This window comes from Anastrepha ludens, chromosome 4 (assembly GCF_028408465.1).
Source record: "Anastrepha ludens isolate Willacy chromosome 4, idAnaLude1.1, whole genome shotgun sequence".
Lineage (NCBI taxonomy): Eukaryota > Metazoa > Arthropoda > Insecta > Diptera > Tephritidae > Anastrepha > Anastrepha ludens.
In genome coordinates this window covers 9,354,081-9,642,438 of record NC_071500.1, presented here as the reverse complement: position 1 = coordinate 9,642,438, position 288,358 = coordinate 9,354,081, and the positions used below count along the sequence as shown (strand labels likewise).

The following is a 288,358-nucleotide window of genomic DNA, read 5'->3' as shown; positions in this document are numbered from 1 at the left end:
CACTTTGATGTTTTAACAGCCGAAAGTAAGTAAGACAAAAATCGAGGACGGCTCTGATGGCTATACCGAAAATAGAGTTCCGGAAATGTTTCAAAAGCTGAATCAAACGCTGGGATAAGTGCATTGCCGGTGATGGGGAGTACTTCGAGGGCAGTACTTTGAAGCTCCAGCTGATTCCCTTTTCTTTTTCATCTATGCGGCGTGCACTGGCATTCCTTGACTGGATTTTCATACGGGTCGTTGCGGGTAACTTTACTGAAAAGCCGGGGAAGTTTTAGATTTATCTAGTAATGAACTTCACTTTAAATAAAGTTTTTTATGCGATTTTCAAAAAATTGACGATTTACACATTTTTTTTATAATCGCTTCAAAAGGGTGTTGTTTGATATGGTACGCCTGTATAAATCGCCAATTCGTTGTGTTTGTTGTAGAAGTTCATTGAGCCCTACCAGTGCGGTGTAGTCACCGATCTTTACCGTCTACGTTTCGATACGTTAGGTTCAGAGGGAGAGACATGTGAATAGGTGGTTAGTATCGCGCGGGGTACCTTCACATGCCGGATATATATTGAGAATGTCGGTTTCGATTCTGGATAGATACGAGTTTAACCTGCTACAGTATCCAGAACGTAAGTAATTGGACCAAAGTTACGCGGATCGCACGAGGCAGCTGAAGTTCTTTCTCTACAATGGGTGGTGGTTGGACTCCAATAATGGCAATCGGTCAGGTGGGGAGTTTAGGAAGGTGGTTAGAGACTCCCGAAGAATATCGTTTAATGCCTGTCTGTCTGTGTACTGTTCAATCCAGTAGATGCAGTCGTGTTTGGTCCTGGATCTGGTCGGTGTAGTCGGAGAGATGCCTCCTCACTCGCCTGGCTGGTGGCTCTGTTCTAGCAAGTGTTCGCAGACATTTTGCTGTGCTTTTTACAATTCTTTCGCTTAAGTGTTTCTAAGCGCACAACGATACAATGCAGTCATTAAGAGTTAGTCCCAACATTTTATTTTCCTCAGATTACCTAAGATTTGCTTTGAACTATTTCGCATTCCTGTTAGTTTTGTTCATCTATATATAAATAAATTGTTTTTCGTCGGGTCAGACTAGCAAGTATAGCACTCAGACAACAATAAGCCCATTGTCTGCACTTGGATTCCCTTTTTAATTTTCTTTAAATCTACCCCCCCTTAACACATCAGTGCCAAAGAGCTCAAGCCTGCTTCGAGCGAGGGCCGGGCAGACACTCAGAAAGTGGCCCGTCTTCTTATCATCCTCTCCACATGAGGGGCAGAGTGCACTGTCTGATATGTCCACCTTTTTTATATGCTTCGCCCATAGAAAGTGGTCCGTCATCAGTCCGACCAGCTGCTTACAGTCCCTTCTGCTCAAGGCCAGGAGGATCTGCGACAGTCGGTCGGGCATGACAGATAACATCAGTTTTGTCCATCTGCAGCCTCTCGCAGCCTGCCTAGCTCGTTTGTGGGTTCAAGTAAACCGTTTACGAACCATGCCTTTGATGGCTGCAGAAGGTAGTGCAGAACTGGGTCCGGGCCAAAGAAGTTGGCCTCAGAGCCCATCCTAGCTAAAGAGTTAGAGATCTCGTTATCCGCGATACCCACGTGCCCCGGGACCCATGTTAGCATCAGGACATTACATCTACCGTTCAACCTTCTATCTAAATAATTGGAATTAAACTGTATTCGATTTATTCGCCTCCATTCCATGAATCTGTTAGAAAGACTCAACGTTTTCTATGGCATGAATACATCACTTCGTATATTCCCTAAAAATCCCGAACGCCTAAAAAGGCTACAAATATGACACAAGATATCATCCTCTAGTGTTTTTGGCATCTGCTTAGCCTCTGCTGGGTTGACGTGTGATAGTGACAGTTGGAGAGAATGCCAGAATGGTACCGTTGTGTAGATCTGATAGTTAGAGCTAACAATTATAGTCCGAAACGAAGAGCGCGCCTTAACTTCTTATCAGTACATCAATAAATACTCTGCTCCATGTGGATTTAAATGCAAATGCCATTTTAATTTGATTTCAAATACTAGATATTATTACTTCCGTTATATATAATCACTAACAACAACAACTACAAACAGCCGACGTGCCTGTCATTCATTAGCCAAGCTAGTAAATTATTGCATGCCCACATATTTTTCTCATAAAATCATAGAAACAGACTACAATCAACTCAAGCTGGCACTTGAGAGTAAGCAGAAATAGCTAACGAGAAATGCAACTGACAACAAAGTGTCACGGGATAAGTCACACACTGACGGCAACGGGGACGAGCATGTAGTAGAGTCACTGAGGCGGGGAAAGCAACTGCAGATGTAGAATATAGTAAACGTGTCGCTCTGGAATGGTTTCAGGTTTTTGGAAGCCTTATTAATGTCAAGTTCATTGGCATGATCTATCATCAACGCTACCAATCCATGCCTTTTGTGTTTTTTTTCCTTTTTTCTTTCGCTTGACTGCACTCTTTGCGCCATTGATGATGATTTTTTGTATGCGTTACGTTGATGTTGTTGCAAGCACTAAAGCAATGTGCATATCCATGCTTGTTGCAACCAGTTTCTTTGAGGGGCTGCTAGAGTCATAGTTACAAACACCAGAAAAAAATGATATAGTATGCAATATACACACATACATGCATAGGTTCTGTGCGTGTGTACGCATCTATCTGCAACAGCTATGCCCAAAGTCAATGCATGCCATTTTTGCGAATTTCTTGGCTACGCGTAAAAGCTTATACTTCGCTGTTTCCCGTTGCGAAAGCAATTTTACACATTTTATGCTGAGAGCATTGATTCATCTACTTATACTCGTATATCTATTTCACTTTCGTAGGCATCCACATTTCAAGGCAAATAAAAAAAGCTACAAGGGTGGTTCTTATTTGACGATTCTGGAAAAATCGAGTCAGTATTGAATCCTTTTTTTACCAGAGGCCGAGAATGATTCCTAGGTTATAAAAGTACAGGATTTCTATCTTTATGGTTAAGAAAGTCGCCTTCGCCGGGTTCTTCTGATTCTAGATACTTGTATGCACCTTGGCACACATTGCCATGGGTGAGAGAATGGAAGCAGGTACATTCATGCAGAAGGTGGTGTGACCAATATCAGATCGTTAACTGACTCTCAACGAATTTTAAGGAATTAGCTGATTGGCTGATATAACTGGGCTCATGATAGCGGTTTGTTTACGAAAAAACTCCGATTGTTGTTTCGTTTTCGTCTGAACAACGACTGATTGGACGAGTGTGTGAATGCGTGTGAAATGAGCGGTCCGAATTCTGTTGCCGAGTATCCTGTGATGTGGCGGCTTAAGTGTACTTCTTCAGTTTCAATTTCCACCATAGCTGAAGGCATGACAACATGGGAAACTATCATTCTTGTCTATTACTGCCATTTACTGCCAGATTGTCTTAGTAAAAAAAAACCAAAATGCTGAAAAAATGTCTTCAAAGTTTTCAATTCACTACGCCCTCCTAAGTGAAAGTATAGTCATTGAAAAATACTTAAGAACTCTAAGAACTCTAACTGGAATGTTTCACAATCTTTTGCACAAAATATTTTCAATCTGTACGAGTCTCTTTTTCTAAGATAAACCTAATTTTTTTTTTTTACTTAATGTACAAAAATTAATACAATGGGAAATTTCATCGAGAAAAATACTAAAGATCGCAATAAAATAATAGTTAAATCACACAAAAAAACAAAAAAAAACCAGACGAAAGGGAAAAGTATACCCTAATATTTTGTTGAAAATCCGTTTTGCTTTATCACTGCTGCACAGCGCCTTTGCATTAGCATTATAAAACCTTTAAAACGTTCAGCAGAAATGGATTTCCTGCCTTTACTTTTTCACATAACTCATCCAAATTTGTGTTATTCTGCGTACCGAGTGCATTATTTACGTCGTTCCAAAGATGTTAGGTTGGATTTAAGTTCGCACAGTGACCAAATATTGTCTTCGAAAAACTTTTTTGCCACACGTGAAATGTGCTTCGGATCATTGTTTTGTAAAAATTTCCAAATCATCGTTAGGTTCTCTTCCGCAAAAGATAGCATTACATGTTGACCACTTGACCACATCCATATTACTTTCAATACGATGATTTAGGTCGACACCGTTTCACGAAAAGCAGCCTCACGCCATTATTGAGCTCCCCCGAGCTTTATGATTGATGAGACAAAAAAAAAAAAATTCATTTCTGTTACCGTAACTTTCTTCCAATTTGCGCGGCTCCTTTTGAGGATTTTTGTTATTATAACCTTCACACATAACTTCTGCTTTTTTATTCGAGCAACGCATGATAATATCATACCTCAGGTATAAAAGATTAAGAAGACCGACCTTTTCGCTTACCTTTGAAGTTCCATCCACCTGGCCTTCACAAAAACGAGAAATTTAGGCTGCAGCTGCCTGCGTTTTATACCTGATATACAACTATTTCGGGATATAGAGGACTTATACCCAAAAAATTGTCGTCGGGTAGCCGGGTGGCAGAGTATGTAGATTTTTTTGGGTGGCAATACAAGGGTTAAAGGAGAACCGTGAAATGTGAGTTATCATGGCGCTACCTAATAGAAGTCTATTTGCCCCCATCTTCACGGGCTTATTGCACCACTCTCGTATATAGAGTATGCAATTTGTGTTGTTTATGGCAGGATTCCCATTCCCCGGCTTAAAAAAATCGATTTTCTTTTTTTACCGATTCTTGTTTATTATACTTTAAAAGAACTCTGTGCAAAATTTCATGACGAAATTCGTTAAATTGACGAAGTTATGCGTGATCAATGAATTCGGCGCGCTCCATAATACAGAGAAAGCGGTTTGCCAGGCAGAGCCTTAATGCAACGAAAGAAGCTCGAATTTTAAGTCGGGGTCAGCAAATGGTACAAAATCAATTTTTTGAAGAGGAAGAGGGAGTACTATATGGTCCTGGAATAGCTGATTAACACGAAAATGGTGTGAGTCTTAAATATATACCTTTTTTTACATAAATATTTGAATGCGTTTTTCTCAAAACAGCATTTTTCTATACGGCCGCCATGATATCTCGAGAACTATTCAGTCGATTGCTGTCAAATTTGACACGAATCTCGAAATAATATCTGTCTCTATCATAAACTACGGGAAATAAGATACATGCATGACTTTATAATTAAAAATCCGAGGAAAAAGTGTGCGGAAAAAACAAATTTTGTTGTATTACAATAATTTTCGAAAAAATTTTTTTTCAATAGCTCATACTGAAACTATATTCATAAGGAGTAAAATGCCATGTGAATTTTTCCTTTCAGACAAACTGGAGCTGAGTTATCGTGGCGGCCAGCGACCAGGAATTTTCATAGAAATTTCACCTCGAGCGTTGTCAAAGCCACAATTTTTCAGAAAATCGACCAAAAATTGAAGTTGATTTTATATAATGCATAATAAATATGGCTATAAATTTTCCAAAAGATTCAACTGATAGTTTTCCCAATAAAAATTCGTAAAAAAATCGTATTTTTTGGCGTATGAAATGGGAATCCCCCCTTATGCGTGTTCGCAAGAATGTTGAAAATGTTAGTGCAAAAATTGTCTGCAGGCGTTAAGATGATGACGCTGTGTGACGATTATGTTAACTACAGCGCTTGCAGCGTTCTCATGGCAGCAGACACATGCAAACATGAACAAATAAATATCAGTATTTGAATTTTTTTTTGTTTTGCATGCAAAATGGCAACAATTTGACAAAAAGCTTGTATTGCCAACAGCAAATAGCTGCGTCCAAAAATAGTTAGATAGAAGATGTAAATATTCATTTCGTTTTGCAGACCTTCCCCTCTTTTCGCATAGCTAATTTTTCAATTTCAATGCCTCCCAAGTTCAAAATATAATATGAATTACCGAAGCTATTCACAGTCATCATAGCAGCACAGCAGCCAAAAGATGCAGGACCCCTTCAGACTATTCATCAGTCGTCACTACATCAAATAGCGCACCCATTTCGGTCGGTGTGCATTTTTTTTCTGGTTTTGTGAGCCAACTAATTCATGATCTCTTGAGCCATAAGTAGCACTGCTTATAAGCGTGAACGCCAGGCGAAACGTGCATTACCTGCAGCTAGTCGTGCCTACGTTTTTCACCCTTCTACTGCAGTAAGACTTACGCACCTTCCTCTCTATTCTGCCTCTTCTCTTCACTGTACAGGCTGAGCTAACCAAAGTATCCTATTGACTAAGTAGTAGCTTTGGAGTGTTCATCTTCTTTATGTGTGAATGCAATTGCATTGCATTAGGCTTAAGTGTTCAAAAAAGAAAAAGCATACATATGTATGTATGTATGTGTGTATAAGTGCTTGTGTACTTACTGAAGGTGTTCGCCGGCGACTCCTGCAAAAGGTGTTTGCCATTCAAGTTGCTCGCGTTTTGTAAACAAATAAAAAAATATGTCTTAATGTGTGCATTTATGTTTATCATTGAAATTTGTTTTTTTGTTTTGTTTTTGTTTTGAATCATTTTCTTAATGAAGATGCTTCGTACGCGCAAACGATAGTAGAAAATTCATTTGATTAAGGTAGTTTTTTAGTTTGTAGACAAGCTTTTCTTCTTATACAAATTGACGCAGTATTCGTTTTTTACCACCATTAAAGCCACAAAAAGGTGCTTGAACTCTGAGATATGTCGAACCTGCACATGCAAGCAAGCTACCCATGCAACCAAAAGTTTTCAGCGCTGCGCAAAGCTCATTTCAATACGGAAATATTATTTAGGTATATTAAACAAATTTATTAAGGGGGGTAGTCTAGTGTTGTACAAAGGAAACAAAAACATTTTTATTATCCATTTTTGTAATTCGTTTATTGATTATTTATTATTGCATTAAAAACTTTAGCGGCCGAATGGGTTGGTGCGTGACTACCATTCGGAATGCACAGAGAGAATGTAGGTTCGAATCTCGGCGAAACATCAAAATTAAGAAAAACATTTTTCTCGGCAGGCAATGGCAAACCTCCGAGTGTATTTCTGCCATGAAAAAGCTCCTCATAAAAACCATCTGCCGTTCGGAGTCGGCTTGAAACTGTAGGTCCCTCCATTTGTGGAACAACACCAAGACGTACACCACAAATAGGAGGAGGAGCTCGGCCAAACACCCAAAAAGGGTGTACGCGCCAATTATATATATATATATATATATATATATTAAAAACTAGCCCAAAAAAAAAAAAATTAAAATTGACAAAATTATGTGCAGTCAAAGCAGGGGTCCAAAAAAACAAAGAGGGTGTCCTGGAGTGTATGATTACGACCCTTCTGCTCATCTGAAAAATAAAAACCAAGCGGATTCTTAATTATTAAAAATGCAGCTAAACGAATGAGCCTTGGACAGGTTAAAAAAAAAAATTCATAACGCTGCAACAAAAATTACGTTAAATAGACTATAGGCAGTTATACTAAGATCAAAGATTGTTCAGGAATACCTCTCATCTCTAAATGATATTAGCACCGTCTTTAAGGGCAGTCTTATATGGGCTCCGGCACATAGAGATATTGAAGGATATTGCCGATGAGCTAGGCAGAAAGGGTACTAATCTTCCACTGTTTGAAAACAGAGGCAATATTGGAATTCCTATGGCAACTTGCAAATTAACCATACAAAATAATATTCTCCAGAAGGCCAGAAGGTCATGGAGAGCAGAAAATACGTGTGTTACAACCAGACTAATTTGGCGCAAATAAATATGGAAAGGTCAGGAGAATCGCTCAGCCTCTCAAGAGAGAACACTTCGAAGGTCGTGTCTTGTGTCACGGGTCATTGGCTGTTAGGTAGGCACTCTCTAGGCTAGGAGTATTTTCTACTGAAAATTCTGCAAAAGTTTGAGAGGTGAGAAAGAAGAAGAACAGTAGAACAATTCCTTTGTAATTGTCCAGCTTTAGCTAGGAGTATCGAAAGGTTGTTAAGAAAACACTCGTTTGAGTCTCTTACAGAACTATCCGGTGTTTGCGTAAAACCTATCCTACGCTTCATAAGAAAGCCCAATTGGCTCCATGAAAACTAACAGTCAGATTCCCGTGTTGCACAACGGTACCACAGTGGACCCACTGGTCTAAGTGAGTTTGACCACTCTAAGCCGGCTGCCACAAAAACCTAACCTAACCTAGAACTTTGTAATATAAAAGCAGGACAAATTTTCGTCAAAATTTGAAACTTTTTAGTGAGAATTAAAAAAAGAAAATTTTTGGCATGCCATTTTATAATCCCTCAAATATGAGTACAAGGTGACTCAAAATTAATTACCTTATCGGGAGATTTATAATTGTTGCAAATGACGCCGTACGTCAGCAGTGACAGTGTGCGTATTTTCTGCCAATGTTGTGTCTACCAGTGTTCATAATAATCGGCATCCCTATGTGCTCTACAGTTCTACATAATATTTTTTATTTATATAAAATTAGCTTACAACATAAATCTTATAAGCTATTTTAAGTTAGGGGCTATAGCAGCGAGGCCTTAAGCTCGATAATTTTATATACATATGCATACTTCCATTCTTAAACATCGTTTTGTTGACCTGGATATCAGGTCATGAAGGTTATGACGACAACGAACAGGCAGACTGCCTTGCGAAGTTCGGCGCTAGTCGAAATTTCAACTGCGATAGCCTTTCGTGGGCAAATAGGGAGCTCACACGCCACTGGATGGAGGGTGCAGGACAGAAGCAGGCTGAAAAATCACAACCAGCGATTGTACGCGAGCTCGAGCACCTTAAAGTAAATAAAGTTTTTGTTTATCGCACCTTTACTCGTTACAATGATATTGGTAGCATCCCGAAACGTCATGGAGGTGGTCATCAAAAGACTGCCACGTCACGTGAGATGGTTCAAAAAGTGAAGAGCCGATTTGAGCGAAATCCCCGACGAACTGCCAATCAAATGGCGAAAGAATTGAAAATATCTGACCGTAGCATCCGCCGCATACTGATAAATGATCTCAAAGTCAAGCCTTTCAAGATCCAAAAGGGGCATGATCTCACATTAAAGTAAACTCCCAAAACGATAGGGTTTATTTGACCGACCGTTCGTACGAGAATTTGAGTCATCGATTGGTCACCAAGAGGCAGCATCCGTCACAGGTAATGGTTTGGGCTGCTGTAACCACAGAGGGGTGCTCTTCAATCGATTTCATCGAGCCTGGCGTCAAGGTAAATGCGAAATATTATCGGGAAAGTATTCTGAAGGTTGCTTTGAAAATGTGGGCAGGCAAAAATTTCGGTGGCAGATCATGGACGGTTCAACTGGACTCAGCATCGTCTCACAAAGCTCGAGTGAACCAACGTTCCGAACTTCATAACGCCCACACAATGGTTCTCAAATTCACCAGACGCGAATCCAATGGATTATTTTCTTTTGACCATTATGAGAGCAAGGTCCGAACTAAAAGGCTCACCAGTCTCGAGGCGCTGAAAAAAGCCATTGGTCGCGAGTGGGCCAAAATGCCTGCAAGTCACATTCGGGCGGCTTGCGATTCGTTTCTGGACCGTTTCAAGGCCATAGTCAAGGCGAAAGGTGGTCAGCAAAATATCGAGCAAAAGTAAATTGATTCTTAATTTTGTATTATTTTTACACATTTTTTACTTTGAATTGAATAAAAGTAATATAATTTTCCAAACTAAATGTATGGCCTTTTTACTTGGTTACACTTCGAGTGCCGGAACCTGTAGTCTTCGTTATAATTTCAGGCAAATTAGAATCAGTAGAAATAAGCTTTTGTTGTTTCAGCGAACTGCATGTGAAACTCCAGGGCGTATTCTCTGCGAATGTGAAGCTCTCACAAGACGAAAACTCACGCACTTCGGTAGTCTGACGCTCTAGATCCATTGCTGATATGGAGCAAAAAGCCTGAAGAAGTGTTTGCGATCAAGCACAATAGACCGCATCTGAGCTTGCAGTGCATTTTGGCCCAAAAACAATAGTAATGATCGATGCATGAAGTAATAGCTTAGCTCACTTAAACACACCCATTTTTGGTGGCAAACTAATAGAGTGACAAATGCAAATACAAAAAACTGCTAGTGGTATTAAATTATAAAACCTTCCTACATTTATTTTCGTTTTCGAAAATGTTGCTTACGCATAAGGAATTGTTTTTGTAAGTATTACACATACACACAGAGTTAATTATTCGCATCGAAGAGGCCAACTTTGTTCTTTAATTGTCTCTGCGTGCTGTTCATCTATTTCAAACGTGTTTTCTTCTTATCTTACGTCTTTATTAGCTTGTCAACAGAGGTTTTTAATTTTTTTATAGTTTTATTTTTATTTGTGTTTTTTTGAATTTGTATTTCTTTTTTATTTGTTTCTTTATTTTTTTATTGTATTTTATGAATCATATTGCGTGGTCTAGTTTTTATGCCGACTATCGTGCGATTTTGTGCGGTGTGAATGTTTACGATGACGTATGAGAGTATATTTCATGCATACATATAGTATTCTCCATTTTTATATATTTTAATACTTTTTTTATAGTTACCATAACTATTTTAAATTCTCTGTTCTTTGTGCTCTAATGTCTTTGTTATCGACTATCTGCCTAATAGAACGAAATCTTTAGCATTACCGCTTTGCTGTTGCATACGACTGGTATACTGCATTAGGGCCTTAAACAGCACAAATATTCTCAGCCACATTTCCATTTCCGCATTTTTTTTTTAACTTTATTTGGGAACGTTGTATCTTCCAACCGCTTTCATCACACATCATAGAGCAGCCAGAGAACCTTTGTTCAAGCTTATGCAGAATATTAAAAAAAAGAGGAAGGCGGTGTGCGCCGGCGCATTGTCGTGATGAAGGGTCCAATTGTTGATGAGGTCGGGCCGAAACCGGGCTTGAACGATTTGTGTCACTGTTTTACCTGGGCACTGGACAGAGATTGGTCCCCGTAAGCCTCCTTGAGTAGCCCAATGTTTTCGGTACTCGTTTTGTTTAGCTTTACGCAAAATTTGAGCGAGTAACGTTGCTCCAACGATCGCTGCATATTCGTCACATCCTAACACACTTTTAAAACAGCTTTCACGCGCGGAGCGATGTTGACTGCACCGCTGTCGTCGGCGAACTGGGACCGGTTTCTAGTGGAAGGGGAAGCTCCAACGATAATTTTCCCCCACCAGCCGATTCGGTTGATCGCTTGGCAGACGCTCCGCGCGGGAAGGCTCATTACTTTTCAGTCAAACCCTGTATACAGCCACAATAATTCTTTGTTGCCCTAGCGTTTACACTCTTTGCTGGGGATTTGCCTGAATTGCTCCACACATATGTTGTATGCGTCGTCTTGATGTCTTTCCTTACACGGAGGGATCTTCAGTTTTATGCCGCCCTCGAAGTTGGCAGATGGTCTTTTATGAAGAGCTTTTTCAAGGCAGAAATACACTCGGAGGTTTGCCATTGCCTGTCGAGTGGCGGCCGATGTTTAAAAAAAAAATTTCTATCATTTTGATGATTCATGGCCGATGTTTTCAGCCCGGCCACCCACGAATAGTCGTTATCTTCCAACCCATTCGGCTGCAGCGGCCATGTTGCCTTAATATCGTACATTTACGCAAATAAATATCGTTTTTTTTTTAACAATAAAAATTCAATTAAAATTATTTTTCGGAGTACTGTTATTAGTTAACAAATATGCATGAACTATTATTTATATACACAAGTGCTTACAATAATAGCGACATATTGCAAAGTTTTGACTATTTATTTAATGAATTTTATTTTATTTATTTATTTTTTATGAAAATTTCCTACAAAATCTTAAAAATTCAAAAAATTTTCATAGAAATGGCAAGCTTCTTTTGTAAGTATTGTTTTAGAACAATTTCGAGTGTGAAGTTTTAAAATCCATTGCATTTTGGTATAACAAAGTGCAAGTTTGAAGTGGCTCAAAAGTCGTGCTGATTTTTGCGAATTTTAGTTTTACTGACGGTTTTGTGCTTTTTTCCATAAATAAAAAACATTTGTTCATTCTTCGTATGTAAGAAAATGCATGACCCCGTCAACAAAAAAAAAATTAAATAAAAAACATATAAATAAAGAATGGAAACGAAAAATATTCGTCGGGCTAAAATCATGATAACCATAAAATGTGTAGGTAGGTAGGTAGATTAGATGGCAAAAGTACCCCAGATACACTCCAAGTAGCACTTACGTGCCGTTTGGATACCAGAATGTGGACCTCTACCTTTGAAAAAATTTTAGGGAAGAGAAAATCGTCTACTGCCATCCAGTGCTATTGATATAGTGGAGGAGAGAAAATGGATCTAAGCTGGAGAATTTCTTAAAGTCATCCCCAAAGAGCACGTTAAGAAATATCATTCCAGATTCCATCTTGGATCCGTCAGTGAAAACAAACGTACCTATATCGGTGCCGACTCTCCCTTCTCTCCAATCTTGCCTGCTCGGAAAGATAGCCCTAGCGCAACCCTCAAAACCCAGTTTGCGGAGAGCAGAGAAGGAATGTGTACTATCAAAACAATTTTTATTTTATTTTCTTCTTTATTAAGCTCATATCACTTTTCTTTGTTACGCACAAAATGTCGCAATTTAAATTTGACTTCTCTCATTAGGCGATGGACAGCAGTTTTTGTTATGCTAGCTGCAGCTCTCTGTCAACTCATTTTAAACTGCTGAGAGAGTCTAAGAATGAGTCTTAATTTCCTTCTTCGCTTTCAGCAATGTTCTTTCAACAATTGCTCAATATTTTTCAATGGGTCCGCAATTGTGCACAGTTTGGTGGGTTGTGGTCATTTCGAACAATATTTACCTCGTGATTTTCCTATCAGCTAATGGCACGATGTTTAAAAGGGCCAGCACAAAATTGAGTCTTTATGTTGTTTTACGAATGGCAGCAAACGTTTTTTGAAAACACTCCGGCATATTAATTTCTTGGTTTTTAGAACGTTTTTCTTTTCGTGCCGCACAGGCGTACCATCTGGCTTGCCAAACCAAATATTTTCTAGAGAACTTGCCCAACATTTTTAGCTTAAAGACACCTGGGACTCCTCCTCTCTTCGTTGCAGTATAAAACTCAGCGCCCTGAATCTGCTTACAGTCTGCTTGGATGTACGATTATAACCACACAGCGATATTTATGGATGGCTTGACTATAATTTTTACGTACTTGCTTTAGCACTTTTATTTTGTTTTTCATTTCAATTTTTTTATATGGATCGTAAACCTTCACTATTGCGCACTTTTCGGACGTAACCTTTCGATATATGGAGTTGTTCTGCAGCATCTCGAAGAGAAAGGCATGGTTTTTTTCGAAATAATAACACCTTTTCTTTTCTTTTAGACTGCGACACAAATCCCTTTTTGCTTCCACTTCCAGGCCTTCGTTCCACCGACGTCCATTCTTTAGTCAAAACTTTGCAAGACGTAGCGCTGCTATTATTGTGAACAAAGGCGTATATTCGCTTGTTTCCAATTATATCACCGAACTTTGGCTTATGTAGTTTAACCATTTTCGCATATATCTGTGTGAAGTCTTCTGGGTTCGTTCACTTCATTAATTCTAGGTACTCACACTCGTTTTTATAGCCATACATATTTGCATATAGATGTATGTATGTATATGTGTTAGGGTGCCCCTTAAATTTCAAGTTCAATATTTTTTACGCATATCTTCTTAAAAGTTTTATTACGAAACTTATATTGTCTAAAAAGGAATATTAGCTTTATTTACGAGGTGAAGTCCAAAATAAACCAGACAGAGCTAAAATAGAAACGACAGAAGCTTTGTTCTGATAACTTTTAGTTTATTTATTCTGGCCTCGATACACTTTTTTGCGCGATCTAAACGCTTTTCGCAAGAGTGTTTCAGGTCATTGACTGGAATGTCCTTCAGGATGTCGGTAAAAGCCATTCGGATGGCATCTACGGACGCAAAATGTTTTTCTTTCATGGCCAAATGGAGTTTACCGAATAGGTGGAAGCCACAGGGAGCCTTATCAGGCAAATACGGTGAGTGATTGATGGTTAAAATGCGATTTCTAGTCAAATAATCAGTCACAAGGGTGGATCGATGAGATGGTGCATTATCATGCAATAAGCGCCAGCTTCTTCCTTCGCTGTATTCAGGGCGAATTCGACGAATGCGATGCAAAAACGCTTCAAAACGGCAAAATGCGTCAAAATTGCTCCGTTGCTCGTTGGCACGAGCTCGTTGTGAAAAATTTCCTTGTAATTATAAAAACAAATGTGCATCGACTTGATTTTTGACTTCCTCAAACGCGATTTTTTGGGTGATGGCTCGTCTGGAGCCTTCCATTCGGTACTTTGACGCTTAGTTTCAGGTATCTGTTGGAAACACCACGTTTCTCCGCCAGTTACAATGTTGTAAAGAAAGTTCTCGTCTTTTCTTGCCTCTTTAATGAGGTCTTTGGAATGTTGAATTCTGAGCAATTTTTGGTCCTCAGTTAACTTTTGCGGAATGAAACGTGCACAGACCTTTCGTTAACCCGAATGATCAGTTAAAATGCCATAATTCGCTGTTTTGGAGATATTCAACTCCATGTCCATGAATTTCAACGATGATTTCAGAGAACAATTTTAAAATTAATCTTGATAATATGTTTGATATTGCACATGACGATGATTTTGAAAGAGTGAAAATAGAGGAAGATAAATTATTTTTAATGAAAAAGAAAAAGAGGAAGAAGAGGAGTTGACGACTGAAAGAAGAGGATTGTAAGACAAAGAGAATAACTGGCTGTTGCATCTACTTGCACCTCTTAGAAAGTGCAGAAGATTCAGCCTAAGAGCAGATATTGAATTCTGAACTCAGCTTGCCGGACGTTCCTGCCATGAACAAAGCTCAAAAAAACTTAAAAAAAATCTCTTAACACCTAACCTAGTTGCAACTTGAGATCGAGGCCAGTTAAGCATTAAAGACTCCGTTTACATTGTTAATGCGGTGATAGAAGCGCTTGACCTGAGTAGCGATGCTTTCCCTATTAACAAATCCTCGATTCAGCGAATTCGTACTGAAACTAGAAAATCAAGGGCAAAGGCAATACAATCTGACTTCCAAAGCAATATACCCGAATTAGTCATGGTCTATTGGGATGGGAAACTATTGCCCGGGTTGGATGTGCGAAGTTCAAATGGAAAACGCTTGCCAGTTATTGCTTCGTTTGACGATAGAGAACAGCTTCTTGCAGTGCCAAAACTAGAAGTTCTTCTGGAAAACATTAAGCTAATGTCGACTCAACAGCTATCTTTGACTGGGACCTTTTCGATAAAGTACAAAATAATGTCAATGGAGCTTGTGCTGTTTTGGAGCTAACTTTATGAAAAGAATTGCTGCTTTTCACCTGTCGTCATCATGCCTGAATTAGTCCTAAAAGCTGATTTTGAAATCAAGATTAAGCAAATTACAAGTAGTTCTGATATTCCGTTGTTCAAAAAGTTCAGGGAAAATTGGAAAAAACCGATGCTAGAACGAACCATCTCTTAATTTCATAAAAGAACGTGTCGCCGAGACAGACATTCAAGCTTTGTTAATATTTTATAAGGCAGATTTATGCAAAGGTTTTGGGAGAGATGACTACCGTGAATTGGTCGAACTGTGCATAATATTTTTGGGAGGAGACACAGAGGAAAAATCAAAACTAAGGCCCACCGGAGCTATGCATGAGGAACGCTGGATGGCGAGAGCAATCTATTCTTAAAAAATGTGTTTACTGCAGTCCCAATGCAGAATTATTGCGAGGACAAAAACAGTTCTTGCTGCGCTGCCACAAACATACAAAATTATATCCGGACTGTAAAAAATCTACTCTAAAAAAAGTTACCCTGTTACTGTTTGTTCTTCATTAAATATTGTATTAATGTTCATCTCATTTCATTTTTACTTTTATTCACTTAATTTCTTTCATTTATAATGATTTTAAAGCAGACCGAAATATCAGAATAAATCACGATTTCTACCAAACTTTGAAGCTGAGCCGGCACTGGTTACAATTATGCTAGAAAGATGCAATTCTATATTTGAGCATATTATAGCTTTTGTAAAAAATGTAGAGGGTCTGCATTTCGAACTTAGAAAAAATTTTTTTTTTTTTGCCATATAAGGGACACCCTCATGTATGTAAGTATGCATGTATTTTTATGTTCTCACGTCTATACTTCAATCTCTTCTTTCACCGCTTTCGTAACAGTTGTTGTTTGCTGTTGTTAGTTCTAACGAATTTGCCGAAGCCAATTTTTGCGTCTTTGACTTTTCTTCGGTGATCATAAATTCTATAATAAATTTATTAGCATATTTTGATTAAAGAAACCATAATATTCACAAACAGTTAAAGAAGAATGAGCTAATTTCAGCCAAGCTGTGGGTGTCTGAATAAGTTACTTTAGCTTGAAGAGCTTTATACAAAACTAGTTTTACCGATAGCATGAAATGAATATTGGCTAATCTTAAGAAATCTTAACCTTTCAATGCCTAATTTTCGTATTTAAAAATAAAACACTTGATAAAAAATATATGAATTCTCTTATTATTATAATATTTAAGGGCTAGTAACTGCAATTAAGGCTTTAGGAAACTTGTAATGCACTCGAAATTAGTCGTGAATGGCCTGACTGACTTCTCTCGCGAACGCGTCCAAAAGAGGAATTTTACTATGAAAATTATATGGCCACGATGTAAGAATAGAGGGGGGACAGTGAAGGAAACTGCATGGCTGATGAGTGGTCTTCTGTTTTTGGATAAATAGGCCTTTAGTCGGCTTAACAAGAACTGAACGAGAACGCTGACCATGGTACCCTTCTGGTCAGAGATGTTCGAGCGAGCTTCTAAAGCTAACAAAGCCGTAACTCTCGATAATGGTGTGAGTCTTAGCCTAGCTGAATACTATGCGATGGGTATCAATTGTGTACTCTTCAACTGCCCTTCAGACACCGGTTTCTTGGTCACGCGTCTAAGTGACTTCGCCGCCATTTCTGGGACAACCATCAAATTTAGACAAGCAACACTTTTCTAAAGAAACTTAACAATTTTTTTATTCGGAACGCATTTGATTTCATGAAGTTCTGAAAATATGTGTGCGCATATTTTGGGGGATGGATTTGTTTTTGGTCTAGGCCTCGAGACAAAGAGAATCTTTCTGTCACAAGAGCTGCTAAGCTCGCAGCTGAGTTATTCAATAAACTCTGAATTTGGTCAAGTTATAGTATCTACATATATTGGCCCCATAACATAATCAGGATATGCATCTATAGACCTCCTTAAAAGGTGTCTCCTCCTTGACTCGGTAAAACGCCAATCAACTGCTTCTTTGAAGGGGAAGTATTCAGGTAGCTTTAATTGACGGTTCGAAACAACCTTTAGTAAGTTCTCTTGACCTTGATTTCATATCTTAGAATCCAGTCAATAATCATTTAAGAGTATGAGGGTAATGAGAATACGTTCGGCGCCAACGCAGCTACTTTTCAAACCTTTGTCGCTGTGTTGAAGTTCCGTGGCCGTTGTACTTACATCCCGTAAAATATTTAACCCTCCGTTGGACACCTTTTTTAAAAACTTCGTTGATCACCAGTTTGAGTCTTTTTTCTTTCTGTTCGAGAATCCTTTCTAAAAGGTTATATGCATAAATCGATAGAAAATAAAGCTTTAAGAAGCTACCTGGAAGCTCAAGTTGTTAGATCTAACAGGAATATTTTAAATTCACGCCCAAAGTCGAAAAAGTCTGGCCAGATCCGGGTGTCCAACAGAAGGTTAAGAGAACATTAAGAATATATATATTCCAAAATGTCTTGCAGATACCAAATGGGTCAGCTTGTTGTACACTCTCCAGCTGCCACACAAATTTAGCCTTCTTCGAACAACTCCACTACACGAGCGGGGGTCCAAGTGTTAGAAATTAAGACACCATTTTTAAAATTTTTTTTTATTTTTATTTTTCAACATTGTCCCCTTTTAAAAATATACTCTTCTCCCCACGTTACCGCCATTTTCTAACCGCTCCAAAAAATAGGATTTGTCGAACTCTCCAAAATACGCCTCTGTCTCGGCGATGACTTTCGCGTTTGAACAAAATTTTTTTTTTCGCGAGCCATTTCTTGATGTTAGGGCACAAAAAAAAAGTCGCAGAGAGCTAAATCGGGTGAATGCGGGGGGTGCGGCAGTAATTCATGACGCAATTTATGCAGTTTGGCGGCGACAACTCCGGATTAAAATGCTGGTGCGTTATAGTGGTCAAACAGCACCTTCTTTTTCGCCAAATGCGGCCTATCTCCTTCAATTTTTTGTGAAAGCGGTCCAATAACTCACTGTAGTATTCTTCAGTGATCGTTCTTTCTTTTTCTAAAAAATCCATAAAGATGACGCCGTTCGCGTCCCAAAGAATCGTCGCCATGACATTTCCAGTCGATGGGACTGTCTTCCTCTTCTTTGGAGCAGATTCACTGGGAGAAATCCATCGTTTTGATTCTCGCTTAGTTTCTGTTGTGTAATGATGAATCCAGGTTTCATCAATGGTGACAACTCGACGCAATCATTCTTTCGGATCTCGCTTAAATTGCTCCAAACACTGCTTCGAAGGACTTTTTGAATGATTTCCTCGGTAACCACATCTGCCGGGCGTCCTGATCGCTCCTCATCAAAAAAGGATGCACGTTTACGTTTACATTCATTGAACCAATCTGTGATCTAACTGTGGTCATACCTGCAGATAGCGAGGCATCCTCATAGACAGCATCCAACTTTGCTTTTATCTCCGCGCATTTTTCCCATGCAAAAACAAAAAGCGAAATACTGAACGATTTTGCTCTTTTTCCATCTTTGCGAAAATCTCGAAACACGTCTTACTCGAATAGCTGCCAATTCCAAACTAACCTATCAATCAGTCTGAAATTTTTTTTGCCGTTGCACGATGCATTATCAGCCTCATAAAATCTGTAATCTATAAATTACGAGTAGCTCTATTTTTTGGTAGTGGCCTCTAAAAAATAGAAGCAATTTTATCATTTATTAATACTAAGTAGCCACCCCGTAGCCTGTCAGCATCACGCGCCCAAGGATAGATACGTTAAGAGGGGAGCCTGCTTTAGAGGCTTCAAAAAATCGATTTTTTGTTTTTTGTATAAATGTCTTCCCAAACTATCCAAGAATGTATCCTCAAAATTTCAGGAGCAAATTCAAAATATTTTCGGAGTTACAGAAGAAATTGTGAGCGAGCGTCGAGCAGGTATACGAGCGGCCGTATCGCTCGAAGTTCGATTTCTCGGCTTTTTATTTTTACGGTTTTTCCTAATTGGCGGGAAAGATAGGGAAAAAGTTAAACGTTCTATCGAAACGAGATAACATTGACTGTATTCGGAATTAAATTTTCTTGAACCTTAGTTGAACCTAAAAAACCTTAAGAAAGTTATGATTAACCCACTTTTTAAACAATCTAAAATGAATTTGTTTTTCCAAAAAAATAAATTTTTTTTTTAATTAGCGAAAAATTGTTGAATTTCTCACTTTTTGTTTAATTTTCTTGATTTAACTAGAAGTTATACTATACTAAAATAATTTTTTTTTTTTTTTTGGCTTTTCATGAAAATTGCGACCTGCATCGTTCCCGCCGCACGACACATGCACACTCGAAGCGCCTCGGCAAAATGCTTGTACTAGGCTTAATATGACATATATTTTAATAAAAAAATTTGAGAAGGCTGTTGAAATATATAACAAGAAAACCTGAAAGTTTCGTTTCAATCGGATATTTCTTTCCTTTCCCAAAAAAATCGTCGAAAAAATCGATGTTTTTAAGCCTCTAAAGCAGGCTCCCCCCTTAAAGTGCCTCACACATAAGGCAAATTCCATCTGCCAGACATTCTGCACCTTCGTCATAACAGTAGCATTTTTCTTTTTTTTCCATTAATTTAACTTTACTTTCAATAAATCTGCCAATAACTTTCGCATCAGCGTGATGTAGCTCAATTTCATTTCGTTCACGCCTATTAGGTGCGTAATTTAATATTTCACATTGTTTGAACATCAACAAAAAAGGTTGAATAATAGATAAACAAACAATAAAACTCAACCAACTTGAACCTTTATGCAGTTTAACAGCCGAATGAAAGCGACGAGCGCCTCTTTCATTTATCACTCAATTTTATGCAAAGCCGTAAATTGATGAGTACCAGACTAATTAAAATAATAATGAAAGGTGGGAATAAACAGACTTAGAAAAAAAAACCGAGCTCACTCAAGTCTAACCGAGCTAAACGGCATCAAAGTCCGGCACGCTGCCTAAGTGAAGCAAAGCGCCGTTTGACTTGGTCAAGCCAACCAACCAACCAACCAAGCGAGCGAGCGAGTAAATCATAAACGAAGAATGACTAAGTAAACAAACAAACTTGCAATAGTTTACAAAACATAGATAAGTTTGCGGACTTTCGGGCCGGAGGGTGCGCGTCGCATGGGCACACATGCATGAGAAAGCATATATGGTATGTTCGTGCATATGTATGTATGTGTGTTAGTGGGGTGCTCATGGTGGTAGCATTATGTGTTTACTGTAACACTTAATGTGCTCATAGATTATTATTACATTACAATAACTTAATTGCCAGTTAACTTTTGCCGCTTTGTTGGACGCCAACTCACACACAATACACACTCGTACTTATTTATATGTAGAATAAAGAGGTACACTGTGGTAAATATGTGTGTGACTCCTGCTGCAGTGCTTACTCCGTAAGTGGTCTCAAATCGGTGCAAAACGGATGCAGCGTGAAATGATTAATATTTAAAGCAAAGCTTGATTTTTTCAGTCTAATGTTAGATGAATTGTTATTAAAAAAAAAATATAGTTCCGTGAAAAAAATGTAACTTGGTGAAAAAGCTAGATTTTTAAGAACTTTTTTGAGTGACAGGAGAAAGTGTTTTTTTACGGTCTGTATTTCAACTAGCAACAGAATCATGTGAAACAAGAAAATGAATATACCTTTGAAGGGAAATGTTTCTCGAGGCATCATCATCAGCATCATGAACTCCCAGAGTTCCAGTGTGAAACATAGTTTACTGTGAAGGTCTCCTTGGGAGTTTTTTCCGATTTACCAACTCAAAACTTGGGAGTTTTTTCCGATTTACCAACTCACTCGACATTTTCATTTTTATATGGAAGAAAACACCCCGCGCCGTCACCAAAAGAAATTGTCAACAATTAATGCAATGTTTAAACTACTTGCAACTTACATTTCATTATACGAAAATTCAGCTATAAAATTGCATATGCGAAATTTTTCAAAAATTCTGAAATTTTGATGAATTTGGTTGAATTTTTTTTGTGATTCCCAAAATGTTTAAAACTTGGATTTACGAGGTGTGCTCAAAAAGTATCGCGAATTTTGAATTTTCGCAGGTTACGTATATTCGAATTTCGATTTTTTTGTGGCGATATGTTGGTACTCATGTCTCTCACTAATGCCGACGCGTTCGGCCATTTTGAATGTTCAGTTAATTGTTGACTGCTTTGCATGCACGTGTTTCGGCTCGTCTTCGATTTTTACCTATTCAAAAAGATGCATCAAAGAACCACCTGTAACAAATTTTGTGTGAAAAAAGAAATTAAGTGCGCGGATGCATTCCGAATGTTGACTGTGTCATACGGAGAAGCTACTTTGGATCAAAGCAACGTTTATCGGTGGTACAAAATGTTCTCAAAAGGCCGAGAAGATGTGAACGACGAAAAGCGTGCCGGACGCCCGAGCACTTCAACAACACTTCAAACGAAAAAATTTATGAAGTGAAGAAAATGGTGTTGGCCAATCGTCGGATCACCGTTAGAGAAGTTGCTGAGGGCCTGGACCAAGGTGGATTTAATAAGGTGGCAGCATTCACCCAGCTGAATTTTTCGCCGTAGGTATGGCTTACGTCAAAATGATATGCTTTGTTTGTATGTATTGATATGTTTAATAGGTCTATGAATAAGTTCGTGCGGTTTTTTTCGAAATTTGAAACTTTATTGACGTAAAATGGTTACAAATTTAATATTCAAAATATTGTCCATCGCTTACTACTACTTTTTCCCATCTTTCTGGCAATTCACGGATTCCCTTTGTGAAAAATTCGGTCGGTTTTGCCGCAATCCACGAATCGATCCATTTTTTGACTTCATCGTAATTACGGAAGTGCTGGTCAGCCAGGCCATGTTGCATCGATCGGAAGAGATAGTAATCGGATGGCGCAAGGTCTGGACTATACGGCGGGTGGGGTAGGACATCCCATTTGAGCGTTTCTAAGTATGTTTTGACCACTTGTGCAACATGTGGCCGAGCATTGTCATGTTGCAAAATAACTTTGTCGTGTCTATCGGCGTATTGCGGCCGTTTTTCTCGCAGTGCTCGGCTCAAACGCATCAATTGTCGTCGGTAGACATCCCCCGTAATCGTTTCATTCGGTTTCAGTAGCTCATAATACACAACACCCAGCTGGTCCCACCAGATACACAGCATAACCTTCAGGCCATGAATATTCTGCGCCGACGTCGATGTTGAAGCATGGCCAGGGTATCCATACGTTGCCCGACGTTTTGGATTGTCGTAATGGACCCACTTTTCATCGCCAGTCACAATTCGATGCAAAAAACCCTTTCTTTTGTGCCGTTGAAGCAGTTGTTCGCATGCCATAAAACGGCGTTCAACGTCTCTTGGCTTCAATTCATACGGCACCCAATGGCCTACCTTTCGGATCATTCCCATGGCTTTTAAACGTTTGGAAATGGTTGATTGATCAACTCCCAAAGTTTTTGCAACCTCTTCTTGCGTTTGAGCCGGATCTTGATCGAGCAATTCCTCCAATTCGGTATCCATGAACTTTGGCGGCGCACCCTCGCGTTCTTCGTCTTCCAAGCCAAAATCACCACTTTTAAAGCGTGCAAACCACTTCTGGCACGTTCGCTCAGATAGAGCATGCTCACCATAAACTTCCACCAAGATACGATGACTTTCGGCTGCTTTTTTCTTCATATTAAAATAATGAAGAAGAATTCCCCGCAAAAACACATTATTTGGCACGAAATTCGACATTTTCAAGTGTGGTAAAAATATTGTTGTTTACGCTTCAAATAAAAAACTTATACTGACGTTTGTGCCTTACGACAGTAGCTCTCCAATGAATGTTTGGAAATGTGGATCGATGGAATAATAATCAAGTTACGCCATCTGTTGTAAAACCGCACGAACTTATAAATAGACCTATTACATTCGTATGTTTACATTTGCTTGCTGATTTTGACATGATGCTTGCACCAAACGCAACAACAAATACATGTAGGGTTTTACTTATATGTGTTTGCTGTCACCTGTAATAAATTCGCCTTGGCCTGGACATATCGATTGGTTCACGCCATTCGATTTGTTTTCAATGATTTGGGCATGAGACGGGTCGCCGCAAAATTCGTAGTCAATTTCGACCAAAAGCAGCATCGCATGAACATTGCTAATGATGCTAATGAGATGTTGGACTCTGTTCGTGACGACCCAAATTTGCTCCAGAGGGTTGTTGTTGTTTTAACAGCATAGTTAGCCCTGTCAGTGTGGGTATATCATCTGTCGTCTTCGTCTAGCTCATCTAGGGGTAGGCCCAGGAAACATGCTGTTTCGACGGGTTGGGTCCAGAGGGAGAGGGGGGTTAGATGAGTCTGATTAAGGGGGCATGTGAAGAGGTGGTTAGTGTCGTGCGGGGTACCTTCACATGCCGGACATGTGTTTGGTATGTCGGGGTCAATTCTGGATAAGTAGGAGTTTAACCTGCTACAATATCCAGAACGTAATTGTGCCAATGTTACACGAGTCTCACGGGGAAGCTGGAGCTCTTCATCTGCAATGGGTGGTGGTTGGACTCCGATTACGGCATTCACGGGACGGGAGTTCATGAAGGTGGTAACGGACTCCCGGTGAATGTCGTTTATTGACTGTCTGAATACTGTCCGGTCCAGTAGGTCTCGGTCAGTTTTGTCCTGGAGTTCGTCAGCGTAGTCGAGGAGGTGTCTCCTGACGTGCCTGGGAGGCGGCTCAGGCTCAAGCAGGTGTCTGCAGGGGTGAAACCTGCGGTAACACCCCAGCAGGAACTGCTTGCTGAGCAGTTTGTTGTGCTCCGCGACTGGGAGCATTTGTGCCTCGTTGTGCAGGTGTTGTATGGGTGACATCAGGAGGCACCCGGTCGCTGTCCGAATGGCGGTATTCTGACATGTCTGAAGCTTTATCCACTGCGAATCACTAGTGCCAGGCGACCAGACAGGCGCAGCATAGTTTAGAACCGGCCGGCCAATTGCCTTAAATGTCGAAAGCAACAGTTCTTTGTCCTTGCCCCAAGTGCTGCCGGCCAGCGATTTGAGGACCTTGTTGCGATTTTGGACTTTAGTGGCAATTGCGGTTGTGTGCGCAGAGAAGGAGAGCAAGCTGTCAAAGGTTACACCCAAAATTTTGGGGTTATTCACAGTCGGAATTGGTGTGTCGTCGACTTTTACCTTAAGGGACAGCTTGACCTCCTTTGTCCAGGTGGTGAAAAGGGTCGCCGTGGACTTAGTGGGGGAGAGTTGGAGATTCCTCGCAGTGAAAAAGCGAGAAAGGTCGGTGAGGTAGTTGTTCACTTTGGAACACAGGCCATCGATGTCATTGCCCGACGCCATTATCGTGCAGTCGTCAGCGTATGAGATCAGGGAAACTCCCGCTGGTGGTTGGGGGAGCTTCGAGATGTAGAAGTTAAAAAGCAAGGGTGAAAGGACACCACCCTGCGGTACGCCTTGCTTAATCTTCCTCTGCTTTGACATTTGATCTCGAAAAATCACTGACGAGTGCCGACCGCTCAGGTAGTTCGCGGACCACCTCTTCAGCCCTGGCGGGAGTGTCGACTGATAAATATCATCTAGTAGCGTGGAATGGCTGACTGTATCGAAAGCCTTCTTTAGGTCCAACGCTACTAGGACAGTCCTCTCGCAGGGGCGGTTTTGGTTAAGCCCGCGATTTATCTGGGCGTTTATGGCGGTGAGTGCCGTGGTGGTGCTGTGCACTCGTCGGAATCCGTGCTGATGTGGGGCTGGGGCCAGGTGGGTCGTGAAGAGTGGGAGTAGGAGGGCTTCAAGTGTCTTCACTACTGGGGAAAGGAGAGTTATCGGCCGATAAGACTCCCCTTGGTTGGCGGGTTTCCCAGGTTTCAATAGTGGGACCACTCTCCCTGCTTTCCACTTGTCAGGGATGATGAGAGTGGCCAGAGACAAATTGAAGACCCTTGTGAGGTATCCTACTCCCAAGGGTCCCAGATGCTTCAGCATCAGCGCGTTAAGTCCGTCAGGGCCAATGGCTTTCGAAGATTTCGACTTGTTGATGGCCCCCTGAACCTCATCACCGGAGAAAGTAAGTGGCGCACTGTCGTTCGTCAGTTTGTGCAGCCTTCTGGTAACACGACGTTTGGTTCTGTCGCCCGGAGGATGCAGTGTAAACAGCCGGCTAAAATAGCTCGCGCATCTCTTCGGGTCCGACGAAGTACAACCGTTGAAGGTGATAGCCACCTTGTCGTTGTGTTTCGTCGGGTTCGACAAGGACCTAACGGTGGACCAGAGCTTACTCACTCCGGAGGTGAGGTTACAAGTCTTCAGGTGCTCAACCCATTTAGTCCGCTTATGTTGATTTACCAGTTGCCGGATCTCCAAATTGAGATCCCTTATGCGGGGATCCCCGGGATCGGCCTGGCGTAGGTGGTCACGCTCGTTTGCTAAACTGGCTGCTTCTGCTGGGAAGTGGGGACGGATGTCCTTATAACATCCAGCTGGGATGAAGCGAGCCGCAGCAGGTGTGAGCACCTTGCGGAATGCGCGTTCGCCGACGCGCACATCAGTGGGGATGGGAAGAGCGGCGAAGGTGTCCTCGGTGAATTCCGTGAAGCCGGCCCAATTAGCTTTTATAAAGTTAAAATAGGACCGGTGATTCGCGGAAACGAAATCGGCAGGTCTCTCGATCGAGACGATAATGGGCAAGTGGTCTGATGCAAGCGATAGCATAGGTCGCCACGTTATGCTATTTATCAGACCCGCGCTAGCTATTGTTAGGTCAGGCGAGCTGCTACAATTGCCCACTACCCTGGTGGGGGCGTCGTCGTTCACTGTGCTGAATGTCGAGTCGTCTATCTGCTCTGCCAATTGCTGTCCCCTACGATCATTTGGCAGGCTTGAATGCCAAAGATCGTGATGCGCATTGAAGTCACCTACAACCAATCGGTTTTCACCTCTGATGAGCGCACCTATATCAGGGTGATATCCTGCCGGGCAGCAGGTGACAGGGGGTATGTATATATTAAAAATTTCGAGCTCGGAATCGCCTGACCGGACAGCTATGCCTTGACATTCTAAGGTGCTGTCCCTGGGGTCGATTCCTTCATCGATAAGACGATACTGCACAGTGTGGTGGACTATAAACGCTAGGCCACCACCGTTGTCTCGCTCGCGATCGTGTCTGTGCACGTTATAGCCATCCCTGGTGATCAGAGATGACCTAGCGTGCAACTTTGTTTCTTGGACCGCAGCTATCTTGATACTGTGCCGGTTCATAAAGTCGACTATCTCGTCGACCTTACTCGTAAGTCCGTTGCAGTTAAACTGGAGAAGCTTGAAGCTTCTCGGTGAGGTCAGTGTAATCCGGGGGGTGAGGGACGCGTGGGGTTGTCTACGTTGGACCTGCTGTGCAATCCACTGTGGTTGTTGCGGCCTGATGGTGGTGGGCGGCCGCTCCTCCGGGGGAGGTAGTGGGTGCAGAGCTCTGCAGCAGGGGGCAACGTAGGCAGTTGTCCACTCACGGGTGGTGCGCAGGCCGGAACATCTCCGAAAATGGCACCAGCCATTGCAGGAATTGCACTGGACTGATACCAGGTTCCGAGGTATTACGGTCTGACACACGGAACAGACTGTACGGGGGACCAGGAGCTGCTGGTTTGTCCCCGCACTGGGGTTGGAGCAGGAAGGGATAGGAGGGGTTAAAGGGGAGTTGTGTTGCTCCGATAGGCTCCTCACCGTGGAGGTGTGGGTTGTGGTGGCGGTTGGTAGTGCCGGCCTATCAGGGGGTGTAGTAGCCGTGGAGGCATCAGACGCCTGTTGGCGAGAGCAACACGTGGCCACATACCGTGTGGACCACTCCCTGTGCGACTTAAGGCCTGAGCAGGTCTTAAGGTGGCTCCACCCGTTGCACTTATTGCACCTAACCGAGGTGGAGTTCGGGTGGAGCCGTTGATGGCAGACGCAGCAGTAGAATACCTCTGGCCCAGGGTTGGATTCGACACCAGCCCTGAGGAGAAGTATTTGGAGCAGGTTAGCTGCGGGAGTTTGCTCCTGTGACGTAAGGGGTGGGGTGATATACGATACACTAGACAGGGCTAGTGTACTGGGGCGGCAGCCCTTGGTCGGGAATAAAAACCCGAGTCATTCCGGTAACGTAGAACCGGCTGCCATGGGAATGTTGCTCCAGAGGGTCATAACTGGTGACGAATCGTGGAAATCAAAGCTCAGTCATCTCAATGGAAGCTGCCGCACGAATCAAGCCAGAAAAAAGCGCGTCAAATTCGGTCGAATGTAAAAGTTTTGCTTACCGTTTTCTTCGATTGCAGGGGCGTTGTGCATCATGAGTTCTTGCCACAGGATAAAACGCTCGATAAGGAATATTACCCGCAAGTTATACGCAATTTGCGCGAAGTAATTCGCCAGAAACGCCCGGATTTGTGAAAGAATAAAAATTGACTCTAGCATCACAATAGCGCCCCTGCTCACACATCGTTGCTTGTGCGTGACTTTTTGGTCAAAAACAACACACTAATGATGCCACAGTCACCGTATTCCCCAGATCTGACCCCGTGTGACTTTTTTTTTGTTCCCGACACTGAAGAGGCTCATGAAAGGACGACGCTACGCTACAATTGACGAGATAAAGACAGCATCGAAGGAGGAGCTGAACAAGAAAAAAAAAATTATTTTTTGAAGTGCTTCGAAGATTGGAAAAAACGTTGGCCCAAGTGCATAATATCTCATGGGGATTCCTTTGAAGGGGACAAAATAGATATTAATGAATAAATAAATAATTGTTGAAAAAAACATCAACTTCGCAATACTTTTTGAATACACCTCGTATATGGTATGGTGTGTATAGGAGAATGAATTCTATTTTCACTAAAAGAATTATTAAAATCAAATGGAAAATAAATAAATTATCAAAACTGGTTAATAATTCCCTGTGCTACGCGAATAGCTATTTAACGCAGTTCAAGGGGGGTAGGTGAGATGGGAGAGCAACACGGGTACACTACAAGTAGCACTGGAGTACCGTTTTGACACCAATTTCAAAAAAAAAAAAAAAACATCTACAGCTATTTATTTCTGTTGATGTGGGGAGAAGAGAAACGGGATATAGCCTGGAAAATTGCTTCAGGCTGTTCCCGAAAGGCACACTAAGAGTTCCTAGGAGCCAGACCCGGACAGGAATTTAAATTGAAGAGGATTTTAAATTGAAATAAAAAAATGAAAATTTAAATGGATTTGGCGATCTTTTTTATTTTTTGTGTAGAACCATTTATGGCATTTATTTGTTAAAGATAATCTCTTTCAAATGTTGGCCGCTACTACGCCGCAAATCGGCCATCCGTAAACATCAATTTTGAATGACTCGCGACTCGCTGGAGGACTTCGGTCGGTATCTCGTGAATAACTTTAGTAATGCTGGCATCCAATGCCTCATGCGAAATTTATTTATCCACAAAGCATTTAGACTTTACATACCCCCACAAATAAAATTGCAAAAGTGTGATATCTCACGATCTTGGTGGTGAATCCACTGGTTCGAGGCGAGAGATAAATTGCTCACCGGCTCACTGACTGTGAGGCAAGTAGCGCCGTCCGCTGTCTTGTTGAAGGCAAATGTATGTAGTGTAGAGTAATGTAGATCACGGGCTTCAATTTCTGACATCAAAAAGTCGTTTATCATGGCGCAATAGCATACGCCATTCGCCATTCACTGTTAACTTGAAATTTAGATGCCGGAGCGAGCCTTTAATATATTTCCCTTGATGGGCTCCACATCCGCAAGATTTTCTCAATAATTAAATGCGACTTTCTATTTTCCTGCTGGGTAATTGTTGGCGTCATTATGGCAATAAAGGCAAACAGTCTGATCGAGCGAACGCACATTAATAAGCGAAATAATCAAGTTAGGAAATTTAGCGTGTAAACGTTGCATTTATTCGAGCATTAAATTGCAAACAGCCGTTTTTCAATAGCCTAACACCGGCTAACCAGATCTACATGCCTAAGTCATTGAGACGTTTGTTCATTTGTTCTATTGTTTCACTTTTTTTCAGGGTGTTTTTTCTATGAATTTATCTTAATTGCACACCGCAAGGCGATTCTTATTTTACATACTCATACATACATAAATAGCAAACGTTCAAGCCATGTGCGATTCAGTGGAATTTAAATAAATTTTCTTTTAAAATCTGAAAATACTACTATACTTGGAGGTGTAATTGTTGGGCGTTCAGATCGTATTAGATTTACAAGCTTAATCACAAATACTGAAGTGGAGCGGCTGACTGACTGACGCTGCATGTAAACTGAAATAAAAATTCGTTTGCGTCACTTTCGGACGTGATAAAAATGCTGTAAGATGGCAGGTGGCGCTTAGTGCAATTCAAAAGCCAAACTGATGTGGTAAACTCGTGGATGTTTTTTGCCCCGGAAGATTTACCCCTTAGTCAAAGTGTAAGATGATTTAATTTTTACTGTTATTTTTTAATTTTTAAAATAAAAAAATGTTATATTAAATGAAAAGAAAGATTTGAAGGCCATAAATCAAGACGTATAGATTGCATCTGGTCTTACTATAATATAAGGCGACATAAAGGTGACTTTAAGCCCCTGCCTCATTTGAAATGGTGTTACTTGGGTGTTTCTTTGAAAGCGTGTAAAACGTAAACAAAAAAAGATTTTTTATTTTTGTTTTCTGTATTTTATTTTTAGAAAAAATTGGTAAATTTGTTAAATTAAATTTTAAAAATTGTTAATGTTTTTTTTTTTGCCATACGAGGTTCGTTCGTGAAAAAAAGGTGTCGGCCTTCGAAAAATGGTCTTCCAAAAAAAGGTATGTCGCTGGCGACACGCATTCCGGGACTCACAGCTATCTGAAATTAAAAGGATCTTGTTTAATATGAATGTCATTATCGTGTGAACTACGATCTTAAAAAAAAAATTGATAAAATGGTAGACGTTCAAAGATGAAAAACAGTTTTCACCCTTTTTTACTTTAAAGGTCCGAAAAAATATTAAAATTTGTTTTCCGAATAATCGTAATTCACACGATAACGGCAAGAATCCTGCTTCATTTAAATTTTATTTCATCAATTTTTTATTTTTTATCAATGAATCAAAAAATGAAATACTGAAAAAAAATAAAAAAAAAATGTCGTTTCCGTTTTAGACGATTTTAAAGAAACACCATTTCAAATGAGTCGAGGACCCTAATTTCTATTTTATTTTTTTTGTACTTTTTTTTTTGTAATTTTTTGTTTTATTTTTGTAGTTTTTTTTTTTTAATTTTTTTAAATTGTTTTTTGTTTTGATTTTTTTTTAAATTATGTTTTTAATATTTTTTTTACTATGTTTCTTAGTTATTATTGTTTTAATGCTTAATTTTTTTGTGTGTTTTTTTTTTGTTTGTTTTGTTTTTGTGTTTGGTTTTTTGCTTTTGTTAGTTTTTTAGTTTTGTTTATTTAATTTAATTTAATAGTTTTATTAGTTTTTATAAATAAATAAATAATTGCGCGTTCTTAGTTGTTTGGCCGAGCTCCTCTACCTATTGGTTATGTGCGTCTTTATGTTGTTACACAAATGGAGGGACCTACAGTGTCAAGCCGATTCCGAATGGCCAATGGTTGTTTGCTATTAGAATAAACTTTTTCATTTTGGTGTTTCATGGACGGATACTCGAACCTACGCACTACCGAATGGTAGTCACGCACCAACCCAACTCGGCTACGGCGGTTGCCAATGAATAGTATAAAAATAATATTTTACCTTTGTGTAAGAATTTATTTATTCTAATTTCTTATATATCTTTTTGAATTTCTATTTAATTTTTTTTAATTCTTTTAAATTAAAAAAAAATCTATTTTCTATTTTTAAATATTAGTACCAAGTACCTCCTGTCTTCAAACAAACAGTCGGCGCACTCGCGTATCGGCACTGTAGACAGTTATAATTTCGAGGTTGTAAAAGACTTCGTTTATTTAGGAACCAGCATTAACACCGATAACAATGTCAGCCTTGAAATCCAACGTAGAATCTCTCTTGCCAACAAGTGCTACTTTGGACTAAGTAGGCAACTGAGCAGTAAAGTCCTCTCTCGACGAACAAAACTAACACTCTACAAGACTCTCATCATGCCCGTCCTAACGTATGGCGCAGAAGCTTGGACGATGACAACATCCGATGAAGCGACGCTTGGAGTGTTCGAGAGAAAGATTCTGCGTAAGATTTTTGGACCTTTGCACGTTGGCAACGGCGAATATCGCAGGCGATGGAACGATGAGCTGTATGAGCTTTACGGCGACATAGACATAGCGCAGCGAATAAAGATCCAGCGGCTTCGTTGGCTGGGTCATGTCGTCCGAATGGATACAAACTCTCCGGCTTTGAAAGTATTCGATGCGGTACCAGCTGGTGGTAGCAGAGGAAGAGGGCGGCCTCCTCTGCGTTGGAAAGATCAGGTGGAGAAGGACTTGGCTTCACTTGGTGTGTCCAACTGGCGCCGGTTAGCACGAGAAAGAAACGACTGGCGCGCTTTGTTAAGCTCGGCCAAAATCGCGTAAGCGGTTATCGCACCAATTAAGAAGAAGAAGAAGAAATATTAAAAAGAATTTTTAAATTTTTTATTTTAAATATATCCTTTTTTGTGGACTGCAGTAATTTTGTAATCTCAAGATCTCTGAACTCTATCAAATATTTCGCAAAAAAAAAAAATCGAATGGCTACTATAAAATTAAATTAATATAAAATGGCTAGTTTTTATTTTCTAAATAAAAGTTGAATCTTTTAATTTAAGTTGTATTTATTTACAAACACTTATGAATGTGCGTATTTGCGTGCCAAAATAGCATTTGTTGGCAGACTTTACACAGACACGCTCATTTTCGTGAGTATCTATTGTAAGTATGTGCATACATACTTACAAATGTGTAATCAATAACAGCAACGAGACATATTGCAAAGTTTTGCTTAATTGATTTATTTATTTAATTAATTTTATTTCGGGTTTTTATATATTTTTAAACATTTTTTATTAATTTCTAAACATTTTCTTTTCAATTTCTTAAATATATATGTTTTTTAAATTTTTTTAATTACTAATTTTTTTTTTTAATTTTTTTAATTACTAATTTTTTTTTTAATTTTTCCTTTTTTTAATATTTTATTTATTTTTTTTAGTTTTTTAAATAATTTCTTTTCAATTTCTTGAATATATATATTTTTTTAATTTTTAATTAAATTTTTTGTTTTAATTTCTAATTTCTAATTTTTTTTAAATTAATTTTTTCTTGTATATCAAATTTTTTTTAATATTTTATTTTGTTTTTTAATTTTTTTTATTCAGAAAAATTGTATATAACTAAAAGTTTCAGTCTTCTCAAAAACCCAATAAATTTTCATCAAAAGTTGAAACTTTTTTTGATATTAAAATTTTTTATTTTTTTTAATTTTTAATAATTTAAAATTTTTTTTTTTTTTTTAATTTTTAATAATTTAAAATTTTTTTTAAATTTTTTTATTTGTTTTGCTTTTTTTAATTTTTTAATTTTTTTTTTTATTTATGTTTTTTTTTAATTTTTAGTTTTCTTTATTCAAAAAAATTTGTTTTTTTTTTATTTTAATTTTTTATATTTTATTTAGTTTTTAATGTTTTTTTTTTCTTTTTTATCAAAAAAAAAATTGTTTTTTATAAATATTTATTCTTTCATATCTAAAATTACCGCTTATACTACCACATAAACCATTTAACTTAAAATTTCAGTGTTTTCAAAAACCCAACAAATTTTCATAAAATTTTTTAACTTTTTGACTAGTTTTGTGTTTTAGAACAACTTTAAGTGCGCAGATTTACAGCCTTTTGAATCTTGGTATAAAAGCTTAACACAAACGCTCCGGCTCTGAAAGCATTTCATGCGATATCAGTTGGTCGTAGCAGAGAAAGAAGAAGCCCCGGCCTCCTTTGCGTTTTTTTTTTTTTGTGTGGGTGAGATAGGGCATTTTTACCTTTGCACTTACAGCGACCGTCGTCTACTGCGTCATATGATAATCCCTCCTCCTTTTCTGGGGACCAGCTCTATTCACCCACGTCTGGGTTCACCATGCTTGTAGCCAGCTTCATGCTATAGGCTCGTCTTTTTATGTCTCTGTCCGTGAAGCTTTGCTTTGTTGTACTGCGTTGTGGTCTATCTGTTTTAAACGTAATACGCCTTCAACGTATCTTTTAACCGCACTCCAGTGATCCTCCCATTCAAGCATCTTGCCTATCACATTGGTCGGCGCGATCTCGCGAATCTGCTCCCTCAGAGCATCACTTTCCGCAAGCCATCTGTTGCAATCAAAGAACATGTGTTCAGCGTTCAGTCGATAAAAAACGTCTGATGCGATTTGTTAAACTCGGTTAAAATCGCTTATGCGATTATCGGCCCTATCAAGAAGCAGAAGAATTTAGTTTCTATTGAAATATAAATAAAAATTGTATTTTCATGTGTAATTTAAAAAAATGTATATTCTCCTGGTTTTAATGGAATTTAACGGCACTGCCATTTTCGTGCGCACAATCGTATACCCATTTGTGTTTGTGTAATTATTAACTTATTAACATTAATTAATTGCTGCTTTAATTATAAATTTGCGCCGTTTATATTTTTATGCATTGCATGCCGCCACTCGCTCACACGTCTTTGCCATTTCAGTGGCTTGTCTGCCATTAATTAATGCCATTTGTTGCTTTTATTATTTAACTCATTGCTGCTGTTTCTATAATCGCTTAAATCGAGCGTAAATGTAGGTTAAGATTAACAGTTAACACCTCGCTACATGCCGCACATATTTGTTAGAAAAACACACAACTACAAATACATATAAGAGGTAGAAAGGCTGGTATTAGTAATAAAAAATAAATAAATAATACAAAATAAATTCAACGCAAGAGCTTCGCTAGAGAATTTTAAATAGAATTTGTAGTGTTATTGATTGTAAGAAAATAATTTAGTCGATAATTAATTTATTTAATAAGTATGAAAAAATAGATTTAACATTATTTTTTTGTATTTTACTTCATTCCACATGACATGTCACGCACGACTCTAATCAAGATGAGTAGAGTGGAGTGGAGTTCTATAGGGGGCACAGATAAATGGACGATTTAAACCTTAGAGCAGAATATTTAATATTCGTTAAGAGGGACAGATCGATGCTATCTGGCTGTAGCGATCACATTACTTTTGCGACGTCTGCAAAGTATGTTATTATTCAGTCAATAAAATCAAATAACCATGACATCAAATACGATTGACCCGCACATGCGAGCGACAAAGCTTTATTACGAACAAATTAATATTTATCTCTCTTGGTGGAAGTGGCCTCACTTGACCACCAAGATCATGCGATTAGACCCCACTGGACATTTTCTTTTGGTGGTTTTTTTGACGTCGCAAATCTGTTCCAATGTCCTCAAAGCCAATATAACTCAACGTTTTTCCAAAATTCAGCTGGATTTATGATGCAAAGTTATTGAAGATTACACCTCTAACATCCGTGTCATCGTGCATAGCGATGCCATATTCCCTACGCACTGGATTTACATGAACTTTATGTTAGGTTAGGTAGTGCTGGCTGATCTGTAAAAAGATCTCACTTAAACCGCTAAGGTCCATAGTGTGATCTGTGCAATCTATTTGGAGTCGAATTTTTATTTTATGTAATTCCTTAAATGGCTTTAACCGTTTCGGGACGGGAACTTTTGTGACGTACAATCTCAAAGAAAAGTGTTTATTTCGTCTCCTATGGCTATTTTAAGAAAAGTAATTTGATAATATATTTTTAGCGCATCCCTAAAAGGAGATATTGTCCTGGGATAAAAACATCCCAAATCCATCTGTATTCAAAAATATTAATAAAAAAGGTGATATTGTCCTGGGATAAAAACATCCCAAATCCATCTGTATTCAAAAATATTAATAAAAATTGTAGACTTAAATTCACTCGATTTCATTTTATTTTGTCCTTTTATATATTCAATTTTATCTTATAAGACATTATATTTATATCTGATGGCAAGGAGTAAAACAGTTTTTACAAAATGCCAAGTTGCAAGCAATGCAAATCTGATTCGTACGGCTCTCTTTGCCCAATTTACGCATCGTTGTCTCTTGTTCGTTCTTTGTGGCAAATGATCTCGCAGATTTTGTTTAATTTTTTTCTTCATTGCGGAGACCGGTCCTGTTCGAACTTTGCGCTGAATTTTCGCATTCTTTTTCCCTTCGTCGATGAGGCATTCGGATAGCTCTACCAAGAATCCCAAGAACGGTTCTCTTTTCGGACGTGGATGGTTTGTTTCCGCCTGGATAATCCCAGCATTTACGGCGCATGTCATCATAAGTCGAAAGAAAACTTTTCGCCACCATTTAGCAGACTTTCGGTCTAGTTCATACAGGGTAACCATTTTGTCGGCCAAATCTACGCCACCCATAATGTTTCGGTATGTTTTCACTAAATCTGGACAAGTCACATCAACTCTGGTGCCATCTTTTTGTTTTCTTTGAACGGTGCCCACTGTAGCCTCATGGCAATTGCTTAGAAGCATTACATGCTTAGTATCTTGCCAAACCACTTGAAAACATATTCTCCTCTGTTTAGTTTTTCAGTAACTTTAGGTAAATTTTTTCTGTTAGATATACAGGTACCTAAAGCTGGAAAAGGAATATTATTTATCAATTTTGTTGACGTGAAAAAACGGTCAAAACACAATGTAGTGCCAGGATATCTGATGGTCGATGCCAATTTCATAATAACGCGTTCGCCTAATGTGGATGATGTATGCGAATCGTCTTCTTTTCCGGAATATATATTAAAATCGTAAGTATAGCCAGTCATACTGTCGCATCTCATCCATAATTTTATTCCTCTCTTCACTGGCTTCAATGGCATATACTGCTTCAAGGTAGAGCGACCAAAAATTTGGTCATAGACTCAATGCTTTGGAATGGAGAGTCGGATCTACATTTTTGAAAGGCGCTTTTGAGGCAATTGACCAAATCATCAATGAAATATGTTTTAGGTTTTGGATCAGGCTGGTATGATAACGAGGAAAAATATAGTTTGGACATAACGTGTAAGAACCGATCTCTGGACATGGCTTTTTTTATGTATGGATTCCCCAATGAGTAGAAGAGTATAATGAATGATTTGGGACTGCTTTGAACCAAATCGCTTCCATATTGTGACAGATACGATTTTTTTAATTTCTTCGGGATAAAAACTTCCCCATCGTCCCGAAACGGTGTGAATTTTGCCTTTTCCAAACTGGATAAAGAAGCGAAGCGAATAGGTCTGTTGGTGAACGAGGACAAAACGAAGTGCATCCTATCATCGAGGTTGTAAGAGACTTCGTTTATTTAAAAACCAGCTTTAACTCCGATAACAATGTCCAACGTAGAATCTCTCTTCGATCAACAAGTGCTACTTTGGATTAAGTAGGCAAAGGAGTAGCAAAGTCCTCTCTCGACGAACAAAACTAATACTCTACAAGGCTCTCATCATCTCAGTGCTATCGTATGGCGCAGAAGCTTGGACGAAGATAAAAACCGATGAAGCGACGCTTGGAGTGTTTGAGAGAAAGATTCTGCGGAAAATTTTTGGATCTTTACAAGTAGGCGACGGCGAATATCGCAAACGATGGAACGATGAGCTGTATGAGCTTTACGACGCATAGACATAGCTCAGCGAATAAAGATCCAGCGGCTTCGTTGGGGGGGTCATATCGCCCGAATGAATACAAACACTCTGACTCTGGTATTCGATGCCGTGCCAGCTGGTGTTAGCAGAGGAAGAGGAAGTTCTCCTCTACATTGGAAAGATTAACTTCACTTGGTGATACCAACTAGCGCCGGTTAGCACGAGAAAGAAACGACTGGCGCGCTTTGTTAAACTCGACCATAATCGCGTAAGCGGTTATCGCGCTAATCAAGATGAAGATTTCTTAATGCACGTCTTGGCGTGTTTTAACAAGGATGAGAAAAATCTGTTGATCCTAGCCACATTTTTCGAATCCTACAAAGAGGAGGCCAGTGGCAAAGTAGGTGTTCCAACGTACCAATGTATCCCTAGCATTCGCTTAGTTGCATCTGTTACACACATCGCTCTGGACTAATTCCATTTTGGCTGCATGATGTTTCACCCAGTGCCTCGTCAGTACTCCAATCAATATTTTGCAGTCTTTTCAAGACAATGATAAAATGAAGTTTGCTGTTTTGGTATTTCAAGTCCTTAGCATAATTTTGGCAGTTTTATGCAGGTTAAGTGTTCCCATACCGTTTGCGTTTCCAAAGCTAGTTCCTCATATAGTTCCCAGAAAGGATAGTTATGGGTATATTTCAGACGTGCTCAATCTCAGCAAGCAAATACCTGCCTTAGCGAGCTCATCGGTGCTCTCATTTCCTGCTATTCCTTTGAGCCATCAGTATTTAGAAATAAACAAAAAGAATTTCCTTAAAACCTCACACAGGGCTTGTTTCATTCCATTCCGTCCTTCTTGGGGAAACTTTATAGATGGCAAAGCTTAGCAATACAGGTAACTAAAGCTGCAAACGATAATAAAAATGATTGGTAATCAATGTTCCACTTTGTGCTTTGTTGGTCGAGCTATTAACCTGGCACATGCCACTTGCCTGCGCCGGCAGCCGATTTTGTGCGCATCCGGTCCGCGTGGTCTTTTGAGCTGATGGTTAATGGCCAGGTTCATAGTCATTACATGACAAGGCCATTGTGCATTTGCCAATAAACATATATTTGCCCCATTGAGTTCTAGAAATACTTACCCTACAGGGAAAAGTTAAACTGTCTATAGTATGGCAAGATTCTAGCTCAGGTACTGACATTTAATACAAGAAATCAGACTAGTTCTCGTTACCGACTAGAATAATATCAGTAGGAAAATGAAGAAGTAATTATTTAATTATATATGACTTATTCCATGCCCCTCAATTACAAAGCAAAGCGAGGGTCAAATAGGCACAGTAAAATAATAATGAAAATGGTTTACCTAATTGTTTCTGAAAATATTCTCTTTGGAAGTCTATAGACTTCATTACAGTCGCTTGAAACAATTCTCAAAGAACTTTTGTCACTCCGGAGTGAATACCGAGAAAACGAGCTGTTTAAAAGCTTCAAAAACTGCGTCAGACAATCTCGAACATTTGGCACAAAAAGAAATCATTAGGTGCCAAATCAGGGCTGTAAGGGGGATGACCCATTAATTCGATTTTTCAAAAACTTTTGTCTGAGTCGATACGTGAGCGTTTGCATGGTCTTGGTGAAGGATGATGCGTCTAGTGGGACAGTTGCAACATGACTAGATTTTCCGTAAACCAAGACGACCATTTACTTTGAGATGCTTTTATCGCGAATAAGTTTTGCTGGATTAAGTTCGTTTGACGCTTCCAAGACGGAATCGATAGTCGGAGCAGGGGTTTTCTCTAAATCAGTCAATTTATTTATGTCCTTCAAGCTGCCGAAGACTGCTAGTGTTTTTCAAGCAGAAGTCTTTGCGAACCTGCAGGTATGCAAAATGCTTAGGGAACGCGGGAGCGAGGGAGATATTAACATTTTCTCCAAGGCTCTGACGACGGCATGGTGCAGAACGAAACTAGTGAACTCCTGTAAGGAGGAGGTCAAATCTGTTGCGTGTGCAGGTAACATTTCTCTAATCTGGGTTTCAGGGCATAGAAACATAGAGGGAAATGATTTTGCTGATGAGCTTGCCAGGAAAGGGACTAAATTGGCTTCAGAGACCTCCTACCCGGTCATCGGCATCCCCCTGACAGTTGTGAAAGTGGAACTGCATAAATTATTTCTGAGGAAAGCGCAGAAAGGATGGAGCTCCATTTCTTCATGCACTATTTCAAAAACCCTTTGGCCCAATACGATATACGAAGGACTCAGAAAGTCCTTTGGCCTCTTCGCCGTACAATTTCCAAACTCGTAGCTATGTTTACCGGTCACTGGACGATCGGCACACACGCGGAAAAGCTAGGGGTACCATTTAACCCCCATTGCAGCAGCTGTGAGGACTTTTCAGCGAAGGAGACTGTAGAGCATTTTCTCTGTAAAAGTCCGGGTTTAATATCTAGACGACTAAGGTCTCTGCGCGCTCCTTTCTTCGAAAGCCTGGGGTAGTGCGCCAACCTAAATCCAATCAATCTCCTCCATTACATCAACCGCTCTGGCTGGCTGTAGATATCTGCCTGTTGGAGGTCCCATAATGGTCTCAAAATGGGGCTTTAGTGCTACTTGAGGAGTGCCAGACCGGCACTTCAACCATTTCACCTACCAACCTAAGTTCGTTTTTATGGATCCAAGACTTGTCACCTGCTAAAATGTCATAGACGTGATTGGAACCAACTCGGCTGAATTTATTCCACATTTCTTTACACCAACACCGACACGTGTTTTTGTTTGAGCAATTGTCAAGCTAGGCGGTATCCAACGAGAACAAATCTTGACGACCACCCGTTCATGCAATATTAAATGAATGCTGTCTGGTCCCACTAATTCCCAAGGATGCCTCTACCTAGCGATATGTTACATGACGCTCTTGCCTTATCAACTGACGCCTAGCATCGATTGTTTTTGGCACAACAACCCTCTTTGGACGGCATTCACGAAATTCATCCGGCAAGTATCGACGGCCTCGTTCGAACCAGCGTTTCACAGTGGCTAAGTGTGGTGCTTGAGTGCCAAAAGTTGAAGTGAGTTGATCAGCGCGCTCTTGTTTCGATAATCCTCGTCGAAAATGGTAATAAATTATTGCCTAAATTTTTATGAACCAATTCCATTGGGAGAGATGAATTTTTTGCGACTGACTGAAAAAAGGACAGACAAAATTCGTAAGTGGCTAAAAAATTCCAAACCTTTCGATAAAAATATCGAATTGCAGTTTGTCTCGAGCTGCGTAGTGCTGCAAAGACGCAAAATATAAAAGGCAACTCTCGAAACATGGAAAAATATCGAACACGAACTGATTGAGCGAAGTGAACTGACAGTATTCTAGATCACAGCTAGTATTTTTTCCTGCAGGGTGCACTCACATACGTTAGTACACTCATACAGTCACAAGTATAATATATTATTAAGCTTTTGTCTTTCAATGAATTTGCTGTTTAATGTCCTCGTCTTCAACTCACTGGCCGTTGCTTCGCTACGCCCGATTTATTGTTATGGCATCTAAAATCGCATTGTGATTAGTTTTGTATGCCATTGGTGAGCGTTTATGCTGGTTATTGAACAGTTCTTTAGTGGGCTAGTGCATACAAAAGAGTTTTGCGTTGTCCGATATGTCACAACAGGATTTTCTAATTAAAGTTCAATCAAAGACAGTTGTTTAGCTCAGTATAAAGAATTTTGTTAATGACTCAAGGTAGATCAATAATTTCAAGAGTTGACCGTGTTAGCTCAAACTTCCTACTGAAATTAATTATTTTGTTTTGTTTGTTTGTTACAAATATAGGAACAATCTGTAAGTGTTTATGTGAGCCTGTAACCTGATTTGGAAAATCATTTGTGATGCTATGAAATCAGTTATGGGAGGTGCCTGTGGGATAATTTTGTGGGCGTTGTTTTTGGCTATCAGATTTGATATCAATTCAAAATGTGTAAAGAATGCAAGGGTTCGCTCAGCAGTGGAGGGCAATGAAAGAGCGGATGTGTGTGCAACGAAAGACTCTGAGCTTGGTCCTCAGAGAGTAGTAGAAGACATAAACATTCCTCTAAACAATGGGCTTAGTGTCTTGTCTTAGACAAGCAACCTGGCTATCCTAAGTTAAGGCCCTCGCCTCAATTGAAATGGTGTTTCTTTAAACGCGTGTAAAACGGAAACGAAAGAAGGTGTTTTATTTTTGTTTTCAATATTTTTTTTTATCCGTTTTTAAAAATTAAAAAAATTTTTTTTTTGGTCATGCGAAGTACGTTCAAACAGCGGTCCGCTTTCAAAAAATGGTCTTCCCATGGACAATGGACACAGATATAGCCGGTTCTACTGAACCGATTTTGATGAAATAAAACTTAAATGACGAAGAATTGATGAGTGCGAATTACTATATTTTTTTTCGGACCTTTGGGGGCGTCCATAAATTACGTGAGATGTTTTAGGGGGGGAGGGGGTCGAGTCAAATCTCATCTAATCTTACGTTGGAGAGAGGGGGGGTCTCGGCAAATATCACGCAATTTTTTTTCTGATTGAAACAAAAAAATTGTACATGCTTAAGATTTAATCTCAAGCGTAATCGTAGTATGATTAAGATCATTCACTAATTCGTTCGAAAGAAAATAATTTCATTCATACTTCGACGTTATACATTACTACTGTCAAACCACCATATTTGTTTCATACCAAATAGCTCAATTTAATCTGAATTTGCGGTACAGTGTAGCCCGTCGGTTGTTTTCGCGCCACTATGAGCCGAACGCCCTATCACTCAGGTTGACGTTTGACAATTCCGGACTTTAAAGAACATGACGGAAAATCATTTGCTCCATTTCTAATACGCGTACCGATTCAACCGCTGAATGCCTTCATCAGCACGCCTATTGATCTCTATTGCCCAAGTATACGTGATGATTTAGAGAAAATATGCTGCAGTACATGCGGTATTTACTTCGCATCTATCACAAGAGCTGCAGAGCACAGGAGAGCAGCTCACATTGCACCAGCTAAGCAAGCGCGTATGTTCCGCAAAGTGCGACCCTCACGGATTGTCACAAGACGAGCTAATGAGTTACTGTGCGCAAGCGTCAACGGCTTAGAGTGGCTAGATTAGAACGAAGTTGAAGGAGCACATGATTTTACTGAAAATCATATGGACATGTTGGTCACAATAGTCTCTCTTGAAACCGCGCATGATTCTCCATGAACTGAATTAGAGTAGATATTCTTTTTTTAATCGCAGTAGTTACGATTTAAGTCTTCTATTCTTAACTTATAACTCTCAGCAATATTGATTACTAGTCTTAACTAGTCGTAAATAAAAGCACGAAGCAAATTTTTTTTCTTTTTACAATAACAATCCAACGCGTTTACATAAGAAACCCACATTTTGAAAAATCTCAAGTGAGATTGGGGGATGGGGGAGGGGGTTGAATAAAATCTCACGACATCTCACCAGGGGGGTGAGGGAGGGTCAGAAAATTGAAAAAAACACCTCACGTAATTTATGGACGCCCCCTTTAAAGTCAAGACAAAAGGGTCAAAAAACTGTTTTTCATCTTTGAATGAATCCGTGTCATACCTTTTTTGGGAAGACCAGTTTTTGAAGGCTGACAACGATTTGTTCGAACCCCATATGGCCAAATAAATATTTTGGTTTTTGGACAATGGATCAGGAAATAAAATACTGAAAACAAAAATAAAAAAAATTGTTTTTCGTTTCCTTTTTACACGCTTTTAAAGAGACACCCAAATGAGAAGGGGGCCTTAATTCGTGGAGCATCCATCGTTCCATAACCATTAATTTTTTAATTTTAATTTTTATACAGAGCTGCATTTAATAAAACATGGCCGCCTGATAACTTATTTTTTCTATCTACCAAATAATGTTTTGTAAATAGGCAGGGGAAGCTATTTTTCGACCGCCTTTCGAAATTTATTTTAATCCGTCACATATCGACGTCCATTACTTACATATGTACATACAATACATACATACAGTCGTATAATTGTGGTGTGGATTGTGTGCGTGAATGTCTTCTCAGCAGTAGTTGCTTATCTAATTCATTTATTCTCAGCGTTGTTGGGCGCTTATTTAATTTGCAATTGCATTGCATGTGCAACAAATCTCAGAAACAACAGCAGCCAATGCATTTCATACAAACGATGATGTTCACACTGGTCGCACTTGTTGCTATGAAATCAGACGCGCATTTACATTACAGTTCTTCTCGCATTACATACTCGCATGTGTGTGTGCATATGTACATATATGTTTGTGTGTAATTTATTTGCATTTGTAAAACAATAGATCTGTGTACGTATTTACTTATGTGTGCAAGAATTTCATCTTGCCAATTACATGCGTGCAACGTCGCTGCAACTACTCACAATACTGCCGGTCCAGCTACTATTGTGCAATAAAATTCTGCACACAAACAAAATTAAAATGAAACGAATCTCATTATTTGTTATGGGTGCATACATATAAACAATGTGTATGTATGTATGTTTGAGTATATGAATGAGATTTTTTTCGCATCTCGGTTTTTTTCGCACATTTTTTCATTTTCTTCAAGGCTATGTTGCTGGTCTGATTGTCATCTCGTACATACACACATACATACGTATGTAAGTAAGTAAGACCAATTTGTTCTTAGCAAATAAAGGGTGGTTAAGTTTCAAGGGGCGGTGTTGATTTAGAATAAAATACAATTTTTTTAAGAAACTATTGTCATTTCTCTTTATTATAATAATAATATGGGTATGGCTTAATTACGTATGTAACAAAATATCGGCCAAATCGCCGCCGCAGCCTCGGCGGCACACCTCCATCCGATGGGCCAACTTTCGATGACGCTGAGGCATAATTCTAAGAGGTTCTATGCCGTTAATGTGCCGAATTATCTCATCCTTTAGCTCTTGAATTGTTGCTGGCTTATCGACGTACACCTTCTCTTTTAAATAACTCCAAAGAAAGAAGTCCAACGGTGTCAAATCACATGATCTTGGCGGCTAATTGACATCGCTGCGACGTGAGATTATTCGGCCATCAAATTTTTCGCGCAAAAGAGCCATTGTCTCGTTAGCTGTGTGACAAGTGGCACCGTCCTGTTGAAACCACAAATCGTCCACATCCATATCTTCCAATTCGGCCTATAAAAAGCTCGTTATCATCTCACGATAGCGAACACTATTCACAGTAACTGCCTGACCGGCCTCATTTTGGAAGAAATTCGGCCCAATGATGCCGGCAGTCCATAAACCGCACCAAACAGTCTTTCTTTGTGGGTGCATTGGTTTTTCGGCAATCACTCTTGGATTATCATTCGTCTAAATGCGGCAATTCTGCTTATTGACGAATCCACTGAGGTGAAAATGTGTCTCGTCACTGAAGATGATTTTCTTCCCGAAGTGCGCGATATGCATTTTGATTTGAACGCCCGTTTTCATAATAAGCCTGAATAACTTTAACGCGTTGCTCGATTGTGTATCTTTCAATGGTTCAAATTGAGTTCGTCTGAAATTGAAAAATGTCAAATGAAGTGCAGAAAAAAACTTGACGTTTAGGTGTGGTTTACATTCAACATCGGCCCTTGAAATTTAACCTCCCTTTATAATATGAAAAGTATATTCGACTTTGTTTCGGCGACTAAATTATTCTACTGGCAAATTCTGAACAAAGAGTCCGTGGAAACGTAGCCCTGAAATGGGCGCCCTCGCGCAAGGCGAATCTATTAAAGGAGGTATCGGTAAATCAGCTGACTTGTTTTTTTTTGTTCTTTCGCCGAGTCCCTGTAGCGGTCAGCATAGAAAGAAACACGCCGAATGCATTCTTTGTTTTCTACTTTGGCAAAACTTTGCCGCGACAATCAAACGTACCAAACAGTGTTGTTGGTCTAGTGCCACCACCTTTAATGAATGCGCCTTGGCTTTCGAGCATCCCAATATATAAACTTAGTTAATCCCAAATCATGTTTTTCTTATTTTGATAAATCTTTTTTGGAAACATATCTTTTTATCTGGTGTTTGGCTACGAGAAGTAGATTTTTGGTACTTATTTTGCTCAAAACCCTCTGCTAGAGGGAAGGGTCGGAAATAAAATTTTTCATGCTCATTTTTTTGCGCTAGTTTTTTGGGTTTAAGGGTTTGCACTTTCAAAAATTTTTTTTTTTTGTCTTATCTTATTGTTTATTATTTCAAGAATATATCCCCAAAATTTTAAACCGATCTAAGCAAAACTTTTGGAGTTATTGTCCAATTAGTCTCGTGTCTTAGCTCTGACAGGTGCGAATCTTCGGGAAGGCAGCGCGGCTGACAAGTAGGTATATAGTTTATTCGTTTCTCAAAACTACTTTTTAAAAGTCGGTGATCACTGCCATTTAAAAACTACTTGACCGATTCATTCCAAACTTGGCACACATTTTCTTCATATAAAATGCCTCCCCCCAACGTTTAGTTAAAATTTTTTTTTTCTTCCCCCCTTCATGGGGGTTTCCCGCCCACAAAATGGCGGAAATTTTCGTTGAAAATAGAAGTTTTCACTTTAGACCGCCGCCAAAAATTTTTAAACGAAGAAAAAAATAAGCGGACAACGTTGGGGGGAAGACTTAATGATACTTTGATTAAATTTGAATTGATTTTGGTTTCAGATAATATCCGACCGAGATACAGTGATCACTGCAAAATGTTTTTTTTCTTCAAGACGTTCCCGGACATGGTCTGTCACCAGCTTATTTTTAAGTATTTCCGCATGAAAAAATTACAGAATATAGTTAAAAGTATGCTTAACAATGTACAAAAGGTTTAAATAAATTTGCTTAATCCATATTTAAGGAAAAAATTCCCACAAATAGTGTTTTTTTTTTCGCTGAAACCCTTACCCTTACCCCCTTAACAAATGACACTTTTATAATGTTGCTTCCCCCTACCAGTTAAATATTATTTCATAGTGAAAATTTGGAATAAAAAAATCGCTCGAGTTTCGCCTGTGTTTGCTTTTTTCATAAAATTTTATTAATATTTAATTGGGGAATAAGTTCGTAGCGTTTTTACCGAATACTTATTTAAACATCCATGCCCTCCCAGTCTCACCAAACACATACAGCCATGGACAGGTAAATAGCACAAATGGGAACCTTAAGGGGTTATACGCAGTTATGAAGCAAATAAAAGACGGGTTGTCAAGGATTTATCTTGAAGAAACTTCAGAATATTTTAATTTGAAAATTTTTGGCGGTTATAAAAGCATCCTTCAAGAACGTAACGTAAAATTTTTTATTTATGAAAATGTTGATTATAGAGCGCGCTGCAGACGATTTCTGGAACCTCCTTTAAAAAAAGACGATTTACGGTGTACATCGTAACTCAGGATTGGATTATCTGAAATCAAAAAACCAAACAAATTTTGTTAATATATTAGATTATCTAGTAATTAATCGTTCGGCTAATCAAAATAGTGAATTTTCACAAAATGGCAGCTTTTAAAAGAAATGATTTCGATTTTTACGTTAAAATTTGGCCGTAAATTGATTATAAAATGGAAAATAAGTATCAGATTTACAAAAGGAACGATTAATTACTAGAAAATGTATCTTTAAAGATTGAGTTAAAACGGTTGACCGATCAAACAAGCCGTTTTCGAGATATCGTGTACACCGACTTGAAAAATGCCGTTTTGAAAAAAATACGTTTAAAGTTTCAATACCTACCTTAAAACGTGCCGAGGCATCTCTACATATTTAGGTATAACTCCGAAAGTATTGCTTAGATCTACTTCAAATTTCGTGCGTATACTTTTGAATATATGTACATTACAAAAATGCAATAAAAAAAATCGATTTTTTTGAAAGTCATAACTGCGTATAACCCCTTAAAACATGCCGTACCGTGTGTAAAAAATGCGCTTAATTTTCTCTTCTTCTCCTGCAGTCTTGGTAAAATTTTGGTAATTTAATTTTATGCTCGCGCAATTCACCTATCGAACAAAAGCAAGGTGTAACTGCTTCCCTCCCATGTTTGCATACTAATGATAAAAATTGTATTTCCTGTGTTTTTTGCTTTGATTAATTTGAATTTCAATTTGAAATTTTCGCTCGCATACACCAGCTTTTGTGACTGTGAGCACCTAACGAACTTTCTCTGTTTACCAATTCGTGCAACATTGCGCTTAACCATCAAGTTTTTGCTTGTTCGTTTACATTTCGTTACATTAACATAAAAACGTCCCACACTCGATGTTTGCTCAAATGATGTTTTAGTTCAGATTTTGTTGGATCTCTTAGGTATTTTGTCAAGCCTCGTTTACATGCATACGAAGTTTGTAGAACAGCTTCTATTAGTGTGGATCGCACGACTGAGTTACGGTTGCGTTCACCGCTTCATGCTGCTGACTAAGTTCTTCAGGTAGCAAGGCCGGCTGTATCAGCAGGTGTGGCAAAGTCGCCTAAATCGTAGCCCCCCGAAAGTAGAACAGCTAAGAGAGGATGCTGAGATTATTGCACCTCTTCTTCCATACAGCTGACGCAGAAAGGACTCGCAGTAATGCTGAGATTCACAGCATGCATACCTCGCGGATAGTGTCCGGTTGGCACTCCCACCCACCACGGTTGGACATTTTGCCCTACCACTAGTATTTTAGGTAAGGTTTCTTCTTCTTCTTGAGCGTAGTTCCTGGATCTTTATTCGCTGCGCTATGTCTATGTCGACGTAACGCTCATACAGCTCATCGTTCCATCGCCTGCGATACTCGCCGTTGCCAACGTGCAAAGAACCAACAATCTTGCGCAGAATCTTTCTCTCAAACACTCCAAGCGTCGCTTCATCGGATGTTGTCATCGTCCACGGTTCTGCGCCCTACGTTAAGGCGGGCATGATGAGAGCCTTGTAAAGTGTTAGTTTTGTTCGCCGAGAGAGAACTTTACTACTCATTTGCTTACTCTTACTTGTTGGCAAGAGAGATTCTACGTTGAATTTCCAGGCTGACATCAAATAAGGGTTTCATTATCACCAAATCTCGTTACAGATCTCCGGTATTGATCAGCCTTTTATAAGAGAATTTGCATGCGATCAAAAGTAAGACGTGAAACTTTATAAATACACCGGAAAGAAAGTCTTATTTTTCCCCACTCCTCTAATGTATTTAGTATTAAATTAGAGGGTATACTTTTCCCTTTCGTCTATTCTTTTTTATGATTTAACTATTTTTTTCCAAGGATTTTCGAATCGTATAAATTTTTGTATATGAAGTAAAAAATGTATGTTTTTCTTAGATAAAAAAATTGATGAAATTTGAAAACATTTTAAATATTGGGTAGTCGAAAGAGTCTTTTCGTATTTTGCCAATAGATGTCGTTGGAGTCATCTATCTCCAGTGCTACCAATCACATTGTGTCACATCATACAGAGAACGTTAAATATAGAGAATTCTCAATGACTGAAAAGGCAGCACTTTTCAGGGGTACTCGTTTTGCGCGCGAGGTACACCACAGCCACATTTTTCACCAAAGTTAACAGAAATATGCTCAACTGCTGAAATTTAACAGCCTTTGAGAATTAAGAGCATTTTGTTTTTGGAAACTTTCCCTTTTGTACCAAAGTTAGGTTACAGGTGCTTTTTGTCTCTTTATTTGCATGAAAATTCATTTTTGAATTTGAATTGATTTTGCGTAATATTTATTTGGTAAGAGGAACTTAAAGATACATATACCAATAATATAATTCGACAGGATTTCATTACAATATCAATATATTCGTTCAGCTCAATAAAATAAATATCTGCATATGAAAAATCGTTCCTATGGACGTGCAAAAGCAAACACACATATATAGTACATAAATACATGCATACAAACTGCCATAGACATACTTGTATATGAGGCTGCGAGCACTTGCGACAGAAAAAATATTTCGATTTGCTATTGCTGTCGAGAATTTAGAACACATATTTACATACATATATTGATGCATACATATGTACGGAGCCGCGGCCACTCGACTTGACAAAAATTGAAGATTTACCAAATATTGGCAAATAATTCAACGCGAAATATTACAATATTGACTATTTTCGAATTGGCGAGAAAATTGGCATATGGGCATAAGAGCATATGAGCTCGAACTTAGTGTTATAGAATATTTTGGATTTTTCAGCGTCGTTGCGACTAAAAAAATCTGACCGCTGCGACTGCGCCTATGAATGTATTTTGTTCTTGCAGTCGCTCGGCTTATAATTTTAGCTTTGGAAACATACGCGTGCAGAGGCATAAAGCCAGTGCTTTGTGTGTGCTGTTGTATGTACATACTTATGTAGGGGAGGGGGCCCAGTTGTGACGCAGCTAAATATTTTTGACATGCGGTATGAAAATGACAGTTTGAGCCCTGCCAATCATGTTCGTTTCACGTTCAGCAGTTTTTGTGCAGACACCAACGTTAGTAGTCGCATTGTGTATACACGCACCAAACATCGTGTTGAAAATCGTGCGAAAAAGTTATTTTGATTTTTTTCAAAGTACCAAAATTTTGTGAAATTAACAGTGAAAAGGCGAGTGTAATGCATCAAAATATTGTATTTGCCGTATATTTTGTGATTCTATATGGATTTATGTGATTATGTGGTGTCTATAAAAAACTTGCTTGTCATACACAAAATAGCATCGAGACCCGGTTGTGACTCAGCGGGTGGCCCAGTTATGACGCACCTTTTTTTTGCACTACGATCATATAGAACTGCCGAATTCCTACATTTTTGTTGTTGTTTAAAAAAAACCAACTGCCAACTCGATCAATTGCAACGTATGCAAGCGTCCAGTTCATTTGAAGTGCGCCAACATGCAGGCAAGTTATTTCACTTGCAAACACTGTGAAAGTGACGTGGACGACGACTAGGAATATTTAGATGACGATGATGAATAAAAATCGTTGTCATTTATGGCCATTGAAGGACATTTTCTTTTGTATTTTTCATTATTTTTGCCATTGAAAGCCTTCAAAATAAATAAATCATTAAATCACAACAATTGGTGTGACATTCCTTTCATATTTTCTCATTTCCAGTAAATTTCTTGAGGTGCGTCACAACTGGGCCACTTTTTTTTTGTCCTAAAAAAAGTTATCCTGAAAAAATTTGTTCCAAAATTTTTTGAGTAACTCAAATAAACATACTTTCTTTGGAGAAAAGTTGCGTTTGGTTAATAGTTAAATGTTAAACTTCTTCATTTTTCAATTTGCGGAACTGAGGAAAAAATTTTAATTTTTTTCAAAACCCGCGTCACAACTAGGCCCCCTCCCCTATGTATATACTAATAAGCATAGTTTTGCTGGGAGTCGAGAATGTATGTATATGTATGTACGGACATACATACAATAGGGCATCAATATGCCAATACGTGAGGTAGGTCATGGTTGCTTCAGTACATTGAACTTTTGCTTAATTGTTTCTTACATGTGTATGTATACACGTACATACATATGTTTGTAGTAAGAAACAGTTTAAACAGATTTTGTTACTAATCCAAATATACATACTTACGGTAACATACGAATATGCTTTTTTATTCTATAAAATATGTAAATATGGAGGATATCTTGGGTTTGTTAAAATTATTCTTTTATTTATTTTGAATATCAAAACTTGTATACAAACCATGCTTGTATACCTCCTGCAATAGGATGTGGATGAAAAATTACAGAACAGAAATAAAAACGTAATGCCTCAAATGCCTTGCAAAATGCTGTCGGTCAATTTTATTTCAAACAAATGTATAACAATGCCCATTTTCTTTTTGTCCAAAATTAACAAATATATATGTATTTGCAAATACATACGTTTCTTTGAAGTTTTCTTTTATTTATTTTAAATTTCAAAGTTTTATGCTATCTATAAAATGCATACATATATTATTCCATGTAATAAATCTAAATTGAAAAAAATTTCGTTTGCAAAGGAACAAATGAATGCATATTCAAATGTAAATATGATAAGACGATGCGTCGTGAGATAGGTCAAGGTTCCTGCAAGTGCGTATGCACATACATATATACATACAGTGGTGGTCACGATTTTAGCACACTATACACAACCTTGACACTGTCCCACTTTCCTCTTTGCTTTTCGACAATTCACTACGAATATTTTTCTCTGGGTGTTGTTTACAATTAAAATAACAAGAACCGTTATAATCCGTAGCATTTGTTTTGCAATTTTTTTCTTAAAATTCAGTTGAGTGCAAGAGCTGCTTGTTTGAGCTGGACACGAAGTTAGCACATATCAATAAATAATTCCTCCCACTAAATTTTTTCTAAGTATTTGAACTTTATGGTAAGTTTTTATATTTTAGCTATTATGTTGATTGTAATTAATGTGAAAAAAAATATGTTAGACATGGCGAAAGGTTCTTGGTGCTCCGGAGCGCAGCGGGAAGTAATTCAGCGTATGAATTCTTCTGGAAGCTCTGTGTCTGAGATATCCCGACTTCTAAGGTGTTCACGCAAAATGATTTATAATGCTCTTGCTCATATTAAGCGCCATAAGACATTTAAGAAGGTAAAACAACGCCCACGACGCCGAAAGACAACAGCTAGGGAGTATTTACTAATATGCGAACAGACCCTTTTAAGAGTTCTAATGCCATAAAATCGCAACTTTTATCGGAATATGGAATAAATGTTTCTTCCAAAACCATTAGAAGGCGTTTAAATGAAAACGGGTTGCGTGGGTGCACAGCTCAACACAAACCTTTGGTGTCAAAAAAAATTTCGAGGCCAGGCTGAACTTTGCAAGGGAGCATATCCATAAACCAATAAATTTCTGGAAAAATATTTTATGGAGCGATGAATCGAAGTTCTGTCGTGTCGGATCTGACGGGAAACAATATGTTTGGAGATCCTCGTTACACATTAAAAACGGTGAAGCATGGTGGTGGAAGCCTCATGGTTTGGGCATCATTTTCCTGGCGAGGTGTTGGACCCATACACAAAATAGATTCGCGTAAGGATCAATATGTTTACAAAAACATACTAACTGATGTCATGATTCCTTATGCGGAGGAAAATATGCCCTTAATATGGCGTTTCATGCATGACAATGATCCTAAGCACACTTCACGATTGGTGAAGAGTTGCTTGGAGGATCACAAAATTAGTGTTTTGAAGTGGCCAGCTCAATCACCGGATCTCAATCCGATTGAGAATTTATGGAATGATGTCGAGAAGCATATTCGAGCCGTGAAACCGAGGAATTTGAACGATTTGTGGTCGGAGATTAAGACTGCTTGGTATGGAATACCCCAGACGAGATGTGCTGCCCTAGGGGAAGTCTACCACGCCGATGCGATGCTGTTCTCAAGAGTGGTGGATATCCAACTAAATATTAAGTTTTTCTTTCACTAATGTGTTGTTCTTTGAAAATAAATGAGAAATATCCATATGTGTGCTAAATTCGTGTCCTCCATTATTATAGGGTGCTTGTATTTAAACCAGTTTTAATAAGTAAGGAGAAAAAAAACAAGGTTCTGATTATAAGGCCTCTCTTTCTCCTTTCTACAAAGACCCGCCAGGGATAAATATTGCCGCTAGATTATTTGAATATAAGCAATAAACGCAAAATGAATGTTACTGCATTATAGTGTGCTAAAATCGTGACCACCACTGTACATATGTAACACTATAAGAATTGAAGATACAATTGAACTTTTGCACAAACATATGTATGCATATGTATGTATATATTGATATACATATATTTACATACATATGTCAAAATACCAAAGCACTTGTATGCTCTATGAATTAATTTCGACTCAAAAAATTAGTAAAAATTTTCATCAAATTTGTATAGTTTTCAATTTACTAAAATGCACATACCAAGATGTGAGAAGTCGTTTTATAATGCATTTTTTTAAATTAAATCAAAATATTAAAGTTACTTTGATTTGAAATGTTGGCGCATATAATAAATATTCAAATTATTCATCAATAATCATTTAGTTGAATAAATTCTCATTCATCAAGGGAACATATGTAGAAAAGCACAAGCAAATTCTTTGCAAAATGCCCTCGGCTATTCATCAATTTGATTTTCCATAGAAGCAAAAGCAGAGAACGTTATGATATACAGAGAACGTTTTCTGTGTGCAGAGCCAATATAGGAAGAGAGAATTCACTGCAATCAGCTCTGTTAAAAGTTTTACCATACTCCGGCCGCGGTTAGACTTCATTTTTGACAATTCACACCATTCGTAGCTCGTGAGAATTCTCTATATTTAACGTTCTCTGCATCATATGGTGTTAGAAAGGTGACATTTTAAGCGTAATTTAACCAAAAAAAAATTAAACTCGGAGAAGTAGAAAAAAAGTTATAGCTGTTCAAAAATGAGTGAAAATAATGAAGAAATTCGCTATATTTTGAAATTTTTGTATAAAAAGGGAAAAATGCCACGCAAGCCACCAATGAAATTTGTGAAGTTTACGGAGACGGTGCTGTATCAGTTCGTGTAGCACAACAATGGTTCGCTCGCTTCCAATCTGAAAATTTCGATGTGAAAGATGCACCTCGCTCCGGTCGACCTATCGTTGAAAAGGTCGATGAAATTATGGAAAAGATTGACCAGGACCGTCACATAAGCTGCCATGACATCGCCAAGGCACTAAACATTTATCATCAAACGGTTTTGCACCATTTACAAAAAGGCTGGTTACAAAAAGAAGCTCGATGTTTGGGTACCACATGAATTGTCTGTGAAAAATTTAATGGACCGAATTAACATCTGCGATTCTTTGCTGAAACGAAATGAAATCGAACCATTTCTGAAGCGAATGGTAACAGGAAACGAAAAGTGGATCAAATACGACAATAATGTGCGAAAAAGATCATGGTGCAAGGGTGGTGAAGCTCAACAAATGGTCGCAAAGCCAGGATTGACGCCTCGAAAGGTTATGCTGTGTGTTTGGTGGGATTGGAAAGGAATCATCCTCTATGAGCTGCTCCAGCCTGCTCGAACGATTGATTCTACACTTTACTCTCAATAACTGATGAGATTGAAGCAAGCAGACTACCATTTGTTTCGGTCAATGCAGAACTCCCTTAAGGGGTTATACGCAGTTATGAAGTAAATAAAAGACGGGTTGTCAAGGATTTATCCTGAAGAAACTTCAGAATATTTTAATTTGAAAATTTTTGGCGGTTATAAAAGCATCCTTCAAGAACGTAACAAAATTTTTTATTTATGAAAATGTTGATTATAGAGCGCGCTGCAGGCGATTTCTGGAACCTCCTTTAAAAAAAGACGATTTACGGTGTACATCGTAACTCAGGATTGGATTATCTGAAATCAAAAAACCAAACAAATTTTGTTAATATATTAGATTATCTAGTAATTAATCGTTCGGGTAATCAAAATAGTGAATTTTCACAAAATGGCAGCTTTTAAAAGAAATGATTTCGATTTTTACGTTAAAATTTGGCCGTAAATTGATTATAAAATGGAAAATAAGTATCAGATTTACAAAAGGAACGATTAATTACTAGAAACTGTATCTTTAAAGATTGAGTTAAAACGGTTGATTTTTTTGAAAGTCATAACTGCGTATAACCCCTTAATAGAGTAAAGTTGGCTTCAAGAGAAGCCTGTGAAAATTACTTGTCGCAGTTTTTCGCAGAGAAACCACAAAAGTTTTACACTGATGGAATAATGTCTCTAGAAGAAAAATGGCAAAAGGTGGTCGACCAAAATGGTACATATTTGGTTTAATAAAGTTCATTATAAATATAAAACAAAATGATTAGAAATACGAAAAGACTTTTTCGACTACCAATAGTAAAAACATGTAAATGATTTGATTGAAAAAAGTATCAAATTGAGAGTACTGGGTATCATTTCTAAGTATTTTGTAATGGCTGTATATAAGCAACTATCCGTAGGGTTTGATGACACATCAAAAACAAAGCAGAAACTATAGCCACGTGTTGAACATCATCCTATATATTATTTACATACTTACGAGTACATTTGAAAAAAAATTTATTTTTGTTAGCCACATGAATTTCTAACCTTTTGTTTTGTTGTCTCTATCATTGCAGCAACCAGTATTTTTCAAATTAAACGAACCTAAACGATACCAACGATTGAAAACCACATTTTTTCTATTTGCATTCAATTGTTGTTTGTGGCAAATTCACAAAGGTGTAAAAATCAGCCGCCGCCACCGTTGCCATCGCCGATTTATTCATACGCGAGTCGGCAGACCGAACAACACAAACTCTTTGTTGGGAAGCCAGTTATTGAATGACGTTGGTGTTGTTTGTTGCTGATTGAGCGCACAGCTGCAGTTGGACGGTAAAGCAAAAGAAGTGCTAAACAAGCAGCTAAACTTCAGCAGCGGATAGCGAAAACAAAAATGCAACAAATTAAGTTGCAACAACACGAGTGGCCCGAACAGCAACATCAACAGCAGCAACAAAGACAATACAATTGCCAACAACAGCGACAACAAATAACAAATAGTTACCAACAACAAAAACAACAAGAAGAACTACAGCAGCAGCGCAAGCAACAAGTCAAATACAAAGAGCAAAAATTCATTCCAGCCGCATAGCTGTGGCCTTCAATGAAGGGGGAAAAACGAAAAAACAAGAATTCAAATGAATACAATAACAATAAAAAGACACGAATAAATAAAGACGTACACATATTCATGTAATATTTATACTCATACATATAGCGCATATAAGACAACAACAACTACAGCAAAACAAATACGACTAACCAATTAACGGAGCAATTGTTGATGAACAAAATTCAATTCTCCTACCTGACTGCCCGCCTGCCTGCCTGCCTATCGGCAATCGACTAACCAAAAGATATTAACACTTCTCCACTGTCATCGTCACAACACCCAGAAGCAGAAGGAGGAGAAAGAGGAGGAAAAAGGCGAAATACAACAGTATTTGTGCAACTGCAAACTTTTATTTTAAGGTGAGTCCTCAATGGCCGTCGTTCGATATAATAGCATAAACATAAAGGTATACACACATATATGTACAGAAGTCCATGCAAATAGTTGCATTTAGTGGAGGACTGGGAATTTTCGATTGTTCATCGTCTGTCACGTAAGGGTAATAAAAAATTTAGTGTTTCCGTTACATATCTCTCCATCCTGCTGCATTAACATCTTCCCCACAACTCTTCTCCTGCAGTTCAATAGCTGCTGGCGCCATTGATTGCCAGCAATGAATGTTGCGTGAAGCCAGCTAGACTCTTCATTCCGAATCAGATTAATGTTGTTGTAACATTTGATGATGCAGTTGTGTTAATGACAATCAATCAGTTGTTTTGTTTTTTGTCCATTTTCCTCGGATTGGCCAACGTATCATTTACAATATTTATGCATACATGCATACCATCCGTATTCACTCACCATAGCACGTAGGGGAAGTGCGATGGTGCGATGGTAATAATAGCGCATTCCACACTGCAAATAAAAGTCCATTCAATCAACATATCACATTTTGTCGTTGTCGATTTCTGCAAATCATTTGTGGGACTTTCATTAACGAGTGGGATTTATGTGTGTTGCATGTGGCAATAGTTTTGTATTTTTTTGTTTTTAGAAATGCAGTGCAAAAAATGGTGAGAGTTTGGCGAAAGTGAATGTGGCATTTCGAATTTTCGAAGCTTTTAGAGTGGAAAGAAAGAAAATTACCGATAAAATTGAAGACAACGCTATAGTGTAGGCGCTATTTCAGTGTGTGTGTGTATCGGTGTGTGTGGTGGAGTCATTTAATAATACTAGAAATTGCATAGACGGAAGTGAGTTATTTGCTAGCATTTTTGCACGGTAGCTGGGAAGGCTATGAAAAAATTTAAATATGCAGCCAATATTTACTGCTGAAATATGAACATTTTTTCTGTTACTTTTTCGGCCACACTCTTCGTATATGCAATAAACAGCAGCTGTTTTCGATTTACCGATCGAGACGGCGTGTAGTGAGTAAAAAAAAAAATTCCCTTGGCTCCAACGTTGCATATGATTTATGGTGCTCACAGTGTCAGCTGATACGATGCAACTAATGAGAGTCTCATGTAAATGAATTCTCACCACCCTTCCTTTCGGTAGTATCGTAGGATTTTGGATAGTTTCCGTAGAATCGGGTGAGCTGATTGCTCTCTCAGCACACAGTGTTGCCAAACAGTACGTTTCGAATTCATTTACAAAATAAGGTAGGTGGTTAGGTTAGATGGCAAGAGTACCCAGGTACATTTTAAGTAGCACTTACGTGCCGTTTTGATACCATAATGTGGACCACTGCCTTTGAAAAAAATTAATTTAGGGAAGAGAAAACCGTCTACAGCCATCCAGTGCTGTTGATGTAGTGGAGGAGAGAGGGAGGAGAGAGGGAGGAGAAAGGGATCTAAGCTAGAGAATTTGCTCAACAGTCTCTTTCTCTGTAGGATCCCTACAGCTTCTGCAATAGGGGAAATTACAAGCTTCTCGGCATCGATCACCCGATAGCGGGGAATTCCTATCACAAGGGGAGAACTGAAACCGGTTCTGTCGACCTCTACCTGGCAAGCTCAGCAGCAATTTCATTTCCCTCAATATTCCTTTGCCCAGGAGCCCAGATAAGCGAAATGTTTCCTGCACGTTTGAGACGTTCCTCCTTACAGAAGTTCACCAAAAGAGAGCTGCAATACGGCGATGACAGGACATTCAACGCAACTTGACTATCGGAAAAAATGTTAATGTCTCCCTCCCAACAGCGATCCCGAAGCATTCAGTATGCCTGCAGAATCGCGAAGACCTCTGCTTGAAAAACGCTGCTCGTTTCCGGCAGTTTAAAGGATACTGAAATATTGGTTGATTTAGAGAACACCCCCGCTCCCACTCCAAATTCAGTCAATCAGTGAAAACAGAGATACCTATATCCGTGTCGACTCTCTCCTCTATCCAATCTTGCCTCCTCGGAAATATAGTCCTAGGACAACCCTCCAAACCCAGTTTGGATGGAGAGATCAGTACAAAGTACAGAGAAGGAATCAAGATGCTACCATGTCCTACAGGAAGTTGCCTCCAGAGGCCAATCTCCTTCAACCTAATAGCGCTCTGAGCAGCAATGGATTTAACTTGAAGATCCACGGGAAGTAAGTGCAGAATGACGCTGAGGGCGGCAGTGGGACTTGTTCTTCATGCCAGTGAAATATAGTCACTCAATCATTGCTAAGCTGCTATGGGTGGATTCCAACTATAACTATTCGCTTAACCGGCAGCGGAATTCGCTAGCGGGAAATAAAAATGCCAGTTCTGTATTCGCAATGCCTTAATTAAATTTACTTTAAACTATCTACAAATTTTAAGGGGCATTTCAATTTACCTACAAATAGATTGGCTTGAGAGCTCAGCAAGTTTTTTTAGAGAACGAAAATGTGTTTAATGGCGTGCTGTGAATCGAGATGATATAAGGCCTCTTCTTTTCACAATTTCGCTGCTCGGTATGTGTAGGCTCTGCTCGCCTAACCAATTATTTGTATGTGCAAGCCACATCACCAGCCAGCCATATGATTCGCCAGTCGAAATCTGTACGATAATTTCACACATATTCACACACTCGTCCAATCAGCCGTTGCTCAGGCGGTAACTCCATCAAAATTGTTCGTAAATTTATCAAAAATGAACCTTAAATCATCTTTGAAATTCATGGACTCGTAGTTGAATATCTACAAAACATCGATTTATCACATTTTAACTGATCATTTGGGCTTAAGAAAGGTCTGTGCACTTTTCATTCCGCACAACTTAACTGAAGACCAAAAATTGCTTCAACATTCAACATTTGAAAGACCTCATTAAAGAGGCGAGAAAAGACGAGAACTTACTTTACAATATGGTAACTGGTGATAAAACGTGGTTTTACCAAGATGAATCTGAAACTAAGCGTCAGGGTACCGAATGGAAGGTCCCAGACGAGCCATCAACCAAAAAATCGCGTTTGAAGAAGTCAAAAAACAAGTCGATGCTCATTCGGTTTCACGATTTCAAGGGAATTGTCCACAAGGAGTTCGTACCAACGCGCCAAACCGTCAATGCAATTTCCTATCTTGGCGTTTTGAAGCGTTTGTTGCATCACACTCGTCGAAATCGCCCTGAATACCGCGAAGAAGGAAGCTGGCGCTTATTTCATGATAATGCACCTTCTCATCGATTCATCCTTGTGACTGATTTTTTGACTAGAAATCTTATTTTAACCATCAATCACTCACCTTATTCGCCTGATATGGTTCTCTGTGACTTCTAACTTTTCGGAAAATTGGCTTTGAAAAGAGAACGGTTTGGGTCCTAGAAGCCATCCAAAAGGTTTGTACCGACACCTTCAAGGACATTTCGGTCAATGTCCTGAGACACTCTTTCGAACAGGTTTTAGATCGCGCAAAACAGCCTATCGAAGTGAGAGAGGACTATTTTGAATAAATAAACTCAAAGTTATCAGAACAAAACTCTTACCATTTCTATTTGAGCTTAGTCTTGTTTATTTTGGACTTTACCTTGTGTAATCTAAAATTTCAAAATCGCTTAGAAACGGCAAAAATAGTTGTAGACTTTTACGCATTTATTATATTACTTCTATTAGTAGAGCTAATCTAACCACAGGCACACATTTTTTTTGAAAAGCTTTTCCGAATTAATCACAAGTTTTCGTATTTCGGCGCCGCTGTGCAACGTTGGCTTACTTAAATATGTTTTGTGTATTATATGTTTGTATGTATGTATATGTAGCTCTAGGATGTTCTAAATAAAATGGAAATGACAACTTCTTCTTCATTACGCAACATCCTAGCAACACAAATTGGAACTGCTTCACTTCCTTTCACAACTTTTTTTTATTATTTCTTCCGTCTTCCTTCATGCACCACCTATACACGCTAAAAATATCTCACAGCTATTCATCTTGGCCAACTTAGTTGCCTCTTTGCATATTTTCCTATAACGCCAGCATTGGCTTATTGCAGCGTAAGCCACTCCTCAGCTCTTCTGCATACATCCATGCCACGTTTTGTCAAATGTACGCGGCAACTTCAGATTACGCCAACAGCAGCAACACTTTACCCAGTTTCCAGGCAACGGACGCAATAAGGCTGGTGGTTGATAAAGGCGTAGGAGCACCTATTTTTAATCTTGTCTGGCCGTTATCTCTCTGACATTCTTCTGTTCATGAAATGTTAAAGCAAATACTGCCAAAGCAAATACTGGAAATCTGTTGAATTTCCTTTAACGGAATTGGATCGAATGAGATAAGCTTCTTATTTTTCAGATGAGTGGGTGGGTAATATCTCGAAAAGCTTCGGAATACGCGTCTTCGCTCATGAATACTTTGACATTTTATCAAACTTTTCCAGAATTTATTGATAAAGAACGAAATAAATTACAGGTGAATTTACGGTTCTTTCATTTCCACTTCTTATATTACCAAACTGAAATAGCTGCACAGCAACTGAATAGCTCATCATCCCTGAGAAGTGGAAAGCAGGGAGAGTGGTCCCACTACTGAAACCTATGAAACCCGCCAACCAAGGGGAATCTTATCGTCCGAGAACTCTCCTTTCCCCAGTAGTGAAGACACTTGAAGCCCTTCTACTCCCACTCTTCACGAAACACCTGGCACCAGCCCCACATCAGCATGGTTTCTGACGAGTGCATAGTATCATCACTGCACTCGCCACCATAAACGCCCAGATAAACCGCGGACAGTGAAAACCGCCCCTGCGAGAGGACTGTTTTAATAGCGTTGGACCTGAAGAAAGCTTTCGATACAGTCAGCCATTCCACGCTACTAGATGATATTTATCAGTCGACACTCCTGCCAGGGGTGAAGAGGTGGTCCGCAAACTACCTGAGCGGTCGGCACTCGTCAGTGATTTTTCGAGGCCAAATATCAAAGCAGAGGAAGATTAAGCAGGGTGTACCGCAGGGTGGTGTCCTTTCACTCATGCTGTTCAACTTCTATATCTCGAAGCTCCCCCAACCACCAAAAAGAGTCTCCCTGGTCTCATACGCTGACGACTGCACGATAATGGCGTCGGGCAATGACATCTGTGCTCTGTGCGCCAAAGTGAACAGCTAACTCACCGACCTTTCTCGCTTTTTCACTACGAGGAATCTCCAACTATCCCCCGCTAATTCCACGGCGACTCTCTTTACCACCTGGACAAAGGAGGTCAAACTGTCCCTCAGGGTAAAAGTCGATGACACACCAATTCCGACGGTAAACAATACTAAAATTTTGGGTGTGATCTTCGGCCGCAATTGCCACTAAGGACCAAAATCGCAACAAGGTCCTCAAATCGCTTGCCGACAGCACTTGGGGCAAAGACAAAAAACTGTTGCTATCGACATTTAAGGCAATTGGTCGGCCGGTTCTAAATTATGCTGCGCCTGTCTGGTCGCCTGGCACGCAGTGGATAAAACTACAGGCATGCCAAAATACTGCCATTCGGACAGCGACCGGTTGCCTCCTGATGTCCCCTATTCAACACCTTCACAATGAGGCACAAATACTCCCTGTAATGGAGCACAATGGAGACCCTGCTGGGGTGCTACCGTAGGTTTCACCCTTGCAGACACCTGCTTGAGCCAGAGCCGCCTCCTAGGCGGGTCACTTTTAAAGAATGCCGACGAGGTCCAGGACAAAACTGACAGAAATCTACTGGGTCAGAGAATATTTAGACAGTCAATAAACGACATTCACCGAGAGACCGTCACCACTTTCTTAAGCTCCCGCCCTGTAAATGCCGTAATCGGAGTCCAACCACCACCTATTGCAGATGAAGAGCTCCAGCTTCCCCGCGAGACGCGTAAAACTCCTATTTAGGTTAAACTCCTACTTATGCAGAATTATCCGACACTATCCACCTTTTTCACATGACCTCTAAAACCTAACCATCTAACACCCCTCTCCCTCTGGACCCAATCCGTCGAAACAGCATGTTTCCTGGGCCTACCTTTAGATGAGCCAGACGAAGACGACCGGTGATATACCCTACACTGACGGGACTTTCATTACTGTTAAAACAAGAACAACAACAAAGCTGCACAGCAAAGATCTCTGTGTAAAACATGCACAAAAGTCTCGAAGTTTCTCCATCTGTTGATCTTAGTAATATTTACTCATTTAAGGCCCAGTTGATAAAGTTTTAATATTCCTCAATAGCGTTTGTGCTTCCGCCATGTACATTTTTATGTGGAACAACGGTCATGGCTACATTCTATTGCTACCATAACTAAGTTGTGATTATATATTATATATTATATATTACTAGCATTTCCCAGTGGGCTTCGCACCACCATACATAAAATGTTTTTTTATATCGCAAGAAATTTTTCATATTAAGTTTTCTTTATAGAACTCGTAAAATGTTTAAACAGTTGAATTAGTTGATTTTTTTCATTCAACATAGTTTCTAAAGATGTCACAATAACCTTTTCTGTACTTTTTTAAAATTTGATTGTGGTGGTCACCTACATATATACAGGTAAGGTGAAAGAGCCGATAAAAACTTGTAATTAAACTTTGATTCTTTAATTTCCATTTCAATTTTTACGCTAAATAAATTATGCTAAAATAAATAAAGTTAAAAATGCTTTTCCAGTTCCTCCTGGAGCATTCAATTTTTTATTATATTTGCGTCCAAAATCACTTGCAATTCGATAAAAAATTTATGCGAAAGTTGATTGCATCGCAAAATAAAATTGTTTTCTTGAGGGCGAATCATTAATCGATACGAATAAAAATTCATCGCACTGACGGTTTTCGTTGATTTTTGACCTGCGATGCAAAAATTAATTAGCGTATGAAAATTATTTAAAAATCATATTTAAACAAAAATAAAATGTGTATGTACCAGTTGTTGGATTTCTCATTGGTATGTTGATATGATAGCCATCGTCCCCTCTCTAAAACAAAATGGGGTATTGCAATGCATCATAACAGCGATTGAGTTCTGAAATACGTTGTTGCTCATTTCTACGATACAAAACAATATCTCGTGGCTGAAACTGTTCACCAACCACAACAATAGCTACTTCATCAATCGTTGGTACATTGAATCGTCTGGCGTGCTCCCAATTGGTGTTTTATCGGCTTTTATTATGATTTTGTGGCCATCGGTGGGCATCAGATCGAGTGCCACTTTGAACAATTTCACCAATTCATTGTGGTGATGGAACATTGTTTGCAATTCATTCACGATTGATCTTCTCGTGTTCGTCGAAATTGCACAGCGCTGATGTAATTCACGATTCTCATCACCAATAAAATATATTTGCAAAAATTGATGGTCACCATCTGGGAATGGTAGCAAAGACCCAGCTATATGGTATATTATATTTGACCTTGAATCTGTAAAGTTCGAGAAATATATGTAGATAACGGATCTGAATTTTTAAAAACATTTTAACTGGTTGTAGTACATAAGAATGCAATCTCTTAACCTGAAGGCGAGTTCCCAATTGGTCTATATCTGGAGTCCTTAGTTGTCCAGCGAAAAGAAAAGTCCTCTTTTCATTAGCATTTATCAACAACTTACAATGGATACTCTTGTGGTTCAAACACATCCTAGGGTTATCCAGGTCCACGTTTTGGTCTATATCTCGAGACCCTAGTTACGGAGGGGCATTAAAAATACTCTATACTATAGCAATCATCAACAGCTCCCATTTGCTACCCATATTGTACGAACACATCCTTAAGTTATCGGGGTCCACATTTTGGCCGATATCTCGAGACCCCAGTCACGGAGCGGCATCAAAAATACTCTATACTATAGAATCATCAGCAGCTTCCATTTGCTACCCATATTGTACAAACACATCCTAGGGTTACCCGGGTTCACGTTTTGGCCTATTTCTCGAGACCCTGGTATCCGATTCTTAAAATTTCAAAACACAAACCATCTACTGAATAGTCCAAACAAAGCCTAAAAATTTGGTTTGGATAGGTGAGCCCGTTCTTGAGTTATAAGATTACCAAGGAAATGTAACTTCTTTTTATATATATAGATATATTATATGTATGTAAATTTGTTTTACTATTTTTGATTATTAATTTTTTTTATTTATTTACTGTTATTTTACGTTTTTATTACTATTTTTCTTTTTTATTGTTTTTTATAATTTTTTTTGTTTATTTTTTATTACTTTTTTTCGTTTTTTATTTATATATTTTATTTTTTATTGGTTTTTTATTTATTTTTTTTTTAATTTGGTTTGGTTTTGTATTTTGTTCGAATTTTTTTTTCTGTTTGTTTTATTAATTTTTTTTTGTATATATTATTTTCATTTTTATATTAATTTTTTGTTTTATTTATTATTTCTATTTTGTTATTTATTTTATTTTATTTTTCTTGTTTTTTCTTTCTTTACTTGTTTTTATTTTTTATTTATATTATCTTTATTTGGTATTATTTATTTTTTTTTTTTAGTTTTTTAAATTTTTTTTTTAATTATTTTTTTATAAACATATGGGCTATACTAAAACAAAAACTATACGTACCAAGTGAATTTTCATGTGAAACTACGGCCATGGCTACAATTTATCACTTCCATAACAAAGTTGTGATTAAATATGTATATTTCTTTATTTTTAATTTTTTTTACTATTTTTTTATTACTAGCTTATTTATTTATTAAATTTTTTATTACTACTTTTTCTTTTTTATTGTTTTTTTTTTATTTTTAATTTTTTTTTTTATTTTAAATTTTTTTTTTTTTATTTTTAATTTTTTTTTTTTTTTTAATTTTTTTTTAATTTGTTTTTTTTTTTTTTTTTTTAATTTTTTTCTGTGTTTTATTCATATATTTAATTTTTTATTTTTTATTTATTTTTTTTATTTATTAAATTTTTATATTTTTCTTGTTTTTTCTTTTTTCTTACTTTTTTACTTTTGTTAGAATTTTTTATTCTGTTTTTTTGCATTAATTTTTTTGTATTTTTTATTCTGTTTGTTTTATTAATTTTTTTTGTTTTGTATATTTCCATTTTTATATTAATTTTTTGCTGTATTTATTATTTTTAAATTTATTTTATTTTATTTTTCTTGTATTTTCGTTTTTTTACTTGTTTTATGTTTTATTTTTTATTTATATTAGCTCTATTTGTTATTATTTATTTATTTTTTATATTTTTATTTTGTTTATAAACATATGGGCTATACTAAAACAAAAACCATACTACTCAAAGTTTCATACTATAAAATTTAAAATGATCCAAAAAATTATCATCAAAATGTCATCCTTTTTAGTCACGAAGTTAAGGTATGCAGTTTTATAGCCCATTAAAGTTTATTATTTGAGTTTGATGTCGCTAAAAAATTGCGTTGGTTTTTTACTTCAATTCTTCAATAAAAAATATAAAAAAACGCATTCGTTTTATGGAAGAAAATGTATAATGCCCGCCGTGCGTGGGGTGAAGCTTTGAGCGATGGCGTGCAAGAACTTTATTCCCCAATTCCTATGTAAAATGGACCTTTAAAGCTGTGATCTCACGTACGTCGCAACACGTATAAATTATACGCAAATTGACCAAGTTGTGTGATTTAAAAGTAAATGGTCTGCTCATAAATAAATATTTATGCAAATAATGACCGAATATTTTGCTTCCAGATTGATGCATTTACAGTATTAAGTCCGAAAATCCATGCAGCTTTTACTTTAATGTTAATTTCTAGCCATCATCAAATTAAGTCTTTTGATAAAAAAAAAAAAAGTTAGGCAATAAATCTTGTAATATACGGTAAATAAGTTAAAAAAAAATATAATTTTGAAGGAATCATCTCATTTGCTGACGTAATCGTAGTTTACATAAAAACTAAGTTTGCGATTCTCGTATACGAAAAAAGTCAACGCAGCCTCTACTCATTTTACTCCCTTGCCGTCTGCACAACGACTGATTGGACGAGTGTGCATTAGGCCGGGTCGATTTGTGGGGAGGCAAAAAAATCGCCCATTGGTCTGTGAAAATCGTATTCTAGGGATGAAAATAAGAAACTTTGCCGAAGGAACCATACCTCTAAAACGAATTCTGGTGTCCCCCAATTCGGGTCGAACTTTTTAGTTTCTTTTCTCATGTAAAGGCCAAATATTGTGATATTTTTAAATGATTGTTTGGGGAACCCCCCAGAGGAGTTCCAGGGTGTGTGCCACTGGCATGGGTGGCTCGGCCGTCCACCGTTAGTGGGGGTCGGTCATACATTTGGACTCGATTGGAGCACTCTAAATGGGTCAAAGTGGGATTTTTCGTTCGACCCAAATTGGGGGATATCAGAATTCGTTTTAGAGGTATGGTTCCTTCGGCAAAGTTTCTTATTTTGATCCCTAGAATACGATTTTGACAGAGCAATGAGCGATTTTTAAATCGACCCGCCCTATTTGGTCTCGTCGAGAGATCATTTTGAAAATATTATAAAAAATTATACCATATAAACATAAAATAGTAAGCAGATATTCCATTGCTTAAATTATTTTATGTTCCAAAAATCCGATGAAATATCGCACGTGCCTATACCCTTCGCGCCCGCTTGTAACATAGGTTTACGAGAATATTTGGTGGTTGCAGCATTAGTCAATTTCAATTCGAAAATATATACATAATTATTAGTTACGAATACACATTACATTAGTTAATACACATAATTATTAGTTAGAGGATAGTGAAAAAACTAAACGTGAGCGATATTTGATTCCTGTGGGAGGGGGACCAAGTTACACAACCGGTCTTTGCTGATTTAAGTTTGGTAATCATGTCATTAGCCGTCTTGGTGCTGTCAATTGGCCGTCTCGACCTCTTCTTGTTGTAGATGTTCGTGAAGCATACATTTTATGAGGATAATCCAGTAACAAAGTCTAGGAAAATTAGTTTGACAGGGTGCACTATTGTAGGGCCAACTGTGTTCACTATTTAAATGAGCGAAGGTTTAAAAGCAATCGAAAGGTTTTTTGTAGCATCTCAGCCGATATCTCAAACTTAATTATTTGCTTGGCTAATTAATAAGTGATTTTATAGCTATAGATTTTATGTGAAAAATGCTAAAATGTGCTGCTGCCGTAGTTGGCTACTTCAACTACTTAGTAGTTACTTGTTGTTGTTGCCAGATGCCCCTCGTTAGTTTGCCAAAGTCGCTGTGACTGTTACTTTACAAGTACGTAAGTTTTGTGTTCCTTCTGTCTTCACTTGTTCCGTACTCTTGCACTTGTTGTTACGGTTTGTTGCCTGTGTAATTGTTGTGCCAATTACTCTTACAATATTGTTGACAATTTGTTCTTGTCCACCATTGTTCTAAATACAGCTTTCTGCTAAAACTTACTGCCGCAGTCGCCGTTGACGCCAGCGTTTTTCAGAAAACTCAACTCACTTTCAAATGCATTCATACCTACTCTTAAGGAGGCAAGTTTTTATGTTCTTGTTTTTGCACGAAGTTGTTTGGGTGTGTTTGAAGCTGTATAATGTTTTCTCATAACTGTTGTGGTTGGTTGATCAAAAAACAAAAACAAAAAGCAACTGGAATTATAAAGAGTGGAGGTAAAGTGGACGAGTGTTGTTGAGCAAAAGTAATTTACATATTCTCTGTTGTTTACTTAAAATTTGTATAATTTATTAAGCAAACTACATACATATGTACATATGTATGTCTGATATATAACATTCGTAACAGTAATATGTGCCAGGGGTAATGTGTGTGTGCGTTTTTATGCCAAAATCATTCAAGTTGAATACCAATATGCAATTTTTCGCACAGTCCAATGAAGTTGGAGGGGTTGTGCAAATGCTTCGATATATTTATGGAATATCAAAATTAAATATTGTAATATAATAATAATTAAATAAAATACAATGAAAAATGCAAAATTTGTCGAAAAATTCGTTACAAGATTCAAATATTCGGCTATTTTAGTTTTTTACGCTCATTTTGAATAAAACAATCAATCGATTTTTCTACAGATGTCAAATCTCCATAAAGTAATAATAAATTGCAAGCTTGAAGATGCTAAAAATGCCGTTCATTTTTTATACATTTTTTCCTCGATGATATGCCACATTTTCTTGTGATGGGGAAAATTTCCTGTGTTGTAATTAAATAAATACCTCGCTGAGAAAATCCCTTTTTTGTTTTTTTTTTTTTGCTGCTTGGTGTAATGCGGTTGATTTCGATAATTGTGAATGTTGATTTTTTGACAGAACTTTTGTGCGATTAAACTCATGATGGAAAGCATAATCAGATGGCTCCTATCGTGGTCCCGTTACTTTGCGCTCAGCGAATTTGACAATGAGTTACGTGGTTTTAGCACCAGTATGGCCAGATTACCATTTTCGTAACTTGATTTAGCATTTTTTTTGTTATTTAGTGTCGGAGTTTTAGTTCTTTCTTCATGACATTTTTCTAGCCTGTTCTAATTAAAATGTAATGTTTATAATTTTGTAAAATATACTTGTTTTTAAATTAGTTCAATAATTCACTCAGTTTTATTTAGCTTTACTTTTTTTTAACATCTGGTGGCATTGCGAGCGATTGCAGGGGTTGTTGGTGTTCTTCTGCTTTCGGCAGTCAAATCTCTCTCTTGCTACTGCAGTGTTGCCTAGCTTTAGATATAAAAACGCACTAAAATGCCCATTTTAAGAAAATAAAACACCAAATTTTTATTGAATCACTTAAAGAACTTTGTATGAGTGACAAATTGTCCTTAGAATGTGAGTTTGTTTTTTAATAAATGTATTATTGTTATGTACAATTTAATTTATGAGTTTTTTTTTTGTTAAGCGAGACTCTTTTGTTAAGGCAACGACTTTTTTGCTATATTTGAGGTTATGTAACTAGATAAGGTATTCTTTTTGTAAAAATGTCAGCACGGTTTCTTTAGTATTTTCTGGTATTTTTTGCTTACAATGAATACAGCTCTTGATGCCCTATGTCCCACTAAGGATTGATGGCCGGAAGAAACGATTACACCTCGATGGTTTTAATCCGCATTCAGTAAATTCAAACGCCTTTTAAAATGTGTAAAAAGGTTTTCAATCTTAAGAAGAGTTGGGAGAAGGACATTTAATATTCTTGCATAACCTTAAAAGGAGCAAAAAATTAAATTCACACTTTCAAAATATCAAATTTTATAAGAACCAATTAATTTTCATTAGCACTAAAATCTTCTCAAAGTGGCCTTTTTTAACCTTTTTTGTATAATACGAGTAATACAGTTTTTTTTAACTTAAAGTTTCGGTGGCTTTGAATTAAAAAAAGAAACAAAAACAAACTGCAAAATTTTCGCATTTTCGGTATAAAAAGCACTAAATTTATTGCGAAGAGCAAATGGTTGGGAATACTGCACACCTCGGAAAAACGGCGCAATCTTTTTTCTATCATTAAACCATCTTTTTGACGAATTCGAACAACTTTTATCGTACAAATATTCGTAGTCTTCTTTATATCTTTTTAAATATATGTAGGTAAATTTTTCAGTCTCGTATCTATTTTGAAAGCTAATGAATTGCAGATACCAATCTTCCGTTGAACGATTCTTCTGCCCATCTTAAACCGGTTCTCCTCTTTATAAATCTGATTCTCTCATACATTTTCAAGTAATATCCGGTGACGGACATGCCAAATCCCATTTTTTGACTTTGTAGTCTTCTTTAAATATTTTTATATACTTTTTTTTCAGTCTTAAATGTATTTTAAGAACTAATGAATTGCAGTAACCGATCTTCCGTTGCACGAATCTTCTGTCCGTCCTAACTTGTCTTGACTTTCGCCAATTATCTTAGCATCTGGCATACATTAACTTTCACCGCAAGTGCGAAACCACTTTTCACAAGTCGTAAATTCTTTAAATTTGCTCGACTGTAGGTATGGGGCAGATTAAGTTACTTTTTCGTAATTCAATTACTATGTACTTATATACTTGTGGTAGTATGCCGCTAGCCTCTGCTGCTAGTTCTCTTAACACTAACACCAGTAGCCTTAGCGTTGGGCCTATGTATACACGCATATGTAGTACATATTTAGATGACCTCTGCGGCGCTAAACTATTTTCATTCAATTAAGAAAAAGTGATTTTACTGCGGCGACCACCGTATCCTCACCGGCCCACAGTTTTCTTATTCTCGGCCTGCCAACACCAATTGGCGTGTAAACGTCATTTAAGTGCTTCGTTGCAATGGCCTCCTATTTGTAGCGGCAGTAGCTGTGGCAGCAACATCAATTGAGTTGTACATTTTTTGCAGCAGCCGAGTTTTTAATTAAATGTTTAGTAATGAGCTCCGAAATGAGTTCATAAACCGCATTTAATTTGTTGCGTTTTACATTCTAGAAATTATACGAGGATTTAAATAGCCTTAAATTTATTACATATGCAAGTATGCAGCACTGATTGAAAGTGTGTGAAAAGTAGGGATTAGGAAAGTAATAAATCGGGCCATGCTGAGAAGATGCAAATTTTAATAAAATCCAAATACGTTCCAATTCCATCAGCCGTACCATTGCAATTTTTATATTTACGTTAGTATAAATACAAAATTCAACCTAATTGTGGTCATTATATATGGGGGAGAATGGGGAGTTGTGAGACGGGTTTTGTTTTTGGACCCGTATTACTCAAAATCTTAATATTCTGCATATGTCAACGATGGAATCTTTAGTCAATGAATACTGGAAGCTATTGGTATGGCCTATTTAACAAAACTACAATTTTCCTTAAAATTAAAATTGTATATCACTACATATTATAAAACAAAGTCGCTTTTTCTGTCCCTATGTCCCCTTATACGCTTAAATCTTTAAAACTACGCAACGGATTTTGATGCGGTTTTTTTTTAAAGATAGATTGATTGAATAGGAAGGTTTATATCTATATAATGTGAAGAAATATAAAAAGGGGGCGTGGCAATCGGTCAAAATGTGGCAAAAAAACATAAATTTTTTGTTTTCACGGCCATAAATCATAAACGAATCAACCAATTAAAATGAAACTTGAAGTTTAACTTTGAAATATTTACTTTCATTCTGTATCAAAAAAAAAAAATTGATTTATTTGTTATTTAACCAAAATTGTTTAAACATAAGCAGCTCTTTTTCCAAAAAAAGCTGTTTGTGTGTTTGTTCGCTGTCAACCGAATGAAGCAACAGGCGTTGAGCGATAATCTCACCACACCTCATTAATGTTGAATTACATCGTATGGTGACGTATGTATGTATGTATTTACGAATCGCTCGCATTATTTCATTTCGGACGTATGTACATATGTATCTATGTATGTACTGAATTCCATGTAATTATATGTACATACAATTTTACAGCGAAATAAAACGCTATTTTCACGTTCTATATTAGTAAATCGCACATAATTAAAATACAGTTTTTGAATAGTTTTTATTGATTCGGAGCGCGTTTAGTTTGCTATCGATTCCATACTATAACATTTTTTGTCATTTACTTTTTACGACAACTAATAGCTTATTTTCGAAGCGATTTCAACAAATGGGTACAACATTAATCCTTATCCAATTAAATACCTTAAATACATTGTTGTTTTCATATAGATCTATGTATATGGCTCTTTACAGCATATAATTAAAAACAATATTTTTCAAGATATTACATCAGTAATTAGTAATTGAGATCTACCGGAAAAATTGCGTTAGCTGTTGCGTCATCCGGCATTGCCGCTACTCTTTTGGAAAGAGGCCGAACCACACACTCTACAATCAAGCACCCGCTGAAAATCGCCACCGATGATGATAACAGCGTCTGTAGTGTTTCTAGACAGAGCAATACAGGAAAATTGATGCGTGACTACTCATAAATAGTCTGGGACGAAGCTACCATGTCAAACAAAACGTCTGTGGAAGCACTGGATAGGACAATGCGCGATTTGCGCAGCAAAAATGCACCTATGGGTGGATGTACAATTCTGTTCTCAGGAGATTTCCGTCAAATCCTACCAGTTGTGACTCGAGGAACACGTGCTGACGAAATAAATGCTTCGCTAAAAAGATCCCACCTTTAGTCGTATGCCAATAAATTAGAGCTTAAAACTAATATGAGGATTTCGTCATCTTCACGTGAGAACAGGCTATTTCCAGAGATGCTGCTAAAAGTTGGCAATGGAGAATTAACACAAAGTGAGGGAAGGATTAACCTAGAAAACCTTTGTGTTTTGATAGACAACATCCAAGAGTTAGTCAACAATGTCTATCCAGACATTGATAACATAAGTTATAAGACAATATCTTGGTTTAAAGAAAGAGCTATTCTGTCACCAACTAACGAACAAGTAGATAAAGTAAATAACTTGATTATTTCAAAGATTGATGCGCCGACGAAAATATACTACTCGGTCGATACTGTTCTCGATTTGGAAGAAGCTGTTCAATTTCCTACAGAATTTCTAAATTCTTTGAAACCGTCTGGACTCCCTCCTCACAAAATGGAGCTGAAAATAGGTTGTCCTGTTATTTTATTAAGAAACCTAAGTCCACCTAAACTTTGCAATGGCACGCGTTTGATGGTAAAATCACTGAAAACTTTCATAATAGAGTGCACAATACTCACAGGATGTGGTACCGGAGAAGATGTATTGATTCCCCGAATCCCTCTGATACCATCGGATCTACCATTCCAATTTAAACGCTTACAATTTCCGGTAAAGACATCTTTTGCAATGACCATTAATAAATCTCAGGGTCAAACCTTCAACGTTGCAGGCTTAGATTTGAGTGTTGACTGTTTTTCACATGGCCAACTGTATGTCGCTCTTTCAAGAGTAACCTCTAGAGAAAATATGTTTGTATTGTCTAATGACAAGAAGGCTATGAACGTTGTATATAAAGACATTCTGTAATATAGTAATTGTTGTAAAAATAAAATAAATACATATGTAAAAATGCAAAAAGTTAATATGCAAAAATGTAGGGTATGAATTTAGATATCCCAAAGATAGCAGGAAATCTTCATGCTATAAAGAAAGGGGAATTGTTTTACTCCAAATTTAACGCGTGCGGGCCACGGGCAGTAATGAATAAGCCAAAACTACTGGATCGATTTTAATCATTTTTTCAGTGAGTGACATAGGGTATATATTTTATACCCGTGCGAAGCTGGGCGGGTTGCTAGTAATAATATAAAATATAATACAAAATACAAAAATGTGGGGAGTTGTGAGACACATGGTTTAAATCAATAAAAATGACTTATTTTAGTTGTTAGTTCTTTATTAAGATGAAAAATAAAAAAGAAAAGGCAATTGTTATAAAAAAGTGTATAAAAAATGCAATGCCATCAATCTGATGATTCCCAGTGAGAACATGTATAATAACCAGTTCGTAAATTGGCACACTTTAGGTGCACAGCTCGATCGCATACATTGCAATGAATGGAGTTGTTCCTATGACGCGGCGTGATAAATGAGAAATCTACGAAAAAGCGGAAAAACAATAAAAACTCAAATTTAACCAAAAATTGCATGATATATATACAAACAATGCATGAATATTGCGAGGTACTTATGAAAGATGCGTTAAAACGTCGACACCGTTTCGTCTCACAACTCCCCAAATTTGTTGTCTTAAACTCCCAAAATCGTTTTTTTTATAAATGGCCGCGTAGTCATAAACACATCGAACGTTCATGCCCAAGTGAATGTGTAAATTCAAAGCTAATAGGACAATTAATAATTTGTATATATTAACATTTGCAATTTGCTTCAACAACTGATCGAATGTATCGCAAAACAAATGATGAAAAAAACTTACCGAGAAATTCCAAAACACAGTAACTGGAGAGACGCGTCGAATGCATGTAAATATGACCAATGCTAGCTGAAAAGTGAGATCGCATCGAGAACACTTGTTGACACTTAAAATCGAATGTAAACAAATGAATAATGCCGAAAGGTAACAGTGTCTCACAACTCCCCATTTTCCCCTACTATACATATATACGATCCACGTTAGGTTCTAAGATCGATCATACTGGTCTAACACAATGAGATCGATGAAGTAGAAACAATTTATTAGTTTGATAATTTTGTTTATGGTCGCTTTTCTTTCTCTAAATTTGAATCGGAGCAGTTTAAAATTAAAAGAAATCTTTTTTTCGTTTCTCGTCAACACCATCTCCCCATTGTTCCATCTCATTATGATTAGTAGGCGCATAGATTAAAATCTTTTATCGTCTAATTTACTTAATTTAATCACAGCGTTTACGTACTCGCTTAGATAAGATAATGAAGAATTAATCGCAGCCTTTGAGTATTGTTATCTGTTCCTTCGCTGTCCGTAGGTATTCAAATTGAAACAAGAAGCAGCAAAAGACCTTGTTTACATACTTGAAATGATGTGTTTGCGTGTTATTCAACTGAGATATACGTTCTCGTTACTACTGTGCATGGCGTGCAACGGAGTGAACGGGTATTTGAAGTCAGTCTGGCTTTGGGAATGTACGGATACGGTCTCAGCGTTTAATTAAATTGCAATACATATTTTTAACTCCGAGTCGTATTTACTTGCAGATACTCACTTACTTACTTACTTCCATATGCGAGTATGTTTATTGGAGAAAAATTGTGGTTTTATTCTTGTTGTTATTTCGAAAAATATTTGCAAAGGCGTTTCGCGACTCGGCTTTCAATATTGAAGCAAATTGTGGTTTTGTGTTACCAGAAATATTAAAAAAAAAAAAAACAGAAAAGAAAATCGATTAATATCAAGTGTTTTGTGTATCCATATACCGACTAATTGCATTTTCCAGCGAAAGTTAATTATTTTTTTGTTTTTTCAATTGTGTATGCAAATTGGCGGAAATTTCGTTCTAAAGTATGCAGCAGTGACAAGCCGAAGTTGTTGGATCCGTGTGGTAGGCATGAAAAACTATAATTAATGAACATTTCTCTCAAAGTATACGCATTTACTTACTTACTCATGCAACGCTTTATGAGCTTCAATACTTTTGTTTGATTTGCAAAGAGTTTTTCACGCCCTAGCTTGGCTATCTCGTTTCATCAGCATTAACGTAAACTTACTCCGTTTGCATTGTTGACATTCTTGTGTTTTATGAAGCTTGCCTTATTTTTAATACAGGGTGGTCCGTCGAGCGTTTTGAATTTATTTAAACTCGGCTGTAAAAGGTATGCCGGCGCAACCTTGGCCAAAGCAACAAGAGATCTGCAGGATCATCCTGGGGCTGTAGCCCAATAATATCATGGTAATAAGACCAATCCGTTGCGCATCGAGAGTAACTCTCTCGACGGTGCGGGCAGCGTTAACTAAGCTTCAGCGCTTCGCTAAAGTGTGCGTTACGAGGGCGATGCGGATCTACCCTTCAGCTGCGATGAAGCTGATGCTTAAGCTGACACCACTTCATATAATAGTGATTTCTTAAGAGCTATAGATAGTACAGTCCATACAATTTTATGTTTGAAGATTATTTCATGCAAATGTTGACCGCGACTGCGCTTCAAACTGTCCATCCGTTTACTCCAATTTTGGCATACTCTTTCCAATGTTTCGGCGGTATCTCACACATAAATGCTTTAATGTTGTCTTCCAATGCGTTAATTGAAGCAGGCTTGTCTGAATAGACATGAGCCTTAACATAGCCCCACAAAAAATAATCTAAAGGCGTTATATCGGACGATCTGGGTGGCGAATTGACAGGTCCCGAACGTGAAATAAAATGTTCACCGAACTCGCCTCTCAACAAGTCCATTGTTACGCGTGCTGTGTGCCATGTGGCACCGTCTTGCTGAAACCACGCGTCATGCAAGTCAAGCTCTTGCATTTTGGGCAAAAAAAAGTTGGATATCATTTCACGGTAGCGCTCACCATTCACAGTTACGTTACGATTCGCAGCTTCTTTGAAGAAGTACGGCCCAATGATATCTCCAGCCCATAAACCGCACCAAACTGTGACCTTTTCTGGGTACATTGGTAGCTCTAGGAATTCTTCTGGCTGATCTTCACTCCAAAATCGACAATTCTGCTTATTTACGTACCCATTGATCCAAAAATGCGCTTCGTCGCTGAACACAATTTTTCGATAAAAAAGTGGATCTTAAACTTTCTTAACAGAACACGCATTTTTATAATAAAATTCAATGATTTGCAAGCGTTGTTCGTTTGTAAGACGATTCATGGTTAAATTATAGACCAAGCTGAAGATGTTTGACAGTGAAACAAAACACGAATCGTGCGTCAGCTGTTTAAACCAACTGTTGGAAAAGATAATAGCTAAAAAATCACCCGTTAGTTATTCAGCAATCAGCCAAGCGTACCCTGTTGTATGAGCAAAAGTTGTTGAGGACAAGTGATGTCATCTAAATACATGGAATTGCTGAGTCTACAGCTCCCACTTACCCAGCTACCCGCGCTTCGACATCACTAAAGTATTCAAATTCGGAAAGTAGTTTAGAATTGAACTGGACGACAAGGTAAATTGGAGTAAGTCTTTCAAATGCAGGCCTACTCCAGAAGGTAAATTGGAGTAGGTCTTTCAAATGCAGGCCTACTTCAGTTTACCTTAACGTCCAGCCCAATTCTGAACTATTTATTGAATTTGAAAGAAAACTCCAGAAGTGTACGCTGCACTAGTACACAGATGGCTCGAAGACACCAGAAGGCATATGCGATGGGATATATGGCCCCAGAACCAAGCATTCTGTGCCGACGGGTAATTTTCCAAGCGCTTTCCAAGGGTGGATGTATGCCATCTGGCGATATACAGAGATAAAGTTATACTGAAATTTCCGGAATGAGCGAATTGCCATTTTAAGCGACAGCCAAGCGGCACTAAGACTCTGTCGTCCTGTGAGATTAAGTCCTCACTAGTCCTTGAGTGAATTTACTAGCAACGCACAATCGCATACGGCTAAGGGGTATAACTGGAAACGAAATAGCAGACGTATTGGCGAAAGAGGCTGCGCCCTTCCTCGCTACAGGGCAACATATCATCAAGGAGAAGCTTAGGAGTGACGAGCTAAGGCTACGGGAGGTTAACTGTCACCAAACTATGGGGCTACGCCACGCGAAACTCTTACTGGGAGGGTACAACCAAAATAGGTTTAAAGAACTCATAACTCTCCACAAGAAGAAACGTGTTTTAGTTTTTTTGCAGAGGAGGTTAAAATCGAAAATGTCGAAAACATCATCAAAGGTGCCGTCACACCAGTGGTATGTGGGGCATACTCCCACTAACCCTATAACATTCCTCCCCTCTCGGCTCATTCCATCCTGGGACTGCTAAAAGCAATTTCATCAAGGTGGCGCCGTGTTTATGCCTTTTACACACACCAGGTACCTGCGTCCAGGCTCCTCTCTAAATTGCGTTTTAGGGTTATACGCTATCGATAGCATCCATTTGTTGGTCACCAATGGGCATCGGAAAATTGCAATATCGTCGACTTGTCGTCTTTCTTGGGTTTGTCTTGAAGCTTCACCTCACGCGTTCGTGAATACAGCCATCCCCACAGTAGATCTGTTTCACAATGGGTTCTTTGGGTGTCGCATCTAGACATTTTTCGGATATTCTATATCGGTCGCATTCGCTTTGCTTCCGCTTTGCGCGCAATTCATGTAGTTTGGCGGCGACAAGTCCGGATGAATGTTCTGATCGTAGTGAAACAGCACCTTCTTATTCGCCAAATGCGGTCGTCCCTCCGTAAAATTTTTTGTGAAAGTGGCCTAATAACTCAATGTAGTATTGTTCAGTGATCGTTCTTTCTTTTTCTAAATCATCGCCATAACCTTTTCGGTCGATGGGACTGTCTTCGCCTTCTTTGGAGCAGATTCACTGGGAGAAATCCATTGTTTTTATTGTTGCTTAGTTTCCGTTGCGTAATGATGAATCCAAGTTTCATCAGCAATGACAACTCGATGGAAAAGTTCCTTCGAATATCGCCTAAAATGCTCCAAACACTGATTGCAAGTTAGAAGCCGCATCCGCTTTTTGCTACTTGTGAGCTTTCATCGCCAACTTATCATGTAAAATATTTATTGCTATGGTCTCTGTTACTTCGCGCACTTTCGTTAGTGGATCAGCGAGAATCATGTCGTTAACTTTTTGAATGACTTCCTCGCTAATCAGGTTTGCTGGGCCTGAAAACGGATGTTCGCCCACGTTTAAATTCGTTGAACCAATCTGTGATCTAAATGTGGTCATAGATGTCGAAGCGTCGCCACAGACAGCATACAACTTTGTTTTTATCTCCTCGCTTTTTTTCCCATCCAAAAACAAAAATCGGTTTACTGAACGATTTTGATCTTTTTCCATCTCAGCGAAAATCACGAAACACGTCTTACTCGAGTAGCTACCAAATCCCAACTAACCTATCAATCAGTCTGAAATTTGTTTTGCCGTCGTTTGATAGATCGCAGCACACGATGCTAACACCAACTTCCCTCAGGAGCTGTGATCAAACACGTGTACTTATTGAATCGCCCTCGTATAATATTTCAAAATAATAAAAACTTTCTAATCACATCATGGATCAATTTTTTTTTTATCTAATATTTTTTTGGTATTACTATTCCCGTGTCCACTACTGTATGTGTGAGATATAATCCGCAAAGTGTTACAGTACTTTTTATAGCTACTCTGCTTTTGCTTGGAGGTACGGGAACATACCTATTGCCATTGTTGGAGAGATTGTTGCTATTTTTTTTTTCATTTGATACAGCGTTGACGCTTTTGTTGAGGTATAGCAGCTTCATACAGAAAACTTAAGTTCAATGCTCTTCTTTACGCTTTCGATAATATTTTCAACGTACAAGTATGGACGCGTTAGGCCTATAATTTTATTATTAGTATAACTGTGCATGTAGACTTCTGAATATGCATTGAAAACCAACGAAAATAATTTGACATTGGCTAATTTCCATCTTTAAAATTTTGGAATCATTCAAACTAAAGGGTGGTTAAGTTTCAAGGGCCGGTGTTGATTTTGAATAAAATACAATTTTTTTAAGAAATTATTGTCACTTCTTTTAATTATGATTATATTAGTATGGCTCAATTAAGTATGGAACAAAATATTGGCCAATAAAATAAGTCCAACGGTGTCAAATCACATGATCTTGGCGGCCAATTGACATCGCCGCGACGTGAGATTATTCGGCCATCAAATTTTTCGCGCAAAAGAGCCATTGTTTTGTTAGCTGTGTGACAAGTGGCACCGTCCTGGTGAAACCACATATCGTCCACATCCATACCTTCCAATTCGGGCCATAAAAAGTTCGTTATCATCTCTCGATAGCGAACACTATTCACAGTAACTGCCTGACCGGCCTCATTTTGGAAAAAATACGTCCCAATGATGCCGCCGGCCCATAAACCGCACCAAACAGTCACTCATTGTGGGAGCATTGGTTTTTCGGCAATCATTCTTGGATTCTCAATCGCCCAAATGCGGCAATTCTGCTCATTGACAAATCCACTGAGGTGAAAATGTGCCTCATCACTGAAGGTGATTTTCTTTGATATGCATTTTGATTTGAACGCCCGTTTTCATAATAAGCCTTAATAACTTTAACGCCTTGCTCGATTGTGTATCTTTCCATGGCTCAAATTGAGTTAGTCTGAAATTGAAAAATGTCAAATGAAATGCAGAAAAAAACTTGATGTTTAGGTGTGGTTCACATTCAACATCGGCCCTTGAAATTTAACCACCCTTTATATATTTTTTTTTAATCCACTTACTCGAATGATTCTCCAATAATTTTATACCATCTGAGTAATGATTTTCCGGATGCTCTGTAAAATATTGTTCCTTAGCTTTTTGCTGAATTGTTAACGAATGGAGCGCTAACCTCTTCGAATAGGTTTTCTTTCTGTGAAATATGTAGTTACCCGACTAGAATTACAGTGAGGCATGCCGAAGAATCAGTTAGGCCCGAATTAGGCAGGCCTTACTGAGGTACGCCTCACTATTATCTTACCAGGCCCACGTTAGGCAAGGCAAAGATTGGCATGCCAGAACAATACCAAATTTGGGTGTGGTCACGAAAATCTGTGGCAGTGTCTCACTTAGGCATAAATTGGAATCCCTAACTGATTTGTAGAAGGGCATGCGGAATATTACCGAAGTTCGGTTTTTCGAACCTGCGCCTAATGAGGCAGATGTGTGGCGATACCTTTCGGAACTTGGGCCTAGTTTGGCTGCCTTATGAGGCGCAAATTTGGAATGCGGTCTGCCTTATTTGCGCCTAATCACCGCCTTACCAAAATTTCTAGTCGGGTAGTACTCGCTTTTCTGAGATATCCTAGACATCAATAATTCAGTTCGTCTAGTCAAACATGGATCTTTTCAAACAATACCAAACATTTGCTGAGTGTGAAGGCCCACTACCTGATTCATCTTCAGCGCTTGTACGACCCATCTTAAACCCATTGGTGCGCAGTTGAAAATGAGGGAGGAAATTCGTTTGACATGTCAACCATTTTTTTTTTAATAATTTCTATTGCTGATGAACCTTCCAAAACCAAGAACGACCTGTTATTCGGGTTTTCCCTTTGCAAAAAATATACTGACAGATATACTTCAAATGGATTCTTAAAAAAGTATGAGTTTTGAAGATGAAAATAGTCAAAATTAGTGAACGATGACATAGAAGGTGGCACAAAATTAGTCATCCATTTTTTTTAATAACTTTTTTCTAAAAAAAAAAAAAATGAGTTTGAGTGATGAAAAGCTTTATTTTGACCTTTATGCGCGCCACTGCTTGTCTTTTTTTTATACAGCAGCTGTCTATTGTCGTTCACAAGTGTCAAATGCGATTGACGTACGACGTCATTTCCAAAACTTATAGGTACATCTTCCGATAGGGTGATTAATTTTGTGTTACCCTGTATTAAAATAGCGTATACATTTTGTGTTTATCTACGGGTTAATAAATGTCACTTTCAATACTTTTAAAACAACCTGTAAGTAGCTTCAACAATTTTATTCTGCTACTTCTTTTCGTTTATCTTCTTTGCCGTACTTTTCTTTTTTTTTGTCAGTTTCACTTTAGTTTATGTTTAGCATTGGCTGCTTCATATTGATGAATTCTCTATGTGAGTGTGTATGTTTATATATGTGGGTGTGTAGTGGTGTGTTAATGTCAATGGAAAAACGTTATCAAGAAGTTATTGTCGATGCCCACACTGTTCATTTCTTGCTGCCACCAATTCACACTCTCTCATTGCCATTTCTCGTCAGCAGTAGACAAAAAAGCAAGATAAGACTATGGGCATTTGTCATACAGTGCGCCCTCGCTAAAAGCAATACTAGATAAACTCAATAGCTTTAAACGCAACTTTCTTAGTTCGTTTCTGTTAGTTATTGATTGTTTAGGGCAAAATTTTATTAAATTAGAATACTCTAACTCGTAGATGAATTATATTTGGTACTTGACACTTTTACTTTTGACACACTACTTGACCGAATATATCCTCTGCCAGATTAACAGAGTTCAAAATTATATCAATCGCATACTTAATTTAGGTAAGTGAAATGGTTGAAGTGCCAATCTGGCACTCCTCAAAGCGCCGTTTTGATACCATTATGAGACCTCCAACAGGCAGATATCTACAGCCAGCCAGAGCTGTTGAGAAGATTGATGGGACTTAGGTTGGTGCACTGCCCCAGACTGTCGAAGAAAAGAGTGATCCCAGTGATCTTAATCGTCTAGCTGCTAAACCCGGACATTTACAGAGAAAGTGCTCAACAGTCTCCTTCTCTGGATACCGATGACCGGGTAAGAGGTCTCTGAGGCTAAATCAGTCCCGTTCGTGGCAAGCTCATCAACAATTTCATTTCCCTCTATGTTCCTATGCAACAGAACTTTATGAAGCGTAGATCGGTTGCAAAAAGAGTTTAGTGTTCTGAACAAATTTCTATATTAGAACTACATTTCTAAAGTAGAGAGAGGTATCAGGAAAAACAGTAAATCCTTTTGGCAGTTTTTAAATACCTCTTTTAGCAGCTCACGCGCATTTAAAGGTTTCCTTTCGGCCTTGACAAGTAACCTAATTCCTGGAGAGGATGGCTTCCCTTCACTATTATTAAAAAACTGTGCTACATTGTTAGCCCAACCATTAACAAATATTTTAATGGATCACTGGCTTCAGGTGAATTCTTACAAAACTGGAAAAACTGCTGGGCCAATGCTTCAGCGTTGACATGTGTACTTAATCGTTGTCTGTGAGCCATGACGTACTTTTTCGCCACGTCAGTGATGGGTAAAATGGCAAGATCACGATGGAGGTCGAGATTTCTCACATAGTATGGAGCATTGACTATGTTGCGCAACACTGTATTTTGGAATCGTTGGATAATAGTCATGCAAGATTCGCTTGAGCATCCCCATAGCTGAATTCCATACGTCCAGACCGGTTTGAGTATTTGATTATATAGCAGTAGTTTGGTGTTCGTTGACAGAATAGAGTGTCTGCCAATAAGATAAAGAAGGTTTTTTGTTTTTAATTCCAGCTCTTCACGCTTTTTCTTGACATGCGCCTTCCAACGCAGTTTAGCAACAAGGGTTATACCAAGATATTTTGCCTTCTAATATTAATGATTTGCCAGATGTTGCCTTTCGTCAGCACGACTTGAATAATCTTTTCGATTGGTGTCATATCCATAAGGTGTTTCTAAATGTTAACAAATGCTTTCATATGTTCTTCTCCAAATCTTCAAAACTTCAAAATCTTAAGCAGACGACTAACATCTCTTAACAAATTTGCTGATTTGTGTGTAGATTTTGGGTCAAATTTTTCGTTTGTTTATCGATGAATTCTGTTATGTGTTTCCGCAAGTGAAAGACTCTCAGAATTCCCACACCAGAAAGACGTTATTTACTTCTTCAGTTCCCTCAAAACTATTATGATTTCATCGTATGGAACCCCATTTCTAATTCTCATGCTGGCAGATTCGGAAGAGTGCAAGGAAAATTCGTTCGTTTCCTTTAATTTTTCTGACTTTCTGCCATTTTACTATCCTCGTTGTAAGTTTATCAACCCATAAACTCGCGAAACTGGAAGATCTGCTCGTTTGTTTTTCATTTCACAGCTCGATTTTTTGATTGTTCAAATCTTCTTGAGAATATACCCTACAAAGTGCCGCCTATTTCTCATTTTACACAAAAAAAAAAAAAAACAATTGGCGCGAATACTTCTGTTAGGTGTTTTACCGAGCTCCTCCTCCTATTTGTGGCGTGCTTCTTGATGTTGTTCCACATATGGAGAATCCTACAGTTTCAAGCCGACTCTGAAAAGCAAATGGTTACTTATGACGAGCTTTTTCATGGCAGAAATACACTCGGAGGTTTGCCATTGCCTGCTGAGGGGCAACCGAAAGCCTTTTTCTATAATTTGGTGTTTCATGTACGAAAATCGTACATCTTTCGATAGGGTGATGAATTTTGCGTCACCTTGTCATCTATTTATTCACACTTTTTATAATTTCACTCTTTCAATTTTCATTTGTTTTCAATAATGATTCTTATTATGCAAACTGGTGTGTAAGATTGCAATCATAGATTGAATAAATTTGAAAATCAGTTTTGTCCTTGTGGGGTCATTATTATTTTATCAGGTCAGTCCATATGTTCGTGCGTTTTTTATAGCTGCTTTTAAAATAAATAGAAAATATGTTTAAAGTATTTATTAATCAATAACAAATTTTCCTTCATTATTTATAATGTCTTCCCAACGTTAAGGGAAATTTTTAATTCCCTACTCAAAAAATTGTTTGTCCTTGGAGCCAAAATACGCTTCGATATCCCTTTTTAAAGCTTCTTTTGAGGAGTAGTTCTTGTTACTCATATGGGATTGAAGTTCACGGAAAAGGTGATAATCGCAAGGTGCAATATCCGGAGAGTATGGTGGATGCGGCATGAGCTCCCATACGAGCTCGCTCAGCTTGCCTAATGTTTGCCTTGCGGTATAAGGTCTTGCGTTGTCGTGGTGAAACCAAACTTTGCGTCTATTCACTAAAGACGGTCGCTTTTTCTAAGAGCCTCATTCAGGTTTGATAGCTAATGGGAATAATAATCAGCAGTTATCGTCTGGTTTGGTTCCAGAAGTTCATAATAAACAATACCGGCCATATCGCACCAAATAGACAGGAGAATCTTCTTGGGGTGAATGCCATCTCTAGGGGTCGGTTCTGGTGTTTCATCTTTATCTAACCATTGGTGTTTGCAAACAGGATTATTGTAAAGGACTAATTTTTCATCACCAGTAACGATACGGTTCAAAAAACTTTCATTTTCAAGCCGTTGCAGCAGCTGAGAACACACATTCACTCTCTGCTGAAGGTTGGCGACGGAAAGTCTATGCGGAACCCATTTTCCCAGCTTTGAAACCTTTCCCAGCTGAACCAGGTGCCTGTGAACTGTTCCATGCGATGAATTTAACCTCTGAGCTATCATATCGACTGTCAAATTTGGCTCAGCTTCCACGAGTTCGAGCAATGCGTCGGAGTTAAAGACTTCAGTACGACCAGCGCGCGGGAAATCCTCCACGTCGCAGTTACCACTTATTCCATCTTATTTTTTAACAACACGCGCTTCTATCCGCGATTAAAATCACTTGTTGAATGCACAATATATCAAAGAAAATATAAATAGTTCCGTTGTTGTTTTTGGGACTCCGACTTTTTACGAGTTGCTTTTATCGAGGGCCTACTGTGCGCAGTAAATAAATATAGAGAATTGATTTCGTTGATTTACGATGTGTTTGTAGGCTTGTGTGTGCCCACTTGCAAATATCATATTTGTTTCTTTCTTTTGTTCAAATACATATGTTTCTTTTAATTCCTTCTCATTTCATATTCGCCCGACCCAATCAGTGAACTGATCACGTTCTTACATTTTTCCGTACCCATTGTTCGTTTTGTTGTTGTTGTTGCAGTTGCAGCTTTATTGTGATTTTATGAAAATATTTTCCCGTCTTTTGTTCTCCACTTTAACTGCAATTTTTTCATTCGTATGCAGTTAACGATACACTTATTTCTTTTATGATACTTTCCTTGCACTAATCGCACCTCGCTGCGAATGGGGTTTCTTCTTCTGCCTATTCTGCCTCCATTCTTTTCATGAGCAACTCAAAACATTCGTAATAAAAATCAATTCCCTGTATTCGTCGATAACAATAATCACATGTGTACATATGTATGTATGCCTGTACATCTACGTGCAAACACACACACACACACACACAAGGGCTATAGTATCCCTATTAAAAAGTACATCAGCATAAATGAAGTAAATTGCAAACAAAACCACTCGTGAGCTATCACATCAACACTGCTTGTGGTGCCTACTTTATTGACGGCCACCTCCGCCGCCTTCAGTCATTCAGTCATACGACACAGGTGTAGTCCAATTGGACAATTGTGTTGGAGCGGCGCGGTACTTTTCGATGTGAAATTCGAGTACAATATTTCAAAATTTGCTAAAAATGCGCTAATAACTACAACGAAAACAGTGTAAATGCGCTGAGTTTCGCCACAAATCGAATGGAAGCACAATCGCAAGTGGAAGTTTCAATTAAGCTATTGAACTTTTTCTGTTTATTTTAGTCAAAGAATAGCGGAAGCGTATTTTTGTGCTAAACAAGAAATCAAGTACAAAAAACGTAGCGAAACGTGATCTGTTTGAGTTCATTCAAGTTGAAAGCGCGTAGTGGTTGTGAGTAACGGACGTGAAGAAAAGTGCATTAAATTGGCATTAAACGAAATAAAAATTTGGTTTGTAAAAATTTCTGTGTTTTTTTTTTTTTAGTTTTTCGCATAACTTTTGTGTTTGTGTCGAATAAAAATGAAAGTGGACGCAATGAAAATGGTAATTTGTTTAAAGAAATATATTGAAGTTTAACTTGAGAAATTATTCTCCAAACATGTTTGTAAATAAAGGGTGGGGTGTTATAAGTAGAATAAGTACAAGGTGGCGCAAATTTAATTACCCTATCACCTTTGACATTTGTGAACTAGACAACTGCAGAACCAACAAACAGATAAGAAATGGAATTCGTAAAGAGATTTTCATCACTCGAAATAATTTTTAATGTTTTAAAAATACATAAAAAAATTAAAAATCTCAAAAAACGAAAAACTCAAACCACGATTGCAAGCGTTCTCATAATCTGAAACAAAAAAATAAAAAAGATTACACTGTGCGACAGTGAAAATATACTTTTATAGAGACCTAGTACAACTTGTAGGTATAGTAAAACTAAGAAACATGGTATAGGAGAAATTTCCAATACACCCCCAAAATCTCATTTTATGGCCATAAAACCGTTTTTCAGTAGGTTGATGTGAACAATCCCTTCTAACTTCGCCAATTTCCATCCGATTTCGAATTTGTTTTTTTAGTTCGAAAGAACAAAAACAAGCCTTTTTGACAGTGTGTTGACAATTTTTCTGAAATGACAACTGTCGAGACTGTAGACGGAAGTATTTGGAATTTTTTTATTTTTTCTCTATTTTTTCAACTTTGACATCATTTTTGCGATATTATCCGATATTGAGGATTTTTTTTAGTACACTACTGTTATAGTAATTTTAATTTTGCGTCGAATGAGCTATATTTGACTGTAATTGAATTAAAATTAATAGAGTTGTGTGAGTTTTAAGATTTTTTGTTTTTTTTTACTAATTTGGTATGTAGGCATCGAAGCATGAAAATGATAACAAGTATCATCATAAACACATAATATTTATTGGAGTATTGTGCAGTGCAGCATTGTACGGTATGGTACGGTGCAGTACACAACGGAACTGGTTCCAAACTTAAAAATGCATTGGAAACGGCCCTTTGGAGTTTAGTATGGTACGGTACATTTGTCATTCTCTTCATCAGTTTTGAATACTTCTCTGTAAGAAATTCGATCATCATTATTCATCTGAAGTCGTCATCAACTAAATTCCATTGTTTAAATCGAGAAGCGAGCGTTTCAGATTGTCTTCCTGATAGAAGTAAATCACGAGAAAGATCCTGAAAATCTGAATTTGATACAATGTGTCGTTCTGAAGACTTAGAACCAGACGGAAAGTACTCTTTATCATCAGGTTTATTGTTATCAGTTTGATCATCATCAGCAATGAGTTGAACTTCCTTCAGTTTCTGCAGTTGAGTCAATCATATCGTCCAAGACTACGGGGTTCTGAACAGTTGCAACATCAGCATACTTTATGTGCTTTCGAGCTTTATAATGATGACCGTTTACGTCCATTTTATAAAAATAACAATCATCTGGTTTATGATAAGGCTGATGATGCCACATCATCGGAAAATATTGAGAAATTCGAGTTTTCTGGCAACGTTTTGATTAATATCTCTTGAATTTCAATGAAACAAACAATAAGTCTTTGACGTTTTAATAAGGTTAAATTATAATATATTAACAAACTTCTTTTGTTAATCAATGTACAGTGTGAACTTTGGTACACTTGGGAGCTTTTCCATATTTCTATTAAAAAAATGTGCTATAATATGTCAGATATTTTCGTAAGTTCTAACCAGTTCTGTTGCATGCAGTACAATGTACTCTTATGTATACATATATACTCCAATAAATATTACGTGTCTATAATAACGCATCAAAACACGTCCTTATTCCCATTTAGCGTATGTTATACCTACATACCAAATTAGTAAAAAAAAAAACAAATAAAATCTTAAAACTCACACAACTCTTTTAATTTTAATTCAATTACAGTCAAGTATAGCTCATTCGACGCAAAATTAAATTTACTATAACAGTAGTGTACTAAAAAAAAGTGTGTAAAAAAAAAAAAAAATATCGTAAAAATTATGTCAAAGTTGAAAAAATAGAGAAAAAATAAAAAAATTCCAAATACTTCCGTCTACAGTCTCGACAGTTGTCATTTCAGAAAAATTGTCAACACACTGTCAAAAAGGCTTGTTTTTATTCTTTCGAACTAAACAAACAAATTCGAAATCGGATGGAAATTGGCGAAGTTAGAAGGGATTGTTCACATCAACCTACTGAAAAACGGTTTTATGGCCATAAAATGAGATTTTGGGGGTGTATTGGAAATTTCTCCTATACCATTTTTTTTAGTTTTTCTATAGCCACAAATCGTGCTAGGTCTCCATAAAAGTATATTTAATTTTTTTTTTTTTGTCACACCGTGCTATTAATCCTGATGAATGCTGCTATCGTACGTACTACGAAAATTTTTTTGTTGGCCAAATTACGACTGAACGAAAAAATTATACATTTCTTTACTACTTTTTGTTACTTTTCGGAATTTTTAAAAAATTGTAAAAATTTGTATTTTGTTTATAATAATACTAAATATGATAGATACTAGAACGAGTGGTGGAGAAACATATTCGAGTGGGGGTATTGCCGAGAAGGCCACTTAGTAGAAACCAACAAGCTTACCAGAGTAGAAAATCATGTGAATCAGCCTTACACGATCTTGTTAGCAAGATTGAAGCCGGGCTGGAAGCTGGCGAATACACAATGGGCGTGTTCGTGGACATTGAGGGGGCTTTTGATAATGCCACTTTCGGCTCGATATGTTCTTCTGCCGAACGACACGGAGTTAATCAAGCCATTATAAAATGGATATACTCCATGCTCTCTGAGAGGCTGTTAACCGCTGGTGGGAGCGGTGACAAACAAATCACAGTCAGGGCCAAGCAAGGATGTCCGCAAGGGGGTGTTCTTTCTCCGCTGCTGTGGTGCTTCGTCGTAGACTCTCTACTAGCGGAGATGCAGGATTTCGGGTTTCATGTCCAAGCATATGCGGACATCGGATAAATCCCTAAGAAGGCTTTGCGCGAAAGTGCAGAGGATTCTGAACAAAATCGATGACTGGTGCATGAGACAAGGTCTTTCCGTTAATCCGAACAAAACAACCATAGTCTTGTTTACGAGAAGACGGAAATTGAATGGACTCAGTCTTCCAACGCTGAAAGGTATGACACTTGGTCTTTCCGATGAAGTTAAATATCTAGGAGTAATCTTGGATAAGAAGCTGACTTGGGAGACACACGTTTCACTGAAGGTGAATCGCGCATTGAGGATTTTTCAGCAATTCCGTAGAGCCTTTGATAAAACCTGGGGTCTGAAACCTGCTGTGGTCCTATGGATATACACAGCACTTATCAGACCAATCATCACTTGAGCTTCTGTGGTATGGTGGCGATGGAGCATGGTTAAGTCCACAATCCGGGAACTATATTAGAACGAGTGGTGGAAGTGTATGTTTATGCATCACGGGTGCCATGAGTACAACCTCTGGTGATGCCCTAAATGCTACGCTTGATTTGCACCCCCTGGATCTTAAGATACAACAGGATACAATAAAAGCAATGTGTAGACTCCATAAATATGGTTTCAGGCACGAAGACGGAACTTTGGGACACAGAGAAATCTTTAGGTTGCTATCTGAGCAGTATCCTCTATTTTTGACACCTAAAGACGACCTGATACCCACAGTTTCATTTGGAAGTAAATTTGATGTCAGATTTCCATTGCGTGAACAATGGAGTAATTCAGAATGCATGCAGGGAGGTTTGACGGATATTTTCTTTACCGATGGGTCCAAGAATGAAATAAGGTCTGGAGCCGGATGGTACTTAAACGATAGTAATAAGTATCACTATGCTATGGGGGAAATGGCAACTGTTTTCCAAACAGAAGTTTTTGCCATCCTGAAATTAGCCGAATGGATAATCGAGAGGAGATGGAGCGGGAAACAGATTGGAGTCTTCAGTGACAGTCAGGCTGCAATGAAGGCCCTGGAACGCGAAGCAAACCTCAAAGATTGTTCAAGAATGTAAGAAGAAGCTTAATTCTGTCGCAAGACAAAACAGGCTTGTACTTATATGGGTTCCGGGACACTCCGGTGTTCAAGGAAGCGAAATCGCCAACGAATTGGCCAACCGTGGATCAGCGGTGCCCCCACAGGGGCCAGAGCCATTAATCGGAATCAGTTCCGCAGGAATCATGAATTGGATCAGCGATTATATATGCAATCTCCATAAAGAACGATGGTCCGGTCTAGCACGCTGCAAAACTGCGAAGTGTTTTGTGACAAGTCCGAACAGAAAACTGTCAAACTTTCTACTAAAACTTAGAAGTAAAGACATTCGGTTGATGGTCGGTATCATTACATGACACAAACCATGTGGTCAGCATATGACTCAGCATTGGAATCATTGAGGACCCAGTGTACCTGTCGTGTTTGGAGGAAGCGGATAGCACTGAGCACTTTTTCTGTGAGTGTCCTGCCTTTGGTAGAGCACAGCTACGAGTTTTGGGTTCCGATGTCATGAGAATGAGTAATATTCGTTCTCTAAAACTGGAGGATATTTACAGATTTGCCAAAGAATCTGGAAAATTCTCACAGGACTAACTATCTCTATCTCTGTCTCTATTCTTTCCTATCTCTTTCTCTGATACTTTTCTCCTTCCCTCCTTAACTATCAACCCCCTTTCCAGAGCTTTAAATGGGCTTTTTAGCCTGAGTGTTTTAGGAGCCACCAAATCTCCTGACGCTCCTTGGCTCGACCTTTTCAAATTTCAATGATAGATATATATATTGAGAAGGCTCACACCAAATTTCAAGTAAATCGGTTAAGAAGAACCTGAGAAATCAAGGTAAACATTTTGAAATATTTAGTTTCGAGAAAAACGCGTTTAAAGTTTTGGGTGCAATTACGTCCTGTGGCGTTCCAGCCGAGCCAGTTTAGAAGGCGTGACACTAAAATAGCTATATCTCTGGAAATAATTAAAAATTTTAACAAATCCTTTTAAGGGCATATTCTTGAAAAGTTAAGCTTTGAAAATGTCAAAAGAAAAACAATTTTTCCGAATTTCTACACTAGAATACCCTCTTCATTTTGCGCCACTGTGTAAAGGGTATTTCAGAAAGGCGCGAATAGCTGTTGCTTTAAAATAAAACATGCAAAAAATTAGATTCCTTCAGGTTTCACTATTTTTATTTGAAATACGGCTCTGAAAAACTACAATGCACTCTCCACCATGACCGCGTCCAAATGCCAAAATGCCACGTAAAATCTGCCGAACAGACGATCTATGAATGCCTAATTGTTGTAAATGCGAACGTCGAGATATCGATATTGAAGGTTGTTCAGCAACACTTTGCGCTACAGCAGCAATATTCTGAATTGAGCGCCCAGTTTTTGGTCTACCTGCCAGTCCTCTTGGTAATCTCGACATAACCAGTTTTTTGAAATTTTTTCAGCAATCTTTGAATTGTCGACTCATTCGGAGGAATATTTTTTCCAAGCGATCAGGAATTTTGTAATATGTTGTCCCTAGGGAACGACCATTTTCATAATACATATATACATATAGATACATATATAGTTGGCGTTTACACCCTTTTTGGGTATTTGGCCGAGCTCCTCCTGCTGTTTGTGGCGTGCGGCAAGTGGTTGTTTATGAGGACCTTTTTCATGGCAGAAATACGTACACTCGGAGGTTTGACATCTGTTACAAGTTTAGTCCGATGTAGATATAAAATTATAAAACTTTTTTTAATCAAGCTAGTTTTATCTATTCATGTAACTATTAAAAACAAAATATTCCATTCGAAATGGTCATCATTTGCTTTCGCACAAGCCTTCAAACGATTAGGCCATTCAGCTCTTGCAGCACGCACGCTTTTCATGGATATTGGCGCCGCTGCTAGCACCAAACATTGGTTGAGGCTGTCCAAATTTCTCTGAGGCGTTCAACAAGCCATGTTTTCTAATTCTGACCACAAACTTTAGTTCAATGGATTCAGATCTGGACTTTCAGACAGCCAATCTTCTGCGACTATGAACCCAAAAATAATGTTTTTTAGCCACTGTTGGGTATTAATACTAAACTGAACTTGCGAAACAGTACACCTACGTACTAAACCCTAACTCCAACCTTTGTAGCTTTAGTTTGACCTGCGGTACCGCCGTTTAAGCATTGCTTCGCAGGACCAAGCTGTCCAGTATGGCTCTTCATATATGTTTCTGTCTCTATCTACCCTTCATTACTTGTTTGTCTTCTTTGTTTACTGCGTTCCCATTCCTTTTCCGCGGTTCCTGTAAGGCATTTACGGACCATTCGCTCATCTTGGCCCACACCAACTTCGTTTGCTGCATGTTATTTAAAATGTTGCCTGGGGTTATTCTTCCTTTTATCATTTCTTCAATGGACATTCTTTTAGATGCGTATCTCGGGCAGGATAAGAAGATATATTCTGCGTTCTCACTACCATTGTCGCAGAACGAGAAGTCTGCTGCGTCCTCGTGGCCGAGTTTTTGACGATACTCTCTGTAGCATTTATAGTATGTCCCGTCAGGAACTGTGTCAGGTAGTAATCTGTGTCACCATGTCCTCTCTCAACCCAAGCCCGCACGCTTCTGATGAGTTTATGCGTCCACCCCCCTTTTGTCGCTAGGTTCCAGCGATTTTGCCACTCAATTATGCTCCCCCGTCTTTCTTCCTTACGCTCTTCCGCCGTTAGTCGCCTGTTTAGGCTTTTCGCTTTGTCGTAGACTCTACCCAGTTCAGAGGCCATTATATCTGGTGGCATGTTACCCGATATGACAAATACTGCTTTATACGACACTGTCTTGAAAGCACAGGCAATTCTAAGGGCACTTAGTCTAAAAACTAAATATTTCCGCCTTCTTCGGGTATGTTTTCTGTATCAGGGCTTTAGCCCATATGGGTGCTGCATACATGAGTGTAGACTGCGTAACTTTAGCCAGGAGCACTCTTCTACTCTGAGAGGGACCACCAATGTTGGCCATAATTCTTGACAGTGCCGCCGTCACCATGGCTGCCACTGTTGGGTGGCTTTTGTTTTATGGGCTGGAGCGAATTCTTGCTGAAAGATCCAAAACTCTCCATTGAAGAGAGTACTACTCCACTGCTTCACCACGTCTTCTAAGACATCGTCCTGGTACACTTTTGCTCCGGTCTGGACCCCTTTTTCGCAGAAGTGAAGAGATGTAACGCCTTTACAAGGCGGTCCGGTCTCTCCACCAAACCATTGCGGAGGCTAGATGGTGTAGCAAAGCTGAACCCTTGGAACAACATTTTTTGCGCCTTTAGAAGTTTTAGCATAGATTCTGTCGTTTTGCTTATTAAAAACTTCTTCAACAGTGAAAATTTTCTCATCTGCGATCAGAATATTTTCATGACCGTTGACCGCGTGCCACCAAAGAAGCTGCTTGCATCTGTTGAGTCTAATTTTCTTCAAGCGCGTCGTCAAAAGATGACCCGTTGAGCAACGGAAGGTTTCCATGTGGAGATCATCTCTAATTAGACGTGACATGGATTTGGTCGATACACTCATTTCCCTGGACATGATTTTCTGCTTTCTAAGGGGATTTCTGCGAATTCTTTCTCGAATGGCTTTTATGGCGGCACTACTTTTTCTGTCTGTCACTTTAGACGTTTGGGAAAAAAGATTGATCGTGCGGTAAACAAACATTTTCGAATTTAAGTTTTATTCAGTTTTTTCAGCAATTCGTAAATTTCACTTGCACTTTTACCACACTTTTGTAATGAAATCACTCCGAGCGATTTTCCTTAGCTCCCCACTCCAGTTTGCCTGGAAACTGAGTTTAATTTATGAGTAGACAATGCAAAGGAAGAATTCATGGCAAGACTAAGTATATTCTTATGTTTTCAGGTATGGTTGAGAGGAATTAGGTTGGTCGCATTGCAACTAGTCTGAAATTGCTTAAAGCGGTGCACTGGATTAAGGTTACATACACGTTTCCAGAGCTTCATTCAAAAGGTGGTTTCACCAGAGGTTTCCAGGCTCATTAGCTCATTGACGAATGCCTTAATGATGTCTTAAGCAATAGCTTTTAAATTAGATTGTTTTCACGCATAATTTAGGGATGCAACTTTCCACATTTTGTTTTTTACTTCCACGACAAAATTGGAGATATCTGAAGCTTTAAAATTAGTTCTATTGACATCAGACGAAATTGAATATAAGACTAATATCTCAATTTGTTCTCATATTTATCTTTGCAGACGACTCTCTTACCACTCTTGATTATATCCTTTCAACGCCAAGATGGAGAAACCTATACATCCGACGCCAGTTGGTAAAGTTTCGCAAATTGCGAATCTCTTCCAACGCAAACCCATCGAAATACAGCCAGTTGAACAGTTAAGCGCAGCAGCCGCTGCTGCTGCTGCCGCCGCCGCAGTAGCTAATCAGCAACAACAACAAGCGAGTGGTGGTGGTGGTGTTGGTGGAGTACCAGCTACAGTTGTACGCACCGAATCGCATTCGGCTCGTTTCAATAATGCACGCGCGCTCTTCGAGAAGCTCGGCGTGGAAAATAATTCGAATTCGAATTTAAAAATGTCACGTTCCGGCTCTCGCGATGATAATCTTTGTGAGGGCAATAGTTCGGATCGTTCATCGTCGCGTTCGTCTGATCGTTCGATATCGCCACCAAAACGTCGTTCGCCATTCCCGCCTGGTTGTAATGTAGCCGCTTCATTGTCGAACAATAACAATTGTGCAGCTCAAGTGAATGGAGGCTTGGCACTGAGTAACAGTAAGTTTATCGTAGAACCGGGTACAAAGCTACATCACAATATTGCACGTCACAAATCAGAAGACGGTGTGCTGTGTAGTTCGTCGGTCGGTGGCATGAGTGCCATGCTTTCTGCCGGTGGCGGTAGCGTCGATAAGCCGGAGAAACCGGAACGTAAATTCAATTCTCGCGAACTAATCGAAAAGCAAAAGAAGTGGACTTCACATTTCACAAAAACAAAATCGAGTCGAACACACAGCGATCAGAATCGCTGTGACATCATTCGAACTGTGCCAGGCACAACACTCATTTCTGGTTCGGCCATACAGATGAAGGAAAAGGAGAGAGAAAAAGAGAAAGACAGGGAGCGAGATAGGGATAGGGACAGGGAGAGGGAGAAGGAGAATGCCAACTTTAACGTTGCTATTGCCTCACCGAATTCCAACCACAAGCAAACCGCTGCCAATACGGCTGTATCCAACATGGGGCCACTACATTCACCCATTCTGACTGCTGCACAACAGCATCAGCAAATTCACGACCATCCACCCAGTCCACCAGTACGACATACGGTCGTACCACCCGAGATAAAACCGCGTAGTACCAATAAGATTGGTAGTCCCATAAAATCGCCACCATTGCCACCCATACCAGCTGTCAAACCGAAGAACGTTAGTCCGGTTAAGTTTAACCCGGAACGCGTACGTTCACCTACGAAGCTGCCCGATGCAACGCAACCACCGCCGCCACCTGCCAAATCGGCTGCGGTAGCCGCGGCCTTGCAACGTTCACTTGACGAACAACAGGCTGCAGCCGCCGCCACCGCTGGTGCTGTTTCCATAATTGCACCAGTGCCACCTGAAAAGCCGCGCAAAAAATCCATTGATCTCATTGAGGGTGAGGAACGACTGTCACCAGCCTCGCCCACCTCAGCAACATTCCAGTATGTGGCGGTTGCCGCAAAGCGTGGTTCCTTGGATAGTCTAGGCGGTGGCGCCAATGGCTTAAGTGGTAGTATTAATTCGGCTACGTCATCGTCGCCAGCCGCCAGCGCTTCATCAGGCCCCTGTTCACCAGTATACACCGAAGATGAGAAGCAAGAGAATGAATCGACTGAGAAATCCGAAATGCAGCAGTATTATAATAGTATGCCACGCTCGCGTCGCAGCGATAACGAAGGTGCGTATAGAGGTTTATTTAATATATATTTGCCTTTTCATCGCATAATATTAAATTTATCACCGTTTTAAGTAAATCTAAATTGTGTTAATACGGCGGAATATTACTAATAGATGAAGATGCGAAACGCGATTTAGAAGTTAGCTCATAACTAAATTTTTTTTATCGTTCCCAAAAGTTGGTTTGTCGAGGTCTTTCGTGATCTTTCTCTGCTACATACCTACAGGGTTTGATTGAAAAGTAATGAACCTTCCCGCACCGAGCGTCTGCCAAGCGATCAACCGAATCGGCTGGTGGGAGAAAATGATCGTTGGACCTTCGCCTTCCACTACAAATCGGTCCCAGTTCGCTAGCAACAGCGGTGCAGTCAACATCACTCCGCGCGTGAAAGCTGTTTTAAAAGTGTGTTAGGATTTTGCAGTGGCGAAAATGCAGCGACCGTTGGAGCAGCGTTACTCGATCAAATTTTGCGTAAAGCTAAACAGTTTGTACCTCCAGGAAGCACTGTAAATGCGGATTTTTACAAAGAAGTGCTCCTTCGGCTGAAAAACCACGTCGCCCGGGTTCGGCCCGACCTCGTCAACAATTGGACCCTTCATCACGACAATGCGCCCTCGCACACCGCCTTCCTCTGCACCTCTACATTGGCCAAGATGGGGATTCCGGTGCTTCCCCACCCTCCCTACAGCCCAGACCTGTCCCCTCCGGACTTCTTCTTCTTCCCGCGCCTGAAAAGAAAGCTGAAGGGGAGGCGTTTCGACTCCATCGAGGCTATTCAAAAAACTGTTACAGCCGAATTGAACGCGACTCCGGCGGATGAGTTTAAAAAAGGTTTCCTGCAGTGGAAGGACCGCTACTAGCGGTGTATTGACGCTCAAGGGTCCTATTTTGAAGAATATTAGTTGTATAAGCCAAAAAGTTTAATAAAACTGCTTAAACAAATAAGGCTCATTACTTTTCAATCAAACCCTGTAATAATACCTACTTTTTTGTTTGCTTTGTGAGTTGGTTTCTTTTGCACAAAAGTATTTCTTAATAAGCATAGGAAAAAAACTTTCTTTTTGTATTTTTCGAAAATTGCACATTAGACAACAAATTTATAGTGAAGTCGCGACCAACAAAATAGTCGAGTTCAGGTGGAAAATGCGTCTGCCTTAATTTCAGGTAACTTATTAATCCGCCCTTATAAGTTTACAGACCAAGATAAGTGAGAAATCAAATTCCGAAATCAAATGACGCGAAATGAGAAATCTAAAAGCGTTTGTCGCCGTTTATCACTTTTTGTAAAAGGTTACATCTATCGTAGTGTTCTTCTTAATTGGCGCGATAACCGCTTACGCGATTTTAGCCGAGTTTAACAAAGCGCGCCAGTCGTTTCTTTCTCGTGCTAACCGGCGCCAATTGGACACACCAAGTGAAGCCAAGTCCTTCTCCACCTGATCTTTCCAACGCAGAGGAGGCCTTCCTCTTCCTCTACTACCACCAGCTGGTACCGCATCGAATACTTTCAGAGCCGGAACGTTTGTGTCCATTCGGACGACATGACCCAGCCAACGTAGCCGCTGGATCTTTATTCGCTGCGCTATGTCTATGTCGTCGTAAAGCTCGTACATCTCATCGTTCCATCGTCTGCGATATTCGCCGTTGCCAACGTGCAAAGGTCCAAAAATCTTACGCAGAATCTTTCTCTCGAACACTCCAAGCGTCGCTTCATCGGATGTTGTCATCGTCCTAACTTCTGCGCCATACGTTAGGACGGGCATGATGAGAGTCTTGTAGAGTGTTAGTTTTGTTCGTCGAGAGAGGACTTTACTACTCAATTGCCTACTTAGTCCAAAGTAGCACTTGTTGGCAAGAGAGATTCTACGTTGGATTTCAAGGCTGACATTGTTATCGGTGTTAATGCTGGTTCCAAAATATACGAAGCCGATACGCGAGTGCGCCGACTGTTTGTTTGAAGACAGGAGGTACCTCGTTTTGTCCTCGTTCACCACCAGACCCATTCGCATTGCCTCTTTATCCAGTTTGGAGAAGGCAGAACTAACAGCGCGGTTGTTAAGGGCGATGATGTCAATATCATCGGCATACGCCAACAATTGTACGCTCTTATAAAAAATTGAGCCTGAGCGATTAAGTTCTGCGGCTCGTACGATGCTCTCCAACATCAGGTTAAAGAAGTCACACGACAGCGAGTCACCCTGTCTGAAACCTCGTTTGGTACCAAACGGCTCGGAGAGGTCCTTCCCAATTCGGACGGCGGTGCTGGTGTTGAGCAACGTCATCTTGCAAAGCCGTATTAGTTTTGCGGGGAAACCAAATTCAGACATCGCGGCATACAGGTAACTCCTTTCCGTACTGTCGAATGCAGCTTTGAAGTCGACGAAAAGATGGTGTGTGTCGACTCTCCTTTCGTGGGTCTTTTCCAAGATTTGGCGTATTGTAAATACTTGATCGATGGTAGACTTTCCAGGTCTAAAGCCACTCTGATAAGGTCAAATCAGTTGGTTGATGGTGGGCTTCAGCTTTTCGCACAATACGCTCACTAGAATCTTATAGCCGATATTTAGAAGAGACATCCTGCAGTAATTGGCACAAATTGCTGGATCTCCCTTCTTATGAATTGGGCAGAGTACACTTAAATTCCAATTGGCAGGTATGCTTTCATCCGACCATATTTTGCATAGAAGATGATGCATGCACCATACCAGCTCCTCGCCGCCATGTTTGAATAGCTCAGCCGGCAGTCCGTCGGCGCCTGCGGCTTTGTTGTTCTTTAGTCGCGTTATCGCTATTCTCACCTCGTCATGGCCGGGTAGCGGAACGTCAATTCCGTCGTCGTCGATTGGGGTATCGGGATCTTCACATTCTCTGTGACATGCGCAGCTGTCACTGTTTAACAGATTCCTCCATAATTTAAGATTGCTCTGGATGTCAGTCACCATTTCGCCGTCTTTGTTCTTACAGGAAAACGCCCCGGTCTTAAAACCTTCTGTAAGCCGCCGAACTTTCTGATAGAATTTTCGGGCGATGTTCCTGTTGGCCAGCATCTCAAGCTCCTCGCACTCACGTATTTCGGCCTCTCGTTTCTTCTGTCTAATACGTCTCTCTTCCTTTTTCAGCTCTCTGTAGCGATCCCACATGGCTCGCGTTGCGCCCGATCGCAGCGGAGCTCTATAGGCGGCATCCTCACTTTCTGCGGCAGCATGACATTCCTCGTCGTACCAATTGTTTTTTCGGGCTCGCCGGAATCCGATTTCTTCTTCGGCGGCGGTACGTAGGGAACGAGAAATGTTGCTCCATTGCTCGTGCATGCCGGTTTGTTGGGCAGCGCTCTCTGAGAGCAGGAGTGAGAGTCGAGATCTTCTGGCTGCCTGTTGTGATTGCAGCTTTTCGATGTCGAACATTCTTTGCGTAGGTAGATGTACGTTTTTTGCTGCACAGAGGCGTGTGCGCAGTTTGGCTGCAACAAGGTAATGATCCGAGTCAATGTTGGGTCCTCGGATCGTACGTACATCTAATACACTAGAAGCGTGTCTTCCATCTATCACAACATGATCGATCTGGTTTCGCGTTTTTCGATCAGGCGACAGCCAGGTAGCTTGGTGGATTTTCTTGTGCTGGAATCTGGTGCTGCAGACTACCATGTTTCGGGCCCCGGCGAAGTCGATCAGCCTATGTCCGTTACCGGAAGTTTCGTTGTGCAGGCTGAATTTTCCGACTGTGGGACCAAAAATTCCTTCCTTGCCCACCCTGGCGTTGAAGTCGCCAAGCACGATTTTTATGTCGTGGCGGGGGCAGTGCTCATACGAACGTTCCAAGCGCTCATAGAAGGAATCTTTGGTCGGTCGCATCGTCCTTCTCTTCCGTCGGGGCGTGGGCGCAAATTAGCGATATGTTAAAAAAACGGGCTTTGATGCGGATTATTGCGAGACGCTCGTCCACCGGAGTGAACGACAGTACTTGGCGACGAAGTCTCTCTCCCACAACAAATCCGACACCGAATTTGCGCTCCTTTACATGGCATGGGGGGGGGGGGGTTTAAGTGGCGGGTCCCAAACCCAGCGCACAACCAGCTATGCTGGGATGCTTCGCCTTCTCACGTTAGCTCACTTCCGAACGGGTGTTCGGAAGCTACCCAGAGGATACGTGGGCTAATCCCGGACGTTGTGAGCTGCTTGAACAATATGTAGAAGAATCGTCCTGGCCACTCCCAAGTGAATGGGATACGTGGACTTCTACACATGGAACCATCCTCGCTATCGTAGTGCTTTTTGTAAATAAACCCGCACTTTGTTAAACTTGAAAAGTTAATGTGCCGATGGATGTGGGCGTTTTGTATACGTCGATTACACGGATGCTACACATTTCACCAAAATTAAGCTCAAAGATTGCAAGCTAATTGATTTTGATATTTTAAAATGTACTGAAAAGGCAGTCTGTTGAAGTCATCTGAGTCCTCTACGCAGCACGTAATTCTGTGGAAATAATGGCATTATTTTCGATTAAAATCTAAGCGATTCAAAGTCTATATATACACACACCCCTCTATATGAGACAAAAGTAAACCGTAACAACCAGCACATTTTTTTCATATTCGTGTCCATTGAGTTCAAGCACCTTGTGACGGCGCGCAGCGGCTAAATATTGTCATCACACTTGGGCATTTGGTGCTCGCTATCCTTACACAAACTTGTTTGGTTGGCACTGTTCTGTTGTTGACATAGAAAAGGTAATTCATTGTAATTCACCGTAAAACTACCGCTCCCCCAAACCACTACATCTCACCAACATTTCGCCATTCTACTTACATTCGTTCGCTGAGTTCAACTCACTCACTTTGGCAAATGAAGATCGTGATTGCAGTGAGTGGGGCAAAACGCTGTGGGGTAGGCAAACTGGCAGACAAATTTCAATATGGGTCAAACATCATATCAACACAACACAAATAACAACAGTAGCAACAAAGAATAGCAAGCGCATAGAAAAATGGCAATAGAGCAACAAGCAACACCAGCCACAAAATAGTGACAACAATGACAACAACACATTCAACACATTTCAAATGCAGCCAGCGAGTGAGGTGCATTTTCTTTCATTCTCCTTTTGTAATGTATTTTTTTTGTTTTTGTTACATATTTTTTTATTTTTATTTTTTTTTAGTTTTTGTTACATATTTTTTTATTTTTTTTTTAGTTTTTTATTTTTATTTTTTTTATTGTATTTGGTTTGCTTGCATTTGTTACTTGTACATACACACGTATAATGCACAATGCCTACAGTAACAAATTCAAAGTGAACACTCGTTACGACACCCATTCCTCTTTCTCCACGAAAGCACAAGAATGCGCCGCCGTCGTATGCCGATTGTCCCTTACTTCGCCGCTTATTTGTTCGCGCTTTGCAAGCTCTGACAGAGAGTGGTCTCGTGGCTAAGCCAATGTGAGTGTGTGAATATGCCCGCCGAAGCACCTTCAACTCATTCTTGCATGTATCGCCTTGCATCTCGTTGGAAATTGTATTAATGCTGGATTAAGAATTCCGCTTTCATTGATGCGTTTCTGATTAAGCTTTTGCCATTTCGATGCAACAGCGGGCAGCTAGCATTGCACTGTACATCGAGACAAATGGGTGGTTAAATGGAATGTTTTATTTGGTAAGATTTGGTTGTAATAATTTGTATTCCCATTTGGATCACTCTAATCTGTCCACTATCGGTGTTATTCCTAATTCGGGTGAACGTTTTCTTGGAGAAATGTCTGAGAAATCTACCTGTAAGCGTGATCGTGATGGTAATTTGCCTGATGTTATTTTCCACTATTTACGGCATACCCTCCCCTTTATAAAGAAATAAACATCCGATGATTTTTATTGAAAAATAGCATAGCAATATTAAAATAACACCTCTTAATAAATAACCCTATAGATGGACTTCATCTAACTTAATTTTTATGTGTTCTTGTTTGTCACTTCACTATTTTAAACCAAATAAATACTAACTTATGAATTACTCACTTAAAGAGAGTGAGATAATGATAAGGGTGACACATATTTATAAGTTTTCTCCATTTATTTATTTAGTTTCCAATTTCAACTAGTTTCTTATAAAAATTTAGCTCATACAATAACAAAAACCATACAGCGTGAAGGTTTAAACTTTGTACAAAATTTTTAAAAATTCGGAAAACGTTCATCAAAATTTCACCTTTTTTTAAGTATTTTTAGGTAAAATTCGAGTGTAGAGTTTTGTCGCTCATAGAATTTTGGTATAATAAAGTGCAAGTTTCAGGTGGCTAGAAAGTCGTATTGAGTTTTTTTTGTTTTTTTGTGTTTTTTTTTGTTTTTTTCTGTGTTTTTTTGTGTTTTTTTTTTGTTTTTTTTATACCGATTTAGTTCTTATTGCTCATATCACAAAATGAAGTCTTCAAGGTGATTCGAAATTCTAGTAGATTTTTGATAATATTTTTCCTTCACAGTTTTGTGCATTTTTCCATCCTTTTTTTTTTTTTCGAGAAAATACACAACCCCGCCAGAGAAAAAAAAAATTTTCGAAAATCAACGAGAAGTTTGAGCCACCTCAAACTTGCACTTTATTATACTAAAATTTAAGGAGCCACAAAAAAGCAGCCCCAAATTTCATTAAAAAGTTATGTTTAAAACGTTTGAAGTTTTGTTGAAAACCTGTCGATTTTTTATTAATTTTGTACAAAGTTTGAAACTTTCAGTTATTTGGTTTGTTGTTGCAGTATATTTGTATTAAATTAAATAGCATATTTTTATAAAAAAGTAATTGAAATTTAAAACGAAATAAATAAATAATCATGGTGCTTTTATAATTTTGTCTCTATCTTTATATGTGTGTGTGTATGTACATGTGTATGTGCATGAAAACAGTATTGTATACTTTGTAGCATAAAGTTTTGATATCTGCTCCTTATGTATGTACTTATGTATGTGTGAGTGTGTTCCCGGCAGTGAAACACCAAACTAGTCAGAAAAGATACTAGTTTACAACTAGTCCGCAAATTATAAGATTTTTTTTATTTTTTAAGCCAATGAATGCATAATAGTTTCTTATAGGCTAAGTGGACATAAGCATTAAAAAATACGAAGTATTCAAAAATTTCAATAGGCGATCTTTTGAAAATGAAAAATCTACAATATCTCAACAAATTTAGAGATTTTATTAAACTCAATTAAGGCTAGTAATAGGAGGCTTTCGAGCATAAAAAGATTTTGAGAGACTAACATAGAGAACTACGAACTACAAAAGGCTCTGGCAGGAATATTAAAGAAAATCCTCTCTAGAAGCAGCGGTCAGTCAACAGCGCCGCGGATGTAATCAAAAAATAGGTTGTCTGTAAAGTCGGTTTACTGAAGGTAGTTGAACGTGACAACGTTCGAAAGAAAATTTAAATTTTATTTGTTTGATAGAATTTTGTATGGATAGAGAGAAGGAGGTAAATGGAATCAATACAATTATGTCAACATTTTTTTTTTACAATGTACATAGTGCAAAATGAGACGTCGTTCGAAACAATTTAGAACATTTTTTCATAAAATTCTTCGTTCAGAAAACCATTTTAAATTTACAAAATACTTGAATAAAATTTATTGTTTCAATTTCTACTCGACTGTTAAAGTTTAATTTTTGATTTTATTATTTTATAATAATACATTTTGTATTCACATTATTTCTTTCAGCAAGTAAACTGAATAAAAGTTGTTCAATTAGTTACTTAATTATTATATTTTTGCAAATGTAATTGTAATTTGTTGTAAAAAGAGTTGTATAAATCAAATTCAGTTATGCTCTCTGTTTCTTTTAATAAAACTTTGCTCACTTCCTAACCTGTTGCCGATTTGCGTTCACCTACTGAATACTATAAAATTTGAAATGTGCCAGTGAATGAATGGAATTATGCATAGTTGCTCTCTTAATCTCTTTGCTGCTCATTTATTGCATACTAAAGCGATAGTTTGCCGCATGCTTGTTGTTAATTTGTTTACACATTTTAAGTGAGTAAAAGCGCACACTCATTTGGGTCTTGGCACAAAGTTCGTTATACACATACGCACATATGTGCATACAGGCATGTGTCTGTGTGTATGTAGTTTCCCATAGGCTTTGAATTAGTCTTGTGTTATTGTATAGCAGCTGTCCGGACGCATCGCTTGCTCAAGTAGGAGAGAGCCAGATGTCGAACGTTCTCGAACGTGGAGGCCGATTGTGCCTCTTTGTCGTTCGTTCCATGCTCTCGCTTGCAGTTCGAGCCTTAAATGGAGCGCCTCAGAGCAAGGTAACGCCGCATTTTTTGGTGCGTGCAGCCGGCTCCATCGAATTATAAGACGTTGTCACGTCAAAATGAAAGAAATTATTTTTCTGTTCTGATTTTCATCAATAAGCATCGCGCTTCATGGGTAGGGATAGGCGTAAATTACGCAACGCGAAATGTGAGAACACTTTCTGCATTCGTTCAATTCTACCAGCACGATAGGTATAATACGAAGACCAATACAAACAATAGGCGAAAAAACGGAGCTATGACGCCTAAGAAAAGCATGGCGTAAGATGTGCTAAAAACAAAATTTATACGACTAGCAAAAGTAAGCTTCGAATCAAATTTTACACCCGAGTATTTAATTTCACTTACACGTGACAGGGGTCGTGCTAGATATGTACGATATGTATGATAAGAGGTGCCATTTACTGTCATACAGTTACTGAAATTATCTACAGGGTTGGGCCGTTTTTCTTCGAAAATGAATATGGTAAAGCTGTTACCGTCAATCAGGAGCGTTATCGCGATATGACAACCACTTTTGTGATGCCAATTATTCGTCGAAAGCGTATGAGGCAGTTCTGGTTCCAACAAGATGGCGCTCCACCACATACAGCTCGTACCACAATCGATTATTTGAAGAAATTGTTTCCTCGTCGTTTGATGTCGAAAAATGGCGATTTTGACTGGCCGCCGCTCGCCCGATTTAACGCCACCTGACTTCTACTTGTGGGGATATTTAAAATCAAAGGTTTATACGAGTATTAATAAGCCAAAGACCATAGAAGAGCTCAAGAACAACGTCCGTGAGGAAATAGCCGCTATTCCAGCCGAAATGTTAACTAAAACTATGGAAAATGCTTCAAAACGGGCACAATACGCCGTACAGGCTCAAGGTGGCCATTTGAGAGATATCATATTCGAAAAGTGATGTCAACAAATCCACTTGAACCAAATAAAATTATTTTTATCGTCAACATCAAAAAAATTGTGTTTTTCTTTGACGAAACATTTATCAAATTCATGAAAGATATCTTCAATTTCGATTGTGCACCAGACGTTAATAAGTCAACAACTCTAAGAGGCAACATCATCGATTTGCGTTTTTCAAGACAATTTACACTCGAAACACTCCCTTTCATTTCCTACTTTTCCTATCATCGTCCTATTCTCAACAGAGAAATGGTTCATTACCATGCACACAGGAAGAAGGCATATGCAAATACAAATATGTGAATTTATATACAAACGCGCATATACATACATACATATATATGCTCACTCAAGTAGGACAGAGCCAGATGTCGAACGTTGCCGAACGCGGGGGCCGATTGTGCTCTTTGTCGTTCGTTCCGCGCTCTCGCTTGCAGTTCAAGCACATTAGCTTTCATTTGCTTGCGTACGGAATAGATTCGTATATTTGATATGTCCATATGACTTGTACGCATCTTTACATATAGATTTGTTCTTTTTGAAAATTGCGCGAAATTGTAATATATATGTATATGCATGTTTATATACATAAATTAGTATACAACATATCTTATAAGGTATGTGGTAAATATTACCATATATTTTTTCCTTCATATATAATAAAAAAATTAATAATAATAACATTAAGACAACAGGTATTATTAACAAACTTGGTTTTATTTGAAATTCTTCAAGTAAATCAAATTAATAATAATCAATAAGAAGGCATATGCAAATACAAATACGTGAATTTATATATGTACATATGCGCATATACATACATATATACGCTCACTTAAGTAGGAGAGAGCAAGATGTCGAACGTTGCCGTTCGTTTGCTTTGTTTGCTTTGTCGTTCGTTCCGCGCTTTCGCTTGCAGTTCATTCAAGGTAACGACAATGAGCAAGGTAACGGCAAATGAGCAAGGTAACGACAAATTAGCAAGGCAACGACAAATGCGCAAGGTAACGACACATTTTTTCGTGCGTGCAGCCTGCTAAATCGAATTATAAGACGTTATCACGTCAAAAACACATGCGTCCGTCGAATATGGGCAACCCTGTATGTTTTTGTCTAATATAGGAACGGCCAGCCTGCCTGTTCGAATACAGACAATTGACTTCATATAGCTTAACGCCATGTAAGAAATACCATTTGTTTGCATGGCTAAAAAAACGGTCGTCTGACTAGTTGCGTCTGCGGCTCATACTACTCGTGAGCTATTTTACAATTAGCACATTTGACTACTGGGCTCATTTGTGTTTGAAAAGCTCTTCATGTGTGTGTGTGTGTGTGTGGGGTCGTCAACATTTATCATTAAGTTTATGTTATTAAAAGTTTTTGCTATTATGCACATACACAAACACATACTCTTACACACATACAAATGTATATACATACAATATTTTTTATTCATCATAAATTCAAATTGTATCCTGGCTATGTGGGTGCGAATGTCGAAAGAAAAGTTTTTGAAAGGAAATTAATTTGTGCATATGCTCGTATGTAAATGAGAGTACCAACGTCTATACGTCTATAAACGAGAGTATTCATGTCTATGTTTAAGTGTGTTTAACGTTCAACTTGTTTTGAATACGTGCGAGTATTTTCGTTGTTTACCCAAACTTTGAAATTAAGTAGAAACCAACAAAATACAAACAAGCGGCATCATGAAAAAGGCAATACAGCAAAAGAGTGGCGATGGAAAAACTTTGCATGCCAGAAAAAATATGATAAGATAACAATTAGCTGATAAATGTCTCGAACGAACGTATGTACATGTGTGTTGTAAATATACAACAAATACCACATACATACATATGTAGATATGTATACTCGTGTATGTATGCGCATAATATGAAATTTTGGTTGAGCCGCATGATGTTGTTATTTTTAAAGCTGATTTTCAAAACAATTACACTATTCCACAGCAGTTCGCGTTTTTTTTGTTGTATTGCAACGACTTGCATCCAGCGACGCTTCCCGCCCCCGTACCCTGTATCCCACCTAAAGGCAATAATGTCAACAATTTGTTTATATTTCTTGATTTACCCACTTGACTTCATTTATTTTGCAGCCTGTGATTGGAGACTTTTTCCAAACAAAGCAAGAAAGCTTTACCGTGCGCTGGTCTCGTTAGAGAGCACGAGAGAGACATCTTCTTGTTCTCTCACTTAGCTGCTTTCGTCGTAGAGCGTTTGGTTTACTTCCCGTGAGTGTAGAGTTTCCTATTCTGCTGGTATAACAGTTTGCAAGTTTGTTTGAGTAGCTGCTAAGCTTTAGCATTTATTTTTTGTAGTGTTTTTCCAGTAGGTGGCGCGCGTGTTGCTGTTGAAAACAGCAAAGATGCAACTAAAGAACGAAGAAATAAAGAAAGATTTTCACCACGCAAAAACCAATTAATTTTAAATTTATTTCAATTAGTGTAAATCGTGGGTTTTTAGTGTCGAATTAAATGAGGTTGATTGGGCGTGAAATTCGCCGCACGAAAAAGCATTTAGTTAAAATTCGAATGAAATTGGAAACGTTTGGTTTTTTGTAGGTAAATTTACTTTGGCTGAGTTTTATGCTGGTATTTAAGTCACCAAATTTGAGATTTTATATTGGAAGACTATTTTTGTGCCTTGAGACGATTTAAGCATTCAGTAACTTTCAGTCACATGAAGTTCACCAAATTTGGTGGTGAAAACCAATGTTTGTCTGCCCACGGCCTCAAAGCAACCTCCAGAATACTTTCCCGATAATACATATTTCGTATTTACCTTGAAGGCAGGCTCGATGAAAACGATTGGAGAGCGTCCATCTGCGGTTACAGCGGCCCAAACCATTACCTGTGGCGGGTGCTACCTCCTGGTGACCAATCGATAACTCAAATTCTCGTTTGAACGGTTGGTCGAATAAACCCTAACTTTGAAAAATGTTCTCGTCCGAAAACACAATGAGAATGAAATTGACCGCTTTCGCCCAAGCGAAGCAACTCCTTCGCTCTCTCAAGTCTGACTTGTTGCTGGTTTGGTGTGAGATCACGCGTCTCTTCAATCTTGTAAGGCTTAATTTGAGACATTTATCAGTATGCTGCGGCTGCTACGGTCAGATATTTTCAGTTCTTTGGCCATTTGATTGGCACTTCATCGGGGATTTCGTTCAAGTCGCTTCTTCACCTTTTGAACCATTTCAGGTGACGTTGCAGTCTTATGATGACCACCTCCAAGACGTTTTGCGATGCTACGAGTAGCATTGCAACGAGTAATGGTGCGATAAACAAAAACTTTATTTACTTTAGGACTCTCGAGCTCACGAAAAATCGCTGGTTGTAATTTTCCACCTAAATATAATGCAACCTCACTATTACGTTTGAAATCCATTACTGATTTTCTTTTTCGCCTTTACTCTCGACAAAAAGCTTCCGCGCTCTTCTAAACAATACTCTGGGGACTGTCATTTCGCCAACTAACACACAGCTGATGCCCCGATGCCCGTGCATTTGCTGCGCGAGCAGTCTGAAGTTGGTTATACTTCGAGTACCAGACTCCGTAGAGACAGTCAGCTCATAGTTCCGGTGTTCCAGTCAGAGATCTATATAATATCGATTATTACAAATATATATCGGGTGTTTTTTCAAGAGCTAAGTTCGATTTTTGCCCGTTCTTATTTTTTAAGATGCAATAGGCTACTAAACTGGCGACCGCTTTTATAAACTTGCTTACAGGTTCTTTGCTCCAGAGGTTCTTCGTTGGACTGAGGACTAAACCAACTGCGAGCCACTTTAATGGACGCGAAAAACTTCTTTGTACACTTAACGCTGTAGATTGGAGCATTGTCCTGTTGATACGTCCAAGAGTCACCTTGAAATTCTTTGGCAAAATTCAATAAAATAGAATCCAAGGACGCTACGTAATTTTCTGCGTTCATTTTATGCGAAACAACAACAAATTGTGTTCTTGTCACGGTAGCTAAAAGCCCCCACAGGTCATAAGAGAGCCGCCGTGAAAGTTTCTGTAGTGACGCGTTTATCGTGGCTCGCGAATATCTGACAACAATCAGGCGCATCGCGATAAAATTTTGTCTCATGTATTAAAATAATGGATGGCCTTTCCTCATCCCTTAATCATCATTATCAGCGATTTCGCGATCTAGCTGCTTTGCGACATGGAGTAAACTTCGATTCAGCCAGTCTATTTTGATATTTTAAATTCAAAACTTCACTCAAAATTTGCTGTATTTACATCTAATTTGGTTAGGGCTGACAAACGTCTTATCTTTCTTTTACACCTGTCGTGAATCTTAGGCTGCGACGTCTTCAACCTCCTCATGATAGGGGTACTGCTGAGAGCCGGTGTTCATCGAAAAGGCACTAATTTCACCAAAAGTGTCCAGCTCCTTGCACATCCTGATGACATTGACATCATAGGCATACCGCAGCATTTTCCGATAAGCCGACAAATCACACTTGCTAATAGGTGTTAGTATGGCCTTAGTAAGCAAATCTTGAACGATATTTCGGAAAATCTTCGGTTCTCTTCGTATTAGCGATAACTACTACCGTCAAATGAACCACAAGCTGTATGAGTTCTAAGACGATGTGGACATAATTAAGCGCATCAATATTGGGCGCTGGGCCACGTCGAGCGATTGGATGCAGAAGCTCCAGGAAAGAAGGTGTTCAGATGGCACGGGGAGCCCGCATGCTTTTGCAAGCAATGGCTAGTGTTGTCAACTAACTTTTAAATTAAAAACAAAATCAAATAATAGAATATGAATACCGAAAGAAAGGTGTTGAAGAAAGAACAAGCCTGCCGAAGCTGTCTGCTTAAAGTCGTTGAACTCGAAAACTGCCAAATGGATTGTCAATAATCGACGGAGTGAAACATGAGGAACCATGTATGTTAGGCTTAATATGTTTTTGTATGTACTATATAAAATTGAAAAGTCATCAAAACATGTGAGAAATTCTTTATTTCGAAACAAAAATTTTTCATTATTGTCGTCTAACGCAAGCATTTGCAGGCACTCTTGTCGCAAGAGTTTTGTCTAATTTTTTATTTTTATTATTTTTATTATTATGACAAATTTTCTAAATACTAAACGAAAAGTTGCGTATGTGCCGTTTATGACTTAGTTGTTGCTATTATTCTTTTCAGTTTTCCTTGTGTCAGTTGACGTCCACATGTTGCCCTCGTTCCAGTGGGCCACCATCAACGCTGTCAGCTGCTGCCAAAACGCGCATTTATTTCGCCTTGCTCATATTCACGTTCTGCCTACTGCTTGGTGGCCTGACGTTCAAAAACGTCACATTTTCATTTCCGAAAATATAATGTAAAGACATCCAAGTATGAAATTTTTGTGGTAGCTCGAGGCTTCGCTATGAACGAAGGTATATTTTCATAGCTAATGATAAACGATCGAACGTACCCTAGGTGCGCACTTATATTTTTTATGGATTGAAAACCATATTTTAGGTATTTAAAGCATAGAAAGAGGTAATAATCAGAACAAAAACAAAAAAAAAAAATTCGAAAGTCTTTTGTTTGGAAGAAAATTCTTACCATAATATGGCAAAAAACATTGTCAAAAATCAACGCAATTTTTGAGCCACTTCAAACTCAAAAATTAAAATTGAATGGATCCTAAAACTGCATACCAAGAAGTTTTATAAAAATTCTGATTTAAAAGTTGCACATTTTTGATCGTACTTGTATTGGGTGTGTGAATAATTTTCCGTCCTTTCTTAGCCAAAGTTACGAATTATTTATATGCCATTGGAAGCTACAACTTTACTCCTTCTTTCAGGCAGTATACGGATTCCTCAGATGAAAAATTCGAGTTCTTTTGACTTGATCCATTCATTGAGCCAGTTTGCAATGCTCTCGTAAGAAGTGAACCGCACTCCAATAAGGGCTGACTGCATTGATCGGAACAGGTGGTAATCCGAAGGTGCAATGTCTTGGGAATACGGCGGGTGGGGCAAGGTTTCCCTATTCAGTCCCTCTAAATATTTCTGGACCGATTTAGCTAGGTGTGGCCTGGCGTAGTCATGCAGCAAAATCAGCTTGTCATGCAGCAAAATCAGTTTGTCGTGTCCATCGTCCCCGGCCACTTTTCTTTGACAGCTCGATTCAAAGGCATTGGCTGCAGTCGATAAAGATCGGCAGTGATGGTTTCAGATGGTTAAGGAGTGCATAATAGATGACACCCTTCTGATCCCACCAGATGCACAACATAACCTTTGAAACATGAATTTTTTTTTTCGCTGTCGAAGGACCTGGTTCTCTTGTCAGGCTACAACATTTTCGACGCTTAGAGTTAGCATAATACGGGTGGGCCATATAGCGTTTGCTTTTTGAACCACCTATTTTTTTGAGAATGGTAACTCAAATGACATGTCAAATGTGTTCATAATTTACTTAAAGCTTTGACATTTACGAAATGGGACGCTATACGCTTGAACAAAATTGGGAAATATTGAAAACCTATTTCCAAAGTGTTGAATCTTCTTCTTCTTTTCTGATTTTCACATCGGTGGCTACGTCAATAAGCAAAATTGTCGGATTTTGGGCTCAGAAAATCCACGCGTTACTGTACAGAAGCAAATGCATCCACAACGAGTCACTGTTTTGTGCGGTTTTTGGTTTGGCGGCATCATCGGGCCATTTTTTTTTCGAAAATGAGCGAAGAGCCGCGGTTACAGTAAATGGCGAGCGTTACCGTGACATGATCAACGAGTTGATTCCAAAAATTGAAGAGGATGACATGGACGTCATTTGGTTTCAACAAGACGGTGCAACTTGTCACACTGCAAAAGTTACACTCGAACTTTTGGCTACCGTTTTTGAAAACCGAATAATCAACCGAAATTCCGATATCAGTTGGGCGCCTCGGAGCTGTGATTTAAGCCCGTTGGACTATTTTTTGTTGGGAGCCGTTAAGGACAAATGCAATGCGAACCATCCAGAGACGATTGATGCCTTAAAAGACGAAATCGAAGTTGCCATTCATGATTTTGGAGCCCAAACAATCGGAAATGTGCTTAAAAATTGGGTTGATCGAATGGCCTACTGTAAAGCCAGTCGTGACAGTCATTTGAACGATATTATTTTTCATTCATAAATGAGAATGTTCATTCTTCAAAATAAAAAAAAAAGTTTGAAAAAATATTGATTAGTTTTTTTTTATAGTCGATTCAAAAAGCAAATTTTACATGGCCCACCCTATATATCCATTTTTCATCTCAGTGACGATGTGATGCAGAAAACCTTTTCTTTTCAGCTGTTCAAGAAGCATCTCACACGTCACGAAACGTCTCTCGATATCCCTTCAACTGATGTGGAACCCAGTTACCTGCTTTTAGGACCATTCCCATCGTGTGCAAACGTTTACCGATGGTTGATCTGTCAACATCCAACTCTTTACACACTTTTTAACTGGCTGATCGGAACTTTATCTCTATCTCTATCTCTATGTCTATCTTTATCTTTATCTCTATCTTTATCTTTATCTTTAAATTTATCTGCATCTTTATCTTTATCTTTGTCGTTTCTTTATCTTTATCTTTATCTTTGTCTTTATCTTTAAATTTATCTGCATCTTTATATTTATCTTTATCTTTATCTTTATCTGATCTTTATCTTTATCTTTATCTTTATCTTTATCTTTATCTTTATCTTTATCTTTATCTTTATCTTTATCTTTATCTTTATCTTTATCTTTATCTTTAACTTTATCTTTATCTTTATCTTTATCTTTATCTTTATCTTTATCTGCATCTTTATCTTTATCTTTATCTTTATCTTTGTCTTTATCTTTAAATTTATCTGCATCTTTATCTTTATCGTTTCTTTATCTTTATCTTTATCTATATCTTTATCTTTATCTTTATCTTTATCTTTATCTTTATCTTTATCTTTATCTTTATCTTTATCTTTATCTTTATCTTTGTCTTTATCTTTAAATTTATCTGCATCTTTATCTTTATCGTTTCTTTATCTTTATCTTTATCTTTATCTTTATCTTTGTCTTTATCTTTAAATTTATCTGCATCTTTATATTTATCTTTATCGCTTCTTTATCTTTATCTTTATCTTTAACTTTATCTTTATCTTTATCTCTATCTTTATCTTTATCTTTATCTGCATCTTTATCTTTATCTATATCTTTGTCTTTATCTTTAAATTTATCTGCATCTTTATCTTTATCGTTTCTTTATCTTTATCTTTATCTTTATCTTTATCTTTATCTTTATCTTTATCTTTATCTTTATCTTTATCTTTAACTTTATCTTTATCTTTATCTCTATCTTTATCTTTATCTTTATCTTTATCTTTATCTGCATCTTTATCTTTATCTTTGTCTTTATCTTTAAATTTATCTGCATCTTTATCTTTATCGTTTCTTTATCTTTATCTTTATCTTTATCTTCATCTTTATCGTTTCTTTATTTTTATCTTTATCTTTATCTTTATCTTTATCTTTATCTTTATCTTTATCTTTATCTTTATCTTTATCTTTATCTTTATCTTTATCTTTATCTTTATCTTTGTCTTTATCTTTATCTCTATCTTTATCTTTATCTCTATCTATATCTCTATCTTTATCTCTATCTTTGTCTTTATCTTTATCTTTATCTAGCTTTTTATTTAAATGTTTAATTTTATTCTAACCTTTGCTTTAACTTTACCTATTTTCATTTTTCTTTTCATTTTCCTTTTTTTTCTATATTTCTATATGCCTTTATCTTTTACTTCTTTACACATTCACCCTAACCATCATCCTTTTGTTAATCTCTGAACCCTAACACAGAATTCTTACTCAAAATGTAAATGTAAAAAATCTACTACTCCAAACAACCAAATATTAAATCCGTTCCACCTGCAAATTTTTTGTCAAATAAATCCGCGGTTAATCCAAGTCTTACTCTGAAACCGCAGCTTAACGCGTTTCTCATATTCAGTATTAATATTAAAGCATACATTTAGGATGCATACGATTATACATATAAATGCTTTTATATTTCTAGTAATGCCATTTTTGATTTGAGTTTTTTTGATTTTTATTTGAAATCTGATTAATTTGCTTCCCTTCAACATCAAAATACCTTTCGAATCATATATAATTCAATTCTTTATGCCTTAAACATGTGGTGTAACTGTAAAAGGGATGTAAAGAAAACACGTTTGCCTATTTTCATATACGAGTAGATGTTATCTCAAGATTTTTATTATATATTCTAATTTGTTTTTTATGTTGTTTTAAAAAATTACGCCTTTTTTTCAAATAAGCTGCTGAACAGTCAAAATTTGAGCGATTTTGTCTGCATTTCCAAAACGTGTAAAAACTAAAAAGTTGGTGCTAAATTGAAAATTACAAACAGACACGGAAAGATATAGTAGGTGCATATATATGATACACATGCACATCTTGGAATAGCGCAATGCGCTACTTGAGTTGGCAGGCATGTACTGTCAAATTATATTTTCATGGAAAACCATTTCGATTTCCATCTCTCGAACATTGATTTCGAAATATTCGCGATTGAGGCGTGTAGGTATCGGAGAGCACCATGCCAAACGCCAAACTGAGTACTGGTGGAAATGACTCGGATCGTAGTGTTTGCTTGGCCTCGTGCTGCTGTAATCAAGAGAGTATTAAAATTTGGCTCTCTTTCCTGTTCTTGCTTTTCTTTCACGAGGAAAGTACATATATTCTCCTTCTACTAAGTACCCATGAAAGCACATATGAATTCATTTCTCGTTTGTCAACTAATTAAATGGTCCAAAATTTTTATTTCCATTCAACTACGCACGCACAATTCTTGCTAAATATAAATTCTGTCTGACCTCAACGGTTCGCAGGCCACGCGACTCGCACTGGCAAATCAAGCAGCTACAGCTGAGCAATTTCAACTGGAGTGTGCCGGTTCTCTTGTCTCTGGTTGTGGAGTGCATAATTTTTCGCAACATATTTTTGCACTTACTTACATAACTCCTTAAGTACCCCTTGCGGACATTTAGCTTTCGAACTCCTGTTTTTTTGTTATACCCACGACTGCTTGTGCGCAAGGGTATTACAATTTTGTGCCCATGACGGTTTGGTGTAACAGCAAAAAGGAATCAAGATAGATGTAGAAATGTAGTCGATTTAGCTATGTTTGTCCGTCCGTCCATCCGTGCACAGGTGGCTCGAGCAAAATTTTGTAGGTACGTGCATGAAACTTGGTACAAATATTATTTTTTGTGGAAGGTAGGTTGGTATTAAAAATAGGCGAAGTTGGGCAATAACCACGCCCATCTTCCATATAACGATAATCACAAAAAAAAAAATTAAAAATGTATCAAAATTACCAAAATTTGAGTGAAATGTTTTGAACCCACAAATATGTGTGATGCAAGAAAAATGTAAAAAAAGGGCTGTGTCACATCCACTTTTGCGAAAATGCTTACACCTCGATAATGACTTAATAAAACTTGCCCAAGCCTGTCACACGTCTTGCTTCCCACCACCTTTATTAGATGCGTCTTAAATATTATTGGGATCGGACAAAAACCACCCCACATTTTGTACATTAAGCCTAAACTTCCATCCGTTAGATGTCGTAAACTATATTTCTCAAAGTCTATGAGTTTGAGGCTACAATCCTTCGTCAACAAACCTTCATCAACAAATGCCTCTGCATCATCTGCAGAATATTCAGGCCAAACACCATCAGTAATGACGCGCTATGGAGATTAACGAACGCGGAGCCCATCCTTAGGCAAATCAAACGCAGAAAGTGGCGATGGATAGGTCACACATTGAGAAAACTCCCAGATAGCATCTCGAGAATGGCATTGGACTGGAAGCCGCTAGGGAGCAGAGGTCGCGGTCGACCAAAAAACACTTGGAGAAGGTCGACGCTGCGCGAACTAGCAGATGCCGACATATGTAACATGGAACGGTGCAAAAACAACAGCACAGAACCGTGTACGATGGAAGAGTCTTGTCGAGGGCATATGCTCCCGAGAGGAGTGAACAAGGGGGGAAAAAATTAGTTTGTTTGATCGCAAAAACAGCCAAAATTAAATTTCTCTAAAATATGCACTGGTTTAAAAAGTCCAGTACGAGCTGAATTTTGCGCTTCCTTACTTGTTTTTCTTTTGCCTTCATACACACAACATATAACCACATTATTATTTATCTTAGCGAAATGCCATATTCTTCAACTTCTATTGTTGTGCTTTCCTATACTCCATCTAAATATGCCGGCAAAAGCCGATGTGTTGGGCCAAGCAAACCAACCCAAACACGAGAGACATGCAAGAGTAATTTGTGGCATGGCTGCCACTGTAGTTAAGCTCTCAGCTCATATGATCACTATGCGATCGTAGCACTAGCCCTGCATCTGCACAGGAAGTGTCAGACAGCAGTCGCCAATTCGTTTGCTCTCGGCATTAGCGGCATCATTGTTTCGTCTTGTGATTTTAGTTGAACGCTAACTGTATTTGCGCGCACATATTTCAATCCGTCCGGATGTGCTCGAACGCACGCGATCAGTGATCAGTTCGTTTTTGACTTCGATGGTAAATTAAAAAAATATAATATATACGTACATACGTGTATATATGTATGTATATGTATATACGCGAGTATATAGAAGATATAAAAATAATCAATGTGCATTTTCGCGTTACTAGTGAATTGACTTTGTGCAGCTCTTTGTGTTTCTACGCGTATTTGTATGTATAAGTATATATGTATGCATTCATATACTTATATATTTGTGTGTGGGCAAAGTGTGCATGCCTAAAGGCAAAACAAAGTCAAGTGATCGGGTAAAGAATTGTTGCCGCTTTTTCGTCTGCAATGGCATTGCATTATCGCTTAGAGTAAAATTTCTATTTGTGTGTGTTCATTGAGAAAAGCATTCAGTTGTCATATCATCGGCATCGTCATTGATTAGAAAGTGAAGTGAATCCCTGAAATACATTTTTTTTCTTTGATTTTTACAAGTAAATATTGGCGACTGAAACATTTCAAATAAAAAATCTGAGTTATTTTGCGGAAAATTTTAAAAGCGAAATCATAGGGCATATAATTCAGTTATCAGTGACTGCCTAACTTTGAGAATGTGGAAAAGCTATTAATGCATTCTGTTTATTTGTATATATTATATTTTTTTATTTTTTTTTTTGTATAGGTATATTTTACTTATATGTGTGTTAACGATAAGGCTGCACATATCAAGTCGAATGACCACAGCTTTAATTTTTTAACACTAGTTTTACCAAGGGTCGTTTAGATCTTCTTGCGAAGAATTTGTATTACATTTTTTTGAAGAAATGCAAAAACAGGCAATATTAATGATTCACATATTAAAATACCTACTAAATTTTCTAATAAGGGTATTATGTCACACATATCTGGTATTTACATACATATATGTATACAAGGTGGCGCAAAATTAATCATCCTATCGGAAGATTATTAATTATTGCAAACTAGACAGCTGTCGCGCTTAAACAGACCAGCAATGGAACGCCTAAAGGTCAAAATAAATGTAATAAAAAACAAAATTAGTTAATGGTTGAATAATTTTGCTTACCTTTTGGTGCACCCGTGCGATTTTTTTTTATTTATTCTGAAATCAATGAACAATTACCCTTAAATACTTACTATAAAAGTTTATTTAACAAAAAAAAAAAAAAAATTTAGTTACTAGGTTGTTCAGAAGGTTTTGCAGTTTGATAAGAAAAACACAATTTTAAGGTTTGAAATAGCCTTCATTGTTCAGAATAGACTCCCTGAACGTCAATACATTTCCTCGAACGAGGTTCCAGTGTATAAATTCCATCACTGAGGTGACAATCTGGAAAGGCTGCAAAATACGCTTCAAAGCTGTTAGGACCTCATCATTTGATGAAAAACGCTTTCCGCGCATGAATGCATGCATTTTTTAGGTCTGAAAACGGGTAGAAGTCGCTAGAGGCCAAATCTGGTGAATACACTGGTAGGAAATACCCCATTATAGGAAATGTTCGATACTAAATTGCTTGTAAACAAAGAATGAATTGAAAGATTTCAATGAAACTTCACGTACGTTCATATGAAGAGTGTGCGAACATAACAAAAAGAAAAAAACATTTTTTGGGTAGTAGCAACGCTCTCTTATCGAACCGCAAAACTTATTGAACAACCTAGTAAATGAATATAATTTTGAAAATGTTAGAATTTGTTTGAACTTATAATAAGAAGAAGAATACTGCGACTTGGCCTCCGCAAGTCTCAAATTACTTCTTTCATTTCTTTTGCGCCAATTCATCTTGAAAGTAGCTGTCTGAAATCTAGTAGGCAACCAGCAGTCTGGAGTTATTATTAGTGCATTTTGTTAATATTAAAGCTTCCAGATTTATTTAAAATATTGCTTCATATAACAATGGCAGCGTTGAGCCGAAAATTGTATTTTAAAATTGAGTGATTGAGATTCAGTTTATAAAGTAATTTTTACTGCTATTTAGGCTTCACTTATGTATCGTGTCCATAGCGATTTTTCTGGAAATTTTCTTCAGGCGACTTAATATTGGATGGTGCAGTGAAACTAGTACGGGTTCTTACGTCCACTCAGTGTGACCCATAATGTAACTTCGCTGCTGATAAAATAAAATAATTTTTCTTTCTGCCAAAGTAAAATGCTTTTGCAAAATTGGTCGGTAAGGTTATGTGCCTCGTATGACTTGGTAAGGTTCAATAATCTTTTCTAAAAATTCCATACACTAGCACAGGCACACGGATGTAGTTATACATACATGTAAATTGGCTAAACATCATTTGTAGCAGCATCAAATTTTAATTGAAGTAACCGATTGACCCCAAACTGGCTTCGTCTTTCGCTGCGGGTACATACATACATACATACACCTGTGTTCATAATAATAGCAACGTGACATAGTTGGCAAAGTTTTGACTGTTTTTTTTTTGTTTTGTGTATTAATTTATTTTTTTGCATTTATTTACATTTTTGTATTTATTTATTGTTTTGTTTAATCTTTTTAAGTTTTTTAAAAAAAGCTTTTTTAATTTTTTTTATTTATTTGTTTTGTTTAATATAAAAAAAAGTTTTTTTTTAATTTTTTGTATTTAAATTTTTTTTTTTTAATTTGTTTTAAATTTTTTTTGTTTTTTTTTTAATTTTTTTTTTGTTTTTTTTTTTAATTTTTTAAAATTTTTTTTTTTGTTTAATTTTTCAATCTAAAATTTTTTTTATTTTTTATTTTTAATTTTTCAATTTTTTTTTAATATTTTAAAAAATAGTTTTTTTAATTTTTTAAATTTGTTTTAATTTTTTACAAATAGTTCTATTGTTTTTTTTGTTTAATTGTTTTAAAAAAGTTTTTTTTTTTATATTTTTAAACATGTTTTTTAAATTTTTGTTTTAATTTTTTTTTGGTTTTTTTTTAATGTTTTTTTTTTACTCTTTTATTAAAATTTTTTTGCTTTCAACTTTTTTGTATAAAAATTATTAAATATTTAAAATAAAAATGATAACTCAAAATTTGAAAACTGAACAAATTTTCATTAAAATTTCAAACTTTTTAGCCAGAATTTTTAGAAAAATGTTGGATAAGCCGTTATAATATTATGTAACTCATTGAATTTGGTATAGCAAACTTGAAGTTTGAAGTGACTCAAAAATCGCGTTTATTTTTCACAATTGTGTTTTTTGTTGACGGACTTGTTCATTTTCTATATATAAAAGAAAGAAAGCGAGCATTCGATATATGGAAGAAAAATGATCGAGAATCAAGGCCAGTTTTGAGCCACTTCGAGTTTGCCTAATATTTTATCAAAATGGGCGGCAAAAGTGCATGCCCAGAATTTTCCTAAATTCTGAATACAAAGTTTTAGCCACTTCGAGTTTGCCTAATATTTTATCAAAATTGAATGCCCTGAAAAATTTCAACCCCAGCATTTCTGAAAATTCTTAATAAAAAATTCGAAGTTTTGATGAAAATTTTTATAAATAAATAAAATAAAAAAATTAAATTAAAAATAAATAAATAATCGAAAGTTTGCAAATTGCCGCTATTATTGTGAACATAAATGTACGTACCTAATTAAAAGCACGTGTTCCTGCAAATATTCTTATACCCAGCCAGCATTTCTTATCGCAGAAGTGGCGAAAAAGTAAGTTCAACAAGCTCTCACTTTCCCATCTTCGTTCGGGAAAACTGTTTCCCATAACTACCGAAAGTAACTTCTTAGTGCCGTCTGGGAGGCACGGAAGCGTGAGGAAAAACTACCCCCAAGTTTTTATTTATTTATATAATTACAAGTGCCAAATATGACATAAGAAAAAGTATCGTCTTCGAATTATTTACTACTGACTTTTGAAATTTATTAACTTTCAGTAAATTTTGTTTGTTTTTAGTTTTGCTCACACAAACATAAATTGTCTTCGCTATAAAAAGTTAAACTGAAATTAGTGGTGTCGTAGCCATAACACCATAGCCGTAATCACAATCATAGTCGCAACAATACAGATGTATCAACAGTCATGCCATAACCGTAAACAGCTGATATGGAAGTAGAATTAATGAAAACAAATTTAAAGTTTTGCTGCTGCAGCTGCTTACGGTTACGGGGAAAACCAAAACTGAATAGATACATGCGGCTATGGTTATGGCTATGGCGTTGTGGTGCGGCATTTATAATCGTTTACAGTGATGCCCATATATTTGATCAGAACAGCTATGACTATGGTTATGGTTATGGCGAAGGCATCACTAATTGCAGCTTAAGTTTTCTAAAATTTGGATGAATTTTTCATTTTACGTTTGGAAGTACGTCAGATGTGAATATTCTAAGAGGAATGAGCAAATGTTTTTCTAAATGCTGGAAACCGTTCCTGACTAGTTACACTTGTACTAGTTGCATACACATGACAGCGAAAATCCTCGTTATCAGCCTGCTGATTGTACCAAAATGACAGCTATCAATGACATTTTTAAAAGTGCCGTTCAGCAGGCCATGTCGTCATGAAAACTAAATTTCTCTGTTTCCATACTCTGAAGGCTCAACTCATATATCAGCCTCTTTCAGTGTCTGGTCCTGCATGACATCCAATAGGATTTGCCAGTTAGACTGCCACAAAAACTGTTTAAATTTTGCAGCACAGTTTGGTTTTTATGTAATAGTATTTATGCAATTGTGGTTGTAAATATAAAGTGGTTTTAACGAATGGCTCAGTGGTTTGGTGGAAAGCTCTAGAGAGAGAATACAACATCAAATTATGATACTTGGCAGAATACATGGAAATCATAGGACATCAGACTATGTCCTAGGGCGGCCCTGAACGCACTGACACACGTTATTCCGGTAGATCTACGTATCAAGAAGATGGCAGCAATGAGTGTATTTACGTTAAATGAAGCGGGTCGCTGGAAGGAAAAAACTCATGGCTATGCCAGTCTATTACTGCGACAAACCCAGTATACCTCGAGAGGACTGATTACATCGTCCCGACGGTAACATTCAGTAGACATTTTGCCACCCTCTTTCCATCTAGGAAGTAATGGAATAAGGGATTCTCACTAAACAACTTCGACACTACAGTCTATGCAGATGGCAGTAAAATGGATTGTGGTGTTGGAGCTGGCATATATTCTTATAGACTTAAAATTGAAAAATTTGTGCATCTCCCTAAAGCTTACAGTGTATTTCAGGCGGAAGTACTGGCAATTGGGTAAGCTTGTAGGCTACTAATCGCAGATCCCTCTTTTAAGGGCAATATTGATATTCTTTCGGATAGCCAAGGATTCGGCGACAACAACCTCTAAACTGGTGGAACAAAGCAGGACTAGCCTTACCACCTTCGGTGAAAACCATAAAGTTACCTTAATTTGGATTCCGGGGCATCGGAGCATTGACGGTAATGAAAAAACAGATGAACTGGCAAGAAGGAGATCTTCCATGAATAATAATCTGGTAGAATCGGTATTCACAGCATTAGGTGTAGTCAAGAGTGAAATTTTCCTAAAAACCAGAACGTTATGTCCCACCTACAACCTTAAGCAATCGTCAACATTGATAAACAAGAAACGACGGGACGCCTGGCGTTTGGTCTGTGGGAGAACAAGCATCCAAAATGGGCATCCCTCACAACACATACTGTCACAGTTGCAAACAACCGGAGAACAAGGAAACAATCTTCCATTTCCTCGGCGACTGGATATAGTCATGCTGTAAATAACTGGTAAACAAGTTGGTAACGAGGATGTGGCAAAAAAATGGTGCGAAAGCGCTAGTTGGATTCTGGAAGAATCACCACTTAAACCAACCAACCCAGGGCATTTACGGCGTGTATGGAAAAGATGTCATAGGCCAGTCTACAGCACAGAAATGGTACATAGAAATAGTACAAATTACAATTACTTAATAAAATTTAAATACATTTTTCTCTGATCTCACACATTTACACATTACCAAATTTTGTTCTATTTCCAACTGGGTAGCTACATATGCCAAGAATTAGCATTACCATTCCAATTGTGACATAATAGCAATGCACAAACAAATATGAAGTTGAATTCTTCATATTTTTTATTTATTTATTTATTTTTTTTTTCAAATTAATTCCCATTTATGTTGCTGCACTTTGTTGCTTCTGTTCTGGCTAATTGATTTGCTAATTTGTGTCAAATGGCATAACTGCTGCTATTGTGTGTATGTGGATCTTTTGTTGGCTTGTTACTCCCACACATGCAACAGTAACATATAGTACAACAATAACAAGCAACACTAACCAATGATTAATTTTTACAATTAAAAAAAAAGTGACTGACCTTTTAATTTTGAAACGAACAAATGACGAATGACAAATGCACGGAGCGCTTTGTGTTCCTGAATTCACGAGTCAGTGAGAGTGACTGTGTAGGTTTGTAAAAAACAGAGAAAGAAAGAAAGGCAGAGAAAGCTAGAGAGAGAGAGAAAGAAATGGTGACAGAGAAAGCTAGAGAGAGCGGAAATCAATTTCAATTTGCTCTTTTGGCTCTGATCAAGCGTTATCTGCTTGTTGATGAAGGCTGCACGAGCCGAAAAAACCCAAAACTGAACTGAAGGTCGGCGAACTTTTGATAGTGCTAAAAAATAAATACACGCTTTCTTTGATTCCTTTTTTGATGAAAAAATTATTAATTGAATAAGTAATTGATTTACGTAAATCTTCATCTCACATTGTTCCGTTCTTTGTTTTTGCCTATTTGTAGTCCCGCTCCGCTCCGCATGGCATCCATCCATTAGGGGCAGTTGAAAGTGAAATGTCGGTTGTCCCGTAATTAAATAAGTGCGAAATTTGTTTGTGATGTTTGCTAGAAAATATGTTTCAAGTGCGTAATCTTACAGCGACGAGACCATATGATAAGCGCACATGATTTAGGAAAATAAAAAAATAAAAAAAAAAACGCTTTGTATGCGAGTTGTGCTAGACAAGCAGTGGAGTGCGTAAAGGTCATAATAACGATTTCCATCACCCAAAATAAATTTCTTTTATTAAGTAAGGGAAGTTATTCAAAATCAACATTATAAAGGGTGGTTAAGTTTCAAGGGCCGGTGTTGATTTTGAATAAAATACAATTTTTTTTAAGAAATTATTGTCATTTCTCTTCATTATGATAATATTGGTATGGCTCAATTACGTATGGAACAAAATATCGGCCAAATGGCCGCAGCGGCCTCGGCGGCACACCTCCAAACACCACCAAATGCAAATAGTTCCTTATCTAAAGGGTGGTTAAGTTTTAAGGGCCGGTGTTGATTTTGAATAAAATACAATTGTTTTAGGAAATTATTGTCATTTCTCTTTATTATGGTAATATTGGTATGGTTCAATTACGTATGGTACAAAATATCGGCCAAATGGCCGCCGCGGCCTCGGCGGTACACCTCCATCCGATGGTCCAAATTTTCGATGACGCTGAGGCGTAATTGAAGTTCTATGCCGTTAATGTGCCGAATTATCTCATCCTTTAGCTCTTGAATTGCTGCAGGCTTATCGACGTACACCTTTTCTTTCAAATAACCCCAAAGAAAGAAGTCCAACGGTGTCGTTTACTTTTAGGTGTGGTTCACATTCAACATCGGCACATGCAATTTAACCACCCTTTATAAGAGGTTGGGGAATAAGTTCGTGGCATTTTACCGTAGACTTTCATTTTAACAAAAAACAATAATTATAGCCATGATCATATAAATAGCACTTTTAGACTTTGAAAGCAAAGAGTTGAATATGTTTTAAGGGTACCTACCCGGTGGTCTAGAGCACGAAAATTTCACTTATTTTCACGATTTTTTTTTTGCCATTAAAAATTTAAAAAACGATGTTTCAACTTTTCCGGCTTATTAGTACGTTTATTGAGCATACAAAAAAATATTTTTTTTTTACTTTTGAAACAATATTTATTATTATAAAAATGCCGCTGAAGATGACCCTCTCGAAAAGTCGAACCCGGACGGCGTACATGATTTCGAGACTTCTACTCATCTGAAACACAAAATTCAAGAAGATTTTTAATCAGAAAGAGTGCAGTTATGGTCGGAACTGGAACAAATCGGAAAAATGATAAATTGACAAAATGGCGCACTTTTGAAAAAAAGTTCGTAAAATCGGGGTTTTTCACTAGTTTTTCAGTTTAAAAAATAGGAAATTATTTAAATAAAATTATGATTCTAGTTCCGACGATAGCGATACATGTTGTGAACAACATATCCAAATTTCAAGTGATTCTGTGGAATAGTTTTTTTGTTTTCATCCTCGCCGTGCCGAAAAAGTCGTTTCGAGATCAATGAGTTTAAAGTTTGAGATACAGAAGCGCGCGGACCGCTCTCTACCTAGTTAATGGGATGTAGAAGCTATAATATCGGGAACTTCGGCGTGGAAATTTCACAGTATATTCTAAAGATACTCTACTTTCGAAATATCGAAAAACCAAAAAATCGATTTTTTGAAATTTCTAGACCACCAGGTCCCCTTAAATAAATATTTTTTATTGGGGAAAAAGCAACATAAAAAATAAAAAACTTACTTACTTCCACTTTATAACAAAAAAATGGTTGAAAAGAATTTCAGTTCTGATTTAATTTGCGAGAAAGTTGGTAATTCACGAAACCTCCTGGACACATAAATAGCACACCCTAAAAATTTCCAAATAAAAGCGAAACTATTAAACAAATCAGAATGTTAAATAATATTGTCCTACCAAATTATTATTTTGTACTATATCCACCGTTTTTGATTACTTCTTCAAGCCGTCGCTCCACGCTTCCTACAAGCTTGTGGCATCTTTTCTTTGGAATCGAGTATCAAGCCTCCTCTACTGCGGCTCACAAATCATCAAAATTTTTAAAATTTTTATTAGCGACTTTGACCTTAACGTCCTTCCACAAATTTTCTATTGGATTGAGATCAAGGCTCTGCGCCGGCCAATCCAGTGCTTCCATTTTTTCTCTTCTCAGACATTGCTTCACTGTCTTTGCAGTATGCTTTGGATCATTGTCCTGCATAAATGTCCAATTCAATGGCATAAACTCAAACAGAAGTGGCTCCATTTTATTCTGGAGTATATTCAGATACTGAAATTATCCATTTTATCAACCTCGCGAACAATCGACCAAACACCATGCCAGGAAAAAGCTCCCGAAACAAACCATGGTGCTTCCGCCGCCATGCTTAATCGTCTTCTTTGTGAATCTAGGATTCAGCGCTTGATTTTTTGGACGACGACGTACAATAGTTTTCCCATCTGGTCCCATTCTATTTATTTTGGTTTTGTCGGTCCAAAGTACGTTTTTCCAAAACTGCATAGATTTGTCTTTGAGGGCTTTTGCTACGACAAGTCGGTGTTTGATATGTCTTTTTGAGAGGAGTGGTTTTTTCTGCTTATGCGGCCAAACAGCTGGACTTCGTTAAGTCGCCTTTCTGCAAGTCTTCTGGACACCTGTAGACCAGATTCTTGGTTTTTTTCAAGCATTATTTGCCGTGTCGACTTAAAAGAATCTGCCTTGCTCTTGCGTATTATAGCTGTATCCACATTACCATCAGTTTTTGCGGCTTTGGGTTTCTTTCCGTTTTTTTGCTTAGATAGGATGAATCTTTCCCATTTTTAATAATCAGTTTAAAATTTTATTTAAGAAACAAAAAATTATATATTACAAAAAATCGCTGAAACAGTATTAAAGTTTTACTCTCCGCTAAAATATGGTAAACGGCCGGTTCAAGGTCTGGAGAATACGGCGTATGCTGAAAGACCTCTCATTCGAGCTCTCGGAGTGGGGCTTTGACGATTAGTGCAACATGGCCATGTGACCATGTCGATCAAGGCTTTTCAGTCGAATACCATTCGGAATTTAGAGAGAACGTAGGTCCGAATGTCGGTGAAAGACCAAAATGAAGAAAACGTTTTTTTCTAATAGCGGTCGCCCCTCGACAGGCAATGGCAAACTTCCGAGTGTATTTCTGCCATGAAAAAGCTCCTCATAAAAAAAACCATATGCATTTCGGAGCCGGCTCGAAACTGTAGGTCCCTCCATTTGTGAATCAACATCAAAACGCACACCACAAATAGGAGGAAGAGCTCGGCCAAACACCCGAGAAGAGTGTAATGGGACATTCGAGACTCCACAAAAGTTATTTTTTCGAATGGATTTCACTGTCTTTACTTCAAGCTTTCTTCAGGGCGGTAGCATCTTAAGCTTTTCGCTCTCACATATTTCGACATTTCTGCATCCTTTGAATAAGTGGCTTCAGGCTTTCTTGGCTAACGCCAGTGTATCCGCGGCAATTCGCGCTGCTCACGATTACAGCTTCCGCTGTAGGTAGCGCCTTTTCTTTCTGCAGCAGCGTTCACCAACTGTTACGAGCCCACTGAAATCTAATTTCTTCTGTGACGATGGTTCGATAAAGGTGACGCCAGTCATTTTATTGAATGGTACCCTCTGAAAAGAGGAGTCGGCCGTGGCAGATTTGTGGGAACAATACTCTTTGGGACCAGTTGTGAAAGTAGTGTGATGAATCTGGTCGTCGTCTATTGCGCTTGAGCGTTTTGCTCTCAAACATTTATAGTACAAATTTTCAAATTTAATACAAAATTCTAAAAAAATCAAAAAATTTTAATCAAAATGACAAAGTTTTTAGTAAGAATTTTGAAAAGCTTCAAGTACGCCATTTTATAGCCCATTGAATTTGTCTATAAAAAATCGCGCTGATTTTTGTTAATTTTTTTTGCGGTCTTTTGTGCATTTCTCAATATGCAACAAATTTCTAGCATTCGCTGTTTGCAAGCAAATGCATAACACCGTTATCAAAAATCGACGCGAATTTTAAACTGCCACTTTGCAAGTTAAAGAGCTACAAAACTGCATACCCAGAGTTTTTCTAAATATTTTGACTAAAAAGTTGGAAATTCCGATGAAAAAGTTGTGAATTTTTTAGAATTTTGTACAAAGTTTGAAACTTTGAGTTACATAAATCGAAAGTTCTTGTCGAGAAATTACGGAGAATATTTTGCGAGTTTTTCAAAATTCATTTTTAGCGTTGAGAATTTTCAATATTTTACTTGTATTCTGTTACATACATACACATATGTACTATAAAGAAAGCCATATTTTGGAAATCGCCAAACATTAAAAAATATCAAAAGCTTCTCATTCCATTACGAATGGTATTTTTACTTTTGAACTGTGTGCGTAAATTAAATTCTTGCGTGTCTGCGGCAACGGAATGCGTATAAAAATCAAACGTTAGAATAAGTGTTGACTTGCAATGCTGCCAAATCTTTCCACGTTTTCCCCACGTTCCCGCTTGGCTCCGAAAGTGGCAACAAATGCGAGAGTTGGCTGATATATGAGATACTTGCTTGTTGTTGTTGCCTGCATTGACTGCAATTTGTTGCTTATATTTGTGCGGCTATTTCAATTTTCAACTATTTGCTTGTACGAAAACAAAAAAAATGCAGCAACAAAAGCAAATGCATTAACTTCGGCGGCACTAGTGAAGTGATAGCTGATACTAAAAATTCCTTAGAAATTCTACATTGTCATGCTCGGGCATTGCATCTCCCGTGAGTGTGGATTCGCCAACTTTGCTCAATGCTTTCGTACAGTGATGTATGCATGTATGCATGTGGAGGGACACCCTTTAGTAAAAGTTTGGGGCGCTCATTGTAACAAGGTTAGGAGATACCCTCATACCAATGGGGATATGAACATATTTAGCGATGCCCATTTTTCCAATTTTTATGTTGTCACGATTTCGGGATCTCTTGTTTCAAAGACAATTTTTTCAAGTAACTAAATAACTTTATTTTGTAATGTATTCCCCTTTTTGATCAATGACCTTTTGCCATCTTTCAGGCAGCATCATAATCCCACGTTCATAAAACTTCTGGTTTTTATTGGCAAAAAACTGAATCAGGTACGATTTGACATCATCATCATTATTGAAAGTTTTATCATTCAAGAAGTTTTGTAAAGATCGAAACAAAAAGTAATCAGATGGTGTAAGGTCAGGACTAAATGGTGGATGTGACCATACATCATATCCAAGCTGCAATAATTTTTGTCGAGTGGCCAAAGATGTGTGTGCTCTTGCATTGTCATGATAGCATACAATACCTTTTCGATTTGTCAATTCGGGCCACTTTTCTTCAACTGCCTTGGTTAATTTCGTTAGTTGTTCAATGTAGTAGACATCAGAATTGATCGGTTCGGTTAAGTGGTAAGAGTTCAAAGTAGACTATTCCTTTGTAATCCCACCAAACTGATAATAAAACCTTCTTTTGATGAGCTGATATTTTGATGTTGCTTGAGTTGGTTCACCTGGCCTGCTCCACGATTTTTGCTGCCAGTTATCAGTCGTTTTATAACTGTATCATTTTCATTTCGTTTCCTTAGCAAATCGCAGATGTTAACGCGTTTCTTTCAGTTCGCGAGGAACCCATGTATCGAGTTTTTGAACAGTTTGTTTAAGTGATTTTCAATGCATTCTATGCAGCTTCTCTGCAATCTCACGTGTTGTACTGTGACGATCCGAATCGATTATTGCTTTGATTAGGGCGTCATCAACTTCAACTGGACCACCAGAGCGTTTTTCATCTTTGAGTGAAAAATCACCAGCACGAAATTTGGCAAACCAATTTTGACACTGTCGTTCTTTTAAGGCTTCGTCACCATAAACAGCAACTATCAAATAACAAAATGTGTTCTGCATTTGTGCTACGTCTGCAAACTTAAAAATTCAACTGAAGCCATCTATGAGTGAAATCCGCAATTACATAGTTGCCAACACAATATATATATATATAATTGGGGCGTACACCCTTTTTGGGCGTTTGGCCGAGCTCCTCCTTCTATTTGTCCCACAAATGGAGGGACCTCCATTTTCAAGCCGACTCCGAACGGCAGATATTTTTCATGCGGAGCTTCTGATGGCAGAAATACACTTGGAGATTTACCATTGCCTGCGACCGCTAATAGATCAAACTTTTTCATTTTTCATTTCATGGACGGAGATTCAAATGGTAGTCACGCACCAACCTATTCGGCCTCGGTGGCCGCATAAATAATACGAAATTTTAATGATAAGCTCGATTTCTGATTTGCGTAGTCAAATTTATTATTTTTAACATAGATACCTATGAAATGAGACTTTTTTCCAATTTCAAACGATTATTAACAAAAAATGGTTACAAATTTAATCTTCAAAATAATAGCCATCGCTAGCGACACATTTTTCCCATCCCTCAGGCAATTTGTGGATGCCACGCCAAAAAAATTGGCCGTCTTTGACCGCAAACCAATAATCGGGCCATTTTTTGGCTTCTTCGTGAGAATTGAAGCGCTGCTCGGAAATTGCGTGGCCCATTGATGCAAACAAATTTTAATCGGAAGGCGCCAAGTCTGGCGAGTAAACCGCATGCACCAGCGGTTCCCAATCGTACGTCTCCACCAATTCCCGGGTCGCTCTTGTTCGATGCGGGGGAGCATTGCCATCAAGAAAAATTAATTTGTGACGCCGATCAGCATATTCTGGGCGTTTTCGGTGTATAGCGCTGTTCAAATCGGCCAATTGTCGTTGGTAGCGTGCACCGTCAACTGTTTCACCTGGTTTTAATAGCTCGTACCAAATCATATCACGCTGATTCCAGAAAACACACTGCATTGCCTTGCGGCCGAAGCGATTTTGTTTGGCCGTTGTTTTTGGCTTGCGGCCGGGCGGACCATACTATCGTTTACGCTTGGGATTGGAGAAATACACCCATTTTTCATCACCCGTAACCGGGACAGCAGCTTTTCACATTTTTCAGTTCTCTTGCTGCCTTTCAGTCAGTTCATGCGGCACCCATCTTCCGACCTTTAAAATCATGTCCATGTCTTTCAAACGTTTGGAAATGTAAAATCACCACTTCGGAATTTTTCAAACCATTTGAAACACTGTGCTCTACTTAGAGCATGTCCACAATAAGCTTCTATAAGCATTTGCTTGAGAAGCGTTTTACTTCAATTGATAACAAAAAATCAACGATGTCCGCAAATCGTAGTTTGAAGGAACGAAATTCGACATTTTTAAGAGCGACAGAAATGCATTGTTGTATGAAACTTAGCAAACAATTGATGACAGATGACATACGAAACAAACAAGACATTTGGGAAGGTTTAAAAAAACTCCTTGCGACATCTGTGGACTAATAGCTGAAAGTCTCATTTCATAGGTATCTACCGTAAATAAGTTGAAATAAATATCTTAACTAAAAATTAATTTTAATACTAAATTTTGTAATAAGTGAATTCACAATTTTTCGGGATCCCAGATTTAGTACAAATAAGTTCTAAGAAATACCGGGATCACCAGGCTACTACTTATATACATGTACAACTACCCGATTAGAATTACAGTGAGGCATGCCGAAGAATCAGTTAGGCCCGAATTAGGCAGGCCTTACTGAGGCACGCCTCACTATTACCTTACCAGGCCCACGTTAGGCAAGGCAAAGATTGGCATGCCAGCACAATACCAAATTTGGTTGTGGTCACGAAAATCTGTGGCAGTGTCTCACTTAGGCATAAATTGGAATCCCTTACTGATTTGTAAAAGGGCATCCGGAGTAAAACCGAAGTTCGGTTTTTCGAACCTGCGCCTAATGAGGCAGATGTGTGGCGATACCTTTCGGAACTTGGGCCTAGTTTGGCTGCCTTATGAGGCGCAAATTTGGAATGCGGTCTGTCTTATTTGCGCCTAATCACCGCCTTACCAAAATTTCTAGTCGGGTAGGTTTGAGTTCCGTTATTAAGTCGCAAACATAGAGTCCGAATCACTAAATTTTTAGCAAACGGCCATTTAATGCCGTCGCTCAGGTGCAAAGAAGAAGAAAGGCAAATCAACGCGACAAGTTGTAGAGGAGAGAGCTACCATGTCCTTGCTGGTACACTCAATGGCTCAACTTGAGCTATTAATGCCCGTATTGTGAATCAAAGCTCCAACGTTGACACTCAGCAATATTTTCAACTGAGAAAGCCTGAAACCTATAAATTTCTCAAAGGCTTTAGCCGCTTCTTAAATATCCACTTCAGCATTATAATTTTCTCCAGTATTAAAAATGCCAGTTTGTATGCGTTTCTGGCTTCTCTGAAAGTATGTATCATACCAATGTTCATGAATACGATTAAAAATATTCAAAATTTTGATAAATTCTTTAAAATACTTGTATATTTTAAATCGAGATACAAAAAGATGCAGTTTCCTTTTAGTTTTGGTTGACCGAAAATTGAATTTAAAACTTAAAATGCATCATATTTTCCCTTGAGCCTGGCTGTGTATTTTACAGTTGTATGAGTTTCTTTAGTTTAGCTTTGCTCTAATTGAATTTGACTTTATTGTTCGGCCATAGATTGTGACAGAATAGGAAGGCTTCCGAAATGAATATTAAATTAAATTTGGTGACACAAAATCACAAACTGTTGTAAATAAAATTTCACTTCCGACACACACATAAACATGTATTTACTTTTACTTGTATACCCACTTCCTTCCATATGCATTTACATTTATATTTCAAAAAATAGATTTAATGACAAGGCATACAGTTTAATAACGAATATGAACTATTTTCTGAAATATAATACGTGTGGGTTTGTTTTTCCAACAGTTTGAGTTCTTATAACTGCATTACTATTCTTTTCATGAAATTATGGCTTTGAATAGCTACATTCATACATAGACAGATGATACCCTGTATATATGTATGCACGTGCATGTATTTACTTACAACCGAAAAACTTAAAGGACGCTCCAAACATTTGTATGTTAGTTGGGGTTGAAAGCGTCGCACTAGGCTGTCGCTTCATGCATAGAAAAGTATGAGTTTTTCAGTTACTTAAACTGAGGCAACAAAAGTTGCACTCTCTGGCACTGCGAAATGCAATATAGCATCGTATATTTTGTTTCTTATCAAGGACATCAGCAGAGATGCTATAGTACTTTGGCGGCCCTCAATTTTATGGGCGCACAACCCTCTGTCGAACTTGTATGTTAACAATTAACTTATTATTTAGAGGACTTGAACTCGAAGCTCATTTAGGCATTTAAGGCATTTTTTACATTCGGAATGACCATCCATCAGTACCCATTTATTTATTGGCGTAATCAATGCGCAATCACAAAAAAGGGACGAACGGCAAACTTTTTCTTACGACGTTTTATTAGACGCAAGCGTTATTGTTTGTTCGGTACTTTACTTCTGAATCAGCAGATAAGTGTCAGACCTCGAGGACATGCCAATAAAACGTAATTAATTCGTTGATGGTCTACAGAAACAAAAAAAAAAAAACTAAATAAATAAAAAAAAAAATAAAAAAAAAAAATAAATAAAAAATAAATTATTACAAAATAAATTATTAAAAAAATAAATTAAAGCAAAAAAAAAAACAAATAAATAAAAAACAAAATAAATTTAAAAAATAAATTATTAAAAAAAATTATTATTAAAAAAAAAAAATAAAAAAAAATATTAAAAAAAACAAATAAAACAAATTAAAATAAAAATAAAAAATAAACTATATTATAAAAATTAAAAAAAAAAAAATTAAGAAAAAAAATTAAAAAAAAAAGTTTTTTAAAGAATTTTAAAAAAGTTAAAAAAAAATTTTAAATTATAATTTAAAAAATATAAAAAAAAGTTAAAAAAATTACCAAGACAATTAAAAAAAATTTAAATTAAAATTAAAAAAAAAAAATTAAATAAAAATTAAAACAATTTAAATAAAACAATTAAAAAAAATTAAAAGAAATAAAAAATTAAACAAAAAAAATAAACTAAAAAAAAAAAATAAAAAGTTTTAAAAAGAAAATTTAAAAATAATTTTAAGAAAGTAAAAAAAAAAAATTTTTTTTTAATTAAAAAATAATAATTTAAAAACTATAAAAAAAGTTACAAAAATTACCAAAACAATTTTAAAAAAAATTAAATAAAAATTAAAAAAAAAAAAAATTAAATAAAAATTAAAAAATAAAACAATTTAAATAAAACAATTAAAAATTTAAAAGACAAAAAAAAAAAAAAAATTATTAAAAAATCGTAAAAAAATTAAAAAAAGCATTAAAAAATATTACAAAAAATTAAAAAAAAGTTACGTTCACATGCGCAGAAATAACTCCGCAAAAAATGTACTTCCTAGGTAGCGCTGAGGTTGAAATATTTGGGCAAAAAATTATAAATAGCAGATTATTTTGTTTCCTGTTAACATCAATTTATTCATAATACTAGGTTGTTCAACAAGTTTTGCGGTTCGCTAAGAAATACGCAATTTTATGGTTGAAAATACCCTTCCTTATTGAGTATAGCCTCCCTGAACATCAATACACTTGTTCCAACGAGATTCCAATGAATCCCATCCCTCAAGTGAGAATCTGGAAGGGCTGCAAAATTCGTTGTTTCCACTGCTGTTATCAGCTCATCACTTGCGGAAAAATGCGTTGTACGCATTAATATTTTTATGTCTGGAATGAGAAGAAAGTCGCTAGGGACCAAATTTGGTTAATATGCTGAATGCTCCAACAATTCGAACTTTAGTTAACATTGACAAAGTGCTATTGTGGGCCGATGTATTGCCCTGATGAAAAATATATTTTTTTTTTTGAAAACTGGGCCTTTTTTTACGAATTTTTTCCTTCAGCTGTTCCAAAAGGTAACAATAATACTCAGAATTTATTGTTTTATCAGTTTGCAAGAAATTCACTATGAAAATTCCTTTCACATCCCAGAAAAGCGATCCTAACACCTTCTTGGCCGATTTCTGAGCACGAACTCGTTTCGAGCCAAAGAATCAGATTCACATTACTCTTTACTCTCTTGTTTTGATTTAGGGTCATGGTGATAGCCCCAAGTCTCTTCCTTAGTGATGAATTGACGCACAAAATCCACTTTATCCTTTCGGAAACACTTGTTGAGAGAGTAGCATTCGAATAAAGGTTAAATTAAAGATTTCCATCACTCAAAGTAGTTTTTTTGTATTTAGTAAAAAAAATATTCAAAAACAAAATTCGATGATTAATTTTGCGCCATCTTGATATATTCTTATATGCATATCCATACACACATACATACATATATTCAAGTTGTTAATAATAAAGAAAAAGAAGTGAAGGCATTGTGCATTTACATAAGTAAATTTGCACATTTCCGTTTTCGGCTCATTCCCTAGTTTCTTCGTTCTTCATTACATCAACGTGAATGTATGTATTTACATACTTACACGAATGTATTTACATCATACCTTGTTGAGAGAGTAGCATTCGAATAAAGGTTAAAATAAAGATTTCCATCACTCAAAGTAGTTTTTTTGTATTTAGTAAAAAAAATATTCAAAAACAAAATTCGATGATTAATTTTGCGCCATCTTGATATATTCTTATATGCATATCCATACACACATACATACATATATTCAAGTTGTTAATAATAAAGAAAAAGAAGTGAAGGCATTGTGCATTTACATAAGTAAATTTGCACATTTCCGTTTTCGGCTCATTCCCTAGTTTCTTCGTTCTTCATTACATCAACGTGAATGTATGTATTTACATACTTACACGAATGTATTTACATCATACCCATGTTTAAGTATTATATGTATACAGTTATAAACTAACCGTAATTCACATTGACTTGTGATTATTATCTTTTTCATGTCTGTTCAGCCAGCTGTTTGTTATTCTTCAACTGGCCTTGACTTAATTCATGCAATATTTTGTTTTATATTCAGCCAGTGCGAATGTTTATATTAACTTTAATGGTGCTATCGCTGCCGACTTCTGCTACCTTTCAATTATTGTTCTTTCTTTATTGCTTTTTGGGGTTTTGCACTGGATTTGTGATACAAAAATGCTGTGTTTCTTGGGTGGCAGTGTAGCCTTTCTGTTTATTTACTTATTTATTATGAGAATTTGTTGTTAGTGGCTATGAGTGGGACGTTTAAAATGCGAGGCTGTGCCATATGGGGCAAAGCTATTTGAAGATATCTCTTCTAAAATGGATTGTAGATGATATTAGAAAATGTTGGAAATGCTGTTTCCTACTATCGCTTATCAGATTAGTCTAAGAATAGGGACGAAGTAGGTGCGCGCGGAATTGACTTAGCGCAACAAACCTCTGCATGACTTCAATGCTCCATCTAGGCTTTGTCTTTCGGCAGAAACCTTACAAGGTCTTTTGGCCAGTGAGTTTCTAGGTATGTTGATCCTAAGACGCGAAGTCTAGGTTTGATAATAGCTCCACAGTGGATGCTATGTGTTCCTCACCAAAATTTGGCAAATGCTTCGTTGATCAGTAACTACCGTGGGTGGCAGAAATTTGAACTCGCTAATTGAATTACTTCACTCGCATCAGCTCTCTGCTGTGCAGAAGGAACATCCTGGCCCATATTTGGATCTACTTATCATAAGTCGTTTGAAGGAACGTTGTGCTTTGTATTGATAGCTTGAAGTCGCCAGGGCACCTTACCAGGCATAGGTTAAGAAGTGGTTTGAATGTTGTTCTTGATATTTTTGCAGTGAAGGCTTTATCTTCCGTGTTCGTCTAGTAATTATGGGCTCGTAAAACTCTGGGCTACTAATTTTAAGAGGCATCTACCATGCATTGCCCTGTGAATAGGTACTAGCTTGGAGGTAACTTCATGTGATGTCAAGGCCGAGTACCGGCCTGTTGAGTTTATGTAGCTGGTCATTTCGCAGTGAGTGCATTGTCATTGGATTTGGATATTTGAATAACGAGCAGATTGTACTATGCGGAGGACCGTCTATCCTTCGACCGCGAACGCGTTCGAGTGAACCAATTAAAACTTCACCCTTTTAAATCCCAGAATCAAGTTCGGTTGGCTACCACAACTCGTTTCCAAGCACCGCATGACTTTTTTTATTTGTTTCCTAAGCTAAAGCCCGCATCAAAGGAAACAAGATCACATTGTTCGTTGAAGCTGTAAATGTGACTTCCAGCACATTTATTGTTTTTGGAAAATAAAAAACAAAACAGAAGATTGCAAAGAAGGATATTTCTTGTAAAGGACAGGTGCATATTGATTTTGTTCCCCTTCAAACTTGCAGTTTATTATACCAAATTTCAATAGACTAGACTGCATATTCGAAATATTTCTAAAGATGCTAATTAAAAAGTTTCAAATTTTGAAGGAAATTTGTTGAATTTTTATTGTAAATCTGCACAAAGCTTGAAACTTTTTGTTGTGGTGTGAACCAAATTTTTTTAAAACAATTGAAAAATCTAAATAAAAATTATTGTGAGCACTGGTTAATTCAGATGAGGTGAGATGAGTTGAGGTGAGCTAAGGCGAGTTAAGTTTAGTTTAGACGAGGTGTGACCCTTTGGGGTTTTCAACCTGCAAAAAAACATTAAAAATAAATTGAAAACAGTATAAATAAATAAAAAACATAAATAATATAAAAATAAAAAAAATAAATAATTATAATAAATAAAAAGGATAAATAAATGAAAAAATAAGTAAAGAAAGAAAGATGAATAAATAAAAAAGATATATAAATAAAACAGATATATATATATATATATATATATATAATATATATATATATATATTTTTATTTACTTAATATATATATATATATAAATAAATGAATAAGTAAATAAAAAAATAATAAAAACAAATAAGTTAATAAAAAATAATAAATAAATAATAATAAAAAGATAAGTAAAAAAAAAAAAAAAAAATAATAATAAAAAAAACGATAAGTAAATAAAAAAAATAAATAAATAAAGAAAATAAATAAATAAAAAGATAAATAAACTAAATAAATAAATAAAAGAAATAAAAAATAAAATATACAAAATGATAAACATTTTTTTGATCTTCCTTGTTTACTCCTCTCTGTAGCATAGGGCCTCGACAAGACTCTAGTCTCTTGCGTTGGTTTCGTTAATCTATTTGATTTATGACAGGGTAGGTCATTAGCATTACGCTAATAAAACAAGAAATAATTAAATAAATAAAAAATAAATAAAAAGGAAAAAAAAAGAAAAAAATGAAACGAAAAGAAAAAAGAAATAATTTTAATTTCTTAGAGAAATATTTCAAGTAACATAACGATCAACAAGCGAGTTTTATTATTGAGTAAAAAAATATTTAGTTTTATAAAAATTAATTTTATTTTAAAATAGTCCGTAGTTCTGAAGAAAAAAATTTAGATTTCAAAATATAATGAAAATTTCTGATAAAAAAAGCTATCAGAAAGCAGATCTGAACATAGCGAAAAAATTGAACTCGAAAAAGTTTTATTTTTGACCCAAGAAAAGTATAACTCAATATCTCATCAATAATAATAATAAATAATAAAAAAAAACAGTAAAAAAGAAAATAAATAAATCAATCAGGAAAAAAATAATAAAAAAACTAAAAATAAAACTAATAATAAAAAAATAAATAAATAAAAAAATATATAAAAATAATAAATAAATAAAAAAAATATATAAAAATAATAAATAAATAAAAAAAATATATAAAAATAATAAAAAATAATAATTTTCATTTCTTTGAAAAAAACGTTCAAGTAATAAACAATAAGAAGAAATGAGTTTTATTATTGATTAAAGAAATATTTACAAAAAAATTATATTTTAAAATAATCAATATTTCTGAAGAAAACGCTTAGATCTTATACAATATAATGAAAACTTCTAATTACAAAAAAAAAAACGATAATAATCTGAGCTGATCACACCGAAAAAATTAGCACGAAAAAAGGTTTATTTTTGCCCAAAAAAAATATAACTCAATATCTCACTGCAAAGGGTGGTTAAGTTTTAAGGGCCGGTGTTGATTTTGAATAAAATACAATTGTTTTAGGAAATTATTGTCATATCTCTTTACTATGATAATATTGGTATGGCTCAATTACGCATGGAGCAAAATATCGGCCAAATGGCCGCAGCGGCCTCGGCGGCACACCTCCATCCGATGGTCCAAATTTTCGATGACGCTGAGGCATAATTGAGGTTCTATGCCGTTAATGTGCCGAATTATCTCATCCTTTAGCTCTTGAATTGTTGCTGGCTGACATTCAACATCGACCCTTGAAATTTAACCACCCTTCATTTTTGGAGCGATGCATCAAAACTTGAAATGTGGTTCTTATACAATTTTTTTGCTCAAAAATTTTTGCATCGTAAAGAATACATAAAAAGTATCAAAAATTATGTAAAAGTAACATATGTAATGCATATACAAGGTGGCACAAAATTAATAATCCAGTTATATTTTTCAATAACTTTTTTACGAAATAAAAAATGGTTTTGAGCGATGGAAATCTTTTTACCTTTACGCGCTTCATCACTCGTCTCCTTTTTTACTGCAGCTGTCTAGTCCGCAAGTGTCAAATGTGATTGACTTACGACGCCATTTGCAAAAATTATAAATCTTCCGATAGGGTGATTCATTTTTGGACCTCCTCTGATGTAAAGTAGAAACTTTCCTACTATATTTGGAACTTCTTAATTATTCTCATCAAACATATTAAAATAATGATTATTTCCGAACTCTAAAAATACCCACGTACGACAAATAAAAATATTTCCATGGCAGCCGGTTCTATGTTACTGCAACAACCCGGCTTTATACTCGGCCAAAGACTATCACTCGAGCAGCATTCCCAGTAATTGTATGGCGATGTTTATGCTGGTACAACAACACCAAATAAAAATAGAGGTTTTCACAGCGTTAGTCTCGTTATTTAATAGCTACACCTCGTGTTGCTAGTCGACCAGCTCCATTTATCACCTTAATTTATTTTATATTCGTTGCTTATTTTATTGTTATTTACTGACTAATATTTTCACTATTGACATTGCTAATTGCGCTCGACTATTGTGCTCTCGAAACCAATCGAAAGACTTTTCCAAAACATCGCTTCAATAATGAAAATGTTCTACACTGGTTTAGTTGGTTTGCTGGTGATTTCGAAAGTTCACCTAATTTCCACCGAAGTGCGCACCTTTTCACATTTCAACTTGTCAGTGGTTTCCACCAGTTATGCCAGAGTCGCGCAAAGAGTGTGCCACATTGCAGCAGAAGTGGATGCACGAGTTAATTTGGTCTACACTTGCGAGCCGCAGGATAGCACTATGCACCACTTGGAACACCAATTGCTGGATTGTATGCGTCAACTGCCCATCTATTCACTGCAGTTGGAACAACTCGATTTAGAACTAACGCGCGACTATGGCAGCTTGAGTGTATTTCTGTTAGGCGAACTCAATTCCACAGCCTCACTGACACACCTGCAACGCGTTTTAAATGCGAAACAACCGCGTAAAGATTTGCATAAATATATTCTCATTTGGAGGAATGCGCAGCTGGCGGAGCTTCATAGCGTATTTAGAGTGTTTTGGCGTAAACGTATTTTAAATGTCATCGCTATAACCAGCACCGCAGAGATATACACCTTTGAGCCATTCACGCCCGAGGGATTCGTTGTTAAACAGCTCAAACATCAAATAAATTTTTATGATAAATTGAAAAATCTTCATCACTACCAGTTACGCATTTCAATGTTCAAAGATTTTATACGCGCCATACCGAAACAGCCACCACAAGCGGGCTATGCTGGCGTAGATGGGCTGATGGCCAGTAGCCTTGTGACACATCTGAATGCCACCGTGGAGTATGTGACACCTGTGGATAATGAGAACTATGGTGCTTGTCTGGCGAATGGCTCATACACAGGAGTGCTGCGAGACCTCCTAGCCGACGCAACTCATGCCAACTTCAATGCACAATTTGTATTGCCCTGCGTGGCAGAGCATATCGAGACGCTATATCCCCATGTCAAACGTATACTGTATGCGGTGGTGCCGGCGGCGGAAATGTTTCCCGCATATTTGATTTTCGTCTATGCCTATGAGGATGCGTTATGGCGAGCGCTATTGGTATTTTTCATTTTGATTGTGGTGGCATTTGCTGTACTCAAATATTGCATCGAGAGTTTGCGAAATGTTGAGAAAATGAAAAATGGGAGTTTATACGATTTGATCGAACTCTTTTGGAAAACTCAATTGGGTCTGCCTGTGGATTATTTTTCAAACACCAATTGTCTACGTATGTTCTTTATGGCTTGGCTACTTTTCAACTACATTATGACTACCATTTATCAGGCAAAAGTCGAGAGTATTTTTGTGCATCCTTCCTACTACCCAGAAATGGATCGCTTAGATGATTTGGTTAACTTGAATGTCCCCATATTTGGGGTGGAAAATATCTTTACTGCGGTGAAGCCAGCTTTAAAACCCCACCATTGGCATGCCATCGAGCAGCGTGCAGCCTATTTGCCGGCTCATTTCTCTTCTTTTCAATTTGGAGTGCCAATAAGTGAAAAAATAAATGGGCGCGTGGCTTTTTTGTTACGCGCCGAAACAGCCAAGGACTTGCTGGTGAAGACGTACGATGTGGAGCAGCATCTACCGCGATTTCATGTGGTTAAGGAGCGGCTGCTGTCAATGCCACAGACTTACTTAGTAGCAAAGGGTTCCCCATTTCGTTATAAGTTTCAAGAATTCGAGAGTCGTGCTTTTGAAAGTGGGCTATTTGATTATTGGGCACTGCGTCGTTTACACGGCGACAATGAGCGCTCACCCAGTTTGGAGGAATTTCGCGATGAATTGCCGGAAGATTTAGATTTTGATACAAAGGAAAGTGATGATTTTAGTGGCGCGAATGAGGTGAAGAAAAAAGTTGTGCTGAATTTGAACATATTACAAGGGCCCTTCTACATATGGGGTTTCGGTTTATTGTTCAGCGTTTTTGGCTTTATGCTGGAGTACGCATATTGGTGGTATAGTAGAACGCCAGTGATTGTGGTTTAGGTGGAGTAGAAAGAAAATTCGAAATTTATATTGCACAAAACAAAATTATTTAAATAAAAGGTCATACATACACTTTGCTATTTCTCTATTTCTGCATAGAGATTTTATCGTGCGTTTGACGAACGTTAGGTTTGAGGAAGATTAGTGAGTGCAATAATTATTTTTTCTTGAGCTTTAAACTGGATGTCATTAAGCGCTGTTAGTTGTTGTGTTCAACATAAGGGACCGCTCGTTTCTGATTAACACTTAATGACAGTCGGTAATGCGAACGGCTGTGCTGAATGCATTGGTTTCACTGTTCCCACGACAGTTGGTTCTACCTTAAAGGAACGACCCAAATTTATATCCGACTAAGGACTGCCACTCCAGCATTACTCCCCGTACATGTATGGAGAATGTTTATGCTAGCACAACAACAACAACATTGGTTTCACACGAAATGGAATCGAACAGCGTTACATAAAGCCAGCGGCTTATGCAATTTTTAATATGGGAAAAATGCGCAATCCACAAAGGAAAAAAATACAATATATAAAAAACTAATAAGATTTTTTAGAAACATCAAACTTTCACTTTATTATACTAAAATTGAATTAGCTATAAAACCGCATACCAAAAAAGTTGTTCAAAAATTTTAATTAATTTTAATTAAAAACTGCCGAATTGAAATAAAAAGCGTAATTTATGTGGACTTTTCGCATTTTTGTATACAATTTAAAATTTGAATTTATGTATATTGTTTTTGTTAGACAACAACTAGACTTTTTTAATACAAGTTGTGAACATTCAAAAGAGTCAAAACTTCAAAAAATGTTGATTGATGTGCTATCGTTTTTGCGTGGTTTAATATAACACATGGGCTGAAAAGTCCTGTGCCTAACTCGTAAATGGCACTGGTTTTATTGCATTCAACTCTTTTTTTAGTTAGTACCAACATTATAAAGACAGCTTTTAAAATTTCACGATATGCTATTCATTAGTTCGAGAGTTATTGCGCTAAGCGTGAGGCTACTTTTGCTATTTTTAAAGCAATGGAGCAAAAAGAATTTCGTGTTTTAATTTTGCACTGCTTCTTGATGGGGAAAAGAATACCGTTCCAGCTAAGCAATGACTTTAAAAAAGCTGTAGGGACTTCAATCTATCAGAAACAACACTATAACGATGGTTTGCTCACTTTAAAAGTGGCCGCGAAGACACCGATGATGCACAAAGCAGTGGACGTACAAATGAGGCGGTAACACCAGAAAACATCTAAAAAATCTACAAAATCGTTTTGAATGATGGAAAAGTGAAGTTGCGTGAGTTAGCTGACATCGTAAAGATATCAGAAGAACGGTTGGCTTTATATTGCATGAGCAATTGACTATAAGAAGGCTCTGTTCAAAGTGGGTACCGCGTTTGCTCACTGTTGACCAAAAAACAAGTCAATCAAAACAATGGCAAAACTACATGAATTGAATTTCGAATTGTTCCCACATCCACCGTATTCGCCAGATTTGGCTCCCGGCGGGCGAGTAGTGGCTATTCACAGAGCTGAAAAAAGAGCTTCTCGCCTGTAAAAATTTTCGTCGAATGAAGAGGTTATCATTGAAACTGAGACCTATTTCGAGGCAAAAGATAAATCGTTCTACAAAAGTGGCATTGAAATGGTATAGCGGCATTGGGATGATTGCATTGTTCTTGATGGCAATTACGTTAATGGATAAAGCTAATTTCGCACAAAAAAAAATCGTATTTTCTTTGTTAGGCCCGGGACTTTTCAGGCCATGTATTACAATAATCATATGACCTGAATTTCATGCAAAAAAGGTACCGCGTTGATATCGACAAAGATGTGAATGCTAAGGCTGAATAGGACTCAACATTCATCAAACTCCTCATTACTGGAGACGAGACGTGAGTTTATAAGTACGACACGCAATCCAGGCATGTTTTACGTAAAACATTTTGCCAAAAAAGAAAGGATTTTTAAGAAAACAACTCGTTGATTTTGCAACATAATTACGCACCGTCGCACAGTGCCGCCATTATCCGTGAATTTGGGGCCAAGAGCGAAACGAAAACGTCCTTATGGCTCCCTGCGATTTTTTTTCTGTTCGATAAGTCAAAAGACCACTACGAGGAACGCGTTTTAACACCCGAGAGAACGTAGTGCAAAAATCGAAGGTGACGCTGATGGCTGTACCGAAAATAGAGTTCCAGAAATGTTTCGAGAGCCGAATCAAATGGTGTCATAAATGCGATGGGGAGTACTTTGATGGCGATAATATCACTTTTGAGGAATACCACAAAGTTTTTGTTTGAATTTTCTGAACATATTCGGGGAACTTTTTGCTCAAGCTGGTATGTTGTCAATGTTGTGCGCTCATGTGAATTAATAATTTAATTAAGAAAATTATCCTCTGCGGGGCAACGAAGCCCACTCTATTTACCAAGTTTTCGTGTGCCTACTTCATTAGTTATGTTTACACGTTCAAGCATATCTGCCTGTATATATGTATATTTGTATTTACATCAATTAGCCATGCGTATGAAGTGCTAACAGAATATTAGGAGCTGCGTGTAATCGCTTGAAAAGGAATTCAAAATAATCTTCATATCAATTTTTAAAATGCTGTACCACAAGATAGTCATATTACTTTTAGCCATTGAAGGCTGTTCAGCAACTTCGGTATTTGATTTGGATATTTGGCATAGAACACTCGCAGTTTCCTACACCGATTTGGTTGTGACTCAAAAAGCGTGTGAAATTGCTAAGCAGCACGATTCATACATCTATATAGTCTACACAAGCAATGTGCGGCAGGACGATTCAATATTTGGTTTGGAGTTCAATTTATTAAAATGCATGTCCGAATTACCCACACACATAATAGATGTGGAGAAGCTAACGAAAGAGCGTGAACGCGAATATAACAGTTTTAGCATTTTTGTATTACCAACATCCGCTGCAGCAGCATCGGTGTATTTGCAACGCATCATCGGCCTGTTGAATGAGAAGCAAACACGTAAACATTTCCACAAATACACTTTCATCTGGCGAGATGCACAAATCGCACAGCTGGGCGAACTCTTCGAAGCGATTTGGCAGCGTAAGATACTAAACGCAATTGCCATAACTGATGTCCAGCACATCTACACATTTGAGCCTTTCACGCCAGCTGGGTTCGCTTTGAAACGGATCACGAATGGCCAGTATTTCTATGACAAATTGAAAAATCTACATCATCATCAGCTACGCATCACAATGTTTACGGACTTTTTGCGCGCCATACCCAAACGCAATCGCGAAAATGGCTACGACGGCGTAGATGGGCTACTAGCCAGTAGCATCGTGTCGTATCTCAACGCCACAGCAAACTACACACAACCAGCTGATAATGAAAATTATGGCGATTGCTTGCCGAATGGCTCTTTCTCGGGCGTTTTAAAGCATTTGATTGCTGGAGATGCCGATGTGAGCTTCAATGCACGCTTTACTTTACCCTGTATGGAGGGGCACATCGAGAAGCTGTATCCGTATTTTAAGCGCAAACTGTACTTGATTGTGCCGGCAGCAAAAATGCAGCCGGAATACTTGATTTTCATTACTGCCTTCACCTACGCGCTTTGGCGGCTGCTCTCATTGAATTTTGTCGTAGTTACAGTGACATTCGCATTGTTGAATCACTGGACGGAACGTTTGCCACATGCGGCGCCAATGAAACACGCCCATTGGTATGAATTAGTCGAAATGTTTGTGAAAACACAACTTGGCGAGCCGGTTGCTGGGTTCTCTAGAATCAGTTCATTGCGTGAATTCCTCATGGCTTGGATACTCTTCAGCTATGTGCTGACCACAATATATTTCGCTAAATTGGAAAGTAGTTTTGTGCAACCGGTCTATGAGGATCAAATGGATTCTTTGGATGATTTGGATAAGCTGGACGTGACCATTTTCGGCGTCCACACGCTATTCACCACAGTACAGCAGGCGCTTAAACCGGCGCATTGGCGTGCTATTGAAAAGCGCGCAGTCTCATTACCGCTTCACTTCTCTTCATTCCAATACGCCTTGCCATTGAGTATGAGGAAGAATGGGCATGTGGCGTTTGTGTTGCGTGGCGAAACAGCAAAGGATTTTGTGCTAAAGTCCTACGATATAGAACGGCGTCGTCCGCGATTTCATGTGGTCAAAGAGTATCTACGTTCAATGCCACAGACTTATATTTTGGAAAGGGGCTCACCATTCCGATATAAATTTCAACTCTACCAGAGCAGCATATTTGAAAGCGGTCTCATGGAGTGCTGGTGCAACAAGAATTTGCATTACAGCAGCCAGAGTGAATCGCAGGAAATGGAGGAGATCTACGTGGAGTTACCGGATGACTCGGAATTCGATTTGAATAATAGTGCAGAAAGCGGCGGTGGCAACGCCAATCGTACCCGAAAAAGGGTGGTGCTGAGCTTGACCATATTACAGGGTGCATTCTACTTATGGTGCTTCGGCATTTTGCTTAGTGTAATAGGTTTTGTGTTGGAATACGTCTATTGGTTGCGGGGAAAGAAGAAGCGTTTTAATGTGGAATAGGGGAAAATGGAAATTTGATGGATGATTGGGCGAGCAAGGAATGAAAATGAATGAATAAAATATAAATGAAATAAAATATAATAAAATGAATTAAACCCAAAAAAGCGAAAGCTTGTTTTTGATTTTCACGTTCAGCCAAAATCCTCAGTCATTTCGAATAGTTACAAGTTGTAAGCGAATATGCACTTTAATTTGAAATTTGTACTAAGTTGACACAAACAAATTTAAATAAAACTGAATTTTAATAAAATAATGCACAGACATAAAATAAAACAGAAAATTGATTACAATTAAACGTGAAATCTATAAATATAATCTATTGAAGACTACTTCTAATTAGTCGAAATATGAACAAATATAAAAACAAAAATAAGTGAAACCGAAAATTATAAAAAAATTAATAAAGGAAGGAAGTATCAGATTTAATATTAGGGTGAAAATTAAACAAAATAAGATAGTAGATAAAATAAAAATAAATAAATAATTGGCGCGTACACTTCTGTTAGGTGTTTGGCCGAGCTCCTCCTCCTATTTGTGGTGTGCGTCTTGATGTTGTTCCACAAATGGAGGGACCTACAGTTTCAAGCCGACTCCGAACGGCAGATATTTTTATGAGGAGCTTTTTCATGGCAGAAATACCCTCGGAGGTTTGCCATTGCCTGCCGAGGGGCGACCGCTATTAGAAAAATGTTTTTATTAATTTTGCTTTCACCGAGATTCGAACCAACGACCTCTCTGTGAATTCCGAATGATAGTAGATAGAAGTATAAAAATATAGCCAAATAAATGAAATAATTAATATTAAAATTAAATATTAAACTAAAGATATATAAAACAGAATAGAAATATTAAAAAATAAAAAAATTAAGAATATTTATATTACAAAAATATATATACATATTTATGTTAAAAAAATGAAAACATATAACAAAAAAAAAATATATATGAAACATTACATAAAACAAAAATATTCAAAGAATATTTAAGAAAAAATAAAAGACAGATTAAAGAAAAAAAAATTTAAAAATATTAAGAAAAAGTATTAGAAACAATAAAATATATTAAAAAATAGAATATTAATATTTTATAAATAAATTTATAAAAAAAAAACAAATCAAAAAAATACAATATATTAAAAACATATTTAAGAAAAAATAAAAAGATATTTATTAAAATTATTATTAAAATTAAAAAAAGAGTAAAATAAATAAATAAAAATATTAAATAATAAAATAGTTTATATATTTATGAAGAAAACAAAAAAAAACTTACAATATATTAAAATATATTAAATAAAAATATTTAAGAAAAAATAAAAAAATGTTTATTAAAATTGTTATAAAAAGTGAAATAAATAAATAAAAATATTGAAAAATAATAAAAAATATTAAATAAAAACATTAAAAAATATATTAAATGTAAATAAAAAAAAATATATATATTAAATGTAAATATAGCAATACTAAGTTTTAAAAAATTTAAATCACCAGGTCCTGACAACATCATTCCAGCAGAACTTCAAGAAGGACTAGAAATTCTACTGCCTTGGTTAACAAGGATCTTTAACAAGTGTTTAAATCTCTCTTACCTTCCGACAATTTGGAAGAAATCGAAGGTAGTATTCATTCCGAAAACGGGGAAGCCTTCACACTGCAAACCAAACGACTTCAGGCCCATTAGCCTAACCTCTTTTTGCTTAAAGGCTTTTGAAAAAGTCTTAGATGAGCAAATCAAAACCCAACTTGATACTAAGTTGATCTCTGAGGCACAACATGCCTACACTAGAGGGAAATCGACTGAAACGGCACTTCATTCACTGGTGCAAACAGTGGAAACTTTCCTTCACAATAAAGAGTACTCTGTTGTCGCATTTATGGACATAGAAGGTGCTTTTAATAATATTGAACCCAACGCTATTTTGTCTGAAATTGCCATATTGGGTATCAATTACTCCATCCGAAAGATGATGGAACAAATGCTCCAAAATAGAATAATCACTTCAAAGCTTGGGTTAAGCCGCATGAGAATGTACGCCGTCAAAGGCACTCCTCAAGGCGGAGTACTTTCACCCCTTCTCTGGAATCTCGCTGTAAACAGTTTGCTTCGAAATCTCGAAAAAGCAGGCTGCAAGGTTGTAGCCTATGCAGATGATATTGCTCTCTGCGTGTCAGGCAAACATCTGAATACCCTCACTGAGCTCATGCAACGCTCAATCAATATTCTGTCAAAATGGTGCACCGAATGCGGACTAAATGCGAATCCAGCAAAGACAGATCTTGTTCTCTTCAATAGGAAACAACAATCTCCTCCACTGCAAACAATAACTTTAAAAGGGGAATCATTACTTCTATCTGATTCAGCTAAATATCTAGGAGTTATTCTAGATAGGAAGTTGAGTTGGAAATTGAACATCGAAAACAGATGTAAAAAAGCTTTCATAGCTCTCTATACTTGTAAGAAAGCTATAGGCAAAACCTGGGGTTTTTCACCTCGGATCATTTATTGGATATATACCTCGATCATCAAACCGATACTCTTCTACGGTGTGGTTGTATGGTGGACAGCACTCGAAAAACGGTGTAGAGTAGCCACAATTGATCGAGTTCAAAGAACAGCCTGCCTCCTGATAACAGGATGCTTAAGTACGACACCTACTAAGGCTCTAAACACGTTGCTTCACTTGTTCCCTATCGATCTGGCTGGCAAAGCGATTGCAGCGACACGCATGAATGCTATATCGAAATGGAATAAGTATCTTGGCCATTCGGCCATACTGAACAGGAACACTGTTATCTCTTCCGACATAGACTATCATGTAAGTCTTCCATCACCACCCTTGCTATTCTCCTGTTCACTCCCAACCAGGGAAGAATGGAAGACAAATCTTACCGAAATCGATGGCCCTCTGATTATAAATACAGATGGTTCAAAACAAGACGGCAAAGTGGGATTTGGAATCTTTTCCAATTCCCCTCACATCAATCTATCATTATATTACCCGACTACTGTAGCGTATTCCAAGCGGAAGTATGCGCTATCTGGTATGCTGCGAAAACTATCTTAGAAAGGAGAATATCACTAGAGGATATCCGCTTTTTCACCGACAGTCAAGCGGCCGTTCGAGCACTCAGCTCCTCTTATACCCACTCAGATGTGGTTCGATCCTGTCTCTTATCTCTTAACGAGATAAGTGTTCAGAATTCTGTCCAAGTTATCTGGATACCGGGTCACAGTGGATTCGAAGGTAAAGCTGATGAGCTCGCAAGAGCTGGAGCTGCGCAATCAAATGTTAGTAACTTACCCACAATCCACATTCCGCTCTCAACATGTAAAATGCTCATCGATCGAGAATTTCACAGCATTGCTGATCGGAGGTGGCGAGTGGAAACTACTTGCGTTACGACCAGACAAATCTGTCCATCCTACAATCTGAAACAGACAAAAACCCTTAAAAGTCTTTCGAAACACGAACTAAGGCATATAACATCTCTTATCACCGGCCACTGCCTTTTGGGCACTCACGCACGTCGGCTCGGGGTTCCTCAAAACGACCTGTGCAGATACTGCGAGGACGAAGATGAGGAAGTATCGAGCAGACATTTGCTGTGCAGTTGTCCGGGTCTAGCCAGAAGTCGACTCCTCTTCTAGGCTCTCCAACAATTGACAATCTTTCAGTACTCTCGGACCTGAAAATCGAATCTCTCATCAAATTTTCGAAACGAATTAATATCTTTGACCAAAACCTACAATAAAAATCTCGGTTAGGTGGGGAAATCATTTAAAATAATGAGCTCTAGGGCAACACAACGGACCCAACTTGCGATCTATGTGGAACTCCGATGCGGGGTCACCCTTAAACCAACCAAATGTAAATATAAAAAAATATATTATATTGATGCAACCAATCTAGTTCAGATAGAACTAAACGAGATACAGACGTGGCTGGACCGATGGAAATTAAAAGTTAACACAAACAAATCTGTGCATGTTTTGTTTTCATTGAGACGGAAAGAATGCCCTTCACTCTATCTAAATGGTAATATAATTCCCAAACATGATACGGTCAAATACCTTGGCATACATTTGGACAAACGGCTAACCTGGAAATGCCATATTCAAGCAAAAAAAAACCCAGTTAAAGATAAAAACAAACAAACTTTACTGGCTACTAGGACCAAAATCAACACTTAATCTAAATAACAAAATATTAATATATAAGGCTATACTAAAGCCAGTATGGACCTACGCAGTACAACTGTGGGGAACTGCTTGCAATTCTAACATAGAAATTCTGCAAAGATATCAGTCAAAAACTTTAAGGCTTATCACAAGTGCACCCTGGTTCGTCACAAATAAAGCCATACATACTGATCTAAAAATTCCCTTTATAAAAGATGAAATTAAAAAAATTACCACAAAATATTTACAGAGATTAAGTTATCACGATAACCCGCTAGCAATTGCATTACTTGATGAAACTAATGAAATTAATAGACTTAAAAGACATCATGTATTAGACATTCCATTCAGAACCTAATAGATAAATCTAATATTAAAATGTATTAAAATCTAACACATAAGTCTGGATATAAGTGTACATTAATCGTAGTATACATATATATCATTATTGACCTCAATGGAGCTCAATAATATAAGTCAAATTGTTAATAGTTAGATAATTTGCTTATTATTTTAAAAATAGATTGCAAATAAACGACAAAAAAAAAAAATATAAAAAAATATTAAAATATATAAAAGAAATACTAAAAAATATACAATATAAAAAAATAAAAAAAAAATAAACAAAATTAAACAAAATAAAAGAAAAACTAAGAAATATTAAATATACTATAAATATTAAAGAAAACAAATAAATTTTTTTAATAAAATATGGAAAGAATAATAAAACAAAAAAAATAAACAAAAATAAAAACAAAAACTCAAAAAAAAAAGAAATGTTTTTAAATCACAACAAAAAAATGTATTTAAAAACAAAATTATAAAATATATTTAAGTATAACTAAAAGAATTAAATAAAAATTAAGGAAATAAAATGAGCATAAAATGAAGATTTTAATCAAAAATTATTTAAATAAAAAGATATTAAAATAAAAATGAAAATAGTATGCTGCAACAAATGAAAAATAACTTGAATTTTGCGTAATTTTAATTTTGTGTTTTTGTAATTTTAATTTGTTAAGCATTTTTAAATACATAAAAATTAAGGGAAGTGAATTAAAATGAAAAAATTAAATTTAGGAAGAAAAATGTAATAGATATAAAGGGGTTTTCAATTGGCGCGGGTCGATTTTGGCGCCCTGTGGCAGCCATTTGGTTTTGGTGACATCTGTCAAATCTTTTGTTTATTATTCAGTTGTTTATGCCAAATCATCATGGGAAGTTACACGATTGAACAGCTCGTTCAAATGATAAAACTTTATTATCAAAATGAGTGTTCATTAACGCACACGTTGCGCGCATTGCGCCCATTTTTCGGCAGACGTGGTGGCCCTTCCAATTTCTTATGGCCCATATCGAACCATATGGACCTAGACGACATGTGGTTCCAGCAGGACGGCGCTACGTGCCACACAGCAAACGCCATTTTATTCCATTTCAACATCTACCCGCCCTTATTGAAAAACCCTTTAGAAAAACTTAAATTAAATAAAACAACAAAAGATACGCAAGAAAGAATTAAAGTGAAAGTTAAAATTAATTTAAAAAGAAAAAAAGATTTAAACAAAAAATAGTAATCAAACGGGTAAAAAAATTCGGAAAGAAAAGAAATTAACGAAAATTGAAAAACATAAAAATAAAAAATAACAAATGAAAAGTAAAAAACTTAAAGTGAAATGGAATACGAAAAAGAAGGTGTAATAGCATTAAAAAATTAAAAAAAAAAGGATATTTTCATTAAAACATGAAAAAAAATATTTTCATGAGAAAATTAAAAAAAAAAACATGTTTGCATTAAAAAATTAAAAAAAAAAAAAATTTTTTTTTATTTAAAAATTAAAAAAGAGGAAAAGTTTCATTAAAAAATTAAAAAAAAAAAGAATATTTTCATTAAGAAATTTAAAAAAAAAAAAATGAAAATTTTCATTAAGAAATTAAAAAAAAAACATATTTTCATTAAAAAATAAAAAAAAAACATATTTTTATTAAAAAATAAAAAAAACATATATTCATTAAAAAATAAAAAAAAAAACACAAAACATATTTTCATTAAAAAAATAAACATATTTTCCTTAAAAGATTAAAAAAAAAAAAAATATTTTCATTAAAAAATTAAAAAAAAAAAATTTTTCATTGAAAAATTAAAAAAAAAATTTTTTTTTTTTCATTAAAAAATTAAAAAAAAAAATTATATTTTCATTAAAAAATTTAATTGAAGCGAACAAATATTAATTTAAATTTAACATGCAAACTCTAGTTTTCTTAATTGAATTTGACATGATAAAAATTTGGCATATAAAATAATCAAAAGGAATGGAAATAAGATAAAAGGGGAAGAAGCGAAAAAGTATAATTTAGTAAAAAATACGTAATTAAACATTATACGAGAAACTAAATAAAAGACCATAGTGTAAAATAAAGTCAAATCAAATTGAATAAATGACCTAAAATTAAACCGAATCAAGTTAAATTAAATTTAAGTAAATTAAGGGGAGGGCCTGGTTTATGAGGTCTAAAAATTGCATCTTCTTGCGATATTTTTTTTTTTTAAGGAAAAAATTAATTAAGCACTGCAAAGTTGTTTATATCTTTTAATGAACATTTAAAAAATATAAAAAAATTTTGTACTGGTTAAAATAAGTTGAAAAAAATGTTTAACATAGAAATTAGTAGAGCGCTGCAACGCTGGAGTTTCCAACTGGAGTACAAGATACAGCTCGTAATTATTATCTAAAGCAAAAAATTCAAATGGATTTCTAATTATCATGATTTTTTATTCTAGATGAACTAATAAAACTGAGAGAAATTCCAAAACTTCAACTTTTTGGAGGTTTTAAAGAAAAAAATGGCTTTCTATAAAAAAAATTCACTTCAACTTGGTATAAAAATCTTGAACAATTTTTTTTGATCTATTTTGTTAGTTCAAATAGAAGAGAATTTAATACTGAAGGGAACAAGCTATGATTAATTTCAAAAGGTTAGTTTTTTTCATTCATGTACGCCAATTCAAAGAAATCATAAAAATGAAAAGTCGAGAAAAGAAGATAAAGTTTGTACTATAGCTGTCCGGTCACAGCGTAACTACCTAATGCTCGCCTACCTTTGGCTTTGTATCTACGGAAATATTGAGAATTAGGCTCTGTAACTTTGTGTGAATATTCTGAAATACCTATATTAGGAATCGCTTAAAACGAAAAAAAAAAATTGATTTTTTTGACCTTATTGATATTAAAATAGCGTAGCAGAAAAGGGAAAGAATTATTCCGCTGAAACATATTTGCCTGTAGCGTTCAACGGCTCCTTCACATATCTAATAATATAAGATCTCGTTCCGGCACCTATCACAGAAATTCCAGTTGGTAAATCCAAACTCATAGAGGGGAATAAATCCCACGACTAAGTCAACAGTGGTTATTAATCACATTATATCATAAAACATTTGAGATAGCCTCCATGACTCGAGGCTGCATCGTTTTGTGCCATTGACACGACGGAACTGCACTTTTTAACCCGGTGAACTTTTCAACTAATCCATCAACCTTTTCTTGTAGTTGCCCTCGACATCGCAGTGAAAACACACATTGGCATCTCGGAATAGTTTTCCGCTTTTGCTGCATGACTGAGTTGTTTGGATATCACAGCAGCTAAATACTTCTTGGCTCACTAACCCTCGCTGTATCAGCTCCATAGCTGTTTTGAATGAACAAAAGAAAATTATTAGGTATTCGTATATCCCCAACCCTTTTTCTATATTCGAAACTACATACTACTTTTTCAATCACTTGCGATTTTCTTACTTCCTTTTCTTGTATAAAAATTATAAATAAAATTGTCATTTGTTACAGAAAATTTTTTTAGTTGTCCAAATTCTTAGTTTATGTACAAACAAAAAAACAAAAAACCAAATAAGAAACAATTACAAAATGTCGTTCAATAATGGCGGAACGGATTTTGATTTTCTCCTCACTGAGGATTTTCTACTATTCCTCGACTTATGTCGCGATCCAAATCAGGTCTTCAAGCCGAATTCCGGTGAAAGTTGCTTGGCTCAAACGTGGCTAGATAAACTCTGCCGCTACGAATGCAAAGATTTAGATGAACGACGTCTGCGCAATATCTACATGAGTTATCTGTGCTGTTGCCTTATTGAGGGCGTGCTAAAGGGACCCTTCGCTAGTTACCCGCGTGCTGGTCCCTTACAAAGGGTGAATTTCAATCCCAAACAGAAGCAGCCGCTTTCCTGTCCTCCATTGAGCAAAGGTGATTTTTGAATAGAAATGCAATGCAATTTCTCAGCATACCCAATTTGTCTCTTTACACACCAACAGTTAAGTCATACAAGGAGTGTGAAGATACGAAGAATCGTTACAATGATAGCTGCGAACAACAACTGAGTATTTGTTGTTGTAGTAAGGATGATAGATTTAATGATGTCAGTGTCGGTGTTGGGGGCGGTGGCAGTGGTGGCAGTGGTGGCAGTGAAGTCATGCGTTGTTGTCCAGAAGTACGTTTCAGTACAGATATACAATGCAAGCCTGAAGATGCGCCAAAGCGGACGTCGGGCCACGTTTTCAGCGAGTATATGCTGCGCGAGATTACGTCGCCTGGTGCGTATAACACTTTCAAATCGTGTGACTCGTGTCAGGAATATGATCCACATGGGCAAGCGAAGGTGATGATGCGGCAGGATGTGCAGAACTTATTGCAGGCAATTGGAGCAGAATTGCGTGGTTATGTCGGCTGTGGATGCAATGACTATTTGGAAAGTGAATTGTCGCGTTATAAGAATTTCATAATGAATTTCTCGAGCATAGCTTGCGCTTTGGCTAAGATGGAATCGCTACCGGCATTGCGTTCGTTTCTTCTGATAAATTTACAAAATGATTTGATTAAATTACTTTCAGACAATTGTCTTTGAGGTACGAGTATTCCATAGTAAGTGGAGAGTGTGGAGTAGTGTGAAAAATTTGAGTGACGTGCGTGTAGAGTGACCTTTGATATATTGACGAAATAAAGTGATAATTACATCAGATGTTGATATCAGTGGGGAAACTTGGAATCGACTTAGATTGAGGCTTAGGATATTATAAAATTAAAAATTTTCAAACAAATAATTGTCTTCAAGGTTCTCCTCTACTGTCGGATCTTAAAAAAAAAATGCAGCAAGCCCAGGAAGAAGTGTGAAACTGTATCAGCAGCAAACAATCTATGCTTTGTTTTTATTGTATATTCCGCGGCCACTGTAGCCGAATGGGTTGGCGCGTGACCACCATTGGGAGAATGTAGGTTCGAAGAATGAAGAAAAAGTTTTTTTCTAATAGCGGTCGCCTGATCTGCTGTCAAAGAAATTGTTGAACCAGTTTTAAAGTGCAAGTTTGAAGTTATTGAAAAATCTTATTAATTTTTTATAATTTTGGCGCATTTGTTACGTGGTGAAAATGTGCAATACCGCCAGGGGAAAATTCAACGTGATTTTTTAGCAACTTCAAACTAGTATATACTTTATTATGCTAAAATTGAATGAGCCGTCTAGTGCCCGGTCCTGTTTTCCTTCGCGCACAAACTCCCGTGGTTATCTTCAGTTTTTAAATAATTTTGTTTTGTGCCCTTATGTTCAGTTATTATCATACATTTGTAGGCATAAAAATTAACACGCCTATCAGCGAACGTTCCAATTTCCATTGATAGAGGATAGGATAGACATTTTTTTAAATTTAGTTATGATGCCCGAAAGCTCATGGGACACACTTTGTGAGAATATCCGGAGTACTAAAATTTTGGTTAATATGTACAGTGAAGTCATCAGATCGACGAACAAATCGTTGCTATGCCCTGAAAATTCACATCTGCCCGAGATCGCCATTTGATAACCCTAAAATCTCATGACTTTCAAAGTGGCTTGAATTGACTGCCCTAGCCCACTTAACACATTTTTTTTTGTTCACAATCTAGATAAAAGTGTTTTTCCAAGCGTATTTATTTAAAAAAATTGAACTCGAAGCATGAAATGTGATGAAAGAAAAATTTGCATAATTTATAAAGTGGTCCAGCTTCAAAAGGAAGAAACTCCAATAGAAAGTGCCGCAAAAGCCGATCGAAAGAGAGGCTTCAACTACAAAGTGTTCAACATGTGCCTGAGTTTAAAGAATCTGTGTAACACCTGCAGAGGTTTGTATCCTAATATATGCACGTATGTACACCTGTGTTCAAAATAATAGGAGTGCGACGAATTACCTACCAAGTTTTAACTATTTTTTTTGTACTGCTTTTGTGCTTTTATAAAAGTGTAGCGCATTTTACAACAAAAATCATATACTTACGGTTAGAGCTCCAAGCTTTGTACAAAATTCACGAAAATTTAAAAGAAGTCCAAAGAAAAGTGCATCGAAATTTTCAAATTTTTATTAAAATTTTTAGAAAAATTTTGGGTATGCAGCTTTATAGCCCATTCCATATTAGTATAACAAAGTGCATGTTTGAAGTGGCTCACGTTTTTCTTAAATTTTTCACAATTTTTTTCGCTGAGATGTTGAGCATTTTCTTGCGAACGTCTGCTTTATACCTATGGAAGGAAATTTGGAAGACATTCTGAACTTCGTATGCAAATTTTTTTGTTTTTAATTAACGTGGTTTGTAGCGACTTCAAATACACTTCATTTCATTAAAATTGATTGGGCATAAAAACTGTTTTATTTTTTAAATATTTTTTGAAGGGTGGAGCCTTAAGTTATATTGTTTGGCTGAATGCACTATACTTTTAATAAACAAAAGAAAAAAAAATTGTTAAAACTTATGTTATTTATTTTTAGTTTGCAATTAAGTTTCATTTAATTTACAATTAAGTTTATATTTAAATCTAGTGAAATAATCAATTATTGATGTGAAGGTTTTGCTCTGTGTAATGGTTTGGTTCAAGTCTAGGTGTGTAAAGAAAATAACGAAAGTTAATCAACGTGATGAAAAGAAACAGTATTGAGTGCATAATGATTTTGTTTTTCTTTTTTACGTTTTTCGAGTAAAATTTGTTTAATTTTATTTTTAATTGAATTTAAATTCTTTTTTTTAATATTATTTTTAAGGAGATGAGGAAGTATCGAGCAGGCATTTGCTGTGCAGTTGTCCCGGCCTAGCCAGAAGTCGACTCGCTCTTCTCGGCTCTCCAACAATTGACAATCTTTCAGTACTCTCGGACCTGAAAATCGAATCTCTCATTAAATTCTCGAAACGAATTAATATCTTTGACCAAAATCTATAATAAAAATCTCGGTTAGGTGGGGAAATCATATAAAATAATGAGCTCTACGGCAACACAACGGACCCAACTTGCGATCTATGTGGAACTCCGATGCGGGGTCACCCTTAAACCAACCAACCAATATTATTTTTTCTTTAGCACACATTGAGTCTTTATACAAAATTAAGAAAATTCAACAAATTTTCATATACATTTTGAACTTTTTAATCTGAATCTTTAGACAATTTTCGGGTACGCAGTAACGTGGCTCATGAAGTACAAGTTTTAAGCAGCTAAAAATCGTTTGTAGTTTCAATAATTTTGTTTTCAGACGCAGGTTTCCACTTTGTCCCATATAAAAATTAATCTCTAATGGAAAAAATGCGCAAGGCCGTCGCCAAATAATAAGAAAAACATTTTTTTTTTATTAATAAATTTCAGTTTTTATAAATTTCACTGGTATATGAAAACCACCGCAAAAGCCGTCAACCAAAATTTTTTTCCACTTTCACTAAATCAAAAAATTCTGATTAAAAGATTAAACTTTAGGTAAAAATGTGTTTACTTTTTTTCTAAATTTTGTACAAAGTTTGATTTATATGGTTTTGGTTGAACAGTCAGTAGTTAAAAAAAAAATTTTATTAAATTTAAAAAAAGGTCAAATTGAAAGCAAACTAAAAAAAATTGAAAAAAATAAAAGATTAAAAAAAAAAAAATTAAAAAAAATACAGAAAGCAAATTAAAAAACAAATAAAAAAAAATTATATTAAAAAAAATTCATTCATTCAAATTAAAATTTTTTTTTTTAATTAAGCAAAAAAAAAAATTAAAAAAAATAAAAAAAGATTAAAAAAAAAAAATTAAAAAAAAAATTAAAAAAAATTAAAAAAATTAAAAAAAAAACCATTAAAAAAATTAGAAAAAAAATTAAAAATTAAGCAAAAAAAAAATATAAAAAAAATTTAAAATTAGAAAAAAAATTAAAAAAAAAAAATTGTCAACCCGATAACAAATGCATTCAGTTTTGCTCGAAGCTGTAGTTAACTTATTTTATATTATCTTCACATAACTCATAAATGTCTTAGGTAAATGGCCCAATTGGTCTGCAAATGCATTTTTTTAAGTTACATTCGACCGCAGCACCACCCGGCGTGTGTTGTTTACCGTGTAGAGCTAGAGCAAAGGATTACAAAGCGCTCAAGCGGGGAGGAATTACGGGCGAATGCACATTGCTATTGTACTCGTACATACCTACATACTCATATATTGATATTTTTACGAACCAATAAATTTTGTGGCCGCCGTAGCCAAAAAAGGGTGTACGTGCCAATTATATATACATATATAATCACTTTTGTATGGAAAATTTGGTGAAGGCGCGCCTCTTTTTAATTTTTTTGTGTGCTCTTGTTTTTGTTTTTATCTTCTTAGACTCGTAGACGTCCACTAGCAATTAATTTCTATAAATAAATAGCTTAGCACGTTGCTTTTCACACTGTCACGTATACATATCTTCCTGCGACCCCCCCCCTCCCATTTCGTTTCCAGTTCTCTTGTTAAAATCCGCGTGCTTTGCGAAATTTCGCGAAAACTAAGTAGCACTAAGTGAAATGGTTCAAGCATTTTTCTTAGGAATTTTCACTGCGGCGCTGCTAGTCGTTTTCCTTGCGGCTGTGCGCTTTCTACTTTCAACCTCACATTCTTTACTTTATTTTTAGCAACAGCCAATATTTTAACAATTTGACTTAGACAACTTTTTATGATATTCAAATATTTTAAAATTTGTTTCATTCCCTTGGTTTGAAATATCTCCAAAGCCTATTAATATGAAGACGATTGCTTTGTTTTTACGAGTATAATTGAAGTTTTTTTGCAACATTAATTTTTAAGAAATAAAATTATCACAAAAATCCACAATTAATTTTCTTCTAGTTGGAGGAAGTTGATTCATTTATGCCGGACCTTTCAGAAGTAGGTAATGGATTCGATCTGCGTTGCCACATGCAGCATTCATTTGATAGAAAAAGTTTTTTGTTCTACAACTTTTCATGCAAATATTTACAAAGGCACTTCACTTTTGATTTATGATTATTTCCTTTAGTGAAAACTTTAATAAAAATTTTAAAATGTGTAAGCAAGTATTGACCAGGTGCACGTGGGACCTCCATACATCTCGATCGTTTTCGACGTTTTCCAAAATGCATCAGTTTATATTGAAATACATCTGAATTTTAAGTTGAAAGTAAGCTTATTTTCATTTGCCCTCATCAATATTTCGTGGAATGTATATCACGCCGCGTTGTCTGATATGGCTGAAGAGTTCTGAAAGACAACAAATAATTAGGGGGGAATATTTACTTATGTGAGAAAATGTAACTAGAGTCGAGTTTTATACTGGTCTACATCACAACTTTAGCTTCACAAGGGTCTAGCAAAAGTAACGTCCTGATGTCGGTAGTGAATAATTCCTAGACTGCACCTTTTTTATGTCATATTTGACATTTATCAAGTAGACAGATGTGCAAGTTTACACGATAGAGCAACGCATTGAAATCATTGAAACTTATTATAAAAGTGGTCGATAATTTAAGGCAACATATCGCAAAATTCGTCTTTTTGGTGGAAATATTTGTCCAAAAATTTTAAAGAACTGCTTCTGCCGAGGATAGAAAACGCAGTGGCAGACAAGACTAGAGTTTTTGAAAAGTAAAGTATCTGATAAGAAGCCAACAACGATTCCAGAGCTGAAACACTTGGACAAACATTTGGATCGAGATAGCTGAACTTAAGGCGATAATGCCTCACATGAGGCCTAGAACATTTTAATTCTCGTATGACAGCCTGTAGACGTGTTCAGGGTGGGCATTTAAGGGGGTATTCTAGTGTAGAATTTTGAAAGAATCGACTTTTTTTTTTGGATATTTTCATAGTTTAGACATTTAAGGGGTTAGGCGTAGTAAGAATTTTCAAAAAATTGGAGTTTTTTTTGAATTTTCTTAAAGAATGATATCTTAAAAATATTGTGTGACAATGTGAAGTGAATCCGACAAATACTTTTCGAGTTATTCAACAATTAACAAAGTGCGCTCGGCAAAACTTTAAATGCGTTTTTCTCAAAACTATGTTTTTTGAACTGGTGATCACTATAACTTAAAAGCCGCTTGGTAGATTTCAATAAAATTTGGACTACCTATAAAATGAGACTTTTATTTTCAATTTCAAACGTTTATTAACAAAAAATTGTTACAAATTTAATCTTCAAAATAATAGCCATCGCTAGCGACACATTTTTCCCATCTCTCAGGCACTTTGTGGATGTCGCGCCAAAAAAAAAATTGGCTGTCTTTGGACGCAAACCAATCGTCGAGCCATTTTTTGGCTTCTTCGTAGGAATTGAAGCGCTGCTCGGAAAGTGCGTGGCCCATCGATGCAAACAAATGATAATCGGAAGGCGCCAAGTCTGGTGAGTAAGCCGCATGCACCAGCGGTTCCCAATTGTGCGTCTCCACCAATTCCCGGGTCGCTCTTGTTTGATGTGGCGGTGCATTGTCACATTGTCAGTTCATGCGGCACCCATCGTCCGATCTTTAAAATCATGCCCATGTCTTTCAAACGTTTGGAAATGGTTTTTTGGGTCTCTCCCTTCTGCTCTGCCATCATTTCTTTCGTTTGACCATCATCTTCATCCAACAATGATTGCAATTCGGCGTCCTCAAACTTTTTCGGTGGTCAGCCACGGTCCTCGTTCTCCACGCTAAAATCACCACTTCGGAATTTTTCAAACCACCTGAAGCACTGTGCTCTACTTAGTGCTTGCCCACCATAAACTTCTATAAGCATTTGATGAGCTTGAGAAGCGTTTTTCTTCAATTGATAACAGAAAATCAACGATGTTTTTATTTTTGTAAAATAAAGCAATTGATTAGAAAAAAATCCTAATTCCTAATCCTGACCCCTTAAGAATATGCCATTAAGAGAATTTTTTTAAATTCCTATTATTTCATGGTTTATATCCCTTTTGGTGGCATGGCATCGGTTCCGATCCGTCTCATCTGAAAGCTTTGAACGCGTTTTTCTCAGAAGTACTTTTACCGTGCTGGCGGTAAGGACATCTCGCTTTCGAATGGACCGATTGACTTCAAATTTGGGGAGGATGTTCTTTATACATTCGGATGACCCTAGCTTTCGAAACTAAAACTTTTCATTTAGAAGAATATTCAAAAAAAAAAAAATCGAAATTGTTGAAAAAATATGCAAGAATATGCAAATTACTTCAACTGCGCATAATTTTGACAATTTTAATTTTTTTAGTTAGTTTTTAATATACTATTAATAATTAATAAACAAATGATAAACAAATTGATGGTAAACAATTTTTCTTCAAACCTTCAAAAAACCGTTCGAAATTCATACCACTACACTAGAATCATTTATTTTTCACATATAATTACAATAATAAGATCCGTATTTTGAATAAAAGTAGTGAAATCTGAAAGAATCTACATTTTTGCATGTTTTATTTTAAAACATCTAGGCGTGTCTTTTGAAAGACCCTTTACAAGGTGGCGCAAAATTAATCACCCTATCCGAAGATTTATAATATTTTTCTTTTGCACTTGTGATCTAAACTATAAAAAAAAAAAAAAATAATAATTGGCGCATACACTTCTGTTAGGTGTTTGGCCGAGCTCCTCCTCCTATTTGTGGTGTGCGTCTTGATGTGGTTCCACAAATGGAGGGACCTACAGTTTCCAGTCGACTCCGAACGGCAGATATTTTTATGAGGAGCTTTTTCATGGCAGAAATACACTCGGAGGTTTGCCGTTGCCTGCCGAGGGGCGACCACCATTATAAAAAAGGTTTTTATTAATTTTGCTTTCACCGAGATTCGAACCAACGGCCTCTCTGTGAATTCCGAATGGTAATCACGCACCAACCCATTCGGCTACGGCGGCCGCGATCTAAACTATACTAAGTGTAAAAAAGACAAAGAAATTAGAAATCTTCCTAAAGGGTGATTAATTTTGCGCCCCCACAGAAAAGTTATGGAGCGCGTGAAAAATTTTCACTCAAAATAATTTTTTTGTATTTAGTATAGAAGTTATTTAAAACCAACATTAAAAACGATAAGTTTTGCTTTACTAGGTTGTGCAAAGAGTTTTGCGGTGCGATAAGAACAACAACAAAATATTATGATTTAAAATGCAATTTATTATTCAGTATAATCTCCCTGAACATGAATACATACAACGAGATTCCAGTTTATGAGTTCCATCCCTGAAGTGAGAATCTGGAAGGGCTGCAAAATACGCTTCCACAGTTGTTATAACCTCATCATTTGAGGAAAAACGCCTTCCAAGCATTAATTTTTTATGTCGGGGAAACAGATGGAAGTCGCTGAATACGGTGGATGCTTCAACTATTCGAACTTTACTTCATGTATTTTAGCGATTGTCAAAATGGTCTTGTGATACGGTGCATCTGATGAAAAAGAATTTTTTTCTTTTGCAAACTGTGTCTTTTTTCACGAATTTCTTCGTTCAGCTAATTTAAAAAGTTACAATTATACTCAGAATTTATTGTTTTACTAGTTTGAAAGTAATCCACGAAAAAAATTCCTTTCGCAACCTAAAAAACTGATCACCGGTTTCTGGGCACGAGAAATGACTGCATAACTGCTAAGTCTGCATACATTTAAGTTTTGTGGAAAACTTTTCAATGCAACCCTGTTATCTAGGAAAAAAAATGTGTAATAGAATAAAAAATGCTCGCTCACCTGAAATTGAATGTCAGGTTTAAGGCAAAATATTTTTTTTTTTATTTTTATTCGGCTCCGCAACAATTGTCGAAAACATAAAAATTGAGTTTTTCCCCTCCGTCATTTCAATAGAAAAGGCGAAATTTCACTAACGAACAACATCAAGAAATCAAACGTCTATTCTTCACTCTATAAGCAGTTCGACAGAATCGCTCGGTCTACTACATACATACATTCTCGTACATAGTGCATACGTCAATTCGTCAACAACACATCAAATTGAAATTACAAAATTCTATCAAAATTCTGCGTAGATAATGGGTTCAGAGGAAAATATCAATTACCAGTTGGCGGAAAACTTTATATTTTTTCACGATATTTTGAAGCAACCCGAAGAAGTGTTCGATTGCCGGTCACGTGAATACGAATTGGCGTCCGCCTGGCTAAATAAATTGTCGACGGGTATATTTGAAACAACCGAAGAGCTGCGACAGCGCAACATTTATATGAGTCATTTGGTGGCTTGTCTTAATTATGGCAAACTCACCGGACCATTCTTATCCCCACCCAAGCAGAACCCATTCCACGATACCGCCGATTTTCAGACTAAGGTGAAGGCGCGACGTATCTGTCAACGTCCAACGCCTGGTATGTCGGCGTCGGAAAAGGCCTGCGCCGCTGCAATTAGGCCAACTCCATGTGAATGCGATTATGTGTGTTGTGACAACGACGAAAGCCGTCGGGACCAGAAGAAGGATTGCAATGGATCATCATTCGATCGTATCTGTGGCTATATGAAGCAATATGTAAATGTGCCTGCTTGCCTGGAAGCAAGTATACAGCCTATATTAAAAGTGCATCAAGGCCAATATCAAACAAGGGAAACTGGCAACAATAAAACAAAAGTGCCGTCCGCGCCGTCCTATGCCAATGGTGATAGATATGAAAGAGGTGCTGGAGCTAGCGGTGTTAGCTATAGAGATTGTGGCAATGTAGTCATGAAAAGCGGAAAAAAGGAAGGTGACAATACACGGAAAAATATGGAGTTTGCAGAACAACAGACATATGGACGCATAAGAGCATTGCTAGATGTGATATTTTCAGAGCTAAGTGGCGAGTCTACACCTGGCACCAATGATTTTCTCGAATCTGAGCTGGCACGCTACAAGAATTTCATAATGAACTATTCGGTTATGGGGGCCAATATGTTACAGTGGAAATCTCAGCCAGCGTTGCGTTCATTTTTGCTGATGCAATTGCAAAATGATTTGGTGAAATTGTTGAATGAAAGCTCCTAGCCAGAAGGCAATATGTAGTCAGTTCGTAATTTGAACGGTCGTACGCAGCAAGCGAATGCGCCTCTGCTCACTACACATGGAGTGCGTGCATGTATTTTAGCTTTCTATTAATTTTTTGAAGTCTGAATGTCACCAGTTTAAGTGTGATAATAACAAAGAAATGTGCGACTATTAAAATATAATCTTTTCGCACTTTATATTTTGTATTTTTCTTTGCTGAATTTTTATTAAAATATCCGCAAAGAGATGACTTTAATTTTACACTTCTCTTAACAATACTTAATCTTACCCAATTGCTCCGAAGAAGTTGAGGAGGAAGTATATTGTGCAATAACGAGTGCCGGGGTATTCTTCCACTGCCCATACTGAGCCAAGGTATTTTCTTTGGCTTTAAATATTGATTGGCGTTCGGGGATGCCGACCGTGAAGAGGAAACTCTCATGAATACTGCATACAGTCATAACTATATACACAGCTTGTAGCCTTACAGCTACCCCGGCGTCCTAAACACCTCTCCACAACATATCACTCTCCCCATGGAACTGCCAAAAAAAAGGTTAGCTCATAGGCTCTTAGTAATATTAGATTAGATTTGTGGGGGTTGGAAAAGTCCTACACCTGGATAGATGACAGTAGAAGGAATAGAGAGCAGGTTAGATACAGTACGGATGGTGAGACGGACTAATTGGTTGTAGGTCACACTTCCGCGAATCTTTTGGATTCATTGATGAATCTTAAGAGATCCGGTAGAGGACGAGTATGAACTTTATCCATGCTCAGAACAGCGCACCCCAACAGCCTTAGTCTGATTCTAGAGAGCTCCGGACAGCTAGAGAAAAAATGTTCTGCAGTCGTCAATGATTTCTATGGTAGCCATATGCTGACCGCAGGTGTTGTGCCCTGTAATTACACCTACCACTACTCACAGGACCATTTTGCTAAGTTTTAGAAGAAATGTCGCTAATTTCCTGTTTGGTTCTTTCACAAAGCACTTAGCTACTCTGCAGAAGCCCCACTCAGACCAAAACCTACGGGTAGACCTCATGAAGTCATCAATCCATAGTTGAACTGATGCAGAAGGATTCAGGGCTTATTGATGTGCTTGCAGAGCCTTCATTAGGCTGCTAGTCACAATGTCAACGACGCTTCGCACCTCTGAAATCATTTGTTATGTTTTGTATGCGCGCAGATTCACTTCCAGTTATCACCCGATTTCAGCATAAAATCTACAATATTTTCTTCGTTCAATATGTTACAGGTGTTGGGAGCATAGCGTGGGCTATTGGAAAAAAATGTGATCAGTGTCTTCTTCCCTCTTCATGTAGATTGGGCAGTTTGAGGAACTGCCAGGCCGAATCTATGGATGTATTTTCGAAATAGGCATTTCCGCGGTATTTCCGAGCCCTGAAAGTAACTACGTTAGGTGTAAGCTTGTTTCCCGATGGTTTCTTTCTAACCACGTCGCAAGAATGGGTATTAGCCCATGCGCCCACCTACCTTTGAGTGATCTTTTTCACCGCTCATGCCAGTGGTCGATCAAACGATGCCTTTTCATCTTCTGCAATATTTTTACGCCTGACTCCACTGTCTTGTTCGAATAGCCTTATATGCACTCTCTGCATTTCTTTCGCCAAAATGTCTACGGGGACTAGTCCTGCAATAACGAAAGAAGTGCCATCCGAAATTGCGCGGAAGCCGTAGATAGTCCGCAAAATTGGCATTCGTGGAGCAGATCTATTAATGTCTCTGCGGAGTATCGCATAAACTCATGGGACGGTCGGCCATATCTCGAGGCTGGCCAGATAGGTTTGCCGTCTGCAGTGAACCGTGAGAGTTGCCTGTAATCATCCTCACTTTCTGAATTGAATGAATCGTTTGATAGCGTTAGCCAATACTGGTTTCCCAAGGGTTGTTTGACTGGTTCAGATAGTTCTTCTTCTGCAGCGGTCTATAGTTTTTTGTTTTACAGTAATCTAGTTTCTAGATATCTTAAGCGCCTTCTTCGAAGTCCGGGGCAATTTCACAGAATAAGGCTGAAATTTGCATCTTCTTAATCTCTACTTCTATAATAGGAAGCGCTATGTAGAGCTATGTACTTGTGGCTAAAAAGCCACTAGTTACGTCCAACTGCTATTAATATTTAACTGCTCTATTTCCTTGCGCTCGTATCCCTATCCTCAATTTTCCAAGTCTAGATCAGCCCTAGTCCCGACGGTTACCTCGCGCATATGCCTGCTTACCCATTTCTCTGAGCACCAACATGTCCTGGAACACAGCAAAGATTACACTGTGCTGCCGAAGATATTGTAGAGGCCATGGGCATTCTTGACCAATATTTGGACTACGAATTACCGATCAAATGTAACTGTTGTTTGCACGGAAGTAGGTCACTTGCATAGATGTCGTCTTTAATTCTGTAAGCTTTCCTCAATGAGATTTCGTAGGAGAAGACGTCAGATCCTGTTCCAGTGTCCACCTGCAAAATCCCCTCATTGTTTAGACTGTCGTTAAAGTCAATTTTCGTGTTCTGACAATCACAGATGTAACGGCATATCCATCAACCGCAGCCTTTCATTTCAAATCTATATAGTAAATTCGAATGTCAATAAGTTGAGTATCCAGAAGTAACTCTAGTGCTGGGGTTTTGCGATAAGTTTAACTTTCAAATGAATTACAAAGTATGGAGATCACCAAATAATTCTATATACATACATACATTTGAATAACGCTGAATTTATTTTGTAGGTAATCACTCCTTTTTTTCATATTTGCAGGACGCTCCAATAAAACCGAACGTCAGGACGTCACCGATGTCATGATGCAAAATCAGCTGCAGCACCAGCAGCAGCAGCAAATTCAAAGTAAAATTCAGGTCCAAAATCATTCCAACATAATTTCACCACAACGTTCATCATCTGTCACATCGTCGTCGGCAACATCGAAGCGTATCTCGTCCAGCATTTCTGTGCAATTGCCAGCTGCCGGCTTGGGCTCACGTCCGCCCAGCATTATTTCAACAAGCGGTAGTCTCGACGAGGGCGGCTTCAATGAGCCATCACCAGAGATTAAAGCCAAACTGAAGCCCGCATATGACTTTGGAACGATCAATGGAAGAGATGCGAGTGGCGTTGGCGCCGAGGTGGATGAGTGTGACCGTAGCAGCACCGGCAGCAATATTTGTCAACCAATAACGGATGAGTCTGAAAAGCCTAGTTTAAATTATGTGGATGTGGGATATCGTCTCAATCCGGATGGCAGTGAGTCGCACGAAGTTTTCGGTGAATCTGAACTTTACGACACAGCCACCAAAGTAACACAAATGCACAAGAAATTCCATGCCAATGGATTTGCGCAAGAGACCAACACTGTGTATGCGACTATAAAAACGGATATAACCACAGCTGTTGAACTCTATTATCCGGGCGGTAAGCTGGTTAAAGAACGAGATCGAGATCGAGAACGCGAACGTGTTGTTGGTGGTTTATTGCAGTCACCAACGAAATCTATTGGCATTGGCTGTGGTGGTGCAGCGGTGAAAACATCAGCGATCTCTTCACCGCCCGTCGGTGTGGTGTCGCCCATACGGAGACGCAGCTCCGATGTGAGTATCAAGTCAACACCTCCAATGTCGCCCACTTCGATTGGCAGCGGTAGTGGCAGCTGCAGCGTCACCACACATTCGAATTCGACCAGCAACACGCGTTCCATTTCTTCAATTGCACCAGCAGTGGGCAGCAAGGGGGTAGCACCCATTGCTTCACTCGATACACAGGTTGAAGAGTTCGATAGCTCTGAATTGCCAGCATTGCCAGAGCGTCCACCACCGCTAACTACTGGGGCACACGCAACTTCAACAACAGCAACTGCAAGTAGTGGGCTGTCCAGCAATGCTTTAGATATGCAGGACCTAGAGTATGCGGATAGTAGCGCTGGGGAAGATGAGGATGATTTGATGCGCGCAATTGAGGAGGACGACGATGTGCATCACGTTGTGGATATGAGCGAAGCCTCACTGACTATTAGAGCAGAGGATAAGAAGGAAAAATCGATGGTAGCAGCAGCAGTGGTGGCAGACGTGGCAATGCCGCGCGACGATAGTTTACCGGATGCCATGACTGCTGATGAAGCAGAACGACTGTTGAGCTCAAGGTGAGTAAATTGAAATTCAAAGTTAGAATTGTATGTCCTGCTAAAAGTTTTACGTAGATCAAATTAAATAACGTAGAAACTAATTAGACTTCGCTTTAAATTGTGGAATAGAATAGTTTAGTTTAGGCTTTACGATGAAAAATGTATTAGTAGATAGTATTATTTATTGTTTTTGTTAAGAAATAGAGAGAGCTGTAAGCCACAAAGCCTCTATCTTAGAAATCGTTCAAATGTAGGTCTAAGCTTCGCACGGTGGCATGGATCTGACAGGTCCAACTTTCTATGATACTACTGCATGGATCCAGCTTAACTTTGGTAATGATCTGCGTTGTGTTGACTTTGAGACCATTGGTCGACTGTGACTTCTGAAAACCTCGGAAGAAAATGTTTAGCGGAGTCAAATCGCACGATCGAGGTGTCACGGGAGGTATCCCGTGAAATATGTACACTTGCAAATAGTTAATGCAAAGTTTTTAATATGAAGTGTCGTCATTTGCATGTGATGCTCAGTTGTGTAACTGTCTATGGTGACATATACAGTCTGTCAGAAAAGTTTTGGCACACTGTTTTGTTTTGTTTTTATGAACATTTTTTTCATTAATTTTGTATGAAAATATAGATTTTGTAATAAAAAAAAATCTATTTAAATTGAAGTTTCAAATTGTGCACAAAAAGGTTTAAAAATATATGAAACTTCATCGGAATTTCGATTACTCACAATTTAAAAAATTGTCTAGTGTGAAATGTTATAGTTCGCAATTACTAAATCTTTATATAAATTGGGGGTTGAATCCGACTTTATCAGGTTTATCTACAGAATGCTTAACGGCCGAATGGTCGTGGTAGAGTAAGGTGGCGTCTCTTTCCGTCGACAGGTGCGTAGGGGCACTTCGCAAGTCGGTGTTTTCTTACCATTTCTCTGGATTGCCGTTGTCAGTGACTTGCTGGAGGAGCTGGTGAGAAGGGGCGGCAGGGTGATTGCCTACGCGGATGACGTGGCGCTTATTGTTAGAGGAAAAATGTAGGTACCCTGTAGGCTTTGATGCCGGATTATCTGAATGCAGTTGTGAGGTGGGCAGTGGATTGCGGCCTATCGGTGAACCCTCTCAAGACGGAGCTCGTTCTATTCACGAGAAAATACAAAATACCTATATCTCAATTCCACTCATTAGGAGGTGTTCCGCTGGTGGTTTCTGACAAGGTGAAGTACTTAGGTCTTAACCTTGACAGTAAGCTAACGCCGAAACCCGACATTGAGGAAAGGATAAGGAAACCAAAAATAGACTTGTATGGATGCTATGGAAAAATAGAGGGCCTTGGCTCTAGAAAACCATTATAAAGCCGATTCTTTTGTACGGAGTCGTTGTCTGGTGGAACTCACTGGAAAAGATGACATCGGTGAAGAAGTTGGAGAGAATCCAAAGGTCTGCCCTCATTGGAGACAGTGGGGCGCTTCGAGCTACTCCTACTCTAGCGCTAAATGTGTTACCTGTAGACATTTTGCAGGCAAAGCTGCGGCTACACGTGCCGCAATCAGACAGAGAGACCCAGGCCACAAGCTTGATCTCAATCACGGACACTTAAGTATCTTTAGGAACTTTGGGTTCATTCCTTTGGCGACTGATCATTGAGCACTCCTGCTTAGTCCGAACAGAACGTTCTCCACTTACATTCCTTCAAGAGAAGAATGGGCGGAGTGCAGTATTTGGAGGCAGGGCCTGGTGAACCTGTTCACGAATGGCTCAAAATATGACGGAGGGCTTGGCGAAGAAGTATTCTGCAAGGAGTTCCCCAATAGATTCAAGTTCAGGTAACCGGATCACCGCAGTGTGTTCAAAGCAGAAGTAGCGGCAATTAAAGAAGCCGCTGATTGGCTACTCACTTTTGGCACAACTGTGACGGGGGTTAATATCTACTCCGACAACCACGTGTCCATCAGGACACTGGACTTGATGATGGTGCACTCGAAACTGGTGCACACTTTCGATTGCATCCGAATTCTTCGATATAAAGCTCATTTGGGTACCTGAACATAATGACATCGCAGAAAACTGCGAGGCAGATGAGCTGGCTAGATAAGGGACCTGCGAGTTGGAAACCCCGAGAAACGAGAGGATTGGCATTACGCTGACTACATGCGGTCTGCTTCTGTAGAGGTGGGCTTCGTGTCAACTCACCGAGTGCTGGGCAAGTAAACAAACTTGTAAGGTCGCGAAATCCTTCTGGCCACGAGTGGATCGGAGGCGCTCGAGAAATCTCCTGCGGTTAACAAAATCTTAGCTCACGAATTTCGGGGATGCACTTACAGGGCATTGGACGCGTGGTATACATGCTGTGAGACTCGGCAATATTTCGAGTGTTTTTTGTGTCAGTTCCATTTTCGCACTTTCTCCTTAACTGCCCTGCTTTCGCGTGATTTAGCTACTATTTGCAGCCTCTACATAATTCATATTAAGCGAAAATGATTAAATGTGTGCAGCTAATAGATAGAAAAAGTTCAGACAACCGAAATCTTCTAAGAAAAAGGTTCGGCTTCACCGCTTTGAATAAACACCCAGTGCTTGAGTATCGCTGATGCTTGATAAAATATAAGCTCTTTATACCACAGCTTCTGCGCACATAAATTGAATAAAAAAGGAGTCACCTTAGCTCTCAATACACACATGTGCATGTTGCCGTTTGCTGCAGCGATGTGGGTTCAGTGTGCAGAAATTAAAGTGTATGTACAGGTATGAGTGTGAGTATGTATGTACACAGGATCCCATAGATAAATACACATTCTCATTACCGAGCTAATAATCTTAACGCTGCATTTAAATTATGCTATTTGTATAATTTACGGTGCGGTTTTTTCATGAAGATGCATCAGAAGTGTTACGTACTCGGAAGCACTCAAGTATGTGTTCTTGAGCTGTAAAGTTCATTGAAAGAAGCATACTTAAGGACGTCTCAACGTTTGCACACTTTACTGCAGCACATTTGTCTGCTGTCGTCGCAAGTTTTGGATGAATGAATTTATATTATTATATGCAGTTCGACGTAAATGAGATGAGTCAACGTAAGAAGTTGTTAGTATTTGGAAATGGCACTATTAGGTCGTGGAATAAGTTCGTAGCGTTTTACCGAAGATTTATATTTAAACAGCAAATAATAATTGTATCAATAAGTTAATCAACCTACCTACAACCTCTTTCCACCTCTCGTCCAATTTGTTGATGTCGTTCCGCCAAAAGCCGCCTGGTCTGGTGTCAAAGATGTTGTTGAGCCAGTTTTTAAGGATTTCTTTGTTATCGAAGGTAACGCCCTGCGTATTGTTTGACATGGAGTGGACAATATGGTAACCGGTCGGTGTAAGGTCCGAAAAAGACGACGGAGTGCGCCTTTGACGACTTGTGCAACACGGGGCCTAGCGTTGAGCATGTCAGTCACGTCTTTTCAGTCGAATAGCCTCATTCACGCGTTGTAGCTGGGCAATGTATTTCCTTGTTGACCGTGGCATTCTTTTTAAACATTTTCCAGTGCGTCCTGCCTTCCTAGTCCCACTAAACACATATCACGATGTTTGGATGAAGATCTGGCTTGATTCTCGGCTTTGGGGTATCTCCTGAAGCCACCCACTCCTTTCTTTGCTTCTTATTGATGTATAGGCACCATTTCTCATCTCCTGTAACAATTCGGTATAAAAAGTGTGGTTTATGACCGCGTGTTGCTCGATGGCGGGCGAGATGCTGAGAAGCGATTTGAAGACGATTTTCTTTGTTTTTTTTTTTTTTTAGTTGAGCTGCGAGGCACCTTGGCTCCCAATTTTTCGGTAAATACCATTGAATGAATGTGATTGAGAATCGCTTTTTAATCGCAGTTCATAAAAATTCCCTTCTCGTCTGATTTGGCGGTCGTTCTCCTTCAAAAGTGATTTGAGACGTTCTTCATCGAATTCAGAAGGCCTTCCACTGCGCTGCGGGACATGTCATCGACATCAAAGTCCCCATTTTGGAAACCTTCTCCATACACGACAAGCAAAGAAGAGCGAGTGTCGAAAATGTTGACTTTTTCCTCCTGGCCAATCCATTTATAAGTCTCAAAACTAATAAAAAATTAAATAACTCAAAAATACAATTAGTTTGTTTCATGAAAGTTGTTGTTGTAGTAGCATAATTATTCCTCATGGTGATTGCTGCTGGAGTAACAATACTTAGGCGGGCATAAATCCATGGCGAAAAGTTTTAAAGGTGAGCTCCTTAACTAACCATTATTCGGCTCTGCGCAAATTTGGAAGACTCAGCTGTTGGGCTTGACCCTACATGAGGTGTGTTTACAAAAAAGCTGAGATTGTGTTGGTGATATACGGAAAAAAATCAACCAATGACACTTCGTTGCCGTCTGAACGAGTGTGTGAATTTGGCTGCTGCATCTCCCAAGCAACGTGGCAGCCAAAGTTCCCGCCACAATTTTCTTTTTCAGCATAGCTAAATAGCAAACCTGGTAAGGTACGGTGCACTAGACAAGGTTAGTTTACTGGGGCGGCAGCCCTTAATCGGGAAAAATCCCAGGTCATTCCCGGCTTCCATAGGAATGAGGACAAAACAAATCGATAACTAGTAACGAGCCGACTGTGTTTAGACAGACTATTAACGACATTCATCGGGAGACACTTACTGCGTTTTAAGCGGACTCCAACCACCACCCATAGCAGATGAAGAGCTCCTGCTACCAGGAGAGACACACGTAACTTTGGCACAACTACGTTTTGGATATTGCAGCATTTTAAACTTCTACTTATCCAGAATCGACCGCGACTCACTGAACGTATTTCCAGCATGTGAAGGCATCCCGCACGACACTAACCACCTTTTCACATGCCCCATCAAACCCTTCAACTAACATCACACCTCTCTCTCTCTCTCTGGACCCAACCTGTCGAAACAGCAAGTTTCCTGGGCCTGCCATTAGATGAGCTAGACGAAACCGACCGGTGAGCTGACTGGGTTAACAACAACAATAACAGCAAACCTGGTAGTGTATCAGCCTTGATGTAAGTCCGATTCGTTCCGGTAACGTAGAAACGACTGTCGTGAAAATGTCGTGTCATGTCCTACGAGTATTCAACGGCTTCTTCACCTCAACTTAATTTGTTTTGTTGTTATAGCAAATCTAATTTATCCACTTAAATTTAATGTAACCCTAAATGCAACGAATGTTCAAATTTTTATTACATTTCTCCCACACTTAGATGTCTTTTTAACAGTTATGCGGTCATTTACATCAACCACAGTCGTAGCTACAGCATCACCTACGTTTCGTAGTGTCTCAGATAGAACGAACTGCAAACACGCACACAGGCACATATGTCCACAATACATTGGCAGTCGCACCTGATTCATTCAACAGTTGATGCTATATTTATTTATTTTTTTCTTTTGTGTTTTTTGTTGTTTTGCTAGACATATTCAATGAAAGTCCGCGTATTTTATTTTGTCAATGGCAAAATAAGTATGTTAATATGTTTCGCCATTATAACTACGTAGTCTGCATATGCTTATGTATGTACGAGTATGTGTGCGCATACACCCTCACTGCTTTGTGCAGCATGAAAAGGTTGCTTTGTAGGTACATTGCGCCTTTTCAATTGCTTTATTCTCTGGGTTCCTTGACACTTTATGAATGGCTCGTGCCAACCCACATACATCCATACATTCATATGTGCATATGCTGCTATTTATATATGTTTGTGCATACATAAGCACACATGAACGTAGGTGTAAGTAGACATTGTTGAGCTGTCTGACCGACTGACTGACTGACTGAGTAACCGAGGCAATCTCATCAAAATACACATCAATATATACATACACTTAATGTAGGTGCGTGTATATATGTGTTAGAGATACCAATAGAGCAGGAAATTTTGAACCCGAAATGTCTTCAAAAATTTCGGGATTATTTGAAGTATTTTCGTATATTTCAATTTTTTGTTTTTGCGTAAATGTCATTTTGGTCGACCATCTTTTGCCATTTTCCTTCTAGAGACATTATTCCATCAGTGTAAAACTTTTGTGGTTTCTCGGCGATAAACTGCGACAAGTAATTTTCACAGGCTTCTCTTGAAGCCAACTTTACTCCATTAAGGGAGTTCTGCATTGACCGAAACAAATGGTAGTCCGATGGTGCAAGGTCACATCAAAGATGTGTGTGACCTAGCGTTGTCCTGATGGAAGACGACGCCCTTTCTGCTGATCAGTTCTGCTTGCTTCAATCTCATCAGTTGTTGACAGTAAAGTGTAGAATCAATCGTTCGAGCAGGCTGAAGCAGCTCATAGTGGATGATTCCTTTCCAATCCCACCAAACACACAGCATAACCTTTCGAGGCGTCAATCCTGGCTTTGCGACCATTTGTTGAGCTTCACCACCCTTGCACCATGATCTTTTTCGCACATTATTGTCGTATTTTATCCACTTTTCGTCTCTTGTTACCATTCGCTTCAGAAATGGTTCGATTTCATTTCGTTTCGGCAAAGAATCGCAGATGTTAATTCGGTCCATTAAATTTTTCACAGACAATTCATGTGGTACCCAAACATCGAGCGACTTTCCATCAAGCCAGCCTTTTTTAAATGGTTCAAAACCGTTTGATGAGGAATGTTTAGTGCTTTGACGATGTCATGGCAGCTTACTATATGTGACGGTCCTGGTCAATCTTTTCCATAATTTCATCGACTTTTTCAACGATAGGTCAACCGGAGCGAGGTGCATCTTTCACATCGAAATTTCCAGAACGGAAGCGAGCGAACCATTGTTGTGCTACACGAACTGATACAGCATCGTCTCCGTAAACTTCACAAATTTCATTGGTGGCTTGCGTGGCATTCTTCCCTTTTTTATACAAAAATTTCAAAATATAGCGAATTTCTTCATTATTTTCACTCATTTTTTAACAGCTATAACTTTTTTTCAACTTCTCCGAATTTAATTTTTTTTTGGTTAAATGAAGCTTAAAATGTCACCTTTCTAACACCATATGATATGACACAATGTGATTGGTAGCACTGGAGATGGATGACTCCAACGAAATCTAATTGACAAAATACGAAAAGACTTTTTCGACTACCCAATATATACAAAAACTTTGACGCGCGATTCCTCGGTTTTTTATTTTTAAAATTTTCCTAACTGGCGGAAAAAAAGGGGAGAAGTTAAACGTCCTATCGAAACTAGACAACATTGATTGTATTTGAAATTAAATTAAATTCTAGTTGAACCTAAAAAACCTTAAGAAAGTTATGATTAACCCACTTTTTAAACAATCTAAAGTGAATTTGTTTTACCAAAAAAAAAATGATTTTTGTTTTTTAATTAGCGAAAAATTGTTGAAGTTCTCACTTTTTGTTTAATTTTCTTGGTTTAACTAGAAGCTATACTATGGTTTGAAATGAAAATTGCGACCTGCATCTTTCCCGCCGCACGACACATGCACACTCGAGGCGCCTCGGCAATATGCTTGTACCAGGCATAATATGACATATAAATTTAATTTATGAGAAGACTGTTGAAATATATAACAATAAATCCTGAAAGTTTCGTTTCAATCGAATATTTCTTTCCTTCCCAAAAAAATCCACGAAAAAATCGATTTTGTGAACCCTCTAAAGCAGGCTCCCCCCTTAAGCCGATTGACGATAATCTCCCCCAACTTTTATCAGCGCGTCGGATAAACTATCAGTTTTTAATTTGATTTACAAAGTTATGCAACTTTTCCTTGACATTTTTTGTATCGTTTACTTTAGTGACGATATGTAGATAGTTTCGAAGAAAGTTTCTTTTTCGTAATAATAGTCAAAGATGGCATTTTACAAAAATCATGCCTCATCCTATACACAACTGCTTGACGCTGCTTAATTCTTTCAAAAGTTTTCGAAACTAAAATCATATATAAGGATGGATTAGGTGAAGTGGCTGTCTTTCGACGCACCTAGGCCAGTTAGAAGCCCCCCGTGCTACCACCGGAACTATCCTATCCTTGCCCTACTTGCTCCTCTCTAAACCATTTCGTGGCCTTTAAAAAGCTGGGTGTATTAGCCAGTTGGAGATTCGCAACATCCGCAATGTTCTCTAGAAAATCGAGACCAAGCAATCTCAATCGTCTTCTACACAAAGCCGCAGAAGAGAACCCGCCTAGAAGGTGTTCGACTTCCGCTTACATATCCTCACAGCTTCTTCAATAGTCATTGGATGGTGTCCCTAATCTACTGGCATATCTTCCTATTAGACAGTGCCGAGATAGGATATTTACTAAGATTCTTAGATCCTTCCTACTTCATTTAAGTAGACTCTTAGTGCGACCCATGTTCTATTGGGGTCCAGTTTGTCGGTGTGTCTACTGATAGCGCAGGTGTTTAATTGTTTCCAGTTGGAGTTTGCAGCAGTGGTGGTGTGTCTGTATATTAAGAGTTTGCATGTTGCCAAGAGCATGGGTATGTCGACCTTGTCGTGACTAATTTGAAGGGAGCAGCCTAATCTAGCTAACTCATCTGTCTTACAGGCACCTTTAATGCTACTATGTTCTGGCACCCAGAGTAGATAAATAGAAAAAGAAAGCAAGTACCTTAAATAATTTTGTACACTCTTTTTACCGTCTTAGGCGTGTGTTTACTTGATAGGAGCGATTGCAGAGCTGCCTGACTATCGGAATAAATTAAGATTTCTCTAACTGTGATTATGCTTTTATTTAGCTCTATAAGCCTACAGTTTCCGAATATACACCACCTCTCACTTAATCAGTGAAGTGTGAGTCTTCAGTAAATGTACTGACCCTGTTTTCATTATTTACTACACCATTTTCCCTGCCCTCTCTGGATGGAAAATGGATTGCATAAGGTCTAAAATCTTACTTGAAGAAATGTACAAAAATTTTAGAAAGAAATTTATTAAAATTTAAGTGTAAAGCTACAGCCCACTTGTGCACATAAACTCATTTCTCTAGAGCATAAAGCTCCACTAAGGTCCTCGCTTCATTTCAAATGGAGTTTTTTGGGTGTTTCTTAAACGCGTGTAAAACGGAAACGAAAAAAAGAACTTGTATATTTGTTTTCAATAATTTATTTTTTTATCCATTGTTAAAAAATGAAAATTTTCTTTTGCCCATACGAGGTACGTTCAAACAGTTGTCCGCCTTTAAAAAAAAGTGATCTTCCTAAAAAAGGTATGCCGCTGGCGACACGGATTCGGGGACTCACAGGTGTCTGAAATCAAAAGGACAAACCAAAAAACACCATTTCAAATGAGGCGCGAGGCCCTTAAACGAAGTTTCTTGGAAATTAAAAAAAATTTATTGTAATCGGAAGATTTTAACTCTTTTAGTTCGATATTTAAAAATGTCCGCGTTTGCGCGATTAGTGCTGCAGGTAATGCCGAGATTTACGGGCTTGACGTCCCTAAAGCGTCCTACTGTTATAGAAATTATTTTTCTGAAAGCATAGAAGGAAACAAATAACTAATTTGAGTAGTCCATTTTTGTGTTAGAGTTAGCCAGAAATCTCGAAATACAGCGTCGTAGAAGTGATCAAAAAGTTCCCGGAATATATTCAGAAAGTTTAAAATAAAAGTGTATTTCCCAAAAGTGATATTCTCGTCTTCAAAGTACCCCGCATCAACTGCAACGCACTTATACCGTATTTGGCTCAGCTCTTGGAACATTTCTGGAACTATTTTAGGTATAGCCATCAGAGCCGTCTTCGATTTTTCCAGTACTTCCTTTCGGCTGCTAAAACGCGTTCTCTGTAGTGGTTTTTGAAATCGATCAAACAGAAAAAAATCGCATGGAGCCAAATCAGGTGGATCAGTTGAATTTGATGGCTGTCGGATGGTATTCGTATTGTATTTGGTAAAAAATTCACCTACATGACACCTACCCGTAGTTCGTGAGGCAAGAACTTCCTTACGGATTTAAATTTACATGTAACCGTTCATCCTGGTTTGGTTAATATGAATGAGCAACTCATGGATGCATCCCAGGTATAGAAAGAGTGCACGGTCTTCAGCTTCAGAGTTTTCTTTACATACAGAGTTAAAGTATGGTACATATGGGGATGTGTTGTTGTTGGAAAAGTTTATAAAATTATCAATACACAGCTTAGGTCGGTTTATCCATCTGTTGTTGTCGTTGCCGTCGAAGCCATCCAATGAACAGCTCAAGAAAAAAAGCAAGCATTTTTTTGTGAATAAAAATAATTTTTTGGCGTCATTTTCTTGTTTCGCCTTTTTTGTTGAAACTTGTAGTTACTTTTTGTAGTTTGAGTATACGACCTGACTCTGCCTTCTAATACTATTAAATATGTAAATGTGATATTTCGTTGTAAATAATTTGATTTATTACGCCAGCTGTGCTAGTATATTTTGTACTGCGCCAGAGAGCCAAATGAGCTGCGCTTGATTTCTGTGTTAATTCTTTTGGAAATCTTTTACCGAAGCGCACCAAAGTAATGCTTGGAAGCGTAAAGTAGTGCATGATTCATGGCTTGTATCATTTTACATGTGTGCTTTTGTTGTAAGTCATCTGTGACACCACAAAATCTCTGGCAAAATCGACAAAGTGCACCAAATTTTTTGACACTGCCTCGATAGTCTGTTCAAAACGTACTGTTCGGTCCTGCATTCCATAACATATTTACAAACTTGTGTACATCAAGCAGCTACACTTTTCCAGAAAGACAGTTTAAATTAAACTTTATGAGCGCACACTTGTTTGCGGTTTCTGTGGCAAATTGACTGTTCATTGGTTTACGATTGTCAATAGTCATGTACGCACACGTGTACTTCTATGTGTTTGTATTTTAATGCAATTGCCCAGCAAAGTGTGGATGTACTGTAACTGTACTGGTACTTATTTCAAAGTTATACAGACTACCGTCGTTCGCTCGACAGATCCTAGTACTCACACACTCACACTGGGAATTACACTGGGCCATGCGGTTTTTACCAGGCGCTTACCCAAAGGCCAACTAATTTTTGTATTTATGACATTTTACATACATATACATATGTATATGTGTAGATTTTCCCAGTTGTAAATCGGACAATTTATCCGCGACAGTTCGTGGTCTCGCACTGGGAAACACACTGGGCCATGCGGGATGATTTCTGTATGTGATCGGCATCCAAACCAGTATTTAACTGTCGAGTTTTAGAAACAGTGGCAATTCTGCTGCTTCTAAGGATTTTGTTTTAGAACTCAATGAGAAACAAAAGTTCAAAACTTATTTTCGGTATCTGGTTTAGTTTAAGAGATATTGAGCATCTCAATAGTTTGACCAGTCTGACAATATTGATTTTTTATTTTTTTATGCTTATTTATTTTATCATATTTTATAAAAGTATAGCTTATTGTCTAAGATAAACTGTATACATCCAAATTTCAAACCTTATAAAAAAAAATTAGAAAAATTCCACAAACTTTTCATCGCAAATTGGCGTTTTTATTTAGAATTTTTAAAAGGATTTTTAAATTTTGGTACAATAAAGTGCAAGTTTGGAGTTGCTGAAAAATCCCATTAAATTTTTGTAATTTTTTTCACTGACGCTCTTCCGCTTTTAGCAATATAAATAAAAAAACTCTCGTACATTTAAAAAAACGGGAAAAAAATTTGAATTGTTCGATTGTTTCAGTAAATTTTATAGGTATACCCCGTAGAATTTTTCAGAACCAGTACCATCGGGATGGAGTGAACTAATCCGTTGTATGTAACGAAAACAAAAATTAAAAAAAAACCCAACTAAAAAAATAGCAATAATATGTTAAAAAAAATATATATATATAAATAAAACCAAAATAAAACAAAAAAATATAATATTGAACAAAAATATATAAAACAAAATAAAAAATAAAAACGAAATAAAAAAGAAAAATAAAAAAAAAGAAAAAAAAACAAAAATATAAAAAGAAATAAAAAATAAAAACGAAATAAACAAAAAAACTAATAAATAAAAAAATAAAAAATAAAAACGAAATAAACAAAAGAGAAATAATAAATAAAAAATAAATAAAAAATAAGAACAAAATAAAAAAAATAAAGGTAATATATAAAAATATAAAAGAATTTTAAAAAACTATAAAAAAATAAAAAAAAAAAAAATTAAAAAATAAAAAAGAAATAAAAAATTAAAAAATAAAAAACAAATAAACATTAACATTGCTGATCGGAGGTGGCGAGTGGAAACTACTTGCGTTACGACCAGACAAATCTGGCTATCCTACAATCTGAAACAGACAAAAAGCCTTATAAGTCTTTCGAAACACGAACTAAGGCATATAACATCTCTTATCACCGGCCACTGCCTCTTGGGCACTCACGCACGTCGGCTCGGGGTTCCTCAAAACGACCTGTGCAGATACTGCGAGGACGAAGATGAGGAAGTATCGAGCAGACATTTGCTGTGCAGTTGTCCGGGTCTAGCCAGAAGTCGACTCGCTCTTCTAGGCTCTCCAACAATTGACAATCTTTCAGTACTCTCGGACCTGAAAATCGAATCTCTCATCAAATTTTCGAAACGAATTAATATCTTTGACCAAAATCTACAATAAAAATCTCGGTTAGGTGGGGAAATCATTTAAAATAATGAGCTCTAGGGCAACACAACGGACCCAACTTGCGGTCTATGTGGCACTCCGATGCGGGGTCACCCTTAAACCAACCAACCAACCAATAAACATTAAAAAAAAAAAACAAAGTACACAAGAAAAAAATTAACCAGCGGAATTGGAAAAAAATATTACACCAAATTAATTAAATGGAATGAAATAAAAATAATATAAAAAAAATAGTATTAAAAAACAAATAATATAAAAAAAATAATATTAAAAATCAAATAATATAAAAAAATAAATACAAAAAAAAAAAAATAACATCAAAAAAAAAAAAAAAATATTCTTTCAGTAAATTTTATAAGCTACAGTAAAATTTTTCAGCTCTTAAAATTTTTCAGCTACAGTACAATCGGGATAGAGTGAACTTATTCGTCCTTACAACAAAACACAAAAAAGTAAAAAAAAAAACACAATATTAAAAAATAAACAAAATTAAAAAAAAAATACTAGTAAAAAAAAAACGAAAATTAACAATACTATTAAAAAATACAATATATATTGTATAAAAAAATAAAAAAGAACAAGAATATTTAAAAATATATATTAAAAAAAAAAGAAAAAAATTAAAAGAAAAATGAAGAAAAAAATAAAAGTAAAATAAAAAAAATTAACAAAAAGAAATTTTAACCACTGGAATTTCTCTTTACCATTTTTATATTGTAAATTTTAAGAGTAAAATAAATGATATTGTTCTTCTTTTTGCTATCTCCAAAGCGTTTTAGTTGCAACTAGCTGCATCCGTTCACTCCTAGCTGTGGCTCAGTCTGGTTAAATAATTTTTGGTCTTTTTATTGTAACATTTTTAATTAATTCCTTAACATTTTAATTATTCACAATTGAATTGCTTCAGCAAAAGCCTTTTAAAATAGCTTAAAAAACAAGAAACGTTTTGATTAAATTTGGCAAGCCTACTCAAACATTTGCTTATATTAAAGTATTCCTAAACACTTTCGGTTTGATTTATTTTCTTATAATCCTTTTCTTATATTTAAGCTTAAAAATTTCCGAGATATCTATACCTTTACTCCACCTCCACATACGCCGTATTGAGGCTCCATAACCATGGCAGTACGCAAGAAAGTCGGAACTTTTTCTGCCTTTGCCAAACTCTGCATTCCCTTTGCCAAACTCTTGATACCGTAACGCCATAGGTGGCAAATAAACGGTACTGATGGCATACAGCTGAGCATCATAAGCAGATCCATCTATTTTGCACTTCTATATTTTCAGTTTGCTATGAGTCACGAAATAGTTGGGTCGATACGTTCACAATGGTACTAGTCCTTTTATAAAAATGTACAAGTTTTTACTGGTGGGATAAGTATATTGCCCTTTTGTGCCGCACAGGTAGAACCAATTGCTTGCTACCTCTTGACGTATGTAGGTATCAATGGATATACGTACGACTTTCGATTCACTTTTCACCGACTCATATAGGCTGCATGAAATGCGCACGTATGTATGTGTGTATATTTCGCATTTTTCCAATAACGTTTCCCGTTTTATAGAAGCTGTCAGCTGACGTTGTGACATTAATATCTTGTCGACATGCAAACTGCATGTTTTCCATGAATCCTGTTGGCGTATAAGCCATGCTGGGTAGTTTAACGTTTCTTGATTTGTTGTGTCACCTATCGTAGTCTGCCTCTTGTCAATGTTCGCCGATGACTGTAGTTTCACTCGAACTCACTTTCGTACTTCCACATTCGCATTCAACCATTGAGAAGGTAATAACAGAGCCACAATCACTAAATTTGAGGCACATGATTATATTGATACGGTCGGTCGTGTGAAAAGAAAATGAAAGGCAAATCGTCGCGACAAGTTATAAAGGCGAGCAAACAAAATATATGTGAAACTGCCAAGCATGGCGTGAAGACTCCTTATATTTATATGGAAAAGTAGAGCAGCCCATTTAGCATACAAAATATTGCGAATATTGTAAAAAAATAAAGTGACTTAATTACGTGAGCACAAGTGTATATGTAGGTACATACATATATGACGTACTTATTTGCATGCATTCTAAATGCATATTGCAACGATAAGATAAGTTGAATATTTTTAAAAAATTAGTAAATGAATAATAAATTAAAAAAAAAAATGAAATTAATGAAAAAATTAATAAATTAATAAAAAGAAAAATACAAAGAATGTGAAAACATAATTTATTAGTTTAAAAATATATAATTAATAAATATCAAAAAAATAAGTTAAAAAAAATAAAAAATATTAATAAATAAATAAACACAAACTCAAATAAAAAAAATGTATTATAAATATAAGAATAAAATATAATTAATGAGAAAATATTCATTTTTAAAACATAATTTGTGAATAAAAAAATAATTATTATAAATATAAAAATAAATGATAAAAATAAAATATAAAAATAAAAATAAAATATAAAAAATGAAATATAAAAATAAAATTAAATAAAAAAAAAAAAATAGATTCTAAGTTAAAAATTTGAATAAAAAAATTTTAATTAATAAATTTAAAAAGAATTCAAGAATAAGTTAATAAAAAAATTCGTAAAAAAATTAAGAAATAAATAAACACGAAATCAAAAAAAAAAACAAAAATACTTAAAATATAATTAATAAAAAATATTAATTTTAAAAACATAATTTGTGAATAAAAAATTAAATTTAATTAATAAATAAAAAAGATAAAAAAGTTCATTAAACGAAATAAAAATATTCTTAAAAAATTTAATAAATAAATAAACACAAAATAAAAAAATAATAATTATAAATATAAAAATAAAATATAGGAAAAAAATATAAAAATAAGATATAAAAATAAAATATAAAAATAAAATATAATTAAAAAAAATTAAATTTTAATTTGAAAAAGAAAATATGTAAATAAAAAAATTTTTATTAATAAATTAAAAAAAAAAATTCATGAATAAGTTAATAAAAAAATTATTAAATAAATAAACACGAAATCAAAAAAAAAAAAACAAATACTTAAAATATCATTAATAAACAATTAAAAATTAAATAAATAATAAATAAATAAAAAACTTAACAAACTCAAGATAAAAAATTCTAAAAAAAGTTAGTAAATAATTAAAGTTAAAAAAGTTAGTAATAATTAATCATAAAAATGTGAGTAAAATATAATTAATAAAAAATATTTATTTTAAAAACATAATTTGTGAATAAAAAAATTAAATTTAATTAATAAATAAAAAAAAAATAAATAAGTTAATTAAACGAAATAAAAATATTCTTAAAAAATGTAATAAATAAATAAACACAAAATAAAAAAATAATAATTATAAATATAAAAATAATAATTATAAATATAAAAATAATAATTATAAATATAAAAATAAATTATAAAAATAAATTATAAAAATAAATTAATATATAAAAATAAATTATAAAAATTAAATATGAAATAAAAAGTTAAATGTTAAATTAAGAAATGGAAAAAATAGATAAATAAGTTAATAAAAGCAAAATAAAAAAATTCTTAAAAAAATATTAAAGAATAAATAAACACAAAGTCAAATAAAAAAATATATTATAAATATACAATATATAAAATTAATTAATTAAATATTTAGCATTATTCTTTTCTTTAATGAAAATTCCGTATATTTTAACTCGGTGTCATCCATCTTCTGAAAGTATAAAAACATTGACACCAAAGCACATTGTCATATTTTCTTTGTTTATAATTTGGCATATGCTCATTTTACTTAGGCTTCACGAAAATGAGTTGTTTGAGTGAAATTGAAAAAAAAAAAATAGAAAATCATTTTGTGATTATTTGATTCTTTACTCAGCGATTCAACGTGGCTCAACTTATTTATTTGCATTGCTATAACTTCTTCACTCATACTCTTTCACTCGCTTTTGCACTCAATTGCAGTTTCTACCATGATTCGCCTCTAGTTGGTTTCAAAATCCGCTATGCGACTGCAGCTAGCTGGTAGGGTTAGTGGCAAATGCGCCATTTTCACTGACTCAGTAATTCATTCTTCGGCAATAAGGCAAAGAGTGCACTCGATGTTGCACAACGCGGATATCCGGATAATTACGAATACTAAATGCAATACCATTGAAGTTGTGGCTATAGTGTGTGAACTTGAACGTTTTTGCGCTGTTTTGCGTTGCAAATCGGAGTTAGTGTTACGTATACGGCCCAGTGTGCTAAGTCGAAAGCGGATTTCTGCTATTTGCTTTGACACAACTTTTGTTGTTATTTAATGATAACTAATAAAACAATTCATGCCGATTATACTATTCAAGCATTAGGTGATGTGAAGTGAAGTGAATTGGATTTTGTTTATCGCCAACTGGCTAGTTCAATGATTTCATCAGAAGTTACGCATACGCCAAGGCATACGATGCGTAGTTCAAATTGTTAATTGCGATAAGCTGGTGTAAGGTAAAGTGTGATTGTGAAAGTTGCGAAACTTCAAAGTACGAAAAAAAATTGGAAAAATTGTTCCATGCTACTCACATACAAATCTCATATTAGACTCATTTGACCTAGGTCACTAAGCCTGCTTAGTTTTTTATGTGCACACATCACGCGAAGTGTTCACTTAACGTTTATGACTTTTCTGTGCGTTTTGTGTTTGCTTGTGAAATGTTTGGATACGTGAAGTAGTTAAAGAAAAAGTAATTCCTAAGGTATATATCGTCCCCTTAGTATTAAAATAGCCTATAAATTTTTTGATGTTTTGAGAAAATGAGTTTCAAACTTTTTGTCGAAAGTAGCTCTCACTCAAATCTCGTTGTGTCTGTAAATATTTATTATTTTTGACTGACGTTTTGACCCACTTTGTGGAACTAGAATTTGACCAAATTTTGACCACATATAAAATCAACGATGGAGAATCCAAAAATTCAATAAAAAAATAATAGCCTATGAGCACATAGGCTATTGTTATACTAAGGGGACGATATATATAAGGTGTGGTGATGAGTATACTCGACATGAGCAGTTAAAGGATTAAATTATATTTTATATATCTATTTTTCGAGAAAGGAGCATTTATTACATTGCACTTTGCTAGGAGCACTTTGGTTGAAAAATATCTAAGTGAAGACATTGGATCTCTCCTTTAGGCTGGAAGCCTAAACAAAGCCGGGGTAAACAAATTCCGTCTACGCGCTGATCTTTACTCTTATTTTGTATAAAATAGCATTTGAACGCTTCGCAAAATTGTTTGTTTTTTTCCTTTGACAAAATCCTTGCTGTGAAAACTATGGTTGTGTGTAGTAGTATGGTGCTTTCACTCCCATTCCTATGACATGCATAGTGTAGTGATTTGTTAGATACTTTGTAAGAAGAAATACTTGTATAAATCCTAATAAGATGAATGTTCGTTTTTTTTGGTCATTCGCTCATTACAAGTTGTCTGAAACTTTTCCGTTTTGTTAAAAAGTGAAAGACCTTGCAAGTCTTCAATTTGGGTTAAGCGTTAGAGAAAGGGGGAATGATCGTAAGATTTAGAATTCGCAATTTATATAAAAGTAAAATATCCCTTCAGCATAAAATAGACATTTTTTTTGTCTAATTAATTTTTTTTATATATATGTTTTTATTTTTCATATTTTCTTTTTTATTTTTGATATTTTTTTATTTTTCATATTTTTTAGTTCTTTCAATATTTTTTTATATTTTATTGTTTTCTTTATATTATATATATATTTTTTATTTATTAAATTATTATTATTTATTTTTAATTTTGCTTTATTTGTTTTTTGTGTTTTTATTTTCTACGTTTTTTATTTTTTTTTGTGCTTATTAATTTGTAATTCTAATTTAATTATAAAAAAAATTAAAGGTTTTTTCTTTCATATTAATTTTTGTATATATATTCAGATGCGAATAGTGGCAACAAAAGTATTAATTGCTCCGAAATAAAACATAAATTCATTAAATCATATAAAGGCACCGTTTCCTATAAAATTTGGGTTGTAAGCTTTCCTGACTTTGAAGGTCAAATACGTTCACAAGTGTGTACACATTTTTCTTATACTCAGTCTACAAATAAATCAATTTTATGATAATATTGTGTAATCTTTCAAATCCTAAAAAAAGAAGAGAAATACGGGGTATATATTTTTTCAAACTTATTTTCAATGGCTGCTTTTAGTTTTTTTTTTAACTTTTTGTAAATATATGTTTTTTATTTAATTTTATCTCTTTTTTAATTTTTTAATTGTTTCAAAATTTTGTTTTGTTGTTTATTTAAATTTTTTTTTTAATTTTTTAAATATTTAAAAATTTTGTTTTCATTTTTTTTATTTTTATTTTTTAATTTGTTCTTATTATTTTTGTTTATATTTATATTTATTTGCTTACATTTTTAATTGTTATTTGATATTTTGTATTTTCTACTTTTATTGTATTTTATTTTTCAATATTTGTGTTTTATTTTCTACTTTTTTATAATTTTCAAATTTTTTTCGTTTATTTGTGACACTGTTTTTTTTAGTTTTTTGTCTTCCTGTAATTTTTATATTATATTAAATTTTTTGTACTGTTTTTTTCATTTTTCAATTTTCATTACTTGTATTTTTTATTTTTTATTTTTTAATTTTTATTTTATTTTTTCTGTTTTCACCTTTTCCTAATTTATTTACAATTTTATTTAATTTCAAAGAAAAATATTAGTTTTACATTTTTTTCTCATTAATTTTTTTATTTAAATACAGGTGTGAATGGTGGCAAAGAAACTATTGCTTTTATTGAAAGAATACATTAATTCTTGTGCGTTAATAACTAACTTATAAAAGCGTTTCGTAACAGGTTTAACATCTCATAAATAATTTGGCATCGTGTTGGTTCAATTATGGGCTCCCCGAACCACTTAACGTGAAGCAGCGATATCAAATCTGTTTTTATTGTATTTTTCTTATGGCTATATTGTGATGCTGGCTTAAAAAAAATGTATATACTAATACCTAATCTTCATACTATTATAATTTGAAAATGGTGAAATATGTAATTATATTCTGAATTTAATTCATTGCCAGAACTAACAGTTGTCAATGAATCTGAATCTATGAGCTTTCGCATCGTTCCGGCAGTTTGCAATATCCTTACATTTTCGTAAGATGCGGATTGTTGCTCTGCCCTTTGTTGCAAGCGATAATAATATGGAACTAAGCCTGGCGTGTGAGCCGCGGTGGCAGTGCTTCTTGACGTAGCAACTCTGTCACTTTCTTGCCAGCTTCGCTCGGTGTGATGGAAAGTAAATTTGTATTACGCCCTTTCATGTTTGGCGCGGTTTTACAAAATAAAAAAACACAAAAACACTATTCAAGTCGAATAGTGGCCGTACAAGTATTGGATCTACAGTTCCTGCTGTTGTCAAACGACAGATGTTTCTTTTTCTTCTGCTGGTTGGTTTGTCAAAGAAACGCTTTGATTTCAGGGGGAGATTTGCGTAGGGCACACTGCTATTAAAAAATACTTTTTATATTTCCACGAATCTGGTTATAACATCCTGCCGGCTATCATTTTAGGTGGTTAAATCGGATGAAAAATCTTTAATCTTTAAAAATATAAAGAAGTTATGCATAATTCCAATGTTTTTTTCGTATTTGAAAGACTTCCTCAATTAAAATCCTCAGCTCTATGCCAACTAAGAATAGACAATAAGTATAGGGAAAATTTTATTTATCTTTGACTTTTCGAATAGTCTACATGGCGTTCATTTCAGGCGAAGAGCGCTCGATATCGTTGAGCCCTTTCCTTTCCTTATAGTAGACTTTTAACTTTTTCTACTTGACAAATAACCAAATAATGTGGTTTTAAATTGGCTGTAAAGCTTAAAAAAATTCCCAGAATTAAAGAATTTTCCCAGGAAAATAAAGAAATTAGAAAAATACCATTAAAAAGTCTTAACAATGAACAATGCGTGACTAGGCGTACGTTTGTATGTAAATACTATAACCTGTGCGTGGATTGTTTGAAGGCGTGGAACAAATGCCAAATGGAAAGAAAATAATGAATGCTGTGTATGTGCAGCATGGATTTGGTTGCTTTGAATTATATTCATGCAATTCCCAACACAAAAACTACAATTGAAGTGATATCGATCGAGGAGGACTTCAGTGCGTATGAGTAACTTTTATTCGGTGCTGCATGCTACGAAGTTTGGATATGGCTCATATCTATGTACTACATATATTTTATTGTGAGCGAAATACTTCTTTTATTTAGTGCCATTTTATAACTTCCAGTGGGTGCAGATGTTGGCTACTTTTTCAAGTTCGAGCTTCTTCTTTTAATTCAAATTAAATAAAATTTAGTAAACAAAACTGTTTTCGTTCTGTGTTATTCTATTGTTGAACAAAGTCGAATAAATTATACGCTTTTTACTTAATATTTGTGAATTGCTACAGTTGTCAAGGCAAACAAACAAAAGCTACTAAAACACAAACTTGAACTTGAATGCTCGTGAACAATGGGATCACGCCATTTGATAGCTCAAGTGGTGTTGGAGTTGTTTCTTAATAGTGAATGCATACACCTTGGTTTGAAATTTACATCATTTGAAAGCGTCTCGTGCCATACCCACTTGTTGAATGGAATGAATCTATGTACGTTACGACGAGCCACCTATCCAATTTTCCCTTAAAGGGTTAGGTGTAGTCAGAGGCCCGAAAAAATGATGATTTTCAATAATTTCTTTTTTGCTAGTCAATTGCTTTATTTTACAAATATAAAAACGTAGCATTAATATATCATGCTTCGACTTGATCTTAGGCAAAATTTCAAAATAAAATATTTATAATTGTAAAAGTTATCGCTGTTTGTGTGGAGCCCGTTTCTCCAGAAGTCCCTTGGTGATCATAGCAAGTCCTTGGGGATTCATCTAAAATTAATCAGACAATAGAAATTAGTTCTATTAATAGAATATCTTGTGCTTTTTCTTAAAGTTAACAATATCTGGCCTCAGAAAATATTTTCGAGATTTTCGAGAAAATAACCCGACAATTAATTGTTTAAAAAAATTAAAATTCAAAAAAAAATACTTCGATCAGGCACGAGTTTTTTATGTTTTTCAAAAGCAATATAAATTTCACTGAAATCTACCAAACGGTTTTTAAGTTGCAGTGATTACCAGTTCATCAAACAAAACATAGTTTTGAGATAAACACATTTAAAGTTTTGCTATCGCTATCCAAAGCGCCCGAGCGCCTTTTGTTAATTGTAGAATAACTCGAAAAGTATTTGTCGGATTCACTTCAAATTTTCTGACAATATTTTTAAGATATTAATTAAAAAAATTCAAAAACAAGAATGCAAGTTTTTAAAAATTCTGACTACCCCTAACCACTTAAAAAATAGATGAAAACAGTAGCAGCTTGAAGGAGCTTGTCCAAATACCTAGTAGAGATGTACGGGCCAAGAGTTCGCTGGGCCTTGCTGAACAAACCAAAGAATCGTACAACTCATATATCATAGTGCCGATTAGCAGTAGTTTAAGGGGCTTGGCAAAGCTATTGTTAGATCAAATCGAAACACTCATTCCAGGGCTATAAAAGATTGACTACCCTCTCACCTTATTTGGTCAGCATAAACCAAGGTAATAAATATTAACTGGTAAAAGATTACTTAAATAGAAGATTACCTAACTCTTAATTTTAGGGAAACGATATAATACTTCTTCACTCAGTGTTGCTGCCCTTTTTACGGTCCTTCCATCTTCCAACTGTTTTACTCTCGCGCACTTGTTGACTTCTCCATATACTCGCATACTTATCTAAACTTGATACTCTGGCTTTCTATTTCTGAGTCTACTTGCCTTGTTATTCATATTGATGGCATTTTCCGCAAACTGTCAATGCTTGTGTACATCTACTACTATCGCTGTTGCCGACTTACGCAGGTACGTAGGTATTCCCTTTGATACTTCACTCATCCCTTTAATGACCTGGTATTTGTGACAGCTGTTGCCTTGACGTTTAATCTATTTTGATATTCGCATCCGTATTTGCAAGCTATCGACCACAACGAGCTTAAATATGTATATGTGCCACCAAAAGCGGCACTAGTAATGGTCGCTATACAAGGGTCTTAAAAGCAGCGTAAACATTTTTTAAACAAAAAATATTGCCAATTGAAACCGGTAAAAACTAATCGTCCAGATCTATATAAGTTTGTGGATCTTTAATACTTAGCCATCAAAATACTTACCACTGAGAATTTTGTCGTGAAACGTGCGCCTTCGAGATATAAGTTTTTCTTACCAAACAGATAACAGCGAATATTCGAGGGGTAGAGATTTCTTCATTCTGAATCGTTACCTAAATATAGTAATAATTTGTCGAATGATTTAATTATTTCCCATTTTTATTTATTATTTGTATTTAATTAAAATATAGAAGGGGTTTCAAATAGGTACATAAATGTTAACTTGATCTTGCAAGAGAGTGGGTAAAGATCGCTACAATGCAAAATTCGCCACAAGGTGGAGTTGGGATTCCCAATTCATGTAAGTGGTGTGAAATCTACTAGTCTGAACTATTTTGGTCTTAAGCACTTGCGGTTGTGATATTTTCTGTGCGTATTATGTAGCCGAATGGGTTGGTGCGTGATTACAGATAGAACGTTGGTTCGAATCTCGGTGAAACCAAAATTAATAAAAACATTTTTCTAATAGCGGTCGACCTCGGCAGGCAATGGCAAACCTCCGAGTGTATGGAAAACTTGCGAACATCCAACATTTAAAGATATGAAATTTGAGATGGAAAAAATGCTTAGGGTTTGCAAACCATCCCTTCGAACATTTTTAAAGCAAGCAAAAGAAAAGTACTTTTTAATGAGAAGCTGATATATGATGTACTAGTCCGCAACTAGTTTGTTCGGACAATAGTGAAAGTTTGAGTTCAAGATAAATGCTTCTTCTTCACCTGTTAATGTATTAGTTGCTGAGAAATCTTTCCGATTGATAATTTTTGTTTACATTTTATATTTTGTATAAAAAAATCACTGTTGTTTAGTTTTTAGAAACTGGTTTATCAAGTACTAGTCCGCAACTAGGTTTTTTGTTCGGACAGTTATTAAATTCTAGGGTTTTTTAAACCTTTATTCTCGTAGCTGCTTAGAAATTTCCACGGATGAAAATTTGTATAACCTGTTCATTTGTATAACCTCAAATTTTGAGTTCAAGATAAATGCTTCTTAACTTGTTAATGTATTAGTTGCTGAGAAATTTTCCGGGTTGATAATTTTTATTTCCTTTTTAAAGTTTTTATAAAAAAAGAAACATTAATTTTTAGCTTATTAGAGTCTGGTTTATGAAGTACTAGTCCGCATCTAGTTTCTGTGTTCGGATAGTTGTTAAATTCTGAGTTTTTTAATCCATTATTGTCTTAGTTGCTTAGAAATTTCCGCGTTTGATAATTTATACAGCCTGTTCAAATTTTCAGTTGCCAAATTCTGAGTTCAAGATAAATGCTTCTTCTTAGCTTATTAATGTCTTAGTTGCTTAGAAATTTGCCGGGTTGATAATTTTTATTTCCTTTTTATAGTTTTTATAAAAAAAGAAACATTAATTTTTAGCTTATTAGAGTCTGGTTTATGAAGTACTAGTCCGCAACTAGTTTCCTTGTTCGGATAGTTGTTAAATTCTGAGTTTTTTAATCCATTATTGTCTTAGTTGCTTAGACATTTCCGTGCTTGATAATTTATACAACCTGTTCAAATTTTTAGTTGCCAAATTCTGAGTTCAAGACAAATGCTTCTTAACTTGTTAACGTCTTAGTTGCTTAGAAATTTTCCCGGCATATAATTTTTATTTCCTTTTTATATTTTTAATAAACAAACATTCATTTTTAGTCTATTAGAAACTAGTTTATGAAGAACTAGTCCGCGACTAGTCCAAAAGTATTTTTCGTTTTTCGAACCCATATTCACTTGCTACGACGTTTATATGTAAAATACATTTAAAAGTACAGAGTAATAGAAAATTTCGCTGCAAATGCAAAGACTTTCCAAGAATCTTGCAATTCCTCTCGGTTGTATTTTAAAGTACGATCTAGTTATTCACTTTCATTTCAACTGAAATAGATTTACCTAAGGTCAAGTGGCACATGTTTCAAAATATATATTCCTATACTCGTTTTAATGCTCGAGTTTTTCATATTTTTATTTGCATACTATTTTCAATTGAAAAAACGGTTTACAAATATCATTCCAAGGGCAGGCCGAATTGCCTAGTTTAAGTCCTCGTGCTTTGCCTTTGCTCTTATTTTCACAACTCATAACCCCAAAATTGCTTTCAAAGCTTTGGTACCACTTGCACCAATGCATTGAATGTCCGTATGTCCGTATGTATGTACATCATATATACAGTTATTTAGTATAGTGTAGAGAGTGCTCGCCAAAATTCCTTGAAATGTGCCAAATTTCATTTGCCGCCTGCCTGCAGCATTGTTCTCTTCGCTCGAACATGTAATTGTAAATGTGTGTATCCATGTGCATATGTCTATGTATGCATTTGTGCGCTCGAGTATATGTAAGTGTATGTGTATGCAAACTGTGTGTCAGGCACAACTTTTGACTTTCAACAATTGTCCTTGACATGTTGCATTTTATCTCCATCGTTTTCCATTGGCAACGCCCAATTACAGCCTGTTTATAAGTAGTATTTAATCTAAAATTATTCAATTTAATTATAAACTGAAAAAAGAAAAAACCAAAAATACTTGAGACACATAGCCATAGCCCATTGAAGGTGTTTGTTGACCTCAAAAGATTTTTTCGTATTAAATCTGATGTTTTTCACAAATTAGTTAGTAAAATGTTTACAGAATTTTACTGGCGATTATTAAAATTGAGCTGATGCCAATGGCTGCTCTTCTGTAGTATTGTAAATATTTATTATTAATATATATAAATTCTGTTTGTTCGTCTGATTATGAATGTTTACAATAATTAATTCTTTAATAAACTAATTACTTAGCAGCACTAATGAAAAGGGACTTCCGCTTCTTATCTGGTTGTGTGAGTATTGGTTTTATTAAGTTTTTGGTTTTTCGATCAAAACTTCTACTTTCACTTGAAATTATAAAATTTAAATCGACTGGTTAATTTTTACTAAAGTATATTTTGCTGTTTTTAAGTCAAGATTCTTGGAGAATGCCGAGACCATTTCACAATGCTCCTCATAAAAGCTTTACTCAAGGGGTACATTTTTTCATATGCGGAAACAGGCCGTAGTGGCAGAAATCTATGTCTGGAGACTATGCGTGATGAGCCAGCGTTTTGCCCTTCTCAAGCTAACCGATTTAACCAATACCCCTCGCATACAAATCCACCTTGATAGACCCACTAACTTGGTTGTTACTTGGTCTCTGATATGTTGTAGGCGATGGACATAGACATAGGTGAATATAGATCCAGCAGCTTCGTTGCATGGCGAATTTCGTTCGAATGGATACAAACGCTCCGGCTTCAAAAGTATTTGATACGGCACCAGCCGCATGGTAGGAGAGGAAGTCCTCAACTGCGTTGGGTAGATCAGGTAGAGAAGGACTTGTCATCACTTGGTGTGTCCAACTGGCGCTGGTTAGCACGAGAAAGAAACAACTGGCGCGCTTTGTAAAGCTCGGCCAGAATCGCGTAAACGCTTATCGCGCCAATCAAGAAGATGAAGAAGAAATGTTGTGATGAAACGCTGTTTCGTCTACGATTGTGAAACGGCGCGAAATTTCGCTCGTATTGAGATTGAATATCGCTAAATACCCATTTGAAGTTGTCAAACTGTCGCGTAGTTTGTTAGTTGTGAATGGTTTGGTGCAAATGGTTTTTTATGCGACGCTCTTTAAGACGGCTCTGAACGGCAGATAACTTTTTGCTTTATAAAGATCATTTTAATGGCAGAAATACACTTGGGGGCGTACGATTGCTTGTCGAAGAGCGACCGCTATTAGAAAAAAGCTTTACTATTATTTTGGTGTTTCGTACTCACACTGGGTTTCGAACCCGGACCCATTCGGCTACGGCGGCCGCCATATCCAATTGTTTATACAATAATAAACATCTATAGCCACTACACCTTTACTATTATGTTTAATATTACACCGTTGATTTTAACGTCAATTTCTGGTATTTGTTACCTCAATTGGTGCAGTGTTTCGTTTCTTTGACTTGCGTATTATTTTTTTTGTGCCAAAAATAGCGTTTAATAAGAAAACGAAACTCACTTTTTTTCATTTTTATGAAAATCCTCATTTTATATTGTAGTTTTTTTCTTGGCGAGCGAAATGTTTTTAACACCGGTTGGCAATATTATCTGTTCTCATTATCGGCGGGTTGGCTAGACTAACTTTGCTCATCTTATTTCAAGTCGTACATAAACTAGGCTCTGAAGTCGGTTTGATGCCTGTTTGACTACTAATTACAAGCTCTCTTCCGAGCTTCTTCTCCAATTTGTGGTGTGCGTCTTGATGTTATCCCCAAATGAAGGAACCTATATTTTTAAGCCGACTTCGAACGGCAAATGGTTTTTTGTGAAGAGCTTTTTTTTCTGCCATTGCCTGCCGAGGTGCGACCGCTATTAGAAAAAACTTTTTCTTAATTTTGGTGTTTCGGGAAGATTCGAACGTACCTTCTCCCTGGATTTCGAATGGTAGTCACACACCAACTCACTCCGCTATTGCCAACGTTGTACTACTACTATGGCTGTACTACTGACTACTAATTATAGGGAAGATTATCACAGGCTTCTAACGGATGGTTAAGTTTCAAGGGCCGGTGTTGATTTTGAATACTAAAATACAATTTTTTTTAGGAAATTATTGTCATTTCTCTTTATTATGATAATATTGGTATGGCTCAATTACGTATGGAACAAAATATTTCCCAAATGGGCGGCACACCTCCATCCGATGAGCCAAATTTTCGATGACGCTGAGGCATAATTGAGGTTCTATGCCGTTAATGTGTCCAATTATTTCATCCTTTAGTTCTTGAATTGTTGCTGGCTTATCGACGTACACCTTTTCTTTCAAATTACCCCAAAGAAAGAAGTCCAACGGTGTCGTTGACGTTTAGGTGTGGTTCACATTCAACATCGGCCCTTGAAATTTAACCACCCTTTATAACTATTCGGAATGTATAAATTGAATTATTAGCATTGGCTTTTTTTCTGTTCAACTAAATTCATTTTGAATTAAAACTCTTGTACCTATACCTGTTTCATGTCATCTTTTTACAACCCTTTTTCACAATCGCGGCCTTTCTTCCTAGCTTTATATAAATTGAATTCAAAAAAAGATAAAAATTTATTTAATTATACTTTAATAAGTAAACCTGGTTGTTATATTTACTGACTCCAATAAGTCGATGATAATTTAAAATAAATTTAATTTACTAAAAAGCTATGTGAATTTAAATAACAAAAATATTTCGTTCAAAAAACAAGAAAAAAAAAAAATAAAAACAAAACAATAAAATGTTTGCCTTTGATTTTTCCATTCTGATGTTTTTCATGCGTCGTTTTTACTTATGCAGCAATTGCCATTTATTGTGCTTGCTGAAAAGAATTTTTTTCTCTGATCTTTCGCTTCAGCCACTTAACTTTTATAGTTAAAAAATAATAATTTCACTATTTCATTATTTGCTTACTGGTGACACTGGAAAAACTTAAAATGTATTTTTCGAGCACCATTTGAAAATCCCCTACAAAGTGTTATTCTTTGTTTTCTGTAATTGCCGTTGGACTGTGCACTACACTCTTCTCTTTGGCGCGTTGGCTTTTTGCTTTAACCATTTTCCAAATCACTTTTTTACATGCAATTTGACTTTGTCTCATCTCATTTCATTTCACTGGCATAATTTCCATAAACTGCACTTTTAGTCCACATAAACGAACGACGATTGGCGCCAGTGTTATGCTTTTATTCTCCAGTAACTGTTTGCGTTTTGTTGTTTTTTTTTTGCATCTTAGCGCTTTATTGCTTGGTGCTATTTGCTTTTGTACCATTCGCTTGACATATTTCTGCATTTGCTTTCCTACATTTTTTCGTTGTGTTTGCGGTATTTTATTTGGTTTTATTTTTGTGTATTCTAAGTGTTTTTTAGGAAGTGAGGCGATTGTTGGATTTTTACAAATAAAAAAATAGAAGCAAATTAGTGTTATTTTTTAGTGAAGAGAAGTGCAGTGCAACTGGTATTTTTCTTTTGTTGTTTTTATTTTTGGTCACCACACATTTAGGCGTATCATTCAGCCACGTTCTGCATATACATTTAGGCAGAAAATAATGGAATCGTGGTATTTTGGCCAATTTTGATTCATTTTCTTTCGTCCACTCGTTGCATTGGTAAAATCGTCATCATCAATTTTGAGCCAATTCAAACTTGCACTTAAAATTTGAAAAAGGAGAGCCTAGAAGTATCGAGAGATTTGGTATCTTTTATAACACTCAGGTTAAAAACCCATTTTATTTGCAGCTCTGAAAAATAAAAGAGCTGATAGTCAAGGAGAAGAAAAGTGGCAGAGAGAAAGAGATAGAATAGAATATAAATTGAGACAGAGATAGCTGAATCTGAAAATATTCTTCAGTTTGAGAGTATAAATTTTACTCATTCCCGTGACATCGGAATCCAAAAACTCGTAGCTTTGCTCTAGCAAAGGCGGAACACTCACAGAGAAAATGCTCAGTGCTAACCGACTCCTCTTAGCAATACAGGCAAATCGGGTGCTCAATAATTCAAATGGTGGTCATATTCTGACCGCATGGGCTGTGTCTTATAATTATACCGACTACCGACCATCAACCGAAGGTTTTTGTACCAAGTTTTAAAAGAAAGTTCACCAGTTTTCTGTTCGAGCTTGTCACAAAACATTTTGGAGGTCTGTCGGTGCAATGAACTGCATAAATTTTTTTTTGTCATCAGAACAGACTAGCAAGTACTGCACTCAGACACAATTAAGTCGACTTTACTGCACTCGGCTTCCTTTTTTTTCTTTAAATCTACCCGACCGCCGAAGAAATCTGAGTAGATCTTCTAGAGCGAAGGAGCGCCAAGGTGGTCGCTTCTTAACACATCAGTGCCAAAGGCCTCAAGCCTGATTCGAGCGAAGGCCACTTTCTGTGCGTCTGCCCTCTCATCCTCCTCTCCACAAGCTGCGCATAGTGCACTGTCTGAGATGCCTACTTTTTCCATGTGCTTCGTCCATAAAAAGTGGGTCATCATCAGTCAGACCAGCTGTCTGCAGTCTCTTCTGCTTAATGACAGGAGGATCTGCGACAGTCGGTGGTCGAACATGACAGGTAACATCAGTTATGTCCATCTGCAGCCTCTCTCTATGATCTAACTCTTAATTTCTACAGAACTGACTCCGATTATTGGTCTGGCGTCTGTCGCTGATCCGCAGTTGGCCAATTCACCGGCAATTTCATTTCCTTGAAAGCTTATTCCGCCTTGCAACAGAATTCTGTTTCTTTTTGCATTCTTGAACAATCTTTGAGGTTTGCTTGACGCTCTCCAGGGCCTTCAGTGCAACCTGGCTGTCACTAAAGACTCCAATCTATTTAAAACTGGCACTAAATACGCCAATTTCTTTTTAATTCTTATTAAAAACTTGGACATTTTGATAGAAATTTGTCGATTTTTTATAAATTTTGCACAGAGTTTTTGACGCTGATTTATGATATATTTGTTGTAAAGTGTGTTCTTTAAAAGCTTATTTTTGACATGGAAAATCCATTTTATTATAATCTGGTAGATAACTACATGGCATTTATTTTTTTAATATATATATGTCCGCCGCGGCTTTTTATTTTTTTAATATAACCGGTATATTTCCTATGACTTCTTTTGACTACTTTTTCCAATTAACTGAACCCAATCAGCAGAAATGCGACGCCAACTATTGTTCTTTGGCTTCAATTCTTGCGCGAGCTGAGTCACGTAGGCCAAGATTCTTACGTAAAATTTTCTACGGAATTGAAGTACAAAAACCAACAAGCAGAGCTGCGACGAATCGACGTCTTCTTGAACACTTTGAACTTCACTTCACTGATTTTTTATTTTTTTCAAAGTATTTTTCCACAATTTGGAACCGCTGTTCTTGCGTTAAGCGATTCCTGATGACTTGCCAAACCTTACTGAACACACAAATGTCATCACAGTTTGCCATTCTAGGCTTTTAAACCATAATTATCGGTATCGCTAGTTCTTATGCAGCTGAAGGAAACACCCAACACTGAGTGTTTTTTTTTAATAACTTTTTTACTAAATAAAAAACCATAAATGTTTTGGAATGATGGAAATTTTGATACTCGCCTGTTTGAATACTGTAGCTGTCTAGTTCACAAGTGTCAAATGTTGCAAAAATTAGACATCTCTCGGTAAGGTGATAAATTCTGCGCCATTTTGTAGAATGAGTTATATTTTTTGTAAGAAATAAAAATGGTGAAAATATTGCGATTTTATTATTATGTCTGTAAGTGTACATTCATGGATGCACTTATACTTAGGCATGAATGTATGTTTCCTTACCAGCGTAGCACTCAACTGCTACCACCGTTTTTTTTTTCAATGCATATCTGCTGATCTTTTTATGTGCGTATGTAGGTATGTTTCTTTACCAGCGTAATACCCAACAGCTACCAATAATTTTTTGTTCTTTTTTGTTTGTTTGGTTCTATGTATATCTGCTTCTCCTTTTTTATGCGTATGTATGTGTGCGCACTTGCCCGTTTGCGCAAACTTTCTTTGCCACAATGAAATCGGCACTAAACTAAGTTTTTGCTATGATGTTTTCTGGAATTGGGCGTTTTTTTGTGGTTGTTTTTTTTTTTTTTTTGCTTTTTTTTTTGCTTTGTTGCTTTATTTTTTTGTTGTTTTTTTTTGTGTTGTTTTGGAAATTTCAGTTTAGCAATTTTCCCTTTAACCCCTTCCTTCCGGCGTACTCAAAGTTAACAATTTGTTTCCGTTGCAAGTTCCGCCAGTTCTTTGGCCTTGCATTTTTATTAAATTTCAGTTTTATTGCAACCCTCTTAGAGTGGCGAAAAAGTTACACGCTGCGCCACACTTGAATGGTTTTATAGTTGCGGTTTGCATTTTTCCGAAACGAATCAGAGAGAAGAAAAAAACTTAGCACTTAAAAAATGTGAGAGGTTATTGAAAGTTACTATTTCTATTTTTTTGCACAAGGCTAATCGTATTTTTTTTATAAAACATTTAAGGTTTTGTTTATAAAGATAAGCTATTGGGGGGTTTTCTCGTCTGTACTCATTTTCTGATATAATGCGAGTACATAAATGATCAGTCTGAGATTCAGAAATTTTAAATATTACAAGTCACAAACCTCTTCACTGTTTTCGCATTTTCACGGATGGCTCCAGTACCGAGAACAGCTCCGGCTCTGGGGCCTACGTAGAATCCAGTGGGACAAAACGGCACTTTGCTCTTGAAATGCATGCATTTGTGTTTCAGGCGGAGGTAAATGCTGTTCAAGAAGCGATGAACTTCGTTGTGGAAAACAGATGGAGAGGCAGATCTATATGTGTCTGCGCTCATGGCTTTAGACAGCCACCCAACCACATCATGGGTAGTCGATTCCTGTAAATCCAGGCTGAACTATGTCGGTAGACATAATAGCCTAATGCTAACATGGGTCCTGGGACATGTGGGGGGTATCGCGGGTGCCGAGATCTCTGACTACTTATCTAGGATGGGCCAACTTCTTTCGCCTGGAGCCCGTTCTGCGACTCCCTTTTGCAGCCATCCAAGCCACAATTACCAAATGGCTTACTACAACCCACAAGCGAGTTTTGGTGGGCTGAGAGAGGCTGCAGATGGGCTAAACTGATGTTACCTGCCATGTCCGACCACCGACTGTCGCAGATCCTCCTGTCATTAAGCAGAAAGGAGTGCAGTAAAATGGACTTAATTGTGTTTTTCCAAAGAAGTTTTTCTCGCTTGTGTGCGTCTTTCGTCGTCAATACTCACCGTAAATACCGTACTCAATTTGATAAAGAGATACAAGGTTATCTTCCCGTCTAGAGAAGAGTGGAACACTAACCCAACATGGCTAAATGATGATTCACAAAAATGGTACACAGACGCTGCTAAAACGCTTCAAGGAGTAGGAGCAGGAATAGTGGGGCCTAGAGCACACAAATCCCAAACACTAAGTGCAGATACCTCGAGTTTCCATGCGGAGCTCTTCGCCATAATGGAAACACTGAAATCATATCCAATAGGGGGTTCGGGAAAGTAAAAATTTAAATACTTTCGGACAGCCAAAGCTCTGATTATGGCTCACTGAGTTGGGTACCAGGACATGAGGGACACGAAGGAAACGAGAAGGCAGAGTGTTATGCCAAAAAAGGGGCAGAAGAGATATATATTGGGCCAACCCCATTTTTGGGGAAGGAAGCCAAAAAAATAGATCCAAACTAAAATCAGGGAATACTGGGACGGCACAAGCAGTCTTAATCACTCCAGAAAGTTTTTTAACTTCAATGCCAAAGGAGCAAAATCTGCTCTAACCCTAAATAAAAAGAGCCCCTCTCTGTGGAGCACTTACAGGTCACTTTGCCTGTAATAAACACTTTAGCGCAACAGAGTTATCTAGTAAAAGATCATGCAGGTACTGCTGTGATGAAGAGAAGTCTATGGAACACTTAATCGCAAACTGTTAGGCCACAGGAGACACAGAATCCTTGGCTCGTACCTACTAGAGGAGGAAGACCTACGAATTGCTCCCTCCTAAAGAGCTGGTTTGATTGCTCGGTATACTAAATAATTATAATTAAGTTATTAGGGGCGAACAGTAGATCAATCCGGTCGCAGTGCATAAAGACCTTAGCCTAACTCGTACAACCATTACCATTACTATTCGTCGTTAATAAGGTTTCCACACTCCATGGAAACTGCAAATGCTTAGGTTTCTCATTCATTACCTGCAAATTAAAGTTGTCATCTGCCACTTGCAATTTCTTTCTCTGCTGTTCTAGCTGCTTTCCTGCTGGCCGGTATTAAATCTAAACTTAGTTACTGTTATTTTTTCATAAGCTCAAAAGTTCATTGGCTCTGCCAAATGATGAACTGCAACAAAACTTATTTAACAGTTGCATGTTTTTATTTTTGATTTGTTTTTATTTGTCTCATTTTTGTTCCTACTTCACTTTTTTATTCTGCTCCTGCTCCTTTATACTCACCAATAGACATTTAGAATTTAACTTTCCCAGCAAAACAGTTTCATTACATTAAATGTGATCTAGTTGGTCCTTTTTTTAATTTGCTCACTCTGCCTCAGTTGTGAATGCATTGGTTTTTTGGCTTCAGTGAATGCGTTTGTTTTAATTTTGTGAAGTTAGATTTTTGTTTTCTAGCCAAGGATTTTAGGAATATTACTGGCTTTTCAACCCTTGAATTCGGTTACTTTCGCTTGAAAAATGAGATTTGTGTAGAAAATGAAATTTAGCTTGTTGATTTTCTGCGTTCTCTCTCCTAGCATCATATTTGTACATACAACAATAGTTCTTTAGCGGAGATATTCACTTCAGGAATAACCCCCAATAATTTTTGTTTGCCACTTTGGTGAGAGGAAAATGAAATTGCTGATAAGCTTGCTCGGACTCGAGACTGAATTAGTCTCAGAGACCTCCTACCCGGACATCGGCTTCCCCCTGATTGTTGTTAAAAAAGAATTGCACAATTGCATATTTCTCAGGAAAGCGCAGAAAAAATGGGCATTTTTTCACGTGCTATTTCGAAAACCCTTTGGTCTCGGTAAAATAGACGGAGGACTTAGAAAGTTCTGAGGACTCCACGCCATTCCGTTTCCAAACTCGTAGCTGAGTTTACCGGTCAGTGGACGATCGGCAAATACGCGTAAAACTCTAGGTTTACCATTTAATCCCCATTGCAGCAGGTGTGGGGACCTTTCAGAGCAGGAGACTGCTGAGCACTTCCTTTGTAAATGCCCTGGTTTGGTAGCTAGATTATTAAGATCACTCCCTTCTTCGACAGCCTGGGTCAGTGCGCCAACCTAAATTCCACCAATTTTCTCCATTCCATCAACAGCTCTGGCTGATTGTAGATATATTCTCTAGTGTTACTTGGGGAGGGCCAGTGTGGTACTTCAACCACTGCATCTACCTATCGACCAATTTGGTGGTTCATTTAGGCTTTGCATGAGGGTAAATACCTCTGAAGAAGAAATTCGCCGCTGAGTAGTGCTGGATTCGTACTATTTCAAAGAGGTGATGTGCCTAAAGCTCTCGAGTTTCCTCGCATATTTCCGATCTCCCAGGGCAAATTAACAAGAAGAATCTGCACGTCTGTTCTCTCGCACTATTCGGTATCCTGTTATCTAAAGCTCTTTTATGAGATGTAAGGCTGAGATGATTTAAAATTACTGATACCAACAGCTGTTGTAAATTATATTAATTTTTCTTTTAGTTTTAATAAGAGCTTTTATGCTCTTCGTCATTGATCCAACCATTTGGAAAGGTGGTTTGTGTATGGGGTTGGGTTGAAATAGCTCCTCAGATGGCCCCTAGGACGGGTCTCCGGTTCAAATATATTGTTGTCTCATAATTTTCTCACAAGTGTCTAACCATAGCCATGGCAAATCGCGACTTTCTTAGTACCAAAGTTTGGATTCTGGCATTTTCGGAATTTTAGTTTCTTAATGGCTGGAGTAGCTCTTCGATTGCTCGCAGGAAATCGATTGCTCAGAACCTCAAAGAGTATTAACTATTTGAGGGGTTATATATCTGAATCGCAATCAGAAACAAAGAAGAAATATAAGGGACAATTATTACTTTGAAACTTTGGATTCCAGAATTTTGGAATATTTTTTACATAATCCCGGGGTTTCCGGAATTTTCTCGGGACTCAACTTGGAACATGAATTCTTTAATATGAGTAACAATTTCATAGCTGAAACCGTTTAAGCATAGAATTTGAGCTAACCCCGGAGTTCTGGAATTACGGGATTGCCATCCCTAGAACCAATCAACTATTCCTAACTTTAAAGTGCTTTTGAACTTTTTCCGTTTATTGAGCCGCTGACAGAGATCCATTTGCTAGTTCTGAAACGATGCAAGGCGGGCACACTATGTCCTCGATAGCCTCACGAATTCCATCTTTGAGGTCTTGAATCGACCCCGGGCTATTGGCGTAGACCTTCTCTTTCACGTGGCCCCAGAGATAACATGGTCCGGAAACTTTCCGTAGAAGATCAGTGGTTTCGTTGCTTGTGTGGCACGTAGCACCATCTTGTTGAAAATGAACGTTGTCCAGATCAATTCCATCCAATTCCCGCCATAAAAAATCGTTATTGTTATTGTAAAACCCTTTAGTTTAATTCGGTCTGAAAGTTTAACAAAGTCTTGAGGAAACCAATGTGGGTCTATCGGCGGGATGAATTGGCTGTAACGTTGAAAGTAATTTTTAAATATTTTTTTATTTTAATTAAAAAATTTTTTTTAAGTTCTTCTTTAATGGTTCTTTTTAATTTTGTTTATTTTTTTTTTTGTAATTTTTTGTATATTTTTTTATTTTAATTTTAAATTAAAAAAAATTTTTTTTTTAATTTTTTTAAATTTTTTTTTCTTTTTTTTAAGTATTTTTTAAATGTTTTTATTTTAATTAAAAATTTTTTCTTTAATTTTTTGTTTCATATTTTTTTTTTTTAATTTTTTTTATTCATTTTTTTCCTTTTTTTTAAGTATTTTTATTTTAATTAAAATTATTTTTAAATTTTTTGTTTAATATTTTTTTTAAATTTTTTGTTTAATATTTTTTTTTAAATTTTTTTTATTCATTTTTTTTATTGTTTTTTTATTGTTTTTTTTATTTTTTTATATAATATATATTTAAAAAATTTTTATTGTTTTTATTTAGTATATTGGAAGGCAGTGCTCGTGTTCGAAGCCTGCTGTGGGCACAAAACACTAAAATGATAGAAGAAATTATTTTTTCTAATCGCGCTCGCCCCTCCGCAGACAGTGGAAACCCTCCGCATATATTTCTGCCATGTAAATCTACTTATGAATGATAATCTGCCGCCCCTTCATTTCAGCATTAAGATGCACACCGCAGATTTGAGGAGAGAAGGAGCTCGGCCAAACAACCCACAAAGGCTGTAAACGTCAAATGTGCCACAAGTGTGCGACTCTGTTCTAATCCAATACATTCAGTGTATTAAATACAAATTTTCAAATGCCTACTTTAGCCACCTATTTTCTGTGCGCATTTTTATTTTTATTTGTCCTCTTTAGAATATTTATTTATGCTTTTTTAATTACTCATTGTTTGCTCTTGCTTTCATGCATTTATTTCTGACGCAGTTTAAACAGTACGCATAGTGACTTATTTCATTTTATTCCACTCACTGTATTTGTATGTAGTGCATTTATGCGCTTTCAATATAAGTAATATAATACGAGTATATGGGGGGGAGGGGGGTCCTTGTAGCTACTAACTTTTGTGGACGTGAGTTAAGTGGGCCAGCTAACACTTTTCATTAATAACGCTCTATCCGCAAGTTTAGCGGCACTTTTCGTGTTAACCTAGTTCACGCTTTTCCCCTATTGTTGTTGCTGTGTTTGTTGTAGTATTTTTTCCATGTCGCAATATTTACAATTTCTGTTACGATTTTCTCGCTCAACTCACACAAAATGGCGCACAACTAAACAGCAGCATTGAACTAAACAAGCAGCACCCTTGGCTGGCGGCTGACAAAAACAACTGCAATAATTATGCTTTGTATTTTATTGTTCGAGAGAGTTTCTTAGTACCAAAGAACTTAAAAAAAAAAAAAAAAAAAAAAAATAAAAAAAGTTGGAAAAAATCGTATAATTTCGTTCTGTTTCACTGACTGCTTGCTGGCTGCACTTCAACGCATGAATATTTTTTTGCAGTTGTATTTGTTGGTGTTGATGTTGTAAACGATGCTTCTGATGCTGCTTGCTGCTTATTCCCAACTTTGTTTTACCTTTCCATTTTTTGAGTTTCTTACTGGCCTTTTTTGTTAACGTTTTTTCTTGTTTTACTTTTTTTGTTTTACTTTGTTTTATTTGAGGTCATCACTTGCGTTGCTCACTTCAAATGTTACCAAAAGATTTAGAATTTTAGAATAATTGTCTATCACTATTCTATCCATTAACAGCCCGCTGTTAAAAATTTAAATTAGTTCGGACATTGAAGTTAATAGTATGAAATGGATTCTGTTATGCTTCCGTACATATGAGATCCATGTTCCATGCAATTCATTTGGTTTGTAAACGCTTGCCAACACACTCCGGACTTACTTACTGCCTCACTTAATTGACCGTAACAATCTGTCTCGCCAGGTATCTCAGTTTTCCGCATACCTTTCGTAGTTTCTTAAGCCAAGAAAAGCCTGGCCACCTTCAATTTTCTTCTTCCATCGGGCACAAGAAGTCTGAGCACATTTTTCACCTGAGCAGTTCCTTTCACACGGACGACATCACCCAGCCACCTTAGTCGCTACAGGGCGAGTCGTTTAACTATGTCACTATCCCGTAAAGCTCATACAGCTCGTGGTCCATTCGAGCGAGCATTCAACCGTCTTCTGCGTTAGCAGGGCCATACAACTTGCGTAGTATTTTCATCCCGAAAACCCCAAGAGCGGCTGTATCTGATTGGTTGACTGTCCAGGCTTAAACGCCATAGAGAGGAATCGAGCGTCTTTTGGTGTGATATTTTCGTAAGTCGAGAGAGGGCTTTACTACTCAATTGCGCACTTAGCCCAAAGTAGCACCTGTTGGCAGGAGTTATCCGTCGCTTGATTTCAAGGCTGACATCGTTGTTGCTGGTAACAGCGGAACCCAGATAAATTAAGTCTTTGACTACAGCGCATTTGTAGTTTCTAACCTCGATCTGTGGCTCAAGACACCGCGCGACTCCCTGCAGGACGCCAGCATATACTTGGTTTTGCGCTCGTTTACCACCAGACCCAATCGTGCGGCTTAATGCCACTTCGTTTTACCCCCGCCCTGCGAATCTTATTCTCCACAACAAAGTTAGAGAGATCGCATGGTAATGGATCACCGTGTCTGGAACTTCGAACGATATCAAAAGGTTCGGTGCTGCGCAACGCATCAGTTTAGCAGGGATACCGAATTCAGAGGGTATGCGATATAGTTGGTCGCGAATCGGGCTATCAAAGGCTGCCTTTTAGTCAACGGATAAGTGGTGCATGTGAACTTGGGTTCTTCTTAGGGATCTTTGGCAGTGTGATTATTTGGTCTACTAGCCAAAGTAGGCGCAAATCTTCCTGTAGCTATCTCGGCCGATATACAACCACCTCTGTGCAAATAATGACTGGATATAGATGCAGCAATGATTCAAGATGGGAAAGAACCAGCTCATGCTGGATCGCGAAAATCATGCTACGCAGGCACATCGTCAGGTCTACAAACTTTATTTTATCTCTTCCCAGCTAGGAGTGTAAACTTGTAGTGGGCATATTGACAGGACACTGTCTCACTTCATCACTCCATCGTAAGGGGCCAAACTGAAGCTAGTGCGGAACAACACATGCACAATATTTACCGAAGTCAATGCGAGCGGAAATCCGCCACTGCCCTGCACTTAGCAAAACACGAATAAACGGCCTAGGTTCAGCAAAATTTTTAATCTTAGTTAAAAAAATTAGTAAACTACTTAAATTAATAGAGCTGTGGATCAACCAAGTCCAGCCTAACCTAACGCAGGCTTGGCCATCTGAAGTAAAATTGTGAGTGTAATCTCGACTAGCACGTCACCGGAGGTTCGGCAGCAAAATTGTGGCACGTATTCTTGTACTCTGCCAATCAATCGTTGCCCAGACGTGTGGACTACGTTAATTTTTGTGCGGATATCGCCAACACAATCTCAGTTTTGTCGTAAAAAAAAACGCTTTTATAACCCCTGTTGCATCAGCCAATTGAGAGTCGGTAGAATTCCTTGAGCGCCCGTGCACGGTCTGATGTTAGGCGAATATTCTGACCTCTTTTCACCACGACTGCTGCCACCACTTCAGCTTATTCAGCTGGTATGCCATGGCGTATGCGTGATTTTTGAATAACCAGCAAAGTAAAGTATTTCCTTCTGATATTTAAGTTTACTTTTTTAAACATCGCCAAATAGCGAAAATAACAATACAAACAAAAATAATAATAACTACAGAGAGAAATATTCTACATTACATTCGACGCAATGCATGTCATGTTAAATCAACTGCGAAACGTACATCTCTGCGCACTTTTCAAGAGAAGAACTTAACTAACTTTAGCAATTTTAGCTTTTAGATCAGTAAATCTCGTTCTTCGACAGCGAAATGTAGTGCTTTTATGCAATTTATTTTCAAATGGGTTCCTCTGCTAAGGCATAAGAAATTTTACATATTTCACTAACCAGTAGCAGCAACGCGTAGTGTCCAGCAGGCAAAAAAATCTAAACCGTCATAAGTGGTTTTGCCAAAAGTTCACTCAAATACATTTTCACGCATTTGTTTGATTGCTGGCGTCTGAAAATTTGCTGCCGCTGTCATCAATGCTGTTACTGCCTTTTCATGCAATTGCTCACGATTATGATGTTGCCACACTGCACGGAATGCTGTTGCATGTTATTGTGCATCTACAAAATTTTCCAACAGCTACGGCAACAGTAATAAACGATAAAGCAAAGCAATAGCAGCAGCTATAACAACAACAACAACAATAATAATGTCAACGCACAGTTGACACTACAACATAATTGAAGAGATGCTTTAACAATTTGTTTGCCTGCAAGTACCGATGGCAAAGCTTGCGGAAAGCGGCAATGCCATGCGCCAATGCAGATATACAGACAAATGCTTGGTAGGAGGCTAGTAGCGCCTGATTGTGGTTTTTGTTTCCAGCTGCCGCCTGACATTGTTCCTGTTACTTTTTCCATCCAGCCATTATTGTTAGTTGGCTTTAACACAGTTTGCATTTGGTTATTTGAGTTGTTGTGGTGGACGTGTTGCTTTCCGAGTTGCCTAGATTTCATTCGACTTAATTTTTTGTTGTTTCCCGTTGATCCGCCTACTTTAGTTTTGCATAGCTACTAACCATTCGTATGTTTGGAATATGAAATTTTAACTCGAACTTATCAATTTCAATTCATTAGTTAGTACTTTGAGGCGTGCAGTGTGCGGCTTAAAGAAATCGCCTTACATTTTTGCTGTCCCTTTCCTAAAATTCTTCGCTTGCGTTCTAACTGAATGTTATGGGTTTTTGCATTCGAATTTTTGTGCTCCTAATGCCTAAAGTGCAATGATGTGGTAAAACGAAAAATATGGCCCAAAATAATTTTTTACACATCCATTAGTGTTGATTAAAGTTAGTGGAAAATCTTGCGGGCTGACCAACGTAGATACATACATACATAATTTTAAAAGCAGCTTGCTTTGTGAATTTTGCAATAATCCTTTATTATTTCCTACCCTTCAAATAAATTCTCTTCCGACAACACAACAAAATTTTCTTTTTCATTGGTTGAAATAATTTTTTAACTCGATTTTTCGCAACGACCTTCGGTGTTCTTGGGTGTGCTTTGAATTTGAATAGCTAGAAATCACACAGAACTAAATTCGATAATTTTATTGTGACACGCAGAGTATTACCGTGCTGAAAATATGGCCGTTTTTCTTATATTCTTTGTTAACAATTTGAAAGCAATTTGTACTGCATCTCCACCGTATTTGCGGTCGAGTCAAGAAGCCAGGTACGATGCTCACTCGATTGGTCCGCTCTTCGCGATAGTAAGCGTGGTTTAAAGCCGTACCTCCAGCTATGGTGTGCCTCACCGTCTCACCTCTTAAAAGTTATTAAGGCGACATTTTTTTTTCTTAAAATTCGTGGCAAGATGAAATGCAAATCTGCTTTGCAATAGTCAATCGAAATAAGGAATTCCTTTACTGCTACAAATAAAGTTCTTTAAAAAAATCAAAATAAGGGAAACTTAAACAAGAAAACTTAAATAAATGGGAAATAGGAAAACATTATTTTAATTATATAAACAAAAAACAAATAAAAATTAAAAAAAAAATCTAAGAAAGCTACCAAATTAGAATATAAAAATTTAATAAAAAAACTCTATTTGATAAAATTGGGCGAAAAAAATTCATTAAAAAAAAAAACCGAAAAATTCATTTCACATTTCAAAATTAATTAAAAAAAAAAAAATATTCAAAGATAAAACAAAATTCATTTGAAAAAAATAAAAATTAGTTAAAAAAATAAAAACAAAAATCATTTCAGAAAAAAGTTCATTTAAAAAACAAAAATAATAATTAGTTTAAAAAAATAAAAACAAACAAAAAAATGTATTTAAAAAATAAAAAAAAAGTAAATAAAAAAAGTCAATAAAAAAATAAAAAAAAAGTTAATAAAAAAAAATATATAGGTACATTTTGAATACGATAAAAGGAAGATTTATTGTCGGTCTTTGTAAAACTTTTCTATCGAGACGCAGCTTTACGAATCTAATGTTACAACTGTTTAAAAGGCAACCAGATTAAAAAAATCTGATTTAATACAATAAATATATATTTAATTTAAAAAATTTAAAAAAAATATAAACTATTATATCAGAAAAAAAAAATGTATTAAAACCTTATCTAGAAAACTTTTGTTAAAATTAAAAGAAAAAAATTTTTAATTTTATATTAAAAAATGTGTTTAAAAGCTTAATAAAAATACATATAATTAAAAATTTTAAATTTAATAAAATAATTAAATTAATAAAAATTTAATAAAATATTTAAATTTACTAATTTATTAATTTAATTGAAATTTTTAAATTTATTAAAATATTAAAATTTTAATTAAATGTATTATTTATTTAAACTAGTAAAACTTTCCTTATTTTTAACCAGATTTACGAATCTAAGGTTACTACTTTTTAAACTAAATAAATAAATAAACCGTTAAAAAAAAACAGAATGTACAAAAATTCATGCATACAGTTTTACGGTAAAAAAAATTAAAAAAAAAAATTTTTTAAATAAAGAGTCTAAAGAGCAAAAAATTCAACAAAAAAATCTTAAAAAGCAACCAGATTACAAAAAAATCTACTTTAATACAATAACAAAAAGATTTAATTTAAAAAGTGTACAAACAAATTAATTTAGTAAATTAGAAAAATAAAATTTTTTTTAAAATTTGTTGTAACTAAAAAAAAATGTATTAAATTTTAAAATAAATTAATAAATAATTTTATTTAAATAAATTTAGTTAAACTCTTTTTTTATTTAAAAGTTTACTTCAATTTAATTTAATTAGTAAAACTTTTGTATTGAGAAACAGCTTTACTAATCTAGGATTACTACTTTTTAAACTAATGAATAAAAATAAATAAAATGTTTTTTAAAATAAAGTAAAATTAAATTTAAAAAATTCAAATAATGTGGGTTTAAAAGTCAAAGAATTAAATAAAAAAAATCTTAAAAAATAAATAAATTATAAAAATGTAATTAAATTAAAAACAAAAGACTATTTTATTAAAATGCAAAAAAAAAAATGGAAAAGTCCTTGTTACAAATTTACTTCAAAAAACAAAATTATTTCAATTTAATTTAAATTTAAAAAATTAACTAACTTAAAATTTAATTGAAATTTGTTTTGTTCAAAAATTTACTTTAATTCAATTTAATTAGTTTTCTATTCAGAAGCAGCTTTACGAATCTAAGGTTCCTATTTTTTAAACTATTGAATAAAAATAAATAAACATTTTTTTTTTAAGTAAAGTAAAATTAATATAAAAAAATTCAAATCAAGTGAGTTCAAAACACAAAGAATGAAATAAAAATCTTAAAGAACAATCAAAAAAAAATTTTATTTAAAGAATTAAAAAAAAATTATTTTATTAAAATTCAAAAAAAATGGAATAAAAGTCCTTGTTAAAATTTTACTTAAAAAAGAAAATTATTTCTATTTAATTTAAAATTTAATTAAAAAAATTAATTAACTTGAATTTTAATTAAAATTTGTTTTATTATAAAATTTACTTTAATTTAATTAGTAAACCTTTCCATTGTGGAGCAGCTTTACGAATCTAAGGTTACTACTTTTTAGACTAATGAATAAAAAATAACTAAAAAAGTTCTTAAATAAAGTGAAAGTAATAAAGTTTAAATAAAAAGAGTTTAGAAAGCAAAGAATTGAATAAATAATCTTAAATTAGATTTTATACAATAAAAAAAAAATTTAATTTAATATAAAATATTAAAAAGAAAATATTTTTCTAAAATACAAAAAAAAAAAAATTTAAGTAAAAGCCCTTATTACAAATTTCATTAACAAAAAAAAATTAAAAATCGAAACAAAATAAACTGAAATGCGTATATTTTTTTATTAAAAAGAAATTCCGGTCTCATAAATATGGTATTTAAGTTTTATATGCAAATATGCACTGAAAATTGATATTTCCACTTTACTTTTTGGTCACACTGACATACGTATACTACGTATAATCGCTAGCCTTCTCAGCTGGTTGGCTAACAACTGCAATGATATTAGTAAAGTTCGTTATGGTTAGAGGTTTATAACTGAATAAGTATCAATTGAATCAAATGAACTGAAGTGGGCGTACTTCATATTTTCTCACTCTACTATCGCCAATCAGGACACGGATATGTTTGTTGGAGCTGCGTCATACTTCACCTTGGTTTTGCAATTTTGATGGCATGACGCCATACCCACTTGGCTTGCTTTGCAAGACCTTACCTATATTTAGAAACAAAATGCAGCACCGCGCATAAAATTGTGGCAATTTCGAGCAACATTTCGCTATTTAAAAATCCCAGTGTGGCATTGAAACTACAGCAGTTTACTTCCATCCTTTACACTTTTTATCTGCTACACTTTTTTTTTTTTGCACACCGTTTTTCTGGCCACTCCCACCAATTATCATTTAAATGATTTTTCAATTTAGATAAAATTCACTTCATTTCTTTCCCTTAGTTTCGCTTATATTTCTTGCTATTTGTAAATAATTTATTAAATGATGACTGCATGACGTCATTAACACACACTTACTCGTACAAATGTGCATATGCGAGTATACTAACCTAGCCAACTAAGTACTACACATTTCGATACCCCCTTCACATTGCACTCGAACCGAAAGTCTGAAAATATTTGGTTCGTATTGAAGCGTGATGGGTCGATTGTAGTCGCATATGCCATTTCATTGTGTCAAGGGAGTATGAAGGACATCTACATATATACACTCCCATAGTGCGCTCCTTGTAACCTTGTACTGCATTTTGAATTCCATTTTGTAATCTTCTACTTGCTGCTCTACTCGTTGTGTGACGTAGTGCCGACGGAATATGCAATAGTAAGCGGCCTTGCTGCATACATTTTGGCGCCTCCCACCCTTGCATAAAAGTCTGCTACTGCAGTGAGCACGACTTTTGCTCTCCAGTGCGCTCTTAGTGTTGCCAAATGAGCGCATACTCAATGGCCTATTCGCGTTGAGTGCACACTCAGAATTGCGAAGGCGAGTGTAAAATGAATGAGATGAAACTCGTAAGCAAGCAATACAAGTTGGGGTGGTATGAAAAGGAAATGGCAATAAGATTGAGATAGAAATTAGTGTAAACCTGAGTGCGATGTTAAGTTTGGTGAGTGCTTTGATGGGTATTTGTAAACCAGGTGGTGAATTGAATTGGTTTGAGGCTTGAGGTATTTTCTAAATGGTTTCCTTCTTGTTTTGTGTCATTTTAGTTTATCCTTTTTAAAGTTTTGATAGAATGTATGAAATAACACATGACTCAAATGGCCACCTCTGCTTTGCTGGCAGCTAGCCTCGAGTTCGTCCACTGACTTATTGGCGTAGGCTAAGGACGTGACGTAGTTGTTGAGGAAATAAGCGTAATCAACTGCAATTAACCAGACAAATAATTTTTCATTAAAATAAATTATTCGGCTTTGCACTTAACTACTTTTAACGAAAAAAATGAAGAAAAATTGAAGTGGGGGAAAAAAGTACGAATTTATTTTTATATTATAAGTGATAATTAATATAAAATTTGAGGTAGATGCAAAGGCCAATATGTAAAAGAATAGCTCTGTAAAATTTTAATTATCACTTCACTGACTTTATAGAGACTTTTTAGACTTTCTATTAAGCTTAGGGCACCTTTCTGGTCTAGAGACGTGGAAATTGAAGGCGTTGGAAACTGAAGAAAAACAATCGGTATCAATTGAAAATCGTTTTTATTCATTAGATCAATTCTTTATTTACAAAACGAAAAAAAAAAACTTTTTTTTTCAGTGACAATTATACTAAAAATTGCTTCCACTGACTGATTGGGTTGCTCAGATATGTCTGAAAAAAAAAAAATAAAAAATTTGTCGATTATTCACCAGATATGTCGCTATGGTGGGTAGCAGATTTACAAAAAACAAAAAAAAGAAAAAAAAAACATCTATTTATTTATCTGTTTATTGGAAACCAAAAAAAAAAAAAAATCAAAAAAATTGATTATAAAATTATAATTCTGCTACCCGCGAGAGTCACAAAACTACTCAATAACACATTAAAAATTCAAATCAATCGGTTCAGTACTTTTTGAGAAATTACCAACGCCAACTCGGAAAAAATAGTTTCGAGAAAAACACGGTTAATGCTTATACCTCGTTTTAAAGGATTGTAACGTCTAACGTACAAATGTTGGCATATGCCGAAGATATTGACATCAACGGCCTTAACAACCGCGCTTGGTAGTTCAGTCGGCGCAATCGCGTATCGGCACCCACGTCACTGTTGACAGTTATAATTTCAAGGTTGTTAAAGACTTCGTTTATTTAGGAACCAGCATTAACACCTATAATAATGTTAGCCTGGAAATCCAACGTAAAGAATCTCTCTTGCCAACAAGTGCTACTTTGGACTAAGTAGGCAATTGAGTAATAAAGTCCTCTCTCGACGAACAAAACTAACACTCTACAAGGCTCTCATCATGCTCGTCCTAACATCCGATGAAGTGACGCTTGGAGTGTTTGAGAGAAAGATTCTGCGCAAGATTTTTGGACCTTTGCATGTTGGCAACGGCGAATATTGCAGGCGATAGAACGGTGAGTTGTATGAGCTTTACGACGACATAGACATAGCGCAGCAAATAAAGATCCAGCGGCTACGTTGGCTGGGTCATGTTGTCCGAATGGATACAACCGCTCCGGCTCTAAAAGTATTGGATGCGGTACCTGTCGGTGGTAGCAAAGGAAGAGGAAGGCCTCCTCTGCGTTGGAAAGATCAGGTGAAGAAGGACTTGGCTTCACTTGGTGTGTCCAACCGGCGCCGGTTAGTACGAAAGAAACGACTGGCGCGCTTTGTTAAACTCGGCCAAAATCGCATAAACGGTTATAGCGCCAATTAAGAAGAAGAATAACGTCTAAACTACAATGAATTCAATATAAAAATTTGCTTGTATATTTTTGAAAGTTTCAACTATGATAACATGAAACAAAAGACGATGTTTTCGAAATTCTTGACCAGAAAGGTACCTTAAGGGGTTATATACCTTGTGTTTTTCAAAAAAATCAAAATAAATTTTATTTCTTTATCGTAAAGTGCAATCCCTTGAGAACATTTTCCAAAAATTTCATAGAGATCTGAGCAATAGATCGAAAGTTACAGCGTTTTAAATTGTGCGTCGTCACGTCCTGAGCGTACGGCCTCATGCGGCGCTTGAAACTTTAAACGCGATTATCTCAAAAACGTGTTTTTCCAAAAATGCTTTTGCGGTGGACGCGATTGCAAAAAAAGTATTCAACCGATTTTTATAATTTTTTTTTTAAATTGTTCGTAATTGATGTCGCCTCTTAGTGAACGATCAACTTTTTATGTATAAATTTTTATTTTGCAGATATGAATTTTTTAATGCCAATTTTAGGACTGTAGAAGTGGAGTTTTTTAAAAACATGTTCCTATTTTCACAGAAATCAAAATATTTAATATATTGATCGTTCACTAAGAAGATATAACCCTATACTAATGAAATCTTTTCGATTTTTTGATTTCAGTTGACTTGGTGGACTTGAATCGCGTCCACCGCAAGCCTCTTCCAAAAAAAGGGTCTTGGGGGAAAACGCCATAACTCCGCCATTTTTAAATATTTTTACACAAACAAAGCCTTTTTTTTTCTTTGAACATTGTAATATCCAATAATAAAAACTTTTATACAATAAAATTATTGCTACATATCTTTAAAAAAAACCCAACTTTCGCTAATTTCACCGGACCACAAGGTATATAACCCCTTAAAACATTGAAAAAATATACTTTAGATTGTAAATGAATTTTAAAAAAAAAAAACAAGACATGGAAAATTGCAAAGCGCTAGAGGAAGTGAACCCCTCTCTCTCTCCTTAATATCCAGTCACCTCTTACTTTAGTTATAGCCAAGTTATACGTTACTATATGAGTGTCTGCTTATTGGCGTCAACTAATATTGCTGCCTCTATGCCTCTAATCGTATAATAATGCAATCCTCTGCAGACTTTCTCGCGTGGCCTCACACCTCGTACAAATATAGTACCTATTTGTCCAGTTCGCTCTTTTGATATTTACATTTGTATTTGTATTTGCTTTCTTTTTGTTTTGTTTTCATTGTTTTCCACTACATTTTATTTTGCTTTTTTGCGTTTTCTCCATCAAGCCCTTGCCCTGCGCGCGTACTGCCACATTCATGCAAATCCCTTAGCATATTTTTGTATTGTTTGCTTTTCTGTTTCATTCTTTTTGTGCATTCGTTTGCTTCGTTTTTGTTTGCTGACATTCTATAGCGCATGCATATGCTTATTGTTGTTGGTCTTACACATATGTAAATTAATTAAAAATGTATGACAAAATAATTACAGTTGACCTTGTTTTAGCGCGTGTGCTTTTGTGTGTGTGTGTGTGTGTGAGTGAGTGTGTGAGTGTGCTAGTGTGTTCTTCTGCGCTCATTTGTATGCGCTCGCGCCATTTCTCCATTTCTTCTGCCCGTTTGCCTTCATTTGCCATTTTAATTTCGTTATTGCTTCCATGGCTCACAAAACTCGTATCCTTCACACATACATACATACATACATATCTGCATATGCTAAGAGCGATATCAAAACACTCCACTTTTAGTGTCGTTTGCGCCTTTTGCGTGCTCGTTCTTGCGCTGTGTCGTCCGACTGAGTGCGATTTTCGCGAATTTTTGTTTTGTCAACTTTTATTATTTTACTGCATTTGTTTGGTGGTGAAAATATGAATTTCACTTTGTTCACAAATGGAATTTTGCATTAGATTAATGCTGCAGCGTGGTTTTTGAGGTGACAGCATATTTGTGGATGCGGACATGGATATATACCTATGTGTACATATATGCAAACGTGCATAGTACGAATGTATCGATAGCGTGGCGATACGGTGGCGTATGAGTAATACACTTTGATTACTCATACGACCTGTTTAACGTGTGGATATTCGCGTTCGACACTATATTTTCTGGTATTTTAGAAACAAAATTGTTGTTGGGTGAATTGTTTTTTCGTTGCTTTTTTGGTTTTTATTTTTTTCTCGCTTTTGTTTTTGTTTTTGCTTTATTTATTATTAATTGTTTGGAATATATGTGAGTGGTAATCTATTATGAAAATTCCGTCATACGACTATGTTGTTTGGTGAATAAGCAATTCCAGACATGCAACCTGCTTTTATGCGCTTGTGTCGCCATCATCCCCAACCTCGCCGCTATTGCGGCAGTTGGTTTCATTGCGCCTATTTGTCATTATTAAAAATTTAGTTGTGCTCGTAATTGGATACTTTAATATAGTTGTCGGTTAGACGTTTGTTGGAGAATTTAATGGCCATATTTTGCGTCTCGCAATCGAATACATGGTGCCATTTGGCGTCGGCGTGTGCTTATAAACATACAATGTGGCACAGTGTATTGTTTTGCACAGGATATTGATGAAAAATAAGCATGAGAAAGCAATAAAACATTAAAAAAACTTAAGGGGTTATATACCTTGTTAGCCAGAAGAAATGGACGAGTGTCATAGTTTTTTTTAATATGTTGTAGAACTCTTATTCAAATGAGGCATTTATTATACTGAAGGGTAACTCTCGAAGAATACATTTTGGTGTTTTTATTTTAAAAAATGTTATTATTTATTGTTGATATCGCCCCTCCCCAGAAACGCCGTTTGTTAGAAGAGGCTTGCGGTGATGACGGTAGCGCATGAGCAGCTCAACTGAAATCAAAAAAATTAAGTGATTATTGTAGAAAAATGTTTTTTAGTGAATCTGAACGGTTTATTTACCCAAAAAAAAATTTTTTCTATATGAAAACCGCTTTGCACCAAATTGCACGATTTTTGAGGGGTTGAAAAATTAAAAAAAAAAAATTTATTCCAGCGAACTATGCAAATATTTATAAAAAGTGAACCGTTCAGATTTACGAGGTTGTAACTTCGAATAATTAAAAAAAAAGTTTTTGCAAATCGGTCAAATAGTTTTTGATAAATAATGATCACCGCTACGGTAATTTTCAAAAAACACGACTTCGAGATAATCGCGTCTAAAGTTTTGCGTGCACTTCACGTTCGAAGAAAGATCGCGCTCTTCCACGGTCTGTAATTTTCTTTCTAGTGCTCCGATCTTAATGATTTTTTGAATTTATATTTTTAAGATCATTTACTTTTAGAATACGCCATAAAAAAATTTTCGATTTTTTAATCTAACACAAGGTATATAACCCCTTAACTAACGTATTTAACATTTTAGAAAATGCGCATGCCGATTCCGCTCCAGTAAGATTTGCACGAATACGGAAAAGAAATCCATTGTTTTCTCGGTAGATGGCTGTAGTGAGCGATATCTCGTAAAGTGTGGATCAAACAATTTCAAGTTTATGCTCGTTGTTAAGCTGACATTTCAGATTACAATACTTCTTTTGCTGGTTCTTGTTTGTTCCATTCAGTTGTGAGTTACAGGGTGTTCCCAATGGAAGTCAAAAAAGAGAAAATTCGGTACATTTTACAGTTTTGCTTTGATAAAAGCGAAAATGCCAGCCATGCCGCTGAAAATGTGAATGGTGTTTATGATGCCGATACTGTAACAGTTAAGTACGCGCAATTTTGATTCCGTTTAGACGTTTCTGATGTTAAAGAAAACTCATAGGGATGGATGGTTGGACCTGCGCCTCTCACGGAACACACAATCTTATTGCCAAGCTTATAGCCAAGCTTTTGTTGTGGTTGTAACTGCATCAATATTCCTCATACAGTTACAGAAAATGCTGCTGGATTGACACTCCTTGGACGGATATAAATCCGTGTCATTCGTTAACGTGGAACTGACTACGAACTATCATTTGTGTTCGGCTCGAATGTCATCCATATTTCATAGCCAGTTACCAATTGCTTCAAAAATGGGTCGACTCCATTACGGCGTACAAAAGGCAATGGTATTTTGTAGTCACTTGAAACTTGCACTACTAAAATTAAATGAGCTATAAAACTGCATACCCAGAAAAATTGTAAAAAGTCTGGTTACAAAGTTGAAAGTTTTGATGAAATTTTGGAAAATTATTAAAAAATTGTGCACAAAGGTGTGAACTATATTTTTTATAAAAAAATTGTTGTATGTTTATATTTTTGCAACGGGATGTACAAGAAGTGATAGCGGCTAGCCGTTTTCTGGCTAATCTTGAATTCCTAGGCATATAAAGTAAATCGAATGTCTTTGGCGTTTATTCTTTACATTCATTATTCTACAGCCTACTGTGCATTGCTCGCATTTCGGCGTTAGCCACGCCATTACAAGTAAAGTATTTCAAATTTTTACTCTACTTACAAATTGGTTTTTTTTTTAAAGCATTCGTGTGCGCAGGTGGTTTAGAGGCGTACAGTGTCATGGAGCTTGGGCACTTAAGTGCTTGGTGGTTGTGTGGTATTGTGGTTACCTTTCAATTGATAGACAATGTTATTATTAGCATTACTTGCTCGCGTCGTGGTACGAACTGACAATAATCAACACACACACATACACACATATGTATTGTACATAAATAAAATTCAAATAGTTTTAAAAATGAGAATTAAATTTAAACTGATTTCTATGCCCCAGGCATAACGTTCGTGCCGCAGGCTATGCAATGGTTGCATTTTAGCTGAAGTGGCACTTCTGCGTGCGTCAGAGATATGTATGTGTATGTGTATGCGTTGGGCAAATATTGTCGAAATGGCTGCCAATGTTGATAGCAATCAGTGCAGTGGCCCAAATGTGCTGCTCATAACTTGTTCAAGTCCAATTATGTCAGTTGGCATGCCGATTGGCCGGCTGGCAGTTTTGATTGGCTGACCTTTGGTTGTGTGCGCAGGTATGTAGGCATCATGCCAGCCAGATGCTTGTACAAAAAATCAAAAAAAAAAAAAAAAAAAAAAAAAAAAAAAAAAAAAGAAGTACGCCAGTCAAGGGTTCACCTGCTTGCTTGTTCATTAAATCGTGCAAACACTCCGTGTTATCTTTACTTCTTTCACTTGACTGAAGAGTTGCAATTAATGTGCATTTATTGGACGCCTATCTGCTTATACATCCGCAACCCGCTCGCTTTGTGCTTTAAAGTGCATACACTTACGGACAAAATAATATAATCACGATATTTTTGAAAGTTTTGACTACTTTTCTTTGCTTTTGTTAGAACTCGCATAATAAAGCGAAAGTTCAAGGTCGCTTGAAAATCCTGTTAGTTTTTGAAAATTTTTATATGCAAAAACAAAATTTAGTGAATTGTAAATACATATATGCCGAGGTTTTCCACAGACCTTGATTTAAAGGTTGAACATTTTGGTGACATTTTTTTTGAATGTTTTTAAAATTTCGCGAATTTTATATAAAATTTGAAACTTTTATTTATATAAAGTTTGTTATAGAAAGGGTACCATTTTTATAATAAAATAACCAAAATTAAAAAAAGAATAATTAAAAAAAAAGAAAAATTAAAAAAAAAGTAAAATTAAAAAAAAAAAGAAAAATCGAGCACTCAGCTCCTCTTGTACCCACTCAGATGTGGTTCGATCCTGTCTCTTATCTCTTAACGAAATAAGTGTTCAGAATTCTGTCCAAGTTATTTGGATACCGGTTCACAGTGTATTCGAAGGTAACTGCAAAGCTGATGAGCTCGCAAGAGCTGGAGCTGCGCAATCAAATATTAGTAACTTACTCACAATCCACATTCCGCTCGCAACATGTAAGTTGCTCATTGATCGAGAATTTCACAGCATTGCTGATCGGAGGTGGCGAGTGGAAACTACTTGCGTTACGACCAGACAAATCTGTCCATCCTACAATCTGAAACAGACAAAAACCCTTATAAGTCTTTCGAAACACGAACTAAGGCATATAATATCTCTTATCACCGGCCACTGCCTTTTGGGCACTCACGTACGTCGGCTCGGGGTTCCTCAAAACGACCTGTGCAGATACTGCGAGGACGAAGATGAGGAAGTATCGAGCAGGCATTTGCTGTGCAGTTGTCCCGGTCTAGCCAGAAGTCGACTCGCTCTTCTAGGCTCTCCAACAATTGACAATTGACACTCTCGGAGCTGAAAATCGAATCTCTCATTAAATTCTCGAATCGAATTAATATTTTGGACCAAAATCTATAATAAAAATCTCGGTTAGGTGGGGAAATCATATAAAATAATGAGCTCTAGGGCAACACAACGGACCCAACTTGCGGTCTATGTGGCACTCAGATGCGGGGTAACCCTTAAACCAACCAAAAAAAATAAATAAACAGAAAAAACTAAAAAGAAAATTAAAAAAAAGGAATGTCACAAAACAAAATTGAACTTTAAAATAAAAAACACAATAAAAAAAAGAAAAATTTTAAAAAATGAAAAAAACAGCAAAATGAAAAAAAGAAAAAAATAAAAAAACAGGAAAATTAAATATAATTAAAATTAAAACCAAAAGTAATTAAAAATAAATAAATACCTAATTAAAAAAAAATAAAAAACACTAAAACAATCAGAAAAGTTAAAAATAATTAAATCTAAAAAAAAATATTTAAAAATAAATGAATAACTAAAAACAATAAATAATTAAAAAAATTAAACAAAATAAGAAAATTAAAAAAAAAATTATAAAAACATTAAAAAAAGTGTTTAAGTATTAAAACAAAAATTTTTAAATATTAAAAAAAAAAGAAATACAAAAATAGAAACTAAAAAAATTCAAAAACAAACAAAAAAATAAAAACAAAAAAATTAAATGAAAAATTAATAAACAGAAAAATTTAAGAAACATTAAAAAAAGGAATGTTACAAAAAAAAAAAACTAGAAATAAAGAAAAAAAAAAATAAATAAATACAAAAAGAAAAATTGAAAAAAATTATAAAGCAAATAAAATTAAAAAACGCAAATAAAAATTTGAAAAACAAAAATTTTAAGAAGGTAAAATTTAAAAAAAAGTTAAAAAAAAGGAAACAAATTAAAAAAATAAAAAATAAACAAGTGAAAAATAGTAAAAACTAGCCAAGAGATCGGCATTCTATTTTTTTGTCCAAAAGTGTGCATTTATAAGTCAGAAAAAATAATTATTTGCCATCTCGGGAAACACATAACTTAACTAATTATATAAATGTAAATGCATAAGGTGTCCATTTGAATACACTGCCGGTACAGTTGGTTTTCCTGCAGTAAACCAAGCGATTTCCGCGTATTTAAAGCTGTACGGTAAAGCGCGTGTCTGTCTGACCGTCATTTTCTCTTTGTAATAAATATTAATGCCGTTATAAAGTTTTTCAGCGTCGCGAATTTTCATTGTTCACTCAATTTGCTAGTGTTCGGTGTACGCGCGTGTGTGTGTGTGGTTTGTGGGTGTGTATTTGTGTGATTGGCAAAGCACCGGCTAGGCGTTTAATTTGCCGTCGGCGCGCCTCAGCAATGATGTTACGCTCGTAACGCTGTTTCTGATTATTTATTATTTAATTTAACTTTTTTTTCGTGTTTTTTTTTTTTTTTTTTTGTATTGTTTTGTTGGTTTTTGTTGTTAAATCAATCAGTTTTTCTCTACAATTAATGTCATATTTTTATGCCCTCGAGCAATAGTGTACACAAGGGTAGGCATTACAATTATGTTCACATAACGGAGGTATGCAACGGAATACAGGAATAGAAACTATTTTTTTTAATTTCAGGGACTTGAAATTAATTGACTTTATTGGAGCTTTGCTGTAGTGGATTTTTTTTGTTTGTTAGAATTCTATGTAGAATCCGAATCTGCTAAGGAAAAGTGGGAAAACAAAATTTTTGGAACTCTATTTTCGGCATAGCCCTCAGATGCTTCTTCGATTTTTCCATAACGTACTTTCGGCTCTTAACACGCATTCTTCGTAATGGTTTTTTGACTTGATCAACAACTAAAACACAAAAAAAAAAAAAACAAAACCGCAGGAATCCGTATCAGCTGGATTAATGTGAATTCGTTGACTCTTGGATGGTATTTGTTTGTTTTCGCACCTTTCGTAATGGCGTTGTGCGACCGTGCATTATCATGTTGCAAAATGCGCAAGTTGTTTTCCAACAAATCTGTTTTTTTTTTGGCAAAATGGTTTACGTATTTCTGGAAAAAACCCGTGGTCTACAGTAGGGACGGGCAGCAGCGTGGCACGCTCGCAGCAGAGCGTGCTAGCAAAGTGCTAGATGGGGGGGCGACAAACTTACATTAGAAGAGTAAGCAATAGGCGTGTACGTATATTAATCACTTCTGAGCAACGCATATGTGTTTGTAAAAAAGAGAGTGAAGCTTTGCCAACAGCAAAGTTACCAGATAAGGGGACTTCATTCCATGTTAAGGGATTTCGAAGTGTTGATCGTTCATATGAAATAATAAAATGCTTTTGGTTTTTTTTTTTATTGGATAGGCTTCTTTGAATATTAACATCATCTTTGCAAATTTCTATTTTATTTTAATTTACTTTTATAATTTTTGTAACCAAGAAGCATAGGCGATTTTATAATCAAGAAGTTTGAACATTCGCATGTCAAAGTTTCATAGTTGCTAAACTATGTGGAGATAAATTTATACTGACAAATCGGTATATATTTTTCTGAATGAAAAAATTGTCTTCGTTTACATATAAGTATGTATGTATATCGTATGTTTTTATATTAGTGCATTTTTTTTAAAGAATGCTGATCACAACAGCGAACAGTAATCTCAACCAGCCATGTTTTATTTAAACAATGGATGTTATACATTTTATTTTGTTAAAAAGGACAATTTATACATGTTTCCATTAAAAAAAATAGAGGATTTTTTCAAAAAACATTGAGGAAATTATCATAGCAGAGTGGGTATTCTTGGTGAGTACTTAGTTGCTTTCAAATTTAAATCACACGCATATGGCAATGCGCACAGTATGACAAAGTACACAAAAATGATTAGAGAAATTTGTTTGCATCCGCTCATGGATTTCACACCATCGGTAGCAACGCAAACCACTTTTCGTCATGATACACCCATACGTTCAGTACATTCATTAACACATTGAAATAAATCTTCACCTTTAGTCGTCCCTGTCACTAGAATAATGTCCGAAAGTTCTTCACATATATTTAGGTGGGCATCAACTCCTCGGATAAAAATCGCTAATTGGGCTATATCGGATATATCTGTACTTTTGTCAATTGTGAATGAAATCGCTGTGAATGATTTTATACGCTCTTTTAACTGCGATTCTGTAATTTCCGCCATTTCATCTACTCGTCTGCTTATAGTTCTACGAGATAAGGGGACATAATTCCTACTGTTTTTAATACACAAAACTTCACCAATTCGCCATCCGGAAATGCACGATTCTCACGAACAAGGTTTAACGCGATTTCATAAGTTGCACGCTTTGCATGTACAACGTAATCTTCGCTTTCCTAAGAAATTAAAAAAAAAAATTTGAATAATTTGAATTTTTCCGACCTTCTGTAATTTGGCACATCGAATCGGGCTCTTCGTTTAGACTTAAGGATTTGTGTATACTTTTCCTTTCTTTTCCTACATATTCATCATAATCACTCCTGTGCAGCTCATAATGTCTCTTTATGTTAAAAACCTTACACACCACACGTTTTTCACATACAAGGCATTGTGATTCTCCGTCTACATATTTGCATAAAAAAGTTACACTTCGGATTCAAATTTAACAATGTTCTTTTATTTGAGGTCATGCTGAACCAAATGTTTTGTATTTAATATTTTATTTAACTTTGTTTATTTAAATTAGAAGTTAAAACAGAGTAATATATTACACATAAGAAATAAATTTAGGTTTTTGTCGGCAGTTGAACACTGTGCACTTTGTTTTGACGTTCGCCGTTTCAAATTTTTAAATAGAATTTTCAGCACTTTCACTGCATCCACACCATACAAATACACTTAATATTAGTGGTTTTTTATGCGACAATAATATGTAACTTACGGTCTCAAAAAATATCGTCGAAAAATGAAGAAATCACGAAAAAACTGATTTTATTTATGAAATGTCAAAACTTATGAGTAAGAGTTGCCGCAGTTGTTAAATGTGGGAATCAATTTTGCGCATTGTTGATTTTTTTATTGATGGATTTATATACATAGTATAAACTCTTGGTTGTTTATTTTATCAGTTGTGCATATCAGAGTGTATTGGATTTAGATGGGCGAAATTAGTTATCAATCACGTCCACTTTTTGTGAAAAATAAAGGAAAAAATGGTATCATTCAGTAGCTAAAAATTCTGAAACATTCGACAAACTTCGGTAGCTGAAGAGAGTTTGCAGTTTTATAAAGTAATTTGCTAAAAAAATTGATTTTCTGGATTTCTTAGCTCAATTTAAAAAAATACAATATATCCGTTCTCAAAAACCATTTAAGTAATCATAACAAGAGTATGAATAATTTACAGATTCGTCAGTATATGCAGTGATCAATATTATTGAAGATTTAACTGGCATTGCTTTCCAATATGTAAGATTTTAATTTAATCTCAAATTAAATATTTTCAGAGGTCTTAATTTTCTTTACATCTAGCAATTAAAAAACAGTATTACGCGAACTTTTGAAATGTTTAATTGCTTGTTTATTGTTGTTCATTATCTTAATTCATTATTATAATAGAAAGTGTAATATGGATTAAATTTAGTTATTGAAGAAAAATGTACAAAAAAACCTATTTTTTTTAGAAATTTGTTGAAATTAAGTTAAAAGTTGGCATCCCTGGTAAGAATTCACGAATAATTGTTCTCTCATTCAGGGTACAAACACAGACACAACTCGCTCAATTTTTCTGTTTCTTCCCTGTGCTTTGTTATCCCCCTTCACCTAGCACTTTTACGCACGCAGAAGCACACGCTGCTGCACAGTGCAAATGTGCTGAGTTTGCCCATCACTAGTCTACAGTAACGTTACAATACACACATTACTAATATACAATAGCGGGATTCAAATGTGTTTGTATTTTATGATATATTATTATGTATGCACCTATTTCGAAGTGGCACACAAGTAGTGTGCAATATTAGAAAATGGCTGGATTAGAAGACTCTTTAAGACACTCGCCTCATTTGAAATAGTTTTTTTGGGGTGTTGCTTCAAAAGCGTGAAAAACAGAAACGAAAAGCGATTTTGTATTGTTGTTTGAGTATTTTATTTTGTGATCCATTGTTAAAAAATAAAAAATCGTAGTTCTCACGATAACGACATCAATTCTACGCAATTTAAATTTTATTTCAACAAAATCGGTTCAGCAGAACCGGCAATATATGTGTCCATTGTCCTTTGTGAAGACCATTTTAGAAAGCTGATAAATTTTTGAATGAACCTCGTATGGGCAAGAAAAACTATGTAATTTTTAACATTGAATAAAAGAATAATGTACTGATAACAAAAATATTTCATTTCCGTTTTACACGCTTTTAAAGAAACACTCAAATAAAACCATTTCAAATGAGGCGAGGGCCTTAAGGGGGTAGTATGGTTAATTCGGTGTAAAACAAGCATATTTTTCGAAATTTTTTTTGTCGACACAGTTGATTTATTCAAAATTTTAAAATTACTTCATTGTAAAGTCATATTTAAAGAATATTGTGTGAAATTTTCATTGATTTTTATGAAGAAATGGGTTGGTGGCAGCGAATCTTCGCGGACGTCTCATAAAAAAGTTTTATTGCGGTGCCCCTCAGAACTCATTACTGGATCAACTAAAATCAAAAAACCAAATTGATTTCATCAGCTAATAAAGTTTCGCAGGTAACAACGTCGAATTTTTTTTTTTTTTTTTTTTAATTTTTTAAAGCGCTTTGAAGTCAAAACACCGATTTTTCATAAAAAAAATTTGAAAACTTTGTTGTTTTAAAATATGACAACATTTAAAAAAAAAAAAAAACTCGACGTTGTTACCTGCGAAACTTTATTAGCTGATGAAATCAATTTGGTTTTTTGATTTTAGTTGATCCAGTAATGAGTTCTGAGGGACACCGCAATAAAACTTTTTTATGAGACGTCCGCGAAGATTCGCTGCCACCAACTCATTTCTTCATAAAAATCAATGAAAATTTCACACAATATTCTTTAAATATGACTTTATAATGAAGTAATTTTAAAATTTTGAATAAATCAACTGTGTCGACAAAAAAAATTTCGAAAAATATGCTTGTTTTACACCGAATTAACCATACTACCCCCTTAAGGGTTTATATGCCTTGTGAGCCCGAAAAAATGGACGATTGTCATAATTTTTTTTTAAATATGTTTTAGAACTTTTATTCAAATGAGTCATATATCATACTGAAGGGTAACTCTCGAAGAATACATTTGGGTGTTTTTATTTAAAAAAATGTTATTATTTATTGTTGTTATCGCCCATCCCCCGAAACGTCGTTTTTTAGAAGAGGTTTGCGGTGATCACGGTAGCGCATAAGCAGCTCAAATGAAATCAAAAAAATTAAATTATTTACCCAAAAAAAGTTTTTCTCGATATGAAAACCGCTTTGCGCCAAAAAAGGAGAAAATAGATCCTACTACCATAATTTTATTTTGTTAGTAAGTTCTATGTAATTCTGTATGTACAGGCCAGCTTTTATGTCGATATGAAAACATTGAATAACTTTGACAACTGATTTTTATAAGTGAGGTATTTTTATTTGGTTTGGTTATTTAAAATTTATTAAAACTATTTTTTGTCTGCAATATCAATCAAGTGGCCACCTTTATTAGCAATCACAAACTGCGATCTGTCACCTTGTCAAGCATTTCGGGTTTGATAGCGTCGATTTCGGCACGAATGTTTGCCTTAAGCTGGTTAATAGTCTGCGGCTTGTTGGCGTAAACGTTTCTTTTCAGATAATCCCACAAAAAGAAGTCCCGGGGGGTTAAGTCAAGTGATCTGGGGTGCCAGTCGATGTCGCCTCTTTTTGACACTAGGCAATTTTCATGGCAGAAATTCAATAGTTGCATTCGCAGTGTGGCATGGCGCACCGTCTAGTTGAAACCAGTAACCGTCTAAACCTTTCATACGCATTTGCGGATAGACATAATGAGCCAACATCCATCGATATCGGTTTCCATCGACCATTTCGTTTTCTCGGTAAAAATATGGTCCTCCAAGTTCATTGGAACGTCTTGGTCGTTGATGAACGGCATGTTGACGATCTCCTACTGTGCCGTGTTCAAAAAAATTCGACACCAAACGACCAATAGTATTGTCAGACGGTGCCTGTTTGCCGCGATACTTTTTGCGATATGCGCCTTGAGTTAGAACAATAGAACGACTATTGTCGATGTATAGCGTTACTATTTCAGCGCGTTGTTTCGGTGTAAAGCGAGCCATGACAAAGTTATTCAGCGTTTACATACCGACATAAAAGATTGCGCACCCTGTATAATACATAAAAGTGGAACTATCCTATTACAAGGTGGCGCAAAATCGGAAGATTTGTAACTTTTCCAAATGGCGTCGTACGTCAATCACATTTGACACTAGTGAAGTATACAGCTGCATTATACAGACAGACAAGTAATGGAGTGCGTGATAGTCAAAATAAATTTCCATCAGCCAAAACATTTTTGTTTTTTTATTTAGTAAAAAAGTTACTTAAAAACAAATTGGATGATTAAATTTGCGCCACCTTGTACTTCCTGCTAAGTTATTGTGAACAAATATATTAATGCTACATATTTTAATTTATTTATTTACGTGAATTAATTTTATTTAATGCTCTGAAAACTATTTTATTTATATATTCCTGAATTTTGACTTTTTATATTTTCATCGAATTTGTGTGCGTATTACTTTGCAACTATACTCCTACCTACAAATACTGCTTGTCTGCAATGCATTCTCGTATATATGTTTATGTATGTGTGTGTGCGCTGCCGCTGGTACTACGCATATCGTATGGCTTGGCTTAAATTTCATTTGTGCCGTCAAATGCATTGCGAACATCTCATTTGGTGGCACATCTCAATCTCATGCATGACTATTTCCCTGTTCTGTTGCTGATTTTGGCTGCATTGCTTGCTTGCTTTGCGTCCTGCCCTCTGATTCTGTCATTGCCATTGTCATAATCGCCATAATGGTTTGAAATGGCTGCAACATGTGGCCATAAATTCACTAATATCTGTGCGCTATGCTGTGCTGTGCGTAGAATTTTGGAAAGCAAAATCAGGTTTGTTTTTATGTAAATTTTGATTTGTTTAAATTTTCATTTATTTAAGTTCTCCAAGCATTATTTATGTAATCTAATTCTCATTATTTGTTGTTAGTCTAATTATTGGTGAACTGACTTTGAATTGGTAGCTTTTGCTTGTATTTTATTTATTAATTTTAAGGCAAACAAATATGATTTAGGTAATCGTAAATATATGCGCATAAGTATGTATGTGTGAATGTATAACCCGCGGGCAGCAACTAAAAACATATTTATTTTATATGAGTTACAACAACAATTTTATATTTGCATTATAACTACATGCACGGCATGAAACATGACCTGTATGTACTAAAAGTTATACTGGTTTCGGTAAAGCGCTTGGTAATACAAATTGGCGCAAAATTAATTATTCACTATTGTTTTTGCATAAATTTTACTAAGTAGAAAAAACAAGATTTTGAGTGACGTACGACGTCATCTGCAAAAATTATAAATCTTCCGATAGGATGATTAATTTTGCGCCACCTTATGAAATTATCCTGACAGGGCAGGGGGGTTAATTTATAGAAACTAGTAGTTCTAATTTCTGAACAGAAAAAGTGACCTTTATCATTGTAGCTGCAGCAGCTATTTTAGCGGCGCAACGCTTATCACTCAGGAACTATGTATGTGGCCTATTTTTCGGGGCACTATTTATTTATTTCAGTTTCTGTAGACATTTATTTTCTTCATATGCATATCTCGAGTGAAATTTTCCGCGAAGTTATTTTCTAGTATAGTTGAGACCCTTAGCAAGAGCCAAAATTCGTATTGCCAGACTTTTCTAAGCCTACCACTTCGAGTAGATGGGTTAAAGTGTTTTCCAAAACTATTCATCGTAAAAGTTTATTATCCGTATATGTGTGTGAGTATCTCGCTTGGATATGCTATTAAACTGTTTTTTTTTTGTACTTTTTCGAAAAGCGCTCAGATAAATAATTTTGAACTTCAAATGGGCCAAAAAGCATTCGGCCTGAGAATGTAGATAAAATAAAACACTTTGAAGATTTTACTACGGGTCCAGTACTTTGAAAATCATGCAATACTTGCGTCCGTTAAGTCTTAACCTAATTTTTACGATAGACTGTAAAGCGGGATAACTAAAATTTACTTTCGTCAGGCTTTGCATCAAAATATGGTTTTCTAAGTGCAAAGTTACACTGCGTTAAATAACTAAGAATTACTGACCACTTTTTGATAATTTAATTATTTCTTATTTATTTTAATAATTTTGTTCTAAAAATATAGTTGATTTTTTACAAAAAACATGTAAATCCATTTTCCAACTTTGTGTAAATTAAAAAAACACAAATTTTAAATAAATTTTCATGTTTTTAGTAATTGAAGTAAATTTAAAAAAAAGAAACAACTATTAAACTTATTTTTATGAAAATTATTATAAAATAAATTGAGGAAAAGCAAATTTTAAACAAATTTTCATCAAAATTAAGATGAGGTAAAAAAATTTTACAAATTTTCATGGTAACTAAAACAAATAAAAAAAAAATGTTAAACAAATTTTCATGAAAATTAAAATAAATTTAGAAATCAAATTTTCATTAAATTTAAAATAAATTAAAAAAAGCAAATTTTAAGCTTCTAAATTTAAAACGAATTCATCAAATTTTCATGAAAACTGAAGTAAATAAAAAAAAAAACATTTTAAACAAATTTTCATGAAAATTAAAATAAATTTAGAAATCAAATTTTCATTAAATTTAAAATAAATTAAAAAAAACAAATTTTAAGCTTCTAAATTTAAAACGAATTCATCAAATTTTCATGAAAACAGAAGTAAATAAAAAAAAAACATTTTAAACAAATTTTCATGAAATAAAAAAAATAAGAAAAAATTCATGATTTTTTCATGAAAATAAGAATAAATTAAAAAAAAATCATGAAATTTTCATGTAAACTAAAATAATGTAATGTAAAAAAAATGTAAAAAATTTAACTAAATATATAAAAAAAAAGGATTTTAAACAAATTTTCTAGAAAATTAAAAAAATAAAAAAAAATTCAACAAATTTTCATGAAAATTAAAAAAATAAAAAAAAAATTCATCAAATTTTCATGAAAACTAAAATAAATTAAAAAAACAAAAAAAACACTTTAAACAAATTTTCATGAAAATAAGAATAAATAAAAAAAAAAATCATGAAATTTTCATGTAAACTAAAATAATGTAATTTAAAAAAAATTTAAAAAATTTAAACTAAATAAATAAAAAAAACATTTTAAACAAATTTTCATGAAAATTAAAAAAATAAAACAAAAATCATAAAATTTTCATGAAAACTAAAGCAAATAAAAAAAAAATTTTACAAATTTTCATGTAAACTAAAATAAATAAATAAAAAAAAAATTTTAAATAAATTTTCATGAAAATAAGAATATATTAAAAAAATATCATCAAATTTTCATGTAAACTAAAATAAATAAAAACATTTTAAATAAATTTTCTTGAAAATTAAAAAAATAAGAAAAAATTCATCAAATTTTCATGAAAACTAAAGTAAATAAAAAACCATTTTAACAAATGTTCATGACAATTAAAATAAATTAAAAAAAAACCATTAAAATTAATAAATTGAATTAAAATAAATAACTTAAAAAAGCAAATATTAAACTTTTGTTTTTATGAAAATTAAAATGAGTTAAAAGCAAAACTTTCAACAAAAACAAAAATTTCAAACATGTAAACTAAAATAAATAAAAAAAAAACATTTTAAACACATTTTCATGAAAATTTAAATGAATTAAAAAAAGAACAATTTTTAAACAAATTTTCATCAACATCCAAAAAAAACACCCATTTTTAAACTTATTTTTATGAAAATTTCAAATTTTGTAATCAGTTTTTTTTTTTTTGTTTTTTTCTTTGTTGTTTTTTTTTTGTTTGCTTCTTTTGTTGTTTTTCTTCTGACACACAGTTTAATAGCCAATCAAGCGGCTGAAAACTCGCATAGATATTTCCCTTTTTGGTTTTACTGGCGATTTTGTACATTTCTTCAATGTAACGAAAAATCTTTTTGAATTAATACTACGCCGCTCCTCAGTCAGCTTGGCAATAAATTTATCACCTAAATCAAATGAAGTTTAAAGTTCCTACGAGGAATATTCTTATGTTTTCCGTATCATTGTAGTACATTTACACTGCAAATTGTATAAATAAATTTTATAACTGATAGAATTGTATGGCTGCTGGCTACAGAATGGCATGATAATTAATTAAATAAAATATGAAATATCCGTCATGCAAATATTGTAGAAGTGTCTAAAAAATGTATGTAACATTAATTATTAAGCATAACAATTTCAAAAGGTTTCATTTTAAAATTTTCATAAAATATCTCGACCACATCGCCTTGATAGTAATTCCCTTATCACGTCATATAAAAATAGCTATTAATAAATCCTGGAAATTATTTAACATGTCGGTGAAAGTATCATCAAATTTGGTTGAGTCTTTAGCTTTTAGCCCAAACGACCAGGCAGACAAAAAATTGAAAACGCTTGTAGTGGTGGTTTTGGTTATAAATATATTTGAGTGCGAAAAATCGTATGGTCTTATATATAAATACAAATGATTTTTACATGCCTTACTAGCTGAAGAAATATTTTTTTTTGCCTTTATTTAATATCAGTTTAATAGAGACGATAAAATCAATTCAAATATATTACTAGTGCAAACGCCAAAACATGTCCACACATAATAAATTAAAAAAAAATCATGAAATTTTCATGTAAACTAAAATAATGTAATGTAAAAAAAATGTAAAAAATTTAACTAAATATATAAAAAAAGGATTTTAAACAAATTTTCTTGAAAATTAAAAAAATAAAAAAAAAATTCAACAAATTTTCATGAAAATTAAAAAAATAAAAAAAAATTCATCAAATTTTCATGAAAATAAGAATAAATTAAAAAAAAAAATCATCAAATTTTCATGTAAACTTAAATACTGTAATGTAAAAAAAAAAATGTAAAAAATTTAAACTAAATAAATAAAAAAAACATTTTAAACAAATTTTCATGAAAATTAAAAAAATAAAAAAAAATCATAAAATTTTCATGAAAACTAAAGCAAATAAAAAAAAAAATTTAACAAATTTTCATGTAAACTAAAATAAATAAATAAAAAAATCATTTTAAATAAATTTTCATGAAAATAAGAATATATTAAAAAAATATCATCAAATTTTCATGTAAACTAAAATAAATAAAAACATTTTAAATAAATTTTCTTGAAAATTAAAAAAATAAGAAAAAATTCATCAAATTTTCATGAAAACTAAAGTAAATAAAAAACCATTTTAACAAATGTTCATGACAATTAAAATAAATTAAAAAAAAAACCATTAAAATTAATAAATTGAATTAAAATAAATAACTTAAAAAAGCAAATATTAAACTTTTGTTTTTATGAAAATTAAAATGAGTTAAAAGCAAAACTTTCAACAAAAACAAAAATTTCAAACATGTAAACTAAAATAAATAAAAAAAAAAACATTTTAAACACATTTTCATGAAAATTTAAATGAATTAAAAAAAGAACAATTTTTAAACAAATTTTCATCAACATCCAAAAAAAACACCCATTTTTAAACTTATTTTTATGAAAATTTCAAATTTTGTAATCAGTTTTTTTTTTTTGTTTTTTTCTTTGTTTTTTTTTTTTTTTTGTTTGCTTCTTTTGTTGTTTTTCTTCTGACACACAGTTTAATAGCCAATCAAGCGGCTGAAAACTCGCATAGATATTTCCCTTTTTGGTTTTACTGGCGATTTTGTACATTTCTTCAATGTAACGAAAAATCTTTTTGAATTAATACTACGCCGCTCCTCAGTCAGCTTGGCAATAAATTTATCACCTAAATCAAATGAAGTTTAAAGTTCCTACGAGGAATATTCTTATGTTTTCCGTATCATTGTAGTACATTTACACTGCAAATTGTATAAATAAATTTTATAACTGATAGAATTGTATGGCTGCTGGCTACAGAATGGCATGATAATTAATTAAATAAAATATGAAATATCCGTCATGCAAATATTGTAGAAGTGTCTAAAAAATTTATGTAACATTAATTATTAAGCATAACAATTTCAAAAGGTTTCATTTTAAAATTTTCATAAAATATCTCGACCACATCGCCTTGATAGTAATTCCCTTATCACGTCATATAAAAATAGCTATTAATAAATCCTGGAAATTATTTAACATGTCGGTGAAAGTATCATCAAATTTGGTTGAGTCTTTAGCTTTTAGCCCAAACGACCAGGCAGACAAAAAATTGAAAACGCTTGTAGTGGTGGTTTTGGTTATAAATATATTTGAGTGCGAAAAATCGTATGGTCTTATATATAAGTACAAATGATTTTTACATGCCTTACTAGCTGAAGAAATATTTTTTTTTGCCTTTATTTAATATCAGTTTAATAGAGACGATAAAATCAATTCAAATATATTACTAGTGCAAACGCCAAAACATGTCCACACATAATAAATTAAAAAAAAATCATGAAATTTTCATGTAAACTAAAATAATGTAATGTAAAAAAAATTTAAAAAATTTAACTAAATATATAAAAAAAGGATTTTAAACAAATTTTCTTGAAAATTAAAAAAATAAAAAAATAATTCAACAAATTTTCATGAAAATTAAAACAATAAAAAAAAATTCATCAAATTTTCATGAAAATAAGAATAAATTAAAAAAAAAAATCATCAAATTTTCATGTAAACTGAAATAATGTAATGTAAAAAAAAAATGTAAAAAATTTAAACTAAATAAATAAAAAAAAACATTTTAAACAAATTTTCATGAAAATTAAAAAAATAAAAAAAAATCATAAAATTTTCATGAAAACTAAAGCAAATAAAAAAAAAATTTAACAAATTTTCATGTAAACTAAAATAAATAAATAAAAAAATCATTTTAAATAAATTTTCATGAAAATAAGAATATATTAAAAAAATATCATCAAATTTTCATGTAAACTAAAATAAATAAAAACATTTTAAATAAATTTTCTTGAAAATTAAAAAAATAAGAAAAAATTCATCAAATTTTCATGAAAACTAAAGTAAATAAAAAACCATTTTAACAAATGTTCATGACAATTAAAATAAATTAAAAAAAAAACCATTAAAATTAATAAATTGAATTAAAATAAATAACTTAAAAAAGCAAATATTAAACTTTTGTTTTTATGAAAATTAAAATGAGTTAAAAGCAAAACTTTCAACAAAAACAAAAATTTCAAACATGTAAACTAAAATAAATAAAAAAAAAACATTTTAAACACATTTTCATGAAAATTTAAATGAATTAAAAAAAGAACAATTTTTAAACAAATTTTCATCAACATCCAAAAAAAACACCCATTTTTAAACTTATTTTTATGAAAATTTCAAATTTTGTAATCAGTTTTTTTTTTTTGTTTTTTTCTTTGTTTTTTTTTTTTTTTTGTTTGCTTCTTTTGTTGTTTTTCTTCTGACACACAGTTTAATAGCCAATCAAGCGGCTGAAAACTCGCATAGATATTTCCCTTTTTGGTTTTACTGGCGATTTTGTACATTTCTTCAATGTAACGAAAAATCTTTTTGAATTAATACTACGCCGCTCCTCAGTCAGCTTGGCAATAAATTTATCACCTAAATCAAATGAAGTTTAAAGTTCCTACGAGGAATATTCTTATGTTTTCCGTATCATTGTAGTACATTTACACTGCAAATTGTATAAATAAATTTTATAACTGATAGAATTGTATGGCTGCTGGCTACAGAATGGCATGATAATTAATTAAATAAAATATGAAATATCCGTCATGCAAATATTGTAGAAGTGTCTAAAAAATGTATGTAACATTAATTATTAAGCATAACAATTTCAAAAGGTTTCATTTTAAAATTTTCATAAAATATCTCGACCACATCGCCTTGATAGTAATTCCCTTATCACGTCATATAAAAATAGCTATTAATAAATCCTGGAAATTATTTAACATGTCGGTGAAAGTATCATCAAATTTGGTTGAGTCTTTAGCTTTTAGCCCAAACGACCAGGCAGACAAAAAATTGAAAACGCTTGTAGTGGTGGTTTTGGTTATAAATATATTTGAGTGCGAAAAATCGTATGGTCTTATATATAAGTACAAATGATTTTTACATGCCTTACTAGCTGAAGAAATATTTTTTTTTGCCTTTATTTAATATCAGTTTAATAGAGACGATAAAATCAATTCAAATATATTACTAGTGCAAACGCCAAAACATGTCCACACATAATAAATTAAAAAAAAATCATGAAATTTTCATGTAAACTAAAATAATGTAATGTAAAAAAAATGTAAAAAATTTAACTAAATATATAAAAAAAGGATTTTAAACAAATTTTCTTGAAAATTAAAAAAATAAAAAAAAAATTCAACAAATTTTCATGAAAATTAAAAAAATAAAAAAAAATTCATCAAATTTTCATGAAAATAAGAATAAATTAAAAAAAAAAATCATCAAATTTTCATGTAAACTTAAATACTGTAATGTAAAAAAAAAAATGTAAAAAATTTAAACTAAATAAATAAAAAAAACATTTTAAACAAATTTTCATGAAAATTAAAAAAATAAAAAAAAATCATAAAATTTTCATGAAAACTAAAGCAAATAAAAAAAAAATTTAACAAATTTTCATGTAAACTAAAATAAATAAATAAAAAAATCATTTTAAATAAATTTTCATGAAAATAAGAATATATTAAAAAAATATCATCAAATTTTCATGTAAACTAAAATAAATAAAAACATTTTAAATAAATTTTCTTGAAAATTAAAAAAATAAGAAAAAATTCATCAAATTTTCATGAAAACTAAAGTAAATAAAAAACCATTTTAACAAATGTTCATGACAATTAAAATAAATTAAAAAAAAAAACCATTAAAATTAATAAATTGAATTAAAATAAATAACTTAAAAAAGCAAATATTAAACTTTTGTTTTTATGAAAATTAAAATGAGTTAAAAGCAAAACTTTCAACAAAAACAAAAATTTCAAACATGTAAACTAAAATAAATAAAAAAAAAACATTTTAAACACATTTTCATGAAAATTTAAATGAATTAAAAAAAGAACAATTTTTAAACAAATTTTCATCAACATCCAAAAAAAACACCCATTTTTAAACTTATTTTTATGAAAATTTCAAATTTTGTAATCAGTTTTTTTTTTTGTTTTTTTCTTTGTTTTTTTTTTTTTTTTTTTTGCTTCTTTTGTTGTTTTTCTTCTGACACACAGTTTAATAGCCAATCAAGCGGCTGAAAACTCGCATAGATATTTCCCTTTTTGGTTTTACTGGCGATTTTGTACATTTCTTCAATGTAACGAAAAATCTTTTTGAATTAATACTACGCCGCTCCTCAGTCAGCTTGGCAATAAATTTATCACCTAAATCAAATGAAGTTTAAAGTTCCTACGAGGAATATTCTTATGTTTTCCGTATCATTGTAGTACATTTACACTGCAAATTGTATAAATAAATTTTATAACTGATAGAATTGTATGGCTGCTGGCTACAGAATGGCATGATAATTAATTAAATAAAATATGAAATATCCGTCATGCAAATATTGTAGAAGTGTCTAAAAAATTTATGTAACATTAATTATTAAGCATAACAATTTCAAAAGGTTTCATTTTAAAATTTTCATAAAATATCTCGACCACATCGCCTTGATAGTAATTCCCTTATCACGTCATATAAAAATAGCTATTAATAAATCCTGGAAATTATTTAACATGTCGGTGAAAGTATCATCAAATTTGGTTGAGTCTTTAGCTTTTAGCCCAAACGACCAGGCAGACAAAAAATTGAAAACGCTTGTAGTGGTGGTTTTGGTTATAAATATATTTGAGTGCGAAAAATCGTATGGTCTTATATATAAGTACAAATGATTTTTACATGCCTTACTAGCTGAAGAAATATTTTTTTTTGCCTTTATTTAATATCAGTTTAATAGAGACGATAAAATCAATTCAAATATATTACTAGTGCAAACGCCAAAACATGTCCACACATAATAAATTAAAAAAAAATCATGAAATTTTCATGTAAACTAAAATAATGTAATGTAAAAAAAATTTAAAAAATTTAACTAAATATATAAAAAAAGGATTTTAAACAAATTTTCTTGAAAATTAAAAAAATAAAAAAATAATTCAACAAATTTTCATGAAAATTAAAAAAATAAAAAAAAATTCATCAAATTTTCATGAAAATAAGAATAAATTAAAAAAAAAAATCATCAAATTTTCATGTAAACTGAAATAATGTAATGTAAAAAAAAAATGTAAAAAATTTAAACTAAATAAATAAAAAAAAACATTTTAAACAAATTTTCATGAAAATTAAAAAAATAAAAAAAAATCATAAAATTTTCATGAAAACTAAAGCAAATAAAAAAAAAATTTAACAAATTTTCATGTAAACTAAAATAAATAAATAAAAAAATCATTTTAAATAAATTTTCATGAAAATAAGAATATATTAAAAAAATATCATCAAATTTTCATGTAAACTAAAATAAATAAAAACATTTTAAATAAATTTTCTTGAAAATTAAAAAAATAAGAAAAAATTCATCAAATTTTCATGAAAACTAAAGTAAATAAAAAACCATTTTAACAAATGTTCATGACAATTAAAATAAATTAAAAAAAAAACCATTAAAATTAATAAATTGAATTAAAATAAATAACTTAAAAAAGCAAATATTAAACTTTTGTTTTTATGAAAATTAAAATGAGTTAAAAGCAAAACTTTCAACAAAAACAAAAATTTCAAACATGTAAACTAAAATAAATAAAAAAAAAACATTTTAAACACATTTTCATGAAAATTTAAATGAATTAAAAAAAGAACAATTTTTAAACAAATTTTCATCAACATCCAAAAAAAACACCCATTTTTAAACTTATTTTTATGAAAATTTCAAATTTTGTAATCAGTTTTTTTTTTTTGTTTTTTTCTTTGTTTTTTTTTTTTTTTTGTTTGCTTCTTTTGTTGTTTTTCTTCTGACACACAGTTTAATAGCCAATCAAGCGGCTGAAAACTCGCATAGATATTTCCCTTTTTGGTTTTACTGGCGATTTTGTACATTTCTTCAATGTAACGAAAAATCTTTTTGAATTAATACTACGCCGCTCCTCAGTCAGCTTGGCAATAAATTTATCACCTAAATCAAATGAAGTTTAAAGTTCCTACGAGGAATATTCTTATGTTTTCCGTATCATTGTAGTACATTTACACTGCAAATTGTATAAATAAATTTTATAACTGATAGAATTGTATGGCTGCTGGCTACAGAATGGCATGATAATTAATTAAATAAAATATGAAATATCCGTCATGCAAATATTGTAGAAGTGTCTAAAAAATGTATGTAACATTAATTATTAAGCATAACAATTTCAAAAGGTTTCATTTTAAAATTTTCATAAAATATCTCGACCACATCGCCTTGATAGTAATTCCCTTATCACGTCATATAAAAATAGCTATTAATAAATCCTGGAAATTATTTAACATGTCGGTGAAAGTATCATCAAATTTGGTTGAGTCTTTAGCTTTTAGCCCAAACGACCAGGCAGACAAAAAATTGAAAACGCTTGTAGTGGTGGTTTTGGTTATAAATATATTTGAGTGCGAAAAATCGTATGGTCTTATATATAAGTACAAATGATTTTTACATGCCTTACTAGCTGAAGAAATATTTTTTTTTGCCTTTATTTAATATCAGTTTAATAGAGACGATAAAATCAATTCAAATATATTACTAGTGCAAACGCCAAAACATGTCCACACATAATAAATTAAAAAAAAATCATGAAATTTTCATGTAAACTAAAATAATGTAATGTAAAAAAAATGTAAAAAATTTAACTAAATATATAAAAAAAGGATTTTAAACAAATTTTCTTGAAAATTAAAAAAATAAAAAAAAAATTCAACAAATTTTCATGAAAATTAAAAAAATAAAAAAAAATTCATCAAATTTTCATGAAAATAAGAATAAATTAAAAAAAAAAATCATCAAATTTTCATGTAAACTTAAATACTGTAATGTAAAAAAAAAATGTAAAAAATTTAAACTAAATAAATAAAAAAAACATTTTAAACAAATTTTCATGAAAATTAAAAAAATAAAAAAAAATCATAAAATTTTCATGAAAACTAAAGCAAATAAAAAAAAAATTTAACAAATTTTCATGTAAACTAAAATAAATAAATAAAAAAATCATTTTAAATAAATTTTCATGAAAATAAGAATATATTAAAAAAATATCATCAAATTTTCATGTAAACTAAAATAAATAAAAACATTTTAAATAAATTTTCTTGAAAATTAAAAAAATAAGAAAAAATTCATCAAATTTTCATGAAAACTAAAGTAAATAAAAAACCATTTTAACAAATGTTCATGACAATTAAAATAAATTAAAAAAAAAACCATTAAAATTAATAAATTGAATTAAAATAAATAACTTAAAAAAGCAAATATTAAACTTTTGTTTTTATGAAAATTAAAATGAGTTAAAAGCAAAACTTTCAACAAAAACAAAAATTTCAAACATGTAAACTAAAATAAATAAAAAAAAAAAACATTTTAAACACATTTTCATGAAAATTTAAATGAATTAAAAAAAGAACAATTTTTAAACAAATTTTCATCAACATCCAAAAAAAACACCCATTTTTAAACTTATTTTTATGAAAATTTCAAATTTTGTAATCAGTTTTTTTTTTTTGTTTTTTTCTTTGTTTTTTTTTTTTTTTTGTTTGCTTCTTTTGTTGTTTTTCTTCTGACACACAGTTTAATAGCCAATCAAGCGGCTGAAAACTCGCATAGATATTTCCCTTTTTGGTTTTACTGGCGATTTTGTACATTTCTTCAATGTAACGAAAAATCTTTTTGAATTAATACTACGCCGCTCCTCAGTCAGCTTGGCAATAAATTTATCACCTAAATCAAATGAAGTTTAAAGTTCCTACGAGGAATATTCTTATGTTTTCCGTATCATTGTAGTACATTTACACTGCAAATTGTATAAATAAATTTTATAACTGATAGAATTGTATGGCTGCTGGCTACAGAATGGCATGATAATTAATTAAATAAAATATGAAATATCCGTCATGCAAATATTGTAGAAGTGTCTAAAAAATGTATGTAACATTAATTATTAAGCATAACAATTTCAAAAGGTTTCATTTTAAAATTTTCATAAAATATCTCGACCACATCGCCTTGATAGTAATTCCCTTATCACGTCATATAAAAATAGCTATTAATAAATCCTGGAAATTATTTAACATGTCGGTGAAAGTATCATCAAATTTGGTTGAGTCTTTAGCTTTTAGCCCAAACGACCAGGCAGACAAAAAATTGAAAACGCTTGTAGTGGTGGTTTTGGTTATAAATATATTTGAGTGCGAAAAATCGTATGGTCTTATATATAAGTACAAATGATTTTTACATGCCTTACTAGCTGAAGAAATATTTTTTTTTGCCTTTATTTAATATCAGTTTAATAGAGACGATAAAATCAATTCAAATATATTACTAGTGCAAACGCCAAAACATGTCCACACATAATAAATTAAAAAAAAATCATGAAATTTTCATGTAAACTAAAATAATGTAATGTAAAAAAAATGTAAAAAATTTAACTAAATATATAAAAAAAGGATTTTAAACAAATTTTCTTGAAAATTAAAAAAATAAAAAAAAAATTCAACAAATTTTCATGAAAATTAAAAAAATAAAAAAAAATTCATCAAATTTTCATGAAAATAAGAATAAATTAAAAAAAAAAATCATCAAATTTTCATGTAAACTTAAATACTGTAATGTAAAAAAAAAAATGTAAAAAATTTAAACTAAATAAATAAAAAAAACATTTTAAACAAATTTTCATGAAAATTAAAAAAATAAAAAAAAATCATAAAATTTTCATGAAAACTAAAGCAAATAAAAAAAAAATTTAACAAATTTTCATGTAAACTAAAATAAATAAATAAAAAAATCATTTTAAATAAATTTTCATGAAAATAAGAATATATTAAAAAAATATCATCAAATTTTCATGTAAACTAAAATAAATAAAAACATTTTAAATAAATTTTCTTGAAAATTAAAAAAATAAGAAAAAATTCATCAAATTTTCATGAAAACTAAAGTAAATAAAAAACCATTTTAACAAATGTTCATGACAATTAAAATAAATTAAAAAAAAAAACCATTAAAATTAATAAATTGAATTAAAATAAATAACTTAAAAAAGCAAATATTAAACTTTTGTTTTTATGAAAATTAAAATGAGTTAAAAGCAAAACTTTCAACAAAAACAAAAATTTCAAACATGTAAACTAAAATAAATAAAAAAAAAACATTTTAAACACATTTTCATGAAAATTTAAATGAATTAAAAAAAGAACAATTTTTAAACAAATTTTCATCAACATCCAAAAAAAACACCCATTTTTAAACTTATTTTTATGAAAATTTCAAATTTTGTAATCAGTTTTTTTTTTTGTTTTTTTCTTTGTTTTTTTTTTTTTTTTTTTTGCTTCTTTTGTTGTTTTTCTTCTGACACACAGTTTAATAGCCAATCAAGCGGCTGAAAACTCGCATAGATATTTCCCTTTTTGGTTTTACTGGCGATTTTGTACATTTCTTCAATGTAACGAAAAATCTTTTTGAATTAATACTACGCCGCTCCTCAGTCAGCTTGGCAATAAATTTATCACCTAAATCAAATGAAGTTTAAAGTTCCTACGAGGAATATTCTTATGTTTTCCGTATCATTGTAGTACATTTACACTGCAAATTGTATAAATAAATTTTATAACTGATAGAATTGTATGGCTGCTGGCTACAGAATGGCATGATAATTAATTAAATAAAATATGAAATATCCGTCATGCAAATATTGTAGAAGTGTCTAAAAAATTTATGTAACATTAATTATTAAGCATAACAATTTCAAAAGGTTTCATTTTAAAATTTTCATAAAATATCTCGACCACATCGCCTTGATAGTAATTCCCTTATCACGTCATATAAAAATAGCTATTAATAAATCCTGGAAATTATTTAACATGTCGGTGAAAGTATCATCAAATTTGGTTGAGTCTTTAGCTTTTAGCCCAAACGACCAGGCAGACAAAAAATTGAAAACGCTTGTAGTGGTGGTTTTGGTTATAAATATATTTGAGTGCGAAAAATCGTATGGTCTTATATATAAGTACAAATGATTTTTACATGCCTTACTAGCTGAAGAAATATTTTTTTTTGCCTTTATTTAATATCAGTTTAATAGAGACGATAAAATCAATTCAAATATATTACTAGTGCAAACGCCAAAACATGTCCACACATAATAAATTAAAAAAAAATCATGAAATTTTCATGTAAACTAAAATAATGTAATGTAAAAAAAATGTAAAAAATTTAACTAAATATATAAAAAAAGGATTTTAAACAAATTTTCTTGAAAATTAAAAAAATAAAAAAATAATTCAACAAATTTTCATGAAAATTAAAAAAATAAAAAAAAATTCATCAAATTTTCATGAAAATAAGAATAAATTAAAAAAAAAAATCATCAAATTTTCATGTAAACTGAAATAATGTAATGTAAAAAAAAAAATGTAAAAAATTTAAACTAAATAAATAAAAAAAACATTTTAAACAAATTTTCATGAAAATTAAAAAAATAAAAAAAAATCATAAAATTTTCATGAAAACTAAAGCAAATAAAAAAAAAATTTAACAAATTTTCATGTAAACTAAAATAAATAAATAAAAAAATCATTTTAAATAAATTTTCATGAAAATAAGAATATATTAAAAAAATATCATCAAATTTTCATGTAAACTAAAATAAATAAAAACATTTTAAATAAATTTTCTTGAAAATTAAAAAAATAAGAAAAAATTCATCAAATTTTCATGAAAACTAAAGTAAATAAAAAACCATTTTAACAAATGTTCATGACAATTAAAATAAATTAAAAAAAAAACCATTAAAATTAATAAATTGAATTAAAATAAATAACTTAAAAAAGCAAATATTAAACTTTTGTTTTTATGAAAATTAAAATGAGTTAAAAGCAAAACTTTCAACAAAAACAAAAATTTCAAACATGTAAACTAAAATAAATAAAAAAAAAAAACATTTTAAACACATTTTCATGAAAATTTAAATGAATTAAAAAAAGAACAATTTTTAAACAAATTTTCATCAACATCCAAAAAAAACACCCATTTTTAAACTTATTTTTATGAAAATTTCAAATTTTGTAATCAGTTTTTTTTTTTTTGTTTTTTTCTTTGTTTTTTTTTTTTTTTTTTGTTTGCTTCTTTTGTTGTTTTTCTTCTGACACACAGTTTAATAGCCAATCAAGCGGCTGAAAACTCGCATAGATATTTCCCTTTTTGGTTTTACTGGCGATTTTGTACATTTCTTCAATGTAACGAAAAATCTTTTTGAATTAATACTACGCCGCTCCTCAGTCAGCTTGGCAATAAATTTATCACCTAAATCAAATGAAGTTTAAAGTTCCTACGAGGAATATTCTTATGTTTTCCGTATCATTCTAGTACATTTACACTGCAAATTGTATAAATAAATTTTATAACTGATAGAATTGTATGGCTGCTGGCTACAGAATGGCATGATAATTAATTAAATAAAATATGAAATATCCGTCATGCAAATATTGTAGAAGTGTCTAAAAAATTTATGTAACATTAATTATTAAGCATAACAATTTCAAAAGGTTTCATTTTAAAATTTTCATAAAATATCTCGACCACATCGCCTTGATAGTAATTCCCTTATCACGTCATATAAAAATAGCTATTAATAAATCCTGGAAATTATTTAACATGTCGGTGAAAGTATCATCAAATTTGGTTGAGTCTTTAGCTTTTAGCCCAAACGACCAGGCAGACAAAAAATTGAAAACGCTTGTAGTGGTGGTTTTGGTTATAAATATATTTGAGTGCGAAAAATCGTATGGTCTTATAATATATATAAATACAAATGATTTTTACATGCCTTACTAGCTGAAGAAATATTTTTTTTTGCCTTTATTTAATATCAGTTTAATAGAGACGATAAAATCAATTCAAATATATTACTAGTGCAAACGCCAAAACATGTCCACACATATATGAAGATGCCTCCTAAATGTAGGCTTTAATATTTATTAAGCTGCGGTTTAGGAATAACACTAACATAAAAATAAAAATTAAGATAACTAAAGAAATAAAAGAGAAAATATGATAGAAAAATTAAATATTTAAAAGCTCTTAAGGACAAAGGTGAATATCCAGATACGGAAAATAGTAAAGATGCAACTAAAAATAAACATGAGGATAAAGATAATGATGAAGATAAAGGTAATGAAAAAGAGAGAGGTAAAGAAAAATTAGAGATAAGGATAAAGTTAAATATAAAGATTAAAGATTAAAGACGACTTATTGACCTCCATGAGAAGCAAAGAAGTGCAGGTGTCGAAAATGTTGATTTTTGCCTCCTGGATATTCCATTTCTAAGCCTCAAAAGTAATAAAAAAATTAAATAACTCAAAAGTACAGTTAACATAGTCTTGTTGAACGGAAAGAGTTCTATCGAATGATAGAACAAACAAATCGTTATAAAATAAAAGAAAATATAAAAAAACTGAATAAAACGGCTGTGCAAAATGACGTTGAGAAATGCCAGCACCTCCGTCAGTATTTGGTAGAAAGAACCTATCCCTTAATTAAATTGCATTTTTTTCTATCTGGTTTTATGTCTATGCTTCGATTGGGGAAATTGTGAATTATTTGCCTTACAGCCTTGTGCTGTAAATATTTGCTGGATCTACTTACCTTCGTCCTTCCACCTGATTAACATAATACTACGTATATGACAGCCTGTATTTCTATTTTATCTCACCTTTCTTCGGTGGCTGGTATTGTAGAATTATTAACCAAAAATGCTTTGCTTGTATGTAACTGTATAAAAGTAGTATTTGCAAACAGAAATATCTGCTTAGGTGGAAAGAAATTGATGCAATGAAACGTATATAGAATAGTGTAACTTTTATCTATCTACCATCATCACCCCCTCTCCTGTATACTTAACCATTTCTTTCTGTATGTTATATATACCAATCTACAATAATAATTTTTTATTTTCGCATATTCTTTTTCCTCATTTTCCTTAATAACGCTAATCGGCTCAATTTGAAATTGATTGCATTTACTTGAACGCCACGCACAGACAACAGTCGTTGCTCTCCGACGAACAAGCCAAAGAAGTCGAACAGATACTCTCCGCTGCGCCGACAGTTGGTGCGGCCGTTGCAAATGTTGTTGCCACAGCCACTTCACCAACTAGCATTAAAAGTCTAGTCGAAGAAACTCAATCAGAATTCACGCCAACAGATCAACAAGCCAAAAAGGATACAGCAACTGTCAGCGGCGAAGTTACCACTGACAAAGCTGGTGACGCACATGCGCTCACTGCTGCTGTTAGTGGCGATAGTAATCCAATAACTGTCACGGTAGTAACATCCGCCGACGACAGTGTTGGCCACCAAAACGAGGTCGACGCCCAAGTTGAGGAGGAGGAGGAGGATGACGATGGAGATGTCGACATAGTTGGCATTGGCACCGCACCTGCACACGTTTTGAATGTGTCCTTCACTAAGGTAGATAGCGTCAGTGTTGCAACTCATCAGGCCAACAACAACAGCAATAGCAGCAATATACACGACGATGATGAGCCCGAGTGGCTGCGTGATGTGCTCGAAGCGCCTAATCGTAGTCTAGAAAATTTGCTAATTTCCCGCTGTGCTGCCGTCAACGACAGACGACAGTCCGAGGATAGTCAGTGCGGTGGTGAAAGTAGTCTTATTGAAAGTAAACATTCCGAGTTGGTGACTGCCTCCAAAGTCGAGATTAGTTATGATGCAGACAATGATTCTACGCTTTTCATACAACAACAACAATACGAACAACAATCACTTTTGAATCAAGCAATTTTACAACAGGACGAAAGCAGTCCACTACCACCACACGGGCAAACGGGCGAATCGTTACAAGAATCGATTGTATCGGTTGAGTCCACACAATCAGATGGTACACTTAATCAGACCACCACCATCGATGACAGCATAATTTCGAGCAAACACAATTCCACTTATTCATTAGCAGAGGGTGAACTACATTCAATTAATACAAATACAACAACTACCAGCATTGGCGGAGAACTCGACGATTCACAGTACTACATACCAGAGTATCCGCCACAAAAGAGCAAAGAGGTATATGTGGAATCGGGGGTACATTACTTTGAAGATGGCAACTTTTGGATGGAAGTGCCAGGTGAGTTTTGTTGAACAATAATTTTCTAATTGCCTGTAGCGGTGCCATATTTTGTATTTAAATAAAATATCTTTTAATTGAGATATGGGATTGAAAATTAGTCGAGTTTTACTACATTCTTCAAATAGTCAAGCGGCTTCACCTTTTTAAGGCCCTCGCCTAATTTGAAATGGTGTTTTTTGAGTGTTTCTTTGTGTGCAAACGGAAACGAAAAAATATTTTTTATTTTTGTTTTGAGTATTAATTTGTTCGATCCATTGCTCAAAAATGCGCATATTAGGTTCGTTCACAAAGTTATCAGTCTTCAAGAAATGGTCTTCCAAAAAAAGGTATGTTGCCGGTAACACGGATTCCTGTACTCACAGCTGTCTGAAATCCTAAAGACGAAAAAGTTATTGTTCAGTATGAATGTCGTTAAATAATAAATGTCATAAAATAAAAATAAAAATAAAAATAAAAGAGGTAAAAAAAATACTGCAATTTAATTAACTGATCTTAAGTCACACGATAATTATAACAATTCTACGCCATTTAAATTTTATTTCATCTAAATGGGTTTAGTAGAACCGGCTATATCTGTATCCATTGTCCATTTGAAGACCAATTTTTGAAGGGTGGCAACTTTTTGAACGAACCTCGTATGGCGAAACAAAATTTTTTATTTTTTAACAATAGATCTGAAAATAAAATACTGCAAACAAAAATAAAACATCTTTTTTCGTTTCCGTTTTAAAGGCTTCTCAAGAAACAGCCAAAAAACACCATTTTAAATGAAGCGAGGGCCTTAATTAAATTGATCTTCTGAGGGGGTAGGCAAAGATATTTTATTTAGAATAAAGATTTCCAATCTCTATGGAAGGTCTGTGAATAGAGTAAGTAAGCATTCAGAACCTATAATCTCCCCGCTAGTTTTTAAGGGTGTGGAGATTCCTCTAAGAGAGAATGCCAAGTACTTAGGACTCAAATCAGATAGGAAACTTACTTGGAAACCTAATATTGAGGAAAGAGTAAGAAAGGCCAATGTTGCATGATATACTTGCAAAAAACAGTCGGTATAAAATGCGTGGTAACACCTCGGCTCCACACTTCTGTAGTTAGGTCAACGTTAATGTATGGAACACTTGTATGGTGGCCATCTGCTCAAAAGACAAGTTACGTTAAAGCCATAAGTAAGATCCAGCTTTTTTATGCATCTCTGGTGCTTTAAGGCCTACCACAAAGAAAGCGCTGGAAATGGTAATCAACTTGCTGCACTAAATCTTGTAGGGAAACACGTGGCCACCGCGTCGGCGCTTAGACCTAAAGAAATGCGCTATGGAGGTGGCTTGGCCACGCCTCTATTTAGCACACTCTGAATAGTCACAAACAAGAAATATACTATTTCTCTCTTCCTAGACTCTACTTCGACAAGCTCTTCAAGTCGAGTATGCCGTCAAGAAGGGAGGGGAAGACACCAAGGTCATTGAGAAGGGGAGAATTAAATTTGTTTACAGATGCTTCCAAGCTAGACGATAAGGTTGGCTATGGAGTATTTTCGAATGAATTAGGACTGGAACTATCCGTTCGACTACCACACTACCGCAGCGTCTATCAGGCAGAGGTTCTTGCTATATCTAAAGACGCATGCCGTAACGAAAACGATTATAATTAAATTTATTTACTTATTTATATTCTCTGATAGCCAGGCGGCTGGTAAATCAAATCAATGAATCCGGCTATACTGAGATCGAATGTTGCATAGAGATAGCGGTATGGAGGGAAATTGTAAAGCCGATGAGCTGGCCAGGAAATGTACTACTCTTCAACTGCTCAGTGATAGAACTACCACTGGGATACCTATGGACCCACAAGCAAATTAATAATTAAGAATAACATCCAAGAGTTCAATAGGGAAGATTCATAGGGGGAGAGATGAAGACATATGCGTAACAGTTAGGCTACTATGGCCGCAAATAAATAAGAAAAATACAAAGAAACTACTTAGCCTTTCAAGAGATGATATCTCGAAGGTCGTGTATAACCGGTCATTGGCTATTTGATAGGGATTCCTTGAGACTAGGAGTTTTCTCCCATGAATATTGTACAAGTTGTAGAGATGAGGAAGAAGCACTTCCTATGCAATTGTCCCGCCTTAGCTAAAATCAGAATAGTGTTTTTGGGAGAATATTTTTTCAACTCTCTTACATAACAATTTGGCGTAGGGATGGGACCAATCCTGAGCTTCATAAGCGCCACAAAATGGTTCCACGAAGAAAAATAAATGAGGTTACTGTGTCACAACGGCCTGTAAGGTCTATGTGAGTTGGTCGTACAGACCGAATACCAGCATAACCTAAACCAACGTAGGCATTCTGAAAGTTACGAATACCATTTCGGAATTTTGGAAGCAATTTTTTACAATTTCCCGTTCATGAGATTCAGCAAATCATACAAATTTTAACCGCGTGCCCGCATTTAATACAAAATTGGAATTTGAAATATCGATTTTTTGTACTTTGACAGCTAAAATAGCATTTGCGATATTTCTGAATCTCCAACAAGTTCCTTCATTTAAGGTTGTTTTAAAACCAGATGTACGAGTTTATCCTCTTTAAGTTCACGAAGGGAGCCAAGTACGCATACATAAATGTGCGTCTTCACGTTGTTCCACAAATAGAGGTACCTACAATTTTAAGCCGACTCCGAACGGCAAATGGTTCTTTTTCGCGGCAGATATATACTCGGAGGTTAACCATTGCCTGCAGAAGGTCGACCGCTGTTAGAAAAAACTTTTTCTATCATTTGGTATTTCGTGCTCGACGTTTCTAACGCGTGCACTTCCGAATTGATTTATCCGTGTTTTCCAACCCATTCGGATACGGCGGGTTCTAATCAGATTTGAGTGCTGAGGAAAATACAGCCTATCCTAGCTGGTGGTAAGAGTGGTGCGTTGAATATTCTACAGTAAAGATGAATGCATCATCGCCCTTTGACAACAGCGAATAATGCAGAAAATGGATTAACGAACCTTAGGAGATTTACTACTACGTGCGGCACTCCAGCGATCAGATCACATTGTCGTACTCCGTTCTAAATAGGATTAGCTCTGCTTTGCAGCTTTTAGTCAGGGCAAGCCCCAACTCCGCTAAGAAAATTCCAGCTGTAAGGTGAATTATATATCCACAACCTCTGTGCCCAATGATAAATCGAAAGGGCTTCAACGACATTTAGCGAGAGTCCATCTCTATTTTTATCATCTCTTGATCCATGAATGCCATAAATGGCGACCAATCATCACCAATCACTTTTGCAGACCAAGAACTTTAACTGTCTTGTGAGATCCACGAAATACTAGCAACATTATGTTTTCAAATTTTTAACTCTATAGGATTTAAATGCTCCAATACTCAGCTTTTTCAGAAACCATGCGAGATAGTCGCACGTGCGAGAGGCCCCGAGAGGGTAGTTAAGAAGGCAAATAAGCATTCAAGTAAATCGAAAATACAAGTACAGTATCTGCTAGATGTAAGCGCCTAATGGAAACTTTGAAAACGGCTGTGGTTATTATTTGTAAATGCTTCCATCTAATTTTTTGCGCAAAGTTAGTTCAGCTTTTTTAAAAGTTATTTATGAATCAAAAAGAATAGTTTAATACCGTCTCTTTCCGTCTTTAGACATTAAAAACTCCATTTATAGCTTTAAATTGCGTGCGGTAGTAAAAACCTCACTGTGATGAGGTACTGAATTTGTTTCCTCCCACATATCTCTATCACTACAGGCCTACCTTTAATAATGGAGTGGATGTTTTTGCATTTTATTACTTTAACACCATTAACCATTTGTTTTCGAAACACTTTCCGCAGGTCTACTCGACTTTGATGACGACGAACTCTCCTACCCGCCAATACCAGTGAAAAAGAATACCAAAATTCGCTTCAGTTCAGGGCCAATACAAGTATTTTCAACATTTTCCGTAACTGATTATGATCGCCGCAATGAAGATGTCGATCCAGTCGCCGCTTCAGCCGAATATGAGCTTGAGAAGCGTGTCGATAAGATGCATGTCTTCCCGGTGGAATTGATGAAAGGTCCAGAAGGTTTGGGTTTGAGTATAATTGGTATGGGCGTTGGTGCCGATGCTGGACTTGAAAAATTGGGTATATTTGTGAAGACCATTACCGATAACGGTGCAGCAGCACGCGACGGACGCATTCAGGTGAGTTGAAATTTTCAAGTTTTGACACCGTAGCTGTGTACATTATGGGCGGCTCCCTTCGTCGACCCATGTCGACAACTGACGACTAGCTATATTGGGTGGATGTGAGGGAGCGCATTTGTACTTGCTTCAGTTAAAACTTTTAAATTTGCTCAGGTTAACGATCAAATTATCGAAGTGGATGGCAAGAGCTTAGTGGGCGTTACACAGGCATATGCGGCATCGGTGTTGCGCAACACATCTGGCCTAGTCAAATTTCAAATTGGACGTGAACGTGATCCGGATAATTCGGAAGTGGCACAGCTAATACGTTTGAGTTTGCAAGCGGATCGCGAAAAAGAGGAGAGGCTGAAAAGGTGCGTAATTTAAATTACTGTTTTTACTTTTTTAGTTTTTTTTTTAATATTTTGTAAATAAATTTCTTCCACTTGCTTCACTTTGTAGACAACAAGAGGAATATTTACGACGCACTCTCGACTACTCGGAGGACTCCACCCAACCCGTTTCGGCTAATTCTAGTGTCTGCGAGGGACCCTCAAGTCCCGTACAAGTGGAGCATCCAATGGAGGTCGAGGCTACCCATTCACAGGAGGTAGAGTCGCTGAAGAGGCTGCTACAGGAGGTATGTAAAATGACGCGCCAATTGAAAATGCAGTTTAATAATTAACTTACGAAGTTGTTAAAGATTTTTAATCGGCTTAAACCTTTTATATGTTTCTTTATGTGATTTACTTATGACGTGGATTCACGAAAAATAAAAAATAAAAAAACCAAACAAATATTTACCAAAAAATGAACGATACAAACGTTACGAAAATGCAGCACAAAGCGGTAATTGGTTTGAACGAAATACTATAAATAAGTTTTAGCGAATTCATGTGCTTTTCCGTTCACGCCCGTTTTACTTATTCGTGTTTCAATTTTTTTTTTCTTTTTTTTTTGCAAGCAAATTAACTGCAAGCCATTTTGTATTTTTGGTTTTATACTCAATTTTATAATTTTATTCCATATTTCTTTTATTTTTTGTTTCGTTTGTTTGACTTTTAGAGCGAATTGAGTTGCCTGTTAAAAGACGACATTATTGATACGCTGAAGCGTAAGGTGGGTGTCGCCTTTTGTTTTCACTTTTTGTTCTCCATTTCATTACTAGTCATACTCACGACGCTTCTCTGCAATACTTTTGCTTTCATTGCATGCTTTCGCTTTCTTTTAGCGCCGCTAAATTTCCTCAATTGATATTTTCATATGATTCCTTCAAATATAGTTGGTCAAATTAGAAACAACCGGCAACGAGAATGAGCTGCTCAGCGAGCGTTTGCGCCAAAGTGAACGCGAGCTGACCAACATCAAAAAAGAGGCTTCGAATCTACAAAATATGTTACAACAATCACAGGCGCAATATATGACCTTGGATAAGAAGTACAATAAAGCCAAACGCTTGGTGCGCGAGTATCAGCAACGCGAAGTGGATATGTGCCATCGGGAGGAATTCTACCAGCAACTGCTGCAGGAGAAGGACACCGAATATAATGCACTAGTAAAGAAATTGAAGGATCGTGTCATCAACTTGGAACACGAACTGCAGGAGACGCAACGTAAGGCGGGCTTCCCGGTCGGGCTGCCATACGACAGCGCCACACTCAAGTTGACGCCACAGATGATGCGTAAAGCGCCGCCAAAACCTTTGTTCCAGAAACTTGAAACAGAATTATCCGATACGGAGATATCCGATCTCTCACCCGACGGCGAGGGTGTGAAAACGGCTACTGTGGAACGTAAAGTGCCAATTAAAGATGAATTGGATGCCGCAGTGCCGCAGCACGAGCTTCTCGATAATACGGTCACAAAGGCGAAAATCGATTTAGGTGAGTTGTACTCATATTGTGAATAGAACGCCTTGGCGCGTATTTATAAACAACATTTAGGGATTTGTTAATTTTTTTTTATACTCGTAATTTTGCTTTGTGAGTTGGAAATGCTCGTTTGGCTCGTTTCGTTTTAGAATGACTTGTAGCTTAAATTTTGTTGGTGGCGGTGATTGTATGCGTATGTATGTATGAAATATGTGCACTAAATCGAATTTACCAATAAAATAAAATAAATTATATAAAAATAAAATAATTTTAGTAAAAATAAATTATAGAAAAAAATTCAATCAAAAGTGACGATATGAAACTAATAATGATATTCTGAATCTTCAGCTTGGCATCACCTACATTTATTTGGCCACGTATTTCACTTGGTTTCATTCAAATTCGTGGCTATTTTGTATATTGAAGCGAACTGGTGTACGCACGGGGTATTCCACATAATGACTAGAACTAGTCCTCCAACAACTTAACGGAATAAATTTTCTAAAACGCGCGAAAAGACAAATTGTTAGAGCAGTTTTTCTAATGGCAGGCAATGGCAAGCCTACGAGTTTATTTCTGCCATGAAAAGCTCCTCGTAAAAAATATTTGCCGTTAGGAGTCGGCTTGAAACTGTAGGTCCCCCCATTTGTGAAACAACATCAAGACGCATACCACAAAGAGGAGGAGGAGCTCGGCCAAACACCCAAAAAAGATATATTCTGCAACACACATTGCAGGGGATCTCAGCATACCACTTTTTCACTTAGTGGAACCACGAATTCATTCGATTACTGGTTTGTTCAATAAGTTTTGCAGTTCGATAAGAAAAACACAATTTTATGGTTTGAAATGCACTTTGTTATTCAGTATAGTCTCTCTCTGGCCATCTATACAATTGATGTTTCAACGAGATTCCAATTTATGCATTCTATCCCTGAAGTGAGAATCTGGAAGCGCTGCAGAATACACTTCAAGCTGTTATGACCACCACCACTTGAGGAAAAACGCCTTCCACGCATGCATTTTTTTAGATCTGGAAACAGATGGCAGTCGCTAGTCTGGTGAATACGTTGGATGCCCCAACAATTCGAACTTTAGTTGATGAATTTTAGCCATTGTCAAAATGTTCTTGTGAGACGATGCATTACCCTGATGAAAAATAATTCGTTTGTTTTGCAAACTAGTTCTAATTTCACGAATTTCTTCCTTCAGCTGTTCTAAAAGGTTACAATAATATTCAGAACTTATTCTTTTACCAGTTTGCAAGTAATCCACAAAATAAAATTTCTTTGGCATCTCAAAAAACTGATGCTAACACCTTCTTTCGGAACCGAAGAACCTGGTTCACATCACTCTCCACTTTTTAACCTCTTGTTTTGATTTAGGATCGTGGTGATAGACCCAAGTCTCATCCATAGTGATGAATCGACATGCAAAATTCATTTTATCCACAGCATAGCAAAAAAAAAAGATTTATCTCTTATCAATTTGCAACTTTATTGACCCACCTAGTATAACATAGGGACACATCAGATTAAATATTAGCAAATTGTTCAAAAACATGAAAAAACATCACTAAATTGATTTACTAAAGGGTATTTTAAGCGACGCGCTTGGATGTTGCATTAAAGTACAACAGGTAAAAAATTAGTTTCTTTCAGTTTTCACTATATTTATTCAAAATATTGCTCTCAGCAATTATAGATGAACAGGGACAGCATTTGAATGCCCCTCATGACCATGCCTTGCAGGCTGCCATACGAGAATTGAGATTTTCACGTACTCGCCCACACATTATAGCATTGAGATCAGCAAACTCGATCCGAATGTTGTGCCTCAGCTTTTGAATCATTGCTGGCTTATTCACATCGACTCTACTTTTCACAAAACTCCAGTCTGGTCTCCCAGCCCCTTTTCCATCCGCGATAGAACCAGTTTCATAAAACTTTAGAATTGTCGACTCATTCGAATGATTATTTCCATCAAATAAACTACGAATTTTGCCATATGTTGCTCTTAATGATGGAGTATTTTCATAGTAAGTTTGAATAACTTTAACTCGTTCTCTCCTGCCTACTTGACAAATGCCAAAGATGACATAAAGAAAGGAACCGTCTAGGAATTATTCACTACTGACATCTAGGCGTCACTTTCAAAAGACGTAAATGTGAACTTACGGTGTATTATCTGAATTGAGCAATCAATTTAATGAATATTAGAATTAACATTTGACTATAAAAAAAACAACAAAAACAATAATGAAAGAAAAATAACAATAATGAAAGAAAATACCACTCCCCCTCTCTAGCTAGTGGTGTTTAGTTTATTGCTTACTGATTTACATAGATTTGCGGGCATATACAGTCAACGTCAATAGAAATCGTACACCATATATTGACAAGTTCATTCAACAACAAAAACCATATAAATAAAAGTTTCAAACTTTATGCAAAATTTGTACGAATTCGGCAACTTTTCATCAAAATATCCAAATATTTTCTTACTCAGAATTTCTTTATAGCATATTTAGCAATTTTATAGCATACTTTTGATACCGTAAAGTGCAAGTTTTAAGTAGGTTAAAAATCACACTGATTTTGGAGAAATTTTATCGTACGCAGTGTTGTGCATTTGATCCATTTAACGACTACTACTCACCTCTTTTTTATATGCAAGAAAACACGCAATACTGTCAGCAGTAAAAATTCTCCCACTTAACACTTTGCACTTTATTATATGAAAAGTCAATGATCTTCCAATTGCATACCCATTTTTTTTTTCTTAATTCTGAGTAAAAAGTTAAAAATTTTGTTGAAAATTTGCCGAATTTTTTCATACTTTATAGAAAGGTGGAAACATTATATGGTTCTTGTTGTAGTATGAACTGTATTTTTATAAAAAAAATAATAGTTTTATAAAAAAAAATAATATTTTATAATAATTGGCCTGTATGTGGTGTATACTTACTTTTGTCGCTGACTGTATATATGTATATATCGAAGCATTAAAAAAACTCAGAAAACATGCAGTTCATTAGCAATTCATTACGGCAAATATACATATTTTGTTGTTGTGTTGCCAAAGAAATTTGCAAATGCTGCAATTTCGGGCTTAATTGTGAACGGGCCTTGTATGTGAGATACGTGTAAATGTTGACTCAGCCCGATGGAATGCCATATAATGAAATACAATAATAATACAATATTAAAAAAAAAAAATCACTAATCATCACTACATATTAAATATATATGTATATGCTCCATACATATGTACATCTTGCGCACTTTTTATAAAATTATATACCATACAAATGCTTCATTTCTCCTTCCGCTTATTGCTTACTCAGTAGCTGTTAACTGTATGTATCACAACTCCTATTGTCATCAACAAGTACAGTCAGTCTTTTACACATACATTCATATTTATCCGTACTAGGGATGCCAATATTAGCGAAGAATTTTGATCGCGGGACTCACCTTGGGGCATCACTTTTTTAATACGAATAAAAATTCAATAACTGAAAGCATTTAAATACCTATACCACATGAAATAAATCATTTGAAATTTAAGATAAACGGATTTTAGGAATCACATATTTATTCATACACACAAATCTTAAAGTATTTATTATTTTTTAATTGTAATTCAAAAACCACGTTTTTCAGGATTGCATACATCACAAATATGAATGCCAATGCAAGGCACTTTAGAATTTGAGCTAATTATAAAAATATACACATACGGTCACTCAAATAGGTACCCCCAATTCATACGGAAAATTTAAGTTTGTTTTAGTTTATAAAATCAGGATATTCGATTTCATAGATTAATATAACAAATATAAATAATAATTCGAGCATCTTTTAAAACTTACAACTTAAAAACAAAAAGGAAATACAGAAATCGAAATACAGTCTGTGTCAGAAAAAAACACCAGTCTAACGGTTAGACGCGATAGAAGTGAAACCTTCCGTAAAACAAACTGAGAGAGAATAAGACGAAAGCAGCATTAGGAGCAAGATAATTATAGGTTCATTATAATATTGCTATAAAGTTCATATTTTATTTTCTTCATTTTATTATTATTCATCCTCAATGTTTTCAATTTCAACAAATGATACGAGTGGCTTATGATAGCTAAAATATGATACAAATGCTTTGGTTTCGATGTTGTCAACATGTCTTTGAAATACCGCGTCAATGGTTGTTTTTGATCGTGTTGTCGATTCAGTTCGATTGTTACACATTTTTAAATTGAATGTTGTATTGAGAACGTCAATTAAAGGAACCGCTGTGTCCAATGCAAAATTTACGTTAAAATCGCCACTTAAAATCATTGGAACTTTATTGTAATCTTTTCTAAGTATCCGCGATACTTCTGGTGTATACTTTATTAAATTTTCGTGAATGAATTCCGTGTTGCTATTTATTGATTTTTTTTTCTGTCGATTTTCACGACACTTCTGCATTATTTTTCGGCATAATTGCGGTAAATATTTAAAAATGAAAATATTTACGAATATAAAAATACACACGCGGTTGCTATTATGAGCGTCCCCAGCAAAACCTGCGTGACCGAAACTCTAACACAATTACATTTTTTTGAATGTTACAAACACATATGCACGCAGGTTTTGCTGGGGCGTGACCGAAACTCTAACACAATTACACATATGCACTCGTATTTGTTTGAAAATCGACTTTTTTTTTTGGTTCTCCGTCACCTTTGGAAAATGTGTAAACAGTAAGCAAACTTTATTCATATATTTTTCCTCATTTTTGCATCAGTAAAATTAAACAAACGCCGTAGCCGAATGGGTTGGTGCGTGACTACTATTCAGAATTCACAGAGAGAACGTCAGTTCGAATCTCGGTGAAAACACCAAAATTAAGGAAAACTATTTTTCTAATAGCGCTCACCCCTCAGCAGGCAATGGCAAAACACCGAGTGTATTTCTGCCATGAAAAAAAGCTCCTCATAAACATATCATAAAATAAAATAAAATAACTGTATAAAAAAAATTTTTTTCTTGTGATTCGAACCAAGGATTTTGGATCGGAAGCTCACATTGCTAGCCGCTCGGCTATCGCGCCATGCTGTCGGCGCTGGCCTAAAAGTTATTTAGTTCGTGTGTTACGTGTATATGTAATATTCGTAGCCAAGAGTGTCGCTTTTTTCCTTTCACTTTTTCTCAAATCACTCCCAACGATTCTAAAGGAGTTTTCACTTCAAAAAGGAACCGCGATTATTCATGAAGTATAAAAGATATATATTTAAATTTAGATTTTTTACATGAAAGTATGTACAAAACTACGAGTCGCAATTGCTCAATAAACTGTGTGGCAGCTTTTCTGCGTAGCTCGTCGACAAACAGGACTAGATTTTGCAAGCTTAACGCACGAGTTGCTTTAAATCGTGGAGTGGTTTTCTGGCAACATGTGTTTAGTTCCCCACACATTTTCAATGGGGTTGTCGTCACTCGCTTCAAGCCGCGCTCGGAGAAGTCATCAACATTTTTGTACACCTTATACCGCTGATTCCACATCACAACCAACTTTTTTGATTTTTTAGTCACTTTTGCAGTCGCGGTGGAAGATAAGTTCGGCTCTTTAGAATGTGTGCATAAAAATTCCGACTCAAATGCTTCGCGTACTTTGAGCACTCATTTTTGTTTGGTTGCGTTTACGGAAAAGTTTCGAACGACACTAACCTGAGTTAGCACTGGCGGCGTAGCCCTTGAGTGGGACTGTTACGCAGCGGAAAGCAGAACGAGATACAGGGTTTGATTGAAAAGTAATGAACCTTATTTTTTTTAAGCAGTTTTATTAAACCTTTTGGCTTATACAACTAATATTCTTCAAAATAGGACCCTTGAGCGTCAATACACCGCTGGTAGCGGTCCTTCACACTGCAGGAAACATTTTTTAAACTCATCCGCCGGAATCGCGTTCAATTCGGCTGTCACAGTTTTTTGGATCGCCTCGATGTAGTCGAAACGCCTCCCCTTCAGCTTTCTTTTCAGGCGCGGGAACAAGAAGAAGTCCGGAGAGGACAGGTCTGGGCTGTGGAGAGGGTGGGGAAGCACCGGAACTCCCATCTTGGCCAATGTAGAGGTGCAAAGGGAAGCGGTGTGCGCCGGCGCATTGTCGTGATGAAGGGTCCAATTGTTGACGAGGTCGGGCCGAAACCGGGCTTGAACGATTTGTGTCACTGTTTTACCTGGGCACTGGACAGGGATTAGTCCCCGTAAGCCTCCTTGAGTATCCCAATGTTTTCGGTACTCGTTTTGTTTAGCTTTACGCAAAATTTGAGCGAGTAACGTTGCTCCAACGATCGCTGCATATTCGTCACTGCAAAATCCTAACACACTTTTAAAACAGCTTTCACGCACGGAGCGATGTTGACTGCACCGCTGTTGCCAACGAACTGAGACCGGTTTCTAGTGGAAGGAGATCATCATTTTCCCCCACCAATCGATTCGGTTGATCGCTTGGCAGACGCTCCGCGCGGGAAGGCTCATTACTTTTCAATCAAACCCTGTATATCTTGAAGTTACAAGAAAAAGCCCGGTTCTTTTCTTCTGACACAGACTGTAGATACGATACGAAAAGAACTTAGTGATTTTATTAAAAATGGTGTTCAAATTATCGAAGTTGAATCAATGGCGGCCGCCCAAGCCGCATGGGTTGGTGCATGACAACCAGTCGGAAATGCACAGAAAAGATAGAAAAAGGTTTTTCCATCTAATAGCGGTCACCCCCGGCAGGCAATGGCAAACCTCTGTGCGTATTCTGTCATGAAAAAGCTTCTCATTAAAAACCAGTCGGCTTAAAACTGTAGGTCTCTCCATTTGTGGAACAACATCAAGCCACAAGCCATAAACAGGAGGAGGAGCTCGCCGAAACACCTAACAGAAGTGTACGCGTCAATTATTGATTTTTTAATGCGCTTCTTACATGCAATATTTTTCGCTTAATTAGTTAAAATGCTAGAGTTATCCGCAAGTAAGATTGAAATTTTTTATAATAATACATAAATAATTGTATAAAATTTTGTAATAAACAAGTTTTCACTTGTTTCGACTTGATATTTGAAATACCGATCCCGGTGGTGGCATCCCTAATTTGTGCATATGTATATTATTCATTCTCATGTTCAACTCAATGCCATTTGCAATTCTTAGATTTTTGTTCTAATTCTATTTGTTATTTTATACATTTCTTTCTATCTCTTTTTTCAATTGAATTGTGCCTGTGTCCTGTTTGCTGCCATTTACATATATACATACATACATATATTTCTTCTGTTTGTGTTGTTGATGTCTTTTGTCCATAAACAATCGCAAAAATACACTATTGCCGCCATACATTTTGCTGCTGTTTGACTGCCGCTCAACAAAAACAAAACAAAAAAAAAAAATAATAATAATAAAAAATACATAAAAAACACAAACGCTTTCGCTGCCCTTGCTTCTTCGCAATTATTTGCACGATTTACAAAACAAATACAAAAAAAAAAAAGCTTCTCGTGGTGGTTTAGCTAATCGCCAGCTGCCTTCAACAGCGAGCAACGGCAACAACAACAGTAACAACATCTGCAACACAACCAATGCCACAGCAAATAGCAATGCCGCTGCCGCCATCGCCACCAATAATAGCCAAATTCATATCGCTGCCTCCGCCACCTCCGCCACAATCAACGCTAACACCAACCAGAGTAGCAGCAGTAGCAGCAGCAACAACAACGGTGTGAAATGCATCAGTTTTGGCAAGCATACACTCAGCAATAGCAGCTCCGATTGTGCGCTGGATGACAGTGAAGATGATGGCACATCCACTACAGTGGCTCATGTGCACGCCAGCGCCGCCTCCGATAGTAATGGACTTTCGAATGGCAGCAATGGTAGTGTCATCCATCGTAATTACTTGCAACAGCAGCAACAACAACAGCAACAACAGAACCATGCTCCGAAAGGCCATCACATCAGCACACCCGGCACAACTACGGCCATACTGTTGAACTCAACTACCACGGCGGTTGGTGGTGTTGCGGCTGCACGCGAGCAGCAAATCAATCAATTGTATGCGCAAGTGCACAAGGAACATAATAAGAGCGCCGTATCGGCAGCGGCAGTAGCTGCTGGCGTTGGTCATTCGACTATACCAAATATATTTAAGAACACAATTGGTTCGCCGCCCGATGTAGGTGTGATCGGCGTTGGTGGTGGTGGTGATTTTCATCGCAGCAACATGACTACATTCGGTACTAGCAGTCGTGATCTCAATAGTTCATACGATTCCATTTTAGGCTCAAACGACAAACTTTCCGAGAATGAGCAATCTACGGAGAATTGGATGTACCCGAGTCGTCGACGTGTCGGACCGACTGGTGCCATCATAAGTGGCAAAATGCCGCCAACATCGTTTACAGAACAACTTAACCAGGCACTATCCGAGCGCGAGAGGTGAGTGAGTGTAGTATTTAAAAATAACGAAACTCGTCTGAATGTGAGCATTTAAGTTGGATGGATAGATAATATGAATTTTTATTTAAAATGTTCAAAAAAAGTTTAACTGATTTTCCCTAACCATTGAAAAATCCAAATATTTCCATACCAACATTTTTATTGTTGCCATTGTAGCAGATGTTTTCAAGGCAAAATGACGAAATGTTTTTATGGAGCTCATGTAACGGCGGCTGCCGTAGCCGATGCATGACTACTATTCGGGAGTGCGTAGGTTCGAAACTCAGTGAAACACCCAGATTTGCCAAAGAATCAGGAAAATTCTCACAGGACTAACTATCTCTATCTCTGTCTCTATTCTTTCCTATCTCTTTCTCTGATACTTTTCTCCTTCCCTCCTTGACTATCAGGGGGTTGAGGGGGACCAGAGCTTCAAATACAATGAGCTTTTTAGCCTGAGTGTTTTAGGAGCCACCAAATCTCCCGGTGCTCCTTGACTCGACATTTTCAAATTTCAATTTCAGTGAAACACCAAAATGAAGAAACCGTTTTTTTTAATAGCCCTCGACCCTCTGCAGTCAATGGTTAAATGTATTTCTGCCATGAAAAAGCTCCTCATAAAAAACCGTTTGACCGTTTGGAGTTGGCTTAAAACTGTAGGTACCTCCATTTGTGGAACAATATCAAGACGCACACGACAAATAGGAAGAGGAGCTCGGCCAAGCACCTAACAGAAGTGTACGCGCCAATTATTATTTTTTTATTTTTGTCCAACAATAAGCAGCGGATATGTATTGTCTGAAAGCTGGCGGACTAGAGGGAGAGAGTTAGAGGTTAGATGATTAGTAGGTGATTGTTGTTGTGCAGGCAGGGGTGCTGTATGCATTGTACATATTTGAATATATTCTGCTACTTCTTACATCAGCCCATAGATGAATCTGTGTATTAGATGCCGGTAGTAGATCGTAGATTCAATCCCCACTGGCTGCAGCAGAGATCAAGGTAGGTAAGTGAAATGGTTGAAGTGGCGGTCTGGCACTCCTCAAGTAGCACTAAAGCGCCGTTTTGATACCATTATGGGACCTCCAACAGGCAGATATCTATAGCCAGCCAGAGCTGTTGATATAATGGAGAAGATTGATTGGATTAAGGTTGGCGCACTGCCCCAGGCTGTCGAAGAAAGGAGCGCCCAGTGACCTTAGTCGTCTAGATACTAAACCGGGACATTTACAGAGAAAATGCTCTACAGTCTCTTTCTCTGAAAGGTCCCCACAACTTTTGCAATGGTGGTTAAATGGTAACCCTGGCTTTTCTGCGTGTGTGCCGATCGTCCAATGACCGGCAAACACAGCTACGAGTTTGGAAATTGAATGGCGAGGAGTCCCAAGGACTTTCTGAGTCCTTCGTATATCGTATTGGGCCAAAGGGTTTTCGAAATAGCACCTGAAGAAATGGAGTTCCATCGCTTTTGCTTTGCGCTTTGCGCTTTTCTGAGAAATAATTTGTGCAGTTCCCCTTTAACAATTGTCAGAGATATGCTGATGACCGGTTAGGAGGTCTCTGGGGCCAATTCAGTCCTCTTCCTGGCAAGCAATTTCATTTCCCTCTATGTTCCTCTGTCCTGGAACCTAGATCAGCGAAATGTTACTTGCACATCCAAAAGATTTGATCTCCTCCTTACAGGAGTTTACTAATTTCGTTCGGCACCATGGTGTCGTCAGAGCCTTAATCGCGTCTTGACTATCGGAGAAAGCATTTTGCATGCCTGCAAGATCGCAAAGACTTCTGCTTGAAAAACACTAGCAGTGCTCGGCAGTTTAAAGGAGATAGAAAAATTGGCTGATTTAGAGGAAACCCCTGCTTCGACTCCGGATTCCATCTTAGAACCGTCAGTGAATACAGAGGTGCAAGCTTCGGTGCAGATTTTCCCCTCGATTCAATCCTGCCTATTTGAAAAGATTGCTCCGTTTTGTCAGAGTTGGCTCGGAGGCCGCAAGTAGCAGCCAGTGACCTTTCCAAAATCTCAGCCATGACTGAGAGAAACGATTCCGATACCAAGTCATCGGCGTATGCTACTACCTTAACCCCACTTTTATTTAGTACTATCAGAACTTCGTCAATAGCAACTAACCAAAGTAGGGGCGAAAGGACACCACTGATCAATCTGGTAGCACCATTTCTGTAAGGTATAAAACCTTGTAGTGTTAAGAATCAGCACAAATTCTGCGCATCGCAAGTTGAAGGAGAAGATCGACCAAAACACCTTGTAATGTAGGGATGTATGTGTCGAAACCCAATCTAACGATCATCCTACCAGTCTGGCTAATAGTACTTCCCGCTTTCATTTTTCTGGGATCTTATTTATGTTTTTTACTGTTTTATACTCAAAAAATATTTCAAAGCATTAAAAACCATAGTTTTTGAAACGTTTAAGGCCTTCGCCTTATTTGAAATGGTGTTTTTTGGGTGTTTCTTTAAGGGGTTACATAGGTTTCGTTGGGTAAAAAAGGCCTATTTTCAATATTTTTTCTATGTAAAAAATTACTTATTTAATTCAAAATTTATGCCGTCTTATTGATACATATTTAAAGAATAATTTCTGAAATTTTCAAAAAAAAACAATTAAAACTCCTTCATTGTGACGTCTTTTCCTGTGACCCCTCGAAAAAAAGGTGCGTCCGCGTTGACAGCATAACTCCTGACAGGATCATCTAAAATGAAAACATAAAAATAAGTGTTTTAGTTAACACCATAAACTCGTGCTTGAACGAAGGAAACAAAAAAAAAATAAAAATTGGAATTTTGGCAGACGTTTTTCCAAAAAAATGAAAATTTCGGTCAAATTGGGTTGACATTTTGTTTTTTTTTTATGATAGTTGTAATTGAAAGAAAAAAATTCTTCGTCCAAGCACGAGTAAATTGTATCTCGAACACCTGTGTAAAACTTCATCAAGATCGGTTGAGTAGTTTTCGAGAACATTCGGCAACCGACTTTGAAAACACGGTTCCGAGAAAAACGCGTTTAAAGTTTTGAGTAAAAATAAAAGTGGCTTGGAGCGCACTCCTTCCAAAGGCTGTATCTCCGAAACTATTATTCGGATCGACTTGAAAATTTAGGATAATATTCTTGAGATGTTGTAGAAATTAATAAGTCAAAAAATATCGATTTTTTGAACCCACGAACCCCATGTAACCCCTTAAAAGCGTGTAAAACGGAAACGAAAATAGATTTTTTGATCCATTGTTAAAAAACAAATTTTTTTTTTGGCCATACGAGTTTCACTCAAAATGGTGTCAGCCTTCATTTGTTTTTCCGTCGCTTGATAGATGACAGCAGACGATGCTAATGCCAAATTACTTCAGGAGGAACGCCCTCTGTCATCAAACACGGGTACTTATTGAACCGCCCTCGTAAGATCAAAAATTACTCTTACTTCTTTTTTGCCAAAAAATTAAGTGTGTCATACAGCAGCACTCCTTGTGCGAAAGATGGGCAACTTACAATTTTGCTATTTACGCTAATTAAAGCTCGCGGCCATCGTCACTCGAATTGCATGCGCAAGTATGCAAGTATGTTTGTGAATACTTATTATACTTTTTTTCTTTCTACATTTCCAGGCGTCTCGGCGATGGTTCATCACGCCACTCCAGTGATGATTACACAGAAATTAACAAAAGCCAAAGTACAGCTGCCATCAACTGTAAGACGCTAATCAATGAAATACGCCAAGCGGTGAATGAGGCACAGCCCAAAGGTAATTGGAAAATGCAGCTGCATGTATAGAAATACAACTTTATGACTTGAAAGTATAATAACTAACTTTACATTTCCCAAATGAGAAGAAATGCCATCACTAACTTCTACCAATTACGCCGCAAACACCATTCCAATACATATCCTTAAGCCACATACTATTCGCCTTATATACTTACCTATATTCGTTATATTTATTGTCGTTTTTCATGCAAATTTATATACTCGTAATCTCTCAACAAACATTCAATTAGAATAGTTGTATGCCTACCTACATATATTTAAAATGTTTTATTAGGTGTCGTTTGCATCCACATTTCTTGCACCCAACCATTTAACTACATATAACTAAACGATTTCTTTTTCGCTGTGTACCGCCACTACTATGCCCTGCCCATAACTGTGCTATGACTATGACTATCTCCTGTAACTGTATAAGCATTTACCATTTGCTCGCCCATATTAAATACTAACCCAAGTATCTTTTGTACTTTCTTTTTCTTCACGTTTGCTCTTGTATTTCAAAAATTTTTTTTTTTGATTGAAAATTGAAATAATATAAATAAATAATTGTTTAATAAATGCTTGCCGCCGCATATCAACATTATGGTAAAATTTATTTAAAAAAAACCAAATATCCCTCATGCCTTACAAAACAAAAAATATCAAAAAAATATTTATTATTTAATTGTGGTTGTGGGTGGCGGATGATGCACTCTTGAATTGTGTTTAATTGAATGTGTGCTTAGTTAAACAAGTTATACCTCAATCCCTCTCACCGCCTGGCACAGTACCATGGCAGCAACAGCAACAACAACAAGCAACTGGACCACCATCACCGACCAGCATGTCATCGGGCTGTTCCTCACCCGGCTATTCGCCCAGTCGTGCCATTGATTTGTCCGGTTCGAGCAGTAGTTTCTCGGAGCGCAAAGCAGCCGCTTGTTACAATTACAAAAGTGGACCAGTGCATGAATGGACAAAAGATCAGGTGAGTGTGCGAATACGAAATGATTATTGCGAGTTGTAGATATTAATTTAAGTTGTAAGTAAATTTCATGAATTTTTTGCTTTTTTTGTGTTTTTCTTTTTGGCTGTTTTGTGCCCACAGGTTGGCCAATGGCTTATGGGCATCGAATTGGAAAGTTACATACCGGTCTTCAAGGAGCATAATGTTGAAGGTGGCGCACTGTTGTCACTGGATTCGAAAGATTTCAAAACGCTTGGCGTTAGTGGGGATGATAAACATCGACTGAAGCGACGACTCAAAGATCTGAAGGCGAATATTGAGAAGGAGCGAAAAGATCAGGAGCGTGAGCGACGCGAAAGAGAGAAAGCTATACGAAAAGCAGAGAAAAAAGCGGCCAAAAAGAAATAGACTTAAGAGATTTATAATGCAGAAAAACAAACACAAAAATAACACTAAAAAAATTTGTAGTTGTAGTAGCAAATAGAAAAGAATATCTATTAGAACAGTCGATAGTTATGCTAATAGTAAGCAACTACCAAAAATATTTACGTTATTTATAAGAAATGCATAAATAAGTGGGTAGAAATACGAATATTGAATGATGAGTAGGCAGCGCAGTGAAAAGGGTAGAAAATGTTTATAATTTTTTTTTTTTATAAAATTCACACAAACTTCGACGTTTTTGATTTGTACTAAAAGGTTAAAGTGAAAAGACCTTAATTATTTATCTATGATTATTTTTAACATAATAAGTAATTTATTGTAACTGAAATGCTGCATAAAGTAGTAATTTTAAATTTTAAGTAGAATGCGCAAAATTTTGAAAGGAAATATTACTCTGCGTAGTATTTATACATACATATATGTATATGTATATTTAAGTAATTGAAAATGAGAAGCAAAATCCTAATAATAATAACATGAAATTATTTGACGAAGTAGCGAGTAAAACAAAAACAAAATAAGAAACAAAAAACATAGAAAGAAGAAGCGTTCAAGCGTTTCAAGCTGAAGCATAGTTAATTGATGCAACACAAATTGGCAACAACCGAAAAAACATAAACAATGGACTGATTTTAAGAATAAATGAATTAATTTAAACATAAAAAAAAACATATAATAGAAAACAACAAAACTTAACGCGAATTAATATGATAAAAATAATATGAAAAATATTTAATGCATAAAAAATATTTTTAACTCTAACTACTATTTAAAGCAGCGTACATTGCAAGCAACTTAAAAGAAATTGAGCTAAAAACACAACAACAATGAACACTTAATAATAGTTTTTTTTTTGCTTTTTTTTGCATAAAACATAATGCGATGTGGCGTGGCGTTAAATGGCATTACATGCCTGTGGACTTTTGGCAAAGCAACTCAAGGCGCTCGCCTCATTTCCAATGGTGGTTTTTGAGTGTTTGAGTTTTGCGTGTAAAACGGAAACGAAAAAAGATTTATTATTTTTGTTTACAGTAGCTTATTTTTTGTTCCATTGTTAAAAAATAAAAATTTTTTCGGCCATACGAGGTTCGTTCGAAAGGAGTCAGCCTTCAAAAAATAATCTTCACATGGACAATGGACACATATATAGTCGGTTCTAGCGAATCGCTTTTGATGAAATAAAATTAAATGACATAAAATTGATGTCGTTAGCGTGTGAACTACGACCAGTCGGGAGAAAAAAAATTAAGTATTTTTTTCCGACCTTTAAAGTAAAAAAGCGCCAAAAAACGGGTTTTCATCTGTGAACGTCCGCCATTGTGTAAAATGGTTTTTTTTACCCTCTTCAGGGACGAATTTTTTAATTTGAAAAAAAAAAAAAAAAAAAAAAGAGTTAATTTTTTTTTTTTCATTTTATTACGAGTTATTCTGCTTACATTTATAACAATTCAGTAAGATAAGAAAAAAATAGAAAATAGTAATTTTTACAAAAAAAAAAAAAAAAATAATAATAATAATGTCCACATATGTAGCCATTTAGCGTAGAGTACATCTATGAATGGAAAGATTTCAAAAAACCTAAACGTGCAAGTATATGCCGATGTCCCTGAAGAGGTTATGGTCGTAGCTGACCCCATAACGACATTCATACTGAATGAAAAGAACCTTTTTGTCGTTTTGATTTCAGACACCTGCGAGTCCCGGCATCCGTGTCGCCAGCGACATAACTTTGTTTGGAATCCGGTTTTTTTTAAGGCTGACAACATTTTGAACGCACCTTGTATGGCCAAAAAAATTTTTTTATTTTTTAATAATGGATCAACAAATGAAAAAAAAAAACTAAAATAGAAACATTTTTTCGTTTCCTTTTTACACGCTTTTAAAGAAGCACTCAAAAGACACCATTCGAATCAGGCGAATGCGCCTTTTCTAGCTAATAAGCAATAAATTGCTGGGTCTTAATGCAATTTACACCTAATAATCATTCACAGCTGTAGCTTTCGAACCCATTTTAAATGCGATTTGATTGAAATTTGAAAATTTTCCACAAAATATGAGCATAAACAGCTGACGTAAACAGGGATGTTCTGTCGGAAGTACACAGCTAATATTTTGTGATTTGTTTTTTGGTATTGAATTTTATTTGCGATGAAGAAAAATCTGTAAATAGTGGCAGTGCAATGGCATATTACACAACCCACGACAGTCGAGTGACAGGTCTACGCTAACGGCACCAGGTTTGTGGCGTTCCAGTAGCATTTCTCAAAACTTTTCGAAATTCATTTGTTGCTATTGCAACAACACTATGCAAAATCGGAAAATTTACGCAAGTGTAGCGCTGTCGCTTGAAATATTTGTATGTGCATAACCTCAGACTTCTTGACTGTAGTTGGGCGGAGATCGAAGAATGATTAAGCGATTTAAAAATATTTCCAATTTAAACGCTAAATGGTATAGTTTTGTAGACTTTTGTCAAACGAAGAATCTGCGAAAAAAAAAAATGTGTACACTGATTACGAAACATTTACTGTCAGAAATCATTTTTCGACCGCGTTTGTATGAAAAAATATTGCATAGATCTGCTGTTTTTGGCTTCATGCTCAAAAGTAATAATTTATTTATGATCATTTTCTGATCGCATTTTTATTAACCCTTATGCGAACAAACCGACAAAGGCCGAAAAGATTTGTGTGGAACCATTGATAGAGGCAGGACGGCATTTCCCGTCGTTAATTATTGCAACAAATATGACGACCAACCTGCAACTCCCGTAGCCAATTCGATATTATTTCACGGTTTGTGTGGCAATGAATTTTTTGATTGTTTCAAATCCCCAAATCCCGCGCTCTAAAATACCATTTTATTATGTTTTTTCGCTTAAACATAATTTTGATTTTTGTTTACTTCAAACATTTCGTTTTAATTAAAAATAAAATACTAGTTAGAAAATTGTCATTAATTCTGAAAAAAAAACAATCAAAAATCCATCATCGTTTTAATTAATTTTAAGATTATATCGTTTAATTTTTTGTCATTTCTTTCCCTCGAGTAAAAAATTAAAAAATTTAGAATTAGTAATCTTCAATGAGCTTAAAAAGTAAAATTCGATTAAAAATTAGAAAATTATTATTCATTTATTCCCCTCGAGTAAAAAGTAAAAAAAAAATTAAAATAAGAAATCTTCTATGAGCTCGGGAAGTGCAATTCGTTTAAAAAAGAGAAAATTATTATTTTTCATTGATTTCCCTCGAGCAAAAACGTGAAAAATTTAAAATCAGAAATCTTCTATGAAATCAAAAAGTAGAATTCGATCAAAACTTGAAAAGTTATTATTTTTCATTGATTTCCCTCGAGTAAAAAACTAAAAAATTTAAAATTAGAAATCTTTTATGAACTCAAATAGTAAAATTCGTTTAAAAATTAGAAAGTTATTATTTTTCATTGATTTCCCTCGAGTAAAATGTAAAAAAAATTAAAATAAGAAATCTTCTATGAACTCAAAAAGTAAAATTCGTTCAAAAATTAAAAAAAAAAATTTAACATAAAATAATCACATTTTTGCGCCAGTGATGCATCATAGCGTTAAATTTAACGTTTACCGGGAAGGAGCAATCCTGGCTTTTAAAACAATTCAGTTTATTATCTCAAAATACTTACCGCTTCGTTTCTTACGCAAACGAAATTCAATAATTTGCCTTGAAATGTTCAATTAAGTGGCTGCCTACGTCATTAGGAGCGATCTGCCTTCTTGTAAATTCATACGCGGACAAACAAGGCATCATCTGCAAACGATGCACTCCTTGCTTTGTTTAAATACAGTTCCCATGTGTACGTGTTTTTTTAAATTTATTTCACTTTAACGGTAACGTTTATATTTTGTTACTTGAAATTTTCTGTTTTGAAACACCTCGATCTTTTTGGAAAATAATTTTTACTCGTTAACAAAACGAGATCGATTTGTTATGTTTGCTCAGCATCTCCGTTCGTGAGCGAAAGAAATAGTCATACCATTTTGATGAAAACTATGAAAGATGAAACTTTGAATATTGCTTTGATAATCTACGATTCTAAAAGCAATAAAATGTAAATAAAACTGCCATTTTTTAATTTACTGTAGCGGCTTTCTAATTAGACGTTACTCACGAGATTAACTCACGTCGCTAGTTCAGATTTTTAGATAATCTTAATATTTAATTTTCAGAAAACCTGAGCCTAAAAGTAACTCCCTTTTTCAAGAAGAAAAAACACTCCTTCCTATTAAAACCAAACTAAATGCGGCGAGTACTGCTGCTACTTTGAACAAGTGGCGCAAAATTAAGTTGTTTTTGAATAACTTATGTACTAAATAAAACGAAATAAAAAACTGTTTTGAAATTAGATTTTTAGAAATCTTCATTCTGACCTTTACGCACTCCACTGCTTTTCTGTTTGTATGCTGCAGCTGTTTATTGTAGTTCACAAGTGTCAAGGGTGCTTGACGTACGATATCATTTGCGAAAATCATAAATCTTCCGATAAGGTGATTAATTTTGCGCCACCACTGCCACGCATTTACAGATTTATATTTGCTCGCATGCCAAGAGACGTTTAAGGGTCATCGCATATATGTAAATAGTACTTAAGCAGTGTTTTCATTCTACTGATAAGTGAAATAAAAATTAAAAAATAAAAACAAATAAAATTAAAAAAAAAACAACAAACAAAAAAAAAATAAAAATGAGATATACGCATATGCTAACGCTATAATTTTTTTTTTAATTATTAAAAACACATACCTACAAGTTGGATGTATATTATTGCATTAGTTGTGTTTATGATTCGCCAATATTAATTGTTGTCATTGTTGTTTAGGTATGTATACGAGTATGTGGGCTAGCGTGCATAACTGGATATATGATGATTTTTTTGTATTATCTAAAATGTTTTTCGAGGTTTTAAATTTAAAAAAATATTTTCTAAACAACAGTTTTTTAGTTTTTTTAATAAAAAAAATTTAAAAAAGAAAAGCGTTTTTTATTTTTTCTTAAAGAATTATATTTCTTAAAAAAAAAAAATTTTTCTTAAAAAAATTCTTTAAAAATAAATATATTAAAAATATTTTTAAAGAATTTTTTTAATAAAAAAATAATTTTTTAAGACAATTTTTTTAAGAATGTTTTTTTTTTTAAGAAATATAATTGTTTAAGAAAAAATAAGAAAATTTTTTTTTTTTTAATTAAAAAAAAAATAAAAAAGCTGTTTCACATTTTAACCGAAACCACATTAGTCAAGCTTTCAAGCTTTATAAAATTTTTTTTTTAAGCAAAAATAATTTGTTTTTTAAAGACATTTTTTTAAATTAAAAAATAATAAAGAAAGCTGTTTCACATTTTAACTGAAACCCCATCAGTCAAGCTTTCAAACTTTATACAAATTTTTGAAAAAATCAACTAAATTTTTTTTGAAAATTTTGGGGTATGCAGTGACATAGTTCATGAAATGTTAGTAAGTTTTAGGCGCTGAAAAATCGAGTTGTTTGTAATTAATATAGTTTTTTTAGCTGTTAGCTTTTGTGGTTTTTTTTAGTGCAATTTATAAGAACTGGCTTAAATTGTTAATGTTTTTTGTTTTTGTAAGCGGTCTTGCGCATTTTTTCCACAATAAACTTATTTTTATATGGATTGAAGTGCAAAAAGCCGTCAGCAAAATAAGTTATTAAACATCAAATCGTTTAAAACTTGCACTTAGATTTCATGAGTCAAACCCAACATTTTTTTTAGATTTAAATAAAATTTTTTTTTCAATTTATTAAATATCAAATCGATTAAAACTTGCAATTATGTACTAAAAATTGTATGAGTCAAACCTAAATTTTTTTTTTTAATTTAATGAAAAAAATTTAAAAATTTCTTAAATATTAAATCAATTAAAAATTTCTTAAATATTAAAAAATTAAAACTTGCAATTATGTACCAAAATTTCATGAATCATATTGCGCATATCCGAAAAATTTCTAAAAATTTAGACTAGAAAGTTTAAAGTTTAAATGAAAACTCGTTGAATCTGTGTTTTTTTTTTGTTTATTAAATACAAACAATTTTTTTTTATTAAATAAAAACAAATTTCATTAAATACAAACAAAATTAAATTTTTTTTTACTCGAAAAACATTTTAAATATTTAGAAAAAATCACCCTATATCCAATCATGCACGCCAGTGTATGCTCAATTACACATGTATGGATATGTGAGTGGTCCTCTCATTTAGTTTAACTTTAGTTTTGATTTTACAATATGTACCTATACATAATTTATTAACTTAGTTTTTTTTTGTTTCAATATTTATGTTGATTTTTGTTTTATTCCATTTGTTTTTTAATTAAAGTGAATAATTGAATTATTAATTGTGGATACATTAATATGTAACTAATGAAACCCATTTTGTTTTATTTGCGATTTCTTCTATCTAATAAAAGGATTAATATGGAGAACACATTTTTCAGTACCAAAAAAGTTCTCATTTTATTCTGAGCCATTTGCTTTGAGCTGCTTCTTCCGCGACTCACTTTTGTTGGTTAAGCACGCCTTGCAACGCCCATACTATCGATTGTTGCGTTGTCAGGAGGCACCTCTTCAACTATTCCGACGAGATTCAGGGCAAAACAAATCCGCAACTACTTGACCGGACAGTCACTTATCACCTTCTTACACTCTCGACCTCCGAATGCCGTAATAGGAGTCCAACCACCACCCAGAGCAGATGAAGAGTTCCACCCCGAGAGAGTCGCGTAAGCCGACGTTCTGGATATTGTAGCAGGTTAAACTCCTACCCATCCAGAATTGACCTCGACATACCATACATATGTCCGGCATGTGAAGGCACTCCGCACGATACTAACCACCTTTCCGCATGCTCCATTAAACCGACTAATCTAACATCCCTTTCCCTCTGGACTCAACCTTTTAAAACAGCAAGTTATCATATCATATACATCCCGCTACTTTTTTTTCATAAAAATATAGTCCACATAACAAAACCAAACAAACTTTTTAGAAGATTTCTCAGAATTTCATCAAAACATTTAAAACTTTCAGCTCAACCAGAATTTTTAGAATTTTTTTTTTGAGTATCCAATTTTACAGCCCATTGAATTTTAGTACAACAAAGTGCAAGTTTCAAGGAACTACAAAATACCGTGAATTTTTGGTTTTTTTTTTTCTTTTTTGTGGACAGTGCTGGGCTTTTTTTTTCTTCCATATAAAAGAATTCGAGCCTCACCCGATATTCGACTGTCTTACAATTCATTTTGTGGCATGTGAAGTCATCCCCGTAGTGAAAATTATTTTTAGAGTGTTATTTACCAGTCCGTTACTCGGCTCTGAACGAATTTGACAGACTCAGCTGACGTCACTTGGGATATGTTTAACAAAATTTAGCTTGCGTTAGTGATATACGAGAAAAATCAGCCAATGACACTTCGTTGCCATCTGAACAATGACTGATTGGACGAGTGTTTGAATTTGGCTGCTGCATCTCTCAAGCGACGTGGCAACCAAAGCTCACCTAACAATTTTCTTTTTCACCATAGCTAAATAGCAAACCTGGTAATCCACCATCCTTCAGGCAACCTTACCACTGAACCCACCATTCGTTTCAGCAATCGCCTATGCCTTTCAATAAAATTCGTTTTCCCCCCAGTCATTCCTTCAAATTGGGGAACAAAACTTTTCCGACGAGATTCAGGACAGTTCAAGGGATCCGTGGAAGCCAAGTCTGCAGAGTATGGGGCATGTGAAACGAGTAGGAACCCAATTCTATTCATTTTGCGACCATAGCTGCTGAGGCGTGAGCTGATGCGTTGGCGTAGTGGAAAAGGAAAACCACTCAACTTGCACGATTCAAACGAATGTCAAACACAAAGACATTTACCGTTCTGGCTGAAATTTGCTGGGTGTTCATCCAAGAGATGCTACTAACTAAACATAACTTCGATACGCGCCAATAGTGTCATCTCTTTGATTTCGCACGGACTTTTAATTTAATTTTAAAAATGAAAAATTTACTATATATATTTTAGCGACCAAAAGTTTTCCTTATAAGGTGGCATCTATTTACAGAGGCTTAGAGGCTTCTCACAATTTTTGCGTTGTGTTCTAAGTAGATACTCCTCATTTTTGTTGTATTTCTTCATTCAAAAATATTATTACCGCACTTTAAAAGAAAAGCAAAATAATTGCATTTGAGTTTGTCGGCATTTTTTTCGAATTCAAAAACTTTTCATACTCGTAGTGCAGGGTTGTATTCGTAACTTTTCTTCGACAGACTCAGAGGTGAAGCTGTATTTGCAGGGACATAGATAACGGCTAACTTCGTTGAGGTATGGGAGAGTTTAGCTCTGCCATTGGGTAATTAAATTAATTCATAATTTCTAAAAGTGATTCCAGTACTTTTTCACATATTCTCTCAGAAGTATACATTTTCTATTGGTTATATAAATTTGCGGTGGCTGCCGTAGCCGAATGTGTTGTTGTGTGAGTACCATTCGGAGTGCATGGGTGCGAATCTCCGAACAGCAAAATGAAAAAGTTCTTTCTAATAGGCAGGCAATGACAAACCTCCAAGTGTATATCTACCATGAAAGGCTTCTCACAAAAACTGTGTGACGTTCGAAGTCGGCTTGAAACTTTAGGTCCCTCTATTTACAGTACAACAGCAAGATGCACGCCAGAAATAGGAGGAGCAGTTCGTCCACACACGTAACATATTTCTATAAATTTGTATGATAAAGTATGTCTACTTAGTCTTGCCATAAATTCTGTGACAGATTTTATAATGCATACGGAGAGAATAAATTTGCTGTGGAAAGTTCCGTTATTTTTGCTTTTGTCCATATGCATTGTTGTATTCATTCATTACAAAATGCATTATAATTTCTTATCCACAACGGACTTAACTTGTAACAGATTAGTTTAGACCTGTAAATCCAGGCTGAAATATGCCGGCAGTATCGGCAATAGCCTGATGCTAACATGGGTTCATGGGTATCGCGAGTAACGAGATCTCGAACTTTTTAGCTAGGATGAGCTCTGAGGTCAACTTCTTTGGTTTGGAGCCCGTTCAGCCACTCCCTTCTGCAGTCGTCAAAGCCACGATTCGCAAACGGGTTGCTTCAACTCACAAGCGAGCATGGCAGGCTGCACGAGGCTGCGAATGGTGAAGACTGATGTTATCTGTCATGTCTGACCGATTGTCCTTTGCAGGTGCTCCTGTCATTAAACAGAAGGGACTGTAGGCAGCTGGTTGGACACTGATGGCGGATCACTTTCTATGAGCGAAGCACATGGAAAGGTTGGGTATCTCAGACAGTGCACTCTGCCCAGTCTATGGACTGCCCGGCCTTCGCTCGAGTCAGGCTTAAGGTCTTTGGCACTGATGTGTTAAGAAGCGACCAAGCGCTCTTTGGCCCCAGAAGATTTACTCAGATTTCTTCGGAGGTCGGGTAGATTTAAAGAAAATTAAAGAGTGCAGCCCCGAGTAAGTAAAAAAATAAATTAAAAAAATTGTTGCAGAACTAGCGGCAAAAAAAAACACTTGTAACAGAATTTATGGCAAAACAAAATGTAACAGAACTTATGGCAGTACTATGTATTTGAATTATATGGTTCCAAATAGTTCGTTTAGAGTGTCGATAATTTTTGCTTATTTCCGAATAACACATTTTTTTATTGATTTGTGCAACTAAATCGATTTTTAATTTTTTTTTCTCTTAACACTTAAAACCAGCGTTGTGTAAACTAAAAAACTTCACGCCTTTTCAATTGCCACCTCAGCAACTGCGCTTTTCGCGAATTCAAGCAATCAGTTGTTAAAAATAAAAACACGCCCAGGTCAACAGTGATTGACAGCGCGAGGCAAAGAAAATGCATAAATTCAAAATTCTTGAATAGTCTTTTCTTTTAGCTCTTCGAAAATCGCATAATTTTTCTTGCTAGTAGTAAATTCAAATTAAACAAAAATCTAAATAGTCTTAAATTAATTAAAACATAACTGATTAAACAACAAAAATTCAAATCTGACATATGCGTGCATGTGCGCATGCGCATGCATGTATGTCAGTCTAGTGCAACTTCACCACATGTGCATTAGCCGTCGACTAGTCTAAATGCTCTTAAAACAGCTTTCGAAAAGCTCGCCTATAAACAGTGCCGAATTAAAAAAACAAAAACAAAAACACAAAAAAAAAATAAAATAAAAAAAAACGAACAAAGATTAATAAATTCATCGAAGGTATTCGCACAACAGAAAAAACTAGATTTCGTTACATTCAAAACATTCAGCCATCCATCGTCATGAAAATCAATAGTGTGCGCCTATTTTTGGACACAATTAAGAACTACTCCTTAGGGGTATTCAACATGTTGCGCCAGGGTTGTATAGTAAAGGAGCAAAAAATAGCTTCATTTTTAGCCGGAAGCCAAACACAATTACGCTTATGGCTAGAACTGCTTTGCTATTTTGTGTTCCTATAGCCATTTGCTCAACTCAGTGAATACCCCTATTATATTCCATATTATATTTCCATATTTCCATGCCACAAACCTACAAACCACTTCCATTTCTGCTGCAGCTCCTTTTGCAACGCATTTAAATAGCAGCAGTTCTGTGTGAATACCTTAAAATGAATTTGCATAAAATTTCTAAAAATTATTTTCCATACAAATAGTTTATTTTTAATACTTTCAAATAATTGATAGCATACTTAAACGTAAAAGAAATTGAAAAAATTTTGTTTATTTATGATTTTATTTTATTCCATATTTTTTGTTTATATTAAAACATAGTCTACATTTTTGGCAAACACACGCACGCCTTAATAAGAAAAAAATTAATAAAAAACAAAACAAAATTTAAATAATACATTTTTTAACTATATTTTAAAAACAAAAACAAAAAACCCAAACTATTTTATACTACGCCCAAAATACAAAAACAAAAATGTATGATAACTTTTTTACTCAGTAATCGCAACAAGCAAACACACACATACACATTCGTGCCTTTAATTGTGTAAAACCGTCCCACACTAAAGAGGAATGATTGCTCCATTAAGGAAAACGCATCGCTGATGATTCCGCAACCTGCCTTGAATCATTGCAAAATTTCTCAAATCCGTTTTCTTGCCTTAACTGCAGCTGAGGATTGGCGGTGTAGTAATTAAAGAAATATCCTTGCGTATTACTAGCAATGCATAGATAATTTTGAACACGAGAAATCTCCAGTTGGCATCGTTGAGCTGGCATTGAGAGTGCAGCGGAAGTGAAAAGTTTACACGGCAAATTGCGGTTTGGTGGTTTTTGTTTTTTAAGTAGGCAATTTTTTTTTTGCTCTCTTGAGAAATATTGCGTTTGTGTTTTTTTCGTAAATTTTTTAAATTTTGTAGTAGTATTAACTTTGGTTCTTTGTGGTTGATTAAAGGTGTCTCTCAATGTTTCTGTTGCGTTCTAAGTAAATACTCGTCATTTTTGTTGTATTTCCATATTCAAAAATATTATTACAAAATAATTGGTTTGAGTTTGTCGGCACTTTTTTCGAGTTCAACAACTTTTCATAGTCCATAGTCCTAGTGCAGGCTTGTATTCGTAACTTTTCTTCGACAGAGTCAGTGGTGGCGCTGTATTTGTAGGGAGACAGATAACGGTTATCTTCTGTTGAGGTATATGAGAGTTGAGGTAACTAAATTCGTATTTTCGAAAAGTGATGCCAGTATTTTTTTTTTTGGAAATTTTTAAAAATGTTTGGGTAGAATTTGATTTGGTTCGTTAGTCAAAATAAACAGGTTAAATCAAATTTCTTTGAGTTTTTTATATTACCCGCCGTAGCCGAATGGGTTGGTGCGTGATTACCATTCGGAATTCACAGAGAGAACGGTGGTTCGAATCTCGGTGAAAGCAAAATTAATAAAAACATTTTTCTAATAGCGGTCGCCCCTCGGCAGGCAATGGCAAACCTCCGAGTGTGTTTCTGCCATGAAAAAGCTCCTCATAAAAATATCTGCCGTTCGGAGTCGGCTTGAAACTGTAGATCCCTCCATTTGGGGAACAACATCAAGACGCACACCACAAATAGGAGGAGCAGCTCTGCCAAACTCCCAAAAAGGGTGTACGCGCCAATTATATATATATATATATTAGGGTGGTCCAAAAAAAAATTTGTATGCTGCCGCCCCCCAAAATAGTAAAGAATGAAAAATAAAAATACCCGTATTTTTTTTTTTTTAATCAGACCATATTTAATAGTGCCGCCGGGGCTTTGAAATATCCCATGTATTTTGCATGGGAAAAAAATACTTTTTCGTAGATTTCATGTAAAAACCTGGAAAATGAATATATTTTAACCGGATAACTCAGTTTCTCTTCATAATTGGTCAGGGAATAACAACCAATTATGAAATAATTAATTTTTTTTGTATTAACTATTTTTTATAGAACCCCAAAAAGCCCCCATAAAACGAAAAAATAAGAAAAAATCGAAAAACAATATTTTATATTACTTTTATGATATTTTTTTGTGAGATTTTGGAAAAATATCCTAACTAATAATGATTACTAAATATTCCATGCAATGTTTCATTTGTTTTAACAAATTATTGTTGTTAGTTAACAAATTTTTTAGAATAATGCTAGAATGTTGGTTTTGTTTTGCGTTTTGCAACTCTTTGTGTTTTAAAGTAACTTAGTATGAAGCATTTGATGTTGCAAATTAGTTTTAAAAAAAGGAACTTCAACAATTCTGTGAGAAATGAATGTTTTCTTTTTCTATTCCTTAAATATAACTAATGAAACCGCATTTTTTGTCAATCTTATGACTTACCTTGAACACCGATTCCTATTAAAAATTATTTATAAAATAACATTAATAAATACTGAAGACAGGAATTTTTCACTTGGTAAAATGATAGTTTAAGCATTATTAAATTTAAAAAAAAATGTATTTATTCAGTTTCTTAAGAAATACGATAGAATTGCTTTTATCTTTACAATTTTACTTTTTTACAAAATTTTAATTAAAAATATACTTTATATATTACAGTAAAAGATTTAACGTAAATTATTATAAAGCTTGTGCCAATGTTCCTTTAATTGTGTTTGGGAAACGAGACTTATAATCTTTAACAACTTGAAGTAAAAATTGCTTTTGATTCTCATCATTAGTTAAAATTTGATTATAATCAGTAATGAGTTTTACTCCTCTTTCTGCAGAATCATTCACAACTTTAATTTTTTTGATAATTTCGCTACACCTTCTGTAATTTTCATTGTTACTCCAAGCCGATGGATCATTTTTTAGGAAATCAGTTGAAAAATTAAGTTTTTCGAAGAATTTTTTTGTTTTTGTACATACGAAATCTTGCAAATCTTTGTTTTCTATTTCATCAATTTTACAAATTTTCATTCGTTTAATGCCTTCTTCATCTAGTGTTTTTTCTTTTAAAGACTTAATCATTGCTTTTTTAGTCTGGATAGAAATATCATTATCAAAAAATGCTAAACCTACATTTTCTACATTTAAATACCACAAATGGTTAATTATTTTTTTACTAGCAACATTTGAAACATAGATTTTCGTTTTATGGGGGCTTTTTGGGGTTCTATAAAAAATAGTTAATAAAAAAAAATTAATTATTTCATAATTGGTTGTTATTCCCTGACCAATTATGAAGAGAAACTGAGGTATCCGGTTAAAATATATTCATTTTCCAGGTTTTTACATGAAATCTACGAAAAAGTATTTTTTTCCCATGCAAAATACATGGGATATTTCAAAGCCCCGGCGGCACCATTAAATATGGTCTGATTAAAAAAAAAAAAAATACGGGTCTTTTTATTTTTCATTCTTTACCATTATGGGGGGCGGCAGCATAAAAATTTTAATATAAATTTTTTCCCATGCATTTTTGGACCACCCTAATATATATAGTACTCTATAGAAGTTATAATATTTCCTTTCCTACCACAATGCCAAAAAACTAACGATTTTTGAACCTTTCATTTCTCGAAATGTAAACTAAAGTTCCGGTATTTATTTTGCATTAAAAAATTCTAAATAAAAATTAAATAAAATACTCTTTTTCTTGAATGGCGCGATAACCGCTTACGCTTCTTTCTCGTGCTAAACGGCACCAGTTGGTCACTGGACACACCAACTGAAGCCAAGCCCTTTGTCAGCGAATAAAGACCCAGTGGCTTCGTTGAATGGGTTATGTCTTCCGGATGAATAAAAACGTTACGGCTCTCAAAGTATTCGATGCGGTGCCTTTCTTTGCGGGGCGGTATGACATTCCTGGTTGTGCCAACTGTTATTTCAGGCTCATCGAAATGCGTTTTTTTCTTCGGCGGCGGTACGTAAAGAACGTGAAATGTTGCTCGGACTGTTGGGTAGTACTCTGTGAGAGCAGGAGTAAGAGTCGAGCGGCGAATCTAAAAGCTGTCGGTTGCGAGTACAGCTTTCCGATGTCGAAAACTTTCTTTGCGTAGTTAGATGTACGTTTTTTGCTGCACAGAGGCGTGTGCGTATTTTGTGAATGAGCCATGGCGAAGTCGACCAGCCTCTGTACGTCACCGGATGTTTCGTTGTGCAAATATTTCCTCTTTGCCCAACTTGTGGCGTTGAAGTCGTCAAGCACGATTTTTATGTCGTGACAGGGGCAGCGCTCATAGGAGCCTTCCCGGCGCTTACAGAAGGAGTTTTTGGTCGCATTGTGCTTCTCTTTCGTAGGGGTGTGAATGCAAATGCGTTAGATGTTAAACAATTTCACTTTAATGCGGATTATTGCGAGACGCTCGCCCACTGGAGTGAATAGCAGTACTTGGCGACGAAGTTGCTCTCCCTCAACAAATCCAACACCGGCAGCTGTAGTAGACGTCGGAAGATCTTATGTTTTTCTTGCCTTGTCCCGTCGCATCTCTTGAATTGCAGTGATGTCAGCCCTTGTTCTTACGAGGACATCAGGAAGCTATCCTAGGTCTCGAACAGGTGTTTTTGGGCTACGCCGAGAAGTTGTGAGCTGCTTGGACCATATGCAGAAGAATCGTTCTGGCCACTCCCAAGTAAATGGCAATCAGTGACTTTCCCTTCGATCTTTAAACCAACTCTCTTAGACCGTTGCCGATCCGTTTTAATACCACTGTAGCAGTTTACCTGACACTCCTCGTTAAAACATTATGTTTTAGGTGCAAACACGTTGCCTGGTTGACCTGTAATAAAAGTACATACATATATCTCTAAGGTCACCAGTACCATTCAAGAACGATGAGCCAAAAAGTATCTAAACCTAGTGGCTTGCCATGCAGGACATTGGCAAAGAAGATGTCTGGCAGACTTTTCCTCCCAGTCATTCTTGCAGCTACTGCTATAGTCGAAATTAGGTGCATTCCTAGTAAAGGTGCGACCTAGGAAGCAGTGGCCTGTGCTCTAAGCAACTAACGCCGGGACGTCTCTCCTTGACCGATTATGTAGCGCCAGACGTCCAAGCGGTACTTGTTAGACTAGCAATCCATCTCGCGTTGGCTCAAGTGTCAACGCTACTTATGCCACGCAGTTCATAGGTAGAGAAACGCGTACCTACAAGCACCATACCAAGTGTTGTTAATTTGCCTGCCTTAGAAATTACCTTGGTAGGTCAATATGCCCGGGCATGCAAAAATATTTCGTCATATCGTTAAGAAATGTCCTGCTTTTGTGAGCAATAACGGAACTAGTAATAATCCCAGCAAGAGATTTAATAGCCGCTTTGTTATCAGAATGAATATAAATTTCTCTAAAGGAGTCAGTCTCATCTGAGGCTTTTTTAATCTTTTCATTGGGGGGGATTTTTAAGTGGCGAGTTCCAAACTCAGCGCACAACCAGCTATCCTGAAATGCTTCGCCATATCACGTTAGCTCACTCCCGAACGGGTGTTCGGAAGCTACCCAGAGGATACGTGGGCTAATCCCGGACGTTGTGAGCTGCTTGAACCATATGCAGAAGAATCATCGTGGCTACTCCCAAGTGAATGGCGATCAGTAACTTTCCCCATTTGCGCGGATTTCTACATATGGAACCATCCTCCAGAAGAAGAACGGAGTCACTCACATTTTTGCCTTGGATAGATCGGCAGCTTCCTCATTAATGACTAGAATTCCTGTCTGAAATACGCCACTGTGATTAGGAAGACGAGCCGAAATGCTTACTTTTGGCTTCTTACAGTACATTTTTGCTTACTTAGGTCTACTAATAGTTTATAAAAACTTAACTCATTACACAACAAAAACTATATAAATCGTTTTTCCAAACTTTGTGCAAAAGTTATGAAATTTTGCAAATTTTCACCAGTGTTTCAACTTTTTATTAAGAATTTTTTGAATAATTTTGGTATGCGGTTTAATAGCCCATTCATCATTAATATATCTAACAAATTTTTGACAATTATTTGGTTTTTTGTTAGTGACAGTGAAACGCATTATTTTTGCGTAAAATATAAAACTGTTTTATGGTCGAACTTTAGCTCCTGGCCGATGCTACGACTACTAACAATCAACGTCGATTATTTCTATGATTTTATCGACATTTTCTTTAACATCAAAAATGCCTGAACGAAATCGACGAACTCAAAATTGCACGTGATTCGCTATTATACCATCGGCACCCTAAGGTTAGGTTAGGTTCAAGCGGTTGTCCTGTGGGACACACTCAGGCTCATAGCCCATTATGATGCCGCGTGGGGAGCTTGTCCCTATTTCTCCTAAAACCAGTGTGTGCTGTACAAAAATTTTAAAATATCTCTGATTTCTGTAGAACTGAGATCTTCCAACTCATCAAAAAATTGTTCACCCAGAATAGTAAACCTGCGTCTGAATAGAGCAGGACAGTGGCACAGTAGGCGCGAGATTGTCTCTTCCTCGTCCTCATCTAGACAATTTCTACAGAAGTCATGTGGTTGCACACCCATCCTTTGGGCGTGTCTACCTATTAGGCAGTGCCCCGTTATGACTGAGATCAATGGGCTAAGACTGTGTTTATTTTGGCTTAGCAGAGATTCTGTGCGTTTAGCATTTAGAGTCAGCCACAGTTAACGGACGATTTTGCAGGTGTCTTCATAACGCCATCTTTCGTTTGCTTTCTTTCTACAATTTCTTCAAGGATGAGTAGCTTACATGTTTGTAGGGGTATCCCTATGTCATTATCTATGTACTCATCAGTCATATTAGTGCCGAGTCTCGGCACCCTAAACACCATTCACATTTTCAGCGGTCTGACTTGCATTTTCGCTTTTATCAAAGAAAAATTGTAAAATGTGTCGAACTTTCCCTTTGATGACTTCCATTTGCTAGCACGCTGTAATACACAACTGAATGGAACAAACAAAAAACAGCAAACGAATTTTTTTGGTGTATTTTTTAGTGAATTTTTTTTTATTTAGTAAAAAAGTTATTCAAAAACTAATTATATTGGATGATTAATGTTGCGCATCATTTTACTTATTTCCTAAGTGACTACATAAACTTGCAAGTCGCAAGTTCGCTCGAAAGAGCAGGAATACTCCACTTCTTTCAATCGAAAGCTAGGGATCTTATCTCTCTTCAGCTCCTATTTTGGTCTGCAATTTCGAGCTCGGTCTGCCTTCTCCAGGCATGTGCTGGGCGTCCTGGCTTACGGCTGCCTTGCAGATTCCATGCGGAAGGCCTTTTGCGTTACGTCGCCCGTCAGTCTACGCAGGATGTAGGCAATCCATTGCCATTTGCTTCTCCTAATTTCAGCTTTAATAGCATCTTGTTGCGTTATCTCCCATAGTCTGTTAGAGAATAATTACAGAGATGGGCTACTGAGGGGTAGAGGAAAAAAAAGAAATGCTCAAAAGACGCAAAGGCGCAGACGAAAAGCTTGCGTTGTTCACAGTTTTTCTTTTAGTTATTGACGATAATTTCGTATGTTTATCTTTTTTTATAAAATATGTACACGATTTTATATTTTATAATTTATATTTTATATAAAATTTTAAATTTTATTTGAACTTCGTGTGAATGGAACTAGAAGTAATTTCGCTTAATCAATATTTCTTAATCTCAGGCCAAAAACCGAAGTATTGTTTATTACAATTCGTCATTTCATCATAAACTTGAAAGGCAAAACTAGTTTACTGGCCACGTGAAAATAGTTTCATATAATTACACTAGTTTACAACCAACAAAACTCAAGGCGGCCAGACCATCCAATTCCTATGTAAAATTGGCCGCTGAGTTCGAAAATTGACACACCATAATTTTTTCGAGATATCGTCAAATAACGGTTTTGGATTAAAGAAAAATAAGCATGACCATAAAACTTTCAAATAGCTGTAGTATCCGTTAGCTGATCAAGGCACGTGATGCATCAAATTAAAGGGAATATTTGCTAAGTATTTGTTTGGGCTTAATTTTTCATAAAAATTAGACGTTTTTTGCGATATATTTTTTTTTAATAAACAAATGTTTCCAAAAAAATATGAAAGGTAACTAAATTTGTTATATAGTTGTTCATCAACTTTGCAAAAAAAAATTTGTTTAGCAAAGGTAAAAAAATAAGTTTAAAAAGTTTGCAAAAAAATTTTTTTTTACAAAAATGAACAAGATATTTATAAAGTTTCCAAACAAAATCGTTTATTTTAGAAAAATAAACAAGCTTCGTTTTTTATAAAATTAAACGTACTCAAAAAATTTACAAAAAAAAAAAATATTTTCAGAAAAATGTTAAAAGGCGAATTTTTTGTAGGTATTTATTTATGCTTCATTTTTCATAAAAATTTAAAATTTTCGAGATACAGTGCACTCGCGGTAACTCGAATAGCCGCTAAGTCGAACGACGTGCTAACTCGAACACATTTTTTCCCCTATTGACTTCTTTGTAACTCGAACAATAAGAAAGCGCTATAACTCGAACAAAAAAACAAATTTATTTGTACACACATTCTTTTCAAACATGTACATTTTGTACATAGATACATATGTAATAGTATATGTATATAAATTATATGTATACTAGTGTATTGCCCATATGAATATTTCGGCGTTAATATCCCGTTAGTTTTCTGGGAACAACATCTTGCATTGACCAAATTGCTTTAAATTTGTCATTTGTAGTGTATCAGTGCACGTGAGTAATGGATTGTAAAAGGTTGAAGTGTTTAACATTAAAAGAGAGGGCTGAAGTCCTTAACAAAATTAAACGTGGACGTAGTGTTACTTCTCTAGCGAAGGAATATGGGGTAGCCAAGTCCACCATAAGTCTTATAAAAAAGAAAGATAAGGCAATTTATGGCTTGCACTAACGCTACCGGCAACCATAAGCTTAAACTTCTCGTTATTGACAAAGCAAGAAATCCTCGTGTTTTCAAAAATTTTAACTGTCCGGTGGAGTACAAAAATTCCAAATCAGCCTGGATGACTTCGGCGATTTTCAAAGACTGGTTTCATAATTCGTTCGTGCCGCAGGTAAAATCCAGATTCATTAAAACAATTTTTTTAACCAAGTTAAATGACTTTAATATTTAGGTAAGAAAATATTTGAAAGATGGGGGACTACCTAAGAAGGCTCTTCTTCTAATTGATAATGCCCCATCACATCCCAACGAAATCGAATTAAAGTCCGAGGATGGTTTAATTTTAACTATGTTTATGCCGCCGAATGTGACACCATTGATCCAGCCAATGGACCAAAATGTGATTCGTATAACGAAACTATACTACAGAAATTTTCTACTGGCTTCCATTTTCAACAATCGATCGAAAAATCGATATCGATGACTGTTTTTTTAACATAGCACACTCAATTGATAAGTCGAACAAATTCGATAAATCGAACAGCGCCTGTTTTAATTAGTTCGAGTTATCGCGAGTGCACTGTATTTCGATTTTTTTAATAAAAATAAACAAGCTTCGATTTTCATAAAAATTAAACGCATTCAAAAAATTCGCAAAGTTACCAAAATTTTTTTTTCACAAAAATATTATATTAGAAGACTATTAAATAGGTATCTATTTATTTAAGATTAATTTTTCATAAAAATTTAAAACGCTCAATTACAGAATTAATAAATATTACAAAGTTGGCAACAAAAAAAATTTTTTTATAAAAATAAACAGGCTTCACTTTTCATAAACATAAAGCGATTTGAGGTATTTACAAAGTGCAAAATTATTTTTTTTACAAACATTTGAAAATATAATTAAATTTGCTATGTACAGTACCTGGCCATTGAATTATTATCGATGATAAAAATTACATACTTTCTGCTCAAATATGAACGAGACGTTAT

At 35.6% G+C, this 288,358-nt stretch overlaps 5 protein-coding genes across 11 annotated transcripts; all 5 read left to right on the top strand.

Annotated features, from left to right (window-relative positions):
- The first annotated feature begins 55,893 nt into the window (after positions 1-55,893).
- On the top strand, positions 55,894-268,906 carry LOC128861659 (uncharacterized). 7 transcript variants are annotated; one of them, XM_054099958.1, is made up of 14 exons: positions 55,894-55,985; positions 94,063-95,756; positions 167,213-168,587; positions 229,883-229,903; positions 247,263-248,368; positions 252,211-252,563; positions 252,720-252,919; positions 253,008-253,185; positions 253,611-253,664; positions 253,828-254,428; positions 262,725-262,881; positions 266,500-266,636; positions 267,385-267,626; positions 267,747-268,906. In XM_054099958.1, exons 2-14 carry the CDS (start codon positions 94,106-94,108, stop codon positions 268,011-268,013), a joined length of 6,342 nt encoding a protein of 2,113 aa, XP_053955933.1. In that variant the 5' UTR covers positions 55,894-55,985; positions 94,063-94,105; the 3' UTR covers positions 268,014-268,906. The 7 variants fall into 7 exon arrangements, with proteins under 7 accessions (XP_053955933.1, XP_053955931.1, XP_053955930.1 ...); XM_054099956.1 differs by having other exon boundaries at positions 261,981-262,881; XM_054099955.1 differs by having other exon boundaries at positions 261,939-262,881; positions 267,427-267,626.
- On the top strand, positions 138,097-141,966 carry LOC128861661 (uncharacterized). Its single transcript, XM_054099962.1, has one exon. It carries the CDS (start codon positions 139,456-139,458, stop codon positions 141,397-141,399), a length of 1,944 nt encoding a protein of 647 aa, XP_053955937.1. The 5' UTR covers positions 138,097-139,455; the 3' UTR covers positions 141,400-141,966.
- LOC128861660 (uncharacterized) lies at positions 142,145-146,784 on the top strand. The gene has a single exon (XM_054099961.1). It carries the CDS (start codon positions 144,011-144,013, stop codon positions 145,967-145,969), a length of 1,959 nt encoding a protein of 652 aa, XP_053955936.1. The 5' UTR covers positions 142,145-144,010; the 3' UTR covers positions 145,970-146,784.
- Positions 152,373-155,175, top strand: LOC128861663 (uncharacterized). The gene is made up of 2 exons (XM_054099964.1): positions 152,373-154,408; positions 154,477-155,175. The coding sequence occupies exons 1-2, from the start codon at positions 154,072-154,074 to the stop codon at positions 155,064-155,066; spliced, it is 927 nt and encodes a 308-aa protein (XP_053955939.1). The 5' UTR covers positions 152,373-154,071; the 3' UTR covers positions 155,067-155,175.
- On the top strand, positions 163,167-164,665 carry LOC128861662 (uncharacterized). The gene has a single exon (XM_054099963.1). It carries the CDS (start codon positions 163,458-163,460, stop codon positions 164,436-164,438), a length of 981 nt encoding a protein of 326 aa, XP_053955938.1. The 5' UTR covers positions 163,167-163,457; the 3' UTR covers positions 164,439-164,665.
- Positions 268,907-288,358: the final 19,452 nt, after the last annotated feature.

Excerpts from the sequence above, each read along its gene's own strand:
- LOC128861659 (XM_054099953.1), top strand. The coding sequence starts at position 94,106 with ATGGAGAAACCTATACATCCGACGCCAGTTGGTAAAGTTTCGCAAATT. Across the intron at positions 266,637-267,384 it reads GAATGAGGCACAGCCCAAAG|TTAAACAAGTTATACCTCAA; the intron begins GTAATTGGAAAA and ends ATGTGTGCTTAG. Across the intron at positions 267,627-267,746 it reads ATGAATGGACAAAAGATCAG|GTTGGCCAATGGCTTATGGG; the intron begins GTGAGTGTGCGA and ends TTGTGCCCACAG.
- LOC128861661 (XM_054099962.1), top strand. The coding sequence starts at position 139,456 with ATGAAAATGTTCTACACTGGTTTAGTTGGTTTGCTGGTGATTTCGAAA.
- LOC128861660 (XM_054099961.1), top strand. The coding sequence starts at position 144,011 with ATGCTGTACCACAAGATAGTCATATTACTTTTAGCCATTGAAGGCTGT.
- LOC128861663 (XM_054099964.1), top strand. The coding sequence starts at position 154,072 with ATGTCGTTCAATAATGGCGGAACGGATTTTGATTTTCTCCTCACTGAG. Across the intron at positions 154,409-154,476 it reads CTGTCCTCCATTGAGCAAAG|TTAAGTCATACAAGGAGTGT; the intron begins GTGATTTTTGAA and ends ACACACCAACAG.
- LOC128861662 (XM_054099963.1), top strand. The coding sequence starts at position 163,458 with ATGGGTTCAGAGGAAAATATCAATTACCAGTTGGCGGAAAACTTTATA.